We start from the raw sequence: 288,358 nt of genomic DNA on the forward strand, positions 1-288,358 counted from the left end.
GTCTTCTTATTCAAAGGTTCGACCTAAGATTTTTGATATGCTTCTTCCTTTTAATCTTTTTATTCAAAGCTTTAAAACTAAAGAAAATGTGACACTTCACTCAAAATATTAAAACAAATGTTGAAAAGTCATGACATTACATCACATGTATTTGTATATAAAAAAAATATATTTAAAATAACTAATACTAGGCAGGACTTTTGGTACAGCATACCAATTATGGCAAATTCCTGTTTACTGTTTACATTAATCCTACTTGGTGGTTTGGTCCACATCAATTGCGTTTCCAAAAAGTTTCCACTTTCGTAGAAAAACAAATAACTATGACGATGTAACTATACTGGAATCGCTGGACATTCTAAAAATACGCTCCTCTGGAAAACAGCCGTACTATTTCCACCGCACTCGGTACTAAAATTAGCGAATTTTCGGATAATAAATCAAAATTCGATATTTTTACTGGCTCGCAGGATTTTGCAAAACGTTTTATTTACCCTTTTGATGTTATTTCAGGAACTGCGGCCGATATAATCGAGTTTTTCGATTCGTTTAAAGATGACAAGATCGCAGCCGAACCAATTTTGGTACTTCTGACTCTAGCTATATGGTAAGAACAACTTAGGGTACAAGAGGTAAAGTCCAGGTCAGAATCAGCTGGCGTTTTTCGCAACTTCGGCAGCATATTCTTCGGATAAAAATAAGTAAAAGGCTTCGTATAAATGTATGTTCTAAAATGCTTCGTTTCAGATATACAGGGTATAGAAGTTTCATTACTATTTCAATTTTTGTGTTCTGTTGTTTCTGAACTAATGTCAACATTTGGATAAAAATTGGTGTCGGTGTAAAAATACACATTATAGATAGTTATTTGACTGAAATGATAGGTAAATTTGGAAACTTTTTATTCTTATAAATTATGATGAAACAGTTTTTGTTGAACCTTTAGCACAAAAACATTTCAAATTTATATGATTTTAGTCTAATAACTATCTAGTTAACAATAGTATTGAAATTTGAAATTGATTATTTCGATTCCAAATATCTCGAGAACCATTAGTCGTAGCAATTTTAAAAGCAAATTACTTATTTTTATATGCAGAATTTGCTGTGGAAGTTTCCCCAATACAATTCGGACCACCCTGTATACGATGCAGACTTTATCTGTGGCACTAGCATTGTATATATTTCTGTATATTTAATAGATATAATATATACATATTTCAAAACTAAAGGCTTTGTACTACATTTGGTTAGGTCATGGAGCTTGATGCAGTTCACTGTGGTTTTAACTGCCACAAAATCAAGAAAATCTCGACTTACCTCTACCAAATCATCAATCAAAAAGTAAGTAAAATTGGCTCTAAGGACCAACAAAAAATCAGTTTTAATATGTGTTCGTAAGTATTTGTTGTATCTGAATTGTATAATTTTAAAAGTAAATATTTTTTTTTCATTTTGTTTATTATTAGCTGCTAGAAGATAGTGAAAAAGAAAAGCGAATTTTAATGTAGGTATTCGCTAGTACTTAAGCTCTCGTGAATGCTAGCAACTTTTACTGACGTACTGTTAGCAAATTAATGATAAAACAGTTTCTGTTGAACTTTAAGCACAAAAACATTTCAAATTTATAATTTCAGTCTAATAACTATTTAGTCAACATGTTTAATTCATGTCAGTGGTGACAGGTATTGATAAATTCGATTCCAAATATCTCGAGAACCATTACTCGTAGCGATTTTTAACAAGAGACCATTTTTACGTAGAAAAAGTCGTAAATGTATATTTTTTTACTCAGTAGTTTTATACAGGTACGGACGAAACAAGTAGGAGTCATATTGACATCAAAATCAAATTTCTCATGCCAAAAAACTGCAAGATACCAATTTTTATTCAAATATTGACGTTACTTCAGAAATTATTTGGAAAAAATCGAAATAAAAATGAAACTTCTACACCCTGTATCTCCAAAACTAAACATTTTAGAACATACATTTATACGAACTTTTTTACATATTTTTATCTGCAGAATATGCTGCCGTAGTTTCCAGAATACAGTTCGGATCACCCTGTATAAAACGTTCTGTTTATGTGATAATAAAAAATAAGTATATAACTATATTTCTAGACAGACAGAATACAAGAATAATTTTTCTTTGTATTAATTTTATAAACACTTGCGTCATTTCGAAAAATTCAAAGAAAATGCTATATTTCTACGCGATTGGGTTTATTTAAACTACGTTAAATAATCTATGGCGTCAGATATGACGGTACAAATATACGTATCTGAGTTAAAATTTGAAAAACATTTCATTTTTCATTTCCACATTATTTCCAAGATTTTCTATTTTTGCAATCTCTACTTGTTTTTATTACGTACCAATGTAATATTATGGAAACATATGATCGAAAGAAAATCGACGTCACAGTGGCCTGTGAAATGAGAATAGACAATAATTTTGTTGGATCGATCTCTGTTGTAGTGATCATTTATAAAAATTGAAATATAAACTTGTTAAAACTCATTTTTAAAGTAAAAAAAGTTGAATTTACTTCAGTTTCATTTTTTAGTTTCATTTAAAAAAATCATAATATTATGACTATATATCTGTCTAAACTAATTTCAAAATATCAATTTTTTATTTCTCATAATAACAAAGATGAAGAAAAGCTATTGTTACCAAATTTTAACACACAAATTACATACGCAAGCATATAATATATAAATATTATTATTATTCCATTTAACAAGACATTTTATTTAAAGCTGAATTAAATTTGATTATAGGATTATACAAACGTTTAAAACACAAAGATAAATACCAAAATTTTCCCAATGCGTAAGAGAATTCGATCAGTTTGGAATTTCGATTTTTCTTTTCTAGAAAAACTGATGATTTTCTTTTAAATGTTGGCAAAGGAAAACTTAGTCATTCGCTCTAAAAATATTCATTTCAATTTACTTATAGACAATGTAATTTTCTATTTTTAAATAAGTTATATGATTATGTTCATCATTAGGTATACAGAGTGGCCCATCGAAAACGTTCCGCAAGGCATAACGGCCAGGGTATTTTTTTTTTCAAAAAATCCAAAAACACGTCAATTTTGTTTGTGAGGGGGACAACTTTTGCCCCAAAAATGATTGCAAAATCTTCAAACCTCTAAGCGGGGGTGTCATCCCCCAACTTTTTTCAAATGGGAAGCGGGGTCATGTGGCGCCGCAATGAAAAGAGCTTTCTATTCTCTATATTTCCCTGCTTCGTTTTTGAAAATCGGTCGAGTCATTGAGAAAATATAAAGGATTGAAACAAGGGCGTAGATAAGGGGGGGTACTGGGGGACAGTACCCCCTGACGCTTGACGAGATACGAGAATTGAAATAGTCATTGACTATGAAAGGATTTTTTTAAATTAATATCCGATATATAAGAACACTTTGAATGCTTTTAATTATGTTGATTTATCGTTTATAATATGTTCGACCTAATTAAAAGCATACAAAGTGTTCTTATTGGCCAGGACAGATTAGTGGGGTTAACTCTAATCAATATCCATAAAGATATTGAAATAAATGTTGATGCTGTTATTGATAGGTTTTCCAAACAGCGTACTAGAAAACTTGATTTTGTTTTGTAGTTTTATTTATAGTTTATAGTTTTTATAGTTTTTTTTTGATAGTTTAGAGTTTTTTATTTATAGTTTATAGAAAATTAACTAATAAATGTCGTTGTTTCATTTTTGTTTATGTTATTTACAAATCTATATTTTAATTTAGTTATTAGTTATGTTTTTATATCTTTTTGAAGACAAAAAAATCGCCGTCGTTTTAATTCGACAAAAAAATTCCGACGGTGATTTTTTTTGCGACTTAATCATAGTACCACCCCCATAGCATACACCTATCTACGCCCCTGGATTGAAATTAGAAAAGTTTATTTAAACATTTATCAGAGTAAATGATAAAGATAATTTCTAGATGTTTACGCATTTTTTCCCTTGCTACAAGGTTGAACGATCAGGTGCGGTAGTTGCTAGATACAGTACATCTGCTGGATCTGTGTCTATGAAAGGAATGCGGACAAAAAACATTTAAATAAACAGCAATATATTTTATACGTCGATTTGACGAGTGCGTCACCGTAAATCGCTCCGCCCACTCATTTTATTGCAAATTTGTTGAATTTTTATTGATGGGACGCGTCGTCTATTTTTTACGGAAAACATCGAGAGAATATCGTTTCCCCTCTCACGGATACCCCGTAGCTACAGAACGGACAGACCTACTGTAGCTGTTCTGTGATTTTTGCGTTGAAGTTCTTCTCAATATCGTTAAACTGACCTACAATAGGATTTCTAAAAATACCAGCCCACACGTTCAATTTCTGAGGGTTTTGTGTGTGCACCTCGTAAAAAAACCCTGAGGTTGTCCTCAGCCCAGTACCGACAGTTGTGCCGATTAACTACACCTTTCAAAAAGAAAGTACACTCATCCGAAAAACACACATTAAATAGGAAATTATTATCATTCGCCACTCGTTCACTGATAGTTTCACAAAATTGCAAGCGACGATCAAAATCGTCTTCGTTGAGTTCTTGTACCAACTGAATTTTGTACGGGTGGAACTTGTGTTTTTTTAATATCTTTTGGACACTTGTACGATTCACGCCGGTCTCATTGGCTAATGTTCTTGTACTCAACGTACTATCCATGGCAACTTGGCCCAATACGAATACCTTCATAGCTTCATTTACTACAGGCTCTGCCTCTTTTTATTCATAACGGAACCAGTTTCGCGAAATCTTGCTACTAACTCGCGAACAATTTTGCCATAAAGGTGTTTGTCAGGATAGCGTTCATTGAATATGTGCGCAACCCAATACCACGGCACATAAAACAATCGGCACGCCAACTCTACTCAGATTCCATTGTTTAAAATTTCTATAAAATTTGACCTTGTCGGCGCCATTATGGTTTCCTAGTCAGGGCCGGATTAAAACGTATTAAAAAATTTCTCAGAAAATACGACAGGGTCGTATTAAAAAAATACTGTAATTGACTGAAACTGAATTTTATTTACAACACTTTTGTCCAAACAAATGAATCGTTAACTGCGCATACTTCTCGAAAAGTAAAAATGAAAAATCAATTAAATATTTCACTGTAGAGAATAGACAATTAAAATTAAAAAACATGCAACTAACAAAAACATGCCAGGAGTTACAAACAAGAATTAAAAAAATACCAATAAAATATTTATTGAACAATATAAAGAGGCTACGTACAAATTATGCCCATCAATGGGCGTAGCAAATTTTATTAATATTCAAATTTCACAAATTAATAAATCCACAATTTTTTTTTAGAAACTTCTATTTTTTTCATGGCAGGAAACAAAGTAGGTACCGCATTGTATTTTATACGGTTAGAAAGTGAATTGGTAAACATTTTAAATTCAAAGTGAACAGAACACACCTGTACTTGTGGGCCTTATTTATATCTTCAATCAAGTCTTCTCCATTAGCTGCAATTGCCCATGTTCTTGCCCTAAAAATGTATTGTTAACTTATTTTCGATATACTCATTTTATTTATTTTTATAATTATATTTAAATGAATAATATAATGATTTTTAAATTTAATTTTTAATGTCTAGATTCTAGATACAACATTAAATTTTATTTTACTAAATATTTAACATTAAATCTTACTAATATTAAAGTTTGTTAAGCTTTTTAATTAGATCTTCCTATTTAGCTGAATGTCCTAATATGTATACTACTGTTTTTTTTCACAACTAAAATATGTTAAAATAATTAATCACATATGTATATACATACCTAATCGGATCTCTAGGAAACAGAAAGAAACTTTTATTGCAGTTTAGTCCTCTACTCGGGCAGTTTTTTGCTGCACAACTTCGCCCAGGCATTTTAAAAACACGTAAAAATTAACGATTTAAAAATGTTTAGAAAAACAAAAATAAATTATATAACACAAGAAACGAAAATAAACTAGAAAAACCAAATATATAACACAATAAACAAAAATAAAACAACAACTATAAAATATAACTCAAGAAATAAACAAAATAAATTAATCCGTACGCTACTGACTCGAATCCGCCGAAAGTGTGCGCAGTCGATGAAAGAAACTACGACACTGGTTACTTTCTGTTGATGGAAACCCTAATGGCGGCGTGCGCGACGGTATGCGCGTAGCGTTCCCGCCAAAGAGAGTTAGCCTGCCGTGTGATTTATATGCCGTGCCAATACATTCATTATTATTAAAATAAAGTTCGATTATTTCCACTTTTTCTGCAAGTGAGTACACCATAATTGTTAAGAAGTTTAACGATATTGAGAAGAACTTCAACGCACAAGTCACAGAACAGCTACCTATCAACTACCGCACCTGATCGTTCAACATTGTGGCAAGTGAAAAAATGCGTAAACATCTAGAAATAATAAGAAAATACAGCAAATCGGTCGAAGAAATTTATCTTTATCATTTACTCTGATAAATGTTTAAATAAACTCTTTCAAATTTCAATCCTTCATATTTTCTCAATGACTCGACCGATTTTCAAAAACAAGGCGGGGAAATATAGAGAATAGAAAGCTCTTTTCAATGCGGCGCCACTTGACCCCTCTTTCCATTTGAACAAAGTTGGGGGATGAAGATTTTGCAATTATTTTTGGGGCAAAAGTTGTCCCCCTCACAAACAAAATTGACGTGTTTTTGAATTTTTTGAAGAAAAAATTACTCTGGCCGTTATGCCTTGCGGAACGTTTTCGATGGGCCACCCTGTATATAGATATATTTGATATCAATTAAACTTTTAGTTATGTAATCGAGGGCACGATTTTTAAATTCATTGTTGCCAACCATAGACATATTCGGCACCGTGTTCATGGGCGCCGGACAGGGGGGGCAAGAGGTGGCATTTGCCCCCCCCCCCTGGATCACTGAAACAATAAAAATAAAAGCTATCTTCTTACATCCATCTGTAAAAAAAATAATCATTATTATGAAATTGTTAGGTGTTACCTGTAAAATAATAAAAAATGTGGTAATTGTTGGGAAAACTGGAAATCGTCCGATTTTCACCAAAATTGGTATACACACTATTTTGAGGTCGTAGATTACGAATCTATTTTTTTCTTGGCGGTCTCTTACCGTTTTTCAGAAAAACGGAAAATGATTTCAACATTGAATTTCTCTTTATTTCGGCCCTATAAAGTAATAATTTCACTATATTTTCATTATAATATAGTTTATCTAAAAGCCACACTTGATTGGGGATAGAAAAGTGTCCAACATTTTACTGAAAACACTTTTCTTAACAAAATAGCAAAGAAAATTGAGACCAGATGGAAGTTTCACATTTGATATATCCTTCTTTCTCTCTCCTATGTAATAAGAGAGACAAATATATTCTAGACCTATTCTAGAAATTTGAAAATTTACAACGTTGCCATTCTTCTATTTTTTCGGGTGATTAGGGATTTTAAATAAATTACCTATTATGAGATCGACAATAATTAAATATACACCTATATCCACAATTACGCGGAAGAGTTTTGATTGCATTGGTTTTAACTTCTTTGCGGAGGGGTTAATCTTTTTAGTTAATCTAATAATATAACAACAAAAGATTAACACCCTCTGCATGGAAGTTGTAACCAATGCAATCAAAACTCTTTCGTGCAACTTCGTCGGTATAAATAGTCAGATCTCGTTGGTAAAATAACAGTTATGGAAAGGAGCCGTTCTTCTGGCGACCGCCTTTTTTTTGTTTAGCATTGGCAACGTTGCTTTAAATGCCAGAAACACATAAACTTACTTCGGGTTTCTCTTATTACCGATTCTGAACCGTCCTAGAACTGTGATGCGTATGCGCAGAAGGAAATATGAAGACATTATTTCATTTGCGCATGCGCTGCAGAGTTCTTGGACGGTTCAGAATCGGTAATAACAAGAACCCGAACAAAGCTATAACCTAACATTTTCAGATTGTTTACAAATTTATTTTAGCAAATTTTCCTCTATTATGCATAGAATTGGTTAAAAAAGTAACAGCAAATAGCAAAAACATTATTGATTATTGAATACCTAACAAAATATGTGCTAGAAAACCTTAAAAATATGAGAAATTAAGAAAAAATCGATATTGAAATTATTTTCCGTTTTTCTGAAAAACGGTAAGAGACCGCCAAGAAAAAAGTTCAGATTCGTAATCTACGACTTCAAAATAGGGTGTATACGAATTTCGGTGAAAATCGGACGATTTCCAGTTTTCCCAATAATTACCAAAAATGTCAGTTTTTTATTCATTTTTACCTTGCCCCCCCCCCCTAAATTTCATTCTTCCGGCGCCCATGACCGTGTTGACTAACTGGAATTTAAATTTCCCGCTCGGGATTCAGGTGGTACTAAAAGTTTATTTGATATAAACTATGTAATATGATGATTTAGTTATCTCCTTTAGCCTTAGGGGGATAGAATTATTAATGACATATAAATAAACGGATATATTCATATTTGTGGGTCATCCCCGAAGACCATCTATGCGGAGTTGCCAAATTAAGTAAAAATTCCTTAAATTTGCAGCGTCGCATCCCTCTCTTTTCATAGCTGTACAAACATACAACGGGTGAGCTTGCTTTTATATTATTAATAAATACCGTTTATTTATAAATTGTACGAAATATAAATTAAGTAAAATCCTTAAAACCACATGGCGTGCATTATTTCAAATCGGAAATGTCATTAAAAACGAATTCGACGAGGACGAGCGCGGAGCAGATAAAAAAATTGGCAAAGGGACAAATTTTTGCGGCGAAAAAAATAAAACAAACTGAAAATAGTTTTTCAGACGACCACTTGTATCGAAAATTGCGCGCATTATGCCCGCCAATCGATCTCAAAATATTATACGAAGCGACGCGTTTTTTTGTGACGTCGGTGAATATTTTTTTGAAAGATTAAATATACCTACATGTTTTAAAGGAACAAGCAGTTTTATTTCCAGAAAAATAGATATCTAATAAAATTTTATTTAATAAATTTTAAATATTAATTTATTTATTTAATAAAATTTTTGGGCAGAGGCAAAGAAGAGAATTTGTTTGTAAATTAAAGCCTCAAAGTAATAAAAACAAGGTTGAATGACACATTTCATGTTTTAATCCAATTTTAATCTACGACAATGTCATTAGGACAAATTTAACATTGTCATTTGGATGTCATTATGGCTTTCATAATAGCACTAGTGCTATTATGAATTCATAATAACTCGCAAATTTTAAAATAAGAAACAAGCAAAAAAAGGTACCTTAGGAATACGTTTATTTATTGTAAACATTAATTATAATATCAGTACAGTTGGTTAAATTAATTCCAGACGATGACAGGTGAGTTGAATTTTTAGAAAGTAGATTTATTTCCTGAGTGCTTGAACTTGTTGAAGACCCATCATTGCCAGAAATGTTACCCAAAATATTACATGACATTTTTTTCTTATTTTCTTTGGAATTTTCTATATAGCTCTCTGCCACTGTGTTAGAGCGCCAACCACCATGTCTTTTAACAGTTAATAAATCCACTCCTGAATCTGCGAGTAACGACGCAGAAGATCTACGGAAACAGCGTCCAGTGTATTGTTGTGGATTTGGAAGACTTAGGAACAATGCTATTTTATACGGCATTTTCCCCAAAGTATTAATGCCAACGGGTTGCTTAATATATTTTCCATTTCTGTACCCCACAAAAAATCGAGTATGCTCTGTGTTGCTTGGCCGCATAGCTATATATCTTCGAACCATTTCCACCATATTTATTCCTTCAACATTCCCTTTCGTTATAAAAAAATATCGTGATATCTTTGTTTTCGTAAATGGAATAATGACATGAATGGTTTGTCCTTCATCTTTAACATTTTGCAGCTGCAGATTTGTCAACTCGATACGCCGGCAGGCTCCCGCAAGTCCAACTATCAATGAAACTTTTGTCAGGAAATAAGTTTTATCATCGGCTTCCAACAAAAAACGAGTTATGTCTTCTTTTCTTAAAATTATCTATTTTTTTGACCGAAATCTTTCCGATTTTCTTTTTATAAATGCAATTAAATGGACGTACTTACTAATATCTGTATTTTTCTTCACTGATATAACTGAACGTAGCATGGAATAATATACCCAAAGCGATGAAGCCTTCCTATGTTTTGAAAGATGTTCAAAATATGCCAGGAGAACCTTTTCGTTACTACTATTCTTGATTCCTTTCCCTTTACACCAATCTTCAAGTTACATAGGCTTGCTCGTACGTTTGTCTTGATTTTTCGGGAAGTAGGGAATCGACAACGTTTTGTGCAATGCCTTCAATATCCGAAGAGACACTTTCAGAATCAGAATCACCCATATTAATATTATTTTTTGCTTTTTGCTAAAACTGAACGTCACTGAACGTTTAATACAAAATTGTACATCAATAATTGAGTTGTCAAAGTCAAAATGGAAACAATCAACAAGCACGGTTACCATGGCGTCGACTAATATGGGCACCTGATAATTTTGAATTTTAATTTTTATGAGGATATCTCTGATATTTTAAATTTAATCAAATCTCTTTGGATCGTCCCTCGTGTCGCGTGGTAGATTAAATTTTGAATGATACACGTTCGATACGAACATCATAATGAACTTGTATCATTAATAACTATAATTTATTTACATTTAATAAATAAAACTTGAAGACAGGAAAAAAATCGGTTTAAATTAATTATTTATTCTATTTTATTTTATTCCAGATCAGAAAGTTGTTGCACCATAGACGTTTGGGGCATAGCTCTCAACATCACCCTCCAAGACGCACCTTTTCTGGTGTTTCGACTGCTCCTCATCACCCACTTCCAAATTATATCCTACATGAACGTGTTCTTCACGTGTAAGAACACCTTGGTGATCCTGCTTCAAATCTACAGACTCTACGTTGTCTACAGCGAGCATAACAAGAAAGAGGATGACGTGGAGCTGACTGACATTTCTATCATCTCCAAGGGCGATGTTTATAGTGGTAGTAGGAAAGGAAATAAGGGAAATTATAAGGAGAAAGTTAGGAAGGTGAAAAGCAGTAGAAGAGTGGAGTCTAGTGATGAAGGGGATAGTGAAGATGGCAGTAGTAAAAAGAAGTAAGAGTGTTTTAAGGTTTAATATAGTCTGTCCAATAAAAGGATACATGACAGTAACAGTCTGTCTTCTTAATTGACAGGTAAAGTGTATTTTCTATCATTTCTGGATGTCATCGGTATAAATCTCTCCTGACTCGTTGAACAAACTTTTAATCTCTACTAAAGGCTGTCAAAAAAGAATCAGGTAAGATTTTGACAGACAAAATATTGTGGATTTACAAAATTTTGTCTGACGACTAGACACAGGGACACTGAGAACACAGGTTCTCAGTCAGGTCAAGGTAAATTTCCTATTTTCTTTATTATGAATTAATGATGTAGGGAATTTGCAATTCAGCATAGTTACTAGATCTAGGAAATTTTCCCTAGATCTAGGTTCCTATTTCCTCTATTTTGAAGCCTCTAGGGAATTTGTAAAATTTCATGTGGCAACTCTGTATTCTCAGTCATGGTTGCCAGGTCTTGCCTTCCTCAATTTTGAAGCAACGATCTACGAAATTTACAAAATTTCATCTGGCTATCATGCTTGTTTTCTCGTAGTTGTCAAGTCTAGTAAATTTTTTATAAATGTAGTAAATTTTTCCTATTTCTTCTATTTGATGATTGAATGATCTAGGGCCTAGGGAATTTCAAGGCAAATTTCGTCTGGCAACAGTGTGTTCACTCGGTCATAGTTGCCAGTTAAAGGAAATTTTCCCTACATTTGGTGCACATTTCCTATTTCCTCTATTTCGAATCCATGATCTAGAAAATTTGTAAAATTTCATCTGGCAAACCTGCCCTTTCATAGTTTCCAGGTCTAGGAAATTTTCCTATTTCTTCTATTATGAAGTAATGATATAGGAAATTTACAAAATTTCCTCTGGCTATTCTCTCATAGTTGCTAATTCTAGAAAATTCTCCTATTTCCTCTATTTGATGATTGAATGATCTAGAGAATTTGCAGAATTTGCATTTGTTCGTCTGGCAATCCTCTCAGTCATAGTTGCCAGTTATTGGAAATTTTCACTAGATTTGGAGAAAATTTCATGTGGCAACCTTGTCCTCTCATAGTTGCCAGGTCTAGGAAATTTTCCTTAATCTAGGTTTTGAAGCAACGATCTAGGAAATTAGATCAAGAATCCAAAAAATTACAGAAAATTCTATTTACTGATGAAATAAAATGACAGACACAACTGTCATGTATCCTTTCGTAGGACAGACGTTTTAAATTTTTTAAGTTAAACATATCGGCTATTTTAAATTTTCTTTTATCCAGGTCTATTCTACTATCCCTTATAATACTTGCGCTTATTTAAGACCCACCCTGTATAGTTCCACGTCTATTAAGAGTTCTATTCTTATACCTGAAGAAACATTTTTTTTTATTTCAGAAAAGCAAAGAGCTTGAGAAAAGACACTGGTTACTCTACTGGAAGTTCCCATACCAGCACCAAACACCCCAAAAAACCTGTTGAATCCAGAGAAGTACCTCCCGACCAAAAAAAGGTGAACAAACAAAAACTAAGACGCTCAGACAAAGAAACGAAAGGCAGAAAAAAACTGGAAGAAGTTCTTTCCGAAGAAGACCAATCCAGCGAACATTCCTCTTACAAACCGAAGCAAAAAGAGAAGCTGCGGAGCGACAGATCGCAAAGGAGTTCGGAAAAACGAAAACATGAAAAGGAGACGGTGGTTTCTATTAGTACCGGCGACACGTCATCGTCTTCCACCGACTGACGCCATCAACTGGCCATCATGGCGATTTTCTGCTTGTACCTCTTTATATTTGTCTGTTGCCTGTTCTTTATCTACTGCGGCGTGGCTTCGGAGGGCTTAGTCATAGCCAAAGTCAACAGGACAAATAAAACTGTCATTTGAGGCGTTGAAATCGGGTTAGAAACAATGAATATACTGAGCGTGTCAATTTGATATTGATTGATAGCTTTCTAGAAGGCGAACGAAGTTGTGGAATACCGAAATGAGGCAGTTATTGATTCAAATGAAAATTTGGAAATTTTGATCGTTTTTTAATCTTAAGTTTTAGAAGATATAAATGTAGATCTATGCTAGAAATATTAGAAGAAAGAACCCTTAATGGTTCTATACAAAAATGGGCTAATACTTTGTATATATTTCTAAAAGTTCAGAATTTTATTGTTGGAGGAATAGAGAATGTCTAATATCTACTAAATACATCGCACAATTTTAGAAACAATGTGATTATAGTTTTTATAATTAGCAGTTGAACAAGTAGTACCATACGATCGAAAAACGCTTGCTTTTTTTTGGTCGTTTTTTTCATATTTAATTAGCATGATACCACCGCATACACCATAGGCGTAGTCAAAACATTTATCAAAAATATAAATATATTATCTTCAAACGGCTATGTTAAAAAATATGTGCCACGGCACTGTTTGGTGGTATGGTAACAATTTGTTATTCGTCCTTGTATTCTTAATTAGTCATTTGTGTTGACCAACCAACCAACCATGGTCATGTTAAAACACTACTTCACCAGTTCTAATCTCAAGACTTTTATTTTGACATTTTAACGAGTATTATATGGACAAATAAAATACTCGATTAGTTTTTATGGATAATAAAAAGTTTAATAAATACTTTATAAAATAATGTTGTATATGCCTTACTAAATGATTATAGTTACTAATAAAACATAAACTTTTCTTTTATTTTATTATTACAAAACCCCTTTCGTATAATTTTACGTAGGTATACAGACATACAGACTGGACCACCGTAGTAGCCTTGTAGTAGTAACATAGGCAGAACCGGACGAATTAGCGTGTACCCGTCCGCCGGATAAAAAGCAGGCGAAAAAATGCGATAAAATAAAAATTGGTAGGTATGAGATAAGACCGTTTAATTAGTGGATATTGAACTATTTTGTGGCCCGCTAGATCACCAGATCTTTCTCCCAATGATTTCTTTTTGTGGGGTTATGTAAAACCCAAGGTGTATGGTCATAATAGGGCTAATAATCTGGATGAGCTTCAAGTAAAAATTCGAGAGGCTTTCCAAACTATTAGCTCTAATATGTTAGCCAATGTCAGACGGGGATTTTACAAGGATTTTACGAACGCCTAGGCTTCTATGTAGCACAAGAAGGTGGTCTTTTTCAACACTTGTTATAACTTTTTTTTATTTAGAGTAACATTTTAGTTTTTTTTTTGGGTTTAGAGAATTTATTTATTTTTAGTTTTGGCTTGTAAACACACTAAAATAATAAAGATTTAAGTATTTTTATTACACTAACACTACATATTTCTGAATTGAATTGATAGATTACTGTCACTGTCCTTTTCTGAGGAGGTTATATACAGGGTATCTCTTAAATTAGTGCATTTTTTTAACTGGTGGATTATTTTGACCCCTACAAATACAGGAACAAAATCCATCAAATCGGGGAAGGTTTTCTTTATTTAGATTTTATCAAATAAAAAACTTAAATACTTGTTTTTTTTAATTAAATTAACTGCACATTCACAACAAAAATAATTATATGCCAACAAAAATTACATGCTAATTCCTAATTTCCAGTCCCTAACTTCCAACTACCAACTTCCCCACGCATTTTTTAATATCATCTTCTTTGTACCCGTTCAACAAACACAACAACGTGGTTTGATTCTTCAACAAATTGTAGATCCCATCGTTCGATGTTGTAGAAATAGGTTTCGAAGAGTCTTTAGAGTATAATTTGAAGAAATCACTCACAAAATCGAAGGTTGACTTTACAGTGACTTTCAGATCTTCAACTGGAACTTTCTTCTCGATCTTGCTATTCTTCGGTCTTCTTTTTCTGATGAAGTATTTTTTCTTCGATTTTCTTCTGATCTTTGGTGCGACTTCTATATAGCATTTCTTCTTTTCCTAGTTTCAAATAAATAGAAATTAAGATGTAAATAGATAAATGAAATAGAAATATGAGAAGAAAAATTTAATTTTTTCAATAGGTTTCTATTAAAAAAAATTAAAGGCGTGTCGAACTGTTATAGGATGTCGAACTGCACAGAGTGTCTCATTTTCGTGTGTTTTACAGAGTTTCTCGCAATGATTTCAAATTCGCCCTGTATTTCAGGAACTAGTCAGGAAGTCTAGGACAAAAATTGTATGTAGGATCTTTAGTTTCAAAAAAAAGTAGCGCAATGATGTGAACACTGCATTATTGTATCTTTACTCATAAACGAGCCACCCTGTAAAACGCACTAAAATGGGACACCCTGTGCTATAATTTGAAATACTTATTTAAGTGACACCTTGTACAGGTAATCAACAAAATCCCAAAAAAGCTTTGTTAAAACATACCTGCACCTGCTGGGTCTGACTAACTTGAATTTTCCTAATGGTATAATCGAATGGTTCAATTTTCTTTGTTTCTGGATTGTATTCTGGTCTCTCGTAAGCGTTGACAGGCCATTCTTTGAAGTTCTCATTGGACGTCACAGAGTTTGAGGAATTAGATTTGTTTTTGAAAAATACCTGTATATAACATAATAATTATAATAAAACTTTAAAAGGTGTACTACAAAAAGAACAACTGTATAATAATTACATTGACTACAGTACGTCTGTCCGTTCTGTAGCTACGGGGTATCCGTGAGAGGGGAAACGATATTCTCTCCATTTTTTTCGTAAAAAATTAGATGACGCGTCCCATCAATAAAAATTCGACAAATTTGCAAGTAGCCAATAAAATGAGTGGGCGGAGCGATTTGCGGTGACGTACTCGTCAAGTCGACGTATAAAATATATTGCTATTTATTTAAATGTTTTTTGTCCGCATTCCTTTCATAGACAGAGATCCAGCAGACGTACTGTATAGAATTAAGCTTGATTTCCATGTATCCGTTATCCGTTAATACGATGGTCCGACGACGCTCTGATTGGTCATAGCGTTTTCGCGCCACTTTTCATCCGTAATTTTTTTTACTCCAAACGATAACGGACGTTTTGACTCTTTTGACAAATTTAGTCTAACCGTAATGAAAAATAATAGTACAAGAGCTAGCACCGTCGGAAAACGAGAAATTTAAGAAATAAATCTTTCGCTATGCTCTCCTGTAATCTCCTGATCAAAGTGCGGGCCGTTTGGCTGCCGGTAGACTACTGCGGTTCGCTACTGCGCATCACATCTGTGCAGGGTATCCCATTTTCGTGTTTTTTATGGATTTTCACATTACTTTGTTACTTTTTTATGAAACTAAATATGCTACACATAGGTTTGTCCTAGCGTCCTCAGTTCCTAAAATACAAGGCGAATTTGTGATGCGCAGTAGTAAACAGATGTTGAATACAGATATGATTCGCAGTAGTGAACGCAACGTCTACCGGCTATTTATTAGAACGGTCCGCACTCTGTTTATGAGAGTATAGCAAAAGATATATTAAAATAACAGCTTAAAATCAAGCTTAATCGACGAAATATCGGAACACCCTTTATAGAGTTAGAATATTTATCACAAAACAGTGATATCAGAGGTGATATTTATTTGAAATAGATTCTTGACAGAACATCTTTCAACTTAAAAATTCTTTCAATTTCATTTTGAAACAGACATGTTTTTTTTAATTTTAAACACCACTAGTTTAAATTTGTTTTCGAATAAAAAACGGATTTTTGGCATCAGTCAACTAAAATCTTATTAGTAAATATTTTAAATGACGTCAACGTGCTGTTTATCATTTCGAAGTGAAATTCTTTAAAAATAAACCTTTTAAGAACGAATTTGAGAAACCTACCAGATTACTTTCGTCCATTTCATCCAGAACATCAAAATCCTCCTCGAGAAAATGCTCATTTTGGAGATGTCTCTTTGATTTAACTGACCTAGCTTTTCTCATTGGGTTTCTCCTGATTTCATCTTTACCATTCACGTTTAACTGTGCAGAAACGTGATTAGAACCTTCATTTTTATACTCTTTAACGAAAATGACATCGCTATCATCATCACTAATCGCAATACTCTCTTTGACTATCTTTTTATCACCGGCGTTTTCGAAAAACGTCAAATTGTTTACGTCAATGAATTCTGGCTGGTCGTCCTGTATACTTCTAAAAGTTTCAGGTAATTTACTAGAGCTAGCTTGGAGATTCACAGCTGTATCCGGATAATAACTGTCTTTTTGGCTCGAAGTGCAAGGTGTAGAATTAGAATAAAAGTTCTTATTGTCCAGAATAAGTGTTCTTTGCGAGACCGTGTCATTATTAACGGATTTAAAAACAAACGTGCATTCGTTTCTGAGATTCTGCGCCATGCAAAGCATCAAGGGGTCGTTGTAGTAAAGCATTGGGTCGGGTTCTAGCAAAACATCTCCGGAATTCATGCTTCACCTGTAAAATTAATAAAAAAAGTTTATAAAATACTTTTGCTTGTTAAAATGACGTAAAATTACTAAAAATACTTGAATAGTTATTTAAAATGGCAAGAAATCTAAAGTAAAACTTTTTGAGTTGATTAGAAGTGTTCTACTGTACCTTTAACAAGATATTGGCACAATATTTTCAGTCGGCTTTACTATTTCGTAAAATAGGGTTCGTAACTAAGAAACAATCGTATTTTTGACATATAAATAATAGAGTTTTATTAGTTTTTTGAAGGTATAGAAGGTAGACTGGAATTCAAATACTTGATTTTAGTTAAATCGTTAAAAGTTTGGTCTTTTGGTTTTTAGTAAGATAATCTTTGCTTAATTTGTTGCACTGGCAGCTGCGTTCAAAATGGTTTGAAATTTTAGGTATTTAATCCTTATCATGTATAGGGCGAGTCATATTAAAAACAGAAAAGCAGATGTAGATTGTAAGTTGTATAGGAGGGGGGAGTTAATCACCGCGACTTTTTAGATCTATTGTATTTCAAAGTTCATTCTTGAGTTATAACTCATCGTACAGTGTCAGGGCTTTGACGAAAGCCAGTATCTGAGACGGTTTTATAAAGGTTAATTTTCCATCTCCGATATCAGTCGTACCCAAGTTTATGTCAAGAATGGTTGAAGTCTCGACGCACTCAGTAATAAGGTGTTCTGGTGTTTCCCCATTTTCCCCACAGAATCTGCATTCGCCATTGTTTCTTAGCGTCATTCTAGCATGGTAGGTGTCCACTGAGGAGACAGTGTATTATTAGAAAACCCCGTGACAATCCGAAGATTGTTCTGACTTAAATCAAGGAAAATCTTTGTATTTTCTCTTTCCAGGTTATGGATGGAGTGTTCCTGGTTGAAGAACCAAGGGTTGCACTTTAAGTTGTTTTTCACTTAGTAAGCAGAACGGTTCTAGTCCAGTTAGTGGAGTGTTCGCTCCTTTTCTAGCTAGATCGTTTGCTTTTTCATTACCTTTATTCCTTGGTGGGCTGGCATTCAGGGTAGGAGTACTTTATTTTCTTTGCCTAATTTGTTCTGCTCCTTTAGGCATTCTTTGACCAACTTTGAGTTGATGGTTACTGAGTTGATCGCTTTTAATGCTGGTATCGGAAAAGATGTTGATATAAAATAAGTTGTACGCAGCTTTCGATAGCTTAGATTTCTGCGTGAGGGATGCTGGAGTAGACAGAAAACTACGCTCTCGAAAAAATGAATGCTCAATAATTGTTCGTCGTTCAGTGCCACAGTCACAATCAGGGGATGGAAACACATGACATTTGCTCAGACGACATTTCACTAAACAGAGATATAAACCACCATATTTTATTGACAAAACATTAAACGAAATACAAACCCCAAATCATAGACACAATTATAACAATACACAATATATATATACAATTTATAATTCCATATATACGAGGCGTTTCGGAATTGGTGAAACATCTAGACCCTTAAATGTTAGAATTAAAGATTATTTAAGAAAGGGAGATTTTCACAAATCTAAGATTTGTCTGCATTCATGGGACACAGGGCACAGAATAAATTTTAATAACGCCAAAATTATAATGAAAGAAGCGATAGCCTCTAAAAGAAAAATACAAAAGGTTTTTTAATACAATCTAATAAAAATGAATGTATTGCTCATGCATCTGTAGATGTTAGTAATGTATGGCAATCACTTCTTTGATTTTAAAGAACATAAGATAAATAAACATAACATACGTAAAATTTAAAAATAGTTACACAGAAAGTTTTGGGGCTTTTTGGTTTTACCTTAATAAGTAATTGTTATCAGGTAGTAATTGTTAATTTTTGAAGTTTAACTTGAGATAATGTCATTTTAACAGAATGTCAACGGTTTCTTGTAGACGTATCTGTTTTTATGAAACTAAAAAGTGTTCTCGAATAGTTGAATTTAAATATTTTAAATAGTTTTTTTCTCTATTCTATGTATTTTTTTTTGCTTCCGATGACGGAAAGAGATAAACTTTCCGAAACGTTAAGCATTTTTTTCTTTGTTAAGCAAATTTGTATAACTGTAAACATAACTTCTGATAAGCAGTTTCTGATTAGGTTTAACGCAGAAGTGTTTACAAAAATTATTTTATTTTGTAGATTTTCTTGCAGTGCAGTGGCGAAATACCCATATAGGATTTTTTGGAGAGATGAATCCGCCACATAGGTATAGATATTTTTTACATGACATTTGGATAGCAAAGAGCAAGAGTAGTCTTGGTTTTGCACAAAATGCAAGACCAAGAATAAGACCAAGACTACCTTTTATCTGCAAAACCAAGACCAGCACAATAAAAAAATTAATTTAGCTTTTAAATGCGCCTGGTAGTAACTTATTTTTGCCGCATGAATGGTCCTCTAAATCATGGAAAAACAAACCGGCCTTATGTTTTCATTATCCTTAACTATTTCCAGCCGAAAATTAATAAACAAGAGTCAAAGAACGCTCAAGGATAATGGCTTTGTCGTAAACTTTGGTCGTAAATAAGTTGGTCGTATGGCGCTGCGTGTAGGAATCCCGACTTTATATTATCAATGAAACTGTTTTTCGTACTAATTTCGGACGGGAAAAGTATCTCAATGCCGCTTGGTCGCCTTCGGAGTTCTTGGAATATGACGAACAGTTCGTGGTTTCCGAGTAGAATAAAAATCAGATTTAGCACGGAGATTCTCAGCAGCAAGGATATTTTGTAGTAGTGGGAACTATCGAATGAATACTATCGAAACATTCGATAGTTGCAATTCATTCGAATAATTCGATAGTTAGTAAGAAAACATTCGTTGAAAACTATTCGAATAAAAATTATCGAATAGATCCGTCATCTGCCTTGAAATATTGTTATTTTTTATACAAGACGATAAAATGGTATTTTTTAATTCTCTTTTGTGTCGATTGCTGATTGAATTGGAACCAGAAATGGCTCAAAAAGAAATAAGTAAATTACCAACAGATATTCAGGCTGAGGCGACAAACGCCATATCCGAACTACTGCCATTTAAATCCCGAGTAACTTATGAAAAGGAATAAAAAAATTTTCAAAAATGGAAGCAATTAAAAAACGTGCGAGAAGAAATAAAGTTTTTAACCTATCCTCGCTGTTAAAGTATCATTTCACCAAACAGTATAACACAAGTATCATTTGTGTTATAGTGTTTGGTAGTGATATAAACAAAATTACAAATACGGCTGGTAACATGAATATCCATATAGATAATGTTGCGATACCCATTGTTACAGAGACTAAAAATCTTGGAGTTTATTTTGATGCGAAGCTTTCTTTTCAGGCACATATAACTACTAAATTAAAGGCTGCTTATATACGGTTGAAGAATTTTTCGTCTCTTAAGAAATACATACCTTCAAAGACTAAGTATCAATTATGTGACACACTTATTTTATCTTTATTTGATTATGGCGATGTTGTTTATGGTACATCCATAAACGCTAGATTCTCTAGAAAAATCCAAATACTTCGAAACTCGTGTGTACGGTTTTCTTTTAACATTCCTTTTAAAGATCATATAACGCCACATCTTAAAAATTTATCTATTTTATCCATGACTAACAGACGACATTCATTTATCGAATTTTAACTACAGAGCAGCCTCCCTATTTGTTCTCATTGTTTCACTACGTTGACCATGATCATTCGACTAGACAAGTGCATTATTTTAAAATTCCTCAACACCGAACAGCTAACTTCCAAAAATCTTTCAGTTTCATAGCGCCACATTTGTGGAATAATATTTCTAATAACTTTAAATTTCAATCCTTTACAGATTATAAAAAACAAATTAAAAATCATTTACTAAATTCGTAACTATTATAATTTCTTCGACTGATTTGTGAGATCTTGTTCTTCTGATATGCCCGTCATTGGTTGCTGTTCCGGTTTTTACACTGTTTCATTATGCCTCTCTGCTTATCTCCGCTCATCCCTGATAAAATTATATTTTCACTTTTTTTATATAATTTTAATTTTTTTAATTTTGTTTATTTCTATAATTTAATTTATTTCTATTTTGTATTTGGGGCCGCACCACTCTGGCACTTTGTGCTATTGTATCGGGTTTTTAATCGCGGTGCGATCCCTTTAGACACACATTTATTAATACTAATATTATTCTGTAAAACTTAATGGGGTCTAATAAAGAAATTTGAATTTGAATTTGAATTTGAATTTCATCTACCTTTGCGGTTAAAGCACTATTTTATCTACTATTTTTGATAGATGTAAGGCAATTTTAACAGTTGCTATGAAAAAAAAATGTTATTGTTTTGTTGAAAATGACAAAGTTTCTAATTTGTCGTAGTTTTATTAGTTTGAAAGAAATAAGCCTTAGTGTGCGAATTTTATTTTTATTGAATAATATTTCGGGAAAAGGATAAGGTGTGCGGCTTTGACTGAGACAAAAATGCCTTAAACAAAACTTTGTTTTAAAAAAATGGCTTAAATTTTTAAATTTAATTGAAGATTAGTGATCATAATAACCATTTGAAATACATGTGGGATGAATAGAAGCAAACTTTAAATGGTGCGCTAAATGATGAAATTATCTATTATAGCGGTCTGGAAAAAATGTGGCGGTACTAATTTTAGAGCAAACTTGGTTATGGCCAGGCGAAAATATTTTGCCAAAAAACTGGCCAAAGATGCCAAAAACGAAAATTATTAATAAATATATATACGACCGGACGGTACTTTGTAACCTTTCCGCCGGCGATTTCAATTTTCGTAATAATTTTCGACTTTCCGCGATTCATTAAAATATTTTACAGAAAATTAGTTTTCTCGGTGTTGTGCTTTTACTGTCATTGCGACTTTGTAGTTTGGAATATTTTATTAGAATTTCGGAAATTTTACTAATTTACTTTTTTACATTTTCAATGCTGAAATATGCGAAATGCGCGCATACGAAAATATATGAGCAATTTTCTAAAAATTTCCACCTGGCGTAAAAAAACTATTAAGTCGCAATCTCCCATCTCTCTCTCTCTCTTTCTCTCTCTCTTTCTTCCCCCACCCTCCCCTCTCTTTTGGCATTTCCATAAAAGGAACATCAGAAAAGATCAGAAGACATGCGACAGCGTTCTCCTTGTGAGACTTTGGGAAGCTATGGAAAAAAACAATATAAACGTGGAGCTAAAAATAAAAGCAGTAAAATCATTATATAACCAAACAAAAAGTAGAAAAGTCGGCAAAAAGTTAACAACAGGATTTAATGGAACCAAAGGTCTGAAACAAAAGTGCTGTATTTCACCAACACTGTTCAAGATCTCACCAACACTGTTCAACACTATCTCGAACAAGTTCTCAAAAGTTATGGAAGCCATCCTCTATGGGAGTACCCATAGGGAATAAGATGTTCTACACACTGCGCTTCGCGGGTGATCAGGTGCTCATAGCACAAGATTGCGATGACATAAATTATATGACACGTAAGCTTATAGAAGAATATCAGAAATGGGGACTCGAGATCAATACTAACAAAACAGAATATATGTGTATCGGAGGAGAACAACAAGACATTATACTAGAAGAAGGGAAGAAAATTAAGTGCTGCACACAATACAAATATTTGGGTATGGAAATCACAAATGATGGACTGTTGGATACAGCAATTACAGAACGAAACCAACTTGGAAGGAATGCTATCACGGATTAAATGGGATACTGTGAGACAGAAGCATAAACAACAGGAACAAAATTCTAATATATAATACCATCATCAAGAGTATAACCAAGTACAGCTGTAAAGTGTGGTCAGTTAAGGAAACAACAAAACAAATGCTGGAAGCTACAGATATAGATTTTTGGAGGAGAGCAGCAGGCAAATCTAGATTCGAACGAATAACTAATGAACGCATAAGAGAGATTATGAAAGTGTCGTATACAATAGTGGACGAGATAAAGAACAGATAACTCATATGGTACGGACATAAAGAATAGCAGAAATAAGAATCCCAAAGCCAAATCATAAACTGGAAAACTGCAGGCAGAAAAAAACCGGGTAGACCGAGAAGAAGTTGGCAGGAAGGGATTGACACTTTTATGGAGGAAAGAGCTCTCGGAGACGGTGCATGGAGAGATAGACAGGCATGGAGAGATGGCATCGGAAGACGTATAACGTTTTAAACCGATTAATATATATAGATACGTCTCACCAAAGTGTCATAGGTTCGCTACCACTGGCACAGTAGAACATTCGCCAAAATTTATGGCAGACCTGATAATGAAATACAGAAAGATTTTCAAAGGTGTAGAAAGTCAATTAACAGAGAATTGTATAAACTTCTGAAACTGATGGAATTGACGGATCAATCTGAAGAAGAAAGAAAAAAAAACACAAATATTGCAAGACTTTTTATTGCAATACCAAGTCAGGACCAAAGGTGAGACCAGAGAAGAGACTAGACCACCCTGTATATTCTATCATTATTAATAAACAGGGAAAATATCTTACTAATCCTCCAAATCCGACCTTTGCTTTGCCGAAATATATCTTTAAATTTGACATGCGTCCAAAAAAAATGTGTGACTTGCCGGTCAGGAACCGGCGAATGAGATATTTCTGGAAAACACGCGCGCCGAGGAAGAAATAAATGTCAGCAAACGGTTTCTGATTAATTTGTATTATTAAGACTGGCTGAACCTTTGGCGCCACTTGAGGTCTTCCCTCACTCCACACCAAAAAGATATTTTTTGCGATTTCCCATTTATTTATAGAGGCAGATGAATGTTAAGGTGGGACAAAAAATAAAATTCTTGATCCAGGAATTTTCGAAGATGTGTTTATCGGTAAAGCGGATGTGGGCTATTAATATTGATTTTAATGGATTAAACTATAATGGATTTTGATTTGAATTAGATATTAAATTAAAAAAAAATGTGTGGGTTGTTAAGTTATAGATACAAGAAAAACTTTTATATAAATTGGTATTAAAACTAATCATTTAGACCTATTTTATAGTAAGTATACCAACTTTACCTAATAAGCCTGGTAACAAAATTATACAGCGATATACCGGGTGCTCAAAAGAGGCTCACCCCCTATAACTTTTTTATTTTTTCAGATAAAAAAAAACGAAATTTGGTACGTTAGTATATGACATAAATTGGGATTGATTGGTGTATTCAATTGTTTTTGGTCACTTCCTGTTTCACCGGAAATTACTACAACTTTTGATTTTTAAATGGCACCCTCGGTATTTTTTACTTTATTCGATAGAAAATGACATTCTGAATAGAATGACATATCATATGTCAACTTTTTGACATTTTCTCATATGGTTTATTTGAAATTGTAACATGCGGTTCATAAGGGTTCATAACATAGAAAAATAGATTTGATCGTCTAATATTTTTAGTGGCTTGTCCTGGCCAGTTAGGAAATTCTCAAATCGTATTTTTAATCATATCTCAATTTTTTCAAATGGAACGAGAGTGGCTCTTTAGCATATTTGGAAAAAGTATTTTTTTACTTTACTCTTGGGGGTCGAAGGCATTGTTTGGTTTTCAAATTAGGTTAAAATTTAGTTGTGAATAACTTTAAATTAGACCTTATTGGAGGAGTTCAAATTAGGTTGAAAATTTAATTTATTTCGACCTCATAAGTCGCTATTATGCTTCAAAGGTAAAAGTAACTTAGTTTTTTGACTTCGAAGAAAGTCAGAATTACGGCAGGTTAAAAATTACCTTTTTTAATTTTCTCGGGGTTTCCGTTTAAAAAAGTTTTTGAGGGATTATTACGTCATAGCACATTACCTTGTTCCCACTGGTTGGGAACGAAATAATATTCAATGGCGTTTCTTTTTTATTAGCGCCACAATCTTAAACGTGTCCATTAAGTGCAATATTATTAATATGGCATTATTAATTCCACAGCTACAGATGCCCGACGCACTATTGCCGGACCCTGTATAATAGTTGAAATAAAAAAAATGATCAAAACAAACCGTTGCGAATTATGAACTAACCGATCTTGGCACGGTCAATCCGTAAAAATAGTAAATACTTCTGTGATGAATGCTCTCGCTGAAAATTTTCGAAAAAAAAGTAAACCGGCGTGACGTAGTCAAAGACGCCGCGAAGCGTCTCGACGCTGATCTCAAGTATTTTTACGCATTCCACAGGCGGCGTATATTAGAAACGACGCCGTTCACAAATTCTTACAATATCTCCAACTTGCGCCAAAGAAAGTTCAGCAAGTCGAAAAAGTTTCGAAATTTGATAAATTCCAAGTGACATTTTGCAATTTTAGAAAGTTTTCGGTGTGCCTGTATAATTTTTGTGATATTTTTTTAAAAAGTTTTGGATAGTAACCATCAAACATGTCTACTTGCGTGGTAAGTACTTTTAAAATTTATTAATTATCAATTAACACAATATTATAAATGACATAGTCTGTCATGCTGTCATGGATAGTTTTATGATCTGGTGTTTTAATTGGTTATTTTTTCTCATATTTTTCTGAGCACCCTGTATAATATTTAATAAATTAAAATAAAAACTTAACTAGAATAAGACTTTTGCTAAAGAACAACAGGGAACAAAAATTTCTAAAAATGCAATTAATTCTGAAAAATGTTTAATTATTTTTCATTCTGCAAATATCATTTTTGACATAAAATTTGAAAATATTTCAAAAACAACTTAATTTAGGTATAGAATATTATATGCAAAATATATTTAGAAATTTGACGTAGAATTTAAAAATCGTATTTTACTTTTAGATATAAGAATTTATTTTCATTCCCTATTACAATTTAATAAAATTTATTTTCGTCCACTCTGTATGTTACACAAGTCCACATTTTAGTTAAGAAATTTAAAATAATATATTTGATAATATTTTGACAATGCTTACTTTTTTTATTATTACTTTCAACATACAATACGGATAAGAAATGTAAAATGTTAAAAAAATCCATCCGTGTAATCACTGTGTAAATTAATACAGACCAAAGTCATATTTAACATAAAAATGTTTGATTCTATAAATTTATAACATATACAACCTAAATTGTTCTTAAAATAATTTTATTTTACCCACCTGTTATAATTCACAAACTTCTACTTTTGTCCACTCTGTACGTTGCAGTTGCGATATTTGCGTGGCCACAGTGTAACTAGATGAGCGTTAAAATAATATTTTTAATAATATTTCGACTGGACTAAACTTTTTTCAATAACGGAACATTTTTTTTTCTTGGAGAGCTTTAAATTTCTTTATGTCAAGTTGACAGGATGCTCCTTTGTTTTTATCGACCGTAATGTTTGAATTAAAATTCTTTTATAAAGTAATAAATTACTTAACTAAAATTAATAATGGATTTTCTAAATATACTCACCTATATATAAATTTTCGAGATAATATAAATATTATCAATTATTACAATCAATAAAAATCAAAAAAAGGACCGAATATTGCCTATAAGTACTTGGAATTAATTATTAGATAAACGTCAACCTAAAACTGATTAAACACGACATAGACAGCTTGATTTCCAAGATAACTGTTTAACCTGTCATTATCTATTAAAAAATATTATCGAATTATGATATTATAAATAATTTCTAATCAGTATGAGAGCTTAATAGTCTGGAATGGCGGATACAAAGAACAGCAGTGTATTTATTATTTTAGAATAAATAGTATAAGTTAGGTTTAAGAAAATGGTATGTCAAACATATTTTTCTATAGTTTTAAGGGTTGAAATTTTTGATTTTTGAAATAGTTTCATTCTTATGTTAAAAATTAGATACAATTGCAGTGCAAGAGATATTCAGTGATTTTTTGACAATTGCATTCATTTTGTCTAAAGTCTATCCAGCAAGTGAATACAATGACAGTTGTTTTCTGTCATTTTAATTGATGGGTAAATTGTATTTTCTGTCTGAAATCTTCCCTGACTTATTGGACAGATTATAAATTTGTGTTGCCTGTCTTAATAAAATAATATACAGAGTCATAATAAAAATGCGATTTTGTTCTTTTCATAATTCAGAGTAAAAAATTTAGATTCTTTTATTAGCCAGTTAAGATCTGTGAATTACTATACAGGGTGTCCCAATATCCCAATATGTAGTGGATATAGAACTACTACGTATTTTTAAAAATAAAAATAAGTTATTATGCAGTAGTTCTATATCGACAGAACACTGCGACACCCTGTATATTCATCAACAGTGAAGCTACTTAAATTTGAAGTAGGTAACTAATGGCTACTTATTGTAATACGTATACTATAGTCCGTAAAACGAATAACTTTGAATTTGACAGTTCCCGCGGGCTTTTCAAGTGTTAATTTTATTAGGTTAGCAACTTGCGGCCATGCTGACGCAATGCCGCCTCTAATAGAACAGCCTCAGAGCGAGATTTATGACGTCACGCTAGTTAGATACTACGGATTAATAAATATGTTGTAGAATACATGGAAAAAATAATTATTCCTCGTATTATTGGTTTGTATTTTAAAAATGATATAGTTTACATGAAATATACATAATATACAGTTAATAAATACAATATATATACCTATTTATAGTAATAAATACTTTGGCAGATAAACTATAAACCATACAAATGCAGCAAATGTTTTAAAATATGGCTGAAATTGTACTCCATAGTCAGTGTAGAAAGTTTTTGTGTTAAGAATAATAATTTAAAAAAATATGTGGTCATCGTTTCACAAGTTTATATTAGTTTATTAATTGCAGTAAACATTATAATATATAAATAAATGTTGTGATTGCAAATAATAATACATCACTATTAGTAGATATTGAATGTTTTTTTGTTAAATTAGATCGATTTTCAAACCCCAAAATTTAAAATATATTTTACATTTTACGCATTATCTTATGTACCACATTATTTGTATATTGTAAAACATTTGCTGCATTTGTATGGTTCATAGTTTATTTGCCAAAGTATTTATTACTATAAATAGATATATATTATCTTCTTAATCTAAGTATATTATATTGTATTTATTAACTGTATATTATGTATATTTCATGTAAACTATATCATTTTTAAAATACAAACCAAAAATACGAGGAATAATTATTTTTTCCATGTATTCTACAACATATTTATTAATCCATAGTATCTAACTAGCGTGACGTCATAAATCTCGCCCCGTGGCTGTTCTATTAGAGACGGCATTGGTCTAATATTTACAAATGTCAAAAGCTGATGACATTTTACTTTTGTTAATTATGATATTTCGTGCTGATTTTTGCAAGAAGAGGAAGAACTGTCACTTGTTTTATTATTTTCCTTTTCTATTTCACGAAAGTAAAAAGAGTTACCTATCTGAGTCGTTCAGGCCAAATACGTTTAAATAAAATATACGACGGCCTCCCCATAAGAGCAATGAGAGGATTTACGTCCCAGTATTGAAGAAGGACAGAAAATCGAGTCGAATGTTCAAGACATAGGTTCATCCTTGTTTAGTCAAACCTCCTACAAACCAAGGATAGACTTATGTAGGAAATGCATTGAAATTCTATAGCCATCCTTCAATATCGGGACAGGAATTTAAGCGGTACCCTCCGTATACTTTATTTTAAACGTCTTTGGTTCAGGCACTCGATTTAAAGAATATCAGTAACTTTTTTTGACAGAGGGATTTTATATTTGACATGTTGGTAAAAATAACGGTCAAAATTCAAAGTTATTCATTTTATAGACTATAGTATAGATTTTTCAAAGAGTTCTAGAAATAGATTGGCAAGCCTATTGATGTTTGAGTAAAATTGCTAATTTCCGGATTCCATAAATCACTGGATCTATCCAGAAATATTGGATAATATTAACCTTGAATATATAAGAGCTTCAGTTTTTGATGAAAGCTATTAATAGTTGTATCGAAAAAAACATAATTTTTTTCAATATTCTGGATATAGAGGGCAATCAAAAAAATATTTGGCCTGCTTTTCAATAAACAGGACGTGGAAAAAGCTGTTCGCTGGTCATTTTGAATAATTCTTTTGACGTAACGACCACATATGATGTCTCTTGCCAACATTTTATATGCGTTTTATGTTGGGTATATATACATATACCTGTAAAATGAACTAGCCACTGCCAAAATAACCGATTAAAAAGAAAGCTTTCCGGCTCATTATATACACATCCTCAAACAAATAAACCGTTGACGCAAAGTCGAGAAAATCAAGAAAATGTTCTGGCAATGATTCAAAATGTTACGGAAAGGTCATTGTCAATTGTTCACCTTCTTTTATCCAACAAAAATGCATGTTTTCTGTACAGGGTGTCCTAATATTCCGTGGACATAGAACTACTACATATTTTCTGGAATCAAAATAATAATTCCTACCCAAAAGTTAACTGAAATAAAATTTACAAGCTTAGAGGGAGAACAATACACCCTGTATATTAACCTTTACTTTATCTTATTTATATAAATGTTGTTCTCTTTTGTTATAGGAGGCCGGATTAAAATCAAAAGTAGCTTTATTCAACAATCTTTCTGACAATCACACCAAAAAGCAAGCGGTGAACCCCTTCTCGAACGGCAACACTGTAGCTAGCTTAGGGAAACCAAAAATATCAAAGGAAGACTATGGAAAGTAAGTATGAATGAGAGACATGTTTTTTTTCTCTAAAATTAGCGTGCAATACTTGATAAATAGTAATCTAAAAATAGAAATTAGTTCAACAACAGTTTTCTTTCAAAGTACACATCATGTCAATTGATTATGTATAAAATAGTATCAACATTTTAAAATAGACTCATAGAAATAATCGTGTTTTTTCCAGGCCTCCAAAAGGTTCTCTATCTGAGCAAAGAGGGTTCAAGGCAACCATCAGTGTCTGCAGGGAGATGCTCCAGTTGTGTGAAGTGATCAACCAATTCGGGGAACCCTTGTTCGCTGCTCACGAGAAGAAAAATGACCCTAGGAAAGTTATCAGTTTTGGAAACCTTTTCTCGGTGAGTGATTTTACTGTATTATTTTATTATAGCCACCTTAGTGTGAACTATTAAGGCTGGTTTATACGTATTTAGTATTTAGTACTGGACCTGGATACGTGTAAATCAGTTTTAAACACAGAATATCTAGCTAGATATTCTGTGCTTTAAGTCATTTTAGTAAGTTGACAGAACATTTGAGACTACAAAGTATACAGGGTGAGTCAATAATAAGAGTAAAATTCCTTATTTTGGTTTGTTTTAAGAATTTTAAGAAATGTTATGATACACAATTTAAAATTATTTTTGTGTACCTATACAGGGTTCTTTAAAAAGTGTGGCGGATATAACATGATTTTTTAATGAACCACCCTATTTTTTTATTTTTAGATTAATTAAAATTCAAAAACTTTTTCATAAAAGTATATAGGGTGAGTCTTAAATAAGTGCAAATATTTTTAGGCGTAGTATCAATGTTGCCAACTTTCTGAAATAGAATTTCTTACAAAGACACGGTTAAAATTTCGCGTTATTTCTAAAAATTCCCACGTATTCTCAAATCCAATATATTGCTTTTAACACAATACACACATAATGCAGATATTATGTTTTTCATCTGAAAATTTAAACATTTTTAGATAACTAAAACTATTATCATTTTTTCGTTCTGAAAACATAGATAGTGCACCTTGTCGTTGACTCACCCTGGACACTGATGCGGATTTTTTATGTTTCATGTAATAATTAAAAAAATACCTAATGTCCATGCTTAAGTTTAAAGTCTTGTATTTATTTGTAACAATTTTCTTACAGATTTATACGGCAATCTCAGATAAAGTGGTTGGTATGCTTATAAGAGCCAGGAAATATCAGTTGGTTGAATTTGAAGGAGAATGCCTCTTCCAAGTAAGTATCTATCAATGACCTCTATCCATATTTTTATTCTTCGGTAATATTGTCAAAATTTCTTTAAAAAAAATTGTGTGCGCATATGATTTGAACATTGATTTGAATTGAAACTTCTTCTTACTTTCGTCTGTCTATCTGTCAATCTGAAGACTCAATTCGGGTACCTCTATCAACGTGCCGAGTTTGGTTCCAATAATTAAGAAAAATCTTGATGATTTCGTCCATTTAGAGGCATCATCGGTTCGAAACGTCGAGGGCGTCATCCTGTAGCCCAACCCCTATTATGTCGAAATCGATTCTCATTTTTCTTCAATATCAAATCCTTAGTCCCACCTTGATAAAGATGTAAACGAAACGTCGTATAAAAGTTTGCAGGGTGGGACTGTGTGCACCGTCGCCCACATAGCCTACCAATCAAATTTGGTCTCGATCGTACAACTTTTGACGTTTCTTACGTCAAAACTATCACAGTGACTCGTGTCATAGTGCACAAAACGTCATCAAAATATCATGAAAAGATGAGGCTCTTCGAGTCCCATCTACATTTAGAAGTTTCAGTTCAAAAAATTATGTGTGCACTAAATTTAAAACAATTAAAACTGTTTTAAACCATTTAAAACACCTTTTTTTTGTTTAAATATAAAAAATACCTGTTTTTTTAAACCCTTCTATATAATTTTTTTTGTTTATTTACAGAGGCGCGACGACCATGTACCAATCATCTTACTCAAATCCTATCCAGAAATCTACAAAATCCTGAACGAAAAAATATCAGCTGCCAATGCCCAACTTAAAGAAAGCATAGCCGTCTACGGCGACCTTGAAACAAGCACTGGAAACTATATTTAATTCTAGCTTTAATTTATTTATTTAAATTAATTTATTTGAGGACCACTTATTCTGTAAATGCCTGTAAGAAAACATCCACAAGTGCGAATGAAAAAAATATATATAATTCCAAGATTCTTATAAGCACATAATGATAGTGATTTAGGATATGTATAAACCTACAAGGTGTCCTGACGAAGACAAGTATTTTTTAAGCTCTTTCCCAGATAACATAGTACGTTATCTGTGGTTCTATATACAAATCCAAAAAAGTAGTTGGGACGCTCTGTATAAGGTGCTAAAGACACAGGAAGTATACTAGTGATATAGATGTAATTTGTAAATTTATTTATTTAGGTTGAGACACGCTGTATATTTTTTTTAATGTCGATATTTTTTTTAACTTATTCACTGTCCAAGTTGTATATTTTATCACGCAAATGACCTTACTAATTTAGGAAGAAATATATTTAATTAGAAAACATAAAAGAAGTTTCATTTGATCACCTTTCCAGAGAAATAAGTATTTTTTTCAGGATTTCCAGAGAAATAAGTAAAAAAAAACAGCAAAAATATTTTACGTATTTATTTTTAAACATTTTATTCAACATAGTTTTCTCTATATCTCTATAAAATAAAAATTCTTCAGAAGAACATATTTGCAAAAATATACAAAGAGAACAATAAGTGACATAAAAAACAGAAATTCTTCAAAATAGAGTTGACTTTTTAATCAAGAATTAAAACTAATAAAAAAACTAGAAAGAAATCACGAGAAAATTATCACTTTGCCTAAATAATTTGGGCTTAAATTAATATTTACAACATATCATAAATATATTCTTCTTAAGCTTAAAAAAAGTATTGGTTTTAAAAGACACATAGGTGTTTAAATATATAATATACTGTTATTTGTATATATAGTGACACTGAAATGAATATTGAACTTTAAGAAAAATGTTTTTGTTTGATTATTTTATTGTATATTAAACCTAAAATTGCTCTGGAAATATTTGTCTTCATTGCATGCTGAACTAAAATGCCTATTTTTGTTCATGGGTTATTATACAGTATGTCCCCAGATTGTCTTTTCAAGAGGAAAAACTGTCGAAAAATTATCGACATTTTGAGAAAAATGCATTCTCCATACAAAAAATTTGCTTGTTCTAAAATTGTTAACAATTGTCAATTATTTTTGATATACAAAAAACCTTAAATATGTTTTTAACATTAATTTGATTTTAAGCAAAAATAAAATATTTTCAGAGCATTTTTGGGGATTTTTATCAATCTATGCTGTGTTTGTTTTCCTATAATTCATCTTAATTTTCAATATTTAACAACTATTATTCCTTAACACATCAAATAGCAATATATTTTTATAACGTTACACATAGAAAATTCGGTTTTGTTCTTACTAATAAGCAGTTATACAGGCTGTCCAAAAATACTGACCACAGTTTTTCATGTGATCATTATTTTATTGCATCTGTATATGAAAATTAAGAAATAAACGTTCAATCTCTATTCTCCATCTGTGATATGTAACTAAATTAACTATTTGTAAAATAAAATATACAAATCTAAATCACGAATAATTTAATACTAATCAACATGAAAGCTAGTAAGCAAAATATTTGGAGAAAAGTTTTTTAGGCCGAAATCATATAATCTATTATTGTCAATATTGTGATAAAATATAAAAAGCTACAAGCAAATCATGAAGCATATATCTGGCATGTTATAAGTTAGTCAAGTTATATTCCCTGTTTAAGTCACAATACACACGCAATCGGTATGTTCTAAAATAGTGTACATTCCCTTTATACAGGGTGTCAAATAAATAAGTGCAAGTGTGGTAGATCTCCACAAAAGAAGCAGTTTAAAAACAAATTAAAAATAACCGAGTTCCAGAATTATTGTAATGTGGCAAAATACGTTATACACAAATGCCACCATATTAAATCTGTCTTCCAGATGATGCAATACGTCGAATCGAGGCATACCAGTTGCATATGTACTGTGGTTTAGTTATTGTTTTCCTTCCATATTCTGGAATAATTTTACTCAATTTAGAACAATTGTCTATAGTTTATAAGTAGTTATTTTGTTTATAGCGGAATATTAAAATGACCACGGTTAATAATATAAAATATAAAATTGCGACTAGCAAAAATCATTCAAATCAAAAGACTAATATAATATATACGCTTTCAATTTCATATAATCAGTCTCATGTGCAGCTACCACAGCTTAATAACTTTTAGTCTCTCTCAACAATTATAACACAGTAAACCTACTTTACAGTAACCACATTTCAACTAATATTACTTTAGTACTCAAAAGTTAAAATTACTTTGTACTGGAACTGTTTTGTCAAACTCTGGAATCTTAGAACATTTTAAGGGTCACAAGAATAAATTATTGAGTAACTATTCCAGTAGTCCTCCAACAGTCCCAAAATTATTTGACTTTATATTGTTTTGAACAATGTTATATTAATTTTCTTTGTTTACTGTCAGTGGTTTGAATATTTTATAGGTCAGTTTGTTTAATTATATGTTTAAGATTATAAAGTAACCTCAAAAGAAACGTCAACTGTCTAGAAATGTCCCTACTGAAAAGTAGGGTTAGCTGTGCTATATAATAAATCTTTGACAATGTAGTTTAGAGCTAGAATAAAAATATTAGAAAGCCATGCAAAAACATTAAATAATAAAATAAAATTACTGAAGAAATGTATCTTTAAAAATCAACGTAAAATATATCTATCGTTACATCATACTGTTCCGTTTAAAATTTTATCAGCACCAACGGACATAAACGCTTATAAGTTTGTAAATATATAGATATCACACATAAAGTTCGCACCAAATAGAAATATTTTCTGAAAACATGTCAAATCTATGACAAACGAATATAGTTGAGTAAAGTATATCCCAAGTAGCATTTTCACGACTTGCGACCACATGTTAACTAAACACAACGTTGGATTAGTTACAAAAAATAGTTAGCTCCGTACTTTGGGCATTAAAATAAATGTAAACGTTGTTGTAACGTTGTGCCGACGTTGAACAAGTACTACAACAAAGTAAAAGCTTCTGCGACTTCGAATAAACGTTGTCTTGTAACCTTTTTTGAGTAAGTGATATTTAGGTGATTCGGACAACGTAGTTACAATGCTGGGCAATAAAGAGTTTTCCGACGTCACTTTCAGGACCTATTCCAACGTTATGCAAACGTCGTCTGTTTTACTAATTCCAACGTTGTTTAGATTTCCTTATTCTTACGTTGGTAGGACGTCGAGCCACTACCTTTTTGTAACTGTATTGAACCATAACCTTAAATCTTAAATTTTCACTTCATTGTTCTGTTCAGTCAGACAGTTCAGTGCTGCTTTTGTTTTTATAAAAAAAACTTAATTAAAATGGGACATAAGAAAGGTGCATATTATAAAACTAAATTTAAATATACATCAACATATTACCGATACTTTATCCACTCCCTCGTTTGTTTAGAATATAGAGGGCGGCACAAGCTAGACTCTAGGATGACTTATTAGGCAATCTTGCGACTACTCGAACTACTCCGTCTTAATTTCCAAAACAACAAAGTGAAAGCCGCCCTGTTGTTGAATAAGAAAATGTTTCGTTCCTAAAATAGCAATTCCTGCTTTTTGAATACATTAACTTGAAATATTTGACACTAAATAACACGCGGAAACAATTTTTTCGACTGCGAATAAATTATTCTCATTTTACTAAAAAAAAATTCAAGAAATTTTTTAAAACTTCTTTAATTTTAAGGCCCATTAGTATTTTTCAAAGTAGAAACAATACATTTATCAATAAAGTTGTTTGCGTTTAACTTTTTTGCCTTGGGTAACGAGTTACAGATTCGGTTAAAGTGTTTCAATAATTATGATCTTCAAACATCCTCCACACTTAAATACTTTTGTTTTGTTTTCCTTTACTGCCATCTGGCATATGTCTCTAACTAAATCATAAAAATAATATGTTTACTATAATTATCCCAATTTAGGATAAAACGCGACTTAGACGCCATATTATTATAGTTTTGTATTTCTGCGAATTAGGATTTTAAACAACGTTGCCGTTTGTACTAAACGACAATGATGTTAGGAAATTAGTAGGGATAACTTGGGTCCGCAGAGCCAACAATAGACAACAATGGGCCCAACTACAAAGAGAGTATCTAAATATGTGAGAGAGGCTACACTATAATTGGAAATGGTTGAACAAGCTGAAAACAAAAGAAAATAATGATAGCTCCTTCCTTAAGTCAAACCTGAATAAATAATTTACATTACATTAACAGTTAACATCCCTATCATTAGGAAAAAACTACTATTTGATGCGAACGCTATGCCCATTACACACTGTAAATACCTATCTATAATAGTACAGTTAAGGGACTAAATCCTTCGTAAAGCCCCAATAAATAATACCTATCACACAGCTTCATATTGATGATCGTCGTTAAAACACCGAATATATCTCTTTCTCTCTCTTTTTGGATTTGATACAGTGAAATAGTTCAATGCTCTGCCGGCAGAGGTCGTTGCCGCAGAAGGTACACGTTGTGCGCGTTTAAAAGAAGCTCTGACGTCACGTCTTGCGCGGCGGAGGGGGCGGGGCGGGACACGCGTGCGCCCCCGAGTTGCTGGGAATGTTCTCGTACAGCATCGGCTTGATCATCTCTTCGGGAGGTCTGAAAAAGAGAAAAAAATCTTATTGCAAGGGGATTGGTTTGAAATTATGTATAATTTTATATAGATCGTCAAAAATGCTTTAGTTAGAATAGTTTTTATTATTATGAGACACTGTCAAACATGTATTAATTTGGTTTAATTATCAGTAGTGTATTTAACTTGTTAGAATCAATGTTGGAGAGCTTAGGAGAGCGTCAAATACTATTCTCATACTACAAAAGAACTAACTAGCAATTTATTTGACGACTAAAACTGTAGGGAAATCATTAAACTCATCTTCAAAATTGAAAAAACATTCTTATATTAAGAAACCTTGTTAATAAATGACAAAACGATGATCGGTGTTACCCCTCCAACCCAATGGGATGAACAGAGAACAGAAACGCCATGATATCAGTTCTTTATTAACTTACAACTCGATTGACAGCTTGCCACCACAGCTCAGTCGTCAAATAAGAGGATTACTACGCTATACACGACACTCAACATCTAATATGAGCCTGAAACAACATGATGTTAGTGAAAATGACGAAATATGAAAATGACGTATGATTACTTTTATGTATTTTTATCTACCTTTGCAGTTGAAATTGTTTTAACCCAAACTTATTATTATTTATGATATACATTAAACATACAATGTACTATAAAAATGTCTGCTAATAAACTATGAATAATAATAAGTGAACACATTTTAAACGTATTAGGGCAGAACACTTTTAATAAGTTGTATATGCAGGATGTAAAGACGTATAAAAAGCATATTAATGTTATGTATAGATCATACCAAATAAACTTTTAGTGACGTGATTAAGCTTGACCGATACAGCGTTGCCCACTTTTGCATATTTTCTTTTAATCAAAATATTTTAGGAAACAAAAATAAATTAATTTAAAATATATAAACAGAACATATGTATATTTACATCAACAAAACTGACTGCAAGGTCTGCTAGTAAAATTTTTTAAACTTAAAGTATCACAACACAATTCATTTAACCCAAAAACTCCATATTACTTATAGTTCTACATTGTGTCACCAAAAGTTGTGTTTTTTGTAGTGGAACACTCTATATATTAATTGATACTCGGATTCTAGGAAAAAAACAAAGGCAAGTTTGATTAGAAAAGCATTGACTAGGTTTCTGACATATTTGACATTTTCTAAAAATAAAAAAGCAATTTTAAATTTCAATAAAAGCTACCTAAATTGGAATTTATCCGGTATAGCATAATATTTCGTTAAAATATTCATTGTACTTTAAATCAAATTAAAACTTGACCCGAAAAGTTATACAGGGTGGGACAACATTAATATTGAACACTGATCACTTTCAAAAGCAAGTTACTGTTTTATTTCAAATGAACACCCAGTATATTATTCAGATATTCAATGAGGACTCTTCAAAACACTACTAAGGTGGTCTACCCCTCAGACAAAGATTTTCCTAGATATTTTTATTTGTATGATTTGATGTTAGTAGATCTTTATTATTTGATAAAATCTAGGTGGCTGTGATTATTTGAAAATTATTTTAAACCAAAATGTTAATATTTATAGAAGACACTAACCAAACAATAAGCTATAAAAATGTCTGCGAAAATAAACTATGAATATTAATTAATAAGTAAACAAATTTAAAACAATGAGTAGATTTTATTAAGGCAGAAAACCTTCAATAATTTGTATATACAGAATGTAAACACGTAAAAAAGTGTATTAATGTTATTTTCAGTTAGTTAAAAAACAAAAACTAAAGAAAGAATTGTTTTGGCCTTGAACTATTTGACAACCAGATATATGTTTAAAAAAACATTTTGATGTTCACTGGAAAAAAAACTTCTGAGAGTCAAAGTACTAGCGGTCCTCAAACAACGTCAAGCGCTTAACAAAAATAACCCACAAATATGATGATTTGACTGTGATTTCGTATAAATATCAATGAATTGTTACTTTTCTTACCTGGGAAGTGGTATTTCCGACACTATTCTAGGTGGTTTTTTCGCTTCAGGCCTCAAAACCACCGGACTGGGTGACTGTGGAAAATGGGGCGTGCTTACTGGCCTACCGAGTGAACCGACATTCCCTAAACTTCCAGAAAGGGCTGTGCCTAAACTACCCATATCACTGCTGTACCGAATGTTGGTATACTCTCTACCGGACTGTATTGATTTCTAAATAAAAAATATTTATATGGAATTACAAATAAAATATATAATAAAAATTTATACTAACTTGTTCAGCCTTCATTCTTTCAGTCGTCGTTTCTATGTGATGTTGCACAGCTAAATACACGAACTTATACTGAGCTTCTGTCTGGACCATGCCAGACCGCTGCGATCTGACCATCTGAATTGTACGCTGAATATCAATTTCACAATCGAGACCGTACTTTTTCAGTTGATCTAAGATCATGTCTATGACTATAAAAGTACCGGTTCTACCAATACCTAAACAACATCAAATCAAATTATAATAAAAATAGTTTAATTAAATGAATATATATGTTTGTACCTGCTGAACAGTGGACTAAAATGGCTCCAGGTGGTTGGGTATTGGGTAGTTCTTGTTGTAGTTGCTCTTGACGTTTGTTAACTTCATGAAGAAAGTTCAGAACGCATCCTGGGTCTGAAGGAACTCCATGATCTGGCCAGGCCTATACAAACCAAGATTATAGAACAATGAAGGTATGGTAATCGCAAAACATTTTCCGATGCACGTCATCAATCATATTGACATTGACGAATAAAGTCTATAAACCTGACTAAATAAAATTTTGGCAAAAATGTTTAAATTTGTTGTATAATTTAAGATACCGAGCAGCTCTTCATTTTACTTTATATAGCAAATGATTGTAACAGATATTTTATTTAGATTAAAGCTGCAAAAATTAGTTTAAACCGAATTTTATTATCGCTATGTTTTGGTTTGGTTGATCTTGTCGATCTTGTCGTTCGACAGACTATATGTAACTCACTAAAAACTAAATAATACTTACAGTAAAATGATAGTGGAAAACTTTTCGTTCAACACTCGAACCTTCCATAGTAACCATGAACTCCCTCAGAGTATAGTGCGGCGTAGAGGACTCAATCAAGTTCTTAACCACTATATTCCCATACCCTTTCGAACCATTCTGATCAGGCCAGTATCTAGCGCACTTATTTTTGCCCCTCTCTGTTTCTTTGGTAGTCATGACTATCACGCGGCAATTTTCTTGCCACACCATTTGCCAGAAATCGGCCACCGTGGAGGGTAGGCAACCCTGCGTGGCGATGTAGACCTTTCCGCTGGGGTCGGCCCCAAGTTCTCCGCCCATGGTGTCGTCTGATTTCCATTTAATATAGTTGGCGTTGATGTAGTCTGCACCCGCTTCGTTGAGGTCTACGTTTTTTAGTTTCACCCTTGTATCATCAACTGTAATAAGAAATAAATAATGATATAGTCTGTGAAACGAATAACTTTGAATTTGACAGTTCCCGCGGGCTTTTCTACTGTTAATTTTATTAGGTTAGCAACTTGCGGCCATGCTGACGCAATGCCGTCTCTAATAGAACAGCCGCGGAGCGAGATTTATGACGTCACGCTAGTTAGATACTACGGATTAATAAATATATTGTAGAATACATGGAAAATATAATTATTCCTCGTATTTTTGGTTACATTGATTATGGCTGAAATCGTACTCCATAGTCAATGTAGATAGTTTTAGTGTTAAGAATAATAATTTTAAAAAATATGTGGTCATCTTTTGACAAGTTTATATTAATTTATTAATTGCAGTAAACGTTATGTGGTGTTATTTTATATGTAATTTTTTGGATTATATTCGACACTTTTTTTTTCATATGACTCAACACTGATGAAGGCTATGTTAGCCGAAACGTTTTTTTAAAACCCAAAAAAATAATGAAAACCCAAATGAAAACTTAATTAGCGTTTTTCCCTTACAGCGATCCCGACAGCGAATGAAAATGCGTGAGTTAAGAGCTTCTTATCTCACTGACGTAGATAAAATAAATTTAAAACATTCCTTTTGCAAAAAAAACAAGAGTTTGACCATTCAATTATTATTCATACGTTGGAGGGCTCTATGTGTACTTATTTTTAATATTTACTTACATGGTAATATATTTTTGTATCTATTCTTATTTCTATTTTCAGCTTTGCTGCCTTCCTTCCTGGAATACAAGTGTTTAAATTCTTGCTGTTGCAGTGATTCAAACTCTTCCCAGAATCCAGCCTTTCCAAAACTATTTGGTCCATTCTCAGACTATGTAATAAAACCAAAAATTCAGTTAGGTTAGGTTTGATAATTTAGTTTTTTAAATTATTAAAGGTTACATACCTGTAGCTGTTTTACCCTGGAATGTATGCCAGAAGCGTTGATTCTGGTGGCATTGAAGGGTTGTTTTAGATGAACTACCGTTCCTGACGTTTCAACCATAGGGTTCTTCTTGTAGTACTCTATCAAGTCGGCTAGGGTGTTGAATTGTTCTCCACCACCAACGTCGTATTTGTTGTCCTAGAATAAAAAACAAAACACTGTATACTCAGACTCATGAAAGATGGCAATTGTGTAAGAATACTTTTATTCGAAGACTTGGGGAATACAATGTTTGGGGGGAACACAAGGAACAAGATACAACTTTTCATCAACATTAAACGGCCTATTCGATTTTGCTAGCACTAGAAAAAAATTCAGTGCCCCTTTTACCCTCAAAATTTCATTTCAATCGCTAAAAGCACTTGGAAGAAAATTACAATAAACCGAAAAAAAGTTAAGACAACCTAACTATGTTGATATGAAAAATAAATCTTATTTTTCTTAATCTCCCCACGAGAGATGGCACATGTTTTATGAAATACCCTGTATAAAATAAAATTGAAATCAGGAAAAATCAATCTTCTTTGAACAAAAACAGAAAACACTAAAATATAATTTATTTTTAAGTGAATCTCTACGCATAACTGACTACTCCATTAAATCGTAAAATAGTAAAAAATGTCAAGGTTCTTCAATTATAAAGCGCGAATTGATGTTTACATTTTTTTCATTGCGATTATTTAAATCAATTAAAAAGATTACTCACCGAAGTGCACCTGATCATTACGTGAGTCACTTTGTCGTCAGTCCTTACCGAAAGAACGAAATCGCCGGGCATGGACTGGCTTTCCCTGACTAAGAAACTGCCGTTTTTTCCTCTATCTAGTATTAGTTTTTCGGCTTCTTTGCCTGACAAATGTCCATGGAACCATCTGTAACAAATAAAGAAAATTGTTAAGAAAAATATGCTACATTATAGGTTAACATTGAAAGGTACAAAAAACATTTTGAGGTCTGCCGAAAAACGAAATATTTTGAGCGATACTGCCAGTAGTCCTCAAACAGTATCATATACAGGGTGTCCCAGGTGGCTGAGCGTGCATTAGAAGATTCTAGAGAACTACAATATCTATATTATTCGAATATTCAATAGAGAATTCATGTTTCGCAAAATACTCTACTAAGGTTTCCCACCCCTCAGACAAAGATGTTCCTAGATACTCTCATTTTTATGATTTAGCGTCAGTAGATCTTTATTATTTAATAAAATCTAGGTGACTATGATATGTCTAACGTTAATTTAACGAAAATTAAACGATTTAGCCGTTTTTCAACAATTAAATTTAAGATTTTTCAACAATTTTCTTGAAAACATTTTATGTATCACTTGTATTAGATTTTCAAGAATTGAAAAAGATTATAAATTATATAAATAAACATAATCGTTCTAATAAAAACCCATTGGGATTGTAATAAACTTAATAAAACCACAGAATAAACTTTATATAACAAAGTAATCGGGGTTTTCTGATTCCCAAACAAATGACTGCCTGCACAAGGCATCACGAGCTCGAATTATTAAGGCATCAAATTAGCGGGAAATTTCACTAGCTAAAAATAGACAGTTTGATAAAAATAATGATTGTTTACCTGTTTTTTTTACGCAATTTGATGTACCGTACATATATCATGTTACAAGGCATGTATTTTAACCATTAATTTAATAAGTACCTACTATTTTCGTTATTGCATATAGTAAAATTACTAGTTTACAACTTATAGCGCGTATGTAACAGTTAAAAAAACTGCATTTCGGGGAAAAACATGAATCTACGGTTATTTACAAATCTTTGGTGTAATATTTAAAAAAATTTCAATGAACTCTACAAAGAAACTATTTAAACTACTTATTTATTTGTTTGTTTTGTTATAGACATGTATTAAAATTAAGTTAGGTATGCACTAATTTACCATAAATACATAAAAGGGAAATTAAAACAACTTTCGGTGCACGTCATCTTGCGTCGTCATGGAGTTTGCTGGTGGTCGTATTATGATGTGCAACCAAAGTTATTTCAATTTCCCTATGTCATCATCTAACATCATCAGCAGATGATTATAAACTACTTAGTTTATAATCATCTGCTGATGATGCTAACATGGTTAGCGAAACGCGCGTCCAGTGTAAAAGTAAAAGTGTTTTGGTGTATTGTGGTGATTTAGTGTTTTTATTTTGCTGTTTAACACCAAAGGTTCCAACCCTCAACGAGAACCATTACTCGCAGCGATTTTTACCAAGAGACCTTTTTTACGTAGAAAATGTCGTAAATGTATATTTTTTACTCAGTAGTTTTATACAGGTACGGACGAAAAGTTATTAGTCTTCAAACCAGTTAAAAAATATGTAGGTGGCGCCCTCTACAAGTAGGAGTCGTATTGACATAAAAATGAAATTTCTGATGTCAAAAAACTCCCAGATACCAATTTTCATCCAAATATAAACGTTACTTCCGAAATTATTTGGAAAAAATCGAAATAAAAATGAAATTTCTACACCCTGTATCTTCGAAACTAAGCATTTAAGGACATACGTTTATACGAACTTTTTTACTCATTTTTATCTGCAGAATATGCTGCCGAAGTTTCCGGAATACAGTTCCGTCCACCCTGTATATTATTATACACCAAAGCTATTACAAACACTGTAGATATTGTAAAAAAAACCATTTGTCTACAGTGCTCGAGAGTGCTGAAATTTAAATTCTTCAGCAACTATAATTATTAATAGTTAATTTATAGAAAATAAACATTCAGCTTACATATTAATTAACTCTTTAAAAATCATTAAAAACATATTTAAAATATATTATTTTAACCCATTTTATTACAAAAAAAAAACAATTTCATTGACTCGCTAAAATTTCCAATTAACAAATGAGATTTTTACCTTGGTTCTGTCAACTCTTTCTTTCCGAGAATTGTTTATATGTATTTTAGCAAAAATGAGAAATAAACATCTTTTTAATGAAAAATTAATAACCAAACGTGGTAGAATACTTGTTTTGAATATTAAAATTTAAATATTAAAATAATAATATCACTTTAAATTAATGTAAACTGGTTTTGATAGTGAAAATTGAGAAGTAGAAAAAATATCTCACAATGATGGTGTAACTTTAAACCATATTACCGATTTATATAAAAAAAAAAATAGTCAACATATCGACAATAACATGTTGAAATCCTTGGCACTCTCAATAGACCAAAACTGGTAGGAATAAAAATATTATACCTATGTATATGGCATGTCTGGTAGGTATGTTGTAAATACCAAGTAATGACAGATTAAAAATAAGTGGATTGAATAAATAAGATGTTCTCTGTATCATCATCATCATCACTTTCAGCTTATTCAACCAATTCCAATTATGTTATTATTAGAATGTCTTCTGTATACAAGATTAAGAGTTATACATATATATATGATATATAAGAGTTAAGACCATTTACAGGAGCACTGAATGGCATCTGGTGGGACAAAAACAAGACCAAACACAAAATTACATATTGGAAGAGCCCTAGTGGAGTCGGTAGTAACTTATGGGTGTGAAGTTTGGACCTTAAAAGCTGAACAAAAGCGAGCTTTAAAGACGCCTTTTTCACATTTAAAATTGACAAAATAATTAACTCAAAATTTCTCAGCTGTTATTTTTATAAGTTTACCATAGGCAACTAATAATACACACTATCTTAACAAAGCTTTGACAAGGACTACAATGACGTCACAACTCACAACTGTCAGCTGAAGCGCGGGAAGAGACAAACGTACGTCTTATGAGGATGAGCAATCCTATTAGTTTACCGTTCTTGAGTTGAGACAACCCTGGAGTATATATACAGGGTGTCCCAGAAATAAGTGCAAATATTTTAAGGAGTGGTAGATCTCGATAAAAGAACCATATCATCTCTTTATCGTTTTTCAAATAAGTCCAAAATAACGATGTTATTTTACATTGAAAATTTTCAAAAAAAAATGATTTTTTGCTAAAATTTTGAGAACCACTGGATCTTTTCTGGATTTTCTTTCTTGTAAATTTAATCTAATACCTATGTTGCCATATTATCAAGAAATTATGTTTTTTAACTAAACAAATTTTCAAATTTTTTTTTCGCGAAGGCGCGTGTTTCTGGGGTTGAATTATACTGCCAGTTAAAATATTTGCACTTATTTCTGGGACACCCTGTATAGTTAAGACCATTGATGTAACTGGAGGGGGGCCCTGTAGTGTCGGGCCTACCCCAGTTACTGCTGGGTACCCTCCAGAGAAATCCTGAATTTTGACTGAAGAAACAATGACAAGCAAATAAAAATTAATATTTAGCCAAGACTCATACCTTGGCTAAATATAAATTTTTATTTGCTTGTGGTCTAGTAAAAATGACTTTTTCGGGTTTTGTTAAGTCAATATTATTTTGTTTTGTTCAAATAATGTGTTTTTTGTTAAGTTTTTATTTTTTTTACAAAGTTTGTAGGTATTTAAGTAATCAACGAGAACACGAGTTGATAAACCAAGTCCATCACATTTTATTGAAAAAATTTATCAATTAATTAACTTATTATAATTATTATTAATTTTTAATAATTAACTGTGATTTTATAAAAATATTATTAGATTTATTATTAGATTAGTTTGCATTTTAGACACTTTTAAATGATTTTTTTTGGTTCAAAAGTGCTTCATCCAAGAATTTTTTTCTTTTAAACAGCAAAACTGTAAACTGTTCTAAGCCTAGGACTTTAAAAAAAACCAAAAATTTTTTTTTGCTAAATTCGTGGGTACTTATACTTTACAAGACCCAAAATCGAAATAAAAATGAAACTCTACACCTTGTATCTACGGAATAAAACATTTTCGAAACTCTACACCTTGTATCTACGGAATAAAACATTTTCGGACATAAATTTATATGAACTTTTTTACATAATTTCCCGGAATACAATCCGGTCCACACTGTATATTCTATTTTTAGTCGATAAAATGTTAAAAACAAAATAATATCCATAAACAAGCAAATCAATAAAAACGGTTACCTTTAATTGAATCCTTCTGGGATTAACCGCAAGTATCCTTGGTAAAAAACAGAGGGGAAAAAAGCAGGAACTATTTTAAACAATGGAGTGTGATAAATTAGCTCTCGCACATAACTTAAATAGCGCGATGATCGTGCTTTGGCTGATAGAAATCTGAATTCCTCAAATAGTAAAAGATACTGAAATTCGCGGGATAACTTAACAGTTTGAAAACCCGAAGTAAACTACTAGACGCGACGAATACTCGCTCAATCGATAATATAGAATTTATTCGATTCAAAGTGCGATGTTAGAAAAATAAATAATTATACAGAGTGTAGCTAATCAGGGTTTCCATACAAGTTTTGAGAAATTCCGGACATGTGAGTCGAAAAATAAATCTTGAATTTATTTACGTAAAGTTTGTCTCAAAATGACAGTTGTTGTCTGCCAAATAAATAAATAAATAAATAAATTGTTATTAAAGTATACGAGCCCTGACAACTAAATGTTCGGACAAACAAAAATTTATTAAAAACCATGTCATCCACAGAATCAAATCCCTCAAGTGGCAATGGGCAAGATATCTGGCAAGAAGGACGGACAACAGATGGACCACAAAAATTACAGCATGGTACCCACAAGAAATTAAGAGACATAAAAGAAGACCAAACCTGAGATCGGACCATCCTCCTCCTAGGTGCCTTCTCTGTTGAGGTTGGCGATTAATATGGCATATGACTTACTGTCCAGAGCTTGGTGAATAAGGATGTTTCCGTCGCCGTCGGTGTGGGTCCAAGTCCAATCTCTTATGTTACGTAGCCATGATTTCTTTTTCCTCCCTATGCATGCTACGTTTTCCATCGACTTTTCCTTCTATTATGAGCTGTATTTCTTCATATTCTGAGTGCCGCATTAGGCTCCGCGCGCACTGCATCGGATCGGGCCGGCGAGAAACGGCGAAGGCGATGACTCGACTATCGTAGATAGGTAGAGGTAGGAATCTGGCCTCTACAGGCCGAAATGTTTTAGTGGACGCAGGCGCCGTCTACAGGTACGATGGTCGCAGTCGCTTTTGCTGGTCGGTCCGATCCGATGCAGTGCGCGCGGAGCCTTATATGTCCAAGGTAGGAAGTCTTTTTGATTTTAATTGTACCTGTTAGGTGTGCTCGAGTTTTCATTATGTTTAAAACTTCACAGTTTGTTGTGTGTTCTGGAGGTCCAACTTATCCTCAGCATCCGACGATACATCCACATTTCAAACGCATTAAGGCGTTTGATGTCTTCTTGTTTCAGCGTCCATGTTTCGCATCCATATTGAAGTAGGGGCCATATACATATATATACATTTTAATGTTCTTAGCCTCGTTGGTATAGCTATTCTCGGATGGCATAAGAACTTCCGCATGTTGAGGAAACCAGCCCTAGCTATTTCAATCCTTCTTCTGATTTCCTTAGAGTGGTCTAGCTGACTGTTTAATTCCCTACCCAAGTAAATATATCTCTGTGTGGTTTCTAGATGGACGCCATTTACTATTATGTCGGTGTTTTCATTGTCTTGCGGATGTCTGTCGAAAATCATAGTTTTTGTCTTGACGGTGTTAATCTCTAGACTCATCCTGATACTTTCTTCTGTCAGTTTGTCCATTAGGGTTTGCAGCTGGTCTTCGGATTCTGCTAATACCACGGTGTCGTCTGCGTATCTTATATTGTTTATAATATTTCCATTTATTTTTTAGCCCCTTCTGGACAATTTTGAAGAGATTTTCGGATTATATATTCGGCCAATGGGGGGACCATGGTATTAGGAAATTAGCGGGGATAACTTGAGCCCGCATAGCCAACAATAGACAACAATGGACTTAACTACAAAGAGAGTATCTAAATATGTAAAGGAAGGTATAGCATAACCGGAAATGGTTGAATAAGCTGAAAATAATGATGACGATTAGCCATAGATATAGTCCAAGTAATCAGAGACACCCTGTATGTGTACTTGTTTGTACTTTTATGATGCGAGACTATTAAATATGCTAATACGTTTTACTTTTGTACAGAGAGAGAATATGAAGGAAAAACATGGAGAAGTTCATAGTTGTTTAAACAAATAACATCTAATTTGCATTTGTCTTTGATTACCAACGCAGACAAGGTCGATAATGGAGTCATTTATTTTTAAAATGACACTTTACTATTTTTTTTATCTAGTTCAGTAGAAGGTAGTTCAAATTTTATATAGAGGCACTATCAAATATTCTATCAATGGTAGTTTTAGTAGTTAAACCTATCTAACCTAACATCACGTATCGGGCTTTTCAGTCACAGAAAAGCTCATGAAAGAAAACGCCTTGCGTGACCATCTTCTGATGTGTGTCGAATACTCGTGAGCGAGTAATGGCAGCAATGGCAGTATGTATCTATACTTTTGAATAAGAAGACTAAGGAAGGAGCATAATGCTATCCATGTATTCATGCATGGTGGGCGGAAAAAGCACTCTAGGGTGGGGATCCTTGACAGTTCTGTTTGACGATTCATTTGACACATTTGAATTTGATTTGAAATTTTGTGGATTTGTCAGTCTTTACGGAGCTTATTTTATGTTATTTATTATTTATTTTACTACTGATAGTTGTATAAAGGTAGTAAATCTAGATGGAAATTGTGGCAGAACTTAAATTAACAGTGACACTATCGCGATTTATCGAAAAAGACTCTAAAATAGTTGGTAGTGTAGCGTGCGGTAGATCTCGGCAAAAATCGAGTCAAATAATGGAACAACTTTTCGCTAGTAAGTGACTATATAATATACATACGTGTAGTAAACCGATCATTTATGAAATTCACTTAAATTAACTAAATTATATATTTTTCTTGCATTTTAGCTTTTATTTATTACTTGTCAAAGATTAGATATCAAAGAATTTAGACACGTTAATTTGACTTACCTGCTTCAGGAGCGTATCGGATGTTTCTGTTAATAAATACTTATTATAACTTATCTATTTTTATTAGAATTATATATTTTTATAACAATTTTAATAACTACCAACATTTATTCACAACGTAAAATAAAACAACAAATTATTGAGTCTACCCCACGTCTACCCTACATTTATCCAGTTTGTACGTTAATGGAAATTCTTGCTTTGCTTTATCATCACCATTACAAATGATTAATTCGACGCGAACGAAGTCGCTGGTACACGCTAGTGTATGTATATGTATGTAGTAATGTTACGTAAAATTATGCGTTCTTTTTTGCTCTAGTAGTTTTGTCTTTTTGCTATCTACCACTAGCCACATTCGACGATTATGTTGATAACATAACATCATTTTTTATTTCTCAACCTACAATAATTTTATCATACAATCCAAAACCATATTTTTCTGCAAAAATTAAAAAACTCGTGCTAAAGGCATAATACGATTACAATTTCAAAATTACTAATTAACGAAGATTTTAATTGTCAATCTAATCAGCTGATTATCAATAATGTTATCGGGATTTTCGCGTAATATAATGAAACTTTAAACAGGTTAAATGGTCACGCGCTAAACCGAACATTAAAAAGAAAACGATGCACTTTAAATGACATAATTGCACCACTGCACGCCTTGCTATCGACTGTTAGATAATTAGAATTCGATTTTTAAACAATTAGCGTGAAGTAGTTTACGTTAAAATGTGTAAATTATTGTTTTAATTGTGTTTATTGTTGATTATGCTTAGGGTTGGATACTAATTGTTACAACCAATTAAAGTTATTGTAATTTACGTTGACAAATCTTAAAAAAAGAGGGGGTCAGATCAAACTGTAAATAAACAAACGGTTTGTTTACATTTTATTTGTGTATTTAGCACAGTTAATGTCCTCGGATTGTCTTTACAAGAGGAAAAAGTCTTTATTATTCATATTTTGAGAAAAAGGCATTCTTAATAAAAAAATTTCGCTTGTTCTAAAATGGTTAATCCTGTTAAAACTTTAACTGTTGGGCGCTGGGCACCCCCCAGAGAAATCTTGAATTATGACTCTTGGCTACGCATTAATTTTTATTTACTTGTGATGTAGAAAAAATGACGTTTTCTAGTTTTGTTTAGTTAATATTATTTTGTTGTGTTCAAAAAATGTGTTAATTTTTTTTTTAGAAAATTTGTAGGTATTTAAGTAATCTACGGGAACACGATTTGATAACCAAGTCTATCAAAAATTTTATTGATAGAGAATGTAGTAGTTCTATATCCACGGAATATTGGGACACCCTGTATATGCTAAATGTAATTTTATTTTTCTAAAGAAAATGGAACACTCCGCTTTCAGTTGTGTACTCCAAACTTTCCTTCCCACAAAATGAATATAATTTTTAGCAATTATTATGATAAATAACAATTACATATATTCAAAAGAAAAATTTTCCATATTAGTAACATCTTGGTATATCTCCATTCGCTAATGAAATTAATATTTGTTGTTTATAAACAACACAACATGCTTCTAAGTATGGATGAGAATGAGAGAGAACACAAACAATAACATAAACATTACCATTAAAAACGAATAAACAACATTAGTATAAAAGACAAATCTAAAATCAACTGGCATAATTGCAAGATATTGTCATCAATATACTTACTACCTACATATTATGTTTTATATTTATTAACATTTCTGACCTCTAAGTCTCCTCAATATACAGGGTTGTCAAATTTTTTACTAATTTTGCTACCTGAACTAAATTATATCAGTATCTTTGTAGTACGAGGATACTCTGAAAACTTTTCAACCGCCATTGTTTGTCAGCAAAATAAAATTCTGAGATTTTCCGAGGATAAATGTCATAAAGCTTCTATAATAAAAAATTGCAAGGGTATAAGTCTGGCGAACACGGAGGGTACCTTAGCATTTTAAAGTGTAACCCGTGTAGTTTCGACAGCAGGGTATCGTAGTGCTTCGATTTTCCTCAATATTTTGAGAAACAACATTTTTATCTTTTCAAAACATGGGATTGTTGTAATTTCTGACTACTAAGTTTTTCTTTTTGTAAAGACGTATATTTAAGAAGACTTCTTTAAAGTATAGCTTACGCATTTGAGGACACCCTGTATAAATACCAAATATAATAGTACGTTGCAGAAAAAACACTATTAATATTAATATTCAAAGTCATATTTTCCATTATACCTAGTTCTCCTAAAAAAGCAATGTTGCCCACGTGTATGTTCGCTATAAAATTAATTAAAAATTAAAAAACGACGTGGGCAGTGATCGAAACTGATTAGTACAAAAAGTACCTTCGCATTTTATGTGTATGCTGTCTCCAGTCTGCCGTAATCGTAGATAAACAACTTTGACCTTGCCGCAGAAGAAATTCATTCATTTTTTTTCGGTAGAACACTTACCGGGCGCGTCACGAAAGTGGCTCACCCCTATAACTTTTTTATTTTTTCAGATAAAAAAAACAGATTTGGTATTATAGTATGACATAAATTAGGATTGATTGACGTATTCAATTTTTTTTGGTTACTTCCTGTTTCAATGAAAACGGCTCTCGGTATTTTTTTACTTTATTCGAAAGAAAATGACATTCTCAATAGAATGACATATCATATGTCAACATTTGACATTTTCTATTGGAGGCATTATATTGGCCTTTTCTAAGGAGCCTTGGAAAAATAGATTTGATAGTCTAAAATTTTTACTGTCTTGTCCTGACCGGTTAAAAGATGCCCAAATGGTATTTTTAATCATATCTCATTTTTTTCAAATGGAACGAGGGTGATTCATTAGCATTTAGAAAAGGCATTTTTTTACGAATAATTTGATACCACACACTTGGTATTTGAGTCAAATATTCGTTTGTGAACCGCATGTTATACATTCAAATAAACCATATGCGAAAATGTCAAAAGTTGACATATTATGATATGTCTTTTTCTATCAAATAAAGTAAAAAAATACCGAGAGAACCATTTAAAAATCAAAAGTTGTAGTCATTTCCGGTGAAACAGGAAGTGACCGAAAACAATTGAATACGTCAATCAATCCTAATTTATGTCACATACTAACATACCAAATCTCGTTTTTTAACTGAAAAAGTAAAAATCATCTTGGCTCATCACTAATATCAAAAAAAAATTCTAAGAGTACTTGAAAGCGTCCAATGACAACAATTTGCAATTAAAAAATGATGATACATTTTATTTGTCAATTTTATATAGCGATTAAGTTCCATTTGTAGTCGGAACACGTGAAAAAACAAAGGAAGTCCGACAGACGATTGCCATGGCCGCCTTTAAGTAACCTTAAGTTAAATACGGAAAGAAACGTCAGTTGTCAATGGTTTTCTTATTCGCGGAATTTTGATTCAAGACACATATGAATCCCGATGAAATGTATTTCACTTCCGAAAACATATGAATAAATAAAATTAAGCTATGTCAAATATATGTATGACAAATTAATGATTTATCTTATATAAAAATGGTCATATTTATTTGAAGGATAAACTATGCAAGAATTTTCATGGAATAGTTTTATTACTTATAGAAATCGAGTAAAGTGCATAAAAGGTATGACTAAACGTAAATATGGAGGCGTTTATTATTATGCGAAGATTTCACCTTGATACGTAAATTTTAAATCTTTGAAACACCCACAAGTCAAAACAACAGATACAGCTAAAAGAACATGCTCATTTTAGTATATGTATAACATTGATAAATATTTTATCATAGATTTTTAGTAAATATTATATTTTTAGAAACTTCTTAGGATCTTAAATTTAATTATTTCGATATCAAAAGCTGAAAATATGAACGCCCAACAAAGACTTTCTTTATCATGTCATTTTCAGGTATCTATAAGATTTTTTGCTGAACTTCTTTTAAATTAATCTCTCTTTGTTAAAGGTCTTAATATTTAAGAAGGTTATGTTACGTTAAATTACTGTCAAAAACGGAAATTACCTTGAGAAGAGAATTTTTTGAAATTTGCCTGTGAGGAACATCTGAGAAATTAATTTTCTGGATCAGTAAGTAGCTCTTGTTTTTTACACAGTATAAGACAAATATTTTTTTCTATTATCTTGAAGGAAAATATTTATTTTGCTTTGAAGTATATTCAATCTATGTAACTGACAAGGTTATTTCCTAAAAGTAAAGCATTTTTTTTTGCTTTTTGTAATTAGAATAAAGCAATAACAATTTTACAAAGCTTGTAATATTAATTTCAATAATTCCATAAAGAATATTGTATATATTTAATTATAATTGTTTACTTTCAATATTAGGAAATATACCGTGTGATCTTTTGCTTGAAAATGTAGTAAATAGATATAATAGTGTACACTACTACCAAAAATACTAATTTGTGAAAAGTTATGTTTTCATTTTTGACGAATTATTCTTTTTATACGTCCCATCGCATGGAATTTTTGTCTTATTTTAATAAAAAGATATTCTCAATGTCCAATCATAACTTTTTCACAAAAACACACGCAAGGCAAAACTTTAAAATGTAAACATACCTAGCAAAAACTCAAAAGCCCTAACTTGTAAATTAACAATTGTGATTTTGGCAAATTGAATTTTAGAAAAAAACATTTCATGAAAGTTAAAACATATGCTTTTGAAAATTCACAAATTGATCTGTTTTTAACAGATTTGTCAACAAAAACACTTGACAGATTATCTAAACCACTTACTACGTAAGTCTCATTAGCATAGCATTTCTTCTAATACGTTTTTTTAAACGCGGAATTTTTTTCGACTCTTCTAACAGGTCTGCTGACTTTTGATGAGATCATTACGTATTTTTTTGAAATATACGTAACACCAGATTGTTTACATGCTAATTAGAATGCTCCGGGCATGTGGAAAACATTTGTTTAATTTATTTTTGTATTGTTTAGCACTCTCTCCTTTTGTTTAGTAGCTAGTGAATTTACATCTGGCCTAAAAATAATACAATAGGAACAAAAATTAAGTAATTGATTGTTAAGTGCTCTTTGTAATCTTTGTTTTTAATATTTGGTAGATTTTTGTACAAAACATAGTGCAAAAATTTACTTTAATTATTATAGAAATAAAAATGTATAACATTGATACGATTACTAATGTTGATAGGTTCATGATTATCAGCTTATTCAACCATTTCCAATTATGGTGTAGCCTCCATCACATATTTAGATACTCTCTTTGTAGTTGGGTCCATTATTGTCTATATCATGGTTCCATCTCAAGTTGGGTACCTTGCTGCAATTTTTGTGGTCCATCTGTTGTCCGTCGACCATAGCCAGGTGTTCCGCCTATTGCCACTTCAGGGATTTGATCCTGTGGATGACATTTAATATCTGGGTCTTTTGTCGTATCCACTCTATTCTTTTACGGTCTTTCTTGGTAATTCCCAGCATATTTTGTCCCATTGAGCGTTGTGCGACCTGCAGTTTCCTTATAATATCTGTTTTAGGTGTCCAGGTTTTGCATGCATAGGTCATGACTGGTAGTACACATTGGTCGAATGTTTTCTTCATTAGATAAAGTGGCTTTCTAGATTTGAATATGACTGAGTTTCTTCCATAACTAACATCCATTAACTTCCATGCTAACTTAATTCTCTTGTTGATTTCTGGTAGTAGAGATACCGGGTTGTGTCAATAATTGGTCCCAGTTGGTCCCTTCTTTAATATAATGTCTTTTCTGCCTACTAGTTCATTGTACAATACTTTAGTTTTTGCTAAACTCATTAAGGTAATTGATTAAATAACAATATATAACAAGTTGTTGAATAGGTGCTTCCATAGATTAGATACTAACTAAAATAACTGACTTGGTTTTACATGAGAACACCGTGGCGAAACTTATATTAACCATTTTTTTGCATTTTATGTTTTTGATGGAATCCTATTTCTATTGGTAAGTTATCCTTCTTTTTCCTCTGGTAATATACCTTGTTCCTTAGCTACTGGTACTCTTCACCAGTGACAAGCATGAGTACCATCGCAATGAACGCAATTTTTAATAATCACTATTTTTTTTTAATAATAAAATTTCGGGATTTTTCATTTTTCCTTCCTTTATAGGCTCAACGATAACTAAAATTAAAAATTTGAAGGTTGTGAAACTGCTAGAAGTAATTTAGAACTTTGATGATCATTGAAGATCATTGAGTGTATCAGTGACAAAATTATACAACTTTGACTAGCGATAATTCGTAAACTATAAGCTTATTATTAGGTATATTGGCGATATAGCAAGTTATATTATGTCTCCTTGATCAAACTGAATTCAAATTCCTGCTTTATCCACAATGAAGTTACATGGCTGTGTTTGACTTGGCCGATGTACAGCTAGTTAGTTTGCAGTAATAGTACAGATAAAAAAAAATTACAATTAAATTGAAATAGCCCACTACCCTTAAGAAGAATTAAAACTATAAGATTTCAAATTCTCGATAATAAATTAGGAATTTATCCACTGTAACTGTATTTTAAGTTTCAATGTTTTTCCACTCTTGCTTTTTTAATAAATTTGAGGATATTAAACATTTCCCAAATATATTTTGGTTATGGCTGGTGTTATTTTAAAGTTTTAGATGCCTGGAAAATGTAACTTTCAAACTCCCACGTGACGAGAGAAAATTTCCGTACTCACATTAACGAAAATATTATTATTTTATTATTAGTTAACATTTTTTAACGTATACCGGGTATTTCAAATTCAACCCTAACCACTAGGATACCGGAAACGGTGATAAATACAGAGTGGCTCAAACCGTGGGTAAAGTTGAATTTAGCGCATGAGAAGATATGAAAAATTATTCATATCTTCTAAAATAATTATTTTTTCAACTTCAAAACAATAATACACAGACTAAAAAAGTACTCACTTATAACTAAAGTACACGAAAGCCCTCCTGAACTCATTTAGGGCTGTTGATATGATAACAGCCGTAGGTACAGTAGCCAGCAACGAAGTACCATCACCACTTCTAGATGTCCTGGGCATTTTCATCTTACAGTTCCACACAAAAATTAAACTAAAATACCGAAAATATTTCGTCTATTTTTTCTTTTTCGAAAACTCGTACGATTACTATCTGCTGTCGATAATTTTTTGCGTTAAATTGAAACAATACCGGCAGAAATTAACGTAGAATTTATCGAAGTGAATGTGTCTGGTCGCGAGTGAGGTTGAAACTCGACTGTTATGGTGGATTCGCCCGATTATATGACGACGCGCCACTTGATATGTATTGTTTTAGTAATCTGGTTGGAGAAGACACTGCTGTAGAGTGGGAGGAATTAAGACATGAAACGTCAACAGGTGCTGTTGTAGAAAAAAAAAACAATGCAGATGCAAGGTTTTCGTTTTCTTTAACACGCTTTAAAAGGTGACAATTTGGGAGATATCAATCAGGCATTATTTCTTAACCCTTAATGGCTACACTGATTAGTCCAGGAGGCAGCGATTTTTTTTTGTATATACCGGGTGCGTCTTAAAAGTGGCTCACCCCTATAACTTTTTTATTTCTTCAGATAAAAGAACGAGATTTGGTATGTAAGTATATAATAATAAAATTTGCGGTCGCGGTTTTGAAATCCATAACTCTAATTTCCCCATGCTTGACATTTAACGTATCATTTGATACTATCATAAACTATAATCAAAAGCAAGTCTGGCTGATTTACGAAATTGGCAAATGAGTCTGGCGGCATCTTAAAAATTGCAAAAAATACAAAATTTTTGCTCTTATTTTCTCGAATTTCATAGAAAATACACGTCTGGCTGTCATTTGTGATCACGAAAGTCCCGCCAGACATTACATTTCGTATTTTTAGATGCGAAAATTTTTAATACTCTGCAATTTCGTGATGAAACATTACTCTTAATTTCAAAGAGCAGTTTAGGACACATCACCTTGACCAGATTTTTTTTATTGCTATAACTCAAAACCAAGGGAGATACAAAATAAAGTCAAGAGATCGATTTTGTAGAGAATTAAATTTCCGACTACAAATATTTGACATTTATTAATACCACTTTCTTATATCTCTGATAATAACAAAGTTATTGGCGAACGAAGTTTTTTGATGACGGACGGACGGACTAAAATATTGTTTTTTGGATTCCTGGGGTCAAAACGTGAGAAAAGTTTTTGGCTATAGTCAAATTTCGCTCTAAACCAATAATTTTCTTACCATAAATTATGAAAAGTAAAAAAGATGGAGAGATGAAAACAACCTATTACCATCAACTAATTATCACTGGTCATCTATACAAATTTTCTAATATGTATTTATGCTAAATTAGTACATAATAATAATAGCTCCCGTATATATAGCGTTTTATAGTATTAAAATGGATTAAAGACTTATTTAATGTATGCCTTGAAAAAGGAATAATCCCGTCTCAATGGAACAACGCCATAACGATACTTCTCCAAAAAAAGGGCGATATCACCGAGCTTGAAAATTATAGACCGATAAGCCTTCTTTGTCACTTGTATAAGCTGTTTACCAAAATCATTGCCAAACGTCTCGAACGTAAACTAGATTTCTATCAACCAAGAGAACAGGCAGGCTTTAGGAAAGGTTATGGAACAAACGATCATCTTCAAGTAATTAAAGTCCTGATAGAAAAATCTGTGGAATACAACAGGCCCCTAGCATTGGGGTTCGTTGATTTCTAGAAAGCATTTGACACAGTAGAATTAACATCAATAATAGCAGCATTGGAGCAGGGAAGAGTAGATTATAGGTATACAAGGCTTATAGAATACATATATAGTAATGCCACCAACTGTAAAACTTCACGAAACAACAGATAAAATTGAGGTAGGCAGAGGAGTTCGACAAGGGGATACTATTTCGCCTAAAGTTTTTACAGCTGTCCTTGAATACGCAATGAAATCACTCTCTTGGGAGAATAGGGGCATAAATATCGATGGTGAAAGGTTGACACATCTATTCGCAGATAACATCGTCCTTGTCTCACATAACATCGGAGATTCAAAGCAGATGCTCGAAGAATTAGTGCAGGCCTTATTAAAAGTCGGTCTCCGGATAAATACGAGTAAAACGCAAATAATGACAAACTTAGTGCTGACACAGAACATCAGAATAGGTGACGCCGACATAAAAGAAACACATATATACAAATATCTCGGGCACGAAATACAAAAATCGGAAAGAACAATCAAACACACGAGATACAGCGCAGAATAGGTTTGGGTTGGGCTGCTTTTGGCAAACTGCGGGAAACCTTTAAAAGTGATATACCCATATGCTTGAAGAGGAAAGTTTATGAACAATGCGGCTTGCCGGTAATTACATATGGAGCGGAAACTCTAACATTAACGAAAAAGTCAGCAGAAAATTTAAGAGTAGCCCAGAGAGCCATGGAGAGAGTCATGCTTGGAATAACTAAAAGAGACAATATTTCTAATAACACTATCAGACAAAAAAACAAAATTAAAGACATAGTGGAACACGTAACTCGAATGAAATGGAGATGGGCAGGTCATGTGGCGAGAACATCTAAAGATGGCGACCTCGAGCAGGTAAACGTAGCAGAGGCAGACCACCGACACGCTGGACCGATGATGTAAAGAGGATTGCTGGAAATTGGATGATGACGGCCCAAAATCGAGAGACATGGAGAAATATGGAGGAGGCCTATGTTCAGCAGTGGACAACGATGGCTACATGATGATGATGATGATGATATAGCGTTTAACGCCTTGGGAGTAGCAAGGTATAGCTTGCTATACTAGAGCCGTTGTGGTGTGCCTCAGGATTGTGAATCCCAAGTACTCATTTAAGGCTGAGTCGACCTAGGTACCCAAACTATTTTTATTTTAATAAAAATATATGTCTGTAATAAAACAAACAAATAAATGTTAATTAAAAACTCATTTTAAAATAGTAATAGGATGATGATCTTGTGCCTTGCCAACTTAATGTATAATACATTCAGCAAGAAAGCTTAACCGGACCTAACATAAACATTCTCTGGGATTGTGTGTTAATATAGCCAGGCTATGAGTAACTGTATCTATTTTGCACAATTAGGGATAAAAATGCACCAATAAAAGATTAATAAACTGATAATGCACACGATTGATATATTATTATAGATTTTATAGCCTCAGATCTAAAATTATCCGCTGAAAGGAGTAACAATATATAATAATAATGACTAATATGATAACTAATTTCATACAGTAGATGTATGAGACAACGCTAAAGTATTTTACCGAGTTTTTTTCCAACACATCGACAATATGACTTTGTATGGCGCTTTTAAATGTTATGACTTATAGATAGATAAATAAATATTTACTTTGGACACACCTTCAAAATGTTGTAGCTGGTTGATTAAGTAATGAGTGTTACTAATACGTAGATTTGGTAATATTTATTATATTAGATGGATAAAAATTAATGGTTGTAATCGGCTTGCTCGATTAGTAGTAACCTTAAAAGTTGGTTAATTAACTTTAATCTATTTTCTTTTTAAACCAGTACCTTTTCATCTTATCTCTGTACAGTACTAAAAGCTATTATTATTTATCTATCGTGCGATGTCTTGATAAAGTAAAGGCATGGTATTAAGCACATGGAGGTGTGAAGACAAAAATAATTGAACAGGAAGAAAAAAACAACAATAACTTGAATATTCTTCATGTTGAAGAAAATAAAAACATGGACTCCCGTCTATTGTGGTTACAGTAGGAAAAGGCCACAGGATCTTTCGCCAAATGACTTAATTTTCTACTGGTAAGTAACTACGTGATGTTGCTTGGGCACAAGCCGCAAAAACCTACGTCACTAGACCTAATCGATGTTCAATTTCCGTAATATTCAGCTTTTCCTAGTATTCCGAAGCGTTATTACCCTAATTCGTATGATTATCTCGCCCGTTTGTTTGTGAACCGAAAGACATTGAAATAGCGCTCGTGCCTCGCATGCCCGAGCGGTTATTTTTGTTTTTCCGATTAACTACTTTATTATTTTCGCCTTCTGATGTCCTGGTAGCGATTAAAATCGAAAAACCCTAGGTCAATGATAAATGGCACGTAAAACTTTATTAGCATTAAGCCCCATCTATACATAACGTTTTACATGTCAGTATTGAGTATCAGTCAGTATCAATCAAGGAAGTCTTTGCTGAGGACTCTGCGATAAAGCTCCTGAAACAGCGGAGCACATTATGTCATTGCGAGGCTCTGGATGCAAGCGACACTTTATTTGGGAAAGCTAGGCTAGAACCGGAGGAACTATGCTCCTATCCTATCAAGCACCTGCATAAGTTAGTGCAGGGTACAGGGATAGGAGAATGGGTGCAGATATAGAAAGGGGACAAACACAATAGGCCTCACAGGTCGCAGTGTTTCCGGCAAAGGACGGCCCCTTGTTATGGAAAAAAAGAGATAGCCTGGAAGACCTCCAAAAAGGTGAAAAAACAGTTGACAGCCCACCTCAAAGAACTCATACAGGGACAACCTTAAAACTGATCGACAGATCTCAAATAGAAGAAAACTTTTTTAATAAAAAAATTGACCACCTACCTTTCATTGAATTAATTTTTTTCATTTTTGAAACGCAAAAATATGAATTCTGTTTTGTCAAGGTGTCGAGAATTTCAGATGTAAACGAACTCCGCACCATTTGTTAATATAATTAACAAATTAGCATGATTTTAAGTCGACTTATTAGCATATTTTTATATGTACAGCAGCTTTTGTTTGTTGTTATCGAGTCTCCGTCATATTTGGACCTCTGTACATTCCGTTCGTGTCATATCGCAGAGCGATACATTCGCTCCACTAATAAATTAATGAAAATAATTGGAAAAACTATTTATACTGTACACGAATAGTCCACTGATTATATACACGAAATGTTACTTAATAGCTTAATATTATTATGTTGATGAAAAGTTGGTGAATCCCAAAATATTTCAGTTATTTATAGACATAAAAAAAGTATTTTTGAAATGAAACTTCTTTACGCGCGATGGGAGTAAAAATTCAAGGCGGTGACACACGAGCTAGCGTCATGACACCCGTCACAAAAAGTGGTAACGATCGAAAAAGTGGTAAGCCAATGAGGAAGTTGAGAATGGAATGTTTTCATGATATTTTGACGAAAAAATTGCCCGATTTAAATGAAATTTGGTATGTCGATAGATTGGACCAAGGCCAACTCGAACCTGACACGTGTCACTATGACGGTTAGTTTTGACGTAAGAAACGTCAGAAGTTGATGTCGTACGATCGCGACCAAATTTGGTGTGTAGGCTATGTGAGCGACGGTGCACACGGTCCCACCCTGCAAATTTGGATACGACGTTTCGTTTACATCTTCATCAGGGTGGGACTAAGGATTTGATATTGAAGAAAAATGTGGGTCGATTTCGGCATAATTGGGGACGGGCTACAGGATGACGCTATCGACGTTTCGAACCGATGCCTATAAATGGACGAAATCATCAGGATTTTTCTCTTAATTATGGGTCGATTGGAACCAAATTGGAACCAAACTCGGCACGTAGATAGAGGTACCCGAATGGAGTCCTCAAACGGACAGAGGGTCTTTTAATACAAATTTTGTAAAAGTGAATCAACTTATTTATTAATTTTTAATAATTGCCTTATTTTGTAAAACTATGCAAAAATATTAGATATTGGTTTATTAAATATGCTGTAATAAATATATTTATATTATTTTTGTTAACTTACTTTTATAAATTAAAAAAAAGAATATCTTTTAATGTATTGTAATTACTTCCACTTTATGTCCTTTTGTTTTAAATCCTTCTTCATTAGTATTCTCCTTCGTCACCCGATAATAACTTTTGACGAACAAAAATAAAAAATAAAGGGACCGATTGAATATAAAATAAAGATTTAGAACAATATATTAACGCCTCGAAAAGAACACGAAACAATAAGCACTTATTTACATGGGCACGTGTGTTTCGGCATTCTAGTGAGTCACATCCTCAGTCGACTTGATCAAAAATGGAAGAGGCAATGACGATGACGATAACATCGTTAAAAAGAAGCGGGCTTGTTCCGATTTGTCACCCAGCGAACACACTGTATGCGCCTCAAAACGGAAGCAGATGATGAATGGGCTTGTGTGTGTGTTATACACATACATTCCTAAGTCTGTCTATCTCTGCATAGGCCGGAAGTTAAATTTTTACTTGAGAAAAACATCAAGGGTTGTATTTTATATATTGCATATAGGTTTGGCGCATTCTCCGCCGGTGCTGCCACCATCGGAGAATATCGTAAACTAGTGTAGATTAGGGTTTCCGAAATCGGAGCTGTTTTTCGGAACCGGGATTTCCCGTTTTTTTCGGTACTTTCGGTAGTAACTAATTTTTGTTCACTGGCGGTGCAGTTCATCAATCAGAAAGCAAGGGATGGCTTTTCAAAGTAAAATGGATGAAAAATTGAGATTTTTAATGATAATAATATCAAATTATTAAGTAATCAGTCATGAAAAAATTAACATGAACACAAACATGAACGCAAGTATAGAACGTAAGTACATTTTCAATTAAAGATGCAAATGCCTATAAAAACATAACACAAAAAAATATAACTAATACATTCAGCAATATTATACAAAATAATAAGCATTTTGCAAGAGCACCTGTGGCTCCGTGACTGAGGCTATCGCTTCGTGAACGAATGGTCCGTGGTTCAAATCTCACGCCAACCAAAACTTTTTTATATTTTTTTGCTTATAGCGCGATCTTATTGCATTGGTTTCACTCTTTTTGTTTGGATTGGTTTAGTTATTTGACGGGTTGGTTAGCGTGGTTTTTTGGAGGGTGTTAATTTATTGGTTAGTTGGTTATTTGGTGGGGTTGGTTGGTTTTTAGTAATTTATATTTGTTTTTTATATTTTTTTATCAGTGCCGAGGTTAGTTGCGTTAGTTAAGTTGGTTATTTGGTGGGGTGGGTAGCGTTGGTTAGTCCTCAATTTATCCGTTCTCGAAGTGTTTCCAAAAATATTTTTTCTTTACAAAAAAATCTACAATTTTTATTAAAAAAACAAACATTCAATATTATGATATATTTTTTCGACTATACCAATACCAATCGAAAGCCTTGAAATAAAAAATCACTCAAAAGATATTTATGGAAAATAAAATCGATGACATCCTCCATATAAATAATTGGTCATTGTTATATAATTGCCACAGCTATTGTCTATGTCACATGCAACAAATATACCACTACCATTATAATGCATGATTTAATAAAAAGATTATGTTTAATTCAACGTGAAAAATAATAATGTTATTATAACGTTAAAGAAAAAACTTTACATCAAAACATCAAATTAATTTTTTGATTATTGTATAATAAAAATAAGTGCGCTGGTGTTGAAAATAATCAAATTAAGTTGCCAGATAATATCTTAATTTTAATATTAATATTCATAAAATACTATGATCGAAAAAAAATTCCAAAAAAAATTATTTTTCTCGAATTTTTAACTACACCATTTAAAAATAATTTTTACTCAAGTTAAAGAATAAAGAAGAAATGAGCCAAGCAATGACTTCTGGGGCTTGACCTCGCCAAAATTTCATCGATTATCAATCTCAGCCGTTTTTTTTCGATTGTATGATATATTTGTCTACAGGGTGTAAGTAAACAAGAGTGTAAAAATAAGGAATATTCCTTCGCGTGTGATTTTTTTTAATTAATAAAACGGAACGCGCTCAATTAATTTCGGAACGTACTTAAAATTTTCTAAACCTATGAACTGATCTCAGACATTCCCTAAAGCCCAGTTAACATCCATCCAAAAAATTTTATAGAAAGAATCAATTACTTTTTTTAAAGATAATAAACTACCAAAGTATTTCACTTTTTTGCATAAAAAAAATATGCAATATATCTGAAAAAAATGTGCTTTAAAATTCCCTCATAGAAATACCTACAATATTTCGACCATTATATATATTCAATGAATTACAATAATAAACCCAAATGATCATTAGCATCGCCATCTCTTAACAATGTAGAATACTAATATTTTTACCTTTCTGTAGAGCTCACATCTACATGACCATAGTCACGTCAGTTTCTTCTTTATTTAGTCTTAATGGTCTTAATATTTTATATTACTCACATATTATTACTACCGTTTTAGAAGAATTAACAACCACTGCTGACTCAACAGTAATAATTATTCTAAACAATTTAACAAATCATTGATAATTGTAACGTCGAATTTGACAAACTAATTATACCTTACAAATTAATGGAAAAATTATATAAAAAAAATAATTGCTTTACAGTACCACAGATTAACTTACAGATGTAGCACTTATTTCATCTTGCTGATAAGCGCCACTATGACCCCAGAGTTTTAATAGGGCTATGGCGTTGTCAAACTTCGTTTTTTTTTAAATGCATTGTTGCCTTTTGTAAAAACTGTATTCTCAATTGAAATACCTAATCTGTGGCACAGCTTTTTTGTAGAGATTCATCATACACATGCACTTTGTATTTGGCCCCTTTAAATATAATATAATAATATTTAAAGGGACCAAATGGGCATCCTTGTTTTATTTATTTTCTCCGTCTCACTGATAAATCTGTTTTAATCTGTGACAGTACCAAACAAGATTTGAAATATTATAAAAAAGAATAAAGACTTACCTTTCTGTTGTAGGGCAATCACAATTCAATGGATATTTTAGCTCAATAACATCGCCATTTTTCTCCTTAAGTTGTCCCTGTTTTTCTGTGTAATACTGAACTAACTCTGACAACGTTGCAAACTTTTCACCACCATACAGGTCGTAAAAGTCTCCAGAGTTTTGGATTTTAATATGAGTAACTTCACCATTACGCCTAAACGGACAACAATAATAAATATTAGGTATTCAATAAATTTGTAATTTTTTAAAGAAAATTAAGCTATACAAAAGTATCCAAGCAAAGTTTCAAGTGTCTTGAGCATTAAACGAATATTTTCTAGTGTAGATTTTATTGAAAAATCAATGGAATTTATATGTTTCTCGCCATTATTTGCCATAGTATCTCTAAATAATCTGAACTCATTAAATATTTGCTATTTTTAACATAACTTTCATATTGTTATATTGTAGAGAATAAAATAATAAAAACTACACCACTTGAGATGGTAAGACAATAATTAAATCTTCGTATATTTATATACTAGCGGTTAAACGATAACTTACCTGACAGACAGGGTGAAATCGCCGGGATTTGAGGAACTAGGTCGAGCTAGGAAGCTGCAATCAACGCCCCTTTTCATTAAAACCCTCTCAGCTTCAATTCCACTGATAGTGGGCCAAAACCACCTGTAGCAAATCAATATTGTGAAAAAATCGTTCTGTCACAGTATAGTACTGGAACGCCTTGAAAAAGGCATTTTGGGAAGGAAAATAAACAATTTGTTAATCTGTTTGGGTACTGTAGCGTACGGAAAATCTTTTAAGGGTCTCGACGTTTTTTTCTGAATAAGGTTAGCTGGTAATTTATTTGGGAAAGGATGGTACTACATTGATTTATTAAAAACTTACCTTCGGGAACTCATATTGGTGCATTTAATATTGGAAAAAAGCATTAAATCAGGGAAAAACCAACTTTAACCTTTGTCGCCATCTTGGAATTACTTCTACGGGAGATAACCAAAAAGTGATGCTTTATCGCTCCTTATCTATAAGCACTATTCAAAAAGTTTTAATTTTTGTAAAAACGATTAAAGCGTTTTTCTTGGAACACTTAAAATCATTTAGAGAGTGCATTAAATATAGTTTTTACAGGTACTTTCAATAAACATCCTCTCTTCCTTCAGTATAAGGTAGAAAATTAAAAAATTACTGAGGCAGTATTCGGCAGGAAAATCGCAATAAAATATAAACAATTTATTTTTCTAACACTCTATTTCCTTAAGCAAAATATATACAACACATTTGATTACTAAATCTACAAATAGTCCATATCGGTTTGGTACTGTTAAGTGGCCTCTTTTAAATGTGCATTTAAGAATTTTCCTGAAGAACCTTCTGCTAATAAATCCTGGTTGTCGAGTCGTCTTTGTTCAGCAAGTTGTGGCTTCACAACGGTTAAATAATTATAATATCTGTATCCTAAATATACGGTGCCTGCGACTGTAGTAAATACACATGCCGACACAATGCTTTTGTGAAATACGTTAAGCACGTTATTAACTCTTCTCTTAGCTGTTCGGTTCATAATGAACTTCTTAACTTAAGTTTTAGTAATATTAGATGTAAATAAAAGGATATTTAAATAAATATAATTATAACATTTTACTTCAAACTTCTAACCTCAAAAAATGACATTTCTCTTCTTCTTTTTCTAATATTTTTTATGGCTATAATATCTTAGCAACACATCAACACAGTTATAAGTATATAGCAACACATATCCTGTTAACGCCTGACAGTGACAGTTGGATTCGTAACTAACTTCGCTCAATAAAATGTCAGCTTCGCACGTTTTGACAAAGATGTCGCTAGTGGATTCTGAAGTTCTTGAAGTTCTGTGTGTACGTGAATAGTGGGAACCCAACCCAAAACTTTGGAATTTCTAACTTTTTTAAACCCCGAACAGGTAATTGTTATTAATTAACATAAAAATAAGTATTCCGTGCCTCGCAATCGCGCTCGAGACAAGATAAAGGACGATAAAGTAGGTTTTGAGTCTCGTTTCCACTACGTTTACTGAATTAAAAATGGCAGCAAGCTGATAAAAATATCTGCATAATTTTATCCAAACGGTGTTGTTCAGTGTTTAAAAGATTGCGTTTATATGCCTTTTTGTTATGCAGATGTGTTGTTATTAGTGGTGGAAGTTTAATGTGAAGGGAGATATTTATTTTTGTTTTATTTTTAGAGAAAAATTCCAAAATGCAGACAATTAAATGTGTGGTTGTTGGTGATGGAGCGGTCGGTAAAACATGTTTACTTATTAGGTAAGTTATTCAGCATAGTATTGTTCTTATAATAACTCTTTCTTTGTTATAAATATTTAAATAAACCAATGTCAAAGTTACTAGATTTGTCTAATCCAAGAGAGTTGAATACCACACCTGTATACATGAAGGACCTATTCTAATACCTGTTTTTAATAACTATAAAAATTGTAACATAAAAAGAAACATGAGATATATCTTAAATCAGTAGAAATACTTTCATTAAGGTGTTCTCTGATAAACATCAAATGACTAATTGGTACTGATAATTACATTTTCTATTTATACCTTTGTTAATTTGCATACCTATTTGTTAATGTGTTCTTTCAGCTATACAACCAACAAATTTCCTTCAGAATATGTTCCAACAGTATTTGATAACTATGCAGTTACTGTTATGATAGGTGGTGAACCATATACACTAGGACTTTTTGATACAGCAGGTATATTTATTAGATTTCTAACGAATGCTGTATAATACAAAAAAAATGTCTTTTTAGGTCAGGAAGATTATGATAGGCTTAGGCCTTTAAGTTACCCACAAACAGACGTCTTCCTAGTTTGTTTTTCAGTAGTCAGTCCTTCTTCCTTTGAAAATGTTAAAGAAAAGGTAAATATATGTTTAATATAGCTTTTACCAGGCTGTTTTACTAATTAATGTCATTTTAATGAACCTTTTTCCTAATTTTTATGCTTTTAAAGCTATTATGTATCATACAAACCTAATTTATTTCCCCAAGGGAGATGAAATTCCAAAAACCATTTGTTAGTGATCAATTGTGTTACTTAAGGGACCTTTGTGCCAAATGTTGTGCTTTTGTACATCGGTTTTTACAATATATAGATTAATTCTTTTAGTGGGTTCCTGAAATAACACACCACTGTCAAAAAACGCCATTTCTGCTTGTCGGGACACAAGTGGACCTGAGAGATGACGGAGCTACTATAGAAAAACTAGCCAAAAACAAGCAGAAGCCAATCTCCATCGAGCAGGGTGAAAAATTAGCTCGCGAACTTAAAGCTGTCAAATACGTAGAGTGTTCCGCTCTGACACAGAAAGGTTTGAAGAACGTCTTCGACGAGGCCATACTAGCGGCCCTGGAACCGCCAGAGCCAGTAAGACGTAAAAAATGCCTTATTCTCTAAAGCTTATTTGTTTTGCGTTACAAAAAAAACGCTGCAAAAGTGTTTGTTGCAAACTAAACTAGATAAGACAGAGACTATATCGGATTTGAAAGCAAAGATATTGACTAAATAGGTAGATTTGAACCATGGTATATAGTGATAGGAATCACATTATGTGCTTGAGTTATGGTACATTGGCTTTCAGCGTGATTCCAAGTTTCACCATCACCTAACCGGCGTATATACAGGGTGATTCAGTATATATTCTGAAAAAGCACCTTACCATGTATTTTTTGTTGACATTATCACTTCATTTTCAATTACAAAATATGTGGGCAATAGTAGCAGACAGATGTACAGGGGGTGATTCAAATATATTTTTTTAGTCGCCCACCATAATTAGATATACTGAGCAGTTTTTGAATTATGACCATTTTATTACAATAGTGTGCTTTTCAAAACTATGTTTACTAAAATACACTATTATTGCGTGGTATATACAGGGTGAGTCAAAACTAGATGATGTAATTTCCTCAACTATTTGAAATGGAATACCCTGTATTATGATAAAAATGAACATAAGTTTTGATAAATATTTTTTATAAGAGTACTGCTTTCTCAATAAATATTGATCTGTGTTGATTTATAATATAAAATACAGGGTGTTTCATCTGAAATAATGGATAAAAATTATATCTAGTTTTAATTCAGCCTGTAGATATCCAATATGATTTGCTTTAAAATGGACACCATTAAAAACATAAAAAGAAATTTTATGTGAAATCTTCAGTGAAAGAATTACAGTATTTTCTTTAAAAACTAATCTTATACAAAAAATATGAGATGATGCTTTTTTGCAAGACTGTTTCACCCTGTAGATATATCTATAAGCTGGTTCAAGTTGCACAGGAAAAAATCTATTTAATCTTAAGATTTAATGTATATTTAGGACTTTTTTACAGATTACAGTGAACTTACAAACCTGGTAATAGGGTAACTATAAGTAAAAATAATTAAAATGCTTTTCTGAATTTAAAAATATTATAATTTGATTATTAAAGTACTTTATTTAGATTCTTTTTTTAAATTTGTATAAATCAGCTATAATTCTTTATTGTAATCTTGTACAAAGAGGTTTATTTGAAGTTGTTTTAAATGTATTCTGTAGCACGTAAAAATTAAATTTATTATAAAAAAATACTTGAAGAATTTATATTTATGGAAAGTGTGGTGCTATTAGCAACTTTGTATTATTTTATACGTTTGAAACAACTTAGAACTGAATAAGTAATGTTGCAAAACATTTTATCACTACAAAATAATAGAGTTGCTTTCTTAAAGTAAAGTAAAACTGATGCTCCGATATTTTTTAGTAAATATTATGAAAATTTCATTGTTTTCCTTTGCTTTGTACCTCCGTATGACAGATGACCATCTAGACATCTGTCATACAGAGATAAACCAACTGTAATATTTTTAATTTTTAAGTCGAACAATAAAAAAAATCAGTTGTATATACCGCTGCGCGAATGAATAAATATATTATAAATAATGTTTAAAATGCATTTAAGGAAACTATTGAATTACTAAGGAGGTTTTATTTTTTAATACTAACACTATATATATGTCGATTAATTTTTAAGTGTGTGAATACCGAGTGATGAGTTTTTTGTGATTGAGTTGAATTTATTATAATCTAATTTAAATATTTACTACCGAAATAAAGAGAAAAATGTACGTACAGAAACTGTTTATTTTCATTTTAACGTATTGGTTAATATACAGGGTGATTCAGAAAACATGTGCCATCTCGCGTGGGGAGATTTCTCATGTAAAATAAGATTTATTTTTTTATATCAACATAGGTGTGATTCTGCTTTGTTTCGTAGCTTTCAACTGTTTTTAGTGATTCGAGTGAAATTTTTTTCAATTTCAATTTCAAAAGTACTTTATTGTTTAAAAAATATACAAATTTTTGTTAACAAAGCATAAATATTCCTAAATCTAAACCTAAAATAAAAAAAATTGTGTAAATATAAGATAGAAATACATCCATTAAAACAACAAACAGTATTCAGAAAAATAGGTGTAAACAATTAAGTAAAATAACATATACAATATACAGAATAAAGAGAAAATTAACAATAACGCTAAAAAGAATAAGTCAGACTAACAAGCAATTCTAGACTCTAAACACTAATATCAAGGGAGCCCCGGTAGAATTCGTCAACGCTGTAAAATGCCCTATTTATAAGTTCCCTTTTCAGTAGTCTCCGGAAGGTTTTTATGGAATTAACCAATCTTAAAGCAACCGGCAGATGATTAAAGATCTTTCGGCCCTCATATATTATAGATCTTTTGACCAATGTGCTATCTGGAAGTGGTAAGGGCAGATTCAGGGTTTGGCGGGTAACAATATTGGGTATAGGACCCTGTAGTCTGATACGATTTTTAAAAATAAGGGATGATATTTCCAGAATAAAAAGACATGGTAGTGTAAGAATTTGTTGAGCTTTGAAGTGTTGTCTACAGGATTCGTTAAGTGGTACATTTACAATAAATCGTACGGCCTTTTTTTGTAAAATAAAAAGAATGTTTAGTAGACCCTGATTAGCTACACCCCAGAATGGTATTCCATACCGTAGATGAGACTCAAACAAACTAAAATAGACCGTCCTTGCCACTTGTGAACCCAGTTCTTCCCTAATTGCCCTAACAGCAAAGCATCCAGAAGACAACTTGCCACTTAAGGCCAGAATATCGTCTTCAAATCGCAGATTTCTATCAATAATAATTCCTAGGATCTAGTCGCAGGAATTCCTGCAAGCAAACCCCCCCTCGAAATGTAGATTTGCGATGTCACACCTAAGCCCAACAACATGCGTCTTGGATAAATTTAAACAAAGGTGATTTGAGTTAAACCACTCTTTAATGAAGGATAAGTCCTTGCTTATGATTCCCTTAAGATGCTCAATGTCCTTGGCCTGCCATAGTATTGAAGTGTCATCTGCAAAGAGTGTGAAATGTCCAGAGATGTGCAGTTCTGTCAAATCGTTAATATACAATAAGAATAAAATAGGCCCCAAAACAGAGCCCTGTGGTACACCGCAACAGACACTTAACGGCGAGGATTTTTTACCCGAGCACATGACACACTGATATCTACCCTCAAGATATGATCTAAACCAGGCAAGAATTTTGAAATGTTTACTTATTTGTTACTTTAGTTAGTTAATGACAATAATTTTTTTAAAGGTTGCTATTAGACTTGGGATTAAGAAAAATTAATAAAATTGCGTTTATCTCACCAAAAAAAAAAGAATCGACAAAATATCAAGAGACAACTTTTAATCGGCATTAAACGGTCTACACAATTTTGTTAACAAGAGAAAAAAAAGTCAGTGGCGTATATGTTTTTTTTAGAAAAATTTTCCAGTGATAACCCTTATGCACGACCCTGGTGAATATGTCGACATTTTTCTGCCATTCAAATATGCTGCACTTGTACTGTACCCTGAAAATTTCATTCGAATCGCTAAAGCACCTGGAAGAAAGTTCTTAAACACCTGTAGCTACGAAAAAAAGCATATTCGGATATTTTGAAACACTCTGTACTGGCTGTCCCATTTAAAAAAACCTCAACATTGGTTAACATCTCAAAAATAAGAATATTAAGAAAAAACAAATTACGCCACTGGATACTATGTAAAAAATCGTCAAATTTTAGAGGGGACTCTCTAAGTTAAGGGGGAAAATTCAGAAATGCAATTAAAACAACAAAGCTGATGTTAATTTCTGTTATTTGTTTAATAGAACAGGAAAATAAAACAACGTGATATCGTATAATCCTTTTTATTTAATCCATGAAAACAGATCTTTAAAAAATAGGACATTTAACTAAAAGAAAGCGGAAAAAACGTTGCGAACATGTAAATCAACCAGTCCGTAAAAAACAGTAACGTGTAAACAGTTAAGTTGTTTATGCAGTAACTGGTACGCAGTGTAGTTAACGGTAAAATAGTAATGTCTCACGATAAAATAAATTAAGTTGCGTTGTTGTATTCTTCGTGTCAATTTTATATGTTCTTTTGTCGTATGTCGGGGTCTCTAAAATGAAAATAACTTCAGTAAATAACTATACCCAACATCGGAAATCACTATATTGACAATTTTATTGCCTTAAAACCTTAGATTAAAACAGTTTTGCGAAAATGTAAGGAAAATTCAGTTATTTATCCTTGTAATAACGTGTGGTAAAAAAGACACGGTCACATAGACGTAGAAATTTCGTTAAGGCTCTCATACACGTCGGTTATTTTACACGGTTTTAACCGAACGGGTAGGACTGTTCAGTTGAAAACGTCAGCGTATGTGAGTATTCGGTCCAGTTTAACCCGTACGTTCAAAATCTGTCTTCGCCAGATATTTTTAACTTGGTACAATTGGAACCCAAAGCAAAAATATATTTAAAATTTTAGTGACAAATTATTTTAGTTACAAAAAAAACAAAAACAAACCCAGCAGGTAAAAGTAAACACAAATAAGCAAAAGTTACATATAACTAAGACAAAAAGCGCTATAAAATGCTATTGGAGGAAAAAAATATTACAAGACTGAAAAAAAAAACGTGTCATAGTAATCTTTGAAATTGACAAGGGCCATTGCGACGCCCCTTTTTTTCTATAAAATGGTGTATCACAAAAAACTTAAATATTGCATGAAATACTCACAGATCAAATACTATACCTTCAATCTGCATCCATCCTCTGCCTTTTTCTTTGTTCTTCAGCTTTTATTACTTTTAGACGAACACCATTTACTTCTGCACCGTGAAGCGTCTGCATTGTATTAAAAAAAAACAATTACAACAAAAATTTAAGGCAATGCAAAACAATTATTGAAAGCATACAATTTTGATGTCAGAGAAACAAGTAAATACCGTATAATCGAAAAAAAAAACGCGTTCAGTTGGCTTGGAAATCACGATTGATGACATTCCCCATAGAATTTTCAGTGGCGAAACTTTCACTGATGCGGGTGATGTAGTGTTAATTTTACATATAAAATGACGATCTCGAAAAACGATTTTCATTTCATAGCCATCGCTGACGCCGTTTTTTTCAATCATTTTGTACTTATTAGATAGAACTGGAAATGTCAATAACAAAAAAAAAATATAACAACAATATACCTGCATAGCTTGCATCGCAGACTTCTGATTGTTATACTTAGCGTAGCCGCAGTTCCTATTGGCTAACATATAGACCTCTATCAAGCCACCGAATCGACAGAACAAATCCCTCAGGACAGGGTTGGGTAAAGGGTACGGAGAGCATATGACAAAACACCTTACAAAACATTACATACATTATCATTTAATCATTACACAAAAAATAAACCTTTTACCTTGCTACTGTCTCTTCGTCAATGTGAACAAGCGGTTTGGGATCAGGAAGTTCTACGCTGCAGTTCGGCTGATGTCCACCATTTCCCAGATTTAACAAAGAAGCTAAAAATTACTTATATATATATATATACCATTGAATAAATGGGTTTAACAAAATACCAGGATTTAATCTTGCTGCTTCTATTATACTTGTAGCTTGAGCCAACGTCTCTGCAATACTTAGCAAATCTTTCCTAGAGCTCTCAGGCACATCAGGGCGACCTTCAAAGTCCGGCTTAACAATTAAACGATACCCCGGAGGATACTCAAAGCCATGTAACTTTTCTTTAGCATGAGCTGCCCACTGTGAACTTGTATACACTACTTCACCTACTGCTCTGGATGGTCTTGAACTGCCTCCTTCGTACCGAATTTGACAATAATCCATACCTAATTAGAGAATATTCTTTGACTTCAAAACAAACAAAAAAATCTTATATTTACCTGGTACAATATCAAACAACTTCCACAATTGATCTTGATTTAGTTCAGGACTAGCTATTACAGTCAGTTTAGTGTACCCTTCGCTAATACCTGAGGAAGAGGCAGCCAAGCTAGAACTTACCAAATTTCTCACGGTTCCAGTATTTCCTGAATAATCATTCGAAAAATTGCCTCTAGGAAAGTCTCTGGGTTCTGCTTTTCTAAAACTTGGTTCAGTTCTTCTTGGTTCTGCAAAGACTGGCTTATATTTTCGATCACACTCTTCATAAGCCTTTGCAGCAGAAGAAAATCTGAAAAAACTCTTAATATAACATTTTTAGCAACTGATTATTGAATGTCGTGACTAACTTGAAAAACTTGACATAAGCAATTCCTTTACTCTCTCCAGAACCTTTATCCCTAATAATACTGACATATTCTAATTCCCCAAACTGTCTAAAGTAGTCATGCAAGTCATCTTCGTTCACAGACTTCGCGCACATTATAAACAATCTTTGTGCTTTTTCTTCCTCGTTCAGGTCACGTTTGGAGCCTTGTTCTCGACTAAAATGTTATGTGATATACTTAAGGGCAAAAAGAATTATAATTTGGTTACCTAGAAGCTATCATAACTTTAATTCTTCTTGAACTGTTCGCTAAACTAGCTCCGTTCATCATTTCTAGTGCTTGTGCAGCTTCAGAAGTTTTAGAAAATTTGATGTACGTTATTCCTAAATAAGAAAGAATAGATAATAACACTCTATGAATATATAACACTAAATAAACCTTTATAATCGCCAGTGCCTTTGTCTTTAACCATCCAAAGTTCCTCAATGGTGCCATACTCTTCGAAATGTTTTCGAAAATCTTCTTCGGTTAGAGATTTTGGTCCGATAATAAATAATCTAGATAAAGGAGGGTTTTCCAGGCCTTGGCTAGAAGCTTTTCTATTATCCATTTCTATTTCTTGAATTTTTTCTCCAAGTTGAAGAAGCTTTTCGTTGGTCGCCAAAATCTGACGTTTTATTGACAAATTTGATGTTGACATAAATTTGCATTTTGCAAAAGAAGAATCCTGTTTTAAATTTGAGTAAAAGTTAATGGATATTTTAATAGATGGCGCCATAATGCAAAATTAATTTTTTAAAAAATTTGAAATTTTGCGTTTTCTCTTAATTAACTAGTCCATTAAACTACATTTAATTTAAATTCTTCTATATAATACTTCAGCAGAATTTTATGGTATTTCTTAAAGGATTTTTGATTGTAAAGTGGACCAAACAAAAATGCAACAACAAAGTGGTTTATTTATGTTAATGTTTGAAATATAATTAAAATAAATAATTTACATTAATCAGCCTTCTAGTAATAGTTCACGTGATTATTTGCATCATAGAAATCTCGATTCTTGATTATGCAAAAATAATTTCAGGTTTTTGGTCGATGTCTGTATAAACTCGATGGGTCCCTCTTTTCCACCAATATTTTTGCTTGGGATTGACGATGGTTGATTTCAATATATATTTGTACTGTATGCTGGGACTGTCTTCTTGTTTTAATCGGTGAAGTTGTATTGCTAAAATGAATTGTTTTATTATAAAAAATAATACAGGGTTTTCTATCTGTGATCACAGAAAATATTTTAAGTTTAGTATTTTATAATTTTGATTTACCAGGTTTTCAAAAAATGTAAAAAATAATTACAAAGAAATACTTACTGGATTCTTTTATAGGACACCCTGTATATGCCTTTCTCAAATTTATTTTTAAACTAAAATTGTTGTTTTTTTAAGTAATAAAAATATTCTCTATAATTACTGATAGTAAAATAGGTATAAGTATTATACTGCATGTACTGGAGGAGTCAAAACTAAGTGTTGTATTTTTTACATTGCTGTTTTAAATAAAATACCCTGTATTTTATACAATTAATGAATATATGCATTAATTTATTAATCGAGATTAATAAAACTATATCAAGTATAAATTTTCTCATTTAACAAAATACCAATAAGTATTTTTTTATCTTCCAGTGACATAAACATATTTAAAAATGAAATTTATTAAAAGAAATGTTTGACGACATTAAAAAGCAATAACTAAAGAATTTCCTGATAAGAATATAAATTAATCTTTCTGTTGTCATCAACCGTTAAAGAATCTCTAACTATTTTTTAAAAATAAATTAAATAGTTACTTACCACGTTCATTAGTAGGATAAGAAAATAATACAGACAAAAAGTTTAACACTAATAAAAATACAAAAATTGTTTTCATTATGAGAAATGATGTGAAAATAAAAATAAAAGCTTTTCAAAAAATCGAGTGTATACTGTTTAAACGCACTTTTACGACTGAAAGACGATTCATGGTACCATGGAACTTTCTTTGTGGTACTAGACTGGTGGTTCCGCAGAATTTGCTTGATTCACAGTCAGATAAACTGGGGTAAGCCCCTAATTCTTTTAAGTTTGAGAGCGTTATTTTTCGGTTGGTTTGGTAAGATCGTATCAAAAAGGGTGGTTTTAAGTAGTTTGCAAGATACAATCTAATGATCGTACTCAAGTTAGGGCTAGATAGGATGGGCTTTTTATTTTTTAAGAATATTTCTTCATCCAAAAAAAAATCGTTTCAATTTTTTTTGAGTTCCGTTATCAGGTTTCTGGGGGGAGATTTTTATTTAATTTTTTCGTAGGTCTACAAGTAATGGTAACGCGTATTTTAAAAGTATTTTCCTCAATATATAGGGTGATTATTAAAATCCAACAATTTTTTTTCGACGAAAATTACTATTTTCTCAAGTTAATTAAAATAACAATTTACATATATTTAAAATTAACGAATAAACACGATTCAATGGGCAAATAAAACACAATCCAATTAATTCTGTAAGAGAAATATTTTATTTTCAAGGAAAAACCTACTTAACTTGCCGTAAAACAATCAGTTTTGATAAAACGATTTTTTTTATATTATATATTCATAATAACGCCGAGAAAAAAATGCAGTAAAAAAGCTTTTTAGTAGTAAAGTTTCGTAAGATCACATTTCATATAATATTGTTAGATTACTTTTTTGGTTTTAGTATTATTTATGGTTTATTTAAAATATTTACAATGCTTAATTTGCGTTAAATACTTTGAAAAATGGTCAAGAAGTAGAGGTCATCTATAATAATTTTTTTACAGGCAAAACATAAAATTACATTGTATTTATCGGGATTTTTAAAAAATATAAATATTTTAAAATATACATATCGGGGTAACTTAACAATTAGACTCCTTCGCAGCTTTAACAATAAATTCTTCAACAATAAAGGTATATTTACACATGTTCGTCACGTCTCATTCAGTCAAAATCTGTGTGATTCATGAATATTAGTCTTTAAATTCAACCAATAAAATTAATATCGTGTCGTCGGACAACGGATGCATGAAAAACAAGCTTAACACGGTGACGGAGCCGCATGTGTGTGAACATGCCCTTTGAAATTAAAGGCAACAAGACTGTTTGACTGAGACCAGTCTGACATGTGTAGATAGACCTTAAAACTTATTTAACATATGTTTATATTTATTGCTAAAAATTGAGTGTGATATGTTTTTTACAAATTTCCCGATTTTATAGTTATTTCAATTAACAATTATTATCTTTAAATAACAAAGTTTTTAATTCTAGAGTACATAATTTAAAAAAAAAACTAGTACAGACAAAACATTATGTGCTTTTGAAATAATAAATCAGTTTAAAAAAACTTGAATATGAATATAACAACATTTTACAACAATTTTAAATAGATATTCGTCTTTTATATTTATATTATAATAGTAAAATAGAATCAAGAAATAGATAACAAGAAATCTATGGACTAATTGTCTAATAATCTAAATATAGAAATGTACAATTTTCGTAAAACAATGTATAGAAATACAAATTAAAGATTTTTGTTTCAAACAATGTGATCTTTTAGTTTTAATTTTGTTTAAATATTATACATATTCATGGATATGAATAATATTAACATATATAGAGTGATCTAGATTCATTTGGTACAATCTATTTTAAAAAATAATTGCTTTGCCAATCTTTGTCTGCTACGTGATATTGTACACCAATGTTAGGTAAGACTTTTTGACATTAAATAAGATTTTCTCTGGAATTATACAATTTTATTACAAAAACTTGACCACTCTGTACATATTCATATAATAACTAAAAAGAAAAAAATCCTTAATTTGTATTTGTCAATTTCGTAAAATCTACTGATTTAAGGCAAAGAAAAGTATTCTAGATTATGTTATTTCAAATATACATGAGAATATTTCGATTTTTGTGCAAATAAAATTATTGTATGACAAATAAAAACATAAATAAATTAATAAATGCCTGTAACAATACTTTTCTAGACAATAAATATAAATTCAAAATAATATGTAATTATATTTTTACTCTAAAAATAAAGAAAAATCTAATTAAATACAAAAAAAGTGAAACAAATATATTTTTTTATATTAATGTAAAATTAATATTTATCTTATTCTCGTGTATATTTCTTTGTCACAACAGATATTTCTTTATAATGAAGGGTTATTCTAACTTGTGTTGTTTCGTCTATATTGGGCTTTAGTTGTTACATATGTGGTCTGTATTATAATGCGTGCGACAGAGATAAATATAAATGACCGGTTGACAGACAGAGAAACAAAATAAAAAGCTGCATACAGTGTTGCCGGTTTTTACGTTTGTAGGAAACTACTGAAATGAAGATAATTTCTAAGCTAAATATAATCTATTACAGCTATAGTAAAACGAGTAACTAATTGTGAAAAATAAAGTACCAACCCTAGATGCAATATTTTTTATAAACGCCTACTTGCGCGGTTTGAAATTTTGATGCAAAATCCGGCAATACCGCATAGAAGAAATGTATCAACCCAACTTTTATCTCTTTTTAATACATTTGATCTGTGATTTGATTATCTATTAAGCGATCGACATCACTGTCATACAGGTTAAAATACCGACCACGCAGTTTCAATGACCAGATTGGTATATTTAATAAACATAAAATAAAAAACATTAATAAAAATATAATTTTTATTAATGTTTTTTATTTTATGTTTATTAAAATAAAATTCATTAATAAACATTAATAAAACATAAAATAAAAAATATAAAAAAACTTGTCCAGCATATATTTTAAAATACAAACTTTATAAAAAGTTACAATTTCATTTAGAATAACCCTTCAAATTTGAAAATATTCTGCATTAACTCAGACATTAATTTTTCGTTTTATACAGTAGGTATAGAAAAAACAGCACCAATCGGTTTAAATCTAACAAACTCGAATAATACTCCGAAGAAACGTTTTGAACGTTATAAGAAAAGCTTATAATCAATTGCGCCTATAATTTTTTAATTATCATTTTTTCCCTTTATTTCGTTCATATTTAATTTTTAGACATTATTTTTTAAGTATACAATAACTTTTAAAAGGTCTCACATAAAGGACCGTATTTCAAACAAGTTTTTGTTATATTTTAGGAATTGTCTTTTTGTTTTATTTTATTTATTTATGACACATTTTTTTGCAAATTGGTCATGATATAAATACAGGAAGTCTTGTTGAATTCGTCAAATAACTATTTACAATATTTTTCTCCAATTTTCACAATTTTTCGTTATATATTTCATACGAGTTTTAATTTAAAACAATATTGATTACCCAAATAGCGTTTGATTTAACTCTATCGATGTCTTTTATATACATATAATAAATCTATTAGATTCAGAGAAGCAATTTCAAGCTCTACTTGAAAATTTGTATAAGTTACTTTCAAGATTCAACAAAAATGGACAGATATTTTTATACAGACTATACAGGAGGGTTTTCTCGTTCGTTTTATTTAATTTAATTTCCTGACATTGTCTTTAGTTTTGTATTACGAGTTTTTGATTTAGATTATAGTGTTGTTAAGGAGGTGAGTTTTGTAATTAATTTATTTTTGTTTCTTAAAATATTTTGATTAAAAGAAAATATGTAAAAGTCGGCAACGCTGTGCCGGTCAAGCTCAATCACATCAGGCTTTAATTTCATAATAAATATCATAAACACTTACCTTCCAAGCCATTATTTTTAAATGTTTTGACGATTCTGTTTTTATTTTTATGTTTATTAATAATAGGTAAAATTAACACCCAGTATTTTTAAATATAAAAATATTTGTCCGTTTTTATCATGCGAATATACCTAATATCACTAGAAATATTGTGCCAAATTTAAATAAATACCTTACTAGTTTAAAATACATTATTTACTTTAAATGTTTTCTTTTTTAGATCACTTACACACTATATAATTACAAATTGCAAAATTGTATTCAAACCTTTTCAGAGGCAACTCGGCTTTTAATATTGGAAGATATTTTCTAAAACAAATACGCATTTAATACTTCAAAATAGTACCGTACGATCGAAAAAAAACGGCGTCAAAGACGGCTAGAGAATGATAACCAATCAAGCCATGAGCATTTTAGGCTTTTAGAGCTATTATATATAAAAATGATTTTTAAATGGTGTGTTAATTTATGAGAAGATTTATGTCGATTTTTGACGTCTAGAGATCGACCTCGCCAAAATTATCATAGATTGTCATTCCCAAGCCGTCTCTGACGCCGTTTTTTTCGATCATACAGTACTTACGGTAGTATATAATTGTTTTTGAGTTTAAAAAGTGAATTTTTATATTCGTTTGAAAAATTCAAATGCCATTTATTTTAAACGCTCAAAAATATATATAAATAGTTTATTTTTTTTACCAATTGAAGTATTAATTGCTTCTTGTTTATTATATATACTAAATTTCTACAATAAGTACATAATTTGATTTTCTTTGAAGACAAAGTCATTGTTTATATAGCACAATCACCGAAAGCGTTTGCTGAGTAAAGCACTGCCTACACATGACGTTTTGCCTGTCAGTTTTACCTGTTCAGTCAAAACATATCAGGTAAAACGTCGTTTGTAGACGAAAAAACGGTCCATTTTACTTGACCTGAATAAAGACGGAGGAACATTTAGACAACTGAAAGTACCGTATGATCGAGAAAAAACGGCGTCAGCGATGGCTATGAAATGAAGATCGCTGTCAATTTATATGAAAATTTATATGGGAAATGTCATCGATCGTCATTTGCCAGCCAACTGGACGCCGTTTTTTTTCGATCATACAGTATCAATCAGTTTTACAACAAATCTGCCGTTTTGTCTACACTGAAAAAGTTATAATGTAAGTAAATTTACAAGAAATATTATGGATTTTTAAAAATCTAATAGTTTTGCATAATTTCACAAAATAATTTTATTTTACAAAATTGTTTAGAAATAATGAAATACATTTATCCAAACTATACGACTTTCACAATTAGCTTTGTATGTTTACAAATAAAATTTAAACCCTAAATACAATTTTTTATAGTAAAATGCCATGTTTTTTTCACTATACAATGCTATAATTAAAAAAAAACCGCAGGTTAAACGTTATGCAGAGGATGTTAAAACGGACGGCAGTTTTCAGAACTGCCGTCAGTATTTTAGTCGGTCTTCCGTTTTACCTGACACGCAAAACTGACAGGTAAAAAGTTATGTGTAGACGGAGCTTTAGAGATTTGTCAAGTTTTCACAGAAACAGTTATAAAGGTTTTAAGTATTATTGAGAATCCAAATTAAGTTGTAATATAACCTGTTGATAAATCAATTTTTCCTGCACTCTTATATACAGGGTGTTCCAGAAATAAGTGCAAGTATTTTAAGGGGTGGTAGATCTCGATAAACGAAACATATTTTCTCTTTATCTAAGTCCAAAATAACGGAGATATTTTACTTTGAAAATTTCCAAAAAAAAATGATTTTTTGCTCAAATTTTGAGAAACACTGGATCTTTTCTGGATTTTCTTTCTTGTAAATTTAATCTACTACCTATGTTGCCATATTATCAAGAAATTAAATTTTTTAACTAAAAACGAAAAAAAAAATAAAAAAATTTTTCAAAAAATTCCGAATTTTCAAATTTTTTTTTTTCGCGAAAAGAACCTCATAGGCGTGTTTCTGGGGTTGCACTATACTACCAGTTAAAATACTTGCACTTATTTCTGGGACACCTTGTATAATATTATGTTTAACTTGAGTAATAAATAAATTTAACGGCTGGCAATTGGTTCAAAATTCGCATATTTATGTAAAATTGAAAAAAAAAGAACTTTCTCAAATAAAGTTTTTCAAAATTCGGCCAGGATTCATACTCAGGCCATTTTATACTCATTTATTTCTTTAAATGTCAAATTTAGATATTACCCGCAATGGCTAGTTTACTTTATCTGTGGCACTGTATATGACTTAAGATATCATAAGAAAAATCATAAAGACTCTATAAAAACTTGACTTTATAATTCAAAATTGAGTACTTCGAAGTTATAAACTTCAGAGAAATACGTAAACGTAGAGCGTTCCTAAAATATTCCGTAAAAATAACTCTGGGATTTTCGCTACTGGAAAAAAATCTACAAAATAAAATAGTTATTTTTTGAGAACACCACTGGCGTTGAATCGAAATGGAAACCAGCTTGTCAGTATTTTTTTACTAGTAAAAGGAATTTACTTAACTGACAAAAAATTACTAATTTTTCAGGAGGTATATCTCCTGAGCCAATATTTGGACAGTTCAACATTTGTATGGAATTTCCTATGTTTCCAACGCCGATCCACCACCTAGACCTACCACCCTATATAGGGTACTATCTTCATTGCGTGTATTCTGGGACCTATGGCTTGTATAATGCTTGGTCAATAAAGGATGGTGGTTTATATATAATCGTTTTTTATTAGTGTTTCTTTTATAAGGTTTCTATCTTTGTTTAGTGAATTGTTGTTTGAACGTATTGTTTTTGCTCTATCATATAATATTTTTTTAAATGTCTCTGATTTCAGTCTGGATTCTAGTGACATTTTACGAAAAATAGAGTTTTTGTCTTTTAAATTTCTAAAAAATACTCAGACCTTTTTCTAGACGAACATAGAACGACTAGGTATAAACCAATAATTATTTTATTTTCTTAGAACGCGTCTACCTTTACTTATTTATCCGTATTCCAAACCAACAACCTTATTATCTATCTCAACGTTCCGAACCCTTTCAAATCAAAGTCTCCCCTGCCGCGAGATTCGCGCGGTCTCTTTTCTGTTTCTTCCACTCTCATACGTTCACAGGGCTCACCACTTTCTTGTCCTTCTTCTTCGAGACGAAGGTTTCGGTGGTGCACTTGGGCCCCTCCTCGGGACTGTAGGACCAGCGCACCTTCTCCTTGACCTGCGGCTTCTCGTCGGGCGTTTTGCTTTTACGAGTTTTCACAAACTCGCTAACTCTGTGTCACTGAATCTCGCAGAAGGGCAGTTTCTGGCTGTCTTTGCCGGTGTCGGTGTCCGTGTTGCTCACGTCGTCGCCCTTGGGGCTCTCGGCGTTGCTCGTGCCCCCCTGGCCACTAGAGAAAAATTAATAATTATTATCATGGTCACAAGGTCGATGTGAGTTCATGTTAGATACGACATTAAAGAGGAAGTCAGAAGATAGGTTTACAGATATACAAATTTGCCTAACGAACAAAAAAATGCTTAACGTTTCGGAAAGTTTATCACTTTCCGTAGTCGGAAGCAAAAAAAAATACAAAGAATAAAGAAAAAAACTATTGAAAATATTTAAATTCAACTATTCGAGAACAAAGTTACTACCCGATAACAATTACTTGATAAGGTAAAACCAAAAGGCCCCCAACTTTCTGTATGATTACTTTTAATTTTTACGTATGTTATGGTTATTTATGTTATGTTCTTTAAAATCAAAGAAGCGATTGCCATACATTACTAAGTTATCATTGTGTCACAATGATAACAATACAAATATATTGGGATAGGAGAAATGGATAAGGATAGGAAAACAATATAAAATACGAACATCTTTCCACTAACACCAATTTTCATCCAAAAATTGACGTTACTTAAATTATTTGGAAAAAATCGAAATGAAAATGAAACTTTTACACATGTACACCCTGTATCTCCGAAACTAAGCATTTTAGGACATACATTTATACGAACTTTTTTACTTATTTTTATCTGCAGAATATGCTGCCGAACTTTCCGGAATACAGTGCGGACCACCCTGTATTTCTGTTGAAATAATGCTAATAAAAATCTGAAAAATATGTAGTTTTAAGTGAAGAAACTTACCTAATAGAGCCTGGAGGGCACATTGATTGTCATCTAAGCGCCAAAGTGGAAACCATTGGCGGCCTAGAGGGCTTATTTTCAAGAATCTTTTCGATATCTTGAACCATATTAGTATTCAGCTTGGGTATTAACTAAAAAATTATAATTTTGCTTAGTCTACGCAATTCTGTATCAGAAAAAGTAATAAAAAGCCCTCAATTTTAGTTAAAAATATTATTTTATTAACCTGCAAAGCTTGGATATTCTCGTACAGCTGCTCCACGTTACTGGCTCCTAGAAGTAAGCACTGCACTGACTCGTTTTTCAAACTCCACGCTATGGTAAGCTGAGTCAGCGAGCATCCCAATTTCTCCGCCAGACCGTTTAATTCCCTGATTCTCTCCGAATGTCTCCTGGATTCTTCCGGCTGGATGCGCTCCTTCATCCAGCCGTAGCCCTGGAACGAACGTAAAAATCTTTTAAAATTCTGTAAATTTTAAGTGCCTTTTCTACATTTTGAAATAATACGAATGTATGTCACGTACTTAAAAAATGGCTTTGTTAGACAAGGAGAATTATAATTAAAGGGGTATTTAAAAAGTTGGAATAATTTAACAGTAATATTAAAAGGAATTAGAAGTATGACGGTGCATAAATATTAGTAGAGTTCTCAGCGGGGAAGCTTCCATTGATGCGGGTGATGCGTCGCATCCCTTCAAAATATTGTAATATGTTTTTATTTAAAAAAATCTTTGTTCGAAAAAACGAGTTCTTCTATAATAAATTCCAGAAATAATTTTGCAATCATCCTTTAGTTGGTGTATTCAGAAAAATTATGGTGTAATTATGGTGTATTCAGAAAAATTATGGTGTAATTATGGTGTATTCAGAAAAATTATAGTGTAATTATGGTGTATTCAGAAAAATTATGGTGTAATTATGGTGTATTCAGAAAAATTATGGTGTAATTATGGTGTATTCAGAAAAATTATGGTATAATTATGGTGTATTCAGAAAAATTATGGTGTAATTATGGTGTATTCAGAAAAATTATGGTGTAATTATGGTGTATTCAGAAAAATTATGGTGTAATTATGGTGTATTCAGAAAAATTATGGTGTAATTATGGTGTATTCAGAAAAATTATGGTGTAATTATGGTGTATTCAGAAAAATTATGGTGTAATTATGGTGTATTCAGAAAAATTATGGTGTAATTATGGTGTACTCAGAAAAATTAAAAACTATCGAAGAAGGACTTTCAAAGCCAAAGCATATTTTGAATATTAATACTAAATTATTATCGTGTATTCGTCATTTTAGTAAAAATGTTTTTAAAAGTGAACACTGATTATGTGGTTGTAAAGCACCCAATAAACTTTTTTGTCTACTATTTTCCAAGGAGAAAAATGTATAGAATACTACTATTAATATTAATAGAGAACATGCGTTCCTTACCTTCATTTGAAGAAAATATAATAAAAGTTTTAGACTAACTAGAAGAATCATCTTAATTTTAAAACTTAAAATCCAGGATGCGTTCATATAGTAATCGCAAAACAATTTCCGATGCACATGATCAACTTTGAGTGACAAGAGATGGCGACAGCGTTGCCAGATTGTGATTGATTTATGACAAACAACATATTTATTATATCATTTTTAAAGAAAAGAGCCCCGAGGGCCCGGGCCCGTGTGCTTCGCACCCACGGCACATCGATAGTTACGCCACTGTCGAACAAAATATCATATAGAGTTATCAAGAATCTCCTATTGGCTGAATAAATCATCATTGTCTTCCAGTTTCAAACAAATAGTTACAACAAATGTTCAACAGTAACTCGACAATATATAGAGCAGCTATTAGATACAATCTAATTTATCGACTGTTTAGCAACAGGTTTTTAAAGCTAAGGTTACCTTAATCTTAAACGAGTTTACCCACATCCAAATTAGTTAGCCTGTTAGTAGTTAACCCCCCTCCCACTCATTCTAATTCTAATTCTAGCCTGTTAGTAAGCTGGGTAATTAACTAGGTAACTCTAGGTTAAACCAGTAACCGACAAACTAATAGCTTGTCTAATAATAGACAAGATGAACAGTTTAGGGTAAGAGATAAGAGACAAGTAAAATTGTACTTTAATTTGATTTCTTATACCTCTTTATTTGTGGCTGCCGTTTCATCTTCTGTCCAAGAGAACGAGCTATATTTGTTTCTAAAACTGGCCCTGGAGAATAACTGGATACTGCTGTCGTCTTTCCCTTGGGACAGGCCCATGGATATGGGAGACCACGCCATCAATCCTAGAATTTAAAATAAAATATACTAATCCATATACAAGGATATTATTAAAGATATCGCTATACATATAGTTTTGAAATTGTTTTTAAGACTTACCCACTCCAATTTTATTATATAATTCTGGCATATAGAGCTCCGTTTTTTCTCTACAGAATAGATGGTACTCAGCCTGCTCTACTATAGGCGTTACGCAGTTGAACTGCCTGCAGTTGGTGTAGGCCTCCATTATCTCCACTGGGGACCATCGCGCTGTGCCCCAATACATTACCCAGCCTTGGTTGATGACGTAATTGATTGCCCTAACTACTTCTGTCAACAGACGAGAAAACATTTTTAATAATGAGAATATTTTTTCAGAATAACTGGGTATGATATTTACAATCGATAATAAAAAGAAAGATAATAATATCAAAATAAATTAAACACTAACTATTTAAAATTCAAAATTGTTCATGATTAAACAGGCTATAGCTACTTAGTAGGAAATTGGATCCATTTTAATTCTGACCACTCCAAAACATGAGATCCAGATCAAAAGATAAAGTGTAGGATCGAACAAGTTTGAACAACTTTCCTAAAACTTTGAAGGATGCATGGCGACTAAAAATGCCAACTATAAACAGAATTGAAGGCTTCGAAATGTGGACACCACGACGAATGCTGACTATCCTGGGTGGACCATGTGAGAAATAAAGACATTTTCAGAAGAGCTGGTTTAGAAGAACGTAAACTCTTCGAAATCGTCAAGAAGAAAAAAATAGTCTGTTTGGGACATATATTACGTGAAGAATGATGCCACTTTCAACGTCTATTTCTCCAGAGTAAAATCTTCGGAGGTATTGGGACGAAGAAGCTATCCTGGGTGAGGAATATTCGACATTGGACAGGAATAAAGGACTCCCAAGCACTCCAAGTCGCTGAATCTAATAGAACTAATAGAAGAATTAGAAATAGCATACGTACCTTCCATAGGACACATCGGGTCCGCTTTATGAACGATGACGACATCAATGTAGGACAGCTGAAGACGGTGTAGGCTGGCCTTAACGCTTTCTATTATGTGTTTCCTCGATAGTCCTCGCTCTTCAGACCTTTAAAAAGTTTTTTGGTTAATATATTTTTTTTTGGTTAATTTGTTACAATTTCGATGCTCAACATTGGCATCTCAGAAACTAGAAGAAATACGAATTCGATTTAATGAGACAATAATTTGTTTGTCTGTACTATTCTTTTTTTTATATCGTGTGGTGCATCGGAACGAGGGTACTAGGAAATTCCATATAAATTTTATCTCCCTAGATGATTTTATGCAAAAATTGTATGCACTTTTTTGAAAAGGCGTTAAAGTTGTACTGTCATCTAGAATTTTGTTTTATTTGGAATAGGCATCTAAAAGTTATTTGCAAAATTCTATATACCTTCAAATTACTAAAAAAATACGGCCCAGAGAAAGCTACAATTAAAATGCCAGCAAAAATATGATTTTGGCATTGTCAAATTTGATGTCACATTTTTTTTTGTTTACAAGAATTTATGTGGTTTGAAAAGGGTGGTTATCTTTTTTCTGAATTGGAATGATCATCTACAAAAGAATTAGTTGAACTAAGAATAGTATTCGCGGTATGACTTGTTTGCTGTTCATTACTCGAGCACGTGCATGCCTCGCTTATAAATCCACAATAATTTCAAAATCAAATTTTTTTTTAAAATCATGCACTGGAGGGGTAAAATAAGCTTTATTGGTAGCCACATTTCAATCAAACTGCAGAAAATATCTATAATTTCAACTAACTCACCTAGTGCTCCAATAAATTTTCGTCGTGACGATAAAGCTGGTCCTTTTCCAGCCTCTTCTGGATAGAATGCGGCCCAATTCTACCTCCGCTCTGGTTCCTGCGAATAGAACACAAACGAAAACTTATACTATCGAGTCGGTTCCCGAGTCTGAAGCAGTTTGGCTTTGGCTTTTGTGTCGAGGAAATTTGTCGCCGAACGGCACAAGTAACGAATGGCTTTGGCAACTTTTTCCGAACTTTTGATGTTTCAAAGACCGAGCTCGGCGAGTCGAAGACGACAAATTTATTTTTCGAAAAGGGGTTTTGGCTAACAACAATGAAATGAATAAAGGAGCTTATTGTTTTTTATTGTTCGGAAATGATATCCTTGTCAAAAAGTTTTGTGCGTTATTGCGTTGTATTTTACTGTCTGAAACTGATTTATTTATTTAATTATTTTTGTTTTGGAGTTTTATTTTTGATATCTCTGTTACTAATTATATAGGATGAGTCTTAAATAAGTGCAAATATTTTCAAGGGTAGTATGTTTCAACCTCAGAAACATGAATATGTGTTTTTTCGCGAAAAAAAAATGAAAATTGAGAGTTTTTTGGTATTTTTTTTAGTTTTTAGTTAAAAAACACAATTTCTTGATAATATGGCAACATAAGTAGTATATTAAATTTACAAGAAAGAAAATCCAGAAAAGATTTTGGATTTATTTGAAAAACGGTAAAGAGAAAATATGTTTCTTTTATCGAGATCTAACAGTCCTGAAAATATTTGCACTTATTTAAGGCTCGCCCTGTATTGGTGTTGAATAGAAGTTTGAACCCTTTAATAAATAAAAATATACAGGGTGTTTAAAAAACATGTACCGTCTCTTGGAGGGGATTCATCGAATAAAAATAAGATTTACTTTTAATATGTTTCGTAGCTACAGGGAGTTAAATACTTCATTTTTTTCGATTTATTATAATTTTCTTTCAAGTGCCTTTATTGATTCGAATAAAATTTTGAGGGTAGATGTTACTATTAGTGCTACATACAAGAATACAGGGTGGCGCCTTATTTTAACCTCTATGGTGGAGCCTCTCATACGGCGCAGAGACTCTATGGAGAACGGTACTTTATATCGAAACGAAATTTTTGTAGCATATGTAGGTTAGTTTAGAGAATTTTCTAAAAATATAGAGAATTCTACAGGGTGTCCCCAAAAAAGTTGCACATCAAAGTAAGGTTTTTTGTAATGGAACACCCTATATATTAATTGATTTTCGGATTTTAGGAAAAAAATTAAAGTGAGTTTCATTAAAAATGCATATGCGTAAAATGTATGGATTTTGACATATTTCACATTTCGTGAAATTGAAGAATACATTTTAAATTTCAGTAACAGCTACCTAAATTGTAATTTACCTTGTATATCTTGATATTTAGTTAAAGTAACCGTTGAATGTTAAATTAAATTCAAATTTGACCAGAAAAACTATACAGGGTGAGAAAAAAATTAATATTGAACATTGGTCACATTTAAAAGCCAGTTACTCCTTTATTTTAAATGGAACACCCAGTATATTATTCCGATATTAATGGAGAATTGATATATCTACAAAAAACTATTAAGGGTGCCTACTCTTTAGAAAAAGATTTTCCTAAATATTTTCATTTTTATGATTTTGCGTCAATAAATATTTATTATTTGATAAAATCTAGGTGGCTGTGGATATAACTTTTGTTGATTTAACAAAAATTAAAGGATATGAAGTAAAATATTCATCGGTAATAAAAAAATATACGTTTAAAACATTTTTTAATTTTTACAGAATTAAAACTAGATATGATATGTGACAAAAATTAGCTAGGTGAAATAAAATGCTCCAAATTGCTTCTTTCCCTGATAATATACCGCTCTTAAAACTATTCGCACTGATTTAAGACTCGTTCCGTATAAAATAAACAAGGGTATGTAATAAAAAGTTTGTTTCAATATACGCGTTTCGATTTAACTGGTGTTTTCAAGAAATAATCCATGAGTAACCTCCGCCTTAAATAAGAGACTCCTGTGTTGTTTTTAAAGGTACAAAACGAAGCAAAAACAAAGACCAAACATTGATAGGATCATAGGATAAGCTAGACCAAGAACACTACAATACAACCGTAAAAATAAATGCTGTGTGCTTACCTGAATGGGCTTCTGATAGATCAAAAACGTTAATGCCGCTCTCCACGGCTAAAACGATTATTTGTTCGGCTTGTTCCTCGCTCACGTTGGGGCTGAAAGTCGGCCAAGTGCCTGGAAACAATGGAGCCTTTCAGTTTTCAATAACGAAACACGTCCGGGACGGAGCCGCAAAGTTTAGGTAGAGCTCTATGACGCGCTAGAGCTCGAACAGTTGCAATTTAGAATCTTATTATCTAGATATTTTAGATAGTTTGTTCCTTATTCGATCGGTACTGTATTTAGAAAGTTTTGCAGGGTGATATGTGGGTATGAAAAGCCCCATTAAACGGGGTAGAGTAGTGTAAAGAGGGAAAAATATATCTAAGAATTTTTAGAATGAGTGGGAGGGGGGTTAATCACTTCGACCTTACAGATCCATTGTGTCCCCCTTTCTTGAATCATAACTCATCATACAGTCCCAGGGCTTTGACAAAAGCCAGTATCTGGGACGGTTTTATAGAGGGTAGTTCTCCATCTCCAATATCAGTCGTACCAAAATTCATGGCACGAATGGTTGTCGTCTCGGCGCACTCAGTGATGAGGTGTACTGGTGTTTCCCCATCTTCCCCACAGAATCTGCATTCGCCGTTTCTTCTTAGTTTCAATCTACTGAGGTGTTCATTGAGGAGACAGCGTCCTGTTAAAAACCCCGTGACAATCCGAAGATTGTTCTTACTCAGACCTAGGAAGATCTGTGATTTTTATTGATCATAAGCCCTCAGAAACTTCTTCGAGTGTCCTAGACCATTGCAAGATTTCCATTCCAGGTTGCGGATGGAATCTTCCAAGTTCTTGAGTTCCTCCTTGAGTTGGTTACCACTTGGAAAGCAGAACGGTTCTGGTCCAGTTAGTGGAGTGTTCGCTCCTTTTCTACCTAGATTATTTGCTTTTTCATTGCCTTTTATCCCTTGGTGAGCAGGCACCCAGTGTAGGAGGACTTTGTTTTCTTTGCCTAATTTATTCAGCTTCTCTATGTATTCTTTGACCAATTTCGAATTGATTGAGACTGAGTTGATCGCCTTTAACGCTGCTTGACTATCAGATAAGATGGCTATTTCTTGTTTCCGATAGTTCCTATCTAAGATAAGTTGTACGCATCTCTCGATAGCGTAGATTTCTGCCTGTAGGATACTAGGGTAAGTGCCCATTGGTTCGGAGTAACTAGCTCTCGGCCCAAACACTCCGATCCCTGTTCCCGTATTGGTTTTGGAAGCATCAGTATACCAAGTTGTGGTATGGTCTTTTAACTGCTGGGCAAGCGTTTCGCTCTTCCAATCCTTCTTATTGCTCAATACTACATTGAAAAATATATCTAAAAAAAAGGGACTCAGTAAAAGTTCTTCAGCTAAAGGTTCACAGCTGAAAAGACACTAATGCTCAGCCTTTGCAGATGATTTAGTTATCTTAGCAAGAGATCGGAAAGAACTGATATCGGTGACCAAAAGACTAGAAGATCAAGCGCTAAAATTGGCTTAGTGTTTAATGAGAAGAAAACGAAGTGTATGGATTGATCATAGAGATTTTGAGAAGGGAAGATGTCGACAAATAGATTCTGAGAGAGGGAAACGATACCAGTTTGAGGAAGTAGATACATTCACATATCTAGGAACCGTATTTCTAAGGAAACCAAATGTAACTCAGGAAATTGGGGCAAGAATAATGGCGTAAGAATAAGTGTAAGAACATCTCTAGAAGTTTAAAAATCAGAATGTACCAAACAGTGATACGACCAATAGTGCTATATGCATGTGAAACGTGGACGTTCAATGTAACGGAAAGTTCGAGGCTAGAGATTTGGGAAAGAAAAATATTGAGAAAGATTTGTGGAGGAAAGAAGATAGGCAACATATAGACCAGAAGAACAAACGAAGAATTAAAGCAAGAATGGCTAAAGCAAGAATTCCTAGTATGATAATGAACAAAATCGGTGGAGTGGTAGAGGAGGGGTAGATCGAGAACCAGATGGAAGATAACCAATCGACCCTTTAGGTTTTTAGAGTTATTATATTATCAAAACTTTAACAAACACCTATGATATCAGCGCGAACCAAACTACCTACCTAGTCCAATGTTGGACACCCTGAGTCCACTCTTGCCCAAGTTCCTGTACCTCAACCCCGGCGTGATGTTGGTAGACCTGGTCAACTGAAGCGGTACCGCCGGAGCTGAGTGGGCCAATCCGCTGAGCAACAGCTGTTCTTTGGTGATGGTACCATCGCCGGGACGGTCAGCTAGGGCACTTAGGGCGCTGCCAGCGCTGAATTCTTCCATGCAGTCCAAACTAGCTATAGGCGCTCTGCACCTGCAAAATAACAAGGAAATTTGAATGTTTTTGGTCTAAACACATATTTATGATCCAAATAACTCATTTTGGGTGAAATTAAAAAAAAAAATTGTCGATCTTTATAGCCTACCATACCGGTTGGACACACATTTCGACACTTTCAAGAGAATCAAAACTTATAGACAAATTTTGACAAGTACTACCTTCTTAAACGGCCCACAGACGATCCAATCTGTTGTACAACAAGTTGGAGTATTTGGATTGATCCAACTGTTTGAACAATAATCGTAACGTCTGTGAGCTTGTCGTCCAACTTGTCGTTAAGGCGCGGTTGGATTGTCTGGTAGTTCAGCATGTTTAAAAATCTGTCGTACAACTTGGTTGGATCAACGACAAGTTTGAACGTTTGTGGCTTTTTCACCGACTTGTTGCTACTATGTTAATACAGAAATACATCGTGTAGTGAGATTGTGGTGTTTCATCATGGAGGAAAATAGGCAGTTTTGGACAGAATTTATTGAAATTTATAGAGACCATTCATGCTTGTGGAATTTTAAAAGTGAGGAATATTCCAATAAACACCAACGGAACTCCAGATACGAAGTGTTGCTGAGAAAAATGAAAGAAATAAATTCAGATGCAACATTAGAACTTCTTAAAAAGAAAATTAATAATATCAAAAGCGACTACTAAAGCAGCTACGGCTTTTTTCATATGGTCATATTGTATGAGAAGATCATCCGCTACATTACTGGCAAATGCAGGAGTGAACATGACAAGGTTAAAAAGACACGGAGGATGGCGATCTGCAACGGGTGCGGAAGGATATATCGAAGAGTCCATCAACAATAAAATAGAGATTGCAAAAAATATTCAAGGTGCTGAAGTGTTCCAGAACGAGCCGTTGTAATGACAGAGCCTATTTCAAGCAGTGGAGGGACAACATCTGCATACAACGTTTTACAATTTCTGAATCTACAAAAAAAATAATTTTCATTTTATGTTAATATTAATTTAAATAAATAATTGAATTAGTAATTTATCAATAAAGCTAATCAGCTAATCTCACGCGTGTATTATTATGTATTTTATATGCATGTATACATATGAGTAATATCTGTATAAGTTGTGACTGTATAAAAGAATATTACCTTGTTTTATCGGGTTTTTAAGGAAATAAAGGATTTAGTTCATAATTCAAACAGAGTAGATTTCCACGTGATTTTTTACCGACTAAACCACTTTAAACATCATATAAATAAGCGTTTATGTTTGTAGTTAAGGTTATTTCCCAACAAGCGACATTGTATCACGCAACCTCGGTCATGTTTTTATTTTGCCTTCCTTTTCGAAAAATGTTTTTGGTCAATGTCATAAGTCAGAGGAAAATAGGTTACAGCAGATTATAGATTAACTCGAAGGAAATCGATCTCGTCCTAGTTTAAAGGGAATAAATAAAGAAATTATGCAAGAGTTTGCTGGTTTTGAGGAGTTTTCAAGGGTATTTAATTATGAATTTCTCAAGGCATTTTCTTTAGACTGAACATTTACCTGAAAGCTCTTTTAAATTTCTTTTTCTTTTTACTATATAAAATATAGTGGAGTGCCCAGAGACTTTTACCTCGGAATTCAATTACTGTGAATGTATTAAAAATACTAAAATGTTTACCCATTTTTTTCGTTGCTTTTAATTTTTTATTTTAGTAATTTTAGTAAATTCTTAATTATTTCCTTCTTAAATTTAGATTTTTTTAATTCTTTTTCTAAGTAAATTTTTTGAAATAAATAAATCTAATGCATATTATGCACCTATTCTGCTTATATTCTAATCATTGAAATTTTGATTGAAATCGAATTATACAGGGTGGCGCGTCATATGCGACGCGGCTTTTGCAAGGAGAACAAAAGTTTGTATTGGAGTGAATTTTTCCGAGCTTATGTAAATCAATTTAACGTATTTTCTAAAATTATGTAGAGTTCTACAGGGTGTCCCTAAAAAAAGTTACACATCAAAGTTATGTTTTTTTTTTGTAATGGAACACCCTATATATTAATTGATTTTTGGATTCTAAACACACGAAAAACACGAAAAATGGGCACCTTAAAACTTTGATGTACTTTAAAGGTTAATATATTTTATTTTAATGGGACGATATTGGTGATTTTTTAAGCAGTGTGTTGCCAAATTATTTGACTTCTTAGTATCGTTTTTTAAATTAAAAATGAAACTCCCCATCTGTTAATTATACGAGGGAAAACAAAATGTTGATATTTTTGATGAAAGTTTTTTTAAAAATTATTTTATCATCTAGATACATCCTTTCTCGATGGTTTGTTTTTTGGTTCATCTCATTAGCTTTATTTTTGTTGGAGATATTCACTTTAAATATGCACACATAATGCGCATACATTTTTTTTTTATTACAAATAGTAAGTACCGTATGATTGAGAAAAAAACGGCGCCCAGTTGGCTTAGAAATGAACATCGATAACATTTCCCATGTAATTTTACATATAAAATGACAGCGATCTTCATTTCATAGACAACGCTGATGCCGTTTTTTTTTTCGATCATATGGTAGCTTCAGTCATTTCCAAAACAACATGAAGCAGTCTTTTATTAAATTATCATAGTATATCACCAAGAACATTACAGTGAATGCCAATCACTACATATCTAATAATATCTAATAAACTAATTAATATATCTAATATTAACTAACACACTGATTACCTACTACCACATAATCTATAGGTCACCCGAATACAAAACAGTAGCATTTAGCTTGACGATGACTTGTCAAACACTGACACAAACTCCCGTACCTTATGAATAATAATGTCTCCACTGGATTGTATTTATTTTTAAAGGCTATTGTTCGAAATCGATACAAATGCAATGTTCGAAATGATCGATAGATGTGCAGCTCAAATATTTATAATAGAAGAGCATTGAATAAGAAGACTAAGTGTGGGTTTACATGCATCCGTCGTGCGTCGTTCTTCCTTGATTTTGTGTAATTTTATTGGTTTATTTCAAAAACGACAGCTCATCAGGAATTGCCACAAATTTCTCGAATGGTGAAGAACTTCACTAAGATAGAGACAGGCGAAATAAGGTCTACTAACAGGGCATCATTCATTGCCATTACTCGCTGACGAGTATTTGACACGCATCAGAAGATGATTACGCAAGGCGTTTCCTTCATGAGCTTTTCTGTGACTGAAAAGCCCGATACGTGATGTTTTCTCTCTTGCGGACTCCGGATATTCAAAAATCTCATTACTTTAAATATCCTTGTACCTTTTGAGTTGACCACCCGGTTTCCTTTGAGCGTCCACAAACTCACTGCAAATAAGAGATTTCGGTAGGTGGTTTTCTTGCATACTGCATACTTATCCAGCCTATCTTAAGCGAGATTTAGTAATCATGACTTCGGCACTCTCGCAGCTAGCCTTTTCAAGGACCGTTACGTTCGGTTTGGTTTGGTATACACTGCAAGTTTCGTTTTTGTGCTCACGTCATGATTGCAGAAAACCCTGTCTTTTAATTTCCAGAATGCTCTTGAGGCGCTGCTAATTCTGTGCTGAATTTCAGAGTCGATATTAGCCTTTTCCGAAATCAAACTGCCCAGGTAATTGAATTCAGCTACATATTGCAATAGTTCTTCTCCGATTTTTATAGCATTTTTATGATTTTCCGGGGGAGTTCACATGATACACACCTTCTATCGATGTTCAGCTTAAGACCCAAAGCCTCGTATGGCCAGGTATATGTGTTCAGCATTTCTTGTAATTGCTGTATCGTTTTTGCAACTAGAGCAGTCATCAGCGTAACATATTGAAGTTTTTAAGAGGCATCTACAGCTGATGTCATTGACGGATCTGAAGAAGATACGAAAGAACACATATAACACATTATGTTATGTCAGTGCGACAGCCTGGCAAATACGCGTTTTTTTTTGTATTAAACAATGATACAAAAATAATAAATAATATAAATAACGCTTTATTGTACAAAGAGCCAAAATAGCTTCATCGACAAAGCATTTAAAAAAACAAACAAAAGCACAAAAATATACAAATAATAAAAGATCTAACCCAGCATCAAACAATTCAAAAACAAATACGTCATTAAAATTACAAATAGACCATACATGGACATACAAAATTTTACAATTGGGAAATTGTAAATGGTTATAATCATTTAAGAGTCATAAAATATTAAATACCTACTAGATCTTTAACCAGTGTGTGAGATGATCAAAATTTTAAAATTCAAAATTGTTCAAGATTAAACATCAACAAAAAAGTCGTTTACCGCATATAGGGCTGGCTCTCTCCAGTAAGTATGATTTCAGAGCTTTGCGAAATGCGGGAAAGAATGAAAGCGACTCGATATCTAAAAGCAGATGATTGTACATTTTTTGGCATTGTACAGTATTGCGCCTTTAACTAGTTCTGAGCTCGGGGTTGGCAGATAAAGACTGTGCTCCACATTCCTAAGTGGATAGTTGTGAGGTGGCCTTCCGGGAATAGCAGATATGTTCTTGCGGATTAAGCAAATGGATTCAAAAATGAATAAAGAAGGAAGAGTTTTAATTTTTTAAAGAAATTCTGGCAGTGAGTTCTACTGTTCAGTCCCAATAAATATGGAATTGCTCTCTTTTGAAGTTTGAAAATACGATCAAATTTTGTCGCGCAGCAGGTACCCCAGAATGGAAGGGTATAACGAAGATGCAACTCAAATATAAAAACTAAAATATAAAAACAGATTATGATGACAACTTTATCTGTAACCCTGTATAAAAATAGAGATAAATCGAACTTACCTGTATATTGTCGGTGGTTGGGATTCTTCGCTGGTATTATCGGTATTATTATTGGTGTCATTGTTTGAGAAATTACATAGGGCCAAATGGGACATTATCATTAATTAGCTGATGTGATAGTTCGTTGTTAAACTTTGATTAATACCACGGTTATAATTATACGTCCTTAATGTAATCGATGTGGATAAATTTGATAATAATAATTACAATTTTAGGCACTACGCACCACGTTTGTTTAACGATAATAAGGCAATTAAATTTCAACTATATGTGTATAACAGTTAATGAGCTTCTCTGAAAATTAACAATGTTCATTTATGGGTAGAGGTTTACGAAAAAAATAAGGAAAAAAGTTACTAAAAAGAATATATTTTATTGAGATTGATAGGTTTTTTTTAATTTATTAATTATTGTTGGTCTCCTGGTTCTTGACTCAATTCAAAAATATGTTTATTGGTTGCTACAAATTTTTCAATATACCGTATGAACGAAAAAAAATGGCGTCCAGTTGGCTTGGAAATGAGGATCGATGACATTCCCCATATAATTTTAATGACAGCGATCTTCATTTCATAGCCATCGCTGATGCCGTTTGTTTTTCGATCATATCGTATTTATACAACAAATATATAAAAAATATATAACAGTAACAATGTATACAAATGAAATTTAAACCATAAAGACAATTTTGTTGCAAAATTCCATGATTTTTCCATGTTGTGTGTAGACGGGGTTGAAAGATGTACAGGGTGGTCCGAACTGTGTTCCGGAAAGTTCGGCAGCATATTTTGCAGATAAAAATAAGTAAAAAAGTTCGTATAAATGTATGTCCTAAAATGCTTAGTTTCTGAGATACAGGGTGTTGAAGTTTCATTTTTTTGGCGATTTTTAACAAAAGACATTTTTTACGTAAAAAACATGAAAATATATATTTTTTCACTCAGTAGTTTCTTACAGGTACGGACAAAAAGTTATTACTCTTCAAAACAGTTAAAATACATGTACGTGGCGCCCTCTACAAATAGGAGTCATATTGACATCAAAATCAAATTTCTCGTGTCAAAAAACTCCCAGACACCAACTTTCATCCAAATATTGACATTACTTCAAAAATTATTTGGAAAAAATCGAAATAAAAATGAAATTTTTACACCCTGTATCTCCGAAACTAATCATTTTAGGATGTACATTTATACGAACTTTTTTACATATTTTTATCTGCAGAATATACTGCCGAAGTTTCCGGAATACAGTTCGGACCATCCTGTATACTATCCAATATACACTGATCTGTTTTGACCAAACATATACCGCGTGTTGCATCGTCGGACGGGACATAGGAAATCCCATGTAAATTTTAATGGGGTCAATTATTGACCTAATTATTTTAGAGAATAATTCTATTTAAGTTTATTGAAGAGCACTAAAATCCACATTCAAAAGAATAACTTTAGATATTTTTGATTAGCTCGTTTACGAGTTATCGCCGATTTCTTTTTAAATATTTCTCCTTTCTTATGGCCCTGTATTTACTTATGAGCACCAGTCAAGGTAAAAGATAACTGTCAAATGAAGTTGTCATTTCAGAAATACCTATTTAGTGCTTTATTATTATTGAAAACTCATTCCCACATCGGAAATCTTAAAGATGTATTTATAAATACAAATTAATATGGATTAAAGTAAAATAATGTAATCAATTACAAGGTTAATTATAGTATTATTACAATATTCCATAACTTATTAATTTAGGTACTATTAAATGACAACTTCATTTGACAGTTATCTTTTACCTTGACTGGTGCTCATAAGTAAATACAGGGCCATAAGAAAGGAGAAATATTTAAAAAGAAATCGGCGATAACTCGTAAACGAGGTAATCAAAAATATCTAAAGTTATTCTTTTGAATGTGGGTTTTAGTGCTCTTCAATAAAACTAAATAGAATTATTCTCTAAAATAATTAGGGAAGCCAATAATTGACCCCATTAAAATTTACAAGGGATTTCCTATGTCCCGCTCGACGATGCAACACCCGGTATAGAACAAAATATAAATAAACCATTTATTGTCTATTTAGTTTTATTTGACCACAGACTTATCATAAATTTTTTTCAAAATTTTAAGCCATAAAAGCCGTAGCTTCTTCATAAGACAGAAAGAAAGTTGTTCTAAAATCTAATATATAAAAGACTCAAGACAGTTTTAGTCACCGTATATGGTGACACCATAGTCCAGACAAGAATAGTAGAAGAAAAATTTACTTCAACTATGGTTCTGTTTCACAGGTGGAAACCAACTTAAAGTGGAACTCAAGAACCTAGAAAACTCCATCCGTAACCTGGAATGGGAATTCTTCAACGGTCTAAGACACTCAAAGAATTTTTTCAGGACAAAAATCAAAGATTTTCCTTGATTTAAGTAAAAACAATCTTCCTCAATGACACCTGTGGGGAAAATTGGAAAACAGCAAAACATCGCATCAAATGTGCCGAGACGACAAACATTAGTGTCATAGACTTACAACTGCTATCAGATATGGACAACTAACCTCTGTAAAACCGTCTCAGATACTAGTTTCTGTTAAAGCTCTGAGACTGTATGATGAATTATAACTCCAGAAAGAGAACACAACAGATCTGTTAATTAACTTCTTTCCATACAATCTACATTCTAGACCATATCCGTTAATATTTTTTTTAATAAATAAATGACAACCTATATATTAAGTATGATAATTCAACCATATCTTAAGTATCTTCGGTTTGTACAGTTTGTAAGTATCTAAGGTTTGTCTATTTTCATTACGTCTCTGAGTCTATACATCCCTATGTGTTAAATAAATAACTGTCGTTTGTTAAAAATAAATGCAATCAATATTTTAGCCAGCAAGCGACAACTTCCAAATGTGTTTTTACTTCTCTGCAGATAAAGGAAGCCAAACAAGGAACTTTCCGGTAAGTTTTAGAATTTCTGGCAGCAGTCCTAAATCGATTCAGAGAGTCTAAATTGGCCGGATAGAAGTACAAGGTTGAATCCTCTGGCACTGCATTTATCTTTAAAAAATTAAATTCTACTTTCTTAATTATTTATAATTACGAATATATTATATAGTGTACATTTTATTTTTCCCAGGCTTTATTTTTTGAACTAGAAAATACATTGAATGCAAATTTTTATAAAGTAACAAAAATTAATACACCTCAATTTTCACTTCATTCTAACTTCACTTTACTGTTAGGTGGTTTGAAGTTAGCAGGGGATCAGTAAGTAGTATATTATATACCAAACATGACATACGCATATGCTGTCTTGATAACATATTAATGTCAACCATTGAACAATAAATATCTTTTTAGTAAATCTTTTTTTTTAAATATACAAGATTTTCTATTTTTAGTTTCGCGAAAAAACTCATAGACGTTTTTCTAGGGTCAAAAGTATTTGCACTTATTTAAAATTCACTCTGTATATAGCCCTTTTTTGTTTTTTTATTTAACTATACAGGGTGAGTGTTAAATAAGTGCAAATATTTTCAGGGTTGGTATATCTCGATAAAAGAAACATTCAAAAATTTCCAAAAAAAAATATTTTTTGCTAAAATTTTGAGAACCACTGGATCTTTTCTGGGGTTTCTTTCTTGTAAATTTAATCTACTGCCTATGTTACCATATTATCAAGAAATTATATTTTTTAACTAAAAACTAAAACATTTTTCAATTTTTTTTAAAAAATCCCAAATTTTCAAAATTTTTATTTTCGCGAAAAATCCTCATAATCGTGTTTCTGGGGTCGAAATAAACTACCCCTAAAAATATTTGCACTTATTTAAGACTCACCCTGTATATAAACTGCTTTTTTCAAAGCATCATAGATGAAATTCTTTTAAAAATAAAGTAAAATTAAATAGACTTTGCCAGATATTTCAAACTCTTAGAAGAATTTTCGGTTAGTTTATTTAAAGAAAAAATAACCGAGAAACGTATTTTTCTTCTTCGGTATAGCTTACTTCAAAGGATTTCTAGTAAAAATATTATCTCCGTGTACTCAAACATCTAAAAAAAATACCAGAAAATTTCTACAAAAGCATTTTTAAAATTTTCTCTCTACTAACCATTTATCTACCCGAAAAAATTAAGTGTCTTTTTAGTTTATAGCACAGCATTACTTTAATATAAAAGTTTGTTATTGTTAAACAATTAAAATTTTCGTGGTCATTTATTTTTGATCTACCATGTGGGTTTGGAGTGTCAATTCTTGGCATAGGTTCAAAAATAAGAGTGCCAGTCCATTTCACTTGAACATAACATTTAGAAAAATAAACATCATAAAGTCATTTATATCGCAGTTATTATATAGTTCTTATCGCAATAGTTTCCTCTTTTTGGCATTAATTGACGTAGTGTATTCTTAGGTCTCTTCTTTGTGATCAAATCAAACTGCAAATAAATAAATTGTTTACATTTTGTTTGTCTATGTTGGGTCAAAACATTTTTTCAAAAAGGTCTTGCTAGCCTCTAGTGTAACTTAAGATTTTAGATTAGACTAAAATATTAGGACATAAATTATTATATCTTACTTTCTTATGTTGTGTTTCTAATTTTATAATTATTGTAACATTGCGACGTCGATGTATTCTTCGATTTATACAGTCACTCTTAATTTAATTACTAACTAAGGAAGATCTATGGGTGTATTTATATCACTTGTTGAACGATTTCATAGCCTCGAAGTATATGAAACTCCAATTTTGTCCACGATTCAGTATTATTAGATACTAAAGTTTAGTTTAAGATTGTTTTTGGGGATAATTTCCTATATCTAAAAGGGAGAGTTCGAATATAAAATACTGTACGATCGAAAAAAACGGCGTCATAGAATGATAATCGATAATAATTTTGACACGGCCAATCTCTAACTTATCAAAAATTAAAATTAATTTTAGGAATATTAAAAAAAGATTAAGGCCAACTGACAGTAAGCGCCATTAAAAAAAATAAAGAAGAGTACTGGCCAGGTAAATATCGTCTTGGGCTTGACTTCGACAAAATTATCATAGATTCACATTCCCAAGCCGTCTTTGACGTCGTTTTTTTTTCTTAATCTATTTCTAGCATAATGAGCGTCTATATCTATACATATATTCTATTTTTTCTATACTTCTATACAAATTGTATTTAGTATAGTCTTATTAAGTTCCTTTTTAAAAATAAATAATGAATGCTTTTTTTAAATAGATTTTCATAAAAATATTTTTAAGAGCTTTTATATTTTCACAAGTATTTATTTATAATAAAATAAAGAGTTTTACTGGCAATACTGTTAATTAAAAATAATTAATTATTAAATTTTTAAAATCATTACCTTCAATTTATATTTAAAAAAAAACTTCAAAAATAATTTCAATTGTTAATATTGTTAAGAAATATTCATGTTAAATATTCATCTAAATTTATACTAACTTGTACTAAAAATATCTGTTAAAACAATAATTTATTGTTACTATTTACTTATTTATTTTTTAAATAATAATTTTTGCAAACACCCTGTACAATAATAATAAATAATTAAAATAATAATTATATGATTGATATTATATTAAAAAAATTCTATCAATTCTTAACGTATGATAAAAAAATAGAAATAAAAAAATTCTTGAAACCTTAAGCATAAATTAAATATCAATTAAATATTTTTCTAAGATAAAAGAAATATTAAATATCCGTTTAATGTTTGTATCTCTATGTTTATTGCTTAATATAATTACTATAAAGCATCTCTATTAAAAATTACTACTTCTTAAACTTTCTATTTCAAAGACAATAAAAAAAACTTGAAACGTTAAGCATAAATTAAATAGTCTAATTAAATCTCTATGTTAATTGGGTATATATTAATACTGAAACTATTCGAGCCTTTCTATGAAAAACTACGACCAACTATAACCTCTAAATTTTTAACAGCCTAAAGACAGAGAACAATGACTTTAAGGGGACGCGTTTTTCCGGAAATCGCACGCCGATTTTCACGCGGTTCACTCTTTTCTGTGCCCCCTGCACCGCGACCGAAACAATCACGACATCGTCGACATTTTCCGCCGAAAAAATCCTGCGGCGACGGTCGCGGTCCCGAATTCGACTTGGCCGCTGCTGCTGCTGCTGCTGGCGGTTGTCGTCATTGCAGCACACGGCACACGGCGAGGTCGCTCTGCGCCTGCGCCGGGTTTGCAGGCAAAAGCGACGGCCGGCGTCGCGACGGATGGTCGAGGGGGTAAAAAGGGAGGGAGGGGGAAGAGGAGCACGCGACGCACACAGGCGGATTTTCTCGAAAACGCGGCCAAAACTCCTAAAATGTAAGAGCCGGTAGAAGCAGGGCACAGCAGTGCAGGCCAGTTTGCGCAGTTTTGCGCTAAATTATTGCTTTTAAAGACTTAGTAGTAGCACATAAAAATCTTGTCCCTAATTCGTGGTACGAGAATTGTTTTTTATGACGATGTGCAAACGAGTCAAATTTCCTGTGCGCAAAAATAAACTCGCGTAAAATAACAATAAACAGCGTAATAGAGAGATATCGCTAAACCGAATAGCGTGCATGGACGTTAATAAGGCTCTCTTAATTTATAGTTATCGGATCTGAAAGAATTCTGTTCGCGGCGCGGCCGCTATTTAAACTTAACCTAACTTTGAATTTAAAACTTTGAAATTGTTTTGTTTACTAGGTATTTTAAAACTAAAGGGCTAAAGTTTTTATTTCCAGTGCTTTATTGTTCAACGTCTGCCAGTGGGTTTAGGGCAACAAGCAACAAATTCTCTTAGAAGGGCTAAGTCGTCATCTGCTGTAAACCTAAGACTCTTTATAGGTTCTTTAATATTGGAAGAGGTAGAATCCATATTTTGAGCCATATTTATTTAATTAAAACTAACCCCAGCTACTTAAATATCAAATTACCTAATAAAACTAAAGCAATAATTCAAAATAATTCAAACAAAACCTAAAATAAAAGATCTCGCCGGCCGGCTCCGGTTGTCAAATATCCGCACATGCCCATTTAAGCAATTTTTAAACGTTATTTAGAAATAGCGCTTAGTGTAATTGATCCGCAAATTACGTCAGGCGGTAACGTTTTTAGCGGGTGTTGCGTTAAAAATTGACTCGCGCATATCGTAACCATGATAAGGTACGCGTAAATACTGCATGACGCTATTCGGTTTTCCGATATCTCTCTAATAACTGTGCCGGTCAGGCGCTGTGCACAATTTTAGAGGCCATAAGTGGGCGCGCTATGTGCGCAAACTAGTAAACTAGTGCCCGATTCCGAAAATTGGAACCACGAAAAACAATAAAGAAAAAACAAAGATTATGATCTGTATAATCTGTGGTAGTAGACTTTTATTTTTTCTAAAAGAACTTAATTTATTAATATTTTTAAAAACTATTTCCTTATTTGCTTCCAAATAAATCTCCCTTATTTTTTCTACGTTATCATAACAAACAGAACATTTCCAAAGCACCTTTTTACGTAGAATTTAATGATTTAAGTATACTTTTTTAAAATTGATAATTTAAGAGTTATCAACAGAAAAATTGATTTTTTATTTGGGACACTTATATTACAGTTGAGGGTTGGAACCTTTAGTGTTACACAGCAAAATAAAACACTAAATCACCACAATACAACAAAACACTTTTACTTTTACACTGGACGCGTGTTTCGCTAATCATGTTAGCATTATCAGCAGATGATTAAGACTAAACTATTATCTACAATTACTAGCTAATGCTAATAATAAATTACAACAATTATTAGGTAATCTAAAGGATAAAACACCTCCACTGGAAAGGTCGAGTATTTATGAAATTTCTTGTAAAGATTGTAATCAGAAATATGTTGAGCAAACTACAAGATCTTGCGTTGATAAAAAACATTGTAAAGATATTAATAATTTAAAATTAATTAAATTGCAGGCAATTAGATGCATATGAAATCATCAAAATTAATAAATGTAAAGATAGTATGAATAGAGACAACGGTCCAATTCCTTTTAGTTCTCTGTTCCTACTACTCTAGTTGTGGAAATTTAATTGTTACGCTCGGTTGGCTAGATCTTGCCACGCCCACTCGGTACCCACTGAGAGAGTATATAAACGCTCAAATTGTAGATAGTAGTTTAGTTTTAATCATAAATTTCGAGAAGAATCGAACAGCTAACCAAGATCTCAGGCGTGATCACAACTGTGTTATATTTTTGGAAAGGTAATTTTAAATTATTTTCAATGAATTAAACATATACAGGGTGACCCATATAAAACATCAAATTTTCTGTTAAAAATTCCTAAATTATTAATTTTAAAAAAGTATACTTAAACCATTAAATTCTACGTAAAAAAGAAATGTTTTCATAAAAATACAAAATTTTCCATAGCAAAAAAGTTACAGCGATCTGTTAAAATGCATATTTTTGAAAAACACTCCGTAACGGTAACAGATACCGATGTGCGGTTTTCACCATCATGTTTTTGATAAAAATTGAGCTCCAGACACCGATATTAGTTGTCGTGTATCTTCTATAGAAAAAGGCGTTTTCCTTTAAAAGCATCCAATTTGGCCCATCCTATACACTTGGATAGAAAAAAAATACTAAGATGATGTACCTTGATAAAAGCAAAAAATCATATATAATAGCTTAAAAGCAATTCAACTTTCATATTACTGGTTTTGGTCACGGTTTTTGAAAAGTTCGCCTGTGTGGACGTCGACGTCGGTCGGTGCGTGCGTTGGGCGAGCGTCGCGGCGTTATGTAATCGGCAGACTGGGTGACGGAATGTGGAACGGAGGCAGTAGGGCAGAAGAGGGGGAGGGAATTGGGAACTGGACTGGATTTCTTAAGATGCTACGCGGAAATATGAAAATAGAATGCGGGATTCTTTATTTTTATAAAGGAACCCGCATATTTCATGGAAGATCACTCACGATTAGTTAAAAAAACTGGTATACTCGTATACCAGATTTTTCAAAGTCTGTCTAACAAGAGAATAAATGACAGTGACTGTTGTGTTAGTCATTTTAATCACAGAAAAACTGTATTTTCAGTCATTTTTTGGATGTCGTCTGTGGAAATCTATGCTCGTTGGACAGATTTAACGAATATTTGTTTTGATTCTGTTTTGCGTTTATAATAAAAATATTAAGGGAGATGATGTCCATGGACATAATGATGTCCATGTTTTCATGCATTACAAACGGAATTGACATCATAAACTTCCATTTTAGGCAGTTCTATTTGACGTGTCAACATTTAGTCGACAGTTAAACAAAAGAAATTCAAAAATGCGTTAATGTTTTTTGAAATTATGTCAGCAGCAAGAGTTTTTGCAGCGTTCGTCTAATAAACATATTTTTGTTAAACGCTCTCTCTAAATCTGCGAAAAATTTTGAGATGTGTAAAAAAATTCTATAAAAAACTTAGTAATATTTGAGGGGTAGTTTTATCTCGTTGGATTTGACTTTCGAAAAATCCGTTTGCCAAAAATAAGCTTTTTACGTCAAGCAGTTTAAGCAGAATCGTGGTTAATCAATTACCCAACTTTTTAGAACACCCTGTATGATTTTTTAAAAAATTCAAAATGTGTAAAAAAAAATTATACGTCCCCAAGCGTTTTCCCGAAAGACTAACCGTTTTTTAAATAACTTATATTGTAATATTTGAGGGGCGTTTTCACCCTCTTGGAATTTGAGATTCGAGAAACCCCTCCTTATCGAACCTCTACAACAGTCAACCCCACAGTCAATCCGTTTGCCAAAAATCAGCTTTAAACGTCAAGCAGTTTAAGCAGAATCGTGATTACTCAACGGTCTTATTTTATGAAACACCCTGTATAAATTTTTTAAAAATCTTAAAATATGTAAAACAACAAAATAAAACATACGTGTTTAAGAGTTTTACCGAAAAACTCACCGGTTTTTAAACAAAAATATTCTAATATTTGAGGGGTGGTTACACCCCCTTAGAATTCGGGTTTCGAAAAATCTCTTCTTATCGAACCTCTACACCCTAAAGTCAATCCGTTTTCCAAAAATCAGCTTTTTACGTGTAGCGGCTTAAACAGGATCGTGATTAATCAATGACCAGATTTTTCGAAACACCCTGTATAAATTTTTTAAAAATCTTAAAATATGTAAAAAAACAAAATAAAACATACGTGTTTAAGCGTTTTTTCGGAAACTTGACGGTTTTTTAAATAAAAATATTGTAATATTTGACGGGTGGTTTCACCCCCTTGGAACTGGAATTTCGAAAAATCCTTCTTATCGAACCTCTACACCCTAGAATCAACATGTATGCCAAAATTGAGCTTCTTACGTTGAGTGGTTTGAGCAGGATCGTCATTAATCAGGATTTTATATATTAGTATAGATAATACGGTAGTTTTAGATCTAAAGATTAAGTAGCAAAAATAAAACACTTTTTAAACTTTCCCTCTAAATTATTCTGCCCTTGATTAATATTCTTTTTAAATACGATTTGCGACTAGAAAAAATATGCATAATTAAGTAATCGAGCAAAATAGCCGTGGACTACTGGATGTTTTATTCATATTTTTTAACATTTGAAATTTAAACTGAATTTAAAAAACTGCCTTCGGGAGGTTTACGAGTATGTACGATTTTACATAAATGCTTTTTTTTTCGTTTTTGTTTTATCTTTTTTCACGCCATAACGGTCGATATAAATTAGAAATAAGTAAACATAAATAAATAAATAAATGCTTTATTGTCAAAAAATTTTACAATTTGTAGACAAAGGTAAAGTAAACAAACAAAGTAAAAAAATAAACAAACAAAAGAGAATACAAAACAAGTATACAAATGACATTGTTTGTCTTATTGTTTAAAATAAACATTTATAAATGTTTACAATGTCAAAGAATGAAAAAATAAAAATAAGATTCAAAAATATTTAGTAAGTTTATAGTAAATATAGTAATAGCAAATATTAGACCAGTGTTTACAAGATCAAATTCGATTATCAAAATATAAGTCATTTACGGCGTAGAAAGCCTTGTCTAGTAAATAAGATTTCAATGCTTTGCGAAATGAAGAAAATTATGTTATGGATTTGATTTCAAATGGCAGGTGATTGTGCATTTTTTCGAGTTGTATAATATTAAACTTTTTACTAACTCTGAGCGTGGGGTAGGTAGATAAAGATCTTGTTCCGCGTTCCTGAGTGGATAAGTGTGAGATGGCCTTTCTTGAGAAGCTGGATTCAAATATAAAGCAAACGGATTCAAATATAAATAAGGAAGAAAGAGTTAATACTTTTAATTTTTTAAAAAAGTCCTTGCAATGAGTTCTGCTGTCTAGTCCCAGTGAATATCGTACAGCTCTCTTCAGTAGCTTAAAAATGCCGTTAAATTGAGTCGCACAACACGTACCCCAGAATGGAAGGGCTTATCTGAGGTGCGACTCAAAAAGTGCATAATAAACAGTTCTAGCCACTGACAAGTTAAGCTCCTTAGAAACAGATCTTAATGCAAAACAGGCAGAGCTTAATTTTTTCGACAAAGCGTCGATATGCATGTCCCATTTTAGAGAATTGTCTACAACAAGCCCTAAGAATTTTACAGATTTTACGACGTCAATGGTGGTGTTGTTAAGTACAAAAAGCTGCAGAGAGTTTTTATACGACAAAGCTTTAGTTTTAGAAATGTTGAGACTCAGGAGGTTCGAATCGCACCAAGATGTAATGGTGATTAAGTCATTTGATCTAATCCTATGAAGTGATTAAGTCATTTGATCTAATCCTATGAAGTGCCGTGACGTCCTTGTTGCCAGATATTTTCTCTAATTTTCTATAAAGAAAAAAAATCAAGACATGAATATAAAAAGAATATAGGAGATAAAAATAATTAGAGAATTTTTTTATTCGTCAGGTTTAAATAAAACTATTAAAGAGAAGGACGTGTGTGATATAAATATCTTTTTTTAGAAAATCCATTTTTATTATTGATATTTTGAGAAAAATAAATTTTTATGAAAATTCCACACCTATAATTTTTAACCAATCAAAACGTGTTTTTTTGACAAATCACCATGGCAACAGATAAATTTTAGTGAAAATTTTTCTGTCAATGAAAAAACAATCTGTCAATGAATGTAGACAAAATTATATTACCATAAAAACTCAAAATTTTAGTTTTTTAATCATCTGCTAATGATGCTAACATGTTATTTTGGTGTATTGTGGCGATTTAGTATCTTATTTTGCTGTTGTAACACCAAAAGTTCCAACCTCCAACTGTAACATCTCTCACTGTCCTGCTTTTTCTCATAAAAAAATAAATTCATAATTTATTTCCCAACCAAGTCCGGATTTTGTCTGGATTGCGGATCTCATTTGTTCGGAATTTCCACAAACTTGTATGGAATCCCTATTTCTTCTTATCTTTTCCCTTAGACCGGAATACTCTTAAAATAACGATATGGCACTTACTTATGCAAATGAAGAAACTTCGGACCTTTTATAACCACTTTTGAATAATCCACTTTCGTGTAGAAGTTTTCTAAGGGTGCTTTCTCGAAAATAAAAAGAAGATTTAATCTTTTATCTGCGAATGTTACACGCGATTGAAAGCTAAGATTTGGATTTTGTAAGATTAAAAAAGTTACTGTTTCTATCACTCAAAAAATTACTGTAGGATTAGTTCAACCTTTTAATAAAATGTATTTTAATAAGTGGAATGAAAACAAGAATTTATTATTTTTAAACTAACAATAATAATATTAAATAAAAAACAGATATTTTTCTAACTAGGTGTATTCTCTTGTGCGGCATGAAATATCTAAGTAATAAAACACACCTATCTAAAAATCGACGAAATAGAAATAAGGAGAAAATACCCCAAATGAGGCGACTATCACGTCTTTCTGCCGACCCAAGTAGCATTTTTAGACAAAAAATCGAAACAAAATCTCTGCTGAGAAACATTGCAAAACAGTTTAGTCACATTTTTGATACATTAACATAAATCGCTTTTTGTTTAAAAACATTTTACCAAAACATGGTTTCCCTACATAAGCTATAACAATTAAGAAACTTTTAAAAAACAGATGTGGCTCACATTTTCAGGTTTCGTATCCGTTTTGTGCCTGAAAAGTTTCCATAATTTATTTGATATTCTGTCAAATATGAGAACATAACGTTTCTTTATTGTTTGGACGTTTTTTTTATCGTTTTTTCCACAATGGAATATATGTTTTTATATTTTAATTGTGTTATAATAAGTATATAAAAATGTTTTAATTCTTTTGACCACAAGTTTTGATTGGCGTTGTTGACAGGTGACTAGTTCGAAATTTCTACACAGATAGCGCTAAATCGAAACATTTTGGAAACAAGGTTTCCATTTATTGTCGATTCGTTTTCGAAACACGAGTTTCTATCTATTTAGCCACAAATGTGATATAATGTAGATGATTTGTGTCCGACTCCATTCCAATTTTATTAAATAATGAATTAAAATTTCGCCATGTTGGCTAGTGATAGCGTTTTAACTAAAAATATATGTTTTTATCGGCTGTTGAGCTTTTAAACTCATAAGAACGCGTTCTACTTACATTGATTTATATATTTTTATTTTCAGAACCATGATATAGAAATAAAAATAAAATCTATATTTCAAACAAAAATATTTTGTAGCAACAAATAGTGATATATGGAAAGGTTGATGATGAAGTTTGCTATTTATTGCCAGGCATTTTTCGTACGAGAAACCCTAAAAACAAAGATTTTAATACAAAAAAATTATGGCGGAGGTCGACATTGTTAATGATTATTTTCATTTTGAAATCCACACATAGACATAGACTATTTTAGTTTGGTATTTTGTTTGTTCACATTTAGAAAGAGCGGCGGTTGAAAACGGGAACATCTTGGGCACAAATTGCAGAAAATGTTTCGAAACATTTCCTCTAAAAGTTTTGATTCCGCATAGAAACATTTCAGAAAACGGCTAGTGCTACCACATTGGAAACACATATAATAAAGCCATGTAAAAAAAATGTTTCCTATTTGTGGCATACCATTCCCATTTTTCATAAAAGACTGCAGATATTGCACCAATATAAAATATCTCACATTCACGTAAAATTTAATACATCACATTTAAAACAATCATAAAAACGAGTACTAAAATTATTATTGGCCTTTATACTTCAAAAATTTATTTCATAAAATTTATCTTTTTCTAACGTGTTTCTTTTATGTCCACACCGGCAACATCAGCCCTATAAACGTGGTGACGTAACCAGAGCAGCTCTTCTGACGTCAAGGCCTCGATAGAGCGACAGCAGCCGTCCAATCCGCACTGCAGTTTACCTTTGCACAGCATCTTGCTTTTATTGCTTCTCGAAGCGTCACTAGATAGCTCTAAAATAACTTTTGACACAGAACAAACATTCGAACTTGCTGAAACTTATGACTTCCTTATTAGAATGGACGTAAGATAATTTACAGGTGTCAGTTCACTCATTTGTCAGTTTTACTGAAGCAGTTTGACTAGTTGGGCGAAGCTGAACGAATAATGAGCGTCAGAACACGTTTGCATTGAAACTGAACAGTATATTATCAGTGCAACTGAAAGCTATTTTTATTTTTTTTTATTTTGACTAAATAATGAATACAAAATAAAGTCTAAGAACGTTTTTAGGGTTAGGGTTCCGTACCCAAAGGGTAAAAACGGGAACCCTATTACTAAGACTTCGCTGTTCGTCCGTCCGTCCGTCTGTCCGTCTGTCACAAAGGTCTATCTTATGAACAGTTATAGCTAGACAGTTAAAATGTTTACAGATAATGTATCTATGTTGCCGCTATAAGAACAAATACTAAAAAGAGAATTAAATAAATGTTTATAAATAAAAAAGTACTTTCACTAAACATTATCTTTTAAGTAAGAATTTTACATAGAATCTTTCAAGTCCTCGGTGGGCGCGTGGTTAAGGCGTTAGGGACTTTACGCTGCTTTAATGTTGGAGCCGTAGTAAGGTAGGTTCGAATCCTAGTCAAAGCGACTTTTTTTAATCGTTTTTTTTTTTAATTTTTACATATTACCCTACATGTATGCTTGAGGGTTACAGCTTGTATGAGGGTTACAGCAAAGTCGGCCTGACGATGGAGATAAATCTTCGAAACCGGTCGTCGAATGGCTGTTCCCTTCGGTCTGATGAACTTAATGCAGAGAATAAGCATACATGTAAGGTTTTTTGACCTCTTTTTCCGCTACTCGTATTTTGTTTATTTATATATACCCTACCTAAGCCTCCTTAGCTCCATCTACGGTAACGTGGATGAAGCAAGCATGTTTGTCCAGTAGGCCGCTGGTTTTAACTTTGGCGGTACGATCTGTGATTGTCACAGCTGCCGCTAGATGGCGTAGAGCGTCTAGCACTCTCGCCATAGTAGTACGTTTTGTACTCAAATGGTATTCTCTGCTTTTCGTTGGTCAGATCGAGGGTTACAGCAAAGTCGGCCTGACGATGGAGATAAATCTCCGAAACCGGTCGTCGAATGGTTGTTCCCTTCGGTCTGATGAACTTAATGCAGAGAATAAGCACACATGTAGGGTTTTTTGGCCCGTTTTTCCGCTACTCGTGTTTTGTTTATAAATACCACGCTTTCGTGAGATCACCCAAATGTAATTATCATAACTGTTTAGTATATGAGAGACTTTTATTCATTTAACTTAGAATAATAAAATGTTTCTAACTCTCAATAAAGTAAGACGCTTTCTTTTTAATCTTATTAAAATATTATTCTATAAAAAATTTAGGCCTATAATATTAATAAAAGCATGTAGCTTCAAATTGTTTTAATAGTTAGAAGAACTTTATATTTTCCTGTGAAGACTTTTTAAATTTTTTTTTACCAAAAATAATATTTTATAAAACCAAACTTTATCGTCTTTAAAAATTTTATTATAAATAGAGTACTTAAAGAACGCAATTTTATATTACTGTCTCATTCTCCCTCAGGAATATATTTAAACTTTCATACTTTCTAAAAATAAATCCCTGAAAGCAACGCCCTTAAAAGGTTCTTCCAGTTCAAGGGCAACAGCGTATTGAAATCGGTCCCTTTAAAAATAAATCTGTCACAATAAAAGGGAAGAACAGACGTCAAATCAAACCGTTTAATTTTATTTTTAGCATCCTTTTTATTACGAACTTTTTTATAACAAATCCGCAGCCTTAAAAAGAGGTATTCAAAAATAATGAAAAATACATTTTTTATTTTATATTTTTTATTGTTTCTTTTTTTTTCGCGTTTTTTAATCGTATATTGAAAATATTTTTTTTTATTAGAGAACAATTAACGTTATAGTCTGTATAAAATATTTTCATAATTTAAAAAATTGTGATTCGCATTTATTTGTTTTTTTAAACAATATATTTAATAACGTTTTTTATATCTATTGTATATTTTCTGTAAATTTCTTGTAACTGTGAAAAATTGTAAATATTTAAAAACTTTAACCTAAATAAGTATACACCTAATGTTTCAATAGCATTGTTTTACTAGCGCTGTTACTATACGCTTATTTACCGAACAGGAAACAAATATTTATAGTCTCAATGTGTTTTGACACGCGATCATGTCCAATTAACGTCTGAAAGTCGTTTATCTTAATAAATCCATTAATAATGTCGCTAATGTGATAATTCCCGTTTCCAACTTTCATATTGTGTATACGAAATATATTAGTATACGGTATAAAAGCCGAGTAATATATTCATGTTGGTCTTTAACAATGTAGAAAATCTAAAATTTAATTAACAAATAATTTAAACTGGTATTTTACCACATAAAATATAAACCGAAAGATGTTTTAGCAAGCATAAATCATATATCATGTATTTTAAAATTTTGTATATTGTTTTTACCTAACCTAACCGATTTTGATGATTTTTTAAGCAATTTGTTGTTAAATTATTTGACTTTCTAGTATTTTTTTTATTTAAAAAAAGGAAACTACCATCTGTCAATGATGCGAGGAAAAACAAAATATTGATATATTGGTAAAAGTTTGAAACACCCTTTGGAGTACGTTAACAAAGCAAAGAATTTAAAAATTAATTTTCGATCTAGGTGTATCCTTTCTCTTCATCTCAATAGCTTTACTTTTTTTTGAAAATATTCACTTTTGAAAAAGACACTAACAATACACACATATTTTTTACATTAAAACCATGCCTTTGCTTTTGGTCCTAATCAACAGATCTATAAAATAGTGGTTATAATTTATGTAATGTTTTTGAAAAATCATATATCATTGTCTGTTGGGCAGTTACTCTAACAGATATGGTTTTAGGTTCAAAAGTTGAACTTTACCAAGATCAATTAAAGCAACAATAGACGATTATTCAGAACTTAAAACCGTCTCTACCAGAGTAAACGCATAAATAAAGGAAATAAATTTAGATTGGTAAGCCCGTCAAAATATACAATTGTTTTGGGTCGCGACCGTTGTACACGATCTGGCGCTGCTATAGCGGTTGCTAAGAACAACTGTAAACAATAACAGAAATAATTAATAATTATTGCTATCTTGTAAGTTTAATTTAAGAAAAAGTGGTATTAGAAACTAAAAAACTGTGTTGTGAACTGCAAAAACAATCGTGGATCGTGGCATAACGTCGGTTTCCAATGTTTCATAGGTATTTCATACATGTCATTATATAAAATAAAGTTTCTTGTATGCAACACACTGTATTTTATTTATAAAATTAAAAGAAAATAATAATAAATTTGAATGAACAATATTTGGCGATATAATTCCGGAAAAAGCCGAACCGCTCCGAAATTTGCAAAAGCTTTGGGTCGCAACCGTTGCAAGAATAGCGCTAAATAGTGTTTATTTACATTGTCCTTATGGGCACTTTCCAATCTAAACTTGTTTTATTTATCTATGTTGTAACGTTTGAAATTGTTCAAAAACTTATTTGTGGCATTTAAAAAAAATAGCATCCTCTATTCGGAGTAAAAATGACATTTTGTGCCTCGGTTGTATGTCAAACGTACAGCCTCACCACAAAGAGTGTCATTTTTACTCCTAATAAAACTATATATATTTATTTTGTAGATTTTCTTCCAGTGGCGAAAACCTAGGGATTTGACGATGTCGGCACAGTAAATCGTCCAAAAAAGAAACCTGTCGTAGAAACCCCTTTTTTGTCTTCGGATTGAAACCCTCCGTTTTGGGAAATAATGACGAAAGGCCGAGGCAAAACCGAACCCACTAATAGTTTTTCGTTATAAATGGTCCATTGTGAAGATCGCCTACCGACCGAGGCCTGGTTGACTTTGAAGGTAGAAAATTACGGTTGCGGCTTTGGGAGGGCCATAGAAATTAAATAGATTGGTCCTTCGAGGTCGTTAATATTAGTAAAGCGTGATTAAATGAGCTTTTTCCTTCGATTTATCGCGCGTTTTGATTACCTCGTTAAATTTTCGATTTGGAAGTGTTTTAAGCTGGTCGTGGAATAAATTTTGTCATAATAGAATTTCCGGGAAATATTACAAGTAAAGAAAATGTTATTTAAGTTACAGTAAACTTTTTAGTCCTCATTTTTAGTTTATCTTTATTTAATACTCACTTTAAAATAGAATAATATTACAATAAAATAATGTTTAAGGAAATGCGACTCATATAGTGAAGAATTATGAATAAATAATTTAATGTTTTCTTCTAACGACTTCTAATACATATACCCTATAAAAATTTAAATGTTTTTTTTGGATTAAGCAAATTTATTTACGTTTATGTACAAATCCACTGACAAGATGGTTTTCGTTTGAATTCTAACCCAGCGGCATTTTTCAGATAACTTTTTTGCATTTTCGATTTTAGTTTCACTGGCTAAACACCTAGGCAATTTTAAGATATACAGGGTGAGCCTTAAATAAGTGCAAATATTTTTAGGGGTAGTATATTTTGACCCCCGAAACACGTCAGTCAGGTATTTTTTGGGAACATTTTTTTGGAAAACTTGGATTCTTTTTTAATTTTTAGTTAAAAAAACATAATATGGCAACATAGGTAGTAGATTAAACTTACAGGAAAGAAACGCCTGAAAAGATCCAGCAAAATTTTTTTTTTAAATTTTCAAAATAAAATATTTCGGTTATTTTGAACTTGAAATACGAAAGAACTTGAAAAACCACAAAGAGAAAATATATTTCTTTATAGAGATCTACCAGCTCTAAAAATATTTGCACTTATTTAAGACTCACCCAGTATAAAAATTGTTTTAAAATAACGCAATATTTACACTTACCTTTCTTTTGTAAGTGGAGATTTCTTACTGAAAATAAGAATAAAAATTAATTAATAAGTATTATTCGAAATTAGATATAGTCTGTCCAAAGAGTCAGCAGAGATTTCGACAAATACATTTTACCTGTGATTCTGCCTTTCGTTAGACAGATTATAATAATTTTTTTGATATAGTAATTATGTAGTGCTTAGTTTAAAAAAAACACTGTTGTAGGTATATAAGTTACATACTAAGGGCTCGCAAAGGTTAGTCTTGGGTCAAGATTTCCGCATGAAAGAAGAGTACAATGCGTTTATTAATGTACCGACAAAGAGAGAACAGTAAACACGTTGCCAAAGGTATGATGAAATATTAAGTGCAAGTTAGAAACACTTGCATTTTTGGTAAAAATAAGTGGAATTGAGTTGGTGTTCGAGAGTGGTTACGCTATTAGAACTCTGAATTCAAAAATCTCGAAATCTATCTTTCTTCTCTTCTTAATATCTCGAAACCTATCTTTTCGAAAAGAAATCTTTTAAAAATAAGCGGTTTGCGATCGTGATTTTACTTTACTGTCTTTACACCGTCGCATTTCTCTCACTCCGACTTAATAAGATCCCTATGCGATTTACTTCCACACATGTAAATACCGACCCAAAAGTAACAGTTGCCAGCACGGTATATTTCAATACCTTTCTAGATTTGAATATGCTATTTTACCACTATTTTCCATTGAATTTCGAATCTATAATGTCTAGTATATCACTGACTTGCAGTGGACATCAGTTATTACAAATAGGGTATAAACGTACGCGACCGACGTGAGCTGTCATTGCGGAAGATAGCGGACTTCCAAACCTAGTTTATTTATTTTTTTTTTTAAATCCGTGAATTTTTTTCGATGTTTTAATAGTTAGAGCGCTTGCACACACACAGGAAAAATCGGTGCCGGAGTCGGCGCCGGCTTTGCACCCGTTCCGACAGTTGTATTTAATTCTATTGGATTTGCCGGTCCCCGAATATTTTACCGGATCGGAGTATATGCGAAGGAGCTAATTTATTTATATTGCAATCGATTTCAGGACCGACACCGGCACCGATTTTGCCGGCGTGTGTGAAAGCGCTCTTATTCTGCTTTTAGGACCGGAGAGGAATCCAACAAATTAAAGATCATTAAAATCGGTCTAGCCCTTCTTGAGTTTTAAATCATATAACATACCCAACTTTGCTCTATTTATTTAGATTAAGTATTACGGTTTTCTCAAGCTGCTTCAAAACCAGCTAAACCCTCTTTGAGAACTCCGATAGCATCTAACTAGCCCCAAATCGTGAACCAATCGATTTTGTCTGGTTGGATTTGGATTTATTTGTCGGAATAACTTCCGATTTTCGTAGGGAGTGCATCGCAAAGAGGAAGCACGCGAAATTTGCCTGCAAATTGGGTCTCGTTTTTCCCATTTCCTTCGGTGAAATTGCCTCTAATGCGCTGGTCAAAGGATAAATGTTACGTTCGATACCAGAAGCAATGTTAGAGAAGAGTTCTTAAGAAGTGGAAAACTGGATGTCTGGAAATACATTTATTAGGGTCAGTCTTAAATAAATGCAATTTTTTTCAGGGCTGGTAGATCTCGGTAAAAGAAATAATTTTTTTCTTTACCGTTTTTTAAATAAATCAAAAATAACCGAGTTATTTTACTTCGAAAATTCTAAAAAAAAATATTTTTTGCTAAAATTTTGAGAATCACTGGATCTTTTCTGGATTTACTTTCTTGTAAATTTAATTTAAAAAAGAAATGTTCGCGAAAAAAATCATAATCGTGTTTCCGGGGTCGTAATATACTACCCCTAAGAATATTTGCACTTATTTAAGACTCATTCTGTATAGGGTGTTTCAAAAAACATATGCCATACCTCGTAGGGAGATTCATGACCTAAAAATAAGATTTATTTGTTGTATCAACATAGGTCTGAATCTGCTTTGTTTCGTAGCTACAGAAGGTTAACGTTTTTTTTTTTCGATTTATTATAATTTTCTTCGAAGTGCTAGTAGAGATTTGAATGAAATTTTTTGAGGGTAAAAGTTATTATAACCTGTAGCTACGAATCAAAACAGAATGAACCTATGTGGATATAAAAAATAAATCTTATTATTACCTGAGGAATCTCCCCACGAAAGATGGTACATGTTTTTTGAAACACTCTGTATACATATATAATACTGATTAAAAATAACGTAAGTAAAATTGATGGATAGTGTTTCCCAAAATTGCAAAATATCTTGCCATGAGAACTCTGTAATATGTCACAGAAAAAAAACGCAATTTATTTATAGTTATACGATAATGCATTTTTATCGTCGTGCATAACACAGTATTTTTTTCCATAGGGAGTCACGTTTTAAAAAATATTCAGAAATTATTATTTGAAGGAATTTATTACGAGTAGAAAAAATATTGTGCTGGGTTGGCGTTGGTTTCTATGTACTTTGACAAAAAAATAAAGCTGTCTCTTTAGTTGTCAGTTTTGAGTGAATATTTTTTAATTTTCTTTCGTGTCGATTGCTGATTGAATTGGAGCCAGAAATGGCTCAAAACGAAATAAGTAAATCAAACTAAATTACCAACAGATATTCAGGCTGAGGCGACAAACGCCATATCCGAACTACTGCCATTTAAATCCCGAGTAACTTATGAAAAGGATCACAAAAATTTTCAAAAATAGAAGCAATTAAAAAACGTGCGAGAAGAAATAAAGTTTTTAACCTATCCTCGTTGTTAAAGTATCATTTAATGCAAAGAATATACCTAGCTAGAAAAAGAATGGACTCTGCCATACTGAAAAATGGTCCTACAGAAGTGGCGCCATCTATTGAGTAGGGCTTGTTTTAAATGGATCGAAGCGCGGGCTTTTTAAATGAGCGTATTTATTGAATTCTACTCTAAAATAATTAAATTTGATTATTAAATCTTATTTTTTACACAAATTCAACAATACTAATAACAAGTATCGTTGTGACGTGTAAAAAATAAGATTTAACAGTATAATTTATAGAATTATTAAATAAAATTAAAACCAAACATGTGAAATATTATTTATTATTTAAAGTTTTTATTTATAAGTCAAATATTTAAACATCGTTTATTATAATAAAACAAGACCAACGTAATACGCCCAAAGTTTTGTAAATGGAGTAAATATAAATAGGTACTTAAATGATGGCAAAAATAAAAGACTTACATTATATTTTTAGGGCCACAAACAAAAGGAATTGTCTAATTAAAACACATATAACAAATTATAGTATAGTTTGAAAAACATTTTGATAATCATTTATTTGATAATATTATGATTGGCGCTATGACAACGACAATATTTTTTGAGAATTTGACAATAATATGACAATGGGCGTTGGAAACTATGGAAACTACAAAAAAATTCTGATTTAACGCCATCTGGCAATAACTAGTAGCAACTTCTTAACCTAAAAATTAAGTGCACTACCACCTGGAACTATTTTATTTGAAATTTCCGTGGAAACGGTGGAACCGCTTTTGCTATTTCACTTTCCGGCCCTGATTTAATGTACTCTTGCGGTTAAAGTACTATTTTATTTACTATTTTTGATAGATATAAGGCAATTTTAACAGTTGCTATGAAAAAAAAATATATGCCCTTTTAATTATAGAAAGTTAAAAGCATAATACATTAAACATTTTTTAATACCTGTTTCAAGCCAGAACGGTTTATATTTTACTATTCCACTCTCGCTCTAGCAAAATAATCATAGAAAAAAATCTACAAAACATTGTCAAACAAAACTTTCTGCAATTTTTACAGCCGTGAATCCATTCGCCCCAGCTAGCTCGTAAAAGCATAATGCACACAATGGCCCGTTTTTCTCGTTTTGGCGAAGGCTTATAATTTTCCGTTCGTATCTGGTGCATCTGGTCTCGCATTTTATCCCCAACCGTGCTGCTATAGTTATCAATGTTTTCCAGCTCTAACAAAAGAAAAATCCGTCTTATCTCCGGGATAGCGTTATCAGATTACATTAAAGCGAACAAGCTAGAGAGTCGGGAAGTAAGGTAACGCCAAAATCATGTCGACAATTTCAGAGCATTGATTTCGGCCAGGGATGGCAATACGGATAGGAAAGGATATAGGAAATATGCCTCCGCAGCTTTTTTGACTCGCACTCAAGGGATCGATTTGGTGTCAAAATAATTCACCTAAATTTTTAGTTTTTTTAACTCAAACGGGTTTCGAGATTTTCAAAAAAACCTGTTTTTTCACTTTTATTTTTATTTTTATAGTAAAATTCAAAATTAATTAATGGTGATTTGACATGAAAAAATAATATGATCAAGATTCTTAAACGAAAAGCCGATTTTTAGCGGAGTAAAGAAAATTAAAATCTTCATTTTTTTAACCTTTGTGAAAGATGTCACCCATTAAAAATCGTCAGAAAATGTCTTTTATACTCCTTTATACCTTACTTTATACTCAGGAATTTTTTAGAATTTATTGAAGTGGTGGAACAATATGAAAAAAAAACTAATTTTTTTTAAATCTTCTGTTTTAGCTAACTTATATTTTTGTTTAGTGTAAAAAAGTGCGTAGAAAATATTTTTTCAATTAAAATACATCCTTGCAAAAAATAAACATAAAGATTATTATAAAAAAAATGAGACCAAGAAGAATTTTAGGTTAATACTTTCCGAGATACAGCCGGGAGCTGTTCTTAGTGGGACACCCCCTGCACATTCTACATTCAACATCCTACAACAATCGAACTAACAAAATACTTACGGCGGCTGCTGATTAAGTTCATCCTGTTCGTCGACGAGGAGCAGACGTTGCTCGGCCAGTTCCTTTTGCTCCCGTTCCCGCTCCCGCTCCGATTGGCGCTGCTGGAGCAGGTCGTTGTCGAGCTGGCGGATCTCCCACTGCTCCCGCTGGGAACGGTGGTGTTCCTGGGGGAATAAGAGACAAAAGAGGGATGGTCAGTCACAATATGCATGACTCAGACAAATAATACCACACGATGGTAGTGATATGTATTGCTATACAGGGTGGTCCGAATTTTGATCTGCAGAATATGCTCTAAAATTTCCGGAATACAATTCGGACCACCCTGTATTTTAAATTATTTCTATAATCTTCAGTTATATTTGAAAAGGTAGATTTTTTTAACATATTTTTATTAAATTTTTCTCCGCATACAAATAATCAATTTCCTAAGATCAATTTACACTATCCTCAATTTTGTAAAATACTAATTAAACTGAAACTCTAAGAACCGTTTAATACATAGTAATATACACTCTACCCTGCAGCATTTGTTGCAGAATAATTTGCTGCCAATAATTAACTATCTATAAACCTGCGAACCGTCTAACGATCCTATCTGCTCCAGAAACAACCGTAATTGGATGTGCAAAATAGGTAGAAAAAGGAAGAAAATTAGTTGGCAAACCCAAACTAGTTAGTTTGGCCTCCTTTTCCACCTTTTAATTTACTATAAATTTCACTTGGCTAATCATTAATTTATATTAAAGAAGCTTTTTTCTCGAAAATGACTTTCGAGAATAATTAATTAAATAAAAAAATTAAAAATCAAAAGTTGTAATCATTTCCGGTGAAACAGGAATTGACAGAAAACAACTAAATAACTCAATCGATCCTGATTTTTGTCATATACTAACGCACCAAGCCTCTTTTTTTTAACCTTAAAAAAGTTATTGGGGTGAGCCACATTTGAAAAACATCCGGTATAGCACCCCTAAAAATATTTGCACTTGTTTAAGACTTTAAAATTAAGATTAAAATATTATCGTTTGAATAATTTAATTTGATTGGTTTGATCAAACTTTATTCAAAAAATTTTGTATCTTAATTTATTTTACAGCTACTAAATAATAAAAAAACTTCTTAACTACATATATCATTATAACTATACCTACCCATCCTGTTAAATGTTCTACGAAATATTATCGTAGTTTTTCGCAGTTTTCCATTATACCGATCTAATTACTGGAGACGTTTTTATAACCATTCATGAATCAGAGAATGAAGAAACTGATGCTGCATTGCAGTAGTTCCAGAGAAATTCGTTTTTCCACTTTTATAACTTTTTTGTAGCGAATAAATAAAAAAAAATTGCTAGCTTATATATTTTGAAGCTTTTAAAATTATAACATTTGAGAAATGTCTAATATTTTACAAAATACAGTAAAGAATTTACAAAACAAAAATTAAAAAATAAATAAATAACATTTTTTGTAGTAGAAATCCATGTTTTTCCTTTTTAATTTCGCCAAACATAATGGGGGGGGGCATGGGGGCTATGATAAAAGCATTGCTTTCTCCATGAAACTACTAGTGTGTACCCTAGTCTTTTAATCCGTAATACCTGACAGATAAAAGGTTATCTCTACATGGGGCTAAGACTGAAGATTGTCTTGAGAACTAAACTATTAGGGCATATATTCATCGGAACTTTTTGTTTTATTTTACCTGTATCTCTGACTGAATTTTTTTACTATTTTCGCACAACGTCGAAAGATGTTTTAAAAGCGATTCTTGTATACATATATGACATTTTTTGACAGTTTTATTTGACGATTCTCTCTCGAGTGCATGAATTTAAAAAATATTACTAGATTACTTATTTTTCTGCGTTCTGATTACTAGACTCTTACTTTTTTAGTATTTTTATTCAGGTGTATTTTAAACAGGTATGAAATTCGTGTGGCAAGCAGGCTACTAGAATATAGTTCTATCGACAATGGGACATAAACCATTCCATAGGACTATAAATCTTTGTAAGCTCGAGCCCTTGGCTCGAGCATAAAACTCAAATTGCCGCGTCAAACTGCTCTTCCAAAGAATGAAAATCTGTTGGATTACCTTCATGTATAATCACCTCAATAAACACGAGTTGCGGCTTTTATTACTTCCTAGTATACACATAAAACCCATTTTTTTCTATAAAATTGATGCAAAGGTTAATGCTTTAAAAGAACAAATATTTTTTGTTCTTGATAGGAACGTTTTGTTTTATTTTTATCTGTACAATCCACTGAAGCTATATGCTCTCACCTTTATAGCAGCGTCGTACTCCTGCTGTCTCTGCTCCTTCGACAGCGGTTTTTTCTCGTCCTCCAACTTCTCTTTCTCCTTGTCCTTGGAGCTGGAGGAGCTGCCCGCCCCCGGTGGCGGGTAAGAGATCCAGAACTGGTGTGCCAGTTTGATCCAGTAGCCAGGGAACGGCTCTCACGCTAAATCCTTATTCTGAAAGAAAAAAAACATAAAAATAATTAAAAATTACTTGTTATAAAACTAGCATATAATATATTTTTTTCAAAGGCATCGATCACCAGGATTATTAGCCATAGAAAACACGTTTTGGATTAAAGCCGGGGCCCCATTAGGCCACACGCCACGCCATGCCACCCCACGTCATGAAGATCTGCGCGTATGTTTTTTCATTTAATTAGATATATTGTGGTACAGGAAATAAATCAGTTTAAGTGAAAATTTTCAGTTTCAGAATGAAAGAATACTACTAATAATGGCTAATTTAAATTTTCCGCCAGCCAGAATGTGCGATAATGTGCGAATCTTACGATACGTTTTATACCTATCTCTTTCTTTTTTATATAAAGCGTACATAACAAAGAAAGGTAGCAATAAAGACGTACGTCCTGCCATGGTCCGGCTAATTGCTTTCAAAATTGTTATTCTGAGTTGCGCTACGGGAACGTGGTCCCACTCTTTACCATGGAATTTGTCAGTCTCTTTTTATTTGTTTGTCTATGACTTTGAAAAAGAAGACTAAGGAAGGAGCATAATGCTATCCATGTATTCATGCATGGTGGGCGGAAAAGCCACCATAAAAGCTCTCTAGAGTGGGGATCCTTGACAGTTCTGTTTGACGATTCATTTGACACATTTGAATTTGATTTGAAATTTTGTGGATTTGTCAGTCTTTACGGAGCTTATTTTATGTTATTTATTATTTATTCTACTACTGATAGTTGTATAAAGGTAGTAAATCTAGATGGAAATTGTGGCAGAACTTAAATTAACAGTGACACTATCGCGATTTATCGAAAAAGACTCTAAAATAGTTGGTTGTGTAGCGTGCGGTAGATCTCGGCAAAAATTGAGTGAAATAATGGAACAACTTTTCGCTAGTAAGTGACTATATAATATACATACGTGTAGTAAACCGATCATTTATGAAATTCACTTAAATTAACTAAATTATATATTTTTCTTGCATTTTAGCGTTTATTTATTACTTGTCAAAGATTAGATGTCAAAGAATTTAGATACACAAAACATCCCCCTTTAGAACTTTTTCTTTAATGGCCATAAGCGGGAGTAAAAGACCAACCGCCCGAACAAACACTAGAGGCGCCACCGGTCATCAAATGGTGTAAAAATTGCGAAAATCTAATCATCTAATTTTGACACAAGGGGTCGCGCTTAACTTTTTCAATTTTAATTCGATATTCATTATTTTCAAACTATATTATTAGACTTTGTTGTGTTTTGTGAATGTATAAATGTTTTCTTAGTATAAAGTTGCATTATAGTAATTTAAATTATATTACATACATATTTCAGATTCAAATATTATGACATATATGTCAGTTGCCGTCTAAAATGTCATCTTGATAACAAAAAGTAAATTTTTGTCAAGAGTAGTTAAAATCATGTTAAAATATTAAAATTTACAAGTTATAATTAGATATTTTATATTATTTCAACAACAAAGACATAATAGTACAGCGTAATGTTAATATGCAGGTCCAAAACAAAAAGTGCCGTTATATTTTTCAGTTTTCGTTGTCAGCCGCGGAAGTTTCAGTGATTTTAGTGTTGTCGGATATTTTTATTTGTGAAATAGAAATATTGCGTTTGGATTGCAAAACTAAAAGTGGAAGTTTTATTGCAATGTAAGTAAGCATTTTATATTTTACTTTTTTCATACTACGATAAATATACATATATTGAAATTTTATAATTCGTTTTATTTAAAAAATGTTAGAAAACAAGCTTGTAATCCTATAATTGACATAATTGTTATGTAATAATTCCATTTAAATGTATATATTACTTTACAATTAAAAAAAAAAATGTAAAATTTAAAAAAATATATTAAAAATATACACAGGCATTAATTGAAATTTTTTGAGTGCGAACAAACACGAGAGGCGCTTTATTATTTACTTTCATTTCTTAACATGACAGACGAAGTTCTAAAGGGGGATGTTTTGTGTTTAGATACGTTAATTTGACTTACCTGCTTCAGTAGCGTATCGGATGTTTGTGTTAATAAATACTTATTATAACTTATCTATTTTTATTAGAATTATATATTTTTATAACAATTTTAATAACTACCAACATTTATTCACAACGTAAAATAAAACAACAAATTATTGAGTCTACCCCACGTCTACCCTACATCATAGTTTTACATTTTTTAAATAAAATTAGAACGACACCGATAAACCGGAATTTAAGTCGGCCATATTTGAGGCCCATCGCGGTGTACCTAAGATTTTTGATATGCTCCTTCCTTAGTCTTCTTATTCAAAGGTCTATGATATAAGGCAATTTAAAAGTGGCTATGGAAAAAAAAACATTTGCCTTTTTTAACCAATCAAATTCCGTCATTTATAAATTCTATAGGCTTTTAGAAACCGAACACCCAAACTTATAAATCGATTAAGTTTATCTGGATGGAACAAGGCTCGTCTTCGTCGAAGAAGCGACGATATAAACAAGGGCCCGAGAAACCTTTAATTAACCTTTGCACTTTACCAGGAGAATGTTTTTATGACATCGTTTAAATGAACACTTAACCCACTAAACCTGAAGCTATAAATTTCATCATAAAAATTCCCCAACGCAACTTTAATTAAGATAGGTTAGAAACTAATTAGCATTTTAGTGTTATATTTGTTTGAGGGTGATATACAATGTTTCATTTGATGAGAAATTACTTTTGTTAATTTTCAGAATCTACGAATAATTTGATACCACACACTTGGTATTTCGAGTCAAATTGTTGTTATGAACCGCAGGTTACAATTTCAAATAAAGTATATTATGCGAAAATGTCAAAAGTTGACATATGATATGTCATTCTATTCAGAGTGTCATTATTACCACTCTTATTTTTATTATACACGTTTGATTTGCCATCAGCGATTCATAAGTGTCAAATGCATATATACGCTGACGATGTACAGATATATCTGGAAACTGCCATTGAAGATGCTGGGGACTCTGTTACTATTTTGAACAGCGATTTGGCTGCTTACGAAACATGGTGTAGTAACCATGCACTAATAATAAATTCTAATAAAACTCATGCACTTTGTGTAGGTAATGCGAGGAGTAGAAACTTTATTGTTTCCAATTTTGATTTACCTATTGGTGGTACTCTGATCCAATGGGTCGATGTTGCCAAGAACCTGGGAGTTTACCTAGACAGCGGCCTGACTGAACATCACTGTAATAAAGTATACAAACAAGCTATGTTTAAATTGAAGGGCATGTATAATCTGAAATTTTTGTTGGATGAAGCGACAAAACTTCACCTAATAAAGGCGCTGATATATCCACATTGGGACTATTGCAGTCAGATTTATTGCACTTTATTGACAAACTACAACCAAGCAAAAATACAGAGAGTACAAAATGCATCGGTGAGATTTGTTTGTGATCTACAATATAGAGAGCACGTAACTCCTCACCTAATTAAATTGAATGAGCCTAGACTCTCTTTACGTTTTCAATACCTTTATATTATGTTATTATATAAAGTCTGTACATACAAAGTTCCTCCATATTTATACAATGTACTTATAAAAAGATCAGAAATCCATAGTAGAGATATTAGATTAAATACTTTTACAGTCCCGCGGCATTTAGTGCAAAATTTAAATGTAGTTTTTCTATAAGGCACCTTTATTGTTAAACCCAATACTAGATATACTAGATTCACCATTTTCAAGATTTAAATTTGAGATAAAAAATCGTTTGTTTGCTAATTAAAAATAATACATTATTGTCTACTAATTAAATTAATTTAAAATCGTTTTAATGATCAGCTGTTTAAAAAAAAATATATTCTTTATTGTAATTATTCTTTTGCATTTATTTTATAATTCGAATTCTAAGTGCAGAATCATTTACTTTTATTTTATGGTGGAGTGGAAGAGTGGCTAACGCCAAACTCCTACCAATTATTGTGTAATATTGTATATTTGTAATATTACTCTTTATACAATAAAAATCATTATTTATTTATTTATTTATTTATTATAAATCGAATAAAGTAAAAAAATACCGAGAGTGCCATTTAAAAATCAAAAGTTGTAGTCATTTCCGGTGAAACCGGAAGTGACGGAAAACAATTGAATATCTCAATCAATCCTAATTTATGTCATATACTAACATACCAAATCTCGTTGTTTTATCTGAAAAAAATAAAAAACTTATAGGGGTGAGCCACTTTTAAGACGCACCCGTGATTAAGTCCTAAAATTATATTTTGACAGAAAATCTACGAAAAATCGCCTAAAAACTTATAAGAAATTTAAGAAAATCGTATTGCAATCTTGATAATAAATATCCGAACATGAAACTTAAGTCTCTGATCTAAAAATAATTCTAGTGCATACACGTAAAGTTGTTAAACATCAAATAACGCTCTGGTATTGAAACATTTACGAGGTTATTTGTTGTTTGAAGTTCACCGTTTGCCACAATGTTTATTTATGTGACGTCAAGCCAGTGTTGGATCTCCATTATTCTCTCCACTGAAAATACGAATATTACTGTGCCTGCCTTTCGGTGATTTACTAGCACAGAAACTGCAAGTTTAATCTGGATAAATTTATTAGCATATTAATTAGTGGCATTCATGTAAATAAATGTTCTTGGTTCCTTAGCAAAGTTAGTTTATGTTCGATTCATAATTATTTACATACGTACTTTCAGCAAAAAACTGATTTAAAACAGATCTTTAATGAGTCAGGTTAATAATTTTCTATAAACAAAATATATTTTAAATATAACATTAACTTCAAGGTTTGGTTCATCTTCAAACATAAGCACCTTTAAATAAAAATATACATTTATATATAAAAAAAATGTACGGTAGATGGAGCGATCAGCGATTATTGAATTAGTTGACAGTACTGTGTTAAAGGATTTTAGGGTTAGTGATTGGTACTGATGCTAAAACAAATTATCGTTTCAAAGATTTCAGTAAATTATATCAATTACTAGCGTGTACCCGCGATTTCCTTCGCGTCGAATTAATCATTTGTAATGGTGATGATAAAGCAAAGCAAAAATGTCCAATAACACACAAACTGGATAAAAAAATTTCACATTTATGTCAGCATGAGAAAAAACAATATGGCGATATTATTATATAACTTGGTAATATTTGAGGGGTAGTTTCATCTCGTTGGAATTTGACTTTCGAAAAATCCGTTTGCCAAAAATATGCTTTTTACGTCAAGCAGTTGAAGCAGAATCGTGATTAATCAATGGTCATATTTTATGAAACACTCTGTATAAATTTTTAAAAAACCTTAAAATATGTAAAACAACAAAATAAAATATACGTGTTTAACAGTTTTTTTTTTCGAAAAACTCACTGGTTTTTAAATAAAAAATATTCTAATATTTGAGGGGTGGTTTCACCCCCTTAGAATTCGAATTTCGAAAAATCCCTTCTTATCGAACCTCTACACCCTAAAGTCAATCCGTTTTCCAAAAATCAGCTTTTTACGTCAAGCAGGATCGTGATTAATCAATGACCAAATTTTTCGAAACACCCTGTATACATTTTTAAAAAATCTTAAAATATGTAAAAAATATGGGTTGAGCAGGATCGTGAATCAGTGAGTCAGTCACTTAAGGATTTTAATATGTGAGGGTGGCACACCATAATAGGAAATGGTTGAATAAGCTGAAAATGATGAAAAAATTTATAACCTGTTAAAAGAAGGACTAAATAATTATTTTGTTCCACAGTTTTAACCACAATTAATAAATTATTTGTCTCTTTTCGAAGCTGTGAGTGCATTTACACTCCATATCTCAATTTGTTTTTTAATTTATCTTTTTTATCTTTCAACTACGAATACCTTGTTAATTGTTAATTGATATTCAAATTTTAAAATGAAAACGAAAAAAAAAGCGTTTGATATCCCTGCATGTTTTTTCGGGCGTGAAACGTTCGGGAAAACGTGTAAATTGTAGATACAATTAAAAGCGGGAAATTTGAATTCGCTCGAGATTGCATAAATATGCACATATTATTTTGCCCGACGGCAGCAGAATCGAGAGAACTCTGTAACAATTATTCAAAGTAGGTTTTAATTTAAGTGCCTCATATACATGCGTGTTCTATATGCTAACGTGCACAAATATACATATGTCTTTATTTAATAATATAGAGATACATATTATGTATAGACAAGACGTACACAGAAAGAGCAAAACTGTTTTAGTTTTTTTCTTTTATAAAAACATATGGAAGCGAAACCTGGGGAAAAACGTTATTCGGGAAAAACGTTATTAATATAATACAATACACGTGTTACAACCTGTCGCATTGCTTTACCTTCAGCAACTCTAAGATCAAATTTTCCACCAATACAATACAAGACTACATACAGCTGTAATTACTAAAAACTTTCTCCGAACAGCTTCTTCTCCTTCATGTGCTTTCTCCTCATCAATGCAACCTGCAATTATCAAAAGTATTATTATTGTATTATTCTTACTATTATTGATAATTATTGGCCTCTCATATATTAAACCACTGACTCAAATTCCGCAACCAGAAGAACCGTTTACTCCCGATGCCTCGTCGTCCTTCAATCTTTCCCTCAACGATCAGCTGTAGGAAACTATGTCTTTTATTCCTGAAAATATAACCAAAATATGCCTCCTTCCGTCGTTTTATTGTAGTTAATAGTTCTTGGTCTTTATTCATTCTCTCTAATACTCTCCGAACAGCTAATATCAGGGCTAATATCCTTGATTAATCCTTCTTTTGTGGTCCGCAAGGTCATCAGACTTATTGCCTAATGGTCATATCTGGGATGTAATACATAGAACTAGCTGAGGCGGTAAACACATCTCATATCGGATGTATAACATTTACGTCACCAGATAACATTAGTCTGGGATAACCCAACGAAGTGCTACATAATGTCAAAACTTACGTGTATAGTGTGACCATAGATTTAGGAAGAACAGATATCACATTTTGCATTTTAACCCGATCAAACAATGTTTAACCAGTTGCAGCAGAGCAATGAGCTTTTTGAATGTCCCGAGTGCGGAAGAGAGCTTTTCAGTCAGAGGAAAGCTCATGAAAGAAAAAGCCTTGCGTAACCATCTTCTGATGCGTGTCAAATACTCGTCAGCGAAATAATACACCAAAAACAATTGACATTGTCAATAGAACTGGAATGGAAATATTTACAATAAATTGTTTTTATGTAGTTTAATGAATTGGTGTTATTTTTTGTTGTAAGAATAACCGTAAAGAATAATATTGGACTCTAGTTAATTCAAACATCAATTACTCTTACACCAAGTGGCAAAGGTTATATCGATATTGTGCAATAATGAACGCTGCTATTGCATCTAAATTGCTCCCGTTCAAAATTAAACCGGCGATATAATCTGCTTTACAGTCTGACAAACGTCGAACGATTACCAAGAATTAAATTCGCCATAGCTTCGAGTGGCAAATTCGCGTCTCACTTGGCACCGGCCCGAATTTCCCTTATAAGGAAATAATCCGGTTCAGGGCAGGGCAAATGCCGAATAATTAACACAAACAAGCCCTGTACTTCATGCCAAATGACGTCGTATTATGCTGGAGTGATTGTCTAGATGTTGCTAATGCCAAGAAAGGCATTATCGGAATATTGAATAATCTACATCATTGAACGAAGACAAAAAGACTAAGGAAAAAGTATATCAACAAAATTAGCAAGCAATCGTTTTATCAGAAGTGTTCTATTTTTCTAAGCGTCTTAAAATACAATGTAGGGTAGACTCAAGAATTCGCTGGTTTTGTTTATATTGAGTCAATCTTTAAATAAAATGATAGATAAACTGGGATTCAACAGGAATTAACATCGATGGCAAATTGATAGACCATCTCTGTTTTGCATATGATATTGTTTTAAGAACTACCAACATACAGGAAGCACAAAATATGCTGGATGTGTTAAATGATGGGCTTCGGAAAAAGTCGGTTTGAAAATTAACTTATCAAAGACACAATACATGACAAACCTAGTTCTGAGTGGTAATTTAAACATTAATAATATACTTTTGGAACAAGTGCATATATATAAATAAAAAAATTTTCCCATCTGATCTTCCAATATGTTTAAAAAGAAAGGTCTTTAACCAGTGTGTCTTGCCTGTTCTCATGTATAGATCTGAAACACTTACTTTGACAAAAAAGCATACATAGAATACAGGTCATGCAACGGAAAATGGAAAGGTCCATGTAGGGGGTTATACTTAGGGATAAAATACCCAATCGTATCATACGAAATCACACAGGAGTAAAGGATAACGGATGGACGGTGGACAAAGAGACTTGTGGAATGGAGACCAAGACAAGAGACCTAAAGAAGCAAAAGACCACCTCCTAGTCGATGGACAGATGACATTAATAGAGGAGCTGAAAAACTGAATTCAAGTGGCACAAAATAAAAAGAAATGACTAGAGTTGAGGGATGATGATAATGATGTTGAGACGGAGATAGAGCACTAGGGTGGGGATCCTTGACAGTTCTGTTGACGATTCATTTGACACATTTAAATTTGGTTTGAAATTTTGTGGATTTGTCAGTCTTTACTGAGCTTATTTTATGTTATTTATTATTTATTCTACAACTGATAGTTGTTTAAAGGTAGTAAATCTAGAAGGAAATTATGACAGAACTTAAATTAACAGTGACACTATTGCGATTTATCGAAAAAGACTGTAAAATAATTGATTGTGTAGCGTGCGGTAGATCTCGGTCAGAAATCGAGGGAAATAATGAAATTCATTCATTCATTTTTTTCACTAGTAAGTTACTATATAGGGAGAGTCTTAAATAAGTGCAAATATTTTCAGGGCTGGTAGATCTCAATAAAGAAACTTATTTTCTCTTTGCCGTTTTTCAAATAAGGCCAAAATAACTGAGATATATATTTTTGCTTAAATTTTGAGAACCACTGGATCTTTTCTGGATTTTCTTTCAAATTTAATCTATTACCTATGTTGCCATATTATGAAGATAGGTGTTTAACCAAAAGTAAAAAAAAATGCAAAAAATTTTTCAAAAAATTCCAAATTTTCAAAAAAAAAATTCGCGAAAAAAAAACCATAGAGTATTCCTGAGGTCGAATTATACTACCCCTAAAATATTTACACTTATCTAAGACCCATCCTGTATAGATAAACAAGGAACCATTGCATAAAAATATTGAAAAGACATGGGTTACCCATTAAGTATATAATATATCTTAAAAATATATTTATCTAAACGATATCGATACGTCATCAGTGATAAGATCGGATAATACCGACGTCTTCGGTATCGTATAAGCCGATCATTTTTAACAGTCTGGTTAAAAAGCAAACTCGGAACACAGGGGGAGTATATTGAAAAAGATCGATCAACGTCAGTTTAAAGGCTTGGGGAGCACCTTTTTAATGCCTTAGCTACATACCCTTATGAAATGGGGATGAATTTTTTTCAACGATCTTCGAACAAGCGTATGAAAAAGTCAAGCTGGATGGATTTTGGTATTTTATTAACATAAATTTTTAGAAAAATATTTAAATAAATCTACTAAAACCAGGGTTTCTGCATTACAGAAATAAATCAAGTAGATATCAATTCGAAATACAGAATTTTTAAAAGTTCGCCACTTTTAACTAGTAGGCTTTGGACCCTTTATTGATGATATGCCCTTAATGGAACTCGAAACATATTTTTCCAGCAAGACGACGCGCCGCTTCTGAACGCTGAAGTTATCAGCAAATTTTTGCAGCCAATTTCAAGAATAATTGAATAGCTAACCAAGATCCCAGCCGTTGGCCGTCGAGGCCGCCTGACTTAGTGCCCATGGATCTCATCCTATGGATATATTTGCGGAAGAATAAAGGTTCTTTATTCTTCCGTATAATCTAGACAAGGATTAGAAATACTTAGCAGTTATGAGAGGGTATCTTTCACCCCCACTGAGCTAATGAATTCCGCGAGAAATGTTCAAAAACTGCCCCGTCTGTCCATAACAGAAGACGGTTGATATGTCGAACACCTGTAACAAAATCTCATGTCTTGGTTTGCAATTTATTTTTGTTGTTATTAGATACAGTTTAAATGTGTTGATATTGGTTAAATATATTTTAAATTGTTATAAAATTCTGATTCTCTCATAGCAAATATTATTTTCGTTTATATTGATTCTCACAGCTAAATTTTTTTTGCATTACATCCGGTGCCGTTCAAAGCCTACTTTTTAAAGCGGCGAATTTTTTTATATACTCACGATATCTCGAAGAGGAATCGAGCAAAATATCAAGTGTGTTATATTTTTGGAAGGTAATTTTAAATTCTTTTCAATAAATTAAAGCTTGCGTGGTATTCAGTAAGAAAATTTCACACCTAAATTTGAAAAAAATATTAATCCAACATGACATTTTAAAATAATTTCAATTTGTTAAGTTGGCCAAGGTATTGATGTTTTTGACATATTATGTGTTTTGTCATTTTTGTTTGCGATTCTGTCATTAAGCTATTACTAGTTTTAAAACGTCTGTACGTAGAGTAAGAAGTGTATAGCGAAATGTCGCGATTTGAAAAAGTAAACCAACAAGTCATTAAAGAAGAAATTGAAAATATAAAACCAGATAACACCCGAAAATCAAAATCAAGTGTATATCCATCATATTTCGTTAAATAGAAAAAAATACCAGCTTTAGTTAAATAAAGGCGGCAGAACTATATTTTTTAGAACATGGCAATTTCGAAGAAATTCATATGTAGGTATATCTAACATATTTCCCTTAAATAAAAAATATTACCAACCTTAGTTACATCAAATGCTAAAACTCAAATGGGTAATATTTCAATATATAGACATCTCGAAGAGGAATCGAGCAAAATTCACATTATGATTGTAGATCTTATGTTTACCTTTTCAACTGTTTCAAAAAATTTCCACTTACAGGGTGGCCCCTCGAAAAAAATTTCCTGTTGATTTTTTTCAGTTGCCATGGTAACTAGTCAACATTAAAGCATGTTATTGGTTGAAAAGTAGAGGTGTGAAATTTTCATAAAAATACAAAATTTCCCATAGCAAAAAAGTTACAGCGATTTGTTAAAAATGCATATTTTTGAAAAACACCCCGTAACTCCGAAACGGTAACAGATATCGATATGCGGTTTTCACAATCATGTTTTTGACAAAAATTGAGCTCCAGACACCCAAATTAGTTTTCGTCTATCTCCTATAGAAAAGGGTGTTTCCATTTAAAAGCGTCGAATTTGATCCACCCTGTACACACATTTTTTTTTTCATAGGCCTGTTTAAAATACGTAAACAATGCTTAGTCTTTGACCATTTTTTACTAAAGACCTTCTTCAAAGTTGTTCTACCCAGTTTTCCTCCAGCTTTTTAATTATGGAAAACCCAAAGTGTATTTAAGGTTTTTCCGCCCCGCTTTGTACACCCAAAGTATACGAATAATAACTTTCCCTCGTTGAGGGAACGAGACCGAGTGGCGCTGGAAAACTTTTAAATCGGCTTTTCCTCAAAGTTTCCACGTGACGCAAATGAAAACACTCGTTCTCACCGCTAATTAAAAACTTTTAATTTCGAATTTCGCGCTGTAATTGATTCGACGAAAAAAGCTGGGCTCGATATCAATGAAGTGGAGAATAAAAAATGAATTTTTTTGGATGTGATAGATGAAAAAAATGGTTTTAGAAATATTTTGAATGCGAAAATTGTTTTTGAACTCAGATTGCTTCAAGCAAAACAAATTTATTTAAATTAAAATTAAAGGTTAGCATAAAATACAGGGTTGTTCACCACATACGACACGGAGTATTGTAACTAAACGATTAGATTTTTACCAAAATTTTGTGAAATTTCAGTAAAAAATTTAAGGCTTTATTCCTCCAAGGGTATTAAAGGTTTTAATACTAAATATTTACTGAAGATTATTTATTGATCAGATATTGTCTTGCAGTAATAAACAAAATACTACCTTATACAGAGTGTCTAAAAATTGATATTAAATAATTACTAGCTTCAAAGAGCAATAACTTGTTTAAGTTAAATGGAACACCCGGTATATTTTACGTGAATCAAAGATGCACAATTTAATTGCCTATCAAATTGTTTTATACCATTTTTTACCTACCTCTTCAAGTTTTCGTAGAAAATGCATTTTCATATAATTTAGACCTCATTTATCCCTATACCCATGGAATATTGACATTTTAGATTTTTTTAAAGAAATATATGTACAAAATGTACAGCTAGTAAAAATAATAATATTGCAAGCCCATTTGTTTACAAAAAGAAAACTATTTAAATCTTTGTAAAAAACGTATACGAATTAAATAAACCACCATTACTTCCGCCCAATAATTAGTTAATTACATACTTAATTGTTTTAATTAATAAATTATTCTAAATAAATGTGGATTTGACTCAGACATCAATACAATAATAAGTAATGAACGTCTCTGTTTTTATAAATAAGCATTCGTCAAAAATTGAAATAAAATCTATAAGGTGTTACTTTTTACCACACTGTCTAATACTCTTTCAAAATTCGGTTTTTTAGTATTTGGAGTAATTATTATTAATCAACGTAAACAATCAATTAATGTAGTTTGAATACTAAGGTATCATACTTATTAATTGGTCTTCTTAAAATATATTTAAACAGTTTTTTTTTATTTTTTAATGAAATAAGCGAACAATATCGACAATATTACGAGTATTGCAACACAAAATCTGATCAATAAATAAACTTAAGTAAATATTTAGTATTAAAATCTTTGATACCCTTGGAGAAATGAAGCCTTAAAGTTTTTACTGCAATTTCATAAAATTGAAAATATTTCAAAAACGGTAAGGTTTAAGTGTGATAAACCTTAATCAAATTTACCTTTATTTCAATTGTAAAATCTAAAAATAGAATAATATACAGTGCGTTCCATTTCAAAAAAAAAAAATACAACTATAATATATTTTACTTATTTGGGACACTCTGTATCTTATAAAATTATTTCTAAATTGTAGCTCTAATAGTCCTTCAACGAACCCAAAACTTAAAATTGACAACTCCAGTACAGAATATATTGCGTAGCTAGATATTCTGTGACTCCAAACATGACTCTTAATGAAAAATAATGAAATTAGTAAAATTAAAGTTACAAAACTGGATATTAAAAAGTAATAAAATAAAAGAATATTAGAAACACTAGAACAACACGAATTTAAAGTACACTCCTTTAATTAAAATTCTAGGAGCATTTTTTTGAAACGCCCGCCATTCCAACTAGTAGCTCCGAAATTAATTATCTCGCATTTATTTTGTCGCCGGCAAACGTCACGGGGCTCAATTTTCTTCGGGAGAGGCGACGCCATCTTCGCGAACATCTGTCACTCCCGTTTGCACCAATTAATCACCCACCAATTACTTACCCAGGCGCCAGACCCACTATTCGTTTTGATCTACAAAGAAAAACTCAAACTTTGATTAAACTTTGCTATCTCTCTCTCTCTCACTCTCTTAGACTAGGCCAGGTCCGGATTTAATGAGAAACTTCAAAAGGAGTTTCAATTAAAATTTATGTTCCTAAACGTTTTGTTTATCTTTGTGCACAGAATATACAGGGTGTTAGATGTCTCTTGGGTTTTGTAATATTTTTTTAAGAAAGTTTTTGAATGTATTAATGATGCTACTATGTCATTTGATATGCTACTAACTATAGTTAAAGCTCTTTACAGGAATTCCCACTATAACATTTATCCGACCGATCTGATTTTTGTAATTCCCAGTTCGCTCTCATTTCAGCCTTTTGTCATCAGCGAGGTTAAGAGGATTACTAATCCCCTATTTTAACGAGAATTAGGTCCTCGAAACTCTTGCTCTGTGGTATCACTCTTATCTATATAGAACAAACACTTCCACACAACAAGGGTCAAAGAATGTAGTTTAACATCGAAAATTATAAAAAATAATATGTAATATCAAATAATATTTCTTTTTCTCTTTTTTTTAATAATAAAAATATAATAATAATAAAAATTACAGTAAAACATCTACATACATATATAAAATGCTAATGTTTATCTGTGTCGTCTCTACTGAAGTAACGACTTGCTTTTTTTTACTAAAAGATAGCTAATTGGCTCTTCTAAAAACTGTCGTCGCCGGATTTTTTGTTTTTCATTTAATAAAAATAAATAAAAAGTATTTTTTTGCCAGGCTTCAACTAGTAAACAATAAAAGGATAATAACTATGTATTAGATTTCTTTAAGATCATCAATATAAAATTGAAAATTTTCATATTTATGTAATTTCAATACAAAATAAATATATATCAATGACATAGGTAACCTCATACATCGGAAATATTTCAAAAGATTTTTTTAACATTTGGTCAGTTAAAAATAGATGAGACGAAAATATTTACACAATCATTTTGGAATAATTGGCCTGTCACATCGGCTTGTCCAACTCGTAACTCACTCGTTTTGTTTTTCGCTATTAAACCAATTTAGATTTTCTTTTATTTATAATTTATTTATTTTTGAAAACAGACATCCCGTTTAAATTAGAACTAATATTAAAATTTTATAAAATAATAATGGTAGATGTGCGAAAATATTACTATGCATTCATTTTTATTCATTATTAAAGGTACCATATGCAGCGGCGAAGTTTTCATTGGTGCGGGTGATGCGTTGCATCCCTTCAAAATATTGTAATAAGTTTTTATTAAAAAAAACTCAGACATAAGGTTTCTACATATCATAGTTGTCGATTTTCGAAAGAAATCAGTACATGTATATTATTTCGTATATTTTTCATTTTATTGATTTTATGGAAAGCACTGTTCATTAAAATGTTGTATCCTATGTTATAGGGCTTGTTTCTCTGTATCCTATGTTATAGGGCTTGTTTCTCTATACAATTTCCTGTTTTACAATGTACCATTCGTGTCCGGGAAGGTTTCATAGTTTCATAGTTGGTCGCTTTTCGAAAGAAATCAGTACATGTATATTATTTCGTATATTTTTCATTTTATTGATTTTATGGAAAGCACTGTTCATTAAAATGTTGTATCCCATATTATAGGGCTTGTTTCTCCCTAGAATTTGCTGTTTCACAATGTACCGTTTGTGTCCGGGAAGGGATCATAGTTTCATAGTTGTCTGTTTTCGAAAGAAATCAGTACATGTATATAATTTCGTATATTTTTCATTTTACTGATTTTATGGAAAACACTGTACATTAAAATGTTGTATCCTATGTTATAGGGCTTGTTTCTCTCTACAATTTCCTGTTTCATAATGAACCGTTTGTGCCCGGGAAGGGATCATAATTTCATAGTCTTGTATTGAACCATTCTACGCCACTGGTAAACCAGTATATTAAAAACATATTCTTAAGAGCAAAATGGTTTTCAATCCATAACTCCGAAGAATATTCTAGTTAAAAATACGAGGAAATAAATCTTCGGCATTGTGTATATTCGTTTCGAGATAAGCAGGCTTCATGTTCAGTCGTATGGATGGCTAGAATTTTAAACGACTTACCGTCAGACATATTGGATTGTCGATTCGATACCGCGCGCTGCAACTGAACTTGAAGGATATAAATTTTATTTCCAACAAATAAAACAATATAAATTAGATTGTGTCTGCTTCTATTTCTCTTTTTTCCTTTTTCTTTTTTGTTATTCGAACATTTCCAGTTTGTGATTGCTAGTAAAACCAATGACACTAAAGAATCCAAGGACATGTAACGCCCATACACGGGCTGCAGCAGAATTTGTTACGTTAGACGCCATCATTTTGGAGCCTACGGATGAGTCACCACCTCGTCAACAGCGCCAATTTTAGGGATTTTTAATAATTTGTTGTGTGTAGTGAATTTTGTATAAACTTTATTACAAAATGACGTATGAAAGAGCCAGGATTTGCTTTTTATAAGTAAATAAACAGTCCACTCCACCTTTTTAGCGTTTTCATATTGAATTTGGTAATTATTTTTCTGATACTTTATGTACTTGATATGTGCTATACGTCGATACTTGTTAACATTTTAATACGTTTTTTTCGTAATTAATTAGTATGATACCACCGTCTACACCATAGACGTAGTCAAAACATTTATCAAAAATATAAATATCCCTTCAAGCAGCTAAATTAAGAAAATTATATGGCCACGGCACTGTTTGGAGCCATGGTAACAATTTGGTCTCGGGTGTTATATGTCCTTGTATTCTTTAGTCATTGAGTAAAACAAGTCAGCACTAAAGCAATGTCACTATTGACAACTAATAACAATCATGTGTGTCATGGCTAGCTGACCTGCATTTATACGGTGTGGTGCATCGGATCGCGAGACATAGGAAATCTCATGTAAATTTTGAAAAGGTCATATAATATCTCCCCAGATGAATTTATGCAAAAATTGTATTTTCGCTTATTTTATTGACTTTTTTGAAGAAGCGTTAAAGTTTTCCATTGATTCCCCATTTTCCGCACAGTATTCCTTCAAGCTTTACAAAATCACTTCCATATACAAGTCATCGAAATATTAGAACACAGATAAAAGGCACTCGTGCATCAAGGTATCCTGACAATGACAATGCAATCATAAACCAAATATTGAAAAGGTGCTTTCGGTATAAAAAATTGGAATTTATTAGTCTGATTTGCGTGTTCTATTAAGAATACCCTTTTTAATGACACTTCTTTTGAATTTTTAATGTTGAAAATAAAAGCGTTACTACTAGCCATTGCCAAACAGTTATATCGTTCCTTTAATTGTGAAATTCAATGCGACCATTCGTTGAAAATCTCGAACGTAAAAGAATTTTATTAAGGTGTATAGTTACGAAATATTCGAGCAATTTAAAACTACAGTAGAGTTTTTAATGATATAAAAATTGTTCTAGATTCTCCGCAAATGTCACGTACAAGTATATAGGGCGTCTCTGAAATAAGTGCAAGTATTTAAGGCTCTGTTTTTTTAACAGAAGAACGACATCAGTTTTAACAGAAGAAGATTTTGCATTATTGTCTACCATTTTCAAATAAAGATCAACTGTTAATAGAGCTACATATTCAACCAAACTTGACAATTATTAACGTATTGTAAAAAGTTCAACATGTCTGAATCAATCACATTTATCGATTTTAATTACGTTTATTAGTACCGCCCATAGATGAACTATCCATGTCTATCACGTATACACTCATTTATTTTCCTTTGTAGGGCTTGAAAAATTTAATATTAATGCCGTTATATTGATTGATTTATCCACTCAAAGCACGCACTTTCCAACGAAGCAAAAAAAGGTGAAGCATCGACGATTTTGTAATAAAAAGGATTAATGTCCTCTCGAAAATAGAACTTGTTTTATTGAAAAACCGCGCGTGCACGCAGTTGTTCATTTTATTTTATTGTTGCTTGCAGCTGTCCACGCATAAAGAGTGAAATTTAGAGAAACGTTATAACTATAATTCAGAGCGAAAAACAAACATAGAAATGGTAATTTTGCTTAATTAAGCATATAGTTCAAACATTTTGAAGAAATGTTTTTAAAATTTTAAATTATTTTGGTGGTTGTTAACGTGCATTATAGTACGAGAGCTAGCAACGTCGGAAAAACAAGTATTTTAAGACGTCTGGCTCTTTGATATATCTTTTACTATGCTCTCTAGAACAGCATGAGGCTCGTCTGGCTGCCGGTAAACGTTGCGTTCCGTACTGCATATTGAAAGAAGATCCTTCATTTTTATTAGTCCTTTAAATTCTAGCATTGAATATAAATCGAACATCTCTCCATAGCGCAGCGCGTAGAGTTTCCGACCACGAACCGATGATTCAGAGTTCGAATCCGGGTCAGGACAAAGACTTTCTTATTTTATTTTCGTTTATATTCTGATAAAGTATTAAATATTTGTTTTTTTTAATCACCTGATTTATTTATTATATTGACTCAAAACTGACAACTAAAGAGACAGCTTTATTTATTTGTCAAATTACATAGAAACCAACGCCAACTAATCAAGTTGCGATAAGTTTTTACGGCTATTAAGCTATCCTGTACTCTTCGCACTAAAAGAGGTTCTAAAAACAACAATGTTCGACTGCAAGGTCTGCTAGTAAACATTTTTAAGATTAAAGAGTATCACAACACTATTTACTTAAAACCAAAATCTCGTAATACAAAACTAAAGTGTCAAAACGAATGACAATATCAGGAAATAAATAAATGAATGCGCAACTTGACATTTTTTACAACAGAGCGACCACCTGAATCCCCAGATTTGTATTTATGTAAAATTTATTTTTATGAATTTTTGTTACTCTAATGTGCCATGATGTTTATTTTGAATTATAACGTAGAAATTATTAGCCGTGAAAAATAAAATACGATAATTTCTATAAAATTTGGTGGCGGTAATGAGCTTTTCTGTTTTATTTTTAGTGCTAGGTGAAATAATTCGACAGACAGGAATTGGGCAACTGTATTAAACGAGCCTGTTATTTTTCGTGAATATAATTTGTGGGTGACATAACTCAGACACAATAAATAAAAATAATTATAGAAATAAAAATATTATTAAAATGTGTATTAAAATCAGAAATATAAATATTGCACGATCGAGAAAAAATGTGTAATATGATGGTAGACCCCACTGTATATAATTTTTGTTATTGGTATGTTATACCGTGTGATCGAGAAAAACGGTGTCAGCGATGGCTATGAAATGAAGATCGCTGTTATTTTTATGTAAATTTATATGGGAAATGTCATCGATCGTCATTTCCCAGCCAACTGGACGCCGTTTTTTTTCGATCATACAGTATATGTAGCAATAGGAAATGTGTTGCAACGATTTCATACTCATCAGAACCTGTAGAATGAAACTATAAGTTAAAAATAGGATGACATATACTGGATAAGAGTTGTTGATTACACCACAATATACCACAATACACACTTGTGGCGAATTAGTATTTTATTTTGCTATTGTAACATCAAAGGTTCCAACCGAGGTTCCAACACTCAACTGTAATATTTGTTATATTTATTTATAGATTTAAATATACTTCAAATTTAATTTACATATTTAAAACATTTATTATCAAGAAATAATTTTTTCATGGTACTATCTAATAAAAATTTTCGATCATCCTCTAAGTTATAATAGATTTTTCAACATAGTGTGGCCAGAAAAATAAATTGCCATTCTATCGAAGAGGAAAGTTTTACGACGAAACTTTTTCTTTACGATCCTGGTCTTTTATTATTTTCGTACTTTATATTGGTTTTAAGATGAAGGTTTGAAATAGGCTGTTATAGAAAGAGCATTTTGGTGCTTGCAAAGCCAACACCATCAGTGACGTGCATATAATGTAGGCAAAAGGGCGCTGCTTACCCCAGACAACATATTCAGTACCTATAAAAGAATTTTTATTTTTGCTGTTTTTTCCTATGTTTAATAAATAAGAAAATATAAATAAACGCGGACTTTTAATCTAAAAAAAAATAAAAAAAAATCTTTCTCGATATGCCTTCGCTGATCGAATTAAAGAAAATGAGTGGTTTTTGCGTTGGCCGCAGGACGAGTTGGGGCTCCACCGTACAGCACTTGAAACGTAAGGGGAAATCAAATCAGCCTTATCAGGAATTCGCCGATTAGGTTGCGTATCTTCCCAATTCTTTCAGTCAACACTTTCTTTTCTTTTAATTTACATATTTTCGCTACATCAACACTAAATACTTTACATCTATTCATGGATTTTAATATTTAGAAAAATTGTGTTAGATTTCGATTTTAGTCTAGAAATATGTTTTACTTTAAATTAATCTGATTTTCTTTTATTATATCTTTTATACTATTTTTTTTTGCTTGAATTGCGAGATATTTGCCGATTTTTTTTTATTTTCCCGTAATTTAATAAGTCGACTGGCTATCTAATGAATCTTTTTTTGTGAGCCAATGTCATGTTCAGCATGACCTGCTCAATCAAGTCAAAACATTTCAAAGTTCCTTAAGAGTCCATTTCACTAATCCGAAATAGTAGCAAAATAAGCGCTCGGCATTTAACGTTTTATGTAAAACTGACTAGGTATTTTTGCACAGATGTAGAAGGAAATTAAAGATAAAGGATTATACTATATCCGTATTGTAGCACATTTTTAAACAACTTCTTTATTTTTAAGATTTTCATGGTCAAACATCAACAAAATATTCCTTATGTTTGGCCTAAACTTTATCGAAAATAAAAACATCATTTAAAATTCCGTTACAATACGGAAATAGATTGAAGTTTTGTGATTACAGTGATATATAATTTATATAGTTTTGTAACAAATTGCTCGCTATTTTCCGGCAAATTCTGAAGCTCTGCAAACCTTAATCAAAGCACGTGTGTTTGGAATTTTGGGTGTATCTTAACACGACAGGATCGGGTTAAGCCTAAGGCAGATTTCTGAAATGTAATATATATTTCCTTCGGCCACAACCCGCTTTACCCGACCCCTGAGAGCAACCCGAACATTACAACGTAATAGACTCTTAGTAGAATAGAGTTTTCTAAATTCATGCTAAAAATCATATTCAATCACACACAAAATGCATTGTGAATTACACAAAAAAAAATATTTTTTTACATGAGTGTATGTAGGTAGTAGAAGAACACCCTGTAATGTGACAAAATTTTTCTGAAATTTCTAAAAATAATTCTATAAAAAACAATTTCGAGAACAATATTATGAATTTTTGAAAGACAATATTGAGATCATATCCCTCTAAATTATGTGAAAAAAACATTCAATACCAGGACATGAAAATGAATTAACTATTAATCAAATATACTACCTATCAATAATTCAAATTCAAGAAAATTAGGAATAATAAAATTCTGTTTTATTGAAAACCTCATTTTTTGTTAATTATGAATCCAAATATTTTCCTTTAATCTGTTAATTGATCGGTCAAATATTTAAACAATGTTCAAAATTGATTTTTGTGTAGAGTGGTACACACGACATGCTCCAGTCTATATAGGAGAAAAAAAAACAACCACTATTATTTAAAACACTTTTATTACTCCATGCTAAAATAACAAAAAAAATGTCTTCAAAACAAACAGTGCGTGTGTATGTATGTATATACAGGTAGAGCATAAACATCAAACAGACAGACAATGTACAAGGATATACCTTAACTTGAAGATTTATCAAATGGGAATATAACTAACAATCATCAAATCCATTGATAAAACTAACTAAGGAATCAGGAAATCAGACAGCGGAATTTTTGTATTTTTTCGGAAGTTCAGAATTTTATTTTTTGCAACCAGATGCTTCCATGTTAGCTTGAAATAAACATCCTGTATATGAAAAAAGTTTTAACAACTTTACAGTAATCATTCTGTATAGAATTCATGATACTATAGGTACATTTTTGATCTGAGGCAATAAACGATTTTTTTTTAAAATTATTTTAGAAAATATTCAGTGCCCCACAAAAAACGTTTTAATGAAATACTGTTAAAAAAACAGAAATTTCAGTAGTGTAATGTACAGGGAATATTAAAAAATGCATAAAAATTAATAGATCTTCAATATACTTATATGGAGTGATGAAAATAAGAATATACGAGGAGCAGTCTTACTAAATGCATTTTGTTCATTTTTTAAGATTTTCAACCAAGGCAAGGGTGGCATGGCAAACTACACACATAAAGTTACAATATTATGTCAGAAACGATCTTCTAAATTCATTTTATCCTATTCGAATTAAATGGCGAAAATACCTTAGACTTTCTATGTGCTGTATGCCCATTGGCGGTAGACAAGCAAACAGAAGTATGTACTTTTGTGCTGTGGACATACTGCTGTTTGCTTGTGATTGCCAGATGAAGTGTTTTTTTTTTGTACTATAACTTCTCTATTTTTTGTGAATTATACTAGTTAAAATAATGAATGGTACTACGAATGGGCACCATGTAGTTGGGGATACGGACCGTGGTAGCAGAAAAATAAAGATAAATTTCACGTCTAAAGGACTGTCAACAGTTTTTTTCAATTTTTTCATATATCATTAAAACTAGATTTTACACATGTAGGTGTACCATTTTTATAATTTTTGGTCCTTTTTTAAGTATACTAGTTTTCGGTAAGTTTCTTGCAAAAAACGTAGCAGTTTTTCTTTGTTTCAAAATTCGAACAAATGGACAACGTAGATCTAGAAAGTCTGCTTCTCAATTACATACTTAACTATTTTTTAGAAAACTTTCATTTCATCTTTAAAATTAACACAGTATGCCCCCATCTTAATGTTTTTGATTTATTTATTTTTCTCAAATATTGTATAAATATTCAGGAATTTGTGTATTTTTGTGTAGAGTAGTTACACACAAAACATGCTACAGTCTACATCAGAGAACCTCAGGAAGGTTCTCTGACAGGAGAAAAAAAACAACCACTATTACTCAAAAAACTTTTATTAATCCATGCCAAAATAACAGAAACATGTCCTCAAAACAAACAGTGCGTGTGTATGTACATACAGGTAGAGCAAAAACATCAAACACAGACAGACAATGTACAACGATCTACCTTAACTTCATCCATTTGGGAATTAAGAGTTTTTAGGTTAGAACCTGGGAACGATTACCGAAGGGGAATATAACTAACAATCACCAAAACCACCGACAAAACTAACTAAGGAATCCGGAAACTGGACAGCGCCTACAGGACGACGACCACAAAAACAACGGGATTGAACTTCCGGACATCGTATATGAAACAAAAGCCGCGCGCGAGACAGCGATACGATGCTCACCGTTGGAGGGTTTAAAAATAACTAGACTGACTTCATTTTATTCAGCGGGAGGTTCAGAGTCTCTCCTGCTGCGGCTGCTGCTGTTGGCGCCTGATCCTGAGGAGGGTAGCGCACCGTGCGGCGAAAACCGAAACGTTGGGGGAGAGATGGAGGTACAGGACGCTCCCGGAGATCCTGAGGGAAGGAGGATAAAACAGGGGGGCGGAGGAGGGATAGAGGATGAAGGACATCTAGTGGAAAAGACGCGAAACTGAAACTTGGTTGGTGGCGGAAACTTGCTTGCTTGGCTGGAGCATTGGCAGCCAAACCAAACCAAACCAAATTATTCGTAAAAAATGCTTTTTCCAAATATGCTAATGAGCCACCGTTGTTCCATTTGAAAAAAATGAGATACGATTAAAAAACGATTTGGGCATCTTTTAACCGACCAGGACAAGACACGAAAAACATAAGACGATCAAATCTATTTTTCCAAGGCTCCTTGATTAAAAATTAGTATTTTTAACAAAGCCATGACACTCCATGACAGTCCTCTTTTTGATCTCACTGTCCTCTTTTCTCTCGCGTATTGAGAAAGTCCTCTTTTTCATATACCAAACTCAAAATCTAAAAAAGATTCATCTTCGTCAGAATGTATTAAAAAATTGTTAATCTGTGACGCTACTCCCACTCGTTTCAAGGGATGAACATGTTTAACTATTTTAGGTTTACTTACTGTTCACTTATATTTTGAAAAAAAAGTTTTGTTGAAAATTGATGAGTTTTTTATAAATATTTGTAAGAAAGACTCGTCAAACCGTGACATAACTTTTTGGTAAATTCTAGACATTTGGGCGAGGTTTGAAAAAATATTTCGCCTGTGCCTCTTTTTTACCCTCTATTTTGAAACTTGGCACCCCGACTCTAGGTGAATATTAAAATACGATATTTTTTTAAGCGAGAATATCAAAAATTGACATATGATATGTCATTCTATTCCAGTGCCATATCGAAATCAAAAGTTGTATTCTTTCCGGTGAAACAGGAAGTGACCAAAAACAATTGAATACGTCAATCAATCCTATTTTACACTTGAAAAAATATAGTCAACAAGGACATCACGGCACTTCATAGGATTATATCAAATGACTTAATCACTATTAAATCTTGGTGCGATTCGAACCTCCTGAGCCTCAACATTTCTAAAACTAAAGCTTTGTCGTATAAAAACTCGTTGCAGCCTTTTGTACTTAACAACACCACCATTGACGTCGTCAAATCTGTAAAATTCTTAGGGCTTGTTGTGGACAATTCTCTGAAATGGGACATACTAGTCAGTGGCTAGAACTGTTTATTATGCACTTTTTGAGTCGCACCTCAGGTATGCCCTTCCATTCTGGGGTACGTGTTGTGCGACTCAATTTGACCGCATTTTTAGGCTCCAGAAGAGAGCTGTTCGATATTCACTGGGCCTAAACAGCAGAACTCATTGCTGGGACTTTTTTTAAAAATTAAAAATATTGACTCTTCCTTCCTTATTTATATTTGAATCCGTTTGCCTAATACGTAAACCTGTATCAGCTTCTCAAGAAAGGCCATCTCACACTTATCCACTCAGGAACGCGGAGCACGATCTCTATCTACCTACCCCACGCTCAGAGTTAGTTAAAAGTTCAATATTATACAACTCGAAAAAAATGCACAATCACCTGCCATTTGAAATCAAATCCTGGATCCATAACATCATTTTTTTTCATTTCGCAAAGCATTTAACTCTTATTTACTAGACAAGGCTTTCTACGCCGTAAATGAATTATATTTTGAAAATCAAATTTGATCTTGTAAACACTGGTCTAATGTTTGCTATTGCTATATTTACTAATGACATCGAAATGAATTTATTTAGAGATCATTGATATTTTACTATAAACTAGCTAAATATTTTTGAATATTATTTTTATTTTTTTTCTTTGCATTATAAACATTTATAAATGTTTATTTTAACAATAAGACTGACAATATTATTTGTATAATGTTTTGTATTATCTTTTGTTTGTTTGTTTGTGTACCTTGTTTTTTATTTTGTTTGTTAGTTTACCTTTGTCTACAAATTGAAAAATTTTTTTGACAATAAAGGCATTTATTATTATTATTTTTTTTTTTGTCACGTTACCTGTAAGTAAATCTATTGTCGTTTTTCAAGGGGCAAGACAATAGTTTTTAGCAAATCTCAAGTTTAATACTTTTCTCATTATGTTGCATGTTGCGAGAATAACTGACTTCTGAAGTTGTATGTAAAGATTTTGGTTAAGTTCCAGTTTTATCAGATTGTGAAGGAGCTGCTTGGGGATTTCTCCAGTTGATCCAATCACTATAGGCACCACTGACACCCTATCCACTCCCCAGACCTCTTTCATATCCTGTGCTAGTAAGGTGTATTTGTCGATCTTTTCTTGATGTTTTCGGTTGACATTTGTAGGGGCAGGGACAGCGATATCAATAAGATAGATTTCTTTTTTGAGTTTGTCCAGCAGACATATGTCTGGTCTGTTGTGTTGCACTGTCCGATCTGTTAATATTTCTCTATCCCAGTATAGTAGCATTTATTATTATTATTATTATTATTATTATTATTATAGTCTTAGAAATGACCTGTATTAACTTATATGACGTTTTTCAAATACAAGATAAGGGAGTTTGTAAGCAAATAAAAACCATTTAAAAAAAGTATTACTTATTACAAAACCATATAAAAATAATAAAAAATGTTAGGTGACACCTTGAATTCGCACCATTTCGCCATATTCTTCAGGCTTTGGTAAGATTTGATGATAAAAACGCCGACAAAGATGGGAACGTTGATACCGTGTCTTCTGCAGGACTTTACGTAGTTTTCCAACACGTCAAAATCGAAAACTGCTTGGGTTAGAATAAATTCAGCTCCAAGGGATATCTGAAAGAAAAAAATAGTTATTTTTTATACAAGACCAAGACAATAAAATGGTATTTTATTGTCTTGGTCTTGGTTATTAATTTCGGGAGACCCTAATGCAATTTTATCGTCGTGTATAAACAATATTTTTTCCATAGCGAGTTACGTTTTAAAAAATATTCAGAAATTATTATTTCAAGGGATTTATTACCAGTAGAAAAAATATTGTGCTGGGTTGGCGTTGGTTTCTACGTAATTTGACAAATAAATAAAGTTGTCTCTTTAGTTGTCAGTTTTGAGTCAATATTTTTTAATTCTCTTTCGTGTCGATTGCTGATTGAATTGGAGGTAGAAATGGCTCAAAACGAAATAAGTAAATTACCAACAGATATTCAGGCTGAGGCGACAAACGCCATATCCAAACTAATTCCATTTAAATCCCGAATAACTTATGAAAAGGAATACAAAAATTTTCAAAAATGGAAGCAATTAAAAAACATGCGAGAAGAAATAAAGTTTTTAACCTATCCTCGCTGTTAAAGTAATGTATGTATGTATGTAATTGTCTTTATTTCCCACGAATTATATTATTGGCTTAAAATCTGGTGTACTATACCTTTTTCTTTAAATAATCAAGATCCCTTTCTAAATCCTCACAATGCGGATGCAAATCTGGATAAGCCGTAACACCAACACAAAATTCACTTCCAAAATTTTCTTTAATAAAGGAAACTAGATCCGAAGCATAAGGAAAATCTACTTTGGTATCATCCTTCTCCAAAACATGAACCCAATCTGAAAAAAAAACTCTAAAAATATCCTAATTTACCAAGTTTAAACGACTTACCTCCTTGTAGAGCCAGAACATGTTTAATTCCGCTATTTTTCAGTAAATTTAAAATCTCCAACATGCGTTCTTTCTTCAAGTTCCTCCCGGGTAAATGAACCAATACCGGACATTTCAGTTTATTTAAATTTTGCGCCAGGACAACTGTTGGAATCTGGTGGTTAGGCAACTGCAAATACTTCGCTCCGAGCCATGTGACGGAAATAAAATGTGGACCAAGTTCGCCGAGTAATTTGGCATTGAAATTGTTATTAGGAGACACTTCTATCGATATCCTGTTTTGCGAGGTTTCTAAAATCGAGTATTTGCCACTCATATTGTCTGTTCGTTTGTCAGAAGCGGATTTTAGCGCTACTGACTTGTTTACCCAAGTTTTTATTTTCTTGTTTAACGCTAAAGTTACTGGCGACCTTGTTATCAATCTTGGAGACATATGTGTGCTAAATATCAATAAATAGAAACAAAATCGAAAACACAGGCAATGAGACAATCTTATAAATAAACTGGTACAGAATAGATCTTTGGAATAGATATGGAGAGAAATATAGTTCGATTTTTGAAGTCGACACTGACGTCAGGATCAATTAATTATTAACAACTGAATTTTAACCATAGAAAAAAAGATATTTAACTAATCTAAATCAAAGTTTACAGAATAAATGTAAACTTTGTCTAAACGCGCTTTCACTGCACAAACTTATGAAACGTGGAATCATCAACTTACGAGGGTAATGTTAAAAGTTTGAGATTCCAAAATGATATAAAACATTTTTTTTTAATTAATTTTTATTTTCTACATAATCTGCTTGGCTATCAAAAATAGTTGTTTACAGTTGAAACTGATGACTTGCCTTGTTTGCCAAGTACACGACTCTGACGATCACTCGTGTACTTGGCAAACATCTCCGGCAATAGTGCGTCAGGCATCTGTATATAGCTCCTATGATAATAAACAACTACGAATAACAAATGATTGCCAAGTACACGAGTCCTGCTTGAGCGCCAAGCTTGCCATAACTATCTACAAAGTTAGTGAACTTGCCAAGTACACAAATATTGGTATACTTTGCCCAATCGCTTTGCCAAGTACACTAGTCGTCTGAGACCGGCTTTAGACCATATTACTCCGAGTTGCTCTGAGTGTATAACTATATTATGCATAAAATTGTACAATCAATCAATATTTATTTCCTTATCTATGTTTTTACATGCTCAAAAAGGAAAATAAAGTTTATTTTTATTACGGAGCTTAATATTAATCCTATTTTGGTTTCTGTTTATAGCTTCTCGTATATTTTTATGGATTGCGATTGCCAAATCTGTATTATAATTATATTTAGCGTAGAAAACGAATTTTATACTTTATCATACATGTATATTTATTTAATTACTCTGATTTTAGAAAATAAAACGTGACTTTTGAATATACAGTTATTTAAGGTAAGAACGCTTATCATCCAAGTACCTAATATCTTAGTGAGAACAACACGCTAACTTTGTGTATTATATTTTAAAAAATGGCATACAGAGTGTAAATAAAAATAAATGAAAAATATATACAGGGTGAGTGTTAAATATAAGTGCTAATATTTTTAGTGTTGGTATATTTCCACATCAGGAACGCGTTCATGAGGTTTTTTTCGCAAAAAAGATGTTGAAAAGTGTGCATTTTCTTTTAAATTTTCCTGTATATTTTAGAAAACTTTTTAGAACTGTCTACCATTCTCTGTGTCTGCCTTTCCTAACCTAACCAACTTACGTCACTAAAACGGATGCGAACACAGAAAAAATCCGGTGGGTCTCAGATTTTTTTAAAAATAAATCAATTTTTAAATTTTCAAACGTGAATAACTCGGTTATTTTGAACTTATTTGAAAAACGGTAAAGAGAAAATATGTTTGTTTTATCGAGATCTACCAGCCCTGAAAATATTTGCACTTATTTAAGACCCTGTATAAATGAAAAAATGAAAAATAAACCTTATATTTATGATCTAGGAAAAAAATAAATAAATGAAATTTTCTTAACGTTTCTGCTATATTTTCTTCGCAGACATTATGTGAAAATCTGTACAAATAAAAAAGTTATACGATTGCTGAAAATTGCTATGCACCAAAAGTAAATGGACGCGTTTTTTAACCTTCTTGGACAAAGAAACAAACCTGTCGATTTTTTCTCAATTAAACATCTTGTTAAAGATCCGAACTGCAAAATAAAAATACGAAAATTTCAATATAACTAAAGCAGTTTTTGAGTTACATTTAAAATACATACACATTTTGTCTGTAAAAAACGAGACAAAGCAGTTTATGAGAAACAAAAAATGTGTTTTTGTTTCTCATAAATTTATTTTTTCTCATAATATATATATTTTCAGCCTTTTTAAAAAAGATAATAAATATATGAAATGCCCTGAAATGAAAACTATACATTACAATTACATACTTTAGTTTTGCACTTGTACAAAATTTCGTAGTTGTTTCTTATTATAGGAGCTATACAGATGCCTGACGCACTATTGCCGGAAATGTTTGCCAAGTACACGAGTCGTCAGAATCGTGTACTTGGCAAACAAGTCAAGTCATCAGTTTCAACTGTAAACAACTATTTTGATAGCCAAGCAGATTATGTAGAAAAATAAAAATTAATTTAAAAAAATGTTTTATATCATTTTGGAATCTCAAACTTTTAACATTACCCTCGTAAGTTGATGATACCATGTTTCACAAGTTTGTGCAGTGAAAGTTCGTTTACAAAGTTTACATTTATTCGAGACCAAGCAGTTTATGAGAAACAAAAACTGTTTTTTTGTTTCTCATAAACTGCTTGGTCTGCGACAAATAAAAAATACCGTATGATCAAAAAAAAAACGGAGTCTAGTTGGCTTGGAAATGGCATCGATGGCATTCCCCATATAATTTTACATATAAAATGACAGCGATCTTCATTTCATAGCCATCGCTAACGCTGTCTTTTTTTCGATCATATTGTATTTCTTGGCACATCAAACGGTAAAATCTAGTAGGCGATTATAATTTAATGGGCAAAAATATAGTGTACCTATTGAGACACTTCTGTATATCCAATAACGTCAAAACGAAAAATTCCGTTTTAAAAACATTTCGAAAAAAACATTATGATTTATTCTTTGTAATGTAATAAATTTATTTCCTTTATTTAAAACTATGAATGATTGTGACATTTTCTAAATTATTAGAACTAATTGGCATTTAAAATTTATAAACAAACCAAATTAAGACGCATTTTTCTCCTGGTGACGCTCTCAACAAAGTGCGAACTTTTCTGTAAACGATTAAAACAAACTTGTACTGAATAATCACAAAATTTATTTAAAGACGTTCAACAGATTTCTTTACAGCTGGTAAAATCATACAAACAATAAAATGCTGAGAGGACCAATAAAATCTAAATATATAAATATTGTTTTTATATACATGTGTGCCTGTGGTTTTGATCGTAAACTTTTTAAAATAAAGTAAAAAATTAACATGTTTTATGAGAATATTTCACAAAAAAATATTAATGCTTGCAAAAAAAATGATTACATTACAACTGCCCACTGTCTTTTATACAACCTTTCTTTATTTTACTCCTATATCACAAATAATAGATTAAATTTACTTTATAAAATTTATATTTTGGCGTCTTGAGACCAACTTGACAGGAACTCAAAATTCGCTAGCTTCAACAGTTCCACTTTTGTTTTGGTCTTTGAAAATTTCTGGCCTTCTCAATATGAGAAATCAATCAGTTTATTTTACTAAATCAACGTATTCAAAACATATTTTTTCTGTCGTTCTATAAATAAAAATTCACCTAATACACAAAATAATATAAATATAAAAAATATGTTTTGAACTATTATCCCGGGAAGTAGTTTTTTACAAGTGTTATTATGTATAAATCGAGAAAAAAGAATAAAACTAAAAAATTAAATGCCGTCATTTCTTCTTTAGCCTGTTTGCTATCCATTCCAACCCTTGATATAAACTACAATAATAAATTACCATTAAAAAAGAATTAAATTCACTGAATATACTGACCCTTCGCCTGTAAGTGCACAACACGACTGTATATGCCACTGTTGTTGTTTGATAGACGTTAAGTCAAGCTCTTTTGATATTTCGGAGGCAGTCATTGAACCTTTTACATCTTGTTTGTTTGCGTATACTAAAACACCAGCTTTAGACAGCTCTTCGTGCGCCAACATTTTGTATAACTCTTCTCGTATCACTGAGAGTCTCTCCCTGTCTGTGGAATCTACTACAACTATCACAAACTGAAAGAAATACAATCATTGTGATATAGGAAGAATCCATGATTACTCAATAATGTGAAAAATTATAATAAGAAGAGGAAGTTAATAACTTATCAGTTTAATAAAAAGATAAAATAGATAAGTATGAAAATAATATAATATAAATTGGACTTTTAGGACAAAAAAAGGAAAAATATCTTGTTAATACTATCATGACTTATTTATAGAATTGTATAAGAAGAGAAATAAAAAGATTTTACCTCTGTATTAGTGTAATAAGTACTCCAGGCAGCCCTTAATGATTGCTGGCCACCTAAATCCCACATAATAAAATGTATATTCCTCCATACGACTTCCTCTACATTAGATCCTATAGTAGGACTTGTATGAACAACTTCATTCATTAAAAACTGATACAATATTGTTGTCTTTCCTGCATTGTCTAGTCCGACAATAACAATTTTATGCTCTAAAAACAATGACAAGAAGAATTGTAATTTAGAACGTTCATAATAGAAAAACGACTTTCTCACCTTCATTGCCAAATAGGCTCCACAATTTGGCAAATAACAAACCCATTTAAAAATAGATTGTTAAAAAGAAAGTCTAATAATCTTATTAAAAAACAAGTCCTTTAATAACAACACACCAATCACTCACTAAACTAGTCTAATCACGTTATGGTTTTCTTTGTTCATTATTCAAAGCCTTACGACATAGAGTTTTTCCCTACCTATTTATTAACGAACACTGATATTTAGAGCACAAGAAAGTTTATCGTTTTTGCACGGCGATTATCACGCTTCCGCATTTTAACATACAAAAAGCGTTCTTGTGAAAGCTGTCAGTCAAAATCATATGGAAGGGCGAATTGTATACGGAAATAAACGGAACGGCGTTGATTATTGTGGTGCCATCTATGAGAAATTAGCCACACCATTCTCAGTTTTTCATATAGATTTCTCTAATGTGCGGTAAAATAATTTTTTAGGCTATCTTTTTGACAGTTATTTCAAATTATTTGTGAATCAGAGATTACATTCATATAATTACATTTAAAATATTTCTTTCTTTAGAGGTATGTATTCCTAAGTTATTTTTAAGAAAGAAAAGACATAAAATACTTAACAGATGTATATTTATATAAAATAATATAGAGCCAGAGTCATTGTCTCAGATAGAGCAGTTAATACTCAAAAAAATACAAATAGAATTAGTAAAAATTGATTCCTCGATAAAAAGAGCGTGTAAAAATCAGTACGATAATGTAAAAATGAGATCTTAAAAAGATATAAAAGAAGCAGTTACTGTTACTGTATATATCAGCAGTCCCTACGTAATTCTAGGCATTTTTAATAACTTAATAAATACTATTAATTTAATTTCTTTTAATCCCCTGCTAGATTTAAGGGTGCATCTTCCGGAGTTTCACTGACAGTGTTTTCCGGCATGCTCAAATCAGTCGGAGCCTCGCTCACGGTATCTGAGGCAACACTAGCGTTAGTTTTGGGGTAGCTCAAATCCAGCATATTACTCGACAGATCCATTTTCGGTATTTTCGATGGTTTCTCTTCACTCTCTGTGCTCGGGGTTGGCGAAGGCCTGCTTAAGTTCAACGAATAATCACTTGCACTCGTTGTCATGCTTGTATTTGAGCTCGTTTTCGTTATACTTATGTTAGGTACGTAAAAATCAGCATGTTTCGTGGCTTTAGTGAGATTCGCCAGATATTCCGAAGAAAAATCCTTTGCAGATGTTTTGGGAATGTTCAGTTCTGGAGAGAGGAAGTGCATTTTGTCTTTGAAATGTAGAAAGTCCATAGAGTAGTCTGGGGGTTTGGTGGTTTTGATATCCGTAGGTATTTTGAGGGGTGTTGAAGAATGAACTTTAGAGTGATCATGAGACTTGGAAGACTTGCTATGTCCAGAACTATTGCCCGTAGGTGAGAATGGTTTTAGTAATTCTTGCATTTTAAACAAATTACTTTGTAGGAACATGTTATTAGCTGCCAAAGTACTGTGAGCCATCGGATCTGGCAAACCCAACAAACTACTAGGACTGGAATACTTTCCAGCGTTAAACAACAAACTGGAAATATCCGTAGGCAACATTCCTAGGCCTGAATTTAACCCCAAAGACGAATTTAAAGAAGGAAGCATATGACTGGATTTGGTTACTGAAGGTACCGAAATAAGGGGCTCCTTCTCGTCCGAAGAACATTTCAAGCTTTCTCTGATAAACCTCCAGATGTCTGTCTCGCTTTCATCTCTGGGAAACTTCGAGATCATCGTGCTCTTTAACTTATCAATGTACAGGGTGTTGCCGATAAATTTATCAGTGAAATTCACAAAATCGGATTCTTTTTCGTAGTAATTGATGCACCTGGTTATTTCGTCTCTGATGTATGGTGAGAGTACGCTGTCTTGAATGACGCTGTAAGACATGAGCATGGGACGGCCATATTCGTTGGGTTTCATTTCGGGTGGGGGAATCACCCAGTAGGCCATGATCGACGATTCCAAACTGACATTTTCGTAATTGTATGGAGCTAAAACATAAATTAATAAATACTGTTTACATATTTTTTTATCTGGAACATTAACACCAAAATATGAACTTTTTCTACAAAGGAATCACTCCTAAAATGATTATCTAACTTATAAAACATCCTGTATAATAAGAACTCTTATAAAAGTAACCCAAAATACTTACATATAATAATACCAACACAGGGAGTATAGCTGTTATCATGGGCGCCTCTCATTTTGATTTGGTAGTCTAGCTGGGCATCTATATCTCTCAAAGTTGGTGCTGCAGCGGCAAATGGATGAGAGTGGTACCATCCAACTAGAGTCAGTTTTTCTCTTTCTATAGTTTTAGCTATGTCAGCTTCAACTTGTGGTGCATTAGTTCGATCTGCTTTGGTGTTTCTGCACGGGTAGGCGTGTGTTATTTGAAGATCTATACAAAGAAACTTGATAGTTTTTACAAACATGGTTTCATAAATTTCAATTTAGCCTCAGATTATTTTTCACTTTACTTACTGTGAGAATTGACCTCCCAATGACCTGCCAGGTATCCACAGACCTCTGACTTTGTTAGATGACAGTGAAAATCCATTAACAGGGCAGCATTGGTGTGCAGAGATATCAGAAATGGCTGGATCTTTCCCAAATTCGAAAACGGAACACATTCTATCATAGTGTTGGCATCACTGAAAAAGATTGTGAAAAACTGCCACAATACTCAATACTGAACACTAAAACTTACTGAGTTAATGTTCTGTTAGCTATGGTGTTATGTTTAACAACAAATCTCTGAAACATTGTTGTATGACTGCTTGTAGCAGTCGATGTAGGAACTGAAGTAGATGATTTCAGCAGCTGTTCCAAATTTAGGCTGTTGGCTACTTGAGCTAAAACAAAGAACAGTAAAACATGTATCTAACAAGCTATCTTAGTTATAGAAACCTTCTTTTTCTAGCTGTTTCTCCTCCTCTTTTTTCTTTTTATACCATACGTTCTTATAGGCGTCTAATTTTTTTCCTTTATATTTGACAGAAGCCCAACCACATCCAGATTTCTTGTCTGGATTAATAAACCTTTTACAAGCTATAGCCCAAGCGCTCGGCGACGCGAAAACTATATCAGTCTCTTGACTGCGTATCTTGCCGTCCTCCAGAAGATCACCAACAAATTTTTGACCCTAGAATACATAATTTTTGTGTAACAAATTAAAAAATTTGTCAGGTTGCTGAAATCATTAAAAAGTTGCGGCAACCACAAGCCGGCGGCACGACTCGCGCGGATCGTAATGCTTGCGGCCAAATGTCGATAAAGATCAAACGAATATCGAGCAACCAGTCTTCTTTTTTGGTTTAGTTTTATGGTAGAGTTAAATGTTGGCCGTTTTTTTTGAGAAATGGAAGGGCAAAAAAAGAGCCAAACCAGTATAGAACCAGAGTGGAATAAAAAAAGCCATAATATGAAAAATGTAAACCATAAAGAGGACAGTTTATGGAATCCTAAAAATTAATATTACAAAAATAGAAATAAGGGACATGAGTGATTGAGATCAGAAATTAAAGGTAAAGCAAGAGATCATCATTCTAGTACATGGCAAAGAATACTGACAACAGAAAGTCGCTCATCGCTGCACACGGCAGTGTGGTGGTCCATGAACACAGCTAATTCTGCCCATCGAGGCGAGTCGCGCGAGTTGGCCGCCGGGTTTGCACAACTTAGTGTGGTCCCGGCATAAAATGGATAAGAAAATTAAGTGAGATCTTACTAAATACTCTATGGTCATAGCACCGGATCCCGGTTTTAAGATACCGGCAGACAAGAGCATCTGTAAAGTGACTGTCCTATTGCTGGGATCCTTCCCAACAACTTGTCTAACTTCGACAGGTGGTTTTCCATTTTCCGCAGGTGTTTCAGGTGGATGTTCAATCTCTGGTTCCTGAAAAATATTCATACAGATATTCTAAACTTAAATTGTGTAGCCCTTCAACCAAATTAAGCATTATATAAATATATACAGCATATTTTAAGCGATATGACTTATATTTATTGATGCGGAAATTAGTTTAGGAATTGGTTTGCTTAAATTATCCCGTATACCGGGTAGTTTTCAAAAGTACCCCCTAAAACGCTTTTATTTTTTCAGACAAAAAAAAGCGAGACTTGATACGGTAGTATATGACATAAATCAGAATTGATTGACGGTATTCAATTATTTTCGGTCACTTCCTGTTTTACTGGAAATGACTACAACCATTGATTTTTAAATGGTACACTCAGAATTTTTTGTTCATAACTACAGTTAAAAATTAGTGTTCATAACCACAATTTAATTTCAAGTATATGGACTATATGGTACTAAATTATTCGTAAAAAATGCTTATTCCAAATATGCTAATGAGCCACCCTCCTTCTATTTGAAAAATGATTGAAAAAATTGATCAAATATATTTTTCCAAGGCTCCTTGATTAAAAATTAGTGGTGTTAATACAGCCACGGAACTCTAGATTGAAATATAAAATGCTATTTTTTATTATCTGGATTATTTTATCATCTGAAAAATTAAAAAGTTATAGAGCTACTTTTGAAAAACACTTGGTATAATATAAAATGTGCAGGATGTGCTACATATTTATATTGCCCCTGTTGAAATGCATTGTTCAAAATACTTACCTTCTTATATCAACTTAAATCAGAGCTTACATTTGACTTTGTGTATTTCAGTTATCTACATTAAAAATCTACAACCTACATCTAAAGCTGTGCTTATTAAATTATCAAAAAGATTTAAAGGCAAAAACATGCATTAAAAAATTAGTTAAAGACTAAAATCTAAAAGAAGCTCTTATACTCTAGCATCATTCTATGCAGGAAAGGTCTGGAAGAATTAAATTGGTTATCGAAACGATTAGTGATATACAATTAATATATAAAGAATGCAGCATTCATATATATGTCGAGAAAATTGCTATTAAGTATATAAGACTAAAGAATAATATATAAAAAATGTAATGCATGAATTCTCTAGGATGTATATGATACTGCATGTGGTTGTTTAACATCAATTATATATCTAAAAGAAGCCCAAAAACCAAAAAGAACAAAACTGAAACCTCATCGAATTCTTCTTGGTCCACCTCTGTGTCCTCCTCGCGAAAACTATTATGCTCATCGTCATCTAAGTGATTCGGAGTAGAGGTTGCATTAGTATTATGCCCTAATAATGCGGCTGCAAGCTGAGACTGCATCTTAAGAAAAATATTCTCGTTAAATTTTCAGTTCTCCAATTTTCAACAATTTGTATAAAATTTATGGAATTTTTCTTTGCTTGATTAGAGAAATAATGGTGGTTTAGAAGCAAAAAGTAAATGATGAAAACTGAAAAACCTAATACACCCAAATGAAATGAAGGTAAAAAAGGCGACAGGGTGTTTAAAATAGTACCACAACCTTCCCAAAAGCCAAAAAGCTGATAAATAAAAATCTTCTATCTGAAAGCTGATAATTTAAAAGGTAATAATGATTAAATATTACACACCTGTTATTATTAATGGATACTGCACAATTCTTAACAGAATTTTAACTAACGTCGAAGTTTTTTTTCAATTTATTGATCTACCCTTATTGCAGATTCACATATTCCATTTCTATTGAGATGTTTTTACATACGAATATTTAATTGCAATTTTGTCTTTTTCTAAGGAAACTTGAGACAAGAATTTTAAACTATATTCATTCTAAACTTTTATTTTATTTGTTAAAGTTGAAAAACTAGAAGCAGCTAGAAGTTAAAAAAAATAAACACCGACGGCCTTGAAGCATAGACAACAAATAATGTCAAATGGTTGTCATTGTCATAAAAAAAAACTTTTGTAGCTAACTTCGCTTGATTTTTATTGATCTCTGCAACTTGCCGCATAGCCCTGGCAGCTCAGGCCGTATCTTTGCAATCCACGATTCCAATCTGTGGTATAAATATATGTCTATTTTTAAATTTTGAATCCAAATTTTTCAGTTAGGAATACTCGGAAAAATTTTGATTTTTTTTTATAAAAATATAATTATAGATCACATAAATATTTCTGAAATTTGTACTAGAAATTCGAATAAAAATTTAGGCAATTGGTGACATTATCAAAGAATTTACAAAATGTGCGAGCAAAAAGCACGAGATAAAACTTTGCCGGAAACTTTCGTTCCGTGTTTCCACGACGAGAAAGAAGTAAGAAAAATGACTTACAATCCGTTAGGAAATACAGGTTTAAAAGTTAGTAAGATATCCTTAGGCACTAGCGGTTTTTCGAATTTTTATGGGTAATATCGTTGTTTTAAAGCCTCTATTGCTTTGTCTCATCACAATAATTTTATTAAAGCGAACACGACGTCGAAGAATGTAAGAAAGTAGTCTACGAAGCTGTGAGAAGAGGCATTAATCTCATAGACACCGCTCCTTGGTATGGACATGGAGATTCGGAAAAGATTTTAGGCACTGTAAGCAAAATCATTAATATATAGCAAGTTTTGAGTAATTTTACAAAAGTGCTGTCTTTATAGTGTCTAGAAGGAATTCCTAGGAAAGCATACTATTTATCCACCAAATGTTGTCGCTATGAAAAAGATCTTGCCCTTATGTTTGATTTTTCTGCTGAGAGAACCCGGAAAAGTATTGATGAATCTTTAACAAGATTAAAACTAAGTTATGTGGATATTTTACAGGTTTATAATCAGTGCAAGTTGTTAATTAAGTTTGTTATTTATTATCTCTTTTTCTAGGTACACGATATTGAATTTGCTCCGACTTTAGATATGGTATTGAAGGAAACTCTTCCTACAGTTGCAGAAATCTGTAAATCAGGAAAAGCAAGACATGTAGGGATTACCGGTTATCCTCTGAGCACTCTCAAAGAGTGTATTGAAAAAAGCACTGTACATATAGAAACAGTTTTGACTTACTGTAGATCTATGATGACTGACAATACTCTCGATGAGTATATAGATTTTTTCCGGGTAATGTCCATTTAGTATACCTATAAATCTACTTAAAGGAAGAAGGGTAATTTTTCTTTAGTCTAAAAATGTTGGTGTTGTTAATGGAGCTATACATGGAATGGCATTGCTGACTAATGTTGGCGCACCTTCCTGGCATCCAGCAAGTGATGAATTGAAAGCAGTATGTAGAGAAGCGTCTGAATTTTGCCAGGTTTGATATGATTTATTAGTACAAATAATGCGTTCTTCAAGAAGAAAATGAAAATTTTCATTCAAAGAAAGAAAATGTAGAGCTCGGTAAGCTGGCTCTTTATTATAGCATGCAACATGGAGCGGGAGATACTATTTTGGTTGGAACTAAGTCAAAGATGAAGCTGATAAGTTATAATTTAGATGTTCTCCATAATGGACTGTCAACCAAGGAGCAAGAAGTATATGAACAAGTTTTAAAGTATGCTTCCATCGAATAACACTAATTTTTAAGTACCTAAATGATAATTTTTTAAATTTTATTGTAGGATTTTAAAAAAATTGCCTCCAAATAGTAATTGGGAGGATGTTGAGGTGGAGAGATATAGGAGTAAATCGCTTAATTTGTTTGATAATCAATAATTCTATGAATATTTTCATTAGCTAAAAGTGTTTTTATTAGAAATTTTTAATTATCTATTGGCTATAGTTTTTCTTTGGTAGAGTAATTTCGGGTAAGATGGAATACCTTTTTTATTTTTCTTTCAATAATATTAATTTTTTTAATCTCAAATTTTGGAAATAAATAGCTAGTATAGGCTTTTTTTCTTACGAAGAAAACTTTAAAGTTTTCTTCCTTTTTTTCCTTTGGAAGAAAACTTTAAAGTTTTCTTCCAAATTGATAATTTTTCAGATGAAATCCCTCATATTCTACGCACAATATTTTATTTTCTATAAGATATAGTGTTTTAGTGTAGTTTTTGCACACGTGCAGAAAATCCAAAGAAATACCGTATGATCGAATAAAAACGGCGTCAACGATGGCTATGAAATGAAGATCGCTGTCATTCTATATGTAAAATTATATAGGAAATGTCATCGATCGTCATTTCCAAGCCAACTGGACGCCGTTTTTTTTCGATCATACGGTAGTATACAGGCTGGATCAAAGGGAAACTTTTAAATCCAGTCCCTTTTTTTTATCAAGGGTCGATATACGATATGACATACTCTATTTATGGTATGATACCTGTTATTATACCTTCGAGTTTCGATGTTAAAAAATAAAAAAATCATATTTAAAGTTTTTCTACAACCACTTGTTTTTTTTATTAAATTAGTTTTTTTAGTTTTATTGTATACTATATCGTACAAGGACAACTGTATTTTAAATATTATATTTAATTTAACGTTTTTTAAACAGGGTCCATTAGACTATATTTCTACTAGGTACAATTATTTTTAAAGAAAATTAAGAGTAAAAGTAACTTAAACATTCATAAAAATAGAAGTATTTACTGTTGTAGACGACTTTTTTTTACGATGGCTCTAATATGTTTACTTTTAAAGTCGATAAGAGCCATCAGTAGAAGTCCATATCACTAGAAAAAAGAAACAGAATATCTCCCTTCTTGTCGGTCGCGCGTAAACAATGCTTTTTGTTCGGCCTATTTGTTCTGCTTGTTCGTGCGCGCTCGGTTCGTTCGGGCTAAAATGCTCAAGCCTGGACGCACCTTTAGGAACAATACTGTTTTGCGAAACGTGCGTCCATGGTTAAAAGTAGTGTGTTTTGGTGTATTCTGGTGATTGAGTGTTTTATTTTGCTGTTGTAAAACCAAAAGTACCCTACGATATTCTCTCCATGTTTTTCGTAAAAAATTACACGACGCGTCCCATCAATAAAAAATCGACAAATTTGCAAGTAGCCAATAAAAGGAGTGGGCGGAGCGATTTGCGGTGACGTACTCATCAAGTCGACGTATAAAATATATTGCTGTTTATTTAAATGTTTTTTGTCCGCATTCCTTTCATAAACACAGATCCAGCAGACGAACTGTAGGTATTTTTCATTTCAACTAATAGAGAAAGAGGCATTTTAGAATAGCTATATTCTCTTCCTGAAACAAAATTAAAAAGAAAAAAAGACTAGTCTTCAATTTATTATTGATAATTAAGTTATGATAATTTATATATAAAACACTGACATTTTTATTCGATAAATAATTGTTGTAAAATTACTCTGAACATTTTAGGTTATAACAATGTATAAATAAGGATTTGAGATATTATTTTACGAGCAATACATTTAAAAATTATATTCATCACAGAAAAAAAAATATTTTTTTGACAATATTACCATTTATCTTCACAAACGTATATCGTATATACACAATAAGGTAAGATTGAAGTAAATTTATATAGAACTATTTTGATATTTCATTTTAATTTTACAGTAAAATCGGAATAATTAATAATTACTAGGCTTGTCTTTGTTTTTAGAAGTATTGATTTCTTGGTTGCCTAATGTTAAAACACGTTATCTTGGCATCGTTATCTTTGTTTTGAACAAATATGGAAAGTTGAAGAGCCCTTTTGTTAAAATTTATCATTGCATTGCACTTAAAAACCTAAGATAAAGTTTTATTTTTTTGTTGCTGTACGTTCTTCGAATCATTCTTAATTCTTTTCAAATTTTTAAATTGAAAATAAAATGTCCTCTCAAGCATTACCTGAAACTTTCGTGCCAGGATTTCACGACGAAAATGAAGTCAGAAAAATGACTTACATACCCTTAGGAAACACTGGATTAAATGTTAGCAAGATAGCTTTGGGCACTGCAGGATTTTGTTATTTTTATGGGTAATTTTTGTTTTAAAAATAGCACTATACACGTTTCTTATTGACTATACGTATATTTAAGCGACTATGATATAGAGGAATGTAAAAAAACTGTGCACGAAGCCATAAAGAAGGGCATCAATATCATAGATACGGCTCCATGGTATGGGCATGGCGAATCTGAAAAGATTTTGGGTTTGGTGAGTACATATTCGGTCGAAAAAAAACGGCGCCGCAGTAGCCCTTTTCAATTTCATTTCAAAGGTTACTCTGACGCGATTTTTTAACTTTTTTTTTACTTGATGTTCAGTGTTTGGAAGGAATTCCCAGGAAAGCATACTATTTAAACACAAAATGCTGTAGATATGCCAAAGATCCTGCCCTTATGTTTGACTTTTCTGCTGAGAGAACCCGGAGAAGTATCGATGAATCGCTGAAAAGGCTGAAACAAGATTATGTAGATGTTTTACAGGTAGAGTTTATAATAGATTTTTATTATACGGAGTGCCTCATAAATAAGTGAAAGTATTTTAACTGGGAGTATATTTAGACCACAGAAACTAACAAGCCTATAAGGTTTTTTGGATCCGAAAATTAAACAAAAATTGACCTACTGCTTCCGAAATTACAGAAGCTTCTTTATAGAAATTTTTCTGCAATTTTTAGATACATGATATCGAGTTTTCTGAAAATCTCGACCTTGTATTGAAGGAAACACTTCCTACAGTTCAAGAAATCTGCAGAACAGGAAAAGCAAGATATATAGGTATTACTGGTTATCCGTTGAGCGTTCTTAAGGAATGCGTTGAAAGGAGTCATGTACCTATAGATACAGTTCTAACATATTGTAGGTCTACAATGATCGATAACTCTCTGGATGATTATTTGAACTTTTTTCAGGTATTATATATCATATCAACATAATATTTACTTATTAATTAAATAATCTCAAAACAATAATAAAATTACACTTTTAAATAATAGTTAAGAGTGTGACAGTCGATTCTGAAACTTTCTACCACATGTTGAACCCGTTTCATTTTATTATTTTATGAGATAGATGTGTGAAATAATACTTCAGTCTTTTTTATTTCACTGCCTTATTATATTTGGCGCCCAACGTGGGGCGCCAAATATAATGGTCGATTTAAAGAACATACAGGCGGTTTTCAAAATATAAACAATTTTGTATAATATTATTAACTTAAAAATTATATTTAATGCTATTTTGAATCTATTTGAATAGTCCAAAAATCTTGGAATTATTAACGCAGCCGTACAGTCCATGGGTTTGTTAACCAATAACGGTCCAGAACCGTGGCATCCCGCTGATAATACGACAAAAGAAGTTTGTAGAGACGCTGCTGAATATTGCAAGGTATTTTTATTATTTTTTCATGAAATCATGAGTTTATAATCTGTCCAACGTAAGAGAGTTAAGAAAGATTTCGACAGACATCTTTGTTGAACAAACTTATTAGGCTTATTGCACAGATTCTTATATTAATTCTATTAATTCTCTCAATAATACTTGTATTTATTTTTCAAGAAAGAAAATGTAGAGCTTGGCAAGTTGGCTTTCCATTATAGCTTGAAACACGGAGCGGGCGATAGCATTTTGGTTGGAATCAAAACAAGAACACTGTTAAATTACAATTTAGACGTTCTGTATAATGGACTAAATCCAAAGGAACAGGAAGTCTACGCAGAAGTTTTGAAGTATGAATAATGTTTTATATAATATAGGTATAACATTATAGTTTTATTATTACAGAATTTTAAAGAAATTATCACCAAACCGTCACTGGGAAAATGTAGAATTAGAAGTTTAAGAACAAGAAAATCGCCTAAATTTCCTTATTAAATATCTATTACATCTATGTCTATATTATAAAGTTTTATTTTTATATTGTTATAACATTCTTTTTATCCTAATTATATGTATATTTTGGGTTTATAATCTTTGTGTGTTATATCATTTGTTAGGGTTTTTGCTGGGTCTGCTTTATGCTCTTTAAAACCTTCTTTTTCCATTCGTTTTTTGATATTCCTATCATGACGTCTTCTTATTTCCAAAATATCTTTCATTTCTTCTTTGTCTTCATCCTAAGACAACAACCAAAATAAAGTATATATCTAATCGGGATATTTAAAAAAAATTGTGCTTGAATAACACTAAGTTTGTTAAAGCACAACTACCGTCACGTTTGTATACTTACAGATTGATTTAGTCGCAATACTAGTGCTCTTTTACCATCGGACATGGGTTGAGAATAAACCATCAGCTGTTTCAGTCTTTCTGGTGGGCTAACTCCCCTTTCAACCACCAAGACAATTCTAGCCCATTGCCTCTGCCATTCGTTTCTTGTTTCGGCGATCTTCTGATAGGTGTTGCCCATCATAGCTATCAACATGTTGATCAGAAGGATAGCTACTATAGCCATAAATACCACAAACAGTACCTACGAGATAATTAGATACACTTACTTAAACAATATATACAAGATTATTATTTAACGATCAGTTATTTTAAAACTGTCAATAATCGGTATAAAAATAATAGAGTTGCCGCGCCCTGTATCAATCTCATAAAAATAACAGGTATAAAAATAAAAGTGCCCGTTATTTTTATCAAATAACCGGTATAAAAATAACAGTGCTCTGACAACCATCTCTCGTGATGTGAAGTCGGGATAGCTGCTTCACAAAATTCTATCAAACTCACGTAATATTTGTTATTTCCAAAGAAGAACAACATATGTGCCGAAATCAACTGCCCGTGATGAGATATCTATATCGCCATACAACGAGTTTTAGCAAGATCGTAGCGGTTGTTATGACCTGTTATTTTAAGCAGTTATACACATATCCAACTGTTATTTAAGAATAACAGTTCCGCCGACCTCTGATACTGTTAGAATACTACTCTTACTTTAGAAATTATTTGTTTTAATTACTTTTGCCTCATATTCATGTTCTGTTCTGGCAAACGCGTTATAATAATCCCCAAAATTCGTCAACGACATGAGAAACATAGCCATGATGGATTCCGTAGGCGTTGACATAGGGTTGGTGGCGGAATCGTCAACTTCTTCGGGTGTCAACGGATTGTCAAACGATAAAAATATAATGTAATAAGCTGAAAAGAAAGTTTTATAGTTCTCTTTTGTTAATTTTATTATTGTTTTATCTACATTGCGAGAATCCCATAACAAACACGAGGTATATCGAAGCAAAACGCAGAAGATCACCCATGACCATCCTGTATATCATGACAACGAACGGTCCTACTGTTTTGAAGCCTCTGTAACAATTTAAACAAACTATAATTATGAGTAAAAACGAGTACTATGACATCGTTCTTATTCAAGTTTAGTACCTTTCTAACGAAATTCCGCTTACCTACAGAAGAACAAAAAGTATGGCGCAGTTGTTAACATAACTGTTATGGCAACTGTGTCTTCAATTTCATCCAAACATACCAGTCTCAGCCATGGTATCACAGCAAAAACTAGAATGCAGGAAAAAAGGAACATTACCCTGGATGGAGAGGTCCTCTGAAAGATATAAAAAAATATATTTATTTTGCAATATCCATATATTATCTATGTTTTGCTTTTCAAAATCACTATAATAATTTTTTACTTTTTTACCAGATTTTCGAAGAACATTCTCAGACCGAGAAATTTTGCTTCTCTAATGGCTGCTGCTAGGTAGAGAAACGCTCCCAAAGTTATCCCAATTTCAGCAGCAAACCTGATTTGGGATATTGGATGATCCAAGTTCATCAGACGACATTCTTCTTGAAGATTGTCCCACCATTCTTCCACATCATAATCATCGCTATCATCTAAAAAGAACTAGATGTAAAACTAGAACTAGTTTCGCTAACCATGTTATCTTCATCAGCAGATAACTAAAACTGCGAAGATCTTCAAGTTGAGCGTTTATATAGGTGTCCAGTTGGTATTACTGACCAAGTATTGTAAGACTAGCCAAGCCAATCAAAACGAACCGAGTGTAATAATTAATTACCGAGACTAGAGCAATAGGAACGAAAAACTGGAAGGAATTAGACCATTATCTCTGTTCATACTATCTTTACATTTATTTATTTTGACGCTCTCATATGGCATCTAATTGCTGTTTAGAAAAGTGTTTTGGTGTACTGTGGTAAATTATAGTGTTTTATTTTGTATTTGATCATATACCTTTTTTCTCAATTTTTTTCGTTATTATTTGATGAGTTACATTCTCAATTACTGTACTATTGATTATTGAAGACACATTTGCCATTGCTTTTGTGACATTGGTATTTGTTCCATTTTTTGCAGGTTCGGCATGATGCGAAGGCCCAGGTCGTAGTGTAAATGCTAATAATTAATTATTTTGAATATATACAGTAATAAAATAATTATTTTCATCATTACCTATGAGGGAAATAATGAAATAAAACGCAAAAGTAAAAAATTGTCTGTAAAATTTGAACTTGACAAAGGTGTTCCATTTTGCGTTTAGTAAGTCTATCAATACTCCATCCATGAGCTCCAAATGCTCATCTTTATCCTAAGAGAATAATATTTGTAACGTAAAATAGGGTGTGTCCATATACAGGGTGTACCGAATTTTGTAGACCGTTAAACTTTTCGGGACACCCTGTATAGTTAAAAATAAAGAATATTACCCCAAAAACAACCAAATTTAACGCTGAAGTCTTACTGATCTGTCCTGTCTTAACATCAATTGTATCGATTTGTGATAAAGGATATGCAGCGCATGTAATGCTGCCTAAAAAATAGTTTATGTAAAATTTTAAAAGATTAAACGAAAAAATAGTTTTTCCTAACCAATTTGCCAGTAGATCTCCCTTTCTAAGTTCAGTATATGAAAAAATATGTCGATTCTGGCTAATTTTGCTGATAAAGTCAGAGGAGTTAAATTCAGGATATTTCTGATAGATAAACTGGACCCTACTTCGTAGGCCATATCAAAAGCTTCCTAAAATAGAAAGTAAAGAGAAAAAAAGAAGGTATAGTCTGTTCACTGAGAGAATATATGATTTTAACAAACTAAAATCAAAAAGGCGCCTGAAAAATAACACCGCTTCTGAATCTGTCATATAAGTATTCATTCTCTCACTTGACAGACTATAGGTGTTCTTCTCACTTCAAGATAAAGTCAGTCCAATGAGTCGGGGAAGTTTTCGACAGACGACATCCAATAAAAATGACAGAAAACAAAATATAGTCTGGTGTATCCCCTCTTTGGACAGACTTTAAGTGCTTTTAATATTCATACCAGTTTGGAGTAAATGACTAATAAATGCAAAACTGTATTTCCGTTGGTATCCTGTGCATTAGGATCAGCTCCCTTGGCTAGGATTAGTCTGAAACATTCCTCCTGTCCCAAACATGCGGCAAAAGAAAGAGGATATTCACCCCAATATACATATCTATTAAAATATAGAATTATTTACTATTAGAATTGATATTTAATGATGTTTACCCATCATAGTTTGTCTCAGGACAGACATTGACCCACTCATGATCCAGAGAATCTGTCCTTGATGATTTCTGATCTTCTGGACACATAAAATTCCCGAAACATCTTTCTTGAAAGTTTACATCAGCTGCCAACAAAAATTTTACCATAGATGGGTCCTCATTTACTATAGCTATATGTAGAACGTTTTCACCTAAAAAAATAAACATTTATGACTTATCTCTGAAAGCATAGTCTGTCTAGCGAAAGAAGACGTATAGATGACGTATATGACAATGACAGTTGTCTGACTGATCTAATCGATGGGAAGAGGGGTAAAAGATTAGGATTGGTTAGATAAATAATTCTTTTACCGTAGTACTCATCAGAAATATAAATATCGTTGATCAGCTTGGGATAGAATCTCAGCAAACGTTTGGCTATGTCAGCGTGTAAAGATGTGGCATTGAGTAGGCACAGATGTAAGATAGTTTCGCCTACTGCACCACGGTCTCTCAACTTCCAACAGACGTGTCTGTAGAGTGATGGATCTAAAAATGTCACGTTCTAGACCGATATATACAGGGTGTCCCAGAAATAAGTGCAAGTATTTTAAGGGGTGATAGATCTCGATAAAAGAAACATATTTTCTCTTTATTGTTTTTCAAATAAGTCTAAAATAACGGAGTTATTTTACTTTGAAAATTTTCAAAAAAGTATTTTTTGCTAAAATTTTGAGAACCACTGGATGTTTTGTGGATTTTCTTTCTGGTAAATTTAATCTAATACCTATGTTGCCATATTATGAAGGAATTATGTTTTTAACTAAAAACTAAAAAAATTTTCAAAAAATTTCGAATTTTCAAATTTTTGTTTTTCGCGAAAAAAAGCTCATAGGCGTGTTTCTGAGGTTGAACTATACTACCATTAAAATACTTGCATTTATTTTCTGGGACACCCTGTATATACAGTGGGGGCCAAAAGTATGGAAACTTTTTACTTTTTAAAATATCACAGAAAATATTGCTATGCTTAAACTCTCAGGAATATAAATGAACAGCTTATTAGAAAATAAAAGTATTCCAAAAATTACACAGCGAAAAAAATCTGTTTCATCAGTTTTTGTAGGAGAACAATAGATTTCTTGTGGCCAAAAGTATGGAAACCATAAATAAATACATTAAAATTATTTAGTTTAAGCTGATAAAAGGTACGATTTGCATCAGATAAATATAAACATCTTGCCCAAGTCTAAATATTTCTCTACGGATTTAAAAAATAAAATAGTTGAATTATACAAGAGCGGTTATAAACAAATTCAAATAAGTAAAAATTTAAACATTTTAAAAGGCACCGTTTCGAAAATAATTCGTAAATTTAATAAAACAGGGAACGTTTCAACAGCTTTTAAGTCAGGAAGACCAAGAAAGTTGTGCAACAGGACAATGAAAGTAATGAAGAGAATATCAATGGGAGATCCAAAAAAAACATCCACAGACATTTCTCGAGAAATGGGTGAAAGGGGAATATCGGTGCCTGCACGCACGGTGAGAAGAAGGTTGGATGACATGGGACTTTTTGGAAGAGTTGCGGTGAAGAAACCACTAATATCAAAGAAAAATAGGATGGCCCGCTTTAAATTTGCTCAAGATCATCTCACCTGGTCTTATCAGAAATGGAATACTGTACTGTTTAGCGACGAAAGCAAGTTTCAACTGTTTGGTAGTGACGGGAGACGTTATGTCCGAAGACCAAAAGGTACACGGTACAGCCAGAAGTACCAGATGCCCACAGTAAAACATGGGGGTGTTTTTCTCGCTCAGGTGTTGGTCCTCTTGTTAAAATTGATGGGATAATGGACCGTTTTTTGTACAAAGACATATTGGAGAATAATATGCTGCCTCATGCTGATGAAGAAATGCCATTCAGATGGTTGTTCCAGCAAGACAATGATCCCAAGCACAAATCTCGGTTTGTTCAAAATTGGTTAAATGAACATAATGTTCCACTAATGGATTGGCCCTCACAGTATCCGGATCTTAACCCATAGAAAATTTATGGGACCATTTGGATAGCAAAATTCGAAGCCATTCTATTTCAAATAAAAATGAATTATGGGAAGTGCTAAAAACTGAATGGGCGGCCATTTCCAGTAAAGATTGTACGAGATTGATCGATTCGATGCCACGAAGATGTAGAGAAGTAATTAATTTAAAGGGATATTCCACTAAATATTAGTAATTTTTATATTATCTTGAATTTTAATAAACATTCTTCTTAAGTTTCCATACTTTTGACCAAGAAAATATTTATAATTTTTTATATATTTTTTGATAGCTGTAATTTTTTATTTAAATGTATTAGGTTTTGTAGGAAATTATTTGTAGGTCACGATATAAGTCGTTTTATTTCATATTTTAATTTCTCAGCATAAATGACAAATTAAAAAAGTTTCCATACTTTTGGCCACCACTGTACATCAAAAAAATAATGTCAATGCCTAGAGGACGTGTATTAAGTTTTATAAATATAGCTATAATATCATCAAAGTTATTATGAAAAACTACCTTGGATCCACAAAAGTTAAGACGTTTAGGACATACACATTCATATGAGGTTTTGTTCTTAGAATAGGTCTAAGTATCACCCCCTTATGCATGTCATTACGAAACACTCTGTATTTTCAAAAAAAATGAGCATTTTAACTAATACAGCAATAATCGGCATATTTTCAAGGCAAGGCCGTAAGAGTCTCGAATGCTGAGTCACGATCTTGCTAAATCTTGGTCGGTCTTAATCTTTTTGGTCTTGTAGATATAATGGTAGTCAGGGGCGGATACAGAAATTTATTTTAGGGGGGACCCAAATAAAAAATAATGCAAAATATGCCTTTTAGGGCGCCACTTTTAACCCAAAAACCTAATATTTAACCCAATTCACAGATATTAGGAGACGAAGGCGCCACTGATGGTAGTCTTGGCCTTGCTTTTTGTGCCAGACCAAGACCGTAAGACTAGTCATATCTAGTATCGACCAGTAAATATGAATACGAAGTACCGTATGATCGAAAAAAACGGCGTCAAAGACGGCTGGGGAACACAATCAGTGATAACTCTGGCGAGGTCAAGTAAATGACGTCAGTCGTCTTTGACGCCGTTTTTTTTTCGATCGTATGGTATTTAAATGAACTTTATTACAAAAATATACTTTTTAGATATTCCTCTTCGCTGATGTCCGGTCCCTCATCATCAATTTCAAACTCGTCAGGGTTTTCCATGTTTTTTAATTGGGGCAACTACAAAAAAGCACTGAAATTATTGAACCTCATTAATTTTTCTGTCTAGATATACATTACAAGTTTGTGTCTGGCCCGTTCCTTGTTTCTGAGTAGAACTAGCTGTGATATTGGTAGATATCGCCCGGCTCCTTTGTTGTATAAGAATTGTTCTACCTAAATTGACAATATATTTAATCACCCTGTACATGGTGGCGCCTCTCATACGCCGCGGAAGCTCCAAGAAGAACGGCAGTTTATATTGACATGAAATTTTGCCAACATATGTAGGTTAAAAATATATAGAATTATACAGGGTCTCTCCAAAAAAAGTTACACATAAAAGTTTGTTTTTTTCTAATGGAACACCCTATATATTAATTGATTTTTGGATTCTAGGAAAAAAAACTTTCAAAAAAAAGAAAGAATTTTAATCCTAGAAAATAATTCTAAAAAAATAGGACAAAATTGATATGGAACATTAGTCACTTTTAAAAGCAAGTTACTCCTTAAAAATGGAACATATCCTGTATATTATTCCGGTGTTCATTGGGGAATTTATATGTCTTCAAAATATTATTAAGGTTGCCTACCCCTCAGACAAAGATTTTCCTAGATATTTTAATTTTTATGATTTTGCGTCAGTAGATCTTTGTTATTTGAAAAAATCTAGGTGGATGTGTGATATATCTTTTGATAATTTAACAAAAAATTGTAGTTGAGTAAACTACTCAACGGTAATAAAAACATACACGTTTAAAACATATTTTAATTATTGCAGAATTAAAACTTAGCTAGATGAAATCAAATGCTCAAAATGCCTCTTTTCCTGTTAACTGCATAAATATTTTAACTGCCTGTTATTGTCTTTTCAAAAGGATCTTTTCATTTTAAAAGGCATATGTGGAGTTCTACCTCGAAAAGCAGCAATAATAATTTCTCTCATGTTGTCGACAATAGTTGGTCGAATCGTAATAGAGGTCATAATAGAATCATATCAATTCTCTCTGATGTAGGATAAGTTTGCATTTTCGGCAAATTTTTGAGATTTTTTTTGTTTTAACTGACACAAAATGTTAACTACTTGTTAAAGTTGGATTAATTTGGATTAATTAGACAGCTATGTTGAAGTAACGCCTTTGAGGGGTAGGCAACCTTAATAGTATTTTCAAGACACATGAATTCTCCATTGAATATCGGAATAACATACTGGGTGTTCCATTTAAAATAAAAGAGTACAACATACTTTTGAAGGTGACCGATGTTCAATATTAATTTTGTCTCACCCTGTATAACTTTTTGGATCAAGTTTTAATTTGATTAAAGTACAATAGTTAATTTAACTACATATTAGGTTATACCGGGTAAAAATTCCAATTTAGGTAGCTTTTATTGTAATTTAAAAATTGTTCTTTATTTCAAGAAAATGTTAAATATGTCAAAAACCTTACATTTTAGTCATATACTTCTCTTACAAAAGTCACCTTTATTTTTCTCCCAGAATCCGAAAATCAATTAATATATAGGGTGTTCCATTACAAAAAACACAACTTTGATATGTAACTTTTCTGGGGGAAACCCTGTAGAACTCTATATTTTTACAAAGTGTTCTGAATTAACCTACATATGTGCTCACAAAATTTCATTTCAATACAAACTCTAGTCTCTTTGGAGCCTTCGCGGCGTATGAGAGGCGCCACCCTGTATATTAAGGTATTTCTTAATGTGATTCAGTGGCGAGACGTGTTTCAATTTATATCTTCATAATATGTCAACATAAGTAGTAAGTTAAATTTACCAGAAAGAAAACTCAGAAAAGATACAGTGGTTCCCAAAATTTACATCAAAAATAATTTTTTTCTTAAATTCTCAAAGTAAAAAAGAGAGAGAGTTATTTGAAAAACGGCAAAAAGAAAACATGTTTCTTTTATCAAGATCTACCAGCCCTGAAAATATTTGCACTTATTTAAGACTCACCCGTCCAAATGTGCAACTTAATTCTTGCTTAAGGTAGTATCAGACATAACTACTTTTGTTGCGCAGCACATTAAAAAACTGCGCAACTTGATCTGCTGCAAGTGTGAATACCTAGGCAACCTGCAACGTTGCGATCGCAGCCTGGTTGCGCAGGCTACTTTTTTGTTGCGCGCAGTTTAAGAAATAGCCGTGTGTGAACAGTTGCTGAGGAAGGTTGCAAGTTTAGCAAAAGATGACTAATCAGTTGAAACTTTTACTGCGGACAACGGTGCAGTATTCTGTTGGTATGCTCGAAATGTATGCACTTTTCTTCAGTTAACTCCAGGATTTATATTTAGTAAATAATTAACCGACAAATTGCGACGTCGTCGAAGTAAAAACAAGCGATTTGGAATAGAGAACAAGTAAAATGTTTAATAGAAGCGGTAGAAGCAAGGACGTGTTTATGGAACGTAAAAAGTCCATTGTATCACAACCAAACGAAAAGACTATTTAGACTTTTTGTTATTAGGCAGCTGCTGCCTAAAAACTGCGCGTTTTGGACTACTTTCTGCTGGTGTATGAACACTGTATGCAACAAAAGTAGCTGTGTCTGATACTACCTTTAAACTTACCTTTGTTTTGATGGCATGATCGATTTCGGCATACTGCTTGTTCTGAGTAGCTCTTTTCATCAATTCCACTAACAAACCACCTCCTTTTAAATCACAGAGTTTATAAATGGGCTGAACAGAAGCCCCTGCTTGTTTTTTAACACCACTGGTAACGTTGCTTTCTGTATTACCCATGCTTTCTTAAATTTTATCAAGATTACTGTATAATCTATTTATGTGAAGATTTTAAAACGCTTTGGAAGTATATCTATATCTTACTAGTTATTGATCAAACTTTAGTCATTATTTGATCAATACGTAAAATTTTAAATAGTATTAATCAGTAGAATTTCGTGAAGATTTCTGAAAGTATATACAGGGTCGCTGTTATGTATGGAAACGGTCGATTATTAGGTAAAATATATAGGAGGTACCGCAAAAAGTTATAGGGTTTATAAATATCTATTAGCGGCTAATAAATTTAAGTATACAGGGTCGGTCATAAAGTCGTGGCACATCAAAGTTTCATTTTTTTTAAATGGAACCCCCCGTATATTATTGCATATTTCGGTTCTTCCTGCAATTCTAAGTAAAAATCGAAATACACACAATGTACCTCAAACCAACCGTTTCCGAGTAATTGACTTTTGAAAATATCACTTAAACAATTTGATTTAATTAAAAAAATTTTGTTTAACATTTCAATTCTTCAAATTATGTACAGTGGTGGCCAAAAGTATGGAAACTTTTTTAATTTGTCATTTATGCTGAGAAATTAAAATATGAAATAAAACGACTTATATAATCGTGACCTACAAATAATTTCCTACAAAACCTAATACATTTAAATCAAAAATTACAGCTATCAAAAAATATATAAAAAATTATAAATATTTTCTTGGTCAAAAGTATGGAAACTTAAGAAGAATGTTTATTAAAATTCAAGATAATATAAAAATTACTAATATTTAGTGGAATATCCCTTTGAATTAATTACTTCTCTACATCTTCGTGGCATCGAATCGATCAATCTCGTACAATCTTTACTGGAAATGGCCGCCCATTCAGTTTTTAGCACTTCCCATAATTCATTTTTATTTGAAATAGAATGGCTTCGAATTTTCCTATCCAAATGGTCCCATAAATTTTCTATGGCGTTAAGATCCGGAGACTGTGAGGGCCAATCCATTAGTGGAACATTATGTTCATTTAACCAATTTTGAACAAACTGAGATTTGTGCTTGGGATCATTGTCTTGCTGGAACAACCATCTGAGTGGCATTTCTTCATCAGCATGAGGCAGCATATTATTATCCAATATGTCTTTGTACAAAAAACGGTCCATTATCCAACCTGAGCGAGAGGACCAACACCTGAGCGAGAAAAACACCCCCACACCATTATACTCCCACCCCCATGTTTTACTGTGAGCATCTGGTACTTATGGCTGTACCGTGTACCTTTTGGTCTTCGGATATAACGTCTCCCGTCACCACCAAACAGCTGAAACTTGCTTTCGTCGCTAAACAGTACAGTATTCCATTTCTGATAAGACCAGGTGAGATGATCTTGAGCAAATTTAAAGCGGGCCATCCTATTTTTCTTTGATATTAGTGGTTTCTTCACCGCAACTCTTCCAAAAAGTCCCATGTCATCCAACCTTCTTCTCGCCATGCGTGCAGACACCGATATTCCCCTTTCGCCCATTTCTCGAGAAATGTCTGTGGATGTTTTTCTTGGATCTCCCATTGATATTCTCTTCATTACTTTCATTGTCCTGTTGCACAACTTTCTTGGTCTTCCTGACTTAAAAGCTGTTGAAACGTTCCCTGTTTTATTAAATTTACGAATTATTTTCGAAACGGTGCTTCTTAAAATGTTTAAATTTTTACTTATTTGAATTTGTTTATAACCGCTCTTGTATAATTCAACTATTTTATTTTTTAAATCCGTAGAGAAATATTTAGACTTGGGCATGATGTTTATATTTATCTGAAGTAAGTCGTACCGTTTATCAGCTTAAACTAAATAATTTTAATGTATTTATTTATGGTTTCCATACTTTTAGCCACAAGAAATCTATTGTTCTCCTACAAAAACTGCTAAACAGATTTTTTTCGCTGTGTAATTTTTGGAATACTTTTATTTGCTGATAAGCTGTTCATTTATATTCCTGAGAGTTTAAGCATAGCAATATTTTCTGTGATATTTTAAAAAGTAAAAAGTTTCCATACTTTTGGCCACCACTGTACATTGTGTATTACGATTATTGCTTAAAATTGAAGGAAGAATTGAAATATGCAATAATATACAGGGGGTTTCATTTAAAAAGTAAAGTTTGATGTGCCACAACTTTATGACCGACTCTGTATACTTAAATTTACTAGTAGCTAATAAGAATTTACAAACCCATCACAACAGTACCACTGTTTTGGCAGAATTGCATCATTAAATCAAACCAACACATTGAAATGAATTAAATCAAATTGTTCAAGTGATATTTTCAAAAGTCAATAACTCGAAAACGGTTGCTTTGAGGTACATTGTGTGTATTTAGATTTTTGCTTAGAATTGAAGGAAGAATTGAAATATTTAATAATATACAGGGTGTTCTATTTAAAAAAATGAAACTTTGAAGTGCCACGACTTTATGAACGACCCTGTATACTTAAATTTATTACTCGCTAATAGACATTTAAAAATCCTATAACTTTGGTATTTAACTTTTTGCGGTACCTTGTATATTTTACCTAATAATCGGCCGTTTCCATACATAAAAGCGACCCTGTATATTTCATCAATAATCAACATCACAGTATGATAAAAAAACGGCGTCCAGTTGGCTTAGAAATGAATATTGATGACAGTCCCCATATAATTTTACATATAAAATGACAGCGATCTTCATTTCATAGCCATCGCTGACGCCGTTTTTTTTTTCGATCATATTGTATTTTTAGACATTTAGGATTTTTTGATAATTTTTTATCCTCCATGCGTCAAATCGACCTACTACACAAATTGTTAGAAATGAAACACCTAAATAAAATTTAAAATCGTATATTCCGTATATCAAGTTAAAATTAAAACAACTGTAACTGACAAAACTGTATTAAACAATAAACGTAAGATTCTTACAAAAATAAAATTGAACTTAATAATTAAACAAAAATAACACAGTTAAAAAAAGTTCGCTCATTGTATATTTTTCCTTTTTATATATTTATATATTTTCAATTTTTCACACAAATTCCTCATTTCTTTCCTTTTGTTTTCGAGGCTTTATTGGGTCTACTCGATGAAGCTTTTCCCCTAGGGTTTCTAGGATTAGCTGTTGCCGGTTGAGCTTTTGCCGCTTGATTTTTCCTTGCCTAAAACACGATACTCCTTATAGTTCAGCCATTGGGGATTTTTGCTTGGAAAAAAGTCCGGAAGTTTTGAAACTTTGCAGGTTTATAGGTTTTGGGATCCCTAACTAAAATCCATAAAATGCACATTTCCAGACTTGCCGCCGGCGCACAGTGCTTCGTCCCATGGACAAAAATCAAAAAATAAGTTAAAATTTACTAATATCTGAATATATAATTTTATACTTATAGCAATGTTCAACCATCCTGTATATTATTTTTCATAAACAGCGTTTCTGTTAGCAAATATTTTCACTAAAAATACATTTTGCGATCATTATCTCATCAGTGAAAAGAATAACATTCATAGTAGTTCTGTATATTATGGAGTTAAACGGGTACGTACTTAATTGAAAGCCACTATGGATATTGTTAAACAAGGTATGTACTTTAAATTTATTTCTAAACAAGTTCGTGATTGTTTAGTTTTTATTTATTTTTAAGATGATTCTTAAATGGGTATAAAAATTTTACGTTTTCAAACTTCAAAAAGGCATTTAAAAAAAAACATATTAAAACATATCGTATTTATTGAATATTTTTGTTGCCATATTCATACACTTTTATTTTTTGTATAGTTCACCTGCGTCTGCTTGCGACGAACTTTATTTTATAATACTTTTCAGATGGAGTAAAATTGATAAGCAATGCCGATCTGGCTAATACTTGGCTTGATCATAAAGACAAGAACTCAAAATTATTTGTATTTCAAAAAATATGTTCTTATTAGATATTGATGAACCTTCCAGTCAAATGAGACACCACTGGTGCCTGAAAAAGTCCACTATGTTGGAGCGAAACGTCGCATAAAAAAAGTGTCCATCTTTCAATTTATTATATAATCTCATACCCAAGAAAAGGAAAAAATAATATATGGATATGCTGTATTAAAGAGGTAACTATTAACATCCGAACCCCTCATAGCGACAAAATGAACAGTAACAACGCGAAAAAGTAACATATTAGAAAATGATGTACAGAAATATCTTATATGTGAGGATACTTCATCTACCTGATTTGGATACTATAAATTTGGAAGATTCTGTCAGCAGTAATTCTTCTGAATCAAAGTAGTTACGATCTATGCATTTTGTTGTCCTAAAGTAAATTTATAGTATCTTAAGTTTTTTTTTTAATTAAATATAACATTAATGTTTCTTTTTCATTAAACAAAAACATTTTTATCTTATCTTACGTATTAGGCTTATATTGTAGGAATCATGTTCTAATGTTATTTCAATTCTTTTTTATCACAGGAATTTATTTAATACTTACACCGTTTTCATACTATAACTTATTATTTGCTTAGATGGAACACAGCTCCAACATTATTATTATTTATAAGATTTTTTTTTCATAAACGTGATACTAAGAACATCATCATTTAGTACAATCAGAGTACTCATCATTTGTGTCAAATAAACCTAGTTTGAATAAATAGCCTACAATAAAAGAGAAGTTTTGCATTTTTGTCCTCTAGAGCCATATGTTCGAAGCAGTGTGCGGCGTCGCCATCTTGCCAAGATGGGGCCCAAAATCGGTATTTTGTAAATATCCCGAAAACTATGCGTTTTTCAAAAATTTGAGGAGAACACAATTAAAGAGAATAAAATTTCCTATAAAAAAGGTTCTATGAAAATGTTCAATTTACAGGATAAAAATGCCAATAGGGACTTTGGAGCTGGATCTAACTTGTGAATGGAGAAATGCCTGTTTTTGTTTTCTTCCAACCCCATTTTTCGGCATCTTTGGTACAACCAGACCAATGCTGAACTTGGTGGTAAGTTCGCAATGAATGCTGTCCAGCACCACAATTAATTATTCATAAATTAATGAGCGAATTAATGATATGCCACTGTTTCATGACAAAATTGAAGAAACTAAACTAAAACTAGTTTTAGTGAACCCTATTCGACATTTGACTTCGGAAAATCGACTATACATATATCTTTACGCAAAATTGTATAATTTCCAGGGATTTTGTGCCTAAACGGTTGAGTTTAGCGAAAATTTTCATAAAACCTTTTTTACAGGAAATTTTATTCTCTTTAATTTTTGCGAAAAACGCATAGTTTTCCAGATATTTACAAAATACCGATTTTGGGCGCCATCTTAGCAAGATGGCGGCGCCGGCGGCAAGTCTGGACACGTGTATTTTACGGATTTTAGTTAGCCAAACCAAAAACCTATAAACCTACAAAATTTCAAAACTTCCGGACTTTTTTCCAAGCAGGCCCCTTTTTTGATCCCCAGTGACTGAAATATTACAGAATGTCCATCCAGATTTAATGTTTGGGTAGCGATCGTTCAACGTCACGTCATGTATTGTCGAACTCTCTCTTTCACTTGACAACCAGATGAAAGAGATTGGTGACGTCATTATGCATTTCGTGAGTTACTGCTACACACTATTATTAGTAATTGTCATTGTCATATGATTTGAGGTTATAATTTTATTGACAGACATCGATCAATGTCAAAAATAAAATTTGAAAAAAACGAGATTTGGTATGTTAGTATATGACATTAATTAGGATTAATTGACGCATTCAGTTGTTTTCGGTCACTTCCTGTTTCACCGGAAACGACTACAACTTTTGATTTTTAAATGGAACCCTCGGTATTTTTTTTACTTTATTCGATAGGAAATTACACTCGGTATAAAATGATGTATCACATGTCAACTTTTGACGTTTTTCATATGGTTTATTTGAAATTGTAACAAGCGGTTCATAACGACAATTTGACTCGAAATACCAAGTGTGTGTAATACCAAATTATTCGTAAAAAAATGCTTTTTCCAAGTATGTTAATGAGCCACCCTCGTTCCAGTTGAAAAAATTGAGATATGATTAAAAAATACGATTTGGGCATCTTTTAACCGGCCCGGACAAAACATGAAAAACATTAGATGATCAAATCTATTTTTCCAAGGCCCTCCATTAAAAATTACTAGATGTTATTATAGATTTAAATTTAAAATACGATTTTATTTTAAGCGAGAATATCAAAAGCTGGCATATAAACTATTTGTGGTATTCTACACTAAACATTATAATTAAACTTAATAAAATTAATCTAATTTTACACTACAACCACTACAAAGAAATAAGAACATTTTTTAAAACTAGAAGAAACAGAACTTCGATACGTGCGACCAGTATAATAGATCAAGCGGACAAAGAATATAAAATACTTTAAAAATGTGCATTCAGAAAGAAAAAAATATCTCGAAAATTATCTAAACAAACATTTTTTTTTCTTATCAGTGAAAAGCATCGGCCTCGTCGGCCTTGCGGAATTTGTCGGGTATTTACAATGGTCGAATTGTATAATTACCAGCTTTTATAGCATATCTAATAGACAAAAAGTATCTGGTCGATTAGTAACCAATTGGCACAGTCCGAAAATTATCGATTTTTATTTTCTCTGTTTTTATTGGTCGCTTCAAAATTCAGAGCAACAAAAAATATTTTTCTGTAGTAAAAGACCGTGAAATACGCCCCGCCATCTGGTGCTTTACATCCATAAACGTCTTAGGTTGAGCTACTTTAAAAATCCATATACAAGGGTATTAGTCAGAGTGTAAAATACTCACTGCAGATCAAAATGTCGGTAAGAATTTGGAAAAGTACAACCATTTCAAAAAAAATATAAAACATACATATTTCCTGACAACGATTATTATTATAGATTCTCGGGAATGAAGATATATAGTCTCTATATCAAGGCTCTAAAAGAAAAATAAAAAAATACCCATAAAGAATTTTTTTTGGAGAAATATAAACTCATCTCAGACACGCCCTAAAAAGCATAGTTTTCCAATAATGATAACGGAACGTTGAAAAAAAAAAAAAGACAAAATACGTACTCTGACCATATTGTCTCCGGCGAAAACGTCTTCACATTCGTCTTGGTCTGAATCTTCGACAAGTTCTTCTCTTCCATAGTAGTGATCCTCCGTTGGCATACTTTGCCTCTTCGACGCGGCCGGTGGAGCAAAACTGAGTACCATTGATTTGTTGTACTGCCTTGTTAAAGCTGCTTTAACCTGGTGATGAAATAAATCGTTTGTATTTCTCTAATATGTACAGGGTGTCCCACTAAGAATAGCTTTCGGCTGTATCTCGGAAAGTATTAGCCGTAGGGGCTGCGGAAAAAAATATTTTTAACTAAAGAGGCTATGGGAAATTGCTGGAAATTATTTTCAAGTTTGTAGAATGACCGCTAGGGGGCGCAACTGCAACAAAAAATAAAAAAATGGAGTTTTTACAAATTTTGCCTAGATAAGGTGTATTATAAGTAATAGCTTCATAATCTTCAGTAAATTTTGAATATTTTTTGTTAGAACCATTTTCCTCTATCTACCAAAATAAAGTGGTGGGGGAAGGTTAGATCTGTTTTTATTTAAATATTAATAACTCTGGACTGGATGATCGGAATCCAACAAGCGAGGGCTCGTTTAAAGAGCTGTTTTCTTACTCTATATTGTACCATATAAACAATAATAATAAGCTTTTGAACATAGACGCTAGAGGGCGTTGTTTTACAATTTAACATAACATTGCAGCGTTTTTCTCAAAAAATTAAATTGCAATAGTATATGTAATTTTAGCTGATAGTAAAGAGTAGAAAGCTTAAAAGTCAGCTGAAAACCGCATCTTGATATCTTCTTTCAAACCGAAGATATTAGCAGAATTATGTAATAAATGTACAAAATAAGCCCTTAATTACCTTATGTTTACAATACGGTATCAGTAGCCCTCTTGATTATGCCCATTCTAACAAAAAATAAGATAAAAACAGTTAGTTTATTTTAAAATCGACGAAATACCAGAATACCATAATACCAGATGTATTAATATCTAATAATTAAGATTTTAATAACAGTGAACAAGAAACGATGATTCAGTGAAGTAAAATGGTAGGCTTTGGAAAAAAGTTGCTTTTGACGTAATAGTATAAACATCAAATTGTTATTAGATCAACATTTTGATAGCCTTAGCAGCGTTTTTTATTGCTTTTATTATTTGAAGTAGTTGAAGTTGTTGGCATTTTGAAAAAGCAATAAAAATCTGCGGTCATCAAAAAAAGACTATCAAAATGTTGATCTAATAACAATTTGACGTTTATACTATTACGTCAAAAGCAACTTTTTTCCAAAGCCTACCATTACTTCATTGAATCATCGTTTCTTGTCCACTGTTATTAATATCTTAATTATTAGATACTAATACCTCTGGTATTATGGTATTCTGGTATTTCGTCGATTTTAAAATAAACTAACTGTTTCTATCTTATTTTTTGTTAGAATGGGTATAATCAAGAGGGCTACTGATACTCTGTTGTAAAAATAAGGTAATTAAAGGCTTATTTTTTGGTATTTATTATAATTTTGCTAATATATTCGGTTTGAAAGAAGATATCAAGATGCGGTTTTCGCTGACTTTTTAAACTTTTTCTACTCTTTCCGATCAGCTAAAATTACATATACTATTGTATTTAATTTTTTTGAATAAACGCGCAATGTTTGTTAAATTGTAAGACAACGCCCCCTAGCGTCTATGTTCAAAAGCTTATTATTATTGTTTATATGGTACAATATAGAGTAAGAAACGCTCTTTTAAACGAGCCCTCGCTTGTTGGATTCCGATCATCCAGTCCAGAGTTATTAATGTTTAAATAAAAACAGATCTAACCTTCCCCCACCACTTTATTTTGGTAGATAGGGGAAAATGGCTCTAACAAAAAATATTCAAAATTTACTGAAGATTAAGAAGCTATTACTTATAGTACACCTTATCTAGGCAAAATTGTGTAAAAAATCCATTTTCTTATTTTTTGTTGCAGTTGCGCCCCCTAGCGGTCGTTTTGCGAACTTGAAAATAATTTCCAGCAATTTCACATAGCCTCTTTAGTCAAAAATATTTTTTTCCGCAGTCCCTACGGCTAATACTTTCCGAGATACAGCCGAGAGCTATTCTTAGTGGGACACCCTGTACAGGGTGGGTCAAATTCGACGCTTTTAAATGGAAACACCCTTTTCTATAGGAGATAGACGAAAACTAATATCGGTGTCTGGAGCTCAATTTTTGTCAAAAACATGTTAGTGAAAACCGCATATCGATATCTGTTACCGTTTCGGAGTTACGGGGTGTTTTTCAAAAATCTGCACTTTTAACAAATCGCTGTAACTTTTTTGTTATGGAAAATTTTGTATTTTTATGAAAAAATTTCCAAATCACCTTTTTACGTAGAATTTAATGGTTTAAGTATAATTTTTTTAAAATTAATAATTTAAGATTTTTTATATGGGACACCCTGTCTATTTTTAATTTATTGAAAAGAATTTAAAATTACCTTTCCAAAAATATAACACACTTGATATTTTGCTCGATTCCTCTTCGAGATATAGAGTATATAAAAAATCGCCCGCTTTAAATGAGCAGGCTTTGAACGGCACCGACTGTAATGCAAAAAATCTAGCTGTGAGCATCAATTAAAACGAAAATAATATTTGCTATGAGAGATGCAGAATTTTATAACTATTTAAAATATATTTAATCAACATCAACACACACATTTAAACTATATCTAATAACAAGAAAAATAAATAGCAAACCAAGACATGAGATTTTGCTATAGGTGTTCGACATATCGATCGTCTTCTGTTATGGACAGACGGGGCAGTTTTTGAACATTTCTCGCGAAATTCATTAACTCAGTGGTGGTGAATGATACCCTCTCATAACTGCTAAGTATTTCTAATTCTTGTCTAGATTATACCGAAGAATAAGGAACCTTTATTTTGCCGCAAATATATCGATAGGATTAGATTCATGGGCACTAAGTCAGGCGGCCTCGACGGCCAACGGCTGGAATCTTGGTTGGCTATTCAATTATTCTTGTATTCAATAATTCTTCTATCGTCTCAAGTCAATCCCTATCCGCCCTTAACTGGAAAATCTACATATTTTTCCTTGATGGAAAATATTTTTTTGTAATCTTGGAAAATTTGTAAAAAAATATAAATAAAATTTATAATATTTTAAGCTATAATTATGTAATAATAATTTATATTGTATCATAATATCGTTTTACTACTATAATTCTAAGAATTAGGAAATGTAATAATTGTGATGAAATTAATCATTTGTATTTCTCTAATATGTATATTATATGTTAAATATATTTGTTACTTATGTTTACAGTAAAATGGAGGGTATGTACATATTTGTAGATTTTTTTTTAATTTGAACACTCAACCACAATGTGGCACTTATTTCATCTTGTCGATAAACGCCGCCGTGATCTCGAACCTTTAACAGGGATATGGCGTTGTCAGACTTCGTTTTTTTTCTAGGATGCATTGTTGCCTTTTGTAAAAAATGTGTTCCTAATCGAAATAAACTTAATCTGTGACTCAGTTAAGCAGTTTTATTTAGTATGTCAGATTTGAGATAACATTTTTTTTTCTAAAACTATGCAAGATGGCGATTTTTTACAAGAGTACTTATTTTTGTTTATTTCATGTCCCCTAACGGACAAACGTAGCACATTTGTATAGAGGTGAATTGTGTTCAATTAACTTATTTCGATCCAAAGATATGTAGTAGTTCTATGACCGCGGAATATTAGGACACCCCGTATAATATTCATGCAATTTACTCATATTCAGTTCAAAATTCAAAATATTCCATCGTGGACAATTCATCTGCCTGGTCTGTATTTTAATGCCATGCGATAAATATAAATGACCAGTTGACAGACTGAGAGACAAAATAAAAAGCGGCATACAGTGTTGCCGGTTTTTACGCGTGTTGGAAAATCTGTATAGAAACAAATAAACTATTTTAAAAACTTTCATGTATACTACTGAAATGAAGATAATATATCTAAGCTAAATATAATCTATTACAGCTGTAGTAAAATGAGTAACTAATTGTAAAAAATAAAATTCCGGCCCTATATGCAACATTTTTCGTAAACGCCTACTTGTGCGGTTTGAAATTTTGATGCAAAATCCGGCAATACCGCATAGAAGAAATGTATTAACCCAACTTTTACCTCTTTTTAATACATTTCATTTTCTATTAAGCCGTCTACATCACTGTTTTACTCGTTAAAACCCAGACCGCGCAGTTTCGATGATTAGGTCGGTATATGAATCACCCTGTATACTGATTGTACGCAGTTATTAAAACTTTTCAGAACACTATGATTGAACCAATAAAAGTTAATAGGTAACGTTTTTAATCCAACAATGACACTTGTTGATAAATAATCTATGGTGAATGTCATCGATCGTCCTTTGTAAGCCAACCATAGATAAAGGAAATAAATTTAGATTGGAAAGCCTGTCAAAATATATAATTGTTTTGGGTCGCGACCGTTGTACGCGATCTTACGCGTTAAAAATACCGAAAAGTGCTTCAAGCGTCTATTCTCAAAGTAATTATTGCTATCTTGTGAGTTTAATTTAAATTTTACTTACTCAAACCCGTGATAATTGTGAAAAAGTGGCATTAAAAACTAAAAAACTGTGTTGTGAACTGTGAACTGAAAAAACCATCGTGGATCGTGGCATAACGTCGGTTGCCAATGTTTCAAGGTATTTCTTGTATGCAACACACTGTATTTTATTTATAAAATTAAAAGAAAATAATAATAAATTTGAATAAATAATATTTGGCGACATAATTTCGGAAAAAGCCGAACCGATCCGAAGTTATCGAAAGCTTTGCGTCGCGACCGTTGCAAGAATAGCGCCAAATAGTGTTTACATTGTCCTTATCGGCACTTTCCAATCTAAACTTGTTTTATTTATCCATGAAGCCAACTTGAGGTCGTTTTTTTTATTATCATACAGATACTAACCTTGCTATCAATGCTAGTAAAGGCGTTAGGTTGGTCGAAACAAGCCATCAACTCACACAAACTGACTAAGTCGTCTTTTAAAAGATAATAAGACTTCATTATATCAATGGTATCCTTTACTCCATCCATTCCCTTATACTTCAGCGGTTTAATCAATAAATCCTTCAATGAGTCGGCATAATCTAACCTCAAAGACATCTTATCACCCGACACACTAAAAAAAACGGATTCAAAATTCCCAAAAATTCGAAAAAAAAATATATTTTTTACCTCATTCGAGTATGGGAGCATAGTTCGCTGATCACGCGCAAACTTTTAGTCCTCTGAGAATTTTTACCCAACCATCCTGGGAAATTGGTCTTGCTCAGAGTTCCCGACATGTAATGGCTGGGCAGCACGGTGGTGTAGAAAGCTTGGCTTTCTAGCAGCGACCAATTGTTGGTGCTTCTTATTTTGGATTCGACCATGTCGGCCATGCTTAGGGAATCGGCCGTTAAGCTTTTCCTGATCAAAACTTCTAGATCTCTCTTACCTTGAGGTCTAAAATCAAACGTATTTACTTTTATTAAGTCCATTCAAATCCTATTACAATTATTTAATTTCAACCATCGAGTAAAAAGACTAATGAAGAAGTCTGATACTATTTTTATATTCATGCATTAGAAATTAATCTAGCTTCATAACTTCATAAAAATTTAAGCACTAGTTGATTAAAAAAAATACCATTAATATTGCAAATTGTAATTTATCCTCTCATAGTATATGCCTATTTATTTTTTGATTATGTAACGGACACTTTGTTTACTCGCTTGTTTCGTCGATCTGCTTGAATCTATTTTTTCTTTTGATCAAATTCGTTTGACAAGTTGTGAAGCTATAAAATGTTGTTTCGGGAGAGTTGACTATCCGGGAAAGTTGAGTTATTGAATGTTACTGCAACCAACAACCACGTAATTACGCCTTCCTTTACGCTTTAACATTTTTTCAGCAATTTTGTTAACATTTGCAATTCTCACAACACAATGCGACGCATATAAAATACATACAAGTTATAATCATTTATTTATTAAGCAGATAAGTCAAACTGACGTATCTAAATTTTTTGTCATCTAATCTTTAACAAGTAGTAAATAAAAGCAAAAATGCAAGAAAAAGTATATAATTAGTTGTGAATTTCATAAATGATCGGTTTACTACACGTATGTATACAGGTTGTTGAGCTTGTTAACTGGACAGTTACTTATAGGGGAATAGAATGGCAATACTGCCTATCGAGAACGCATGCACTTATAGGGTTTTGTGCCGACTCGTCCCGTCGCGTCATCTATCGACGAGCGGGCCGAGGATATTTCAACCATAAAGCTCTTGCCGCGAGTAATAAACAATGTTAACAACCTGTATTATACACTGCTGGCAAAGGAACATTAGCAATAAGAGGTTTAAAAACGAAAAGTAACATACAAAACTTTTAAATCATTTCTAAAATAGCAAGTGCAATTCTATGAAATGGCAATACCGTACGATCTTCCGAGCAGTCGCCCCGACACCGTCGGTCGGCGGCGGCGGCGGTGACAAAGGAATTAGGCCGAATTTTTTTTATAAGAAGTAGCCGAACAGGGTTGCCGGGTTTGTTAGATTATAATTCCATACGAGATCAAAATTCTCAGTAGATCTTCAACAAAAATCAAAAGTACAGAAACAAAATAAAATATAATATTTAAGTCCAAAATTAGCATTCATATGTGTCGTAATAATAGATCACTCAAATAAAATACAAATATAATAAATATAACAAGAATTAGAAATAGCTAGATATATTATTTGATATTAAAAAAAAATTGAATTAAATAATATTAATATATTAATAAAAACATATAAAATTATAAGAAGTAGGGATAGCAGTCACAAATTAGTGTAGCAGTCACTTTTTACCTTTGTACAAATTTTGACCAGTGTGATATCTAAAATTAATTTCATTTCAATGGGAAAGCTGTAGCAACTCTCAACTCTTTTTTCATATTAATATATTTTTTTGACAGGAAAATCACTAAAATATTAGTCCGAATTTAGGTTGTTTCTTAACTTAAATTTTGTTTTTTGTTTACATTTTTTTGGGGAAAATATGGGTTCAACTTTAGTAGATGAATGAAACAAAATCTTTTCAAAAGATATCAACTTCTTCGGGCATTTCGCCAATACCGCGTCTAATAAGGAGTAATAAGGATTTTTAGGAGTATCTCTGTAACTCTGCAACTAGACAGAACGATGACCTGTATGTGTGTTATTACTAAATAAAATTTAATGAAACAATAATAAAAACAGATTATACAGATTCCAACGCGGCAGTCGGTTAATTTTTAGTCAAATAAGTCAGCTTTTTAAAAGTGCTTCTATTGTAAAAACTAAAGACGCGGTTGAACATATCGTTAGATTTTTCTTTAAATCGGTAGATCGGTAGCTTACAGACGAAACCGGTAGACCTGGCAACTCTGTGATGAACTGACGGGAGACGGAATAGCGAGTTGCGGAGGCGCGGGAAGGGAAATAAAATAATGGCGATAAATAAAGGGCAGGGGGATGGGTATCATGAGTGGATGGGTGGTAGCGGAATTTCCAAAATTTGTTATCTTATTGGAGTTTGTCTAAGTAGACAGTCGTAGTGGAAGTGGAAACGGGAAAGTTGTTGTCCATCTCTGTTTAAGCATAGACTTTTTATAGGCGTTTCATTCCAATGCATGTAATTCCTATGCCTAGAGATCAATTGCCGGGTCTGTATAGTCACTTACTAGCGAAAGATATTCCATTATTTCCTTCGATTTTTGAGCGAGATCTACCGCACGTTACACAACCGACTATTTTACAGTCTTTTTCGACAAATCGCAATAGTGTCACTGTTAATTTAAGTTCTGCCACAATTTCCTTCTAGATTTACTACCTTTAAACAACTATCAGAAGTAGAATAAATAATAAATAACATAAAATAAGCTCAGTAAAGACTGACAAATCCACAAAATTTCAAATCAAATTCAAATGTGTCAAATGCATCGTCAAACAGAACTGTCAAGAACCCCCACCCTAGAGTCCTCTTTCCGTCGACCACGCATGAATACATGGATAGCATTATACTCCTTCCTTTATCTTTTTATTCAAAGGTTCCATTATTATAATATCACACTAAATGGGTAAATTTCGCTATATTAACTTACCCAGTACAGTCCGGTTGTGCTTGCAAGTAGTTCTCCTGCACAAACAAAGGCCCTATACTATAATCGTAGAAGAAGAGTCTGGATTTGTCGACGATATTCATATCTTTATTTTCGGCGGTGGTGAAGACCTTTCTTACAACGTCCCAGGGACCGTGAACGACATCTTTACGCGAATTTTTCGACTCTTTTTCCACCATTTCCGATGAAAGATTTTTCTCGTCCACCGACCACATGGAGAGGTGGTTCAGGATTTGTCTAATGTCACCTCCCGTGCCTACTATGAGTTGGGACAATGTGTCCGGTTTGATTTTGATGCCTTCTTTGAAGCAAATGGAGAGCATAGCAGCCTAAAGGTCAATAAAGAGATTTTTGAGTTTTTGAGTTCAAAGTTATATAACGGTTTTAATTAAAAACTTATATTTAAGATACAAAAATTGGCGCCGGGAGGTACGTATAGCCGCCCATACTAAAATATGCTAATAAAAAGTTGGTAGGCAGTTCTTTTAGTTTCAAAGTAAAGTTTTTACCTTTTCAATAAGTTATAAGATAACCAAGATACAAAGAAGGTCGTAAAATGCAACATTTTAAAATTCGCTCTGTATTTCAGGAACTAAAGGTTTGGTTTGGTTTGGTAAACCTGTATGAGTTGGTATAAATAATCTGCATGAGTATCTTTAGCTCCATAAAAAAGTATCATGCGTGATGTAAAAACTGCATCTTTGTATCTCTTCTCATAAACAAGAAATCCCACAAAAACACGAAAATGGGACACCCTGTACAAACAAAGTAATACAGTAAGTAGTAACAAAGTAATAGTATGTAGTATGTAAAATTATATGGGGAATGTCATCGATCGTCATTTCCAAACCAACTGGACGCCGTCTTTTTTCGATCATATGTCAGACTCATTAAAGAAGGCAAACAATGGAGCAGTCAATTACAATAGCAGAAGAAAAAAAAATTGAAAAAGCAAAAATGTGTAGACAGAAAACGAAAAAAAAACTTCTGTAATTATTTTTAGAGTTTGTAGCAGTATAAATAAATTTTATTACCTTAACTTGTTGAATATTAGGTTTACCAAACTTCAACCCAAAACAGTAACCAACCAATGTCTTCATTTTCTGATGATCCCTATTATTACACATGCACACAATAGGAAAACTGGCTGTTTTAATAAAATTTATAAGCTCCGCTATACCACCCCTGTCCTCGTTACCGGCCATACCATCGACTTCGTCCATCAGAAGAATTCTTTTTTTGTTAATGTTATTATCACCTTAATTCAAAAATTTGAACATTAAAAAGTTAAAATAAATTTTTATGAATATATTTTACCAGAAACATAACCCGCTACTGTTTTACTTTGCATCATTTGAGATATCTCTTCGTGCAGTAGTTTTTTGCTTCTTGTATCTGACGCGTTAAATTCAACAATGTCGTAACCTAATTCTTTGGCTACTAAAGTAGCGGTTGTGGTTTTTCCTGAAATTAATGATAAATAACATTATTCTGGATTTTTTGCCTCAAATTTTTTACAAGTACAGGTAAATACATACTTACTTTCCTATAAATATCGTAATCTTAAATAATACAGTGTATTCAAAATTCTACGCCAAACTTTCTAAAATATAAAATTATTTTTCTTTGTTTTTTTAATTGAACACCCTGTATATAATTTTTTTTATTAGATGGAGAGTTAAAAAGTGAATATTTTTTGTATTCAAAGTACTTCAAAATTTTTAATGGTTTCGCAGGTACACGCAGTATTATTTCCTAGTGATGTGTCGGTATTTGAGTAACGCGATTTTGGAGCGGTATTTTTTTATAACGTCGCGTCGTGTCGCGCTCCACAACGAATCAGGAACCTGTTACTGAAGAACAACGATCGTAATGACGACAAAATTATAAATTATTTATAATTTGCAAATAAATTATTTTTAATCGCACTTAAGTTAGCTCGAACCGTAGTAACCGCATAGCGACGTGTTTAGCTCCAGCCGTCGCGATATCGTCGGTCGCCAACAGTAGTATCTGGAACTGGTATGTCCGTAGCGCCGCGCGATCTCGATCGGGACGTGTTCGCTCCAGCCGTCGCGCTCCTAGAGTTGTAGTTCCTTGGCGCGAACAGAAGCAACTGCTGTAACTGGGCATCGACGCTCGACCTCGGCGGCGACCTACTTCGCTACAGCCGTCGCGCTCCTAGAGTTTTAGTTCCCTGTCGCGAACAGAAGTAACTGCTGTAACTGATTATCGACGCTCGACCTCGGCGGCCCCGTACTTCGTTCCAGCAGTCGCTGGAGCGCTTCTAGGGTTTCGGTTTTGCCTGTCGCGATTTGGCCGGTCACTATTGGCGTTGGTGCTCCCGTCGCTACGAAATAGCGATTTTTGGTATGTACTAGGCATGGTATAAAATAGTGTTGTTTGAAAGATGAAACGCAAACATTTAAACTTTTTTTTTATACATTTATATAAGTTTTATTGTTTATATCTATTTATAAGGTTAGGTTAGACCAATAAACATTTTTTTTGACGGTGGTTTGGACTTTGTTCTTGATTTTAACATTAAATATATTATATTGCAATACACATAAATATGAGCCGTTCATTTTGTTTAAACGAAAATTGATAAAGAAAAAAAAATAACAAGGAATGTCATCGTTTTTATAAAAATGAGATAGATTGGCTATAAACGATTATAAACTCGATATTTGGAAAATGAGTGGCGGATAAAAGTTACATTAATCTACAAATATAGATACGTTAGATATATTTTTAGCGATGATCGCAACAACTTTGGAAGTTGGAACTTCGGTTACAAAATCGCGGTATTTTTCTGGAACGGTCGCTATTGTAACGCGACTCATGTGGAACCGGTATTCCCATCACTATTATTGGTGGGTTCATACAGCCAAATAAAATAAAATAAGAATAAAATAAAATAAAATAAGAAAGTTGGTTATATGGGATACCGTACATGTAACCGTACAAATAAAATAACAAATAAAATAAGAAGTCTTTATCTTTTAACTTCTTGTTTTATTTTATGTGAAAACGGCTTTGCGCACGCTTAATTCTAACCTACAAATATTTTCAGTTTGGATTTAATTTATTTTATAATTTCACATAAGTAAAATGTATAATATAGTAGGCAACGAATAAATAAATATACTATAAATAGTAAAATTACTATAAACAATCGTAAAAGTTAACTTTTATCCAGCCTCATCGTACTGCGCATGAGCAAATATATATTTCTTATTTTATTTTATTTGACTGTATGAACGCACACAAATAAGAATTCCTTATTTCTTATTTTATTTTATTCTTATTTTATTTTATTTGGCTGTATGAACCCACCATATTTCATATGGCTCTTTCAATGGTAAAATACCCGAGAAAAATCATTGAGTGCCTTTGATAAAAATTTACTGTGAAAAATGCCCTGTCAAAGTCAAAAAAATGCCCTGCTGTGAAAAATGCCCAATCTCAGTCAAATATAAAATCGCGAATATCTTATAAAAATATCTTATTTTTCATGAATATATTTAAAATAATATTGAAACAATTATCTTGAATATATAAACCATTTTTCTTCTTAAAATGGATACCTATCTGTTTCTTACCTACACCAGGGGGCCCACTTAGCAAAGCTGCCTTAAACCATTCACCAGTTCCTTGATTATACAATGTAGGCTTAAACAATTTTTTCTTAATCTCAGGATTCCGATTTCTATACCAGTTCTCCAACCATCTCTTCAGTTGATTCATATTACTATTGGACTCCTTTTGCCCTAAAATAACAGAAAATTGCTTGTAATAACTAAAAATTAATATAAATTCTTTCTTAACAATTGACAAACAAAATATTTTTACCAATAATATCCTTTGTGCTGGTTGGTTTATATTTTTCCGTCCATGACATATTTGTTGGAGACATCTCAGATATTTGTCGTACTTCCTTTGAACTAACTGCACTTTCTTGTTTTGTTTTGGCATTATCACAATCATTTTGTGATGACTCCTTTTTAACATGTTGTGAATCTTGTGATACATTTTTCTTTAAATCATCTCTTTTGTCTGCTTCAGTTTTTGCCTTATCGTGAGCGCTTTGTGAATTTTTATCTTTTACATCCTTTTCAGTGTCAACACATTTCGCCACAGATGCACTTTCTTCCTTCTCAGGCGTACCAACTTTTTTTAATTTCTTTAAATTCGGTTTATTACTATCACTTTCAGACTTTTTGTCCTTAATTTCATTCTTATTTGCTTTCTCTATTTTATTTTTTGCTTCAGTTTTAGTCACGAATTTGGGAGATTCAGTTTCTGATCCTCCCAAGCCTAAATCTTCCGAGTCATTTCTGGTTACGTACTTTGGTTTCATTCCTGACTTAACAAGAATCAAATCTAGCAATTCATTTTCTGATATTTCTTTGATATTGAAGTTTCTAGCTTTTTCAAGTTTCGATGGACCTGGCTGGTCACCGACAACTACATAAGTCACTTTTCCTAAAATAATAATAATAATTATTGATATTTTGCAGATTGGTTTATACAGGGTGTCCCATTTTTTTGTTTGACATGGTTTCTCATTTATCAGTAGAGATATAAAGATGCAGTTTTCACACCATTATGCTACATTTTTGTGAAACCAAAGATACAAAAAACAGAGTTGTCCTAGCCCTGTTTGAAAATCGTTGTACTCAAAAAGAGAAACCCCATAAAACACAAAAAAATAAAACACCCTGTATAGTGCTTTCATTTTATTTTATCCCACATTTAACAGGTGTTAGAATTTTAGAATTTAGAATGAGTGGGAGGGGGGTTAATCACTTCGACCTTACAGATCCATTGTGTCCCCCTTTCTTGAATCATAACTCATCATACAGTCCCAGGGCTTTGACAAAAGCCAGTATCTGGGACGGTTTTATAGAGGGTAGTTCTCCATCTCCAATATCAGTCGTACCAAAATTCATGGCACGAATGGTTGTCGTCTCGGCGCACTCAGTGATGAGGTGTACTGGTGTTTCACCATCTTCCCCACAGAATCTGCATTCGCCGTTTCTTCTTAGTTTCAATCTACTGAGCTGTTCATTGAGGAGACAGTGTCCTGTTAAAAACCCCGTGACAATCCGGAGATTGTTCTTACTCAGACCCAGGAAGATCTGTGATTTTTCTTGATCATAAGCCCTCAGAAACTTCTTCGAGTGTCCTAGACCATTGCAAGATTTCCATTCCAGGTTGCGGATGGAATCTTCCAAGTTCTTGAGTTCCGCCTTGAGTTGGTTACCACTTGGAAAGCAGAACGGTTCTGGTCCAGTTAGTGGAGTGTTCATAATAACAGGTGTTAATGTTCATAATTAACAGGTGTTAACTTTCATTAAAAACACAAGCTATAGGGCTTTTAAACTCTATAACTTATTTGTTTTTAAACATCTATTTAAAAAAAATATCAGTTCTTATTATCTTACTTGAAACTGCATGAACTACTCTTCCACCATGATCCTTAATTATTTTTTCAAATTCTTCAGAGTCTAGTGAATCTAAAACTCCTGTTTTTAAGAAAGTCAAATTGGCTAAACAATCAGGTTTTCCCTAAAAAAAAGTTAGTAAATTTTTTTCATTACCTTTTACCTTATTACAAAAGATTTACCTTTGGATATTCTTTTTCACCCTGATGTTTGGGACCACCTCTGTGCAAGTATTGTTGGTACAAAGCTGCAGAGTGCCTCTTCTTTTCCCATCTTTCTTGGTCGGCATCAATTCCCGAATCTGTATATTCAAATTTCTGTTTCTTATTAGGAGTGGATTCATCTAAATTTATATATAAACATATATACAAGATATGCAAAGATATTTGTATAAATATCTTACTTTCTGATTTTTTTCTTTGTCGCTTTTTAGGAGTTTTTTCTTGTAACTTATCCTCACGAATCTGATCTTTAATAACAGATGTTGAATCTTCCCTTTTTTCCTCTAATTTTTCATTTAGTATAGCTTCTTTATTAAAGGTGGATTCATCTAAATTTATACATAAGAATAATTGCAAAAGATACACAAACATATTGGCATAAATATCTTACTTTCTGATCCATTCCTCTGTTGCTTCTTAGAAAACTTTTCTTTTAATTTATCCTCATGAGTTTGATCTTTAATTACAGATGTTGATCCTTCCTTGTTTCCCTCCAGTAGAGCTTCTTCAATTGTCTTGTCCAACATTTCCATATTATCCAACAAAATTGTATCGTCACTATCCTCATCCAGTTCCATAAGTGTCTTTTCAAAGTCCTTATTAGCATGTATACCTAGCTCTGTATTTTTCTTAGTGTTCTTGTTAGTTTTGGTAGGTTTTTTCGGTGTTACTTTCACAACATTTTCTTTTTTCTCAGTAGCTATAACTTCTGGCTGTGTCTGCTTTATCGGTTTATTAAAAACATCCTCAATGTTTACAGGCGTTAACTTAGGGGAATGCGAACTCTTTGCTTTTTTCTTTTCAGGTGATTTACTTTTAATATCATCTTCAGAATCAGAACTTATTACATATGCTTTATGTTTAATACGACTGGTCTTTTTTGACTGTGGTTTCACTGGCGTTGTCTCAACCATACTGATATCAACGTCATCGTTACTAAAACTTATTGAGTTGCGAGAATCGACCTTACTTGAAGCATTCTTAGATGATTTTTTTGATAAATTGGCAAATAAAGTTCGAATATCCTAAAATCATGAAGTATGTACTTTGTGTTGTCAATAAATATCAATTTAATTGTAAGCCTTACCTGTGACATGTTGCTTGAGATATTCAAACAATAATATTCTTATCACCAAATTAATTATCACAATTTAATATATTCGTAGATAAAAAGAAAAACATAACGTAACTTTGTGTAAATTTTTGACCCGCCAAAACATCCATTTCCAAATATTCTTCTTTTTTTTTGGAGGGCCCTAAGCTGCTAGGAAAATAGTCTTCTTTGGAAATCATTAATAATAACTTATATGATCTAAGTATATGACATATCAAAAGAGTATATGAGACTTAATCATATATAATATTTTGTTTTTACAAAATCCGAAAATTTTAAAAGAAGATTATTTTAACAGACGGGACAGTCCTAGCAGCTAGGTCTTTAAATTAATTAAATAAAGAAGATTATTTCAATCTAACCTTTCATTTATGAAAGATTAATGACGTAAACGGGCAACGGCCCAGCTACGTCGAAACCCCGGTTCCCATTAGAACACCGAAGTTAAGCGACGTAAGGCGATGCTAGTGGATGGACGGGTGACCGGTTCGAAACTTTGCATCGTGCTGTTGTCCAAAAGGGAAAAGTGTAAAATCTATTGATACACACTGCTCATTCACGCCGGTTCAAGGCCGGATGAGATCGGATATCTCGTGAGTAAGAGTTAATTTAGACACTTCCTAAGTCGGTAGGCCATTGACCATGATATGGCCGAGGACCGCGGTTCGGATTCCGCGTAAACAAGTAGGTCCCGTCCAGTTTAGCCATTGCAGCAGAAAGGAGACGTTAACTTGAACCTCATAATGACGTAAACATCAGTTAACGACTGTGGTTAACGACCTATTGTATTTCATTTGATAAATATGAAACGTTTTAAGTTTTTTCTTATAATATGGATTCTCTAAATAAGGAAAAAACGAAGCAGTCCAACAGCAAAAAGGAAAAGAAAGCTATCGTCAATGATTGTGGCAAAAAGATGGTCCAGCAAAATGGGCACAAGCCAGAAAATATTGAAGACAAAAAACAAGCCCATTTTTCAATGGCAAAACAAGACTGGTATAAACGTAATTTATCTCATATACGACAGTTTTTTAGAATAAACATTGAAATTAATGTTGTGTCCTTAATTTTGTTCATTGGAGCTGTTATATCTAGAATGTATAAGCTAGAACAACCAAGAAACATTGTGTAGGTAGTTTGTTCTTTTAAATCAAGATAGTGTACTAAGAAATGTTTATTTTTAGATTTGATGAACTGCATTATGGAAAATATGTCTCTCTTTACATGAAGAATACATTTTTCTTTGATTCACATCCCCCTTTAGGAAAACAGATTCTAGCTTTAGCTGCTTACATTTCTGGATTCGATGGTCAGTTCAAATTTGACAAAATCGGAAGCCCTTATAATGAATCTGTTCCGTTAGTAGCTCTACGCTTTATGCCAGCTTTATTTGGAAGTCTGTTGGTACCGACTGTGTATCACTTAATGTTAGAAATAGGCCTTACAGAATGGACATCAGTTCTAGCAGCATTACTGATTTTATTTGACAATGCAATTTTAACACAAAGCAGGTTCATTCTTATGGAATCAATGCTCTTATTCTTTTCGTTCTTTGGAATTTTATGCATCTTGAAATTTAGAAAGTACTACTCCAAACCTTATAGCATTCCTTCGTTTTTTTGGCTAGTTTGTGCCAGTGTATCTCTTACTTGCTCCCTCTCAATAAAATATGTAGGAATTTATTCAAGCATATTAGGTGTAGCGATAATTTTAAGAGATTTTTGGAAGCTTCTTTCAAACAAAGATATATCAGATCTGTCTCTATTTATTAGATTTGCTGTTCAAGCTTTAACTGGGTTGATTGTCTCAGCAATAGTATATCTTTCTATATTTTATATTCACCTGAGTGTACTCTATAAGGCAGGACCTCATGATAGTATTATGACCAGTGCATTTCAAGCATCCCTAGAAGGTGGTTTGGCCAGTATTACAAAAGGACAACCGCTTTTGGTTGCTCATGGATCCCAAATAACTTTAAGGTAACTAATCTATCAGTTAATACAATTATTAATCTTAATATAAATTACTTTGTTTAGGCATACTCATGGCCGTACATGTTGGCTTCATTCTCACAATGCAGTATATCCAATAAAATATCCTGATAAAAGAGGTTCAAGCCATCAACAACAAGTTACCTGTTATTCATTTAAAGATGTTAATAACTGGTGGATTGTGAAAAAGCCAAATAAAAATGATTTGGTTGTTGAACAACCAGTTGATGCTATTAAGCATGGAGATGTAATTCAACTTGTCCATGGTGATTATTTTTTATTAAATAATTAAATTTCTTTATTAATATTTAATTTATTTTAGGTATTACAAGTAGAGCTTTAAATTCACACGATGTAGCATCTGCTATATCGCCTCAATGCCAAGAAGTTAGCTGCTATATTGATTATAATATTTCAATGCCTGCTCAGAATTTGTGGAGAGTAGAAATTTTAAATAGGTTAGTGCTAAATGTTTTGATTTATTTCTTTTTCTAACTAATATATTAATTTTGTAGAGATCAAATAGGTGATAAATGGCACACAATTCAATCTTTGATAAGACTTATCCATGTGGATACAAATACAGCTTTAAAGTTTACTGGAAGACAGCTACCTGACTGGGGTTTTCATCAGCATGAAGTTGCGGCAGATAGAGTTTTGAACCAGGATGATACAGTTTGGAACGTTGAGGAGCACAGATATACCAAATGTAAGAAATAATTTGAAAATACCTTAATAAAAGTGTAATTTTTGTACTTTTTATGTAGCTGAAGACCAGAAAGAAAGAGAAAGGGATCTAGTTACAGCAGAAATGATTCCTACGGCGGCAACATCGCTCAGTTTTTGGGAAAAGTTTTTTGAGTTGCATTACAAAATGATGTTTGCCAGTACGGAAAGTGTTCAGAATCACATGTACAGTTCTAATCCGTTGGAATGGCCTTTGATGTCTAGAGGAATTGCCTACTGGGTCTCATCTTCAAGTAATGTAAGTCTTTTTCACAAATTTTATTTATTATACCGGGTGTTTGTTAAGTATAAGTGCAAATATTTTCACTGGCAGTTTATTTGGTCTCCATTGACATACCACGTTGCTTATGGGATGAAAAATTTTATGAAATCTGATGAGAATATGCGATGAAAGTTATTTCGCATTTTACAATTTTTTTTTTATATTTAGAGACCTTTTTTGGAGCTGCAAGTTTATCTGATATTTTTATAAAATTTCCTTGATCCTGTACTAAGGGCATGCAACGTTGCCATTTTGTGTAAAATGAAAATATTGATGCTTTGTGAAAATCTAATGAAGATATAGTTAAAATTATAGTAAAAATCATTTTATGGTATAATAGGTTTACTGGTGTTCATTGTTGCCAGCTCTCGGGAATTTTCTCTAGATTTAGGGAAAATCAGTGTTGTGAAGGGAAGAAAAATGATGTGGAGGAAAATTTGAAGAGATAAATGAATTTTAGACAACGTATTTTTACACAAAATTTATGATAATTGCATTTAAAATTTTACCAAACTTAGCTTTTCTTATAGTAACAACCAGAGACCAGATTTTAAGACATTTTTTAGTGACAATTTCAGATGTTTTTTTTTTATTTAGTTGAGATATAAACAAAAAGATACAAATAAGCATTAATTACTCTGGGATTGTTAGGGAATTGTAGGGAATTTTAAAGCAATGATCTATGAATTTGCCAAATTTCATCTGACAACACTGACACAGCCAGTAAGGAAGGCTTGTGACCTTTTGGATAGGGCTTGAAATTTTACAACTTATTTTTTAAGTTAAATATCAAACTATTGTGTTAATGTGGCAACATAGGTGGTTGGTAAAGAAAAAAGAAAAATAAACCTGCGGCTCTCAAAATTCACAGAATTTTTTTTATAAAATTAACCGATGAAATAACTTTGCTGTTTTGGGTATATAATAGATATTGATACTGTCCTAAAGGAAATACATCATTTTCACGACAATATTTTAAAACTCTTCTTTAATATATCGGGTTTAGAGTGATAAATAGTCTTTGCCTATCCAGAGCAACAAAAAAGTTGTTTTCTGTGTAAATTCCTTAAATTTTTGGTTGTAACAATATAGATTCCAATCGATACCAAATATTTTATAATTTTTAGGCCCAAATTCATCTTTTGGGTAATATTGTGATATGGTACCTGGCAACGTTTGGTCTCTTAATATACTCAACCCTTCTTGTGTTCTATTTGCTCAGAAGAAGACGCGAAATCGACGATTTGGGTGAAGATAACTGGAACAAATTCCAGTTGATAGGTGAAGTATTTTTCTTGGGTTACTTATTCCACTACTTGCCCTATTTTTTCGTGGAAAGAACTCTATTTCTTCACCACTATCTGCCAGCGTTTATGTTTAAAACTCTCCTATTCGCAGCCACATTAGAACATTTATATGTCGTTTTAAATCAGATTGTTAGAATTAAACTATTGTATAATTTATTAATTGTTAGTACGTTTATTATGTTGTTTGGTGTTATATACGTGTTTAAAAAATTCTCTATTTTGAGTTATGGCAATGCCCACTTAAATACAAGTGATATTCTAGGGTTAAGGTGGAAAGATACTTGGGATTTTATTGTTCATAAGAATTAAATTTTTTTTCTAAAAAAATCTTATTTTTTTAAGTTTAAGAAACATTTTATTTAGTGTTCATAAGATCTAATATTTTTTTTATGAGAATCTCATATTTGTTAGACTCTAAAAAGACATTTTATATTATACTTAAAATATTAACGGCAATATAAGAATCTTATACTTCTATAAGTTTCTGATGTTTTAAACTCTCAAACTGACATATTTTTATAATTAAATTATTTATTAGATAAATATAACTTTATTTTTACACATATTCTAAAAAGGACATTTTTATTATAGAGGGTGTTTATGAAAGAGTGCGTTCTTTTTAAAAAACAAGGAGATTTTTCGCACTGAATTCATTATACCCAGTATTTAAAATACTATAAGGTAAAGATTTTTTTGATCACAAGTTTATTTTTTTTTTCTTTAATAATATTATACCTTTTGTTTTTTTTTCCAGACTGACTTTTAAAAAGCTCTTAAAATGACATTTTTAATTTCTGAATATTTATATAAAGATAAATTTGAAATATATACACTTTTATATTGTACTGTTTTTTAGATAAAAATTTATATATTTTTTTTATATATATATTTATACAGAATATAATATATTGCTTATTTTGAAATATTGATTTTAGTTTGTTATGTCCCAAGGCCTTAAATCAGGATTATAAAAAAAAATAATTTCCCTTTAATTAATTTTATTTGAAATACTTTAAAAAATACAAATTAAAAATTAATTTTAAGCAGTATCCATCTCTTCTGTCTCGATTCTTCTTACTGTTACTTCTTCCACATCTACAACTTTCGTAGTCAATACCGCAGTTGTACCTGTTAATAAAAAATAAACATTAAAAACTGCTATATTCTGAGGATATTTATATAATTTATAAATACCTTTTTGATATTTATAAGAATTTTGCTTTTGACCCTTTTTGTTGGCTTCATCGTACGTTCTTTTATAATCAACATTGCCTCCCTTACGGATGATGCAGATATCAACGTTCGAACCTGATCCCAGATCATTGAAAATACCAGCAGCTATAGCATCCCTGACCTAAAATTAAAAGAAAGTAATTTAAAACTATACATATAGCAAAAAATAAAAGTTATAATATATAATATATTACCAGTTGCACACCTTCTGCTTCTTCCATGTCTGGTTTCCAACGAGATTCAAACACAGCCATAGCAGCCAGTGAACCTGAACCCATGGTGGTATAATGCAACTGATCAGAAGAACCATGAGGAAAAATGCAATATAAATGAGAACCTAAAAGAAAACTTTAGAATTTTCCAATATAATTATTCAGTATTATTACCAGTGGTATCAACTCCACCCAAAACCAAAGCAGCCCCGACATAGCCTTGATAACGAAACAGATACTGCTTTAGCAGTTGATTTGCAGTGGCCACTCTGACAACTCTTCCTGTATATAGACGGTGTAGTTCAAGTTGGGAGGATATCATTTGTGTGGTCATTTCTGTATCAGCAGCTGTACCCGCTCCACAACAACTAAATAAAAGTAGAAATGTAATGACCTCTTTGTAAAGAGTGTAGGTATTTTTACTTACTACATATTAGGAGCGATGTAGTGAATCTTTTCACAATTTTTATCAGCCACGGTGGTATCTTCAGTGGCTCTTGTATCAGCGCCAAGAATAACGCCATCCTTGTAAATTATTCCTACAATAGTTGTACCGGTTTTTGTAGCTTTAGGAAGTACTAGTCCCTTGTTTTCTAGCATAACATTTCTAAAAGTTAGGTTACATGACAAAATCTTTTATAAACTCTAGTATTTATTTAAAGCTGAAAATTAAAAATAATACGAACCTCCTACAATTATCGAATGAAAACCCTGGAGCGGGTATTTCGGGGCACAAAACAGACATGTTTCCAAGTTTGTTTCTTTCTTACAAGTCACGCACGAAATTAGGAACAAACTGATTTTTAAAATTTTTGACAGTTCTCTACTTTTTTTATTTTAGTGGCTACTTCTGTTTGGGTCTGGTACAACAATAGCAACAGTAGTAAACTGTTGCTATTTTTTTTGGAACTAATAAATAGTAAAGAAGAAAGCGCTGCTTAAGCCTGGTAAACAAAAAAGAAGAAAGGGTTTTGACATATGTCAATTGTCATTTCTATTGACAGAAAAAATCTGTCAAAAGTGTCAACTTATATTTACTTTTATCTTAGATTTTTATGGTGTCAAGATGTTATTATATTTATAATTAAAAAAATTGTTAAATTACTTTAATGTTTACAGTACTTAAGGATTTACTTTTATCTACTTATTTCATTAGTAATTATTTGTTTTCATAATAAAGTTCTTTCTGTTCTACTACCTGTCGTTTGTAAATAGTTAGGTGTCTTATATTGAAATTATTTTAAATATCCTTCAATATGAGTGAGAATGGCGATGATTTAGAACAAACACTAGTACTAGCAGCGGCAGCAGCTGATTCATTACAGTATGAAGACGCAGCGGAAGAATCTCATAATGAGGAACTGCCTAATAAACCTGATGAAAGTGAATTTTATTCAGAGGATAAAGAGGAACCATTACAAAAGAAAAAAGTAAACGAAGAGGCCAATAATTCACCAAATTATTATAATCACGTGAATAATTCTCATAGCGTTAAAAAGCGTAACCATGAAGAAACAGACAACGAGCCTCAAACCTCAGACTATTCCCATAGTCATGTAGTAGCCACTCATTATAATCTCTTAGAAGAAAAAGGTTTACAGGAAAGGTACAAGTCGCGAATCATTTATTTGCGCAATTTTCACAACTGGATTAAAAGTATGTTAATCAATCAGTACATAACTAAAATTAAGGAACATAAAAAACAACATAATCCCCCCATTCGTGTTCACGACATGTGCTGTGGTAAAGGAGGTGATCTTTCCAAATGGAAGAAAGGCAACATTACTTATCTAATTTGCAGTGATATAGCTGAAGTATCTCTAGAGCATTGCAGAGCTCGATATGATACCATGAAACACCATGCAAGGCGTGAAAGAGGTGTGCTTGGGTTTGTATAATGTTTCTCTTGTAAATATGCAATTGCTACCATCCTTAGGAGGGGGACACAATATGTTTTCACTGGAAGTTATAGCCGGTGACTGTACCAAAGTTAGACTAAGAGAAAAATACTCAGATCCATCGATGAAGCTGGATTTGGTAAGCTGTCAATTTGCCTTTCATTATAGTTTCGAAAGTCTACCTCAGGCCGAGAACATGTTAAGGAATGCTTCAGAATGCTTACAACCTGGAGGATATTTTATAGGTAAGGATATTTTTATTAAAATTTATAGTTATAGGTAGTATTTTTTTGAACAAAAATTATGTCAGAGATCTGTTTTAGGTACTATCCCAGACTCAAATGAAATTGTAGCAAGAGCAAGGAAATCAAAATCAAATACCTTTGGAAACAAAGTTCTTGAAGTCGAGCTAGACTTTGATCCTAACGATCCTCCCCTGTTTGGAGCCAAGTACAATTTTAAATTGGATGGTGTGGTTAACTGTCCAGAATTTTTGGTACATTTCCCTACTTTTGTCAAGTTAGCAAAGAAATTTGGTCTAAAATTAGTGAGGAAAGAGAAATTCTTGGAGTTCTTTGACAAGATGAAACATGAAGGTACATATAAGTGATTTAAAAAGTTATAGTTTTTGTATTAAAATAGTTTTTTTAGGGCGTCAACTTTTAAGTAACATGAGAGCACTGGAAATGTATCCTCCTAATGAAAATGCTACATTACTGGGCGATGAAGAAGATTACATTCACGCAAAGGAATTTATTGAAAGGCAGGATCAAAATGGAGGCCCTGTAAAAATTGGAACTTTATCGAAAAGTGAATGGGAAACATCTTGTAAGAACCTCCAATAATGTTTGTCTTGTCACAATAATTTATTTATTCTGTATTTTTTAGCTCTATATTTAACATTTGCCTTTGAAAAAGTGAAAAATACATGGAACGCTGATGGAACTCCTTGTTTTGATATTTGACACATCCATAAATGGTTCACTTATTAGCAGAAACATATTTTCTTATTAAAGTGCATATGTGTTCAAGTTTTATATAAAGTAATTATATGATATTTATGTAAATAGATTGAAATATACAATTAAACTCATTAACTTATTTATTTATATTAATTAATATTCAGGAAAAGAGCAATATTTTATTAAACGAAATGTTTTTTTGGCATAAAGTTTGTGACAATCTAGAAACACAGGTGCTAAAGTAAAATAAGCTCAGAAATAAGTTCCTTGATCTTGAGGTCAATGTCCCCAAACTAAGTTTTTTTAATAGTGTTTTGTATAATGATTCACAACGTTGAAAATTGAATACGGTACCTGTGAGAGTACATTGTATAAAATTCCTCATCTATGGTACAAAAGCAGTTGAATAATAGTTGGTGGTTGAATACTTGTTGAATTCTTCAAATCGGGTTATTGACCCATATCTCTATAAACGCAATTTTATTGTTTTAACGCTATTTTCATTAAAAAGTATAACATATTTTATACTCTTTTTTATAATTCATCTTGTTTTAAACAATATTGTTTGAATAATGTTTAAATTAATTTTGAACATTGTTAGTTATTTTTCATAATAAAAGATATCTGTAGTATTTAGAATTTTAAAAAGCAGTAATAAATCAAATTTATTTTAATGTTTACATTGGTCATGATTAAAGTAAAATTGGTAAATTTTTAGTATTTATTAGTATTATTCTTTGATATTAAAATCATTTACTTTTACACAATTAAGTAACATTTTTTTCCAATAAAATTAGATAATAGCCTTTACCTTTTACCTCTAACTAATAGATGGCGCCACCATGATCAAATTGTAGTTTCCCGTCTGTCCAATGTTGCTTCTGCATGTGTGATTCGTCCGAATCCGAATTTCTGTCTGTCTGTAGTTAATTGGAGTATGGTTTGTGGCAACTTTGGTGGCAACAATCTGCTAGATTATGGACGTGGAAAACTCTACTGAAAATGGAACATCCCATTCGGTAAGTGTATAGATCGCTTTGTTTCTTCTAATGGCAACGTTTTTCTCTATAAGATTTTCTTCTAAGTGCTAAGATAACGCCGGTTTACTGGTGAGAATCGGTATTGTCGGCGAAATTTTTCTAAGTCCCAAAATGGCGTCAAACGACTAAGTCCCGTCCATCACTTAATACAAAGCACGCGCTGCATATTTTTCATAATTTCTCGAATATTCTCAAGAATACCTGTTTCGAAAAAATAATGAAAATTGTTTAAACATTGTTTTTTATTTTAAACAATTTTTTCTTTGTTTATTTTCTAAGTTTCCTTAATTAATCTATATAATAATGGAAATGCTGCTGTTTTTTAAATTTCAGTTAAATGTTTAGATTTGTTTTATTTCTCTATAGATAAACAAGCCTGTTGTTAACCTTTTTAGTTAGAAAATGTATGTTTTTCTAACCTGTTTTGTTATAATCTTAATTTCATAAGCATTGTGTTAAGGAGATGTTAATTTTATAGCCTAAAGAAGCCGCTGTAAACGGATACTCCGATAAACATAAATCAGATAAAGACAAACATAGAGAAAAAGATCGCGACAAACATAGGGATAAGGATCGCGACAAAGACAAGCATCGTAGTAAAGATCATAAATCTTCAAGTAAGGATAAGGAAAAGGATAGAGAAAAGGACAAATATTCCAGTTCAAAGGACAAACATTCCAGTTCAAAAGATAAACATAGTTCACATAAGTCCTCGAGTAAAGATAAAGATAGGGAAAGAGAGAAAGAGAAGGATAAACATAGGGAAAAAGAAAAAGATAAGGACAAGCAGAGGGATGATAAAGATAAAAAATCAAGCTCCAGCTCAAAAGATAAAGATCACAAAAGCTCCAAGGATAAAGAGCATAAATCGAGTTCTTCATCGAAAGATAAAGACAAGGAAAGGAGAGATAAAGATAAGGAGAGAGAACGTGAAAAGGACAGAAGTAAGGATAGATCGAAAGATAAAGACAAGGATAGAAAGCATAGTTCGAGCAGTAGTTCAAAAGATAAGCATAGGGATAAAGACAGACATCATTCAAGCTCTAAAGATAAAGATAGGAAAGATAGAGATAAAGAAAAAGATAGAAAGGAGAAGAAAGAGAAAGAAAAAAGTTCAGGTAAGAGTTAAGTCTTGACAAAAACTTTCAGTGTCATTAATTGTCAAAGTGTCTACAAATGTAGTCTCCAAAATTATTGTATTCAATTTCATTCTGTTTTTTTTTATTGTCCTTTGTGTTAAACTTTTTGTGTATGTTTTTAAATCAAAATGAAGATCTGTCCTCATTGTAATTTACATTGTTGGTTGGTTAGCAGTATGCACTTGAATCAATGTCTAAATCTCGTAATTTTTTCTTGTTTAATATTTTCAGAGGATATTGAAGTGAAAGTTAAAGAATATGTAGAGCCTGTTAAGCAAGAAGAAGCTAGTACTGATGATGACGATGATAAATTGGTGATAAAAGATGAGCCCTACAGTCAGGTTAGTCTTTATTCTTTAGTTTTATGAAAAAAATATTTATTTTGTGTTATGTGATAGGATGAAGCTGAAAAGGAGACTGAGAACCACAATAACTTATCACAAGCATCAAGTTGTGATTATAATATGTCACAGTTTGACAAAAACGAATCGTGTTTTGAAAATTCCGATGAAGAAAAGGTAAAAAAAGAAGAAGAGTCCCAGGATGAAGATTTCAAGCCTCCAAAAGAAGAACCCGAAGACAGCGATGAAGATGTGCCACTGGTGAGTTGAAATACATTTAAATATTCAGTTTTTCTTTGAAAATAATTCTTTTGTATTTTATGCAGACATCTAGGAGACTGGTATGTTAATTTAAATGACTATTTTTTTCTAAAAAGTGTGTCTTTCTTGGATTCTTTTAATTAGGGGTCGAATTTTTGCAGGCGTCCCGGCTCGGTCACAATAAAAGGAAGTTAGAGTCCGATCCCGAAGAGGATGACGACGACGACGTGCCTCTGATGGCCAGGAAGAAGGTCAAGCAGGAAAAGAAGGAGGAAAAAAAGAAAAAGAAGAAGAAACGTGAAGATTCGGATATTGAAGATGATTTCGAAGAGAAAAAAAAGAAAAAGGTATGTGAATTTAAACTTGGAAAAGTTTGAAATGTATAAATTGTTTTTTAATTAAGGTCAAGAAAGAAAAGAAGGTGAAAGTTGAGGTGAAACAAGAAGAAAGTCCTAAAAAAGGCGGTAGGAAGAAGAAAGAAGAGGAACAGCAAGAAGTATGGAAATGGTAAGTTTTTATCCATTTTAATAAATTATTCTGTGTTTTAACAGCTAGTACTACATTTTATGGACAAATTAATTTAAATAAACAGATACTATAGTATAGCATTGACCTAGTCATATGTAGGGGAATTATTTCAATCATTTCATTTTCTATCAATGAACTAATTTTTACCGGAAAACTTAATTGTTTTGGAACGCCATTAATATTTGGGAACGCGCCACAATTTATTACAACCACAGAGCAACAACGATTCTTCTTCAAGTGTCAAATTTGTCAGCAACACGTCACCGAACGTCAATCGTCAATATCAATATGGCGTATTTTATTTTGTGTCCGATGAAGGAGGAAGTAATTTTTTAAATAAAAAATGTTCAGAATGTATTTAACGCGACATAAATTACACACTGCCTTAAAAACATGTGATTACATTTGTTCCTGTAGTTGTTTTGTGATAGCGTTACGTAATATTTCGTACAAAGTATGCGTGAAGACACCTGAATTAAAATGTGATAATAGTTTAGAAAGTACTGTAAAGAAAAGTTGGAAAATAAAACACCTGAACAATAATAGCAATCTAAATAACGACTTACCTGATGTTTTTTATAATTTAAAAGAATTTCGAACGATTTCCGGGCTAGATAAATCAAAATCTAAAACGAAAAGAAAAAAGCAAATTCCGATTAGGTATTGTAAGTTTTATTTTAGATATTTTGATTTAGTATTTTACGTTTTGTACTAGCAATAAGTTTTATTTAAGGTGGGAAGAGGAGAAGAAAGATGACGGAGTGAAGTGGAACTTTTTGGAACATAAAGGTCCAGTTTTTGCGCCTCCATACGAACCATTGCCAAGTAACATTAAGTTTTTCTATAACAGTAAAGAAATGAAACTCAGCGAGGACGCCGAAGAAATCGCTGGTTTCTATGCCAAAATGTTGGATCACGATTACACCACTAAAGAAGCATTTAATAAGAACTTTTTCCATGACTGGAGGCGTGGTATGACAGAAAATATTCTTAATTTTACGGTATTTATTGATTTTTTGAAATTATATTTACAGCCATGACAGATAAAGAGCGCAGTATTATCACAGACTTACAAAAATGCAATTTTAAACAGATGCATGCTTATTTCATGGAGTTAGCCGAGAAGAACAGGAATAAAACAAAAGAGGAAAAATTAGCTCTGAAAGAAAAGAACGAAGCCATGCTGAAGGAATATGGATTTTGTACAATCGATGGGCACAAAGAGAAAATTGGCAACTTTAAAATTGAACCTCCTGGTTTATTCAGAGGTGAGTTAAAAGCTGAATATTAATTGAACTTGTTTAATTTGTAATTATTGATTAGGCAGAGGGGAACATCCAAAAATGGGTAAATTAAAGAAAAGAGTCGAAGCCGAGGATATTATTATAAACTGTAGCAAGGATTCTGATATCCCTGTGGCGCCCAAGGGGCACAAATGGAGAGAAGTTAGGCACGATAACAAAGTTACCTGGTTGGCTTCATGGACTGAGAATGTACAAAACCAAGTGAAATACATTATGTTGAATCCCAGCTCTAAATTAAAAGGTAAAATGATAATTCATATTTTAATTTTTACGAATTTTAATGGTATGTGTTATAGGTGAAAAGGATTGGCAAAAATACGAGACAGCAAGAAAGCTACACCAAAGAGTTGACAAAATCCGACAAAACTACCAAGCCGATTGGAAATCTAAAGAAATGAAAGTGAGACAACGAGCAGTAGCACTGTACTTCATTGACAAGTTGGCGTTGAGAGCTGGTAACGAAAAAGATGAAGATCAAGCGGATACCGTGGGTTGTTGTTCGTTGCGTGTTGAGCATATCGAACTGCATGAAGAAAAAGATGGCAAAGACTATGTAGTCGTCTTTGATTTTCTCGGTAAAGATTCCATTAGGTACTATAACGAAGTACCTGTAGAAAAAAGAGTTTTTAAGAACTTACAACTCTTCATGGAAAACAAAAAAGACGGAGACGACTTATTTGACAGGTATGTAAATCTATTCTTTTTTTTTTAAAAAAAGCAGGTTTTTTTCATAGAAAATGATTTTACGCAGGTTGAATACGTCAGTGATGAACAAGCATTTGAACGATTTGATGGAAGGCCTGACGGCCAAGGTGTTCCGTACTTACAATGCCTCCTGGACATTGCAACAACAATTGGACATGCTAACCAATGAAGATGATACTGTAGCAGAGAAATTGTTGGCTTATAACAGAGCTAATAGGGCTGTGGCAATCCTGTGTAACCATCAAAGGTTAGTATCTTAAACTATTTTTTTTTCAGTTTTAAAAGTATATTTTTATACAAATGTCTCATGATTTTTTTAGTAGAGAAAATAAATTTCTGGAGTATTTTTTTATAAGTAGAGTTTTTTGTAACGGCTATTAAGCTAAATGTGCCAACTTGTCATTTTTTACAGCAGAGTTGCCACATGAATCCCTAGCGGGAAATTTAAATTCCAGTTAGTCAGCCTGGCGCCGAATACGTCCATGGTTGGCAACAATGAATTTAAAAATCGCGCCCTCGATTATGTAACTAAAAGAGATTTACTTGGTATCGCTTATAAAATCAGTTATACAGTTACAAACAGTAGTTTTTGACAATTTCAAATGTCAAAAAAATGACACCTGTTTATTTGTCTCACAGGGCTGTACCAAAGGGTCACCAGAAGTCCATGGAAAAATTGAAAGAGAAGATTGAAGCCAAGAGAGATCAGATTAGGGAAGCCGAGAGACAGGTGAAAGATGCGCAGAAGGATGCCAAACGTGGCAGTGTCAAAGAAAAAGTTGTGTATGACAAGAAGAAAAAGATGTTGGAGAGGATGAAGGAACAATTGAACAAACTAGAAATTCAGGTAAATATATTCGATTGCTCTTGAAAGATGGTTATAGTATTTTTTATGGTTCCGTATCCAAAGGGTAAAAACGGGAACCCTATTACTAAAGGCGGGTTCTCACTTGTCAGTTTCGCTGACGCAGTCTGACTGATTCATTATCAATGAAAAATAAAAAACAACGATTGTATTCACACGTTTCATGTTTTGCTACATTCAGTATTCAGTTGGTCCAAACATTCTAATGTGGTGATTTCGCATAGAGATGAAAATGGTTAAAACAAAATTGAAACCAGGTGTTCGTGAAGTTTGTTTACAATTAGCAAATGAATTACAGAATATTCTGGTGAATCAGAAAAAAAAAACGTCGTAGGTGGTCAGGTCCTGGATATTGCGAAGAAATAAACGGGGTGCTAGTGAAACTATATTAAAAGAATTAATTAACTTAACTTGTAAACTGTACAAATCACGAAAATGTAGTTCTCACGCTTCAGTTTCTATTCATTATTCGATAATGATCAGTCAAAATGAAAAAAAGTAGAACTGGTTTTCACTTTAACTGAAAGTACGAATGTACTGATCATTTAACATGAAAATGTGTTCTGACGTTCATTGTTTGTTCAGTATCACTGAATCAGTTAGACTGCGTCAGCGAAACTGACAAGTGAGAACCCGCCTTAAGACTTCGCTATCCGTCCGTCCGTCCGTCTGTCACAAAAGGTCGATCTTATGAACCGTTATAGCTAGACAGTTGAAATTTTTACAGATAATGTATCTATGTTGCCGCTATAAGAACAAATACTAAAAAGAGAATTAAATGTTTACAAATAAAAAAATACTTTCACTAAACATTATCTTTTAAGTAAGAATTTTACATAGAATCTTTCAAGTCCTCGGTGGCCGCGTGGTTAAAGCGTTAGGACTTTACGCTGCTATGACGTTGTAGCCGTAGTAAGGCAGGTTCGAATCCTAGTCAAGGCGATTTAAATTACTTATACGCGCATTCAAAATTTCAGCTAAATTGGAAAAACGTTTACAATAATATAGTGTCTAATGTTGTATACCGTGCTGACAACTGCTACTTTTGGGTCGGCATTTACATGTGTGGAAGTAAATCGCATAGGGATCTTATTAAGTCGGAGTGAGAGAACTGCGACCGACCGACGCGCCGCGCGACGGTGTGCTGTTGCGGCGTTGCCGATACGCCTTTCCCTATCAAGTAAAGTAAAATCACGATCGCGAACCGCTTATTTTTAAAAGACTTTTTTTTCAAGAGATAACTAGATAAAATCATTAGACATGTTTCTGAGCATCTGAAATGGAATTATAAGGATATCGTTAAGGTGTCATTTTTTTTATAACGAGAAAACGTCAGTAATCGCGATAATTTAAAAACTCAACTTTATAACACATAACAGGCCATAACTCAAGAACCACTTTAGATATTGAAACTTTTTTTTTATTTTCAAGATTGGATATTTTACAATATGTTTACATAAAAAAAATTCGATAAGGTTGTTTTTTCCATTCAAAAATTGTAAACAATCCATCCATTTACTTTTAGAGCATAGCAATTTTCAGCAATCCTGTAATTTTTTTATTGTTAAAGATTTTCACATACTGTCTACAAAGAAAATACACCAGAAATATTAACAAAGTTCTTGAAAAAACTACAATCTATTATTTCTAATAGATTTCAAGTTATCGATTTTTGAATTCATAGTTCTAATAGCGCGACCACTATCGAACACCCACTCAATTCCACTTATTTTTACCAAAAATTCAAGTGTTTGTAGCTTGCACTAGGGAAAATTACAACGACTCGTTAATAAATAAACAAATCAAGTATCACGAGACGTAATTAAATCGTGAAGCTGAACGCATGACGTACATCTTTCATCCCCTTCCACGTGCTTCCACGTCTCTTAGCGATGTGCACAGTTTCTCGGTTTATTTCATACGTTTGGCAACGTGTTTACTGTCCTCTCTTTGTTCAGTACATTATAAACGCATTGTACTCTTACATACGGAAATCTCAACCCAAGACTAACCTTTGCCAGCCCTTAGTAGATAATGAATGGTACGGAACCCTTCGTGCGTGATCAATTTTTTTTATTTTATTTGTTTATAGGAAACTGATCGTGATGAGAACAAAACCATCGCTCTGGGCACCTCCAAACTGAACTATCTGGACCCCAGGATATCGGTGGCGTGGTGCAAGAAGTACGAGGTCCCCATCGAGAAGATTTACAACAAGACTCAGCGTGACAAGTTCAGGTGGGCTATCGACATGGCGGGACCCGACTATAGATTCAATGAGATTGATCAATAAGAAATCAAACCTTTGATCAATTTTAACATAGGAGGAAAACAGATTTTTCCACAATTACTACTTCTTTCAAGTAAAGGCCGACGAGAAAATGACTTGAAACAGCGCCGAAAATTTCCAAAGATAGATATTTTTTATAGTATTGAAAAATTGTGATTTAGATGCTGAATTTTTTGGTCGGGAGATCTCATTTTTTATCGAATTTATTTTAAAGGGTTGAGCTTTTTCGAGTCATTTTTCGGAGTCTCACGGACATTTTGTATGCAATCTCCCATCTGTGTCTAACGTCGTCGTGTCACAAAAACGGTAATTTTTTTTATTAAAACCATTGCAATTCGTGAAGGGGTCAATTTATCAAATTAGAACCAATTTCATACAATTTATTTATTTTACATTGAATGTTTGTTTATATACATATAGAGAGCGATTTATTTCCATTATATTGGAAAAATTTAAACATTTTATTTTTAAAATAATCCGTTTTATAACTTGTCCCCTTCTGTACCCCCCTCCATTCTTAGGAACCAATTTAGTATGTTTAAGAGTTAAATTATTGGAGCTAGTGTGATTTTGGAATTTTACAGAGCTGACATATGTCTATTGTAAGTGTTTTTTGAATGGGTCAAATCATTGTACAAACCTAAATAAAATGATACCAAACGATGAAATTTTGTGTTCGTTCAGACGTATTTCTGTTTATTTTCTGGATTCCGATTCTTTATATGTGTTGAATATTTTTATGTGTCGCGCTGTGTAGATATTTACGGGGTGTGTCATAAAGTTCGCAACAAATAGGAATTTTTCGAAAGTATTTAAAGTAACTATAGTTTGTCCAACGAGTCTGGGAAGATTTTGACAGATGACATGAATTTACCTGTTTATTAAAATGACAGACACAACTGTAACTGGTAGAGATCTCGTTGGACAGTCTATATAAACTTTTTGAACGAACTGATAGCTAGTTTTTTTCAATTAAAGTGAAGTTTTTCCTTGTATAAGCCATTGCAACAATTTTGGTATTTTAAAAATTGACATTTCTGATTTTTCACTGTTATCTACGTGACAGTAAACAAAAATATTGTATTAGGAATTATTCTTCTTGTGTTTACTTGGTTCTATGTAATTTAAACCAAGAAAATATGATTCTATTGTAAATTGTCCGAAAAATAATAAAATCGTTAAGTACTTGTATTTCTTTAAAACTTGACATTCAGTCATGAATTAATTCACTAATTCAGTAACTCAATATTTGCTTGACATTCTGAACAACTATTTTGGATTTTTTCCAATATTTTGTCCCCTAACCCCACTTTTTGCATATCTGAGTCCCATGACATATGTCAAAACGATTTCTTTGCTATTGAGCATGTATGAAATAATTCAATTAAACTTTTTTTTTAATAAATCAATACTAAAAAACGCCTCCGTATGTTGCAAACTGTTTGGCACACCCTGTATATATTGAATATATTTTTCATTCGCTCATTTCAAATGCCGATATATAGGTGTCTTTCAGTTTTACATCATATTTTGTGAAGTTAACTTTTTTTTACTGTAAAGTAAAATAAGTGTAGCAGTCTGTATATTACAGATTTATCAATAAAATCAATTCTGTATAGTAAGTTAATGAGTTTCATTGTACTCCGTAACAAAGTTATTAAAGGTTTATCAATTAGAATTAATAAATAAACAACAGAGTAAATATATTTTATAAAATAAAAAATATAAATTATGTATGTGTATTAAGAAAAAAAATCTACATCTTTATATTCTGGGGGCATAAATGTGAACTCTTCACCATTTTGTAATTGACCATAACCTGTAAGAACAAAACTTATTTTATTATAAAGTTTTATCAGAAAAAAATCAAGTCTCCTAAAATATACCTGATTGTAGGAGCCTTAACTTAGTAGTAAATTAAGAAAATACCTAAATTTTTCATCAACTTTGTTGGCGCATTCCTGATATGCATAGGGACAACAGGTTGTGGTCCTTTGTGTTGCTGAATCAGTGCTTTAGCTCGTGCCAACGCAGAATCAGCTTCACGAGATTTGGGTGCTCTAAATTGTGAAGAAGGTTGCATAATTTTAGATTAATATTAACCAGAAACGTTATATTTTGATTTCTGTACACACCTTGCCAAATATATGGCACATTGTGCCAAAAGTACGTCTGCTTCTGGCATGCCTATGAGCTGACAGCCTTCCATAGTAGCGATTGCTAAAGGTAAAGCACTGGGATCGGCATTACCTAAAATTATAAATTAGTATATATTTAAATATTATTTTTTATTATTGAACATCTGACATGTAAAATTAGGGACGTCAATTTTTTTTGTGCTAAACAAAGGAAGTGACGCCAGTGACAATTTTAGCAATTTTTAATTGTTTGTTGTGTGTAGTGAACTTTGTATAAACTTTATTACAATGGTGATTTACAAACAGTTTTCTACACTCTACCTTTTTAGCTTTTTTTTTTTATTAAATCTGTTAATCGTTTTTTTGATATTATACACGATATGTGCTACATATTGGACATAATAGTAGGACATACTAATTTTGTACCTTTTGTGAATGTTTTAATAATTTTTCTCTAAATAACTGGCGAAACTTTTATCAAAAATATAAATAAATAAAGATTATTCATTACTAAATAACTAATAATTTGTAACAGTAAGTAATAAATTAAATTTGGTAAACTCCTAATAAGTAATAGCAAAAAGGCAAAAAAACCTTCATAATAAATCCAGAGAATATTGTTAATACAGCCAATGATATAAAAAAGGGTTTACCACAGAACACAGTTTGAGCTCTAGAAGCTGTCATAATGTCGAAACGAAAAAAAGTTAGACGAGAAGAACTATACATTAATTATTAAATTAAAAGAGTACAAAATATTACCGATATCTTCACTTGCTGCTCTAACCATTCTTCTTGCAATATACCTTGGATCTTCCCCACTCAGAATCATCCTGGTAGTCCAATATAATGCTGCATTTTCATCGGAACCCCTTATGCTTTTGTGCATAGCTGATATAATGTTGTAATGCTCCTCGCCAGTTTTATCATACAAAAGGTGTGCTCTCTAGAATTTTAATTTTGGTAAGAAAAGTTAAAATAAAGTTTAATATTACTTTTAGTTTATCTTCTACATCCTTCACAGTTACAATTTTATCAGGATGCTCATTAAAATAATTTATTACTAACTGAAGGTTGCTTAGAGCATCTCTGGCATCTCCATCACTGATATCAGCTAACCATTTCAGAGCCTTATATTCAATGGTTAGTCTAAAATATTAATACATAAAATAAGAAAGTTTTTGAATTTATTAATTTTATTTACCCTGCATCTTTATATTCAAAATTTCCTGCAGGATTATCGGTATCGATTAAATCCACATCAAAAAATTCCGCAGCTTTTTCAAGGATACAACACAAATCATCAGAATTTAACTTTTCTAGTACAATAACTTTGCACCTACTCATTAAAGCATTGTTTATTGAAAATGAAGGGTTTTCTGTTGTAGCTCCTATTAGAATAATGTCACCTTTCTCTACGCTTAGCAAAAATACATCCTGTTGTTTCTTGTTGAACCGATGTATTTCATCCATAAACAATACAGTCCTTTTTCCAAATTTCAAGTCGTTTTTGGCTATAGTGACGGCATTTTGAACGTCTTTTATACCGCTAGTCGTAGCGGATAGAGAAATAAATTTCCATTTAGTTGGTGCAGATTTACACATTTCTTGTATGACGTGGGACAGTGAGGTTTTCCCACAACCCGGAGGGCCCCATAGAATCATATTTGGAATATCACCTTTGTCTAATAAGCATCTTAATACTGTACCTTTGCCTAATATATGATCTTGACCAAAGAAATCATCGAGTGTTTTAGGTCTAACTTGCATTGCTAAAGGCACTTTAAAAGATTTATCATATTTCTTTTTTAATGTGTCTTGGACTTTGCTTGAACTACTACTATTACTACTATGTTCTGGTTCTTTGTTATCCAACTTTTCACTTGTATTTCTACTTAAATTAAATAATAATGGAGTTTTTACAGTAGAATTGTTTCCTACACTAGTTTGTCTGGAAGAACTTTGTACATCTCCAGGACTACGTTGTTTAAACGTAAATTTAGGTTTGGAAGCTTGAATAATAGGCGAAGGAGAACGTTTTCTTTTGGTTTGATCATCAGAACAATTTAAAAATATACATTTGTTAACGTGTTTTTCAATTTCATCCTGTATAAATAAATTATCGCATATAGGACAATTCACTTGATTTGGTTCTTGTTTGGTTGGTTCTGCACTCATTGTTGCTAAAATAATACAAATTGTTAACAAAAATTACACCGCATTTGAAAATACAAATTACCGGGCTGTTACAAAATAATAATGAAGTTAGGCAGTATTAAAACCAAGGCACCCAATTTTTTTAAATGTGTGTTGACCTTGATGCTCCCAGAGGGTTACGGTCAGTGAAATAAAGGGAAGAAGAAAGTTGGCCATCTGTTGGCCATATAGTCCTGGCAGCTTAGGCCGTAGAACCAATCAAGAAAGAAGAAGAAAGTTTTGTGTATTCTAAGTTGCCTACCGATAATATATAATTGACATGGAACAGCACCAAATTTAAATTTTAATTACAAATCACTAGAATAAATAGAGCTACTGTTTAATTATGCTAGTTCTTGGAGCAGAGGGTTTGATTTATATGTTTTATTGGGGACAATTAATGAAAACTTTAAATAATTAATGGCAACAAGTGGCGAAATATTTTTAGTTCTGGTAATACAGTCGCGTCGTCTATTGATCGAAAAATTGGCGCACGCTCGAAAATGAAAATTCGCTTCGAACCAAAACTCGAAAAACGAAAATAAGGGTAAACAAAATCAGAGTGGATTTTTAATTTCCGAAAATCCGTAAAAGAAAACGAAAAAATAAATATTAAGAACATACAAAGTGTTGTGAATTTAAAGTATTAAGAAAAAAGTACAGGAATAATGGGTTCCCCAGTTTTAAAAAGTCTTTCGGTACTATTAGGACTGTTTTTCATATTCGTAGGGATAATTAAAATATCTAGTGTGATTTCGAAGGATCTCCATAAAGATTTGGTAAGTTTTTTTATAGAGTTACACAATAGTATCTTTCATATTTTAGGTATTTGGCGTATTGCCTGCCCAGGATAACGGGAATATTTTTGTGGCGGAATTTATGGGATGCGTTTGCTTATTTTGATAGAGAATCTGCTTTTTTTCCTACATTTTTGGTTAATTTTCTGAATTATTTTGTCCATACAATAATTTTTAATACTTCATTTTATAATAAAAAGTATAAAAAGAAAATAATCATAAAAATTACAGAATTACCAATAAGAAAATATTCAGGTTTAAAATAAGACTAAACGCGCTATTAAAAATAATTTAGAGTTACTATAAATAAATTGTAAAAACAAACATGGTTTGTAAGAATATCTGGATTATTCATTTAATTGAATTACCATTCAATATTTATGTTTAAGCTATTTTAAAGTAGGTAAATAGTAAAATGTGGGCGGATCTATATTTTTTGGGGGGTGGGTTGCATTAAGGTTGCCAGAAATTAGAGTTTTTAATACAGAGTTGTCAAAAAATATATAGGCTTGGTGCATTCTCCGCCGGTGCTGCCACCATCGGAGAATATCGTAAACAACTAGTACTTACAAATACACGGGTTTAAATAGCGAGAATACAAAAATGTATTATTTAATTATTCTAAAAGTGTTAGGAAGCATAATTTGTGAAAATTCTAAAAATAAAATAAAAAAGTAAATATTTTGATATCTTTAGAAGGTCTAACTTGTATTATAATTTATTATTCCAGTTAAAAAAAACTTTTTAGATGAGTTCAACTATGGTAGTGAGCATAGTTTTAATCACCGGTTTTGCTAGTGGGGCATAATTGGGGCTATTTCGGCTATAACGGAATTTTTTAAAGATACATAATTATAATACTCAAAATCAATCAAGTATGAAATATGTTTTAAAAATGGGATTTGTGCGGTTAAGCCAAGACACGCAAAACTGACAGGTAAAACGTTATGCGTAGAGGGGGCTTTAAGCTTAAATAATAAGTTTATTTATTCTACCTGTAGGTATATCGTCGATGTTAAGTACTATTTGGTAAATTTGCCTTCTCTCTATTCAACGAAGTGTTTATTCAAGTCCGACCAAACTTAGGTAACTAATATTTGCCCTGTGTGTGTTTCAGAGGAAAGAATACGTAAAATATGCCAAAGTATTTCCTCTAGCCGAGGCGCTTAACTTCAAGATCCCGTCGAAGTGGTACCGAAGAACCGTCGGAGTGCTAGAAATAATATTTGGCGCCGCATTAGCCTTTTATCCCAATCGTAAGTTAAACAGACCTTAGGCAATGATTACTTTTGTTATGGGACATAGATAGAGTAATAACGATATCTTAAAGGACATACACAATTTATTTATAAATTCAACAATTATTCATAGATAATTGAACTTTTGAATTAATAAATATCATTTATGAATTAATAAATATCATTTATGAATTCATAAATATCATTTATGAATAAATAAATATCATTTACGAATTGATAAATATTATTTATGAATTAATAAATACCATTTATGAATTAATAAATATAATTTATGAATTAATAAATATCATTTATGAATTAATAAATATCATTTATGAATTAATAAAATTCATGAATAAATATCATTTACGAATTAATAAATATTATTTATGAATTAATAAATATCATTTATGAATTAATAAATATCATTTACGAATAAATAAATATTATTTATGAATAAATAAATATCATTTACGAATTAATAAATATTATTTATGAATTAATAAATATCATTTACGAATTAATTAATAAATATCATATAATTGTTACTAATAAATAAATAAATATTTAATCTATTTAAGAATTAATATCTTTTATTTATGAATTTATACAATTTTTTTAATTAATAGTTTTCATTCATGAATTAATAAAATGCGCCTCACCAAATAATTTTCGAGCTACTTTTACGCCAAGATATAACTCTACAAAACTATACATATTTGCGGTAAATTTTCTATTTTTTATTATTTAATACAGGGTGGAGATGAATAAGTGGTAAAATTAGCGGATATGGCTGTTTTCTAGATTTAGTAATAACGATATTTTAAACTATATGTCATTTTATTCGTAAATAAAACGATTCATATATAAATTATTGGAATTAATTAATCAAATTTATGAGTTCATAAATTTTATTTATGAATTTACAACCTTTATTTATGAATTAAAAACTTCTATTTATGAATTAATATATCTCTTTTATGAATTAATAAAATAAGCTTCCAAATACCATTTTAAAGATTTTTTTCCAAGATATATTAATAAAACTAGACAAAATTAAATATTTTCTACAATTATAATATTTCAATTTTTTTTACAAACATAATATACAGGGTGTAAATAAGTACGAAAAATTTCGGATGATATTGTGTTTTTTTTTTAAATAAGAGGTGTTTTTTTATGTAAAATATATACTACAAACTTGGTCTTATAGGATGAATTAAAATTATATTATTATGTTTTTCAAAAACGGTTCATGTTTAACAACTCAAATTTGGTGTGTTGCTGCCAATATACTTTTTGGAGTATCTAGGCTGAGTTTAATAAATTTCTACAAATTATTACAGATTTCATTTGAATCAGCGTCAGTGAGCAATGCCCGGTGTAAAATTAGTTTTTATATTACCGAAAACCTCTCTGACCGCAACCTATATTTTAAACTGTCAATGTTAAGTAAAGATAAAAATAGACGGATTTAGAATATCTGGTCTATTTAGAAAATTATATGTTTAGTCCGTTACTCCAACAAAAATAATATGCTATATTTGTCTAATTTGACTAAAATAACCAATATATTTTTATTGAGTTTTTATTTCCTTGTTTTTATATGTATATTATGTATTTTTTTAAAATAAATCGAAGCAGATTTAAATGCTCTTTCAAACTATATTAGGGTTTTCTATACATATCTAGCTCAGATTTTGAATAAAAAACGATTTTTCAATAAAATGGCAATCAAGATGGCTGGAGTGGCCATGGCAATTTTTTAGTGACACTTAGTAGCTATTTTCAAAATCGACATTAGACTTTATTTAAATTTATAACAGGTTATTTTTATTTAATTTACCTACAATAAGGTTAATAAGGTTAATAAGTAAATATTAATTTTATCAAGAAATGTAAAAATGAAACCCCTGTATGGAAGCAATAAAATTTTTTAGTAAAGTTTATTTCCCTAGCTTCAAAGCCAGCACAAGAATTAATTCTGAAAAGTAATGTACAGGGTGTTAACATTTTTTTTATTATAGCATGCATATTTAAATATCTTTAAATATCTCAAAAACCAAACCATTTAAACATATAAAACTCTTGTAATGAATACCTTATTTTATGCCGAAGAATCCAAAAATGAAATAAAATACCGGGTGTTCCATAAGAACAAATATAACTTTGGTATGGATCTTAGTTCTGACACGCCCTGTATATTTAAAAATAATTTTAAATTATGCACATTGCCTCTCTACATATACCCATAAAAACTTTTGTTTCTTCATCTCTCCGTTTTCCTATAATCAAGCGAGGCGAATGAGGTGCGTCACTCTGTACAAAATTCATTACGAGTTGTTGTTTATTTATTTTTTCCAGATAAAATAAAAAATGGCGCTAACGTTGGTCTCCTAGTCCTTACCTTCATGGCAGTATACTCCCATTACATGGTGGCGGATCACTTTGAAAGGACCGCACCGGCCTTGGTGTTCCTGTTCCTCCTTTGTGGTCGGCTGGTAGTGTTCTTCCAGGTCCAATCCAAGGAACAGCTAGCTTCGGAACAGCCTGTCTCCAATGGGTTCAAACAAGAGTAGAGACAAATCACTGTTAGTTTGATTATCCGCCCTACAATGTCTTTTAAGGTTGATAAGTATTTTCTGTTTAGTCCTATAAGCATTTTCTATTTATATGTGTGACACAAAAGGTGAAAATTATACAAATATCCCCAAAATTATTTGATTAAATTTATTAATAGAAAATGCTTGAAGAATGAATGATCGAATCTTAAAACATGTTTAGGTACACGAAGTGAATAAAATTATAGATCATAATAATTGTAAAAAAATATTCTGATTAGTGACGAAAGTGAAATTACATTTGTAAATTTAGTTTATAATGTGTTATATTGTCATCTATTTGTACGTTTTTATTATACAATTAAAACTTCAAGAACGACGAATAGATTTAAGAAGAAATTATAAGCTTAAGCTGTGTTTAGACTACTTACGTTCAAAAATGACTTGTTCAAAAATTTGTGTCTCCAAAGTTTAGGGTGAACTGTTTTTTTAATGCCTTTATTGCCAAAAAATGTTACAATTTGTAGACAAAGGTAAAGTGAACAAACAAAGTAAACAAACAAACAAACAAAAGAGAACACAAAACATTATACTAATAACATTGTCAGTCTTATTGTTTAAAATAAACATTTATAAATGTTTACAATGTCAAAGAATAAAAAAATAAAAATAAGATTCAAAAATATTTAGTAAATTTATACTAATATCAATGACCTCTAGATAAATTTACCTCGATGTCATTGGTAAATGTATAGTAATAGCAAACATTAGACCAGTGTTTACAAGATCAAATTCAATCAAAATATAAGTCATTTACGGCGTATAAAGCCTTGTCTAGTAAATAAGATTTCAATGCTTTGAGAAATGAAGAAAATTATGTTATGGATTTGATCTGAAATGGCAGGTGATTGTGCATTTTTTTCGAGTTGTATAATATTGAACTTTTAACTAACTCCGAGCGTGGGGTAGGTAGATAAAGATCTTGCTCCGCGTTCCTGAGTGGATAAGTGTGAGATGGCCTTTCTTGAGAAGCTGATACATGCTTACGTATTAGTCAAACGGATTCAAATATAAATAAGGAAGGAAGAGTTAATATTTTTAATCTTTTAAAAAAGTCCTGGCAATGGGTTCTGCTGTTTAGTCCGAGTGAATATCGAACAGCTCTCTTCTGGAGCTTGAAAATGCGGTCAAATTGAGTCGCACAACACGTACCCCAGAATGGAAGGGCATATCTGAGGTGCGACTCAAAAAGTGCATAATAAACAGTTCTAGCCACTGACAAGTTATAAGCTCCTTGGAAACAGATCTTAATGCAAAACAGGCAGAGCTTAATTTTTTCGACAAAGCGTCGATATTCATGTCCCATTTCAGTCCAATTTGTTAACGTGGGCCACTTCTGAAAAACACCCGGTATAGACATCAAAAATCTTTCTAAGTAAACCTATAACGAGCTTGAGCTTAGGTAGTCTAAACGAGGCTTTATATTTGACCAAAAAAACGTGTTAAGATATGTAAATCTACTGTAATAATAATAATGATTTTTTTAGATTGTAATTCTTGTGTCGCCTACTTAAAATGAGCTTTCATATCGTGTACTCATTGGTCAGTAGAATCTTGTGATATTTAAGAGGTAGATCTCGATGTTATACAAAGAGTTCTAGATTTAATTGGTGTAAATAGTTATTCGAATTTGATTGTTTTAGTACTAGAATTGATAAAAAAAATGATTTTATCTATAATAGTCGACAGAATACAGACACAATTTGAAATAGACAAACAAACTAGTAAGAAATATCATTTTTATTCAAGCAAACTTGTTTTAGATAAAATCTTTTTTTTTTCATACAAATGACTACTTCTGTGAAAAGCATTTTTTTTAAATTAATTAAAAAAAAAGTTTGTTTTATTTTAAAAAATAGCGAATATTAGTACCTACTTATAGGAATAATATCTTAATGATCTTATTTAAAAAAGGTATATCAAAATATAAAGCTCTATGCTTCAAATAAACTAAAATAAAATAGAAATTAATAATTCTTTTACGATTTTTGGAAAACGAAAACGAATAAAAAATGAACGAAAAATTATTGGGGTTCAGCATTAATTTTTAATAAATAAAAAATTGAAATAAGGAAAGTACTTACTGGTTAAGTTAACATATATTAAAACAAATCATCGTCAGTATCGCCACTGCCATTTGTAAAATACCATCGATGTGTTGTAATATTACAAAGAACTTATTTCACAATAAACAATATTAGCAAACAGCAGTAAAAATCTTTTTTTTTCTGACATTTTGAATACTTATGCCAAATCTTTAAAACAATGCAATGCTATTTTAAATTAAAAATAACTATTAGGTATTAATTTATTTAAATAATTTTATTATTTTTGACTGAAAAATTCGATAAATCCATATATGTTTTTTTCTAAATTATCTTTAATAATTTCATAAATTCCAGATATATCCAGATCGACAATTTAAAATAAATACCTCAGCACACCGTCTATATAAATACTCTTTGATCTATATATAGAAAAATCAGATATTATGAACCTCAATTTTCGTAAATCAAGGTTTTTATCAATGACTGGTTTACATCATAGAGATATTTGAATGAAAATAGCCTAAAATTATAAAAATAGTTAACCAAGTTGAAAGAAATATTACATAATGAGATTTAATAATTATATTTTTTTTTGAGCTACTGTTCAGTGGTTTTAGCAAAGTTTACAGAATATATATTTAGTTTTAGTGTAAATAAAAATATAAAAAATCAGCTTATGGTAGGTAAATCAATTTTATTTTACATTTTAAAATTTTTCCAATGAATTTTTTGAAAAAGGTACCTAGCTGTAAGTTACCAAATTTGAACCTACAATTTATTGAGGGCCTTGGCCCCATGGGCCCCCCTCTGTATCCACCACTGAGTACCTAAATTGGTTCAACAGAACTGTTTTAGCAGACCAAGCCATTAAAAAGGTCACCTGTGCAGAGAAAGTACCGTATATTTTGTTTATTAATTATTACTAATTAATAATCATAATTACATGCCTATTTAGTTCGTAAAATACTTATAAATAGGACTTGCATTGTCCATATTTTATCAACACTAAGACGTACATACTATACATCGGTATTTAGCTTTGCTCACATCAATAAATTTTCAAAGCATCGGGGGGTACCTATCTGGTACTTGGTCGGATCCATTTGGTTCTTTAAATTGATTTCTCTCATTTTCTAAAGGTTAACTTGTAACTGCTATAGAGATATAGTAAATTGTTTTTATCGAAATAAATATGTTATGGCTATGTTTCCACTTTACTTACAACAAATTTAGTGCATTCCTTTTACGGAGTTTAACGTGTGTGTCGTATTTTTGATGTTATAAGCTGTAGAGGTGTGTGGTCTACTTTATCATACAAATACTGACTTTATGTTTGTTGTAGAAGAGTTTTTTTTTTATATAAACTACTAGAGTTACTTAGTACCCTTATACTTTGACCTAATACAATTATTAATTTTAATATGGAGAGTATCATGAAAAAAATAAAATAAAATTCTATAGCGATTAGAATATTTATCATAGTTAATGGTAATCTACATCATATAGAATAGAATAAAAGAAGATAACCATCTATTAAGAAAGAAAATATCCATCTATTAAGACAGATATGAAACTTAATAGTAAAATTTTAGATCAAAGCGCCCCCCGTGTCCTTAGTCAAGACTACGTTTAACCCAGCACCTTCGCCTTTTTTGCTCTAAATGTTTTTTTCTATATTTAATATTTATATTTGAATTCAAAGGTTTGATTTTTAAAGTTACTTGATATATTTGTATATCAGAGTACTTTAATAAAACATAAAAATAGATAAATTTTACAGTTTATTAAAAATAAAATTTGTCTATAAGCTATATAGTAATTAAATCACAATATTTTTAGACCATACCGACAGGTATGGTAGGCTAAATAAGATCGGCAAAATTTTTTTTTTAATTTCACTCAAAATGAGTTATTTGGGTCAAAAATGACCTAAATACAAAATATTTTCATGGTGTCTGTCTGTCTGTCCGTTTGTCTGTAACACGATAACTCAAAAACCGCTAAACCGATTTTAACCAAATTTGGCACAAAAATACTGTGGCACCCGAGAATCTGGCCATTAGTTTTTGGTGGCGATGGGGGGTTGGTAAACGCGGTTTTCAATTTAAGATTAAGAATAATATTTGCAACAAAATTTGTAATAACATCAAAATCAGTCAAAGTAGCAGTTTTTGAGATAAAAAAAAATCAAATATGGGCGGCTATACGTGTCTCCCGGCGCCAATTTTTGATAAAAGTATAGTTAACAGAAAAAATAACTAAGTAATGCCTGGCCCCCTTCGCTATCCACAAACATTTAGAACAATATATTTCTTAATATGTGGAATGTTTCTTTGACTAGTAACTGTAAAATTACATTGACTTATTTTATAAACCTAATAATTTTACACTAAATAACTTCTAATATGAAAAATATTCATGAGAGTGTTATAAAACAAAATAAACTTTGCCTTTTGATGTTGAAAGCGTTTGTATATCCATAGATGTCTATTTCTTCTATCTAAATCTTGTCCAAATTTAATAAAACTATTTTTTATTTCTCATTGACAAGTTGAGAATTATGTCAAATCTTTGTGTCAAATACATTTAAAAGGCAATTTTTTAGGCAACCAAATAAACTATAGTAACATCTAAAAATTATTTTTCCTACCACTAGCGACATATCGTGTCTTTAGTCAATACTAAATTATTTTAGCAAAATTTCACTATATAAGTTTCCAGGCAATAATAAGAAATATCGGTTTAATTCATTTTTTTGCTGACGATACTGAAATGATTCAAATACTTAAGAGCAAATTGATGTAGTGAACGGATGACTTTTTGAATTAAAGCAACTGAAAATTCCCAAGTTATAAGCACCTAGTCCGAACCTGCTTATTTTTTATTCAGCAACCCGCAGTATACCTACATAAAAATAATTAGATGAAAAGAAGCATGTTCATGTTCAAATTCTTTTTTTTTTAATTAACGAAGAAGAAATAACCTGTGACCCTTAAATGTTTCTTTTCTTAATTAAACAATCCACAAGACTTTTCTACGAAATTCAACCTGGATGCTGCATATTTGACGATACTCTCTCACTATTATCCCGGCTTAAATTAATTAAAGAAAAAATACCTTTGAACTCTGGCTCCATCCGTTAAATTAATTGTCATAGAATTCCTCGAAAATCTTGGTCCAAGCGCGAGATGTTCGGCTTCATTATAATTTCAACATCTTAATTATAAAGATTCGAGTTACCAGATATAATTTATATTTCTGAAATGACTGTGACTTTTTAACTATTGTGAGAAAATAACAGAAATAAGTGGGGAATTTTCTATTTTCGGTGTGGTATTTTCGGTGTTATCAGTGTAGAAGATCGAATGATTTGTTTACGTAAAGTGTCTAGAGTCAAATTGTTATCTTTTAGGCATCTTAAATTCCAAATATGTAATGTGGTTCTTTTTATAAGCTTTAACTAGCGTGTACCCGCGACTTCGTTCGCGTCGAATTAACTCATTTGTAATGGTGATGATAAAGCAAAGCAAGGATTTCCATTAACATACAAACTGGATAAAATTTTCTCACATTTATGTCAGCATGAAAAAAAAACAATATGGCGATATTATTATATAACTTGGTTGGTAATATTTGAGGGTTGGAATTTGACATTCGAAAAATCCGTTGGCCAAAAATAAGCTTTTTACGTCAAGCAGTTTAAGCAGGATCGGGGTTAATCAATTACCCAAATTTTTAGAACACCCTGTATGATTTTTTAAAAATTTTCAAAATATATAAAAAAAAACAAAATAAATTGTCTGAGCGTTTTCTCGAAAGACTAACCGTTTTTTAAATAACAAATATTGTAATATTTGAGGGGCATTTTCACCCTCTTGGAATTTGAGATTCGAGAAACCCCTCCATATCGAACCTCTACACCCCACAGTCAATCCGTTTGCCAAAAATAAGCTTTAAACGTCAAGCAGTTTAAGCAGAATCGTGATTACTCAATGGTCATATTTTATGAAAAACCCTGTATAAATTTTTAAAAAACCTTAAAATATGTAAAACAACAAAATAAAATATACGTGTTTAAGAGTTTTTTTTCCGAAAAACTCACCGGTTTTTAAATAAAAAATATTCTAATATTTGAGGGGTGGTTTCACCCCTTAGATCGAGTTTCGAAAAATCCTTCTTATCGAAACTCTACACCCTAAAGTCAATCCGTTTTCCAAAAATCAGCTTTTACGTCAAGCGCTTTAAGCAGGATCGTGATTAATCAATGACCAGATTTTTCTCGAAACGCCCTGTATACGTTTTTAAAAATCTTAAAATATGTAAAAAACAAAATAAAATATACGTGTTTAAGCGTTTTTCGGAAACTTGACCGTTTTTAAATAAAAAATATTGTAATATTTGAGGGGTGGTTTCACCCTCTTGGAATTGGAATTTCGAAAAATCCCTTCTTATCGAACCTCTACACCCTAGAATCAACCTGTATGCCAAAATTGAGCTTCTTACGTTGAGTGGTTTGAGCAGGATCGTGATTAATCAGTATGTCAGTCACTTAAGGATTTTGTATATTAGTATAGATTTAGAAAATTTACATTTGGTTTTTAAAATTAAAATTTAAAAAATAACACCAGTCCATAACAAGAATATTACTTTATATTAATTTTAAATCAATTTTTTTCGTTACTGACCTATTCGAAAACAAATTCTTGTCGCTCTTGTTTAGTATCGGGTTATCTCATTCTCCTTATAGATGAATAGAAACCGGTCTCTCTAGATTCATTTACGCCTAGTACAATCTCTTCCTGACCTACAGTACTTTTCCCATTTTTTATGTACGTGACACGCGCATCATTTATTCTTCTTCAGAAGGAAATAATTACATTGACAGAATATCATCAGTTCTAGACGAACAACTAATTTGAGAAGCACTGGACTCGCAGTACTATTAGGTTTAGTAAAACGGAAATATTAAATTGATTTGTATTTTATTATAACGACGAATATATACAGGGTGAGTCTTGAATAAGTGTAAATATTTTTAGGGGTAGTATATTTCGACCCTTTGAATAAGAAGACTAAGGAAGGAGCATAATGCTATCCATGTATTCATGCATGGTGGGCGGAAAAAGCACCATAAAAGCACTCTAGGGTGGGGATTGGGGATCCTTGACAGTTCTGTTTTGAATTTGATTTGAAATTTTGTGGATTTGTCAGTCTTTACGGAGCTTATTTTATGTTATTTATTATTTATTCTACTACTGATAGTGTTATAAAGGTAGTAAATCTAGATGGAAATTGTGGCAGCACTTAAATTAACAGTGACACTATCGCGATTTATCGAAAAGACTCTAAAAATAGTTGGTTGTGTAGCGTGCGGTAATGGAAAAACAGTGAAATAATTTCAACTTTTCGCTAGTAAGTGACTATATAATATACATACGTGTAGTAAACCGATCATTTATGAAATTCATTTAAATTAACTAAATTATATATTTTTCTTGCATTTTAGCTTTTATTTATTACTTGTCAAAGATTAGATGTCAAAGAATTTAGATACGTTAATTTGACTTACCTGCTTCAGTAGCGTATCGGATGTTTGTGGTAATAAATACTTATTATAACTTATCTATTTTTATTAGAATTATATATTTTTATAACAATTTTAATAACTACCAACATTTATTCACAACGTAAAATAAAACAACATATTATTGAGTCTACCCCACGTCTACCCTACATCATAGTTTTACATTTTTTAAATAAAATTAGAACGACACTGATAAACCGGAATTTAAGTCGGCCATATTTGAGGCCCATCGCGGTGTACCTAAGATTTTTGATATGCTCCTTCCTTAGTCTTCTTATTCAAAGATTTCGACCCTACTTTTTTCGCAAATCTTTTTCAAAATTTAGAATTTTATATAAAGTAATTATTTGGAATTAATTATAAATATATAAACAGAGTTACTATTTACATCAACAAAACTCATCTTCTTAACAACACTTAAGGGACATAAAGGGATGAGTTTTTACAGGCTTTTAAGCTATCTTGTACACTTCGCACTAAAACAGGTTCTAAAAAGAACAATGTTCGACTGCAACGTCTGCTAGTAACGTTATTTTTGACTGAAAATAGGTAAAGAGAAAATATATTTCTTTTACAGAGATCTAGTAGACATGAAAATATTTGCACTTATTTAAGACTCATCCTGTATAAATCAAATCAATAGTTTTCATTCTTATTACCTAAAATTACTTTAAATTTAACCCACATATATTACCAAAAAATTTTAAAATAACGGTAAGACCCAAACGATACAAATGAAAAATCAAAACTTTATAGATAAAATTCTTTCTAATTCTCTAATTTATCTACCTACCATGTGTTAGACGGGACATTCAGAACATAAAAATCCGTTTTAATAAGTTCGTTATAAATTTCCAAATTATACGCGATTAAAGCCTACGAATAAACTTTTAAATGGCTCTCCTAAACATTCTTTTCAGGTGTTTCTTGAAACTGTGAAGACTGTGACGACCACATCGACAATATTTATGGGTGCTGAGATTTCCGTTCAGATGAACAGATGGCTGGGTAATCTTTAATTATACTGGAAATAAAAAAAAGTATCTTATTGTATAATTTAAGAGTTTTTAACAGCAGTGGTGACTCTAGAACTTTTTTTTGGAGGGAGGACAAGCAATTTTCCCAAATTCCTACTTTTTTAGAGGCCATACTATATGTAATAATGTATCGTGATAGGAATAAAAACCCTTGTTTTAAAAAAATTGTTTTATTAATTGAAAATTTAAATTTAACATGATTGAACAACCCCCACCCTCCCCCGCCCCCACATCCTGGCTTTAACCTCTACATTCTTATCCAAATCCAACATCAAATTTTAAGTATAGTCTGTCCAACGAGAAGATCCTTGACAGTGATAGATGTGTCTGTCATTTTAATTTCAAAGTAGTTTATTTTATTTTACAAAGAAATAAGTTGGTACAACTGGAACGCATAGCAGGAAATTAATATATGTAAGATGTAATATGTATTTAAAATTTGACTGACAAGTAACTTCAAAATATTGTGAAAAAAACTGTACAAAACTGAAAAAATGTAATCGAGTTATTTTATTTAATAAAAAACGGTATGTGTTAATACAAAACAAACAAAAACAAGACACCACATACCAAAAAAATATAAAAAAGAACTATTTCTTACTTTCAAGCTTTATGAAACTTCCCGCATTTATGATTATATTTATCAATATAACTTATGTACAAATACAAATTTGTAATATTCCGCAGGAATAAATAAAAAAACATAAATAAAACAAACTATTTTATTAATAATAACACTTACCAGATTTTATACCTCACAGGTTGATTAATTAACTTTAATCTTAATTTTTTAAACCAGTACCTTTTGACATTATTTTTCTGCAGTACTAAAATCCATTATTTACCTATCGTGCGATGTCGATATTTTACAGCTGCTCCAGTTTTTAGTATGTGTTTAGAGTATGGTCCTTCTACCATATTCGAGATGCACTTATCTACGACGAGATGGTATACGAACTTTATTGATAGTAACTTTATTGGTGTATCTGTATAAGACTTTCTGCCTGGGCAGCGAGTATTAACCATAAACTGTGCTCTGGGTTCTACAGTTAATTTTCACTCGATTTTTCCTCCACTTGACTTCAAAAGACACAAAACACACGTAATAACACGAATCAAAATGCATCATCTTCCAAAACGCAGGGTATTTGACAAAAGTTGTCACAAAATTATAACCTATAATTTGGCAAGACTTTGACAAACGTCAAAAATCTAAAGGCGAGTTCATACGCATCGGCGTCCGTTTGTCGTTCATCGTTCCGTCAAACCAATAAAATTGAAATACGATCTGTCATTTTTGAAATAAACCAATAAAACTGGTTAAAAACAACAAGTGACGACACATGACGAATTTATATTTAAACCCATCCATAGTTAACTTAAAAATTATTAGAAACTTTTTTTTAGTAAAATAAATAGATTGGTATGGGACGTCATCTGCTTTTCTTCTGTCATCGTCTGTCGAAATCTTACCTGAGAAAAAAAACAGAGTATAGTAATATTTCTTAAAAAAAAGAAATCAATAAGCAATTCCGTACCAAAGTACCATTTCTGGTATACAATTAATCGACAAAGCGAGCGTACTCGTTCAATAACGATTTAAATAAATCGAGTATTAATTTATTTCACGGTTGACGGATCTATCTCTTATAAATTCAGTGCGCCATAAAAACATCGCTACAGCCATTTGGCGAGATGAATAGATAGAGATGAAATATTGCGTGTTGGTTATTCGCGAAAATTAATCGTTTCTAATGGTTTGTGTTTTAATTTGCCTTGTATTGAAATGCCTCTTAAGAGAAGCGTAATTATAATATATCGGTCCTTCTGTGTTTTGTTAGTTGGATTATTCATTCTTCTGTAAAGTAGTTTGAAGTAAATAAGTGCAAGTCTCAGAGACATCAGTATATTTAGATCAGTTTTAAAATTGCAGCTACAGGTGTGAACGTTTTAGGTGAAACCATAAGAAAAAGGGTTTGTGCTCGAGGGTTGTACAGCAGGAGAAAGATACGGGTCCCACAGTTATCTCGACAAAATAAAATTGACCGGCTAAATTGGTGCCTTCAGCATCAATACTAGACAATTGAGAATTGACGAAATCTTCTTTTTTCAGATGAGATCAGTATTTACCTAAGATCAAATGACCATCGAGCTCCGGGAAGACGAGCGTGATTCCAGGCTGCCAAATCAGTACCAAAACCTAAAGGAGGAACTGTAATGTTCTGGGGAGGTATTATGCTGAGAACAAAAACTCCATTGTTACCCCTTCAACAAACTTTAAGGGTCGGAGGTATGTTGATTTAGTGCTAGAACCAACCATTGGGCTCTGGAAAGCTGCAATAGGGGATAAATTTAACTGAGTGCCAGCAGAGTGGCTAGAGGATATGTGTGTCATAGTTTTGGACTGGCCTGCATGTTCATTAGATCTAAACCTTATCGAACACTTGTGGGCCCAGCTCAAAAGAAGGCTTAGAGCTCATCGAAACAATCCAGGAAAGTTCGCACAGTTTATTGATGCAACATTAGCAGAATGGGAAAACATACCTCAATACAATGTTGATCGTTTTATAAGAAGAATGCTAGCGCGGATAGAAGCTTGCACAAGGGCTAGAGGTGGCAACACGGATGATTAAAATTATCAATTTTCTTTTTGTTTTTGCTTTTTGATCATTAAAACTTTAAATCTCATTTTGTTTCAGAAACCAAAAAAATTCCGTTATTGGAAACTGATTAATTTTTTATTGATATATGGAATATTTTTCATTAAAAGTCTTTGGTAAGGACTGAGTTCTATTCATAAACACAAAATGTTCATAAGTCTCAAAAATTATGAAAAAAATAGATGATTTCATGTAAGTTAGGTGTGTGATATACATATTAATATACAGCAAATGCAAATTATTTTCTAAATTACAGGTCTGTGAACCAGATCCATGTTACTCGTTAAAAAAAAATGTTCATAGACTTAAACATGTTGACAATATTTTATAGGTATAATTATAATTAAATAACGTTATAAAAATGGTATATACACACAATACACTCGATAAATTATACGTTAATTAAAATTATAATTATATAGTGATTCATGCGATAAAGCAGCGGGAATCTGATTAGGTCTAGTTTTCCTTCAAACAGGAACTACAGTTTATGTATAAGGTATAAAGAAATGCGGATTAATTATTTTTTCAATATATCATTGTCTTCCAGATAGTTTATGACTTGCAGTCCAGTAAATAAAATTCTTGTTCAATCTGTATCAGTTTGTATAGCTTTTTTGTTTCAAGAAATCTCAATAATATCCTTTTAGATTAATACCTACATTAAATTAACATTCATATTACATAAAATATATTATTGCTTATCTTTGTTTACTTATTTCTCTGAACGACATACGAAACAGTGAACAATAGCAACTCATCTATGTCAAAACATCAAAAATATCTTAACATCTTCACCACTTCAGGTGATGGTCATCGCTATTGTTCATTCAATTTTTTCGTTCTGTATTTGATGATTCATCAATAGATCATTAATCAAAATAAAGAGGTTCAAAGTAGCTCATATATCTTTGAAAGTGTTACTACAATTTTCTTTGTACCATTAGATTTATTGTTACAGTTTGTTTTTGGAATTGTAATATGAAGAGTATATACAGGGTGAGTTTCCTACGATGTTCTCTATGGGTATCTCGGAAACTACTGGAGATAGAGAGTCGGTTAAATGGGGAAAGAATTGCAGTTTTGTGGGGTTCTAAATTGACCTTTCAGATTTTTCAAAAAGTTCATGGCTTACTAGATACTTCGAAAAAAACAAATTTTGGCTATTTTAAAAATTGTCCCTAATACCATTATAATCTATTTTAGACAAAAACTTGTCAGATAAAAGTTGTAGATAATCACACCCCTAATGAGTTTGTGTTCTCCAATTTTTTCTAAGGCCTGTCATTTTTGGCTAATGACACAAACATATATGTTTTTTAGACGGTTCACTTCATAAAAGCGCGAGTTCTTAAGCTTTTTAGCGATATAAGCTATATGTTTTTTTTTCAAAAAATTACTAAGTTATAGCCAATTCTTATCTTTCTTGACTAAGTTCACTTATCGTCTGTCTCTATCTCCAGTAGTTTCCGAGATACCCATAGAGTACATCGTAGGAAACTCATCCTGTATATATCAATCGGTTTTAAAACATTCTTCGACGTCTTCCGATGTCCAGTCGCCATTGCTCTTTTCTAGCCAGAGGTCGCCTTCGAGAGAAGTTACGTGAGAAGAAGAATTATGATACCAAAAATAACATATTATGATCAAAAGCTGCTGGTCTCCGTTTTGATTTTAACAGTGGTATTATACATATAAAAAATACCCAGTCTAATATTTAAAATAGTTAAATAACTAAATATAAACAACTTTTATAATATTGCAAATAGCATTAATTTCAATTATTGTATCTGACATTTCACATGAGCCCATTCAAGCAAAAAGATTTTGAACGTAGAATAAAATTGATACATTAAAACCAATGAAAAATGTGTACTTTTACTCTACAATGACTATTCATAAATAATAGTAAGTAAGTAAAATGTTAGAAAGGTATATCTTACACACGTATATAGGGTACCGCTAGATACAATTATAATTTTATTTTTAGTTACTATCTATAGTAACCCAGAAGTAGAACAGAAAATATCAATTTTTAATCGCGTCAAAATATAACACATTACAATGTATAGAACACACTTTTACTTTTGTTTAGGTAATTAATATTTAATAAAAGCATATATACAAGGTGTGTCTGAAATATTTACAACGGCAGTCTGGATACTTTCGAATTTGTTCTACAGTAAACTGAGGTATCTTTGTGTGACTGCGGTATAACTCCTCATATTATGACATTTTGTAATGTGTATGTTGGTCCGTCGGATTAAGTGGTTATGTAATAAATACTTCGCATTTTTCTTTCTTCGACTTACTAGATTGCCATAGCGATTCACTCCTTGACATGTAAATGCCGACCCAAGACCGCTTGCCGATAGGGTATATGTATATTGTTCGGATTTTGTAGAATGTTTAAAAATCATTTTATAGGTTTGTCATTCCAGACATGTCTCGAATTCCAAGTAGAATCCTAAGATACAATAATATACAGGGAGTTCCACCAATAAAAACAGTTCCACTTATAAAATTTACTTAAAAAATATCTTCTTTGCACCTATAAGAATTGAACAGGTGTCCAGAAAAATAAATTACATATTTGTTCTTTTTTACGAAGTACTATTCTATTTTTATGAGTGTGTTTTGTGTTACGATAGTAGTCGAATTTGGAATTTTAAGCAGAAGTGACACTTTCTCTGTATACACAAACGCATAAAAAATGTATTAAACCAATATTGAAACAGTTTATAAAAATTCTACGGGCCATAATAGCGTTAAACAAGAAAAATTATTAACAGTTTGTTGCCAAAAATTGAACAAACAAAAAACTGTGCCTGTTGGAATTAAGTTGATGGATGCAAAGACATGAATATTTTTCAGTTATGTTATATTTATAACCTGGAAAATAAAATTTGACGATTTTTTACGATGTTTTATTTTCAATTAGACACACATTTTAAACAATATACATAAAGGCCTTCGCAGACGTTCAGTTTTTTCGCACAGGCTGCCTGTGTCCTATGCAAACCTGATTGGACTGCGCAGGCTCTTGGCTTGCAAATAAAAAGTAAGTACCTATTACAGTGACAGGAATAAAAAAAAATATCGAACAAGCGAGCAGAATGCATGACAGAATCTTTCTACTATGACAGAACCTGTGAATAAGAAGACTAAGGAAGGAGCATATCAAAAATCTTAGGTCCACCGCGATGGGCCTCAAATATGGCCGACTTAAATTCCGGTTTATCAGTGCCGTTCTAATTTTATTTAAAAAATCTAAAACTATGATGTAGCGTAGACGTGGTAATTATTAGGTAGTTATTAAAATTGTTATAAAAACATATTATTATAATAAAAATAGATAAGTTTTAATAATTATTTATTAACACAAACAAAAAGTCAAATTGACGTATTTAAATTCTTTGACATGTAGTAAACAAAAGCAAAAATGCAAGAAAAAATATATAATTTGTTAATTTAAGTGAATTTCATAAATGATCGGTTTACTACACGTATGTATATTATACAGTCACTTACTAGCGAAAAGTTGTTCCGTTATTTCACTCGATTTTTGCCGAGATCTACCGCACGCTACACAACCAACTATTTTAGAGTCTTTTTCGATAAATCGCGATAGTGTCACTGTTAATTTAAGTTCTGCCACAATTTCCATCTAGATTTACTACCTTTATACAACTATCAGTAGTAGAATAAATAATATAAAATAAGCTCCGTAAAGACTGACAAATCCAGAAAATTTCAAATCAAATTCAAATGTGTCAAATGAATCGTCAAACAGAACTGTCAAGGATACCCACCCTAGATTCCTTTTTTCCGCCCACCATGCGTAAATAAATGGATAGCATTATGCTCCTTCCTTAGTCTTCTTATTCAAAGGACAGAACTGTATCTGGAGAAGTAATTTTCAATGTAGACAAGACTGTGCTATAAAACTGCGCGTGTACGGCAGGCGCAGTTTTACATGTACTTACTGCGCAAACTAGCATACATAGTAAGCCTGTGCTAAAGAACTGAACGTCTATGGGGGCTCTTAGAATCACGCAATTTTTTCTGAATTTTTTTTTCTCTATTAAAATCATCTTGGAACTCAAATATTTAAAACTAAAATTAGAAAAATCGATGCATCTATTCTCAAATTATACCCTTAGCAACAAACATCATTTTATTTTTATTCATAGAGCTTAAATTCCTTTGCCATGACTTGTTACTTAAAAAACTATTTTAATAATATCAATCATCATCAATGACCACACTCATTAGTTTAACCGGGTTGATAATATAGAAAAAAATGAGATAAAAATCTAATAGTAATGTTAATAACCCACGCATCTTAATATAATACAAAACGAGATATCTGATTAAGAAAATATGTATCATGACATTTAGAGACGTTGTTAAAGTTTTGTGTATACATATATAATCTTGAAATAGTCTGATACATGTTTAAATAAACGCCTTTTTATTGTAATTTAGGTGTTGAAAAATATGGACTAGTTACAAGCTTTCTATTAAACACTGAATGAAATATTAATTATGAAACACTATAAGGGTGTATTCCGTTGCTTACCTTGGTAGAGACGACAATAATTATACCAAAACATTCCAAGCCGAAGAACAAATATTTTTTAAATATAATTAAATCGAGGAGAATTTGCACATGTGACGGGGTTTAACTGCTATGTACACCATTGTGCTTATTGACTCTGCCAACAAAAAGACCTGTTAGATATGATAGGAAAAGTATATAAGTTGGTCAGTCAGCTCGTGGCATGATTACCGTATTATGTCCGTAAAATATCGTTGTTCCTGTTTCAAATTGAATTATTGGAAAGATAGAGATGTAGATTGTTTGGATAAGATGGCTATTTCTTGTTTTCGATAGTTCCTATCTAAGATAAGTTGTACGCATTTTTCGTGGACGTAGGTGCCCATGGTTGGAAGCATCAGTACCACGTTATGGTATGGTTTTTTAACTGCTGAGCAAACGTTTCTTTTTTCCACTTCTTTTTGTTGTCTTAAAGTTGTCCGTTCTTGGTATTTGGTATGTCTGTCCAACGACAAGATCCTTGACAGTGATAGATGTGTCTGTCATTTTAATTTCATAGTAGTTTATTTTATTTTACAAAGAAATAAGTTGGTACAATAATTGGAACGCATAGCAGGAAATTAATATATTTAAAATTTGTCTGACAAGTGATTACTTCAAAATATTGTGAAAAAAAACTGTATAAAACTGAAAAAATGTAATCGAGTTATTTTATTTTAAAAAAAACGGTATGTGTTAATACAAAAGAAACAAGAACAAAACACCACATACCAAAAAAAAATAAAAAAGAACTATTTCTAACTTTCAAGCTTCAAGAACTTTATTGGTGTATAAGACTTTTTGCCTGGGCAGCGAGTATTAACTATAAACTGTGCTCTGGGTCTACAGTTAATTTTCCCTCGATTTTTCCTCCAATTGACTTCAAAAGACACAAAACACACGAAATAACACGAATCAAAATGCATCATCTTCCAAAACGCAGGGTATTTGACATAAGTTGACACAAAATTATAACCTATAATTTGACAAGACTTTGACAAGCCTCAAAAATCTAAAGGCGAGTTCATACGCATCGGCGTCCGTTTCTCGTTCATCGTTCCGTCAAAGCAATAAAATTGAAATATGATCTGTCATTTTTGAAATAAATCAATAAAACTGGTTAAAAACCAAAAAAGACGTGATGGATATATATTTAAACCCATCCATAGTTAACTTAAAAAATATTAGACACTTTTTTTAGTAAAATAAGTAGATTGGTATGGGACGTCATCTGCTTTTCTTCTGTCATCGTCTGAAATCTTACCTGAGATCTTCCTGAGATAAAAAAAAAACAGAGTTCTATGCTATCTACTGGGAGTAGGAATTTTCCTTTTGAGGGTGTTCCAAGTTAATTTATTAATACTAAATTTAGCAAAGAGGTTCTGAAATACCAGTTGTTAATATTTGATATCATTTTTACTGAAAATGAAAATATATTTCCAATACAAATACCATTGTTGACAAAATTATAAAATAATGGTTATTAATGGCCGTAGTAAATCATTTTATAACTACCTATCTTGTTTGTGGTAATTGGCAGATAAAAGCAATCTAAAATAAAATCCCTAATTAACGCATAAGTAAATTACTTACAGCATTCGCAGGTGTGTCTCTTGAACGCTTGGTAGCTCGAAAAGATAGCCATTAAATGGTATGATGAGAAAAAGGTATATAGATTTATATCGGAAGGCCTTTTAATATTCCGACTGGTTTATTTGTATCTTCAGTTTACTTCCGGCGTATTTTTTATATTATTCTTTTTGTTTTTTGCTTCTGATGATGAGTCAAATATGTTTAAAAGTGAAAGAAAGTCACCAGCAAGCTGGTTTTCTTCTGTATGGTTTACTGTTGCTTTAATCGGGCATAGTAGAGATTAGAGATGAACCTCTGGACTAAAAACCATCTCTGATCTCTGCTAGTGTACAGTTCAACAGACAGTAATTGTGTAAACACTTCTGCGTTAACCCAAATGGAAACTACTTGTCAGGAGTTAGGTAGTTATTACAGATATACAAATTTGCCTAATGAACAAAAAAATGTTTAATGTTTCGGAAAGTTCATCCCTTTCCGTCGTTGGAAGCAAAAAAAAAATACAAAGAATAAAGAAAAAACTATTTAAAATATTTAAATTCAACTGTTCGAGAACACTTTAGTTTTCTAAAACAGATACGTCTACAAACGTTTTAACGTTCTGTTAAAATGACATTATTAAACTTCAAATTTAACAATTACTACCTGATAACAATAATTACTTAATAAGGTAAAACCAAAAAACCCCAAATTTTCTGTATGATTATTTTTAATTACGTATGTTATGTTTATTTATGTTATGTTCTTTAAAATCAAAGAATCGATTGTCATACATTACTAACATCTACAGATGCATGAGCAATACATTTATTTTTATTAGATTGTATTAAAAAAGTTTTTTTTATTTTTCTTTTAGAGTCTATCGCTTCTTTCATTATAATTTTGGCGTTATTAAAATTTATTCTGTGCCCTGTGTCCCAAGAATGCTGACAAATCTTAGATTTGTGAAAATCTCCCTTTCTTAAATAATCTTTTGGGCTAAAAAGTCACAAAAAAATCCGGCCCACTAGAACAAACTATTTTGAACTGTAAAAGTACATGAAAATTTTAAGTTATTCGTATCGGTCATTAGGTATTTTACATAATCAAAGAAAAACAATAAACAAACATTGATAATATCTACATATACTAGCTAAATGCATTTATCCATGCCTAGATTCAATTATACTTTCATGAATTTCACTCATAATTAATTCTTACATGTCGCAAACACAAAGAGTCCTTTCTGAAAGTACTGCCCGAAATAATTCACAAGTATTTCAACAACAAATATTTTATATTAATAAACTTAATTGATTCGACATTAAATTTAGCATTTTAAATTATATACGATCACTAAGAATAATATTTTAACGTTAATTATTAGGTAAATCGCTAATAGAATCAACTTTCTTGTTTTTATTAGATAATCTATTTCTACCAAGCCTGTGTGTTCTAATCTAATAAAGATATCTGAACCTATATTAAGTTGCAAGTAACGCTTGGTTATACGCGATGGTAATCATGCAATGCAAATAGAATTTAAGAAAATCGTTTTTTTTTGGGTGATGCCGTTATAGAAAGCATGTGTTAATTTTCGTTTTTGTAACACGGTAATAATAGATTTGTGAAGAATTATAATTGGTTAGTACCACAAATATTTAATAAGCAACTAGATTAAGAACAGTGTAACTTTTTTCGTTAGAGGCCAGTTTAAATATAATGAAATAAGTAATAAAAAGTGGTTACGGGCAGTGAAGTGTAACGGAAATTATGTTTTTATTATAGATACTATTATAAGGTTATTGATATAGTGAGGGAAATGTATAAAAAAGAATTTCTTCTTTCGAGCGATCGGGAACCGATGTTTTGACATGACTACTAAAATGTTAATTCTGAAATAAGAATAAAATAAATGTTACAAGAGTTAAATGGAAATAAAACACTGGCTTGGAGTTTGTATTATGCTTAAAAATTGATAATTAAATTATTTGATAAATGTATTACGCTCAATAGTGGAATTCGGGCAACGCCCGAGAAAAATACGCAAATCTAGTTTTGAGCAAGGAATATTTCCCAAACCCGAAAAATTAATATTATTCAATTATTTTTTTTTTGCTTATAGTGTGATTTGATTGCATTGGTTTCACTCTTTTTGGTTGGATTGGTTTAGTTATTTGGTGAGTTGGTTAGCGTGGTTATTTGGAGGGTGTTAATTCACTGGTTTGTTGGGTTTTCGGGTTTGGGAAATATTCCTTGCTCAAAACTAGATTTGCGTATTTTTTTCGGGCATATTGAGCGTAACATATGTATGTAATTTTGTAACGTTAAGAATTTTTTTATTGGGAATTTCCAAATAATTATAATATCTACCTCTAAATTCAAAAATTAATGAAGATCTTAAAGATTACAAGACAGAATAATTTTACATCTCACACTTTTGTAATAAAATCTACATATTAATTGAGATCTCTTTGTCCGATATTATCTGCGAGATTGAAAAAATAGTACCTATTAGTATTTGTCTATTAAAACACATAGAATAATAAATATTTAAGATTTTTTTTTAATTTAAATTCCTAATTGACAATTTTATTTTCCTACATTAATAAATTGAACATCAATATTATAAATAATGTATAAGCGATACCAATTAACCTTTTAGTTGCGTAACGAGGGCGCGAATTTTAAATTATTAATTCTTGTCATTATTATCGTCATTCGTTTTGACACTTTGGTTTTGTATTATGAGCTTTTGGTTTAAATGAATTGTGTTGTCAAACTTAAACTTAAAAAATTTTACTAGCAGACCTTGCAGTCGAACATTGTTCTTTTTTGAACCTCTTTTAGTGCGAAGTTGTACAAGATAGCTTAATAGCCGTAAAAGCTCATTGCAAGCTTATTAGAATATATTGAACGGGAAAGCGGTACTAATGGCCCTTTAAGTTGGCCCTTTTGTTGATGTAAATAATAACTGCTTATACATTTATTATATTATTATATTATATATTTATTATTATTAAGTAATTTTTGTTTTCTAAAATATTTTGATTAAAAGAAAATTAATTAATAAAAGTTTATTTGGTATGATCTATATATATATATATATACATATTTTTATGGTGGGTTCATATTTTAAATCAGCCTAGATATTTCGCCACTGAAACAGAAATCTAAAATATAAAAAAAGAAAAAAGGTACGAAATTTCCGATTCCCAACATAAATTATACATTTTAGAAGTAAAGAACATACATATTTAAAGAAAAAAAAATTATTTTTCATAATTAGCCATAACAGTATGTGCTATTTCAAAACAGAATAATTTCAATTCATTACAAACAATGAATATACTCATCAGGAGAGCAACAATGCGTGAAGCTGAAAAATTATATCCAATCAAGAATTTGCGAAAGAGATTGCAACTACAATTCGTCAACTGAACAACGAATTTCATAATTTTACTTTACAGTATAATAAGTAAAATTAAAAAGTAAGATATTTAGTCCTTATACATGTACAATATTAGGTTTATTACAATAAAAATATATTAAAGCGATCATTTAGAAAAGACGACACTAATATTGAAAATCAATCAATTTAGTTATTCATATTTAGTCAATCAATATATTTATACAGGGTGTTTCAAAACAAATGCGAAAAACTTCAGGGGGTGATTCCTTGTTCAAAATAAAGGGTAGTTTGCTTCATAAACGTTGGGTCAAAAGTCAACCATTAGGGAGATATTGCGGTACAAAGATGGCGGAAAAATAATGTTTTATTTTTTAGCTTGAAAACGAAAATAGACAGACTAATAAAATTTTATGGAAGCATTACTGTTATGAAAACACACTTTCTGGTAATTTTTTCACTTTTTTAAAATGAGTGGAAGGGGTTGAAATAAACTACCCCTATCATTCTTGTTAACGAAATTTAAAGAAAAATCTTATCAAACACATGCAAAAAAATTAATTTGGATAGTTTAGTTTGTTTACATACTTTTTTATCTCTTGTATTTTTTTTGATAAAACTCACCGATTTGAAATTAAAAAATAAAATGTAAAGCATTACATGTCATGACAAAAAACATTTTCTGATAAAGAATCTAGTGGGCTGCTGTAATTTTTTTAGGAAAAAATCTAGTCGGCCGCTGTTACTTTTTAGGATGTTCCTAATATTATTTTATTTGACATTACTCTACTGCAATACGTTATTATCTAGATGATTATTATTATCGTTATTATCACTAGATTCTTAATCTAAAAATGTTTTTGTCCTGACATGTAATGCTTTACATTTTATTTTTTAATTTCCAATCGGTGAGTTTTATCAAAAAACACAAGAGGTAAAAAAGTTTCTAAACAAACGAAACTATCCAAATTAAAGCATTTGCGTGTGTTTGATAAGATTTTTTCTTTAAATTTCGTTAACAAAATGATAGGGGTAGTTTATTTCAACCCCTTCCACTCATTTTAAAAAGTAAAAAATTACCTGAAAGTGTGTTTTCATAACAGTAATGCTTCCATAAAATTTCATTAGTCTATCTCTTCTCGTTTTCAAGATAAAAAATAAAAACATTATTTTTCCGCCATCTTTGTACCGCGATATCTCCCTAATGGTTGACTTTTGACCCAACGTTTATAAAGCAAACTACCCTTTATTTTGAACAAGGAATCACCCCCTAAAGTTTTTCGCATTTGTTTTGAAACACCCTGTATATGTAATAACTCTCTGTGTTTATGTATTTCTCTGAGTTGTGAGAATTAAACCAATTTTTCCTTTCAAAAAGTCTCATGTTAATTTTTCTCCTCTGCATATTTTACCCGTATTTTTTCCAGTATACCGTTCCTTGATAAACATAAACGTCAAGAGTATGAAAATATGGACAACCTGTTGTCTAGATATTTATTGAGGTGTCGACGATGTGCACGAGCTCCCGATGTCGTCACGATCTTCGGCGAAGACTTAGTTGGGTACTGGTAGTTCCAAATCGATGCTTTCCTTGTTTACTACTGGTGCGATTAAGATCTCGACACAGCCGCTGTGTCAAAGAAGCATAACCGTTTTTATAATAAATTGGCCAGAGGCTTCTAAAATAATAATTATGAACATTTTGAGTTATAAACTGTAGTTTCTATACTCTGATTTACAACTCAGGGAAGATTGCGACAGAAGATGATCCAACCAATCCATTTATTTTACTAAAAAAGTTTCTCATATTTTTTTAAGTTAACTATGGATGGATTTATACAGAGTGGTCCGAACTGTATTTCGGAAACTTTGGCAGCGTATTCTGCAGATAAAAATAAGGAAAAAAGTTCGTGTAAATGTATGTCCTAAAACAGGGGCGGATACAGAAATTTATTTTAGGGGGGCCTAAATTCGTTAGGGGGGGCCCTAAAATCGAAAAAATCGAAATAAAAATGAAACTTCTACACCCTGTATCTCCGAAACCAAGCATTTTATGACATACATTTATACGAACTTTTTTACTTATTCTTATGTGCAGAATATGCTGTAAAGTTTCCAGAATACAATTCGGACCACCCTGTATATTATGCAGAGAAATAAAAATACATTCTCAGAAGAATGTTTTGTATCATTGTGAGGTAGAAAACTTCTGAGATTACCCTCGTAAATCTAAGAAACTATCGGAGACATCTAAACAATAATAATTATGGTCTAAGATTTTTGTTTAAGTTGCCGGAAAGATAACTTCCTTTCTATTACCTTAATTATAGAGGAATTTGAATTAGAGATGGACTCTTCATGGTCTCTTGGGTTCAAAATTAATATCTTTTCTTGCGAATGATGACCCACAGTAGCTGTTCTTGTGATATTTAAGTCAGGTTTCTATATAGGCGAGTTTGGAATAGCAATTTGGTGTGGTGTAGGATATAAAGTATGCTGTAAAAAGTGTCATTTGTCTCAAAAAAAAAACATAACAAAATAATTAACCTACAAATATTAAAATAAATTTTTAACAGCGATCAACTCCGTAACCATTAATTCGAAGTTGATCAAAGAATGCCTAGAGAAGTTGGAAGAATCGACCAAACAAAAAAGAACCGAGTAAAATAGCCGAAGTGTATGGGGACCTTTAGGGATTCGAAATTTACGCGGATAAAGTCACCGGGCAAAAGCTATTTAGTTAAATTTAATACCTATAAAAACTTTATTTTCGTATGGCAATTTGCACTGATCCAATAGTACCATCAGCTTTCAATTTCACGATAGATCTCTTCGTGAGATTTAGTACTATTAAAATAGTTAACTACAAGTAAAACCGTTTTCAAGAACTCCTAAGAACTTTATGAGTATTTTTTGCTTAGATCCATTATTTTTTTACTTTATTCACACACTTTCTCTGACACACGTCAAAAGATTGATGGCTAGATAAATGAAAGCATAGACGATTATAGTGGAAGCGATCCAAAGCTTTTGATCCTAGATCATATGATATACATGATCATATGATATATATATATATATATATGTGGATAAGTAAATCACTATGGAAACTGTCGCAAATATATCAACGACTTCCATTTATTTTCTTTTTTTGTTGCACACGCGGGACTTCTACTCTATCTATACTCTGTTTTTTTTTCTCAGGTAAGATTTCGACAGACGATGACAGAAGGAAAGCAGATGACGTCCCATACCAATCTATTTACTTTACAAAAAAAAGTTTCTAATATTTTGGATGGGTTTACATGTAAATCCGCCATGGCGTCGTCTCTTGTTGTTTTTAACCAGTTTTATTGGTTTATTTCAAAAATGACAGATCATATTTTAATTTTATTGGTTTGACGGAACGATATGAACGACAAACGGACGCCGATGCGTATGAACTTGCCTTTAGATTTTTGAGGCTTGTCAAAGTCTTGCCAAATTATAGGTTATAATTTTGTGTGAACTATGGAGGCTAAGTGTCAACTTATGTCAAATACCCTGCGTTTTGGAAGATGATGCATTTTGATTCGTGTTTTTACGTGTTGTGTTTTTTCAAGTCAAGTGGAGGGAAAATTAAAATTAACTGTAGACACAGAGCAGAGTTTATAGTTAATGAAGTCAGTGTGACCTGTCACTTGTCACTCAAATTTTAAATATATTAATTTCCTGCTATGCGTTCCAATTGTACCAACTTATTTCTTTGTAAAATAAAATAAACTACTTTGAAATTAAAATGACAGACACATCTATCACTGTCAAAAATTTTGTCGTTGGACAGACTCTATCATGTTTTTCCCCTTGGCCCTTCAATTGCAATTTTTATTTAATTGTGATTTTTTTTATACTTATTAACCATCTGGTCATCGATCTCAGGGGTTGAACAGCGCAGTCCAAACATTGAAGAAAACCCGTACGTGTGTGGCTACCTTCATACTCCATATCTATAATACAACAATTTTAATAAATATCTGCAAAATACTTATTTGCTAATTGGAAGCTTTCCGCAACATTATAAATATTGTATAAAATAATGTCACATATAGTTAGTTCTTTTAAACGTGCGTTTTATATTATTACTGCCTACGTACTCCGTAATTTGCATTGGAAAATAATTAGTAATATTCGATTTAAGTGCGAAATTGGCGCACGGAAAATATCCATTGAGCAAAATGCATGTTATTAAGCCTTTATATCATATTATAGCACTCGTTTCAGCCTACTTCGACCAACCGCAAATTGCACACTATTATAGTTTTACAAATATAATTATTATAATAATGGTAATGAACTGCGATGAGTCAAGTTGATTCTACAAGACGGTCTGAGTTGTAATCGGAACAACATATTTTGCAGATAAAGATAAGTAAAAAAGTTCGTGTAAAGGATAGAGCCGGATTAATGTGGGAAATCTGTCCCCGCGGCTTTTTTGACTCGCATCACTCAAGATCGATTTGGTGTCAAATCAAAATAATTCACCTAAATTTTTAGCCCTTTAACTCAAACTCGGTTTTCGAGATTTTCTAAAAAGAACTGTTTTTTCAATTTTATCTTCGTTTTTATTATTATTAGGAAACAAAACCGAAATAAAAATGAAATTTCTACACCCTGTATCTCCAAAATGATGTATTTTTGGAGATGAATTCATACTAACTTTTTTACTTATTTTTATCGGCAAAATCTAAATCGGACCACCCTGTATGTCGATTAGTTAGAATTTACTTTTGTTATTGGCTCAGTAGAATACATTATTTTATCTCGTTTAGTAGAATACATTATTTTATCTCGTTTAACAAGATGTAAAAAGAGTAGATATGCATTCAAAATTAATCTTTTATTTATACAGGAAATCGATATTTTCTTTCTCGGTGTAGAATTATAATTTCCTCTGGGAGCGCTGAATGATTACATAAAACCATCAATCATACACATTCTGAAGTCAAAATTATTTTTTTTTAATTATTTTCTATACGTTGATTGAAATAGCTACATCTATTAAGGCATCTAGTTAATAGGAAGTTTTAATTTGACTCTAAGAGATAATTAACATATAACCGCTTTATAAGAAAAACATACATAGAGTATTATTATGTGGACTCTACCAAGTCTCTACATGGTCTCTATAGTCTGTCCAACTGTTATACAAACTTTATTGATGGTAACTTTATTGGTGTATAAGACTTTTTGCCTGGGCAGCGAGTATTAACTATAAACTGTGCTCTGGGTCTACACACAAAAAGTCTAAGACACAAAACACACGTAATAACACGAATCAAAATGCATCGTCTTCCAAAACGCAGGGTGTTTGACATGAGTTGACACAAATGTATAACCTATAATTTGGCAAGACTTTGACAAGCCTCAAAAATCTAAAGGCGAGTTCATACGCATCGGCGTTCCTTTGTCGTTCATCGTTCCGTCAACCAATAAAATTGAAATACCATCTGTCATTTTTGAAATAAACCAATGAAACTGGTTAAAAACAACAAGAGATGACGCATGACGGATTTATATTTAAACCCATCCATAGTTAACTTAAAAAATATAAGAAACTTTTTTTAGTAAAATAAATAGATTGGTATAGGACGTCATTTGCTTTCCTTCTGTCATCGTCTGTCGAAATCTTACCTGAGAAAAAAAACAGAGTATACAGAATGTATACAGTCTCTACTATGGTCTCTACCATATAGAAAATACAATTTGACATTCACACACCACAAGATGTGGTTTTTCTTTTAATGATACCTACTTTATCTGAAGAAGAAAACATTCGACCAATGTGTACTACTAGTCATGGCCTATGCATGCGGAACCTGGACACTAAAAATGGACATCATAAGGAAACTGCAGGTCGCACAATGCTCAATGGAACGAAATTATACTGGGAATAACCAAGAAAGACTGTAAAATGAATAGAGTGGATACGACAAAAGACTCAGTTAGTAGATGTCATACACAGAATCAAGTCCCTCAAGTGGCAACGGGCAAGACACCTGGCAAGAACAACGGACAACAGATGGAAAAAAAAAATTACAGCATTGTACCTACGAGGAATTATGAGACCTAGAAGAAGACCAAACCAGAGATGGGACCATGATATTAGGAAATTAGCAGAGATAACTTGGGCCCGGATAGTCAACAAAAGACCCAACTATAAAGAGAGTACCAAAATATAAGAGGGAAGCTATACTATAAGACACTTAAAAGGCTAGTACGACGTCGTTTTTTTCGATCATCAGATACATTATTCCACGTACTTTTTTCTCCTAGCCATACCAATGACAGTACCTAACAGTAAAAAGAACTATATTAACGCACTTATACCCACCGACTTACGGTTCTAATTCGCCTCACCCTTCCTCGAGATTAGGCGGTACCATCTACGAGCGGACAGACCAACGGAAAAAAATGAGCGCCGTGAAAAAGGTGGGTACCGACCCAGTCGGGTACTGCTCCGCGAGCAAAGGTACCACCGAAGAATCACAGAGATCGGCAGCTCGGAAAGCTCAGTTTGATGAGGTAGAGTAGAGCTTGTGGTGCAGTTCGAGCTTAGAGGACTTGAATTGAATGGTACTTTACCGGGTACTGCTTTTTTACGTCGGCGTAGAGTAAACATGTGGTGAATTTGTTTAAGGTTTTTTGGTGATTTTGGATGAGTGATTTGTTATCGTTTGTGAATTTTTTAGAGTGACTGTAGGATTTTTTTTGTTGTTGAATTTTTTGGTAAGTTTTTTCACAATTTAAAAACATTTTTAAATTTGGATTTATCTGTATTTAAAAAAAAGTTCCAGTAGGCCGATTTTGATGATTTTTTAAGCAATGTGTAGCTAAATTATTTGAATTTTTACTCTTTCTATATAAAATAAAAAAAAATTCTTTTTCTGACTTTGATTAATGAATAAAATATAATGCCGGGTCCAGACCAAGGTGACAAAAAGCAAACACGATTTTGAGACAAAAACAAGAAAATTTGCGACAAAAAATGGGGAATTCTGTCAAGACAAACTTGAGACAAATTGTCCACACCGCAAGGATAAAAGTATACAAAAATACAGTTTGATCTTTACCGACTCGAGACGGGACATTAAAAAGTCTCCGAACTTTGAAACAAAACAAAAATAAGGCAAAAATGTCGTAGAAATGTATTCGGAATTGTATTTGAATTTCCCGCAATTTTGTCGTAAAACATGAATGTTTCTGTCTTTTCGTTGTTTTGTCTGGTCTGCTTGGTCTGGACCCGGCATAACGAACAAAAATGAGGGTTACCATTTAAAAAAAAATGGTTTTAAATCAATTTTGTCATATTTTTACACGCACCCTGTAGCAGATTTATTTAATTATCTATATTTAAGTAAAGTTGCAAAATAAAAGGTAAAAGTAAGGAAATATAAACTGAACGTGGAATTGACTTGATATACAATAAAATATTCAATTATTTCGCGCTCAACAAATGTCGTATTTGACATAAAATTTTAAACATCTCAAAGACAGTTAAACTTTAAAGACTAATATAGTTTGTCTAGCCAGAAGATACATTTGAATAGTTGTTGTCTGTTTGTAAATAGTTATTGTAAATAGCTATAAATAATTATTTATTTTGATGTACTCAGAAACGCTCTGTATATAAAATAAAATAAAACTATAACTTTCATTTATATTATCATGAAACTAATCAATTTAAAGCACTGCCAACCTATAGAAGTACTTGCAAAAAGAGACGAATAAATAATTATTTACATTCTAAAATTATTAACCAAAAATATGAAGACAGAAAAGTACTATAGATTATTGTTTAACAAAAGATCTCGTGGAACCTTTTTAGAAGTACCGAAGAGATTTTTTCGCAATTGCGGTATTCTGATTCGTCACACGTCGAGCTTCAGTTACTAATAGGGATGTATAAATTGTATCGATATGTTTAAGTGTCGATTTTTTGAGACTATATCGATAATATTTTTTTATTTTTAGTAATTTTATTTGGTTAGTAAAGTTCAAATGATCTAGAATAATTGGGACCAATCGATTTAACAGTTGTTGTCGTTTGTAACCAATATTTTTGTTTACATTTCTAATTTCTATTCAAGTATTTTCTACATCATCATCATCATTTTCAACTTATTCAACCATTTCCAATTATGATGTAGCCCTCCCTTACAAACTCTCTTTGCAGTTTGGCCCATTGTTGTATATTGTTGGCTATGCGGGCCCAAGTTATCACTGCTAATTTCCTAATAGCATGGTCCCATCTCAGGTACGGTCTTCTTCTAGGTCTCTTAATTCCTCGTACATGCTGTAATTTGTGGTTCATCTATTGTCCGTTCTTTTTGCCAGGTGTCCTGCCCGTTGCCATTTGAGTGATTTGACTCTGTGGATGTTCCCATAAAGAGAAAACGTCCCGATGAAAGAAAACAAGATTTGGAAATTCAGGATGAAATAAATATTGAAAAGTATTATTATTATTATGAAATGGCAATATATTTTAAAGAAATTAAATGAATTTGTACTTTATTTCAGTATTTTATATAAAAAAAATGATATCTTTATCTTTTTATTTACGATTTATGGAGATGGTTACTTGATGAACATCGAACTACAAATTACTTAATGTTAATAGTTAATTCTATCTGATATCCACATTTTTTAAATATGTTAGGAAAATTTTTACAATTATTTTTAATTAAACTTTAAAATGTATTCTGCCGTTATCATATACAATACATTTTCTTAACTTACGTATAGTTTTCAAATTTTTTAATATTTGGAAACTTTTTATCACAGGTATATTATTACTAGTTGCTAAATACTCGCTAACGCAATTTTAGGACACGCTTTTTATTATCTAGATTTTATTTTGTTCATCTTATGCTGTAGTTTATTTCATATTAATATTCGTGCTTTAGATCTAAATTTTAATGCTATTCAATTACTTTAACGCGATAAAAGTTAATGTTATTTTTTAATACCTTTCTGTATAATATTTTTCATATTTATATCTGGCAAAACTATCAATAAATACTATTATTTATGCAAAACCTATATGCAGTACCATATGGCACAATACAAAAGCCGGACTAGTGCGGTGACGTCACAAATCGATGTCTCTGGCCTGTCTGTCATGTTGGTCATGAACAAACTAAATAATGAATGTTTTACATACGACAACCAATAATACACACACTATCATGACATGGACTACAGTTACGTCACAAAGCGAGGAGTTTTCGCATGCACCTGGCAGACACTTTCGGCTGAATGAGCAGTCCTATTAGGTTAACTGTTCTTGGGCATTTATTACCTGGGTCTTTTGTCGTTCCACTCTATTCTTTTACGGTCTTTCTTGGTTATTTCCAGCATATTTCGTTCCATTGAACGTTGTGCGACCTGCAGTTTCCTTATAATGTCCGTTTTAAGTGTCTAGGTTTCGAATGTTTTCTTCTTTACTTCATTTTTTCTACATATTTCACTATATTTTTGGATTTGAATATGCTATTTTTCCACTATTTTCCCTTGCATTTCTATTCTATAATGTTTAGTATCGATGTCTGTCTATCGATATTTTATTAAAAAATAGACATCCCTAGTTGTTATAAAGACAGTTCACCCATGCATCAGGTCAGATCTGTTTGTATTTCTCTTGGATAATAGGCTTATAATTTGTGTATGGTACGTACCGCTTCACTTGGAAGGTACTTATTTGTAGTTGCAGTGGCGGTACTTTGAGATAATTGGATTGAATGAAACCTGAACAATCAGTTAAGCTATTATGTTGTTTATGAATGGTATACATTGAGAATATGATATTTTATAGATATGATTATTATGTTTTAGTATACAGGGGGTGACAACTTGAAAACTAGCCAATTGTGAATATTATAATGCCAACCCCGAGCTCAGAACTAGTTAAGGGTTCAATACACAATGCCAAAAAAATGTACAATCATCTGCCTTTGAATATCAAATCGCTTTCATTCTTTCCCGCATTTCGCAAGGCTCTAAAATCATACCTACTGGAGAGAGCCCTATATGCGGTAAACGACTTTTTTGTTGATGTTTAATTATTTTCGGTCACTTCCTGTTTCACCGGAAATGACTACAACTTTGTTGATTTTTAAATGGCACCCTTGGTATTTTTTTTACTTTATTCGATAGAAAAATGACATTCTAAATAGAATAATATTCTATAACTTTAAAATTATATCTATTTACTGCGTACTGTTCTAAAATTGTCCATGTATATTCTTTTTGTAATTTTAAAGACTTAAATTTTTTTGAATTGTATTATTTGTATTGTGTATTTTTTGTTGTTTGTATTTTTTTGTGATTTTGTTGTTTGTGAGTGCTTTGTCGATGAAGCTGTTTTGGCTTTTTGCACAATAAAGCGTTGTTTGTTTGTTTGTTTGTTATCGCTTCGACCAAAAACATTGTATTAAAGATCTCAGATACATATTGGAGGATTGGAGATCACCCTTTATACCGGGTGCATCTCAAAAGTGGTTCACCCCCTATAACTTTTTTATTTTTTCAGATAAAAAAACGAGATATGGTATATGCCATAAATTAGGATTGATTGACGTATTTAATTGTTTTTGGTCACTTCCTGTTTCACCGGAAATGACTACAACTTTTGATTTTTAAATGGCACCATTGGTATTTTTTTACTTTATTCGATAGAAAATGACATTCTAAATAGAATGACAATATGTCAACGTTTGACATATGTCAACGTTTGACATTCTCGCTCTATAAAAAATCGCATTTTAAAATTCAATCTAGAGTGCCATGGCTATGTTAAAAGCACTAATTCTTAATCAAGGAGCCTTGGAAAAATACATTTGATCGTCTAATGTTTTCATTTTTATATGTCATATACTGACATACCAAATCTCGTTTTTTATCTGAAAATATAAAAATAGGGGTGAGCCATTTTTGTCTTTTGAGAAACACCCAGTACGTATAGTAAATCTGTAACTGAAATATGACTGTGTATATATAATTGATTGTAATGATGAATCGACAAAAACTGAATGAAATTTAGTAAGCATTTTTTTAAACTTATTTGAATACGCTAAATAAAAACAAACAATTAACATGCTTGTAATAATTTACCTTCACAAAAAAACGTTTTACACATACATTCTTAAAATGAAATTCATTTTATTATCTAGCAATTTTGTATTAGAGGCCAACTGTGTCCCATGAACTTATTTTCTTTCCAAAAATACGTAGTATATAATAATACGTAGTCGTTGGGTCGTTGCGATAGACATTAACAAAAATTTTCATTTCAAAAGCTACTGCGACGCCGTTTTTTTTTTCGAAAATCATGAAAATATGTCAAATCCTACCCAAGTCGAATCAAAAACCTAATAAAGTTGGTTTTAAACAATGGTTTTTAACATTCAAAGGATATTCGAACAAATAATGTGAAAGTTCTTACTTTGACATGCATGACATCCTGTGTTTTTGATGATGAATTCGTTCTTTTCAATTAATCTACGGAAATTTGGCAATATTTGATACACGTGCCGAATCATAGGAAATGATATTCTTGCAATCGCGGTAAAAGCAAACATTCTTTTGAAGCAGGTTATAAGAAATGGAATAAACGATTCAGGAGTGAGCTGGTAATATGAAAAAACATCGGCATATGGACGTTGCCTGTGACCATCTGAAGATTTTATGGCGTTTACCTGATAAATTGATTGATATATGGCTGCCATATAAGATATAAGAAATCGATAAATATGGATTTGTTTGATGAATATCAGGAATTTTGTTTTGAAGATGCGCTAAAAAATTGTAAGAACTAGATTGGTTTACACTTCCACTAAACCTTACTTACTGGATAAATTAGTTACTTTTTAGAGTATGTATTCAAACATTGGGTACTTTAGATCAGTCATTAGAGGTAAGTAATTTTAAACTAAAAATTTTTGGAAATTTAGCTTTTTACAACTTTTTTTAGAATATCTACCAAACCCTTCAATAATTCTAAGAAACCATTTATGCACCGTCGCGTCGCGTCGGATAGGCGACTGATGGCGCCCTCCCATGGCCTTTTTTTCGTTTCTTAGATTTTCATAACGACTCGTAGAAAACGATTTAAATTTGAAATTTTGCCAATATCGAAAAACTCAATTTTTCTCTAAATAAAATAAAATTAAACTCTATTTAAACTGTGTTTCGGACATTTCCAAAAATTTTCCCGGCCAAATCGAACTTTTTTCACTTATTCCGATTTGAAAGATTTTTGGGCGTGGATCGATACAGATTGATTACCTAGTTAAATTTTTAGTATCCACAGTTTGTTAAAAAAGTAGAGCGTAGCGGTAGACACAGAAAACAACGATATACTAGATTCTATGCGTAAGATTTATTGTAATAGTATTATAGAATTATCTCGCCCAAGATACGATAATGAGAATAATTATATGTGCTTGTGCTTGTTTATATATGCCTTCATGTAAGTAAGCCTGGTATCACTGCACAAAAACAGAATGCAGAAATCCAGGATGCAGTAATTCTTTTCCGTTAAATAAAGACCAAGAGAAATAAGTAGCCATAGAGACATTATGCAGTTATTTGTTGATACAATCTTCACATTTTTTATTTACACTTTGTAATTTTACCACAATTCACTTAAATCTACAGGTTGGTCCGAACTGTATTCCGAAAACTTCGGCAGCATATTCTGCAGATAAAAATAAGTAAGAAATATAATTTTTATTGTTGTCGATCCAATAATATATAATGTGTTTTTTTTTATAAATTGGATTAGGATCGAAAGAAATCAACAGAAGTCCTTTGTTTTAAATTTGTCGACGTTTCGCAAAATTTATTTGCATCTTCAGGACACTACAAAGTTAAGAGATTTAAAACAAAGATTGAATGAACATAAAAATGACCAAAGGAACTTTCTTTTGAAATCTAATCCTACCGCATTAGTAGAACACAAAATAGAGACAGGCCATAACTTCGATTTTGACAATACCACTATTTTACAAACACAATCTAATTATAAGAAAATATTATTTGCAGAGATGATAGAAATCCAAAAAAACAAAAATTGCGTTAATAAAAGAACAGACGTAGAAAACCTGAGTACAGCATATTTTAATATTCTTTCAAAAATTAAATAATATAACTTCAAAGTAATGGTTTAAATCCAAATAATATTTTTATATGTTTCTTTTTTCAACTGTTCTTTATCTCCAGGTAAAAAGTATATTAGTATTTTATCAACTAGAATTAGTTGCTCTCTGTATACGGTCAACGTAGGTACATCTGCACTGCTTGTCTGTGAAAGGAAAAGATTTTCGTGATATTTCTCTATACATAATTGTGTTATATGTTTTTTTTTGTAAGTGTGTTATGTGTTTTAAAAGGAAAAAAGGGATATATACCACTCCCCTCTATACCATCCGTGTATTAATGGATATGACTAAGAAAGTCCAGATTTAAATGTGAGTAACATATACATATATTTTATTTAATTGTTAACATTAGGGTAGTTTTACCAATTGTATATGTGTGGAATTCCACTGATATGTATTTTGAGTTGTTTGTTGAATTTTTGAAAAAACTTTTATTTGATTGTAATTTTTGCTCTCTTAACTTTGTAGTGTCCTGAAGATGCAAATAAATTTTGCGAAACGTCGACAAATTTAAAACAAAGGACTTCTGTTGATTTCTTTCGATCCTAATTCAATTTATAAAAAAAGAACACATTATAAGTAAGAAAGTTCGTATAAATGTTTATCCTAAAATGGCTTAGTTTCAGAGATACAGGGTGTAGATGTTTCATTTTTATTTCGATTTTTTCCAAATAATTTCCGAAGTAACGTCAATATTTGGATGAAAATTGGTGTCTGTACTGTCAAGTTTTTTGACATGAGAAATTTGATTTTGATGTCAATATGACTCCTAGTTGTAGAGGACACCACCTACATATTTTTTAACTGGTTCGAAGAGTAATAACTTTTCGCCCGTACCTGTATAAAACTACTGAGTAAATAAAAAATATACATTTACGACGTTTTTTACGTAAAAAAGGTCTCTTGGGAAAAATCGCTACGAGTAATGGTTTTCGAGATATTTGGAATCGAAATTATCAATACCTGTCATCATTGACATAAATTAAACATGCATGTTGATGTTGACTAAATAGTTGTTAGACTGAAATCATAAATTTGAAATGTTTTTGTGCCAAAAGTTCAACAGACGAAATAAAAATGAAAGTTCTACACCCTGTATTTCCCACACTGAGCATTTTAGGACATACGTTTATATAAACTATATTACTTATTTTTATCTGCAGAATATGCTGCCGAAGTTTCCGGAATACAGTTCGGACCACCCTGTATATGAAAACCTATTAATCCCATTATCGTATCTGAAGCCATACACTGTTAAAATAAATCTTAATCCTAATGTATATTATCGCTTTTTCTTCCTATCAGTATACTCTTAAACTAATTACTTTAATAAGTTCGATTCTCTGACTACCAACCAGTTTTTTGCTTTACCCGTTTTCTCATACGGCAAAACGACTCAAGTGTATCCAAAAAATTGAGAATATGGGTGAAAAAAAGTGTTTCAACCAATGATTATCTAATTAGTTCTTAAAGTCGATCGAATGAATTATTTAAACAAAAAACTGGATGGTATAAATGGCAAAATATTCCCATTTGAATAAAATGGTAATGAACTTGAAATTCTCGTCGGTTCTACGCTACAGAAATGCGTAATTGGTGTCGATTATAGACGATTTTTTTTCCAATTAGTCTTTAAATTAATTTCGATTTACGATTGCCTAGTGATAACACCGTCTTGGTGCAATGAAATGCCTGCAAAAACTAATGAGATGAAATAGAGGCGAATACGAATGAAGGAAAAAATAACGGAACGGTATCTATTTATAAATGCGGAATATAATGAAAGAAAATCTGTGTAATGCGACACATAATTAAAATATTGTTATAAATTACAACCAGCACGAACAGATCGGGAAAATTATTTACATAAGATTCTGATAATTAATGTGTAATGGTTCTTAATTAAAAGCATAAGATATTGAACAGGGTTTGTTAAAATTTCATGCTTTTATTTATGTACAAGTTACTAGACGGAATAAAATAAAAAATAAGTACAATAATAATTTTAGATCATCATCATCGTCATTTAGCTTATTCCGTCCACTGCAAAACAAAAGCCTTCCTCAACTCTAGCCATTTCTTTCTATTTTGTGCCACTCGAATCCAGTTTCCAACCACTCTCTTAATATCATCTCTCTATCGACTAGGAGGTCGTCCTCTGTTCTATAGGCTTCGTGTCTTGGTCTCCATTCCACAAGTCTCTTTGTCCATCGTCCATCTGTTATCATAACCACATGTCCTGTCCAATTCCATTTAAGATGTAAGACAGATATCACAGCATCTCTTACACTGTATACCCTGTTCGATTTCGTATGGTATGATTGGGTGTTTTATCTCTTAGTGTGATTCCCAACAATGGACCTTTCCATTTTCCGTTGCAGGACCTGTATTCTATGTATGTCCTTTTTTGTCAAAGTAAATGTTTCAGCTCCATACATCAAGACAGGCAACACTGGTTAAAAACCTTTATTCATCATTATTTTCAGATTATTCAACCATTTCCAATTATGGTGTGCCTGCTTCTTCACAATCTTTTTAATTGAAATTGAGCCCAGTGTTGTCTATTGCTGGCTATGCGGGCCCAAGTTATCAATGGTTAAATTTCATATACCATTTGTTTATTTAAATTGCATTTTTAATCATATTCGGTTTCTGTTTGGGTTAGTATTATGTTTTTCCTTAGACTGAAAGATTTATTGTTTATCAATATTATACAAGAAATTGAAAACATTTTTGGTTTAGTTGCTTTAAAGTTATTTGATATAAAATGAAGAAATAGTTCCATATTGTTTTTTATATGTATCTCCTATACAGGATAGAAGGCAATGAAAAAGCAAATAATCTAGCTAGAAAAGGAGCGAACACTCCATTAACTGGACCAGAACCATTCTGTTTTCCAAACGGGAACCAACTGAAAGCGGAATTGAAGAATCTGGAAGACTCCATCCGTAACTTGGAATGGGTAAAGACACTCGAAAAAATTCCTCAGAACTTACGACCGAGAAAAATCAAAGGTTTTCCTTGATTTAAGTAAAAACAATCTTCGGATTGTCACGGGGTTTCTAACAGGACACTGTCTCCTCAACGAACACCTCAGTAGGCTGAAGCTGAGAAACAACGGCGAATGCAGATTTTGTGGGGAAAATGGGGAAACACCAGAACACCTTAGCACTGAGTGTGCCGAGACGACGACCATTCGTGCCATGAACTTTGGTACGTCTGATGTCGAGGATGGAGAGCTGGCCTCTGTGGAGCCGTCTCAGATACTGGCTTTTGTTAAAGCCCTGAGACTGTATGATGAGTTATAAATCGTTATAACTCAAGAAAGAGGAACACACAATAGATCTATAAGAGGTCGCGGTGATTAACTCCCCTCCTAAACATTCTACATTCTCCTATACAGGGTGATTTAGTGTTCGGAAAAGCTATTTAACCGTGTCGCTCTTTGGCCCTATTTGAGACTTTTACTCCAATGCTTTTACTAAATACCTATTAATTTTACCTAAATGATGAGCTATTTTCAAAGTTACAGAAACAGAAGGTGATTCTAAATTAATATTGTAGCTTTTTAATGGATCCAATCCAGTATCACTATCACGTTTAATAACATATAATGTTTTTATTCAAATTAGAATGTTAATTTGAAAACTCAATAGTTTAAAAATTATAATTGAATATTACGGAAACTACCTATACCATTCTCTAATACAAAAACAATACTTCACGTATTTTCGCAAAACATAATGAAATGTTGTAAAAAAAGCCTGGTACTGCTTCTTTAACATCGTTTAAAATATAAAGCGGAATGAATAACAAGTAGGTGAATTTCGCTTAGAACTTCTATACGCTCATCTAATCGACAAACGAAAAAAAAACTGCACACAAAAAAAGGAGCAGAAAATCCTTCAAAGCGTCAGTAAACAGGATCGATCCAAATCGAAATAAAGTTTTAATTAACCGCTTCTATAGCTCGGGTCGACCACTCTACTGGGTGTTTTTTTTTTATTCATGGACAGCGGTTAGTGCAACAGCAACAGAAGCAGCGGTATCCGCAAGATGACGAGACAAATCTTGCTTGAGTGCGATCGAAGATTAGATCGGTACTGCAGCGGGTACTGAAGGAAACAAAGACATTTAAAGGTCTGTTCACACGTGTCACGTCTCACTTCAGTTGCCGTACCGTTTCAGTCTAAAGGTTGATTCTCACTATACCTTTCATATCAGCTCCCTTCCGTTTACATAAAATATTATATCATGTAAATGAACAGGACAATGCACACTATCCGTTCCGTTTGTTCCTGTTTTTTCAACTGGCTATGATGGTGCGTGAAACCGCACCTCTGAAAATTACGATCGGTGTTCTTCCGAACCAACGACGCAGATCCCTAAGCCAGGAGTTTTTGCCTTCTTCCAGCTGATCTCCTGCCCTCAATTTTGCCTTCGATGACCCGTACTGTAACTTCCTTGCCTTCACTGTTGATAGGAGTTCTTTATCTTTGCCCATCCGCCTGAGTACTTCCCCATTTGTTACTCTATCCATCCAGGATATACGCAGCATACGACGATACAAGTACATCTCAAAAGCGTTAATGCAGTTTTCCAATGTCCGATTGAGTGTCCAACTCTCAGAGCCGTAGAGAAATACTGGAAAGATGGAGCAACGCAGCATGTGTATGCGCAGTTCGAGGCTTAGATCTCGGCTGGAGAAGAGGATTTTCATGGAAGCAAAAGTACGTCTGACCTATTCGATCTTCGCTTCATTTCAGTTTTGGGGTCGCAAGCGTCGTTAACTAGGGCTCCTAGATACTTTATGGACGATATTGCTTGTTCTGCCACCTTGTTGTTAATTCTGAGGACAGTCTTTCCCGGTATTTTAGAAAATACAACAAGTTTAGTTTTGTTAACATTGATGTGGAATCCGTACTGCATGCTATGTTCAACGATGTGGTCCATCATGTTCTGAAGGTGTAGAATGTTGCCAGCCAGTACGACCGTATCATCTGCGAAGCGAATATTGTTGATCAGGGTACCATTGATTTTGATACCATCCTCATCGCTCTCTAGTGCCTCGCGGAATATCGCCTCGGAGTAGATGTGGAAAAGGAGTACATATAATACACACCCCTGTATGCCTGACGCCCTTTAAATTAAATAAGGGAAATTAAAACAACTTTCGGTGCACGTCATCAATGACACCATGCGTCGTCTTATGGAGTTTGCTGCTGGTTGTACTATGATGTGCAACCAAAGTTATATTACCTTTTTCAAAAGCTACAAATTTTTAAAATAAAACTTTCGTAATGATATATATCGTACAATAAAAAGTATCAAACTAATACAGAACGGAAGCTTACGTATAGCATCAATACAATAAAAAATACGGAACAGATATGGAATGGATATGGAATGGAAATGGAAGGTATAATGGGAATCAACCTTTACTCCCATACGTTATAAGACAAGAACTAAATAATCTTATTATTTCTTTCTTGTCGATACGATCAGAGTAAGTACCGTCAAGCATCTGTTACCATGACAATTCAATTGAAAATACGATATGAAAGAGTGATTCGTTTAGTCTATATGTTCGTGATATAGAAACCGGCAAAAGAGCGTGCCGTTTCCTGAGGATGAAAGAAGAATATAAGGATGAGATGTTACAGTGTGTGCGACGAACAGTTGACGTCGTTCTAGAAACCAACAAAGCAGAAATCCGTTACATATATCGTTTGAAGATAAACATGTGCATCGATAAAAATTGTACCACTATAATATGCATTTTGTATCATTATTATTTTGATTGATCTCAAAGTTTGCATATTTTTAAAATTAAAATTTTTGACACTTTTTTTAAACTAAGTACTAAGTATTCCTGTCAACTGTCATAGTCCTGCTACATTTAATTTATTATATTTTTTTCGGTATTACATCGCATGAACCAAGAGAGAAAGAGAGAGCTTCTATGTATAGTAAAGAGGAAATCGGTACATACCTTGGACATATTCTCAGGAACGACAAATACCATCTACTACACCTTATCATCAAAGCTGAAATTGAAGGGAAGTAAGGTCCATGCAGAAGACAGATGTTGTGGATGAGAAACATAAAGGATTGGACAGGAATGTTCAAACACTTGTTAGAACAGCAGAAAGACCAGAAGAATTCGCTATGTTTATCGCCAATCTTAGTCGTGAAGAGGTGCCTGAAGAAGAAGAATACTTTTATAGTGTTCCTTGCGATAATAACAAAGTTATTTTACTGTTCTTTAACACAAACTATCATTAAATGGGACTCAATCGATCAGTCCTCTGATATAAATCATAATAAAATTTTCAATTAATTTCTTATTAAATTTAACTGCTTAATGTCAAGGTGCTTGATTAAAAATTATATTTAATAGATATAATAATCGCTGAAAGTAGCTTATATACTATTTATAATTCTTGATGCCCTTCGTTAAAAATATGTACTCACTATTTTGAAAGCGTAGATATAAATAATAATTATTGTCGAAAGTTTGACATAATATCTACGCAAGAATCATAATACGAGTATACAAGATGTATCTTTAGAGAAATTAGAAAATTAATGGACTCATGAAACTGGACTGATGATTAGCTTTAAAAATGTAGGTAACAAAGGGATTTTGCTAGCTTTCCCAATATTTCGCTATACTATAACAGTTTAATAAATAATAAAAAATATATGCTGAATTTCAATTATAAAGATTATAATAATTTTATAAACAAATAATGCAAGAAAGATGGCAATGATACATGTAAATACGATCTTTACTCCAGTGCTTATTTATTGACAAACAAAAGCTAGTTAGTGATATAATGATAAATAACTTTTATTTACCACTCGTATATCAAATACCACGAAAAAGATCTTTGGATAATTTTATTTTATATATCTTGATGTTAAATTAATATTATTAAATTTATTCATATTTATATTTTATTATTAAACAATTAAAATAAACTTAAAACCACAGAACAATTTTAAATTAAAAAAAATGTTTTGTTTTCTGTTCAAAAAATGTTCAGTTTTTGAATGTTTTGATTAATAAATCTAAGTATTGAAATTATCATAAAATAGTGATAGATCTTTAATTTTATTTCAGATTCCATCTAAAAAATATACCTGGGGAGATGCATATGTGGTATACTAATTAATTAACCTTGACTATGTGTAATCAAAATTAATTAGAATTTAATTGGGAATTTGATTACGATTGTTATCAGGAATGATCGATTGAATCCCAGTGGGTTAGTTAGAGTTAAAAAGGATTAAAACTAGTTTTTTTTTGGATGATAACCATCATAAAAGGGCATGTAATTTGTTTGTATCTGTCTTCGTAATCTATGACTAAACATATACTAATTAGAATTGCTTTTTTGAGCAATTCAACCAAACCTTTTCGGTATTTTTAAATACAGCTGCTATTTCATTTATAATCGTTTTTTAAGTAGGTACGTAAATCAAATTAAATAAATCTGGATCTTCCAGGACTGACATTGTCTTTAATGCGTTAACTGTTCTAATTTTACATACGTCAAAGTACCAAGGGATACAAGGCAAAGAAAAAGCAAATGATCTAGCTAGAAAAGGAGTGTAGACTCCACTAATTGGCCCAGAACCGTTCTGCTTCCCAAGTGGAAACCAACTTACATCATAACTCAAGAACCTGGAAGACTCCATCCGTAACCTGGAATGGGAATCCTCCAACGGTTTAAGAGACTCGAAGAAGTTTCTCAGGATTTAAGATTGAGGAAAATCAAAGATTTTCCTTGGTTTAAGTAAGAACAATCTTCAGATCTCAAGGTTTTTAACAGGTTACTGTGTCCTCAATAAACACTTCAGTAGATTGAAACTAAGAAACAACGTCAAATGCAGATTCTGTGGGGAAAATGGGGAAACACCAGAGCACCTCATCACTGAGTGCGCCGAGACGACAACTTTTAGCGTCATAAACTTTGGTACGACTGATATCGGAGATGGAGACCTAACCTATGTAAAATCGTCTCAGATGCTGGCTTTTGTCAAAACCTTGAGACTGTATGATGAGTTATAACCATAGATTTAGGAAGAACAGATATCACATTATGCATTTTAACCCGATCAAACATTCGGAGGTTGACTACGTACTGTAAAAACCAACTGAGATAGAGAAGGCGACATTGCCACATATCAAATTTGCGCCTATCTACTTAGTTTGATTTGCAGAAAGGTTATTTTAAAACCTTCACCGATATCAATAAATCTCAATTCTTAATTAAATTAATAGTTTATTTTAAAGCGAAGCATGCGTGTAATAATATGTTATTAACCAGAGGATATATGCGTGCTGAAACGTCTAGAACTATTGGCAAATGTCGCTGCTAGTCTTCCAGAATGAAATGAGCCGTCCGTCCCACCACCCCTCGCGACGGCCCATGGTCCGTTATAGCGTACTACGTTTACCTTACGGTGTGTTTGAAGTCGGAATCAAGTCCGAAGTGAACTTTTCAGTGTTTTTCAGTAGTTCTTGTTTTTGCTTAATGTACTTTTGAATCTGCGAATTTTCAATATGGTACGACAGTGTCAAATGTGTGGACAAATAAGCTCAAATTTCCCGAATTTGTCTATTCACAGGTAGGTATTGTTTCCGCCGCGCCGTAATCGTACATAGGCGTCCCACAAGGGAGCCTCTCACAATTAAAATAATTTCTAATTATATTTGTTGAATTTTGATCTATTAAAACAAGAACGTAGTAGCCGGTAATTGAATTTACTTGTCTCAATTACTACCTAACTGTTGTAGATCATAACAAAATCAAATATAAACGTTACATTTGAAACGTTATTATAAGGCAGCAGTGACATTTTTTTCTTAAAATTGCGTCCTATTTGGTCATTATATACGTTATTTAAAGGAATTTTGCTCAATAAATAAACATAGGTGTTTAATTCGTCCTTTTTTACATTTTATTGCTTTATTTATCTGCCCTTCGGCCTTGGTTAAATATTTTTCCACCGTACAAATACATCTTCCTAGAGTTATTTGTAATGGTGTGTTTAACTTCTTTTAGAATGGGACGAACTGTAAATAATTTTAGGCTACTAGTTTTATACATATCTATATAGAGAGTGACCCAGGTCTCCAAAAAGCTTTTTTCCTATTACGTTTTTGGTTTGTGATTTTTATTTCACTTTTACATAAGACGGAATAACGCACATTTCAAAATATTTTGTCAACATACAGGGTGATTCAAACCGCAATACATATGCTTAATACAGTCTATGAAGATTAGACATTTAACTAAAATTTGATTATCTGATAAGCTACCTTTAAAGTAATGGATTGTAAACGTAATAGGTATTCATTATTATGCAGAAATCCCATACTGTAGCACACATATTTTATACTTTAACAATGATAAATGCCTTCTATTATGAGACTAAAAGGCAATTGCTCTCTGTATCAGAGCTTCATCATAATACAAGAAGAAGACTGAAAGAGAGTCAAATCTTGTCTTATATTTCAAAAAACACAATTTTCTCATTAAATATTGATTTTAGGTATAGAAGCATAATAATACAAGATTAAACAACTATTAATAGTACTTCACAGGAAGCTATCAATATGAACTAACTAAATTGTTACTAATTAAGTATTAATTTTGAAAAGTTCTTTTAAGATAAAAAAGGTAAACTAAAACCTAAACTATCATTTGAGATTAAACGGAAGTTCTAATTAATGTTGCTCTATTCTAAACAAGAAAAATTTATTTATAATAATTTCAGAGTTTGTTGAATTTGATCTACTAAACAAGAATGTAGTAGCCGGTAATTGAATTATAATTTGTCTCTGTTCACGTTCAACTGTTGTGATCATAACAAAAATTTAAATATAAACGTTACATTTGAAACGTTATTATAAGGCAGAAAGTGACATTTTTTTCTTAAACTTGCGTCCTATTTTGGCTTTATAACATTCCTAATTAAATTTCCATGAAAAGAATATTTCTGTTTGCTGTGTAATTTTCTAGGAAAATATTGTAGAATAAAAATGACTTTAAGTCAAAAAAGTCAAAGACAAGTTATTCCAAAAAGGACAAGTGGCAACCTCTAGGTATTTCTGGGAATGGAAATTTAATGGCAAATCTACAACTTTGGTTTGAAAAATAGGTCTGTACCACCTATGTTTACAAAATGTCTAAAATATGCCTTAATGCCTCCATATTCTGAAAAAAAATTGAAAGAAAATGTACCAACTACAAACCTAATATAGAACTGTTTCTGGAAGCCTAAGTCACCCTTGTAAATATTCAAAAGTAACTGAAAGTTTATATAGAAGTAACTGAAATAATTGAAAATCGACGTTGGAGTGATTTTCGAAAACTACTAACGTTTCAACATAAATATATGTGGGAGATGAATTTGTATTATTATATTAGACCTTATAACAAAACTCTGACGAAAAAGTGTTAATGTAGTATATTAATATGGAGTAAAAATTTTACTAATTACTTTACTTTTACTTTACTAATTAAATTCCATAAATTTCCATAATAAAAAAGTTCCAAAAAACGATTCGCCACTGGCCATCAGAACAATCCAAATGCGCCTAGTTGCCGGGGTCGGAAATTTTAGACTTCTCTGTCTCTTCTGTCCTTGTTTGACACATTGGAATGTTTGATACACTACCAACGAGTATTTATGAATGAGATGTTCGGTCTATCTTTATAATGTCTTTGGTTATAACTCAAGAAAGATGGACACAATACATCTATAATTACTGTCCTCTATTCGTGAATTTCAAGTTCCAGAGCTTTACGCTCTGGGCTACTCAGAACGGTTCTGAAATGAGCTGTACGCGATAGCCTGGTGCCTCCATATGGCGCGGAACAGTTCTGAACTTTATGACTCAACTGAATGGAGTGAGAGTATCGCGTTCTTGAACAGTTCAGAGCCGCCCAAATGCGTGAATGGAGGACAGCAAATGTCGCGGTGATTAACTTCTCGTAAAGGTATGTTTTACTCCTAGTTTTACTACAGTTTATACAGTACAAAATAAAATAAGTAAAACACGTTACTTTTATTTTCTTTGATTTATTTGTATATTTTATCAACTGCAGTATGACTCAGAAAGAATATTGTCACTTTCAAATAAAAACCACTAAACATTCCTCAAATAGATGAATAACAACAACTGCCCGATAGAACGGGTTCCTACAGAAATAGCACCTTCTTTATAAGTCATTATTGCCTCCCCAGACTAGTTTCAGTTTAATCGTCAATACAGAACTTGTTTCTCAAAGTATATATGACGTGCTTGTAAATTCTCAATCGCACGTCTCATACTATTCAATATTCCTTTTAAAATAAGATGTATTTAACTGCCAAGCTACTTTCAGCTACCACCACTCTTGTATCGATTTAATGGTATCTTGTCAGGGTACCTCGTGAGATAGTAGTACTTGCGGAGGAATATTTAAGCCCATTAGTCAAGGTAATAATAGTAGGTTGGAGAAGCAATAAATAGAGTGGAATGGTAAAAAATACGTTTAAATAGACTTCTGAATTGATTTTGTATTGGTTTTATTATCATGGAAATAAGGAAATTGTATATGAATAACAAATCAGGAGCACACTAATGGGTGGGCTTGTTTATCATATTTGCGCACAAATAGGAAAAAGTCTCCTTTTAATTTATCTGGTTAAAATTGTAATGGCGACACTCCTTGTGATTAGTAAGCCCAACAAGACGTCCAGTAATATCTAAAATCTTTTACAAGGAGCACAAGCGTTGGTAGAAAAATTACATATCAAAGATTCTTTGTATCTGTGCCCTAAATGTTAGAAATGTCCCTTAACGACGAAGAAAAATGTACCTATAAACTAATTTATATCTAAAATTTCAAATATTTACAGAGATAAAATGGTTCAAGCCCCAAAAAATGTAAAAAACATTCTTAAAAATGACCACAGTTGTATTTTGAGTTACTTTAGTCTGCAATTATACAATTTAAAATATAATAAAGCATTGTGTCAAGTTTTCTTCCCCAGCTTGTTTTATTTAAGTTAAGTAACATTAAAAAACTTTAACTCTCATTTTCTCCATAATTATCTTCTAGGAGGACTTGATCCAGTTCACTTCTGAACCCCTCAAATGTCATTCCCGCTTCTTGCAAGCGGTTGTTAATGGCTACTACCTGCTTCCATGGCGCAGGTTCATAAAGCGATAAGACCGGAGGTGTAGCATTTGGTCTGTAGACCGAAATATTTAGGTACAGATGCTGATTTGAGGTACAAAATGAACTAGGGGTAGTAGTCGTTAAAGAAGATATAAATAATGGTTAGGAAGATGAGATTATTAACATGTAAAGTCCAAAAACTTGTATGGAAACCTTATTTCTCGACGGCCTCTCCTGTCATATTAAACTAAAAATTAAATGATAGTGATTTATAACATTTTACTGCACAATAAAAAAAATAAACTAGATATATTAAAATATTCTATATAGCCTCACAAAACAGGTTGCTGCAAAGAAAGTAATATTCGCACATCGGTCTTGTTATATTTTACCTTCGCTAATTAACAAACTAGACTGTTATTTTTAATGACTAACAGGTTTTTAATAAATTTAGCGCCTTCTAATTACTGTTATGGCTATTTCTTTTCATCTTGCACATCGATCGTAAGATTGAAAGTTCGCTTGACCTTATAGACACTGAACTGGATTTTTGCCATATTACTTTAATCGTTTTTAGCAATCAAACCAATTAGGATTTTTTTTTCTTTCATAGCATAAAGTTGAATGACATGAGCGTAAAGAATGTTAGTTATACATCTGCAGTATTAAAATATGTCTGTAGTTTTGTAGCACGTGGGAAAACTATTTGATTTTTAATAAAATAAATTGGTTTGGAATGTTATGTCATTTCCAAGCCAACTTGACGCCGTTTTTTTTTCAGAACAAATAAACATTTGTATCATACAAAATTTATATTATTTAAAAAAATTTAAATTATAAAAATATGCAATAACAGCTGAGGTTTAAAAATGCATCATTTTAGATCAAACAATATTAATTTACTTTAAAAAGCTGTTGTTCAAAGAATGTCAGTTCTTTGTTAATGCAACAATAAGCGTTATATTCCCACGATATGGCGAACAGTAATTCACCTTGTTCATAATTAATGTCTAACATTAAAAAATCAGATCATGTCAACAATGTGTCTGGTGAAAGTTTATCATTAAAAATATTTCTACCTGATATACCACAACTATCAAAAAACTAGTCAAACTTCACGAGCTACAATTGAATACGTGTAATGAAAATACATACGATCGAAAAAAAAACAATGTCAGAGGTGGCTTGGAAATGAAGATCTCTCTGTCATTTTAGAGCAAGCAATTTTTTTTCTGAAGAATTCATTTTTCTCAAATAGTTAACAAAAAAGTTTTTTTTTCTCTTGTAAAGACAATCTAGGGACATACTGTAGATCACCCTGTATATTTATTATACTAATCGTTATAAATATTTTTTGGAATATATTTTTTTATGAACCAAACACGTTTTTCACTGGGTCATCTTGGTGGATTAAAACCATTTTTCTTAATCTATCTTCTAACTGATTTTTTATGTACTATATAATTATAAAGCTATTACAAGAGGTTAATGATATGGTACGGATAATTGGCTAACATTAGAACACCGCCGCTCTAAAATTTTCGGTGTAATTTAAAAAAAGGAACCATAATAACTTAAAGGTAAAACGCAAGGCGGATAATAAAAAAAAAACACGTGAGGAACAGTAAACCATGAGTAAACCCGTATTGTATTTCAGAATTTCAAAAATATTCACGGCTGATAGATCTTGATAAAAGAAACATATTTTCTCTTACCGTTTTTCACAGTTATTTTACTTTGAAAATATGAAAAAAAATGATTTTTTGTTTAAATTTTCAGAACTACTGAATTTTTTCTGGGTTTTCTTTCTTGTAAATTTAATCTACAATCTGTGTTGCCATATTATCAAGAAATTATGTTTTTTAACTAAACAATTAATAAAAAAAATCCAATTTTTAGCCGACCATACCAATAGGTATGGTGGGCTATTAAGATCGGCAAAAAAAGTTTTTTTAATTTCACTCAAAATGAGTTATTTGATTGGATGGTCTGTCCGTCTGTAACACGATAACTCAAAAACCGCTAAACCGATTTTAACCAAATTTGGCACAAAAATACTGTGGCACCCGAGAATCTGGCCATTAGTTTTTGGTGGGGGTGGGGGTTGGAGGAGTGGGGGTTGGAAAGGGGGTATTGGAGGGGGTTAAAATTTTAAAAAATCGTAACATCAAAATTACAGTAGCTAGCGAAACGCGGTTTTCAATTTAAGATTAGGAATAATATTTGCAACAAAATTTGTAATAACATCTATATATATATATATATATATATAGCCAGCATATATATATATATATATATATATATATATATATATATATATATATATATGCTATATATATATATATATATATATATATATATATATATAGGTTTAAAACGTTCTACGTCTACCGATGCCATCTCTCCATGCCTGTCTGTCTCTCCATGCACCGTCTCCGAGAGATCTTTCCTCCATAAACGTGTCAATCCCTTCCTGCCAACTTCTTCTCGGTCTACCCGGTTTTCTTCTTCCTGCAGGTTTCCAGTTTATAATTTGCTTTGGGATTCTTATTTCTGCCATTCTTTGGACATGCCCGTACCATATGAGTTGACTGTTCTTTATGTCGTCCACTATCGTATATTTAACTTCCATAATCTCTCTTATGCGTTCATTAGTTATTCGCTCGAGTCTTGATTTGCCTGCTGATCTTCTCCAAAAATCCAACTCTGTAGCTTTCAGCATTCGTTTTGTTGTTTCCTTAATTGGCCAGACTTCACAGCTGTACGTGGTTATACTCTTTATGATGGTATTGTTACGTTTTTCGTCGGTTCCGTGTGGATAGAAAGTCACAATTTATTTAAACACTATTTATTTAACACTAATGAACAAAAATAATAACGATAAAAGACTTATAGAACTATTTACAAACGATTTATAACTAAGAATTTATTTTGAATTTTAGCGCGTCAACTGTATATTTATAACCCCCCCCAGGCCACGGCCGCCGGCTTTTATACCGGCAGGTAAAGAACTCAGAATTGTCCATAGATCGTTAGGGTGCGTAGAGAAGGTTTTCGAATTTTCTCGTATGTACTCGTCCATTCCAGTGGGACTCGATTCTTCTCGAACGAATGAATCATTGCGGTGTCTATGCGATGTTAAGGTCATCCGAGGCGCGCCATATTGTGAGGTTAGGTCGAGTCCACACCGGCCCGCAACACTGCCCCCTTCTTAGGTACATGCTCGTCCCGAGATGTATACGGTGAATGAAGGTATTTGCAAAGCTGGCCCCTGGTACATTGCGAAGTCTGGTAGAAATAGCAGTCTACAGTTTTCTCTCCCGATCTCAGCTTTGGGTTGTAGCAGCAAACGAGGATCTCGATTCCCGTAAATCTGAACAAGACTTCAATCATGTTCCGGATTGTACGCCAACTCAAACCATCGAGTCCACACGCCAGCTTCGGAATGGCTAATCGTGCAATGTTGTTGTTTAGCAGGGCTTCTCTCAGTTCAATCAGGGTCTTCCATAGATTGAGATAAGTCGGCTTACTCGGGGACCATTCCTTGGTGACCAGGTAGAAGATGTGCCTTGCTTGACCATGTGCATTGTCGGTTAGCCTCAAGACGCTTCCAACCTCTGGATCCTGTCGGCGTAGTTCTCCGACACGCCCAAACTTCTCATTGAACGTCGCAGCGATTCCTCTGGACATCCGCAAATCTCGAGCCACACAATGAGCGAGCGAATAATCAGGAGGCACGGAAAAGAGGTCTCGTTGATCTTCTTTGGTTACACCATAGCGAGCCTTCTCACTGCTGTTGTATCGGGCCATGAAATCGTCAAAGGACATCTCCGAATCAGGGGGATCAAAGCTGCAGGTTCTCACGGTCCCAGCACGATCTTCTATTTCGCCTTGGTAGGGGCTCAAACGGTTGAAATGGACTACCCTCGGTTTTCCTTTTGGCAATTTTCTGATACGGTATACGACGTCATTAATTCTATCCATGACTTCGTATGGCCCTTCCCACGAGGATTGTAGCTTCGGAGATAACCCACGACGTCTCTGCGGGTTATATAGCCACACCAACTTCCCTGGTTGGTATCCTCCATGCTCAGCTTGAATGTCGTAGTGTTCCTTCATTCGGTCACTAGCACTTTGAATATTTAGGCGGACTCTCTGATGAATGTCGTCCATCCTTTGACGTAGTGTGTGGACATAATCTTCTCCGGCGACTTCTTCTCCCGGTCGGCAACCAAATTTCAGATCACAGGGTAGGCGCACTTCCCGTCCCATAACGATGCTGGCTGGAGTTTGCCCTGTAGATTCTTGGACGGATGAACGGTAGGCCAACAGGAACAGGTGAAGAAATTTGTCCCAGTCTCTTTGGTGGTCAGAGACTACTTTGGCCAGATAACGGTTGATAGTTCTGTTCATGCGTTCAACCATCCCATCGGATTGTGGATGTAGAGCAGTCGTCCTGGTCTTGCGGATGTTCAGGACTTCACAGACGCCTTGGAACAGATTGGACTCAAAGTTTCTTCCCTGATCTGAATGAAGCTCCATGGGAACACCAAACCTGCAGATCCATTCTTTAACAAGGGCATCAGCAATCGTGGACGCTTCTTGATTTGGCAACGCGTAGGCCTCGACCCATTTGCTGAAGTAATCCATTACTACCACAATGTATTTGTTGCCATCGTTCGTCTCCGGGAAAGGACCAGCCACGTCGATCGCTATTCGTTCGAAGGGACTACCAACATTGTACTGGCGCATAGGGGCTTTACCACGCTTTTGTGGCCCATTAATGGCTGCGCAAATGTCACATTTCTTACACCAGGCCCTCACATCTTCTTTGCAGTTCACCCAGTAGAACCGTTCACGCAGCTTGCCAAGTGTCTTGGTAACACCAAGATGTCTCCGCTGGTTCCATTGTGAACTTCCTCCAAGACTTCTGGGACCCTCTTCTTTGGAATGACGATCTGCCTTCTCTTCTTGTCCCTCCGGTCTCTCGATCACACGGCGAAGTAGTCCGTTATCTATTACCAAGGAATTCCACTGGGCCCAGTACGACTTTTTTACGTTCGGCGAATATCTGCAAACTTCTTCCCACGTTGGTCTTTGGCCTGCGTTTTTCCAGTTAATTACTAAACCTAATTCTGGGTCACTGGTTTGGTCATTTGCAAGATCTTCGGGTTGCCAACTATCATTAACCACAGTTGTTCTTAGGAGTTTCGCTTCTTTCTCTTCTGCTCGGGAACAATGCTTACAGTCCTTAGCGCAAGGTCTTCTGGAAAGTGCGTCGGCATTCCGATGGATTGCCCCAGTTCGATGTTCTGTGTCGAAGTCAAATTCTTGTAATCCTTCAATCCATCTAGCTACCTGCCCTTCAGGATTCTTAAACTGCAAAGCCATTTCAAAGCAGCATGGTCTGTTCTTAACAAGAACTTTCTTCCATAGAGATACTTGTAGAAGTGTTCCACTTCTTTAACTACTGCTAGTAATTCTCGTCTGGTTACAGAGTAGTTCCTTTCCGGTTTTGACAAGGTCTTACTAAAATAACCAATGACTTTTTCTTGACCATCCTGGATCTGAGACAGAACAGCGCCTAACGCAACATTGCTAGCGTCGGTATCCAATATTAAGTTTCCGTTGCCTAGAGGGTAGCTAAGTATGGGCGCACTAGTCAGTGCCTTCTTCAATTTTCGGAATGCCTCGTCAGAATCTGAGTCCCAAGAGAAACGCCTCTCGCCTTCGGTAAGTCTGGTCAATGGTTTTGCGATGGTGGCGAAACACTGTACATAACGGCGATAGTATGTGCATAGTCCCAAAAAGCTTCGTAGTTCATGTTTATCTCTAGGTATTGGCCCTCTTCCACTGTCTTGGTCTTCTGTGGATCTACCGCAACTCCCTGGGAGGAGACTACATGGCCCAAGTAGTGTGTACCTTTTCTTGACACAGATGACATTTCTTGGGGCTAAGTTTCAAACCAGAGCTCCCTAGTCGCTTGAAAACTTCTTCCAAATTCTTCAGATGATCGTCAAAGGATTTCCCAACCACTATGATGTCATCCAGGTACACGAAACAGGTAGTCCAGGATAGTCCCTTTAACACAGACTCCATTAGTCTCTTAAAGGTAGCTGGCGCGTTGCACAATCCAAAAGGCATGACAGTAAATTGCCACAGTCCGGAGCCCACCGAGAACGCTGTTTCCTCTCTGTCTTGGCGCCATGTCGACTTGCCAATATCTTCAGATCCAAAGTAGAGAATATCGTCGACCCCGCCAGCGTGTCTAGAGTATCGTCTATCCTCGGCAGGGGATAGCTATCCTTCTTTGTAACATTATTGAGCTGCCGATAATCAACACAGAACGTGGTGGTACCGTCTTTCTTCTTTACTAGTACTACCGGCGATGTCCACGGGCTGTTAGATGGTTCGATGACACCCTCTTCTTTCATTTCTCGAAGGATTTTGTCAGCTTCTTCACGTTTGCGAGCGGAAGTCTTCTCGGATTTTGTTTGATTGGTTGTGCATCTCCGGTATCAATTTTGTGTTGTACTAAATTGGTACGACCTCTCTGTCCTGCTTCTCCTTTATCAAACACATCTTGATACTTGATTATCAGGTTTCTCAATTTTCTACTATTTTCAGGAAATAATCCCTTAACGTTTACTAACTCCTTCACCATTTTGTCCGGAATTTTTGAAGTCGAAACTTTGGAGGCCTCCACGCTTCGAATGACTGAGGAGACCGAACAACAGTACCCTAACGGGGTTCCCTTCTTCAAGGATACAGAATAATAATTCGTGTTCATTACTCTCACCGGTACAGTCTTCTTCGCTCGTAGCAGGGCTTTTCCAACAGCGACCCCTCGTCCTATTTCGCTGTCATGATTCCTTGGCTCCAACAGAATAATACTCCCATTATTCATTTTACCTTCCAGGCAACCATCCAAAAATGTCTCACAGCGCTCAGGGATCGAAACATCTTCTGCTACCACCATACGAAGCGTCTCCTCACATTTTCGATGCAGAACCACTTCTTCTTCATTTATTTTCAAAATTCCTTGTTTGAGGTTTAGCTGAAAACCTCTAGTGGTCATGATGTCCATTCCGAGAATAAGTTCATCTTCGATGTCTGCTACTAACACTCGATGATTAAAACAGGTGCTTCCGATAACAAAATTAAGATCTACCTCTCCATGGATGAGAGCGGAGCTTCCTGTAGCTGTACGTAGTCGCCATTGTGTTGTTTTACCTTCTTCGATGTTTTAAGAATGTCCGGTCTGATGATAGTTTTTGTCGCACCTGTATCCAACAGCATGGTCCGAACTCTCCATCAACAAAAACCATCCACAAAAATGCTGTTGAATTTGTGTTGTAGCGAGGCGACTTGAGCAGTTTTCGTTGGGGCATGTTGGGTACAGGTCGACGTGTGCCCCTTCATTTCGACCCTTAGTAGTTTTCCGACCTCGACGGAGCCGGTTCTTCGTTCTTCTCCTTACAACGGCTTCGCACGTGTCCTACCTGTCCGCAGTTCCAGCAACGAATCGGTCCCTTCTTGCCCATGTACTGGTCCATTACCTTCCGAACAATCCCTTCCACGGATTCGTCGGAACATTCGTCGATGGCCTGTACTCTTCCCTAAAGACCGAGAACTTTTGTTTCGCGGCCTCAAATTCTAGGGCACGTGCTAAAGCATCCACCAAGTGCGTTGGGTGGGCTAGGAGAAGTGCTTGTCTTGTCTCCGTTATCACGTAAGCCGTCGGAGAATGCCTGTATACTGCCAACCGCTCCACCTTAACATTCTCTGGCGTAGCAGGGTACGCAAGGCGAACGAGGCGAGGCTTACGTCGGCTTCAAACTCCTGCAGAGACTCATTTGACTTTTGAATGCGATTTTTTAGCTGGGAATGATAGACATGTTCCAAATGAGCTTGGCCGTACCTCATTTCTAAATGTCGTACCAATTGCTGATAATCTCCCTGTTCCGATGGTGACAATGTCTGCAGGATATCAGTCGCATCTCCTCGCAGTGCAACAGTCAAAGCGGTAGCCTTTTCAGCGATTGTCCATCCGTTCGCTCTCGCAGCGACCTCAAACTGGCAAAAATAATTGGCTCAAGCGGTTTTTCCGTCAAACTGTGGAGGCTTAATAACTGACTTTGAGATATACTTATTTTCGACTAGTTTCGGTGCCTCCGATGTTTCTTGACATTTTGGTGAATTGGCCTTTTCTATTTCTTGTTTTAAAATTTCGATTTTTCTATTTACATCTTCCTCAATCTCTGTTATTTTATCTTGTGTATCTATTATCTTTTCTTCTAATTCCTGTATTTTATTATTAAAGCTGGCCTGTATATCTTTAGAATTTTCTGCGATCTTATCTTCTAAAATATTAATTAAATCCTGGGAATTTTTCATCATTTTATCACTGATTTTATCTTCTAAATTATTCAAATTGCCGTTTAAATTGTCTTGCAATTCTCGGGAATTTTCTGTAATTTTGTCATTCAAACTGTCTTCTAATTTTTGAGAGTTTTCCGTCATTTTATCTTCTAATTTTTGTAGGCACGAGTCAAGGTCACCTTCGAACTCAAAGCAAAATGTGTCCGGATCCTCGCCTTCCTCCCTCAAAACGTCTCTCAGTCTGGTTTGCAAAATACTTTTCTTTCCATCTGTCTCGCACTCTCTCTCTTCCAATATGGATTTCAGTTCGGACACTTTCAAGTCTTTCAACAATTTCTTCGGAGCCATTGTTAGTCTTTTTATTTTTCTTATCACACACGCCACACCTGACACCAATTGTTTTTTTCGTCGGTTCCGTGTGGATAGAAAGTCACAATTTATTTAAACACTATTTATTTAACACTAATGAACAAAAAAATAATAACGATAAAGACTTATAGAACTATTTACAAACGATTTATAACTAAGAATTTATTTTGAATTTTAGCGCGTCAACTGTATATATTTATAACTGCCCCCTGTAGGTCACGGCCGCCGGCTTTTTATACCGGCAGGTAAAGAACTCTAGAATTGTCCATAGATCGTTAGGTGCGTAGAGAAGGTTTTCGAATTTTCTCGTATGTACTCGTCCATTCCAGTGGGACTCGATTCTTCTCGAACGAATGAATCATTGCGGTGTCTATGCGATGTTAAGGTCATCCGAGGGCGGGCCATATTGTGAGGTTAGGTCGAGTCCACACCGGCCCGCAACAGTATTGTATATTAGAGTTTTGTTCTTGTTGTTTATGCTTCTGTCCCACAGTATCCCATTCAATACCATGATAGCATTCCTTCCAAGTTGGTTTCGTTCTTTAATTGCTGCATCCAACAGTCCATGATTTGTGATTTGCATACCCAAATATTTGTATTTTGCGCAGCACTTAATTTTCTTCCCTTCTTCTAGTATTAGATCTTGTTGTTCTCCTCCTATACACATATATTCTGTTTTGTTAGTATTGATCTCGAGTCCCCATTTCTGATATTCTTCTATAAGCTTACGTGTCATATAATTTATGTCATCGTAATCTTGTGCTATGATCACCTGATCGTCCGCGAAGCAAAGTGTGTAGAGCATGTTATCCCCTCTGGGTACTCCCATATTTCTACATTTTTGCTTCCAACCTTTGAGAACTTGTTCGAGATATATCTTGAACAGTGTTTGAAAATGACAACAGTGTTGTGAAATACAGCACCCTTGTTTCAGACCTTTGGTTCCATTAAATCCTGTTGTTAACTTTTTGCCGACTTTTATTCTAGTTTTTGTTTGTTTATATAATGATTTCACTGCTTTTATTAGCTCTACATTTATATTGTTTTTTTCCATAGCTTCCCAAAGTCTCACAAGGGGAACGCTGTCGTATGCCTTCTGCAGGTCCACGAACACAAGATGTAGCTCTTGGTTTATATTGCTCTTTTTAGTTATTACTTAAGTGACTGTAAATAAGTGGTCCACCGTCGATCTTCCGGCTCTAAATCCTGCTTGTTCTTCGGCTTCTATTTCTTGGTATTCGTTTTCGATCCTATTTCTCAAAATTTTTCCATATATTCTACTCACGGTGGCTGTTACTGATATTCCCCTGTAGTTTTCGCACTTAGTACGATTTCCCTTTTTGTATATAGTTGAGAGGTAAGCCTCATTCCATTCTTGTGGTACATCCGTTCCGTTTATGCAGTCCTGGAATATTTTCCTTAAGTGTTCGTACAGTTTTTTCGGTCCTTCGGTAATAACATCAAAATCAGTTAAAGTCGCAGTTTTTGAGATAAAAAAAAATTGGAAATAATCCCTTTACTTTGAAACTAAAAGAACTGCCTACGAACTTTTTATTAACATGTTTTTTTTTCAAAAAAATCCAAATTAAAAAAAAAATCGCGAAAATTTATCGATTTCACCTGGTATACCCATTACTCCAAATGAGTTACAAGGTTCCGAAAATGTCTGTAATAATGAACGACCGGAACAATAGAACAATCTACATTTGGTTTAACGGTAAATCAGTTTAAATATTTGGTGTTGTTCGGGTAGCGAATGGTACCGTTTTCATTTCGAACGGACCACTTAACAATTCGACTGATAATTTTCGAGCTCCTACTCTCAACAAGAATACTAATTTCATTAAATGAAACAATAGCGAACTGCAAGCTGCTAATTTTAGAACGACCACGCTAATATATTGCTAACTAATATGTATACTCTCGTGAAGTTTTGTTATTTTTCCATATCTAATACACCGACAAAAAAATCCGGCCACTAAAAACTAGTCCGAATTTCAAAGTTGGATTTCTCGCCAACCACTCATTAGATTTTGATGATTTTTTTTTAAATTGTAAATTAATTCAGTCTTAACGCATGTTACGTCAGAAATTTTTATTCCGAATTTATTTTGAGCATATACAGGGCACAACAATAAGACGAAGTTTTTTGCCCAAACTTTGTAACGCCCTGTAGGGTGCAGCAGTTGTAGTAGCTATTGCTGAATCAAATCAGATTGTAGCCTCATGTTTTCTGAGCATTTGGTTTTTTTGATCACGACATTATCTCTGTTTGTATTGGAGATAAGCTGCTTTAAAACAGGAAGGCAATGCCCCAATTCACATGTAACGCGCAAACTGAAGACGTGTTCGACGATGTCTTGGAAGTAGCTGGGGTCCTGTGGCAGTGAGTTTCCATATACCGATTCCAGGCATCCTGGACTGTTGTTCGAAGTATACCCGGAGTATCGGACTCATAACGTTGACTTCGGCCATCCACAATTAAAGCCACACAATACGAGCAACATCCGTCACAGATAATGGCATTTTTTAATTTGACAACCGTAGTTGTCATATTGCAAATACTCATAAATACGTTTTCTCCTATGTCGCCTTGATTATTTATACATAAAACTTTCTGCCTGCAAAGCATTTTCCCGAGACGTTCGTTTTAAAGCAGCGTATCGCCAATACAAACAGAGACAATGTCGTGATTAAAAAAACAAAATGCTCACAAAAGATGAGGCTACAATGTGATTTGATTTAGCAATAGAAACTTTGGCAATAGCTACTACAGCTGCTGCAACCTACAGAGTGTTACAAAGTTCGGGCAAAAAACTTTGTCTTCTTGTTGTGCCCTGTATATGCTCAAACTAGATTCGGAATAAAAATTAACCTTAATTATGTATACCTATTGTACTCCTTAAGGAAAAAGTACTACCAATACACTTCTGGTTTACCAGTCAAACAATAAAGAGTACTGTTTTAATATGTTTACCTTCCAAGTTTAGATCATAAAAATCGATTTTTAAAAGACCAACATGATCTTTACCGTGACATTTATCTTATTTTTTTGAGGTCGCCATTATAATTTGGGTGGGAAAATGAACAAAACTTACCGTTAAAAATTCATTATAAATTCTCTCTCTAACAGATTATTATAAACGTTATATTGTGACAGATAAATTAATATTTATAAGAACATAAATCTAAGAGCAGGAAATTTTCCTTTATACAACTAATAAATGATTCACTGAATATTTAGGTATTAGTTTCTAAATATGGTTCTGTTGTTTATTGAAAGTATCTTAGAAATACTTAAATTGAATATTTTTGAAACTTTCTTTAGTTTTAGCAGCAAAAAATACAAATAATACACTAATTTGCCAGAATACATCAAAACACTACTTTTAACACTGGACGCGCGTTTCGCTAACCATGTTAGCAAGTTTTATGTCAATTTTTAGTGAATGACGTCTAGAGATTGCCATCGCCAAAATTATCATGGATTGTCTCATCCCACAACGTTTTTTTTTGGTCATACGGTATAGAGACAATAGGTGCAAATATTTTTAGGGGTAGTATATTTCAACCCCCGAATCACGATTATGAGGGTTTTTCAAAAAAAAGTTTTGAAAATTTGGGATTTTTTGAAAAAAACTTTGAATTTTTTTTAGATTTTAGTTGAAAACCATAATTTCTTGATAATATGGCAACATAGGTAGTAGATTAAATTTACAAGAAAGAAAACCCGGAAAAGATCCAGTGATTCTCAAAATTTAAAGCAAAAAAATATTTTTTTGGAAATGTTCAAAGAAAAATATATCGGTTATTTTGAACTTATATGTGTCTTTTATCGAGATCTACCAGCCTTGAAAATATTTGCATTTATTTAAGACACCCTGTATTAATTCAAAGACGAATCATCACTGGAGCAAGATTCATCACTGGACGAATCATCACTGGAGCAAGATTAATTCATACTCACCATCAAAAGAAATGTTACCGCTAGAACAATCAATTATTATTGTTCACTCTATACGCCTAAATACATTTTGGATAATAAATAGCAAATCTAAAAATTAAAACTGTAAATCTCCTCCTTGTTCACTTTCTTTATATGGGTTTGAAGATTACATTATAATAAGATTTATCTTCTTGTTCAATCGAAATCTATCAAAATTAACATTCTATTATTTTTTGCTTTGTTTCACGCGGATCTCTTTGATAAATTCGTTTGAGGTGAATGCGAATTTGCGATAAAATAGGCTAAGAAAAGATACCTAGCCATCACCGAGAATGAATCCATTAGTATTAGATTTCTAATCTACTTTCATAAAGAACAATATTAGAAGGATTTTTCATAAATTTATATTTTTTTATACTCATAAGTTAGTCCAGTACATAAGGACATGAATGTTTTTTTTAAATTAAAGCTTAGGTAATTACCTACCTATAAAAATGGTCATTATCATTTTTTACGTAGAATTAGTAGTTTTAGAAATATTCCGGCTTCGAAGATCCCTGAATTTTCTCTCCAAGTCTTAATAGTTCAGTCATTGGGGATATTTGCTTGGAAAAAAGTCCGGAAAAGTTTTGCAACTTTGCAGGTTTATAGGTTTTAGGGTCCCTAACTAAAATCCATAAAATGCACACTTCCAGACTTGCCGCCGGCGCCGCCATCTTGCCAAGATGGCGCCCAAAATCGGTATTTTGTAAATATTTCGAAAATTATGCGTGTTTGGCAAAAATTTGAGGAGAGCAAAATTAAAGAGAATAAAATTTTTCCTATAAAAAAGGTTCCATAGGCTTCAATTTCAAGCATACTTCTTTTACTATACAGAAATTTGATTTCTAAATCAAGCCATTTTGTTTTGCAATTTTCTCTACCTTATCACTAACGTTACTTTTCGGAATATCAACTTTAATAAAACTAGGATAAACTGAATTGGCTTTGCATGATTTAAGAAACCAAATATCTGCTCCTAACAACCTAATCTTAGTACTAAACTTACGATAAAGATTCAGTTCCGTTGACCGTGAAGCCATCGAAGATTACAGTTGAGGGTTGAAACCTTTGGTGTTACACAGCAAAATAAAAACACTAAATCACCACAATACACCATATCATTACATATATCATATAAATAGAGACTTAATATAAGTCCTGTAGATCTTTCTTTTTTTAATATACAAATTATGTTAAGTCACTCAAAAAAATGTTGGTATTTGTAATTTGTAACTGTATTGGTAATTTATTTAAAAAAACTTTTTTACATTTCATTTAAGTTGAAAATAAGTTGTTCATATACCAAATATTACAATCTTATGTTTAAAAATAACGGAGTAATTATTAGGAAATAACTTTTTTCAAAACTGTTTGGTGACTTAACATAGTTTGTTTCTGGGGTACAGACAAAAAAAAACACCTTGTATAATGAGAAGTAATCGAAATTTTTAAGTTTCAAAACATTACGTTGTTAGGGTTTAGCAATACGTATGTGCAATTTTAATGTAATTCATTCTCTTTTGGTTCAATCTATCTCTATCTCTATCCCGGTTCATTATTATATGGAACATCGCGTATACATATTTGCCAAATATGACACCGAACCGTTTTAGCGCTTAAACCTCCTACGCGCCATTATTTTTATTTACGCGCAAATTACTTATTGTCTTCCAATGATTAATACATTATCTATAATTGAGACTTCTATACCGTTTCGGCGATAATAGCTTCCAAAAATTCAAAAATGATTTGTACCGTTTTTCATTAACATACAAAAACGTATTCGAATTTAGTCAATGACTAATCGACGCATTCCATTGCACGGTTGTTTCAAAACGAAATTTTAAACCTTAACAACAATTATTACTTGAAGTCAGTAGCGTCCGGTTTAGATTTTACCAAAACTGTAAAAGGTCACAGTTTATTAAAGACATTGATTATAATGTTATTATATTTTATATTTGTAAATTATAAATTATAATTTAGAGTCCGGAATTTTCCAAAGATTGTTTTTAAAACATGTTAGAGGACTGGGGTGCCTTAAGACCGTGTGGTATACAAACCCCGGAATTTAATTACTTTAAAGGAATTTTTATATTTTTTTTGCATAGCGAGTTACGTTTTAAAAAATAATCTGAAATTATTATTTCAAGGAATTTATTACGAGTAGAAAAAATATTGTGCTGGGTTGGCGTTGGTTTCTATGTAATTTGACAAATAAATAAAGCTGTCTCTTTAGTTGTTAGTTTTGAGTCAATATTTTTTAGTCCTCTTTCGTGTCGATTGCTGATTAAATTGGAGCCAGAAATGGCTGAAAACGAAATAAGTAAATTACCAACAGATATTCAGGCTGAGGCGACAAACGCCATATCCATACTACTTCCATTTAAATCCCGAATAACTTATGAAAAGGAATACAAACATTTTCAAAAATGGAAGCAATTAAAAAACGTGCGAGAAGAAATAAAGTTTTTAACCTATCCTCGTTAGTGTTGCACAAGAGTCTTGAAAAAATCTTGCAAGAGTCTTGGTCTTGGAAATTCATGTCAAGACTTTCAAAATTTCTTGTCTTGAATTTCAAGACAAGACTTTAATATGCAAGAAATTTCAAGGGTCTTGCAAGATTTCTGGAATTCAAGATTTCTTGAAAGTTAGAAATGATACATTTTTTAAGTGATAATTAGGTCTTTGCGCAAGTTATGCCGGGTTTATACAACATTTACATAGTCGTAATCACAATCATAGTAATAATCATAAAAGTTAAACTATCTACTTCCTATAAACCTGTTGACATCTACCATGAGCTTAAATTTTAATTATGTTACCCAACTTCACTGATATAAAAATTATGATTATGAAAATGTTAAAAAAACATTTTTTTTTTGTTCGTTAGGCAAATTTGTATATCTGTAAACGTAACTTCTGATAAGTTGTTTCCGTTTGGGTTAACGCAGAAGTGTTTACAAAAAATAACTATTTTATTTTGTAGATTTTCTTGCAGTGGTGAAATACCTATATAGGATTTTTTGGAGATATGAAAATGTTCTATAAACGCACATTAGAATTGCGTTGTGATTATGACGATGATTAATGATTACGACTTATGCAAATGTTGTATAAACCCGGTATTAATATTGACCAGTGTTCATTTTTTTTCTATCATAGCCAGTGTTTTAGAGTTGAGAATGAAATAAAGTAAAGTCGAGGCAACAAACCGCATATTGGTAATTGGTATTATACTCAACATTATATTGGTATAATGGTATTATAAAAAAAACTAACGGTAGTTGAAACTAATGGTGGGTTCGTTGAGCACGCTATTTGCGCTATTTGGTACTACTTTTCATGCACGAAATTGCTCCGCGAACAAAAAGTAGTATCAAATAGCGCAAATAGTACACTCTAGTATGACCTTTCCGTACACCCTGTGGCCAAACTTTTTCAACCAATCTTCCATAATAAAAAAATAAAATAAATACCATAAAAAATGAAAGTAACAAACGGGTAACCAAAATAGAACATAATAAACTAACAAGAATTAACAACTACACTGAAAAAAAGGATCTCTCAGTCGAAATGAATATGACTATGACCCAAAAGATTGGCGCTTTTTAATAGGGTCAAGAACGACGTTTCTTTGCCCAAAGCATTAACTATCTTTTCATAAGCTTTAAAAAATTACTTTAGAGAATAGAAGAATCTATCTGTCCAAAGTATTTCACTC

General features: G+C 32.3%; 19 protein-coding genes and 1 long non-coding RNA gene across 32 annotated transcripts in view; 9 read left to right on the forward strand and 11 right to left on the reverse strand.

Annotated features, from left to right (window-relative positions):
• LOC115881510 overlaps positions 1-13,859 on the forward strand; it is a 21,584-nt gene extending 7,725 nt beyond the window's left edge. Inside the window, exons 4-7 of the mRNA XM_030899023.1 lie at positions 514-607; positions 1,255-1,344; positions 10,810-11,190; positions 12,564-13,859. Coding sequence (XP_030754883.1) covers positions 514-607; positions 1,255-1,344; positions 10,810-11,190; positions 12,564-12,909 — 911 coding nt within the window. The 3' untranslated portion in view covers positions 12,910-13,859. The remainder of the gene's footprint in view (positions 1-513; positions 608-1,254; positions 1,345-10,809; positions 11,191-12,563) is intronic.
• A 790-nt stretch (positions 13,860-14,649) lies between these two features.
• Positions 14,650-26,890, reverse strand: LOC115881511. 2 transcript variants are annotated; one of them, XM_030899025.1, is made up of 4 exons: positions 26,626-26,890; positions 16,936-17,527; positions 15,502-15,675; positions 14,650-15,066 (listed from the first exon to the last, which is right to left on the reverse strand). In XM_030899025.1, exons 2-4 carry the CDS (start codon positions 17,518-17,520, stop codon positions 14,737-14,739), a joined length of 1,089 nt encoding a protein of 362 aa, XP_030754885.1. In that variant the 5' UTR covers positions 17,521-17,527; positions 26,626-26,890; the 3' UTR covers positions 14,650-14,736. The 2 variants fall into 2 exon arrangements, with proteins under 2 accessions (XP_030754885.1, XP_030754884.1); XM_030899024.1 differs by lacking the exon at positions 26,626-26,890 and adding an exon at positions 17,672-17,758.
• Positions 25,727-32,369, forward strand: LOC115881512 (actin-binding Rho-activating protein-like). Of its 2 annotated transcripts, none has more exons than XM_030899026.1 (5): positions 25,727-25,918; positions 30,031-30,173; positions 30,364-30,535; positions 31,328-31,420; positions 32,120-32,369. In XM_030899026.1, the coding sequence occupies exons 1-5, from the start codon at positions 25,904-25,906 to the stop codon at positions 32,270-32,272; spliced, it is 576 nt and encodes a 191-aa protein (XP_030754886.1). In that variant the 5' UTR covers positions 25,727-25,903; the 3' UTR covers positions 32,273-32,369. The 2 variants fall into 2 exon arrangements, with proteins under 2 accessions (XP_030754886.1, XP_030754887.1); XM_030899027.1 differs by lacking the exon at positions 25,727-25,918 and adding an exon at positions 27,165-27,251.
• A 3,894-nt stretch (positions 32,370-36,263) lies between these two features.
• Positions 36,264-66,085, reverse strand: LOC115881513 (tyrosine-protein phosphatase non-receptor type 11-like). 3 transcript variants are annotated; one of them, XR_004050056.1, is made up of 12 exons: positions 65,966-66,085; positions 65,621-65,743; positions 65,076-65,270; positions 42,078-42,243; positions 41,333-41,509; positions 41,107-41,257; positions 39,983-40,401; positions 39,499-39,640; positions 39,220-39,434; positions 38,947-39,158; positions 37,397-37,483; positions 36,264-36,982 (listed from the first exon to the last, which is right to left on the reverse strand). XR_004050056.1 is itself a non-coding variant. In XM_030899028.1 (11 exons), exons 1-11 carry the CDS (start codon positions 66,007-66,009, stop codon positions 36,880-36,882), a joined length of 1,947 nt encoding a protein of 648 aa, XP_030754888.1. In that variant the 5' UTR covers positions 66,010-66,085; the 3' UTR covers positions 36,265-36,879. The 3 variants fall into 3 exon arrangements, 2 of the variants coding, with proteins under 2 accessions (XP_030754888.1, XP_030754889.1); XM_030899028.1 differs by lacking the exon at positions 37,397-37,483 and having other exon boundaries at positions 36,265-36,982; XM_030899029.1 differs by lacking the exons at positions 37,397-37,483; positions 65,076-65,270; positions 65,621-65,743; positions 65,966-66,085 and adding an exon at positions 56,268-56,605 and having other exon boundaries at positions 36,265-36,982.
• Positions 66,086-66,880: 795 nt separating this feature from the next.
• Positions 66,881-70,255, forward strand: LOC115881514 (cdc42 homolog). 2 transcript variants are annotated; one of them, XM_030899030.1, is made up of 5 exons: positions 66,881-67,022; positions 67,305-67,383; positions 67,714-67,826; positions 67,884-67,993; positions 68,242-70,255. In XM_030899030.1, exons 2-5 carry the CDS (start codon positions 67,319-67,321, stop codon positions 68,527-68,529), a joined length of 576 nt encoding a protein of 191 aa, XP_030754890.1. In that variant the 5' UTR covers positions 66,881-67,022; positions 67,305-67,318; the 3' UTR covers positions 68,530-70,255. The 2 variants fall into 2 exon arrangements, with proteins under 2 accessions (XP_030754890.1, XP_030754891.1); XM_030899031.1 differs by having other exon boundaries at positions 67,022-67,100.
• A 2,089-nt stretch (positions 70,256-72,344) lies between these two features.
• LOC115881515 (RNA-binding protein 45) lies at positions 72,345-75,402 on the reverse strand. 2 transcript variants are annotated; one of them, XM_030899032.1, is made up of 9 exons: positions 75,164-75,402; positions 74,994-75,108; positions 74,747-74,941; positions 74,399-74,688; positions 74,075-74,344; positions 73,915-74,017; positions 73,700-73,856; positions 73,255-73,346; positions 72,345-72,615 (listed from the first exon to the last, which is right to left on the reverse strand). In XM_030899032.1, the coding sequence occupies exons 1-8, from the start codon at positions 75,333-75,335 to the stop codon at positions 73,257-73,259; spliced, it is 1,392 nt and encodes a 463-aa protein (XP_030754892.1). In that variant the 5' UTR covers positions 75,336-75,402; the 3' UTR covers positions 72,345-72,615; positions 73,255-73,256. The 2 variants fall into 2 exon arrangements, with proteins under 2 accessions (XP_030754892.1, XP_030754893.1); XM_030899033.1 differs by lacking the exons at positions 73,255-73,346; positions 73,700-73,856.
• Positions 75,403-75,667: 265 nt separating this feature from the next.
• Positions 75,668-76,757, reverse strand: LOC115881708. Its single transcript, XR_004050074.1, has 2 exons — positions 76,579-76,757; positions 75,668-75,953 (listed from the first exon to the last, which is right to left on the reverse strand). It is a non-coding gene; the product is annotated as an uncharacterized LOC115881708 (long non-coding RNA).
• Positions 76,758-82,479: 5,722 nt separating this feature from the next.
• On the reverse strand, positions 82,480-147,684 carry LOC115881625 (voltage-gated potassium channel subunit beta-2). 3 transcript variants are annotated; one of them, XM_030899181.1, is made up of 13 exons: positions 147,335-147,684; positions 124,469-124,660; positions 122,177-122,340; positions 117,389-117,415; positions 93,001-93,242; positions 90,902-91,012; positions 88,738-88,834; positions 87,905-88,032; positions 87,038-87,250; positions 86,798-86,943; positions 84,888-85,097; positions 84,662-84,792; positions 82,480-83,916 (listed from the first exon to the last, which is right to left on the reverse strand). In XM_030899181.1, exons 5-12 carry the CDS (start codon positions 93,209-93,211, stop codon positions 84,691-84,693), a joined length of 1,218 nt encoding a protein of 405 aa, XP_030755041.1. In that variant the 5' UTR covers positions 93,212-93,242; positions 117,389-117,415; positions 122,177-122,340; positions 124,469-124,660; positions 147,335-147,684; the 3' UTR covers positions 82,480-83,916; positions 84,662-84,690. The 3 variants fall into 3 exon arrangements, with proteins under 3 accessions (XP_030755041.1, XP_030755039.1, XP_030755040.1); XM_030899179.1 differs by lacking the exons at positions 117,389-117,415; positions 122,177-122,340; positions 124,469-124,660; positions 147,335-147,684 and adding exons at positions 98,057-98,350; positions 102,635-102,876; positions 104,002-104,193; XM_030899180.1 differs by lacking the exons at positions 117,389-117,415; positions 122,177-122,340; positions 124,469-124,660; positions 147,335-147,684 and adding exons at positions 98,057-98,350; positions 104,002-104,193.
• Positions 122,173-151,850, reverse strand: LOC115881546 (5,10-methylenetetrahydrofolate reductase). Its single transcript, XM_030899085.1, has 5 exons — positions 151,319-151,850; positions 151,088-151,266; positions 150,319-150,492; positions 124,469-124,603; positions 122,173-122,340 (listed from the first exon to the last, which is right to left on the reverse strand). Exons 1-5 carry the CDS (start codon positions 151,749-151,751, stop codon positions 122,173-122,175), a joined length of 1,089 nt encoding a protein of 362 aa, XP_030754945.1. The 5' UTR covers positions 151,752-151,850.
• Positions 151,851-154,918: 3,068 nt separating this feature from the next.
• Positions 154,919-161,952, reverse strand: LOC115881547. The gene is made up of 12 exons (XM_030899086.1): positions 161,659-161,952; positions 161,234-161,368; positions 159,888-160,058; positions 159,068-159,302; positions 158,868-159,012; positions 158,642-158,811; positions 158,310-158,558; positions 156,989-158,145; positions 156,131-156,176; positions 155,858-156,066; positions 155,383-155,618; positions 154,919-155,329 (listed from the first exon to the last, which is right to left on the reverse strand). The coding sequence occupies exons 2-12, from the start codon at positions 161,366-161,368 to the stop codon at positions 155,281-155,283; spliced, it is 2,802 nt and encodes a 933-aa protein (XP_030754946.1). The 5' UTR covers positions 161,659-161,952; the 3' UTR covers positions 154,919-155,280.
• A 171-nt stretch (positions 161,953-162,123) lies between these two features.
• LOC115881706 (L-galactose dehydrogenase-like) lies at positions 162,124-164,024 on the forward strand. The gene is made up of 7 exons (XM_030899309.1): positions 162,124-162,434; positions 162,494-162,611; positions 162,675-162,836; positions 162,894-163,127; positions 163,189-163,320; positions 163,388-163,560; positions 163,628-164,024. The coding sequence occupies exons 1-7, from the start codon at positions 162,271-162,273 to the stop codon at positions 163,719-163,721; spliced, it is 1,077 nt and encodes a 358-aa protein (XP_030755169.1). The 5' UTR covers positions 162,124-162,270; the 3' UTR covers positions 163,722-164,024.
• A 1,117-nt stretch (positions 164,025-165,141) lies between these two features.
• On the forward strand, positions 165,142-167,873 carry LOC115881528 (L-galactose dehydrogenase-like). 3 transcript variants are annotated; one of them, XM_030899059.1, is made up of 8 exons: positions 165,142-165,475; positions 165,533-165,938; positions 166,000-166,117; positions 166,228-166,389; positions 166,584-166,817; positions 167,164-167,295; positions 167,467-167,636; positions 167,692-167,873. In XM_030899059.1, exons 2-8 carry the CDS (start codon positions 165,790-165,792, stop codon positions 167,747-167,749), a joined length of 1,023 nt encoding a protein of 340 aa, XP_030754919.1. In that variant the 5' UTR covers positions 165,142-165,475; positions 165,533-165,789; the 3' UTR covers positions 167,750-167,873. The 3 variants fall into 3 exon arrangements, with proteins under 3 accessions (XP_030754919.1, XP_030754918.1, XP_030754917.1); XM_030899058.1 differs by having other exon boundaries at positions 165,579-165,938; XM_030899057.1 differs by having other exon boundaries at positions 165,142-165,938.
• Positions 167,819-177,620, reverse strand: LOC115881527 (transient receptor potential cation channel subfamily V member 3). 2 transcript variants are annotated; one of them, XM_030899055.1, is made up of 16 exons: positions 177,264-177,620; positions 174,754-174,849; positions 174,606-174,693; positions 171,773-171,949; positions 171,423-171,612; positions 171,216-171,369; positions 170,765-170,915; positions 170,602-170,705; positions 170,348-170,483; positions 170,129-170,290; positions 169,571-169,767; positions 169,320-169,474; positions 169,112-169,221; positions 168,875-169,056; positions 168,137-168,379; positions 167,819-168,023 (listed from the first exon to the last, which is right to left on the reverse strand). In XM_030899055.1, exons 1-16 carry the CDS (start codon positions 177,435-177,437, stop codon positions 167,853-167,855), a joined length of 2,490 nt encoding a protein of 829 aa, XP_030754915.1. In that variant the 5' UTR covers positions 177,438-177,620; the 3' UTR covers positions 167,819-167,852. The 2 variants fall into 2 exon arrangements, with proteins under 2 accessions (XP_030754915.1, XP_030754916.1); XM_030899056.1 differs by lacking the exon at positions 171,773-171,949.
• Positions 177,621-180,337: 2,717 nt separating this feature from the next.
• On the reverse strand, positions 180,338-199,655 carry LOC115881490 (replication factor C subunit 1). The gene is made up of 14 exons (XM_030898986.1): positions 199,509-199,655; positions 198,813-199,446; positions 198,604-198,750; positions 198,383-198,543; positions 198,201-198,324; positions 196,606-197,238; positions 196,356-196,523; positions 194,068-194,214; positions 193,785-194,008; positions 192,733-193,079; positions 189,797-190,066; positions 189,527-189,740; positions 184,521-184,700; positions 180,338-180,613 (listed from the first exon to the last, which is right to left on the reverse strand). Exons 1-14 carry the CDS (start codon positions 199,515-199,517, stop codon positions 180,497-180,499), a joined length of 3,375 nt encoding a protein of 1,124 aa, XP_030754846.1. The 5' UTR covers positions 199,518-199,655; the 3' UTR covers positions 180,338-180,496.
• A 633-nt stretch (positions 199,656-200,288) lies between these two features.
• On the forward strand, positions 200,289-204,590 carry LOC115881602 (protein O-mannosyltransferase 1). Its single transcript, XM_030899149.1, has 7 exons — positions 200,289-200,663; positions 200,720-201,514; positions 201,572-201,792; positions 201,849-201,984; positions 202,042-202,235; positions 202,294-202,511; positions 203,663-204,590. Exons 1-7 carry the CDS (start codon positions 200,368-200,370, stop codon positions 204,149-204,151), a joined length of 2,349 nt encoding a protein of 782 aa, XP_030755009.1. The 5' UTR covers positions 200,289-200,367; the 3' UTR covers positions 204,152-204,590.
• Positions 204,591-204,823: 233 nt separating this feature from the next.
• Positions 204,824-206,088, reverse strand: LOC115881685 (proteasome subunit beta type-7). The gene is made up of 6 exons (XM_030899276.1): positions 205,974-206,088; positions 205,715-205,894; positions 205,462-205,655; positions 205,270-205,412; positions 205,037-205,196; positions 204,824-204,970 (listed from the first exon to the last, which is right to left on the reverse strand). The coding sequence occupies exons 1-6, from the start codon at positions 206,030-206,032 to the stop codon at positions 204,882-204,884; spliced, it is 825 nt and encodes a 274-aa protein (XP_030755136.1). The 5' UTR covers positions 206,033-206,088; the 3' UTR covers positions 204,824-204,881.
• Positions 206,089-206,309: 221 nt separating this feature from the next.
• On the forward strand, positions 206,310-208,278 carry LOC115881659 (mRNA cap guanine-N7 methyltransferase). Its single transcript, XM_030899232.1, has 5 exons — positions 206,310-207,165; positions 207,224-207,430; positions 207,509-207,781; positions 207,837-208,013; positions 208,074-208,278. Exons 1-5 carry the CDS (start codon positions 206,544-206,546, stop codon positions 208,148-208,150), a joined length of 1,356 nt encoding a protein of 451 aa, XP_030755092.1. The 5' UTR covers positions 206,310-206,543; the 3' UTR covers positions 208,151-208,278.
• A 735-nt stretch (positions 208,279-209,013) lies between these two features.
• Positions 209,014-217,288, forward strand: LOC115881715 (DNA topoisomerase I, mitochondrial). Its single transcript, XM_030899325.1, has 13 exons — positions 209,014-209,166; positions 209,666-210,305; positions 210,558-210,667; positions 210,725-210,928; positions 211,090-211,275; positions 211,332-211,435; positions 212,190-212,428; positions 212,491-212,724; positions 212,780-213,001; positions 213,057-213,444; positions 213,512-213,712; positions 214,105-214,312; positions 216,423-217,288. The coding sequence occupies exons 1-13, from the start codon at positions 209,125-209,127 to the stop codon at positions 216,621-216,623; spliced, it is 2,979 nt and encodes a 992-aa protein (XP_030755185.1). The 5' UTR covers positions 209,014-209,124; the 3' UTR covers positions 216,624-217,288.
• Positions 216,692-221,017, reverse strand: LOC115881716 (ATPase WRNIP1-like). 2 transcript variants are annotated; one of them, XM_030899327.1, is made up of 7 exons: positions 220,998-221,017; positions 219,963-220,941; positions 219,754-219,907; positions 219,521-219,704; positions 218,756-218,870; positions 218,550-218,680; positions 216,692-218,439 (listed from the first exon to the last, which is right to left on the reverse strand). In XM_030899327.1, exons 2-7 carry the CDS (start codon positions 220,934-220,936, stop codon positions 218,363-218,365), a joined length of 1,635 nt encoding a protein of 544 aa, XP_030755187.1. In that variant the 5' UTR covers positions 220,937-220,941; positions 220,998-221,017; the 3' UTR covers positions 216,692-218,362. The 2 variants fall into 2 exon arrangements, with proteins under 2 accessions (XP_030755187.1, XP_030755186.1); XM_030899326.1 differs by lacking the exon at positions 220,998-221,017 and having other exon boundaries at positions 219,963-220,987.
• Positions 221,018-221,381: 364 nt separating this feature from the next.
• LOC115881717 (transmembrane protein 35A) lies at positions 221,382-226,152 on the forward strand. Its single transcript, XM_030899328.1, has 3 exons — positions 221,382-221,733; positions 222,869-223,007; positions 225,354-226,152. Exons 1-3 carry the CDS (start codon positions 221,623-221,625, stop codon positions 225,566-225,568), a joined length of 465 nt encoding a protein of 154 aa, XP_030755188.1. The 5' UTR covers positions 221,382-221,622; the 3' UTR covers positions 225,569-226,152.
• The last annotated feature ends 62,206 nt before the right edge of the window (positions 226,153-288,358 follow it).

Source organism: Sitophilus oryzae, unplaced genomic scaffold (assembly GCF_002938485.1).
Source record: "Sitophilus oryzae breed Bouriz unplaced genomic scaffold, Soryzae_2.0 scaffold_172_pilon_pilon, whole genome shotgun sequence".
NCBI classification, from domain to species: domain Eukaryota; kingdom Metazoa; phylum Arthropoda; class Insecta; order Coleoptera; family Curculionidae; genus Sitophilus; species Sitophilus oryzae.

Excerpts from the sequence above, each read along its gene's own strand:
- LOC115881511 (XM_030899025.1), bottom strand. The coding sequence starts at position 17,520 with ATGAATTCCGGAGATGTTTTGCTAGAACCCGACCCAATGCTTTACTAC. Across the intron at positions 15,676-16,935 it reads AAATGGACGAAAGTAATCTG|GTATTTTTCAAAAACAAATC; the intron begins GTAGGTTTCTCA and ends TGTTATATACAG. Across the intron at positions 15,067-15,501 it reads GTCAGACCCAGCAGGTGCAG|GAAAAGAAGAAATGCTATAT; the intron begins GTATGTTTTAAC and ends ATTTGAAACTAG.
- LOC115881512 (XM_030899026.1), top strand. Across the intron at positions 30,536-31,327 it reads GTTTTGGAAACCTTTTCTCG|ATTTATACGGCAATCTCAGA; the intron begins GTGAGTGATTTT and ends ATTTTCTTACAG. Across the intron at positions 31,421-32,119 it reads AAGGAGAATGCCTCTTCCAA|AGGCGCGACGACCATGTACC; the intron begins GTAAGTATCTAT and ends GTTTATTTACAG.
- LOC115881513 (XM_030899028.1), bottom strand. The coding sequence starts at position 66,009 with ATGCTTTTTTCCAATATTAAATGCACCAATATGAGTTCCCGAAG. Across the intron at positions 41,510-42,077 it reads TAATGATCAGGTGCACTTCG|GACAACAAATACGACGTTGG; the intron begins GTGAGTAATCTT and ends TTTTTATTCTAG. Across the intron at positions 39,641-39,982 it reads TTTTCCACTATCATTTTACT|GCCTGGCCAGATCATGGAGT; the intron begins GTAAGTATTATT and ends TGGTTTGTATAG.
- LOC115881514 (XM_030899030.1), top strand. The coding sequence starts at position 67,319 with ATGCAGACAATTAAATGTGTGGTTGTTGGTGATGGAGCGGTCGGTAAA. Across the intron at positions 67,384-67,713 it reads AAAACATGTTTACTTATTAG|CTATACAACCAACAAATTTC; the intron begins GTAAGTTATTCA and ends GTGTTCTTTCAG. Across the intron at positions 67,994-68,241 it reads TTGAAAATGTTAAAGAAAAG|TGGGTTCCTGAAATAACACA; the intron begins GTAAATATATGT and ends TAATTCTTTTAG.
- LOC115881515 (XM_030899032.1), bottom strand. The coding sequence starts at position 75,335 with ATGGATAATAGAAAAGCTTCTAGCCAAGGCCTGGAAAACCCTCCTTTA. Across the intron at positions 75,109-75,163 it reads AGGCACTGGCGATTATAAAG|GAATAACGTACATCAAATTT; the intron begins GTTTATTTAGTG and ends TTTCTTATTTAG. Across the intron at positions 74,689-74,746 it reads GCTTATGTCAAGTTTTTCAA|ATTTTCTTCTGCTGCAAAGG; the intron begins GTTAGTCACGAC and ends GAGTTTTTTCAG.
- LOC115881625 (XM_030899180.1), bottom strand. The coding sequence starts at position 98,157 with ATGATAATGTCCCATTTGGCCCTATGTAATTTCTCAAACAATGACACC. Across the intron at positions 91,013-93,000 it reads GGTGTCCAACATTGGACTAG|GCACTTGGCCGACTTTCAGC; the intron begins GTAGGTAGTTTG and ends CATTGTTTCCAG. Across the intron at positions 87,251-87,904 it reads CCCGATGTGTCCTATGGAAG|AAGTAGTTAGGGCAATCAAT; the intron begins GTACGTATGCTA and ends GTCTGTTGACAG.
- LOC115881546 (XM_030899085.1), bottom strand. The coding sequence starts at position 151,751 with ATGTCTCCAAGATTGATAACAAGGTCGCCAGTAACTTTAGCGTTAAAC. Across the intron at positions 124,604-150,318 it reads CGAAATGGTGCGAATTCAAG|TTCTGGATCTCTTACCCGCC; the intron begins GTGTCACCTAAC and ends CTGGCACACCAG. Across the intron at positions 122,341-124,468 it reads AGTACGACGCTGCTATAAAG|GAACACCACCGTTCCCAGCG; the intron begins GTGAGAGCATAT and ends TTATTCCCCCAG.
- LOC115881547 (XM_030899086.1), bottom strand. The coding sequence starts at position 161,368 with ATGCAGTCTCAGCTTGCAGCCGCATTATTAGGGCATAATACTAATGCA. Across the intron at positions 156,177-156,988 it reads CCTTAAATCTAGCAGGGGAT|ATGGGTTTGTTATTTGCCAA; the intron begins TAAAAGAAATTA and ends ATCTATTTTTAA. Across the intron at positions 155,619-155,857 it reads CTTATTACACTAATACAGAG|TTTGTGATAGTTGTAGTAGA; the intron begins GTAAAATCTTTT and ends TATTTCTTTCAG.
- LOC115881706 (XM_030899309.1), top strand. The coding sequence starts at position 162,271 with ATGTGCGAGCAAAAAGCACGAGATAAAACTTTGCCGGAAACTTTCGTT. Across the intron at positions 162,612-162,674 it reads CGGAAAAGATTTTAGGCACT|TGTCTAGAAGGAATTCCTAG; the intron begins GTAAGCAAAATC and ends CTGTCTTTATAG. Across the intron at positions 163,321-163,387 it reads AAGCGTCTGAATTTTGCCAG|AAAGAAAATGTAGAGCTCGG; the intron begins GTTTGATATGAT and ends TTTCATTCAAAG.
- LOC115881528 (XM_030899057.1), top strand. The coding sequence starts at position 165,790 with ATGTCCTCTCAAGCATTACCTGAAACTTTCGTGCCAGGATTTCACGAC. Across the intron at positions 165,939-165,999 it reads GGATTTTGTTATTTTTATGG|CGACTATGATATAGAGGAAT; the intron begins GTAATTTTTGTT and ends CGTATATTTAAG. Across the intron at positions 166,818-167,163 it reads ATTATTTGAACTTTTTTCAG|TCCAAAAATCTTGGAATTAT; the intron begins GTATTATATATC and ends CTATTTGAATAG.
- LOC115881527 (XM_030899055.1), bottom strand. The coding sequence starts at position 177,437 with ATGGGTAATACAGAAAGCAACGTTACCAGTGGTGTTAAAAAACAAGCA. Across the intron at positions 171,370-171,422 it reads CCTGAGACAAACTATGATGG|ATATGTATATTGGGGTGAAT; the intron begins GTAAACATCATT and ends ATATTTTAATAG. Across the intron at positions 169,475-169,570 it reads GAATGTTCTTCGAAAATCTG|AGGACCTCTCCATCCAGGGT; the intron begins GTAAAAAAGTAA and ends TATATCTTTCAG.
- LOC115881490 (XM_030898986.1), bottom strand. Across the intron at positions 190,067-192,732 it reads GCACAACCGGACTGTACTGG|ACCTCAAGGTAAGAGAGATC; the intron begins GTAAGTTAATAT and ends GTTTGATTTTAG. Across the intron at positions 180,614-184,520 it reads CCGGAGACAATATGGTCAGA|GCAAGGAAAAATCAAGCGGC; the intron begins GTACGTATTTTG and ends ATCGTGTTTTAG.
- LOC115881602 (XM_030899149.1), top strand. The coding sequence starts at position 200,368 with ATGGATTCTCTAAATAAGGAAAAAACGAAGCAGTCCAACAGCAAAAAG. Across the intron at positions 201,793-201,848 it reads TGTAATTCAACTTGTCCATG|GTATTACAAGTAGAGCTTTA; the intron begins GTGATTATTTTT and ends AATTTATTTTAG. Across the intron at positions 202,236-202,293 it reads GGAGCACAGATATACCAAAT|CTGAAGACCAGAAAGAAAGA; the intron begins GTAAGAAATAAT and ends CTTTTTATGTAG.
- LOC115881685 (XM_030899276.1), bottom strand. The coding sequence starts at position 206,032 with ATGTCTGTTTTGTGCCCCGAAATACCCGCTCCAGGGTTTTCATTCGAT. Across the intron at positions 205,895-205,973 it reads TCATTCGATAATTGTAGGAG|AAATGTTATGCTAGAAAACA; the intron begins GTTCGTATTATT and ends CCTAACTTTTAG. Across the intron at positions 205,197-205,269 it reads AAGCAGAAGGTGTGCAACTG|GTCAGGGATGCTATAGCTGC; the intron begins GTAATATATTAT and ends TTTTAATTTTAG.
- LOC115881659 (XM_030899232.1), top strand. The coding sequence starts at position 206,544 with ATGAGTGAGAATGGCGATGATTTAGAACAAACACTAGTACTAGCAGCG. Across the intron at positions 207,166-207,223 it reads CCATGCAAGGCGTGAAAGAG|GAGGGGGACACAATATGTTT; the intron begins GTGTGCTTGGGT and ends TACCATCCTTAG. Across the intron at positions 207,782-207,836 it reads TGACAAGATGAAACATGAAG|GGCGTCAACTTTTAAGTAAC; the intron begins GTACATATAAGT and ends TAGTTTTTTTAG.
- LOC115881715 (XM_030899325.1), top strand. The coding sequence starts at position 209,125 with ATGGACGTGGAAAACTCTACTGAAAATGGAACATCCCATTCG. Across the intron at positions 213,002-213,056 it reads TCCCAGCTCTAAATTAAAAG|GTGAAAAGGATTGGCAAAAA; the intron begins GTAAAATGATAA and ends TATGTGTTATAG. Across the intron at positions 213,445-213,511 it reads GGAGACGACTTATTTGACAG|GTTGAATACGTCAGTGATGA; the intron begins GTATGTAAATCT and ends GATTTTACGCAG.
- LOC115881716 (XM_030899327.1), bottom strand. The coding sequence starts at position 220,936 with ATGAGTGCAGAACCAACCAAACAAGAACCAAATCAAGTGAATTGTCCT. Across the intron at positions 219,908-219,962 it reads TTTGAATATAAAGATGCAGG|ACTAACCATTGAATATAAGG; the intron begins GTAAATAAAATT and ends TTAATATTTTAG. Across the intron at positions 218,871-219,520 it reads AGCAGCAAGTGAAGATATCG|GTAATGCCGATCCCAGTGCT; the intron begins GTAATATTTTGT and ends TTATAATTTTAG.
- LOC115881717 (XM_030899328.1), top strand. The coding sequence starts at position 221,623 with ATGGGTTCCCCAGTTTTAAAAAGTCTTTCGGTACTATTAGGACTGTTT. Across the intron at positions 221,734-222,868 it reads AGGATCTCCATAAAGATTTG|AGGAAAGAATACGTAAAATA; the intron begins GTAAGTTTTTTT and ends TGTGTGTTTCAG. Across the intron at positions 223,008-225,353 it reads ATTAGCCTTTTATCCCAATC|ATAAAATAAAAAATGGCGCT; the intron begins GTAAGTTAAACA and ends TATTTTTTCCAG.